The sequence below is a fragment of the Apteryx mantelli genome, chromosome 25 (genome assembly GCF_036417845.1).
Source record: "Apteryx mantelli isolate bAptMan1 chromosome 25, bAptMan1.hap1, whole genome shotgun sequence".
Taxonomy (NCBI): Eukaryota; Metazoa; Chordata; class Aves; order Apterygiformes; family Apterygidae; genus Apteryx; species Apteryx mantelli.
The window spans coordinates 4,564,888-4,777,275 of NC_090002.1; the positions used below are offsets into that span (position 1 = coordinate 4,564,888).

The window sequence follows — 212,388 nt, forward strand, 5'->3', positions numbered from 1 at the left end:
TCAGGAACAGCCAGCCCGAAGACAGTGGCGTAGGACAGCGGGTATTTACAGTAAACGGTCAGGAAAAAGCAGCAGTCGGGACTCTTCTGGGATCTATTTCACCCCTTGAAGAACCAGCGGACACAATCAACAGACCCATTTCAATCTTTCCAACAGGGAAAACACAGGGCCAGCGGCAGCAAGTCCCAACAGCTGCACAAACCCACAATGCTTCCAGCGGGCTCAGCGAAGAACAAGCCCGACACAGGCACTTGGGCCCCGGGAGCTCGTCTCCAGCCAACCGTTCTCAGCAACCACCCTGCTGCCTGCAAGCACCTGCACAGCATTTCCCAGCCTCTTCAGGGTCAGGCTGCGCTCTGGCTCCTTCCTCTCCCAGAAAACACTTTGCTCCAAATTTCGGCACCCTCTTTCCCCGTCTCTGAGGCAGCTGCCTCCGCACCAAGCATCTAGCTGAACTGCCATGCGCTGCAGGGAAGAGCTTGGCCCAGGCCCCCAGAAACGCCGATGCAACGGGGGCGAAAGGCCCGCAGCAGCTTTGCAGGGCCACAGTTTCCTGTCGCCCAGCGCCAGCCGAGCCCCACTCTCCCCGGTCACAGCAACAGCAGCGAAGCGCCCCCGGCTGCCGTGCGCAGGCAGCTGACCCCCCCGCCGCCGGGCCCAGCTGGCAGGCAAACAAACAGGGTTTTGCTGCCACCTGCTCAACGCCAGCTTACGCAGCAGCCTGATTTCACACAGGAACGGCCGCCCGAGCACTGCCGGCGCCTTCAGCCGGCGCTGCCCTGCCCCGCTCCGCACAGAGCCGCCAGCCGCCCCGGCCCGCCGCCGGCAGAACCGCCCCCTCCCGGCCCCGGCCCCGCCCGCCCGCAGCGCCGCGCATGCGCACGGCGCTGCCGGACAGCACCCCCCCCCCCACGCACCCCGCCCCGCCTCCTCGGGCGGTGGCGGCGAGTGCGCCTGCGCGGCCATGGCGGCGGCCTGCGCGGAGATGGAGCCGGCTGCGGCGCCTCCTTCTCCTTCTCCCGCTCCCGCCGCCGCGCCGGGTTCGGGCGAGCTGGTGTGCGCGCAGGGCCGGAACCTGAAGGCGGTGCTGTGCCAGCGCTGCGGCTCCCGCGTGCTGCTGCCCGGCGCCGCCACCTTCGCCCGCCGTGAGGTACCGGGGGGGGGGAGGGGAGAGAGCGGAGGGCGGTGGCCGTTGGGGGGGGCGGGGCTGAGGGGGCGGGCGGGTGTAGTGTCCCCTGGGGGTGGGCGGGGCGTGGGCGGCCCTGGGGGCGGGGCCGGCGGGGTGTAGCGCCCCCTGCAGGGCAGAGTGGGCGGGGTGTAGCGCCCCCACCCGGGGCCGGGGCGGGCAGGGTGTAGCACCCCTGCAGGGTGGAGTGGTCAGGGTGTAGTTCCCCTGGGGCTGGGGTGTAGCACCCCCCCTCCCGGGGCCGGGGCAGGCAGGGAGTAGCACCCCTGCAGGGCGGAGTGGATGGGGTGTAGCGCCCCGGGGCAGGGCGTGATGTGCGTGTTGCCCCAGCTCCTCCTGCCCGCCATGCGGAAGAAGGCGGCAGCAGCAGCAGGTGGTGGCGGTGGCAGCGGCGGGGACGTGGTGCGGGAGCACTGGCTGGTGCGCGACATGTTCTCCTTCGAGAACGTGGGCTTCACCCGCGACGTGGGCAATGTCAAGTTCCTGGTGTGTGCCGACTGCGAGGCGGGGCCCATCGGCTGGCACTGCCTCGACGACAAGGAGAGCTTCTACGTGGCACTGGAGCGTGTGGCCCACGAGTGATGCCGATGTTGCGGCGGGCAGGCTGGAGATGAGGACGATGGGACTGTGGCCCTGGCACCTGCTCAGGGTGCAGGGCTGGGCCACCGGGAATCCTGCCTGACAGCCTGAAGGAGGCCCAGCCACCCCGCGGCCTGGCCGCTCTACCGCCTGACAGACTGAATGAGGCCCAACTGACTGATCCACGTCTGCCTGCTCCGCGTCCTAGCTGACTGACCACAGCCTGGCTGCCCCACAGCCTGACAGACTGATCCGAGGCTCTGCTGAAGGACCATGGCTTGGCCAACTCACAGCATTTCTGGCTGACTGCCCACGGCCTGGCTACCCCGCATCTGACTGACTTGAACTGCGGCCTGGCTGACTGACCACAGCCTGGCTAACCCATGGCCTGACTGACCCACAGCCCAACTGGCTGCTCCACAGCCCAGCTCACCGATCCACAGACTTGACAGACCAGCACCAAGAAATGCAGCATTGGCACTACTGGCTCCCTTGCTCGAGCCCACATGGGGAGGACATCCCTGGTGGGAGAGTTGCCTGTGACCTGCAGTGCCAGCAGGGATTGCTCACCATGAGAATTTTGCCAAATAGCTTATTCTGACACTTGCTAGAAGTGGCCGCAAGCCACCCTGGCTGCTCTCTGTGACCCCTTCCTTGTGCACCATGGGCATTTGCGTGGCTTCCAGATGAGCAGGGTGGTAAAAGCCACTTTTGTTTTTCAGGTGTGCTAGGATATCTTTCAGGCTGATCAGTTTGTGACACAGCTATGCAAATGTGGATGGTGGCACAAGGACAAGAGGACTAAGAGGACAGGACTGTTTTGAATTGTAGTGGCAGCTTAAATTGTCTGAACTACAGCCAAAGCAGTTAGGGGTTTAAGGTTGTATCTTCTGTTGATTTTCAAAAGAGATGTTCCCTGCCCATAATCCTAACCATTAGGTTCTGTAAAACCTTGTCCTAGTTCACAACTGTAACCTATAAAAAATATATGGCACCTAAAGCGTGTGTAAGGCATTTTAACTGACATCATATGCAGTTTTATTAACAAAGGATTTGGAAATAAATTAAGGTACAGCAAGAGCTTGCAGACAGCATAGGCTGATGGAATGGCAAATAAAGATTGATGTTGTATAAAGCAATCCTACAGCTTTTCAGAGAAATTGTAGCCACGTGCAAGATCATAGTATGTCCAGGAACCACGAATGAGGAGATTCCATCCTGAAAAAGATTTGAATCATTGGACAAGCAACTGAATGAGTGCTCAGTACTGAAAAATGTCAAAAAAGTTGTGTGTGTATTAAACAGAGAATTCAGGAGGCAATTTATTTTCTGTGAACGTTGCTTGTAAAAGCAATGTTGGGATATTGCATCCAGTTCTGGCCTCCACCTTTTAAAAGATGGGCACCGAACTGACAGAAAGTTGAAAGAAAGCTGCAGCAGCCATGGTTCTCAAAGTCTTTATCTTTTGGCATTTGCAGCCCAGTTTCCATTCTCAGTTTGCAACCCCTTGAATACAGCTGTTTTATAGTGATAGTCTTGGGTCACATCTACAGAGGGCATGCCTTACTGCAGTGGGTGTATCAGTACAATGTGCTAATAAAACATTTTTGGTATGAATGCAGCTATCAGGCACAACTGTCATTGGACTGGGATCATTTAGTTGTATTTGTGCACCACCAAAATTAAGATCTGTTAAGAAGCAACACTGTTAAACTTTATTAATGCTTGCAGGAGAGACTTCTGCCTCACTCCTCTTTACTAAAACAGCATTGCTGGCAGGGCAGGAGTCTGTAAGGTGGGCACAGGCTCAGGCAGATGATCCAGAATGGCATCCTGGTCTGAGCTGAAGACAGGAGATGAGGGAGAAATGAGTCCTTCCTTTTTTTGGTGCTTGAGCACCTGCACTTTTAAGATTCGGAGACTCTGCCTTAATATGAAAGCATAAAGGTTTTAGATGTAAAGCTGTGCATTGAGTGCCTGAACAACCAAAATGTAGGCTGTTCTTGGGCTGCTCTCTTACAAACCTGTCCTGTGAGCCGTCAAGATTTATTGATGGGAGCCAGTGAGAACATAACCTTGTAATCTGTTGATTAAGGCTCTTGCTTGGTTGGGGGGATGAGTTTTGTCCTATGTCCTTGCCTGATGCGTGCATTTGACATGAAAACTCTGCTTGTTTCCTCCTGTCCTCATGATTTAGCCCTAAGCCTGCTAACTGAACAAGTTCATCAAGTCTACCTGGAAGAGCAAGGAGAGGTTTGTCTGGGTTCTGCACAGGCACAAAGAAATAGCGGGATCGTGTCACTTTAATTTCACAGTTCCGCTTAGACTGCTTGTCTGACAGGGACATTTGTTTTGACCTGTGATACCTACTTTATAATCCATGTTATTAATCCATAAAAAGTACGGCACAATAGCTGCTCTTTGAATACAGTATTGTGCAGAACAGGCTTGTGGAGATCAGCTTGATTAATGCTGAGTAAATGGCACATCTCAAAGAACTGTACATGTGGAATCCTGATATTGGGGAATCATCTGTGGGTGACGCTGGGATGAGTCTGAGGTGCTGGTGGTGTGGTAGCTTCGCCACCACCTGGAAGGAAAACAAAAAACAGATAATATGACAGCTATAAAGAGGAAGCAATAAATAACGAAGAGGGTGCCTCCATCTTGCGAGACAGTCCAAACTCTTTGGTGAGTTTTGTTTATTTGAACAGCATGGGTTTGGGGTGTTTTTTGTTTTTTTTTATAATGTAACCAATGTAACCAAAAGCAAGATCTTTGGAAGCAAAGGGGATTTATTTCACTACTGGGATTTAGGGCTCTGACAGACTTGCACAGACAGATTAAATTTGCAAAGCTGAAGTGCTTATCACCATTAAATATTTGCCCTGTCCCCACGGAGGTCACCTCTGCTTCTGAGATGAAGTGTCTGCTGCTCTCATGAATTGGTCTGAGCTGCTGTGGTTCCAGGGATGTTTCACAAGTGGGTTTGGGCTTCCCTTCCATGAGGAGTGGCAGAGGTAGTGTTTTCTGTGGCCTGGTTTTAATTGCTCAGTGTTGTAATAACTCAGCACTGTAACACTTAACTTAGAGCCATCTTTCCGCCTTCCTGACTTAACACACTCCCAAGTGAAATCTCAGGTTCTCTGTACAGTGCATGAACAATGTGAGCAATGAAAAATGGGGTCTGGAAAGCTGCCATGCTGAGTGAGAAACAGCCAGAGACAGATGCTAGAAATATCAAAGAGGGGAGCATAGCTTAGAGCTCAACCTACAAGGAGACATAAGCCTGACTTCCACTTTTGAAACCTTAGTTCCAAAATTCAGATCCTCTAATCCTCCTTCTTCTTCCCGACTGCCCCAGCTGCTTCCTATCCCTGTGAATACCTGAAGTCCCTAATGTCTAGGACTTTGCTAGTAAAGTTTCTACAGCCATCCAAATCTTGAATGTGTCAAGCAGCCAAGTACTTAGCTTGGACTAGAAGAGTCAGAACAGTGCCTTCACCCCCAGAGCTTGAGATGAATATGCTTCTTGGCCTGGGCCCAGGCAAGGTACAGCTGGCAGGGAGGTTTGGACCCTCTCTGTCAACTATAACACAGCAAGAGGGCACTTGTATGAGATGCGTGGCCATTAGTTTCAAAGCCCCACTCTGAAGACCTTAACGTGTTTTCTGTGTTCCCTGATGAGTTCCTTAACCAAGAGGCTGTTGCGAGTTTCTCAACCTCTGATATTGTTCCCCATTTAGAGACAGAAAAGAGTCATTGCATGTGAGAAGCCATAACCAGTTCATGTGATGCTTCTCAGGAGGGTGAGAGAGGTTGCTTCAGGTCTCATAAGGCAGATTTGATGCTGGTCTGCAGCAGACATGAGTGTTTTAGACCTGTCATGTGAAAGGAGTGTTGAAGTGACACCATGAGCATATTGGGTGAGCAAGGTCATGGCTGTGAATCCCATGTGGAAGGAGTCCTGAGCCCCATGAGAAGGGCAGTGTTTAGGTCTCTCATCAGTCTTTCCTGCAGGTTCCCAGGGAAGGTGCCTTGTTCTGGCTTTTAAGGCTCTTATTTCTAGTGTTTTATTCTCCCATGGCAGTGTGCGTGTGTGTCTAAGGTTCCTCAGTGCTGTAAGCCCTCTTCCTGAAGTCAGGGACTTCAGGCAGTCACAGCAGTGTCTTTTCACCCAGTAATCTAGAAATTAGAGTGCCCTGCTGAGGTGAAATTTTTATTACTGTAAGGTTCTGGACTGAATTCTTTGAAAAACCTCTATCAAATAGACCTGCTTTGCTCAGAGGCTGTTATTTATGAGAGGGAGATTGCCCTCACAGCCCAGTTGGCTGGATCATACATCTAGATGGAGAGGGAGACTCTGTTCCAGGGCAGTTTAACTATATTTGCAAGGTGCAGCAGCATCCCCAGGAGAGAATAAATATGTGGCTCTAAGTTGCACCTACTGTGGTGTTATTCCAGACTGCTCCTGAAAGAGGCAGTTGTGTTTCAGCCCAGTCAAGTATTCCCTCTCTTACCTCCACAATGAGATCTAGTGCTTATGTGACCCCAAAGTGACCTGGGTCCAAAAGAGAACTTTATTCTTTGATGAGTTCATTTGCTGTCAGATCAGCCAGTTGATCCAACTCACTCTGTGTGTCCTACTGCTGTTGGATCTGATGGAAGAGAAATGATGGGAGCATGTGGTGAAGAGAGGGGAACAGGACTTTACTTTTGCAGGAGTCCACTCTTGCACCAAGTTAAGCAGCATGAAACTATCTCAAGAGTGACAGCAAGCACAAAACAGCTTTTCCCAGTCTTCAAAACACTTCTTGGAGAGTTGGGAGACCTCAGATCAAAACCCTTCTCCAAATCGGCAGACTAGCAATTTGAATCCACTTCAGTGGGGCAGTGCTCAGAGGTGGTGAGGAACAGAAATTCCTCCTGCCTGTCTAGTGTGAGAGGTGGGATAAGCTAAATGACAGCATCCTCCAGGGGACCCAGGTTTGTGGTTCCTGCTGACTCTTACATATGAAGTAGGATCACATATGAAGATTTTTGGAGATTGTGGAAATGCCAGAAAGAAAGGCTTGTTGGGAATTCACCGGTGGAAACCTTTGTACCGTGAGATCTTGGGATTGTTCAACCTCAGGTAGGATACTGGCTTCCTGCAGCATGAAGAGGCTCTGAAATAATCCTTGAAGTCCAAGTAGCAAAGACAGGGACGTGGTGCCAGTGAAGACACAGCCATTCAGTAGAGCTTTGCAGTTTGACTGCTGATGTTCAGGAGCCCATCACCTGGGCTCACTCTGGGGTGACAGTGTATCCTGAGAGCTTAAGTGAGAATGAAGGGTAGAAGCAAAAGTACTGAGGAAGAGGAGAAAAGTTGTATCACTTTGTGGAATTCAAGCCTAGGCAGTTCCATGTGATGTTAACCAAGCTTTAGAGGAAGAATGTCTACAGTTAGCAAGCTTCACCTTAGAGGGGACGAAAGCAGAAGCTCTGCTGCGTTTATGCAACAGACAGTAATGCTGAGGTTCGGGAGTTAGTTTATCCAAAGAGTTAAACAGCTTTTGTGTTAATAAGAACAAAGAAAAAATTTGCATAGTCCCACAAAAAACAATCTTTTCACTGCTTTGTATCTTCCATGTTTCAAAACTTTTCCAGTTGCCTGCAGGAGCTTCTAAGGAAAAAAGGGTAGACAGCCAAACTCCAGATATGGGAAGCACATACACAAGACCTGTCAACGCTCATCTTGTAGCCCATCTTTCCTTATTATCAACAACAAGAACAGGCAGAAACCCTTATCTCTCCCTGCAGGTTGCTTTTGAAATAGTTTGAAAATAGATTCTGTTCTTTGAATACAACTTGACTTGTAAGACCCACCCTGTGCTAAGCTGTCCCATTGCTGAGAGGCAGAACCCTGACTAATAAAACCACTCCCCTTGGCCCAGCTGATCCCACCAGCGAGGTGGGCGAGGACCAGGCAGAGCAGCATGTGAGATCCTTGGCACTTAAGGCCTTTCTTCAGTGCTGCTTTTGAGCGGGGTCAATAATAAAAATTCTGTCTGATGGCTTCCCAAGCTGGGTTTATGGCATGACTGTTTGCCTCCGTCAGATGTTTATCTATCATAAATCTAAGTGTATTTAGAACAGTGAAAAACAAGTCCTGTTCCACTCTGACACTTGGGCATCAAGACTGGTTCACAGCCCCAAAACCTTTCCTTCCTTAAGGTACTGTGAGAAGTGCATTTCACTGAAGTAGGTAGGTGGTGCTTGGGTCAGAGACTGGAATTCAAGACTCCCTCTTCCCACAGCTCTGCAAGTCAGCAAAAAGGTCTTGGTTTCTGGGCCTGACTGCTCCCAAAGCTGTCTCCGTGATTGTTCATCTCTTAATGGATGTCATCTTCAGCAGAGCTGGTAAGACAACATGGACATTGAAGTAATAACTGGCTTAAAATCATGCACGAGGGTAAGAAGAGAGCAGAAAGTAGAGGAGAGGCCAGGAGATGAAGCCAGGGCAGCAGAGTCAAGTAGATGAGGAGCTAAACAAGTTGTAACGAGATCAGTCTTCGGAACTACATAAAAGATTGATGAGAACTACATACTGGAAAGAGAAGGCTGAGCACACAAATTAACATCTGGAAAGCTCTCCAAAGTGGGCATGCAGGTCCTTGATTGCAGGGTCATACAGTAAGGATACCTTTTGTTTGCAGTTCTTGTGGCCCTGTGAGTAGTGTTCTTGGCTGTAGTCTCCCAGCTACAATGGAAGAAAAGGAGAGTGTCTCCTGACTGCAAATTAATTGAAAGCATTGCTGTGGGATTCAGCTAGAGTAAAGACTCTCTTCAGCCCTGTGCCCAGTAGCAGCCATAGTTCAAGTGTCCTAATAACACTGTAATATTTTTATAGTTACCAGGTGTCCAGTCCCTTTCATTCTTCATGGAGCTGAACAGACAAGCCATGTCTTCTTTTCAGGAGGTAATCCCTTCTTGTGCATTCATTTCACAGTAGCTTTGAAGAGGACTTTGCTGTCAGCCTCCCCACTGTATTTTGTATCTCTGCCATTCGGCTAGTCATCACGTAGGCAGAGAGGAGGGCTTAAGGTCAGACTTTTGTTATATCTGCAGCTCAGTGCATCTGTGGAACCTGCTGCCACCACGTATCAAAGTGAGGAGCTCGGCAGAGTTCAGCGGAGGACTATGGCTTGATTAAGCAAGGCCAATTTTGCTAGGAGAGGTAGCTTTGGCATCACCTCTCTCCTACACATCTCGCCTTGCTTATATCTTTAGACCACCAGAGCTACAAGAGCAAAACTATTAAGCTGTGTGAATAGATACTGTCGTACCAGCACAAAGACAGTAATGTATGGATGTCTGGGATGAAGGAGGATGTCTGTAATGTATTATGGATATTCTCTATATGTCATTTCATGTGCCTGACATTATACTCCCTGGCAGAAACAAGAAAAGTATGAGGAAATGAAACAGTAAGAGAGAGGAAATAGCTTCAGGGTCTTTAAATGAATAGTGCAAGAAAATGATTCTCTGCCTCCCACAAAGCCAGGTTAATAAAGGCCAAAGCCTAGAATCAAAGGAACACTAAACCACCAAGTATTTTGCCTAAAACCACGAAGTACTTTACAGCTGTTGGGGGACACGGAAAGAAACCACGGCAGATGAGCGTAACTTGCCATAAAAGCGCAGAGGAATAGAAAAGGGTTTTGATAAAAGCCAGATTTACACCCTTTTTCTGTTTGTTATGCATCTCAGCATAAATAACAATTTTGTGTTGAGCTGCTCGTGAGCCAGGGTCTTGGAGAGCAGCTTTCTTACAAGTGCAGATGGGCATTGGTGTCACTGAGACCGGAGACGAGCAAGATGGTAGCCTAGCAATCCAGACTGAGAGGGGCTGCACCCTGCAGATAAGCCAAGGCTGTCTTCTCGGAGGTGGGCTTCAGAGGAAGCGCGTTGGGGTCTGAAAAGACATCTTGCTCTAAGTCCATGCCACAGATCAAGTCCATGCCAAAAATCAAGTGCTCTGCTCCCCAAATGCAATCTTGAGGAAGAGAGAACAGGCTCCTGGATCACTGAGATAACCCTTCTGTCTCCTGACAGGGGGAAGCAGGAAGCCCTTTGGGAAAATTGTCTCTTGCATGTTTTCTGACAGTCCATCCAGAATGGCATCGAACAACCTAGAGGTTGCTGCAACTCACCTTTTCACTTCTGAATCTCACGGAGATCTGCACAGATGGTAACAGCTCATGGCAAGGGAAATATCCCTTGATCATCACATGGTATCTTCCTGGGGGCAACGGTTAAAATACGAACTGTTCAGATATGACTTTGCATGGAGAAATACACAGTTATCCATCCCTTCCTGGCATGCTTATATCAGACATGTAGGTAGAGGGATGGAGGGAGACACATCTGAAGGCAGGCTGTAATCTCATAAATATAGTCGGGCCTGAAACTGGGGCACGTTCTGACCAATGCAGCTGCAGTTCAGCCGCCAGAGGAGGCCAAAGCAATAAGAGCAGGAGCTGTGTTTTTTCCAGCAGCCTGCTTTCCTGGTGGGTATTAGTCTGGAAAGACAGGTCAGAACTGCAGGCAAAGTCTGTCCTTGGAAAGGCTTTCAGGCCAATTTGTGGAGTCAATAGGGCTCACATGTCCCTAGGGCGGGAAGCTGTGCTAGGAGAGTTCCTTGCCCATCTGCATTTATTCACGCTTCTACTCACTGGGGAAGCAGCAGGGAGTGTGCATATATTCAGCTGTGTTTCTGCTCCCCCTTTCATGTTCCTTATCCTCCTGGAGCCTTTGAATTCCCCTGGAGAAAGGCAGACAGTTGCTAGCCTTAATCACTGTGCGTGCAGAGACAAAATGCTCTTGTCTGAATGCTGCCAAGAGTCACCCGCTGCACTTGTTCAAACCCAGCTGGAAGAAATGCCCTTTGAGCAAGCGAAAAGAAGCAAAGCCATGTCAGCACAGGTATCCTTCTCCTTCTAGAGCAGCTGGCACTGCACACTGCCTGGAACATTATTAACTGCATGCTTTCTCTGTGGCAAACATCCAGGCCACAGCTCACTGCAGAATCTCAGGTTAATTTGGGATCTCTGGCAATGGTGCATGAGCACATGGATCCAAGAACTTTGTGCCTCGTGCTTTCCTGGGAAGGGAGCAGTTTGAGACTCCTGTTCTTTAATAGAGGCAGAAGGACTCAGTTCTGTCCGTCAAACTGCAGCAGGCCCAAGAAAAGATGCTTGGAGAAAGGAGCAGCTTCAGACTCTGCTGGGAAGAACTTCCCTTGATAAGGAATAACCAGGAATGAGAGCTGTAGCTGGATGCACCAGAAGCAGGGAAAGACAAGGAATGAAAGACAAGATTATCAAGAAAGCAGTGTAAAGGCTGAATCTCACATGGAGCAAATTTAAAGCAGCACAAAGCACAGCTTCTCTCTCCAGACACCCTCTCTTCCTACTTGGCATCCCACTTCCCCTGCCTTTCAGGCCAGATTTATGATGCTGCTGCTGCAGCTAAACTGATTTATAGTTGGCATTGACACAGCCGTCAGCGAAGAGAGGTTGTTGCCAAGCGCAGCTGCACCACGAGGCCAGTGCAGTGCTGACCTCAGTGCACTGGCTGCAGTGCAGGCCCTGCTGTGCACCTGCAAAGCAGGTCTGCCTTGCATAAACACCCTGCAGCTGGTTGTTGTACCACCCGGAGTTCTTTGGCCAAGTCACTATGTACAATGCATTTAGCTCTTTAAGGCTAATGGAGAAGTTAATGCTCATCTCTGTTCTGATGCTCCTCTGCAATTTGTGGGTGTCACCATGAGTTCACTGGGGATCTCAGACCTGAGACACAGTCCACAAACTTTGTCTTCCTACCAGCAATACCGGTCAGGATGCCAGTGGATTCTCTTTAAAACTACCCTGTAAGAGGGCAGAAGACTACTCAGATCTGTGGCACTTCAGCCTATCCCTGCTCCCTGACTAAGCCCTGCCAGTAAAGTCTCTGGACTATGATGTGAACTGTTTGCCAGGCTGGCTAACTGTAGCATCATCTGACTAGTTTCTTGGTCAAAAGGGCCATGTAGCAGAGAATCAGTACAGATAGAAACATCCAAACACCAGAAATACAAATAAGTTAGTAGACAATACTACTGCTTGACCGAGAAAAAAACGTTAACTTCACAGTGAGAGAGATCAGGCCTAATGGGTGATTTCAGCTACCTGCATACAGCAGAACAGGACAAGGTATATTTTCAGTATCTTAACCAAAAGTTAGTGGTGGGGAACAAACCAAAAATAGAGAGGATAGAGTCAGTTTATTCCCAGTAAAAAATAGGAGTTGGGCCAAGACGCTTAACCAAGACAAGCAATACAGTTACCAAGGTCTGATATAATTTGAGATGGAGGGGTACCAAAACCAAGTACAGCAACACCCAATATAGGGATGGTACTGTGATTAGATGACTGCTTCAGAAGGCCTTCCTACTGTAAAACCAAAGAAAAAATAACTGGACTTGGCAGAGAAGCTGTTTCAACTTCTGTACATGTCTGCTGGAGGTTTGCAACCACAGATCAACAGGAAAGCAGGCAGGCAAGGACTAGTCTGTGAAAGTCAGGGCTGAAGTAGCATTTAAAACAAGCAGGGAACAGCAACAGATGGGATGCAGACTTGCAGAGAGGAACAGAAAGTAGGACAGGTAGTAAAGTCCATGCTTGCAGGAGCAGGATTAAAATACTGAGAAGAGCAAGTAACATAAGGTTTAAAAATAGGGAATTCCCTTGTGCTCCCTTGTTCATTAAAAACAGGAACTTATTTAAGGACTACCTGCAAGAAGTCACATTAATAGCACATTAAGGTTACAAAGTCAAATGACGAAGATAGAGAATGTTGGTATTAAACTTGCCCATGAAATGTTTATCTCCTGTGTACATACCTTCTGCTACAGTTCTGCTGACTATCGCATAGGAAATCTCACAAAACAAAAGGAGAGCCCAGCCCTTTGGGTTCCAATCCGGCAACCCAAGCACATCCTTCCACTTGTTTTTGACACACCCTGCAGGAGGCAGGACCGGGTATAAACAGTGTAGAATCATATAATTAAAGATATACCTATTGCACATGTTCAACGTTCAGGAGAGGAATGATTCTTTCCCTCGCACAAACTATTCTAGCTGTATGTTCTGCACTTATCATTTTTATATTTAAGGATCTCCAGCCCATCTGGAAGGGGGAATGCGTAAGTCAGAAACAAATTCAGCCCTGTCTAGTTGGAGTTTGCAGCTCTAAATGAAAGATATTTCTTGGCCTCCAGCAGACATTGGACAAACTCTCCTGGAGAATCCATGTCCACCCACAAAGGTTTGGCGTGAGATCACTGGAATATGCATTTCCATCTGTAGTGCCTTCTCCCCAGACTGTTCCTCCATTTGCTGCATGCAGGACTTGAGATAAAATGTACAGGTGTGTGTTGTGGGATAAACATCTCGCACTGCAATCAAAGCCCTGTGATACGAACTGGTTCATTACAAGATTTGGAGCATCCCAGGTAACTGGTGCACCTACCCTTGCACAACCAGTTCTTTTGCAGGGCCCTACCCCCACCACAGTGATGGCAGTGCAATGTTTGCCTTCCCTTGCAGGCAGGAGTTGTTGATATTAAATTTGCCCAGGAAAAGGTAATCTCCTGTGCACAAACATTCTGCTATAGTTTGACACTTGTTTACCATGGACATGGGGGCAGGGACAGATCTACAGACAGAGGTGCAACCATTTCTGGTTTTAAACTGCTTTAGTGAAACAGAGCTTCCCATGCTGGTTGTTTTCTATCGATCTGCATGATTCATTCCGTTCATATCAATACATTCAGGCAAAAAAGTCCACAGGGCTGTCTGCTGATGCAGCTTTGGACTAGTGACATCGCAGTTCATAAGCAACATCTGGGCCTGAAAGGCCAGATGAGTTAGTCTAGGCAGTACTCGACTGCAGCCAGTGCTGAAGCAGCTAAGACCTCACCACGCAACATGGAAAAGTACTGTCTTTCCTCATTCTTGCTAGTATGGGAGAGTTTACACAGCAGTTTTCCTTACCTGACATTCCCCTCCCAGTCCAAAGGGCTCCACATCTCCAAAGGGCTAACGAAGGTGCTGCTTTACTTGACGTCAGGAACCTTGTCCCCGTCTGGCATCTGCAGAGCTGAGAGGTATTTTGTAGCAGCCAAAGGTCGGGCCTGTGCAATAGGAGGGCCCATAAAACTCCATAGCAAACTGCCCCTGGCAGGGTGTCAGGCCCTTTTCCTAGAGGAGTATGATTAGACAGAGATTCCCAGATTAGATGATCCCAAGAAGTGGACTGCACCCAGTGCTGCAAAGGAAGATTAAAATGAAATCAAAACACATTAAGGTCCCTGTTGGTATGATTTGGGAAGGAATTCCTTGCCAATCCTAATAATATCTGATCCTGTAACAGCACAAGCACCTTGACATCCAAGAAAATTCTCTGTATTACCTTCATGGATGTAGGCACAGGCATTCTGCTATTTGTGGAGAAAGGGGCAGGAAAAACAAGCAAGCAAAAACACCTTAGCCAAATGACACTTCGGGAGGAGAAGACACAGTCTACTGGTTCAGGAATTCTCTGAGCCACAGATCTCTGAAGGCTGGGAGGGCATTCTGGGGTAGGACACTGCACACTCGCCCTCTTTTATAATCTTCCCAAGGCATTTGTTATGGGCCACCATAGGAGACATAACACTGGGCTAGACAGGCCTACATCAGATCCAGTATGACTCTTCTTATATTTATGTTGTTATCATAAAGATTATTAGATTGACCTTAGCTGGTTTAGCTCACAGTAAAAGGCAAGTTTCTCATGCATCTTTAGTTACTCCAGGGTTAAAAATGACGCATCTGTGAGGAAAAAAAACAACCTCTTGCTCTCTGCTAGACCAGCAAAACAGCCAAGAGGCATCAACAATGCGAAGAGGAGTCCTCTGCCAGGACAACGGCACAAACATGCAGCCTAGCGCTAACTGCTCCTGCGTCACCCTGACAGACACAGCCAGGATCAGCGCAGACGTGGGCCGTTGCTCACCACAACCCCCTTGTTGTGCACGTGTAGAGGCAATCAATCTGCTTTCCAGGGTAACACGCCATCCGCTCTCAGCAGAGAGCCCTGCCAGCCTGCTAACAAATCAATAACCTCCCAGCTGGCTCTCTGCCCAGAAGGGAAGGGGCCACATTTATCAATGATTAACTATGTTACATCTTCTCTGCTGTGAGGTTCAGTCCTGTTCCCTACCCCAAGCACGTTTTTCCCTTGTGCTGTTTAATCTCACCTGACCAAGCGAAAATCTGGGGGCTCATTTTGGGAAAAGTGATGAAGAAAGAATGAAAGCCAAGAATGAGGTTTTTCAAGGTAAGACTAGTGTCTGGGAGCTGAGAAAGAGAGAAGAGTTCAGGCAGCAAACAACACAGGGAGCCATGGGCAGGTGGCCGTAGAGGCTGCAGTCAGCCACAACCATGCCCTGCTGCAATGAGGGAAAGGTGACAGGAGTGACCGGATCCATCGCCTCTAGCCTGGGTTATGCAATTTGCTGTATCTGAAGGTAAAGAACTGGCTGCTGGACCATGCTACCACCTGCTTCTAAGCTGCTGTGAGCACACCATGTCCCTGAGCAGGCTCCCAGTCAACATCCAAGGTCAGCTCCAAATCTCAGATCTAGAATTTAAAGTTATTAATGAAATCAATTGTATTAGAGACTGTAAGAGCCATTCCAAGGCACAGACCAAAAACCATCAGTGAGGAGCAAGGCCCTCAAACTGATTCGGTCCCCTCCCAATCCTGGCCTACCATACGGCTGAAATGTCTCACAGTGTAACCCAGGTGGCCATGGGTACAACTGAAACCAGAATCGGAAAATCTGTGCTGCTCAGGAACATGCAGAGTTGTCATCTAGTCCCACCCTGTGTCTGTCCTGTTGCTATGTAAAAATTTTATCTGTATTTGGCTTCTGGGCTTCATAAAGGAGCCATGGGGGGGGGGGGGAGAGAGAGAGAGAGAGAACACAAGATTTAGGATGGATTATCTGAAACTGAATGGATCTCCTGTGGGGTAGGAGGAGATGAATCTGATTAGTGAAGAGATGAAGCCTTGGTAAAGCATTTTCCCCACAGCAATGAGATCTGAACATTTTATGCTAGCTACACCCATGCACTCATCAATCCTCACACCAAGTTTCTGCGAACTGGGAACGAGGAGGAGCCTAAACCTCATAGAAATATATGTGGCACCTCGTTGTCATCAATCTGAGTGCTAGAAAACGGTGCACAGAAACCCTAGGTCATCTCAAACCCAGCACTGACAGGTAGCAGACAGATAAGGCTACCAGCTAAGGCTATCATGTATTCATAAAGGATTACACTGACAGAAATGAATGTGCACGCATTATTTGTCCAATGCTTCCAAGAAAGAACAGAAAGAGCTGCATAATTTTGCATTCAAGGTGGGTTCATCCAAAACCCTCAAGAAGCCCCAGACCCACTGTGCAGCTACGGAGGCTATCATAAATGCACAGCAAGTCCAGTGTTTTCTGAAAGTATCATATTTACTGAACACATGGTACGCAGACGAAGTCACGCACTCTGTGGGCCTTGATAGCATTATTAGACAGTGAAAAATCCTGGACAAATGTAAAAAAAAAATCTCATACTGCATGCAGAAACAATCTCCAACAGGAAAAGAGAACATGTTCAAGAAATCCTGGATATTTGGTGGCCTCTTGGACTTTAGGCTAATGTTTAGCCAGTCTAAATCAAATACATTTCAGTCCACAAGAAATGTTTTTCCAGGTATCCAGCAACACCGGATTGGGCTCTTTCTAGTCAGTGCATCAACGATGGGAAAGGTACGCCTGAAGGGACAACTGTGTGGCCCTGTTGTCTTCATGCCTCCTTAATGCCATGGGAGAAGCCCAGTGAGGCCCAGCGACTGAAGCTTTATTGCAGGTGGTACAGTACAACCAGATTTCTGCTACCCAAGTGGTTGTATGCAATTTGTCAAAATAGCACCAAAACTTGATTTTCTCACTAAAGTCTGACAAATATGCCATGCAGCTGGAGCAGTCCTGGTAAATCCAGATTAGCAGGGATAACACCACTTTTCAGAGCTGAGCTACATATCAAAAATCCACTTCTCCGTAGCTGTTACAATAAATCCCACCAGGTAGTTAGTATAGTAGTAGTATGTGAAACCTTCAGTTTAAGCTGGACCAGGGCATACTATAAATAACCTAGCCAGGCCTGATTCTCCAATTTTACTTGTTAACAACTAAGCTGAGGACAGTACTCACTGCACCCGCAAAAATGATACAATCTCCATAGTCTGCTTTTGCAAGGCATCTAAACCTTTCAGTCTTATGGCCCTCTAACATTCTTAAAGGAGTGTGCAATACTACAGTGTGATTCTGTACCAGTGACAGTTCAGGATCCGACCCACCACTGAACTGCATTGGCTGAGAGTGAAAAGGACAGTTACAGTATTGAGAGTGTTATTTCAGGTCAGAGTATTTTAAAAGCATGAATCAAGTCTCTCAAACTCCTAAGACCTGCTTAAAAATCATGCGATTAAAAAAAACATTATGGGCACTTATTTTCCATGTGTTTTTTGAGCTTAGGCCAAACTTTGCTGATAGGTTGAAGATTTTCTTTGTAATTTGGAAGGCCAGAACCAAATACATTTTTTGAATGAAAGCAAGAAATTCTCACAGATTCACCTGATGCCTGGAATGCGAGGCTGGGGGGGGGGGAGACAACACTGAAATGTTTGCAGTACGATTACGATATGTGGCAGTAATGAAATCCAGTTTGACCTATTTGTTTTACCCTGCAGGATGATGATCCCCAAAGCTGGATTTGCAAAGATGTGACTGGTCAAGTGGTGCTGACATTTTTGTTTCTGACAGAATAAAGCACAACAGATGGTAGGAGGAGAAAAAACGGAGAACATTTGACTGCTTTTTTTCAAAATGGACAAAAGAAATTAGAATACCATAGCTATTTCATGTATCGATATATATATATATATTTATATATATTTATATATATATATATATATAGCTTTTCTATATAGAGATATATAGATATATTTAGCAATTGCTATAACTGCTCATGGGATGCTATGAAGGCATTGAGAGGAAGGGCAGTATCAAAAAGATGTCCTTTCACTTCAGGTGTTGTGAGCCCTCCTATTAAGAGTCTGAACACCAGACTGCAGATTTTGGGTTTGCATGTCTCAAATAGCTAGAACTGTTTTGTTCCTCCTTACCAAACAGCTTTACTAAGGATGACTGTCTGAGCTAAATGCACTTTCCAGGCAAGATCACATCTCAATGAAGTTAAGCTAAGCAAATAGTTTAAAACAAAACAAAACAAAGAAAGTAAAATCAGAAAGATAAGTCCTTCCAGGCCTCAGAGTTGACTGAAGCATAATACAAAAGATCAGCTGGAACAGAGGCTTATTAGAAGTTTGACATTGATTGGATTCTTCAAATACACACGCACTTTATTACACTAAACAAATAGTTTGTGCTTGTTGAGGATTAGGTTACATAAAAGTGGAGACTACTTGTTTTAAAAATTATTAATTGCAAAGCTATATGTATTACCCTGATGTCAGCTGGCCTAGCCACCCACCTACTGGTTCAAAAAAGATTTTTGTTTCATAGTCATAGTATGCTTATTGAACTAGCGGCAGGAGGAACTGGAGCCTGCTGAAGCAACATGCATGTGCTCCATGTGTTATCATTCCCAACCAGCCCTCAAGCCCGAGTCAAACTCACTCTGTGGAGACAGCCAAATTCTCTATTTAACTCTCCTGCAGAGTCTGTTTGACTCTTACAGCTCATTTTTCACTCACTCATTACATCAAGCATCATTACCAAATATATCTATACCATGTATCATATGGTATATATAGATATACATACCAAATATATAATTTCTGGCTTTTTCCCTTCCCTCTATCTCTCCGTCCTCTGATCCTTGCTTTCTGGAGGTGTTTTGCCTTTCCTTCCTTTCAGTAATTCTGAGTTTGCACCCACGCAGGTTTCATTTCCACACCCTGTGTTGAAACGATCACAATGACATCAGAAATGGCAATAGTAGCACCCTTATTAGGCTTTAGTTATCATGCCCTTGAGATTAGTAGGAGTGAGGGGGTTCATCACTTCCCATTGCTTGTTCCAGCTGTCTATAGACCCAGGCTGACATAAAGGCATCACACTCCCTTCAAATTTTACACATCCATTGTATTGCTTTTGTTCAGACTGCTCACAGGAATAGTGACCTGCACAGGAAGAGGAAAACACAAAGCACTGTTTTGTTATTATTTAAAAAATCTTTTCAAATCTGTATCCTGCCCTCAACAGCTTAGCTCAGCAGGGGGAGAAGCAATTTCCTGAAAGGGCTGCCTGTGCTTCCCCTGAAAGGATGGTGCACCAGTCACCAGGCTTAACATATAGATAGTACAGCAACCACTTTTCACACAAGAAGTTTGGCAATGTCATTGGTTTTTGTTTAATATAAACATTAAGACACATCACAGGCTTTTTACTCTTCCTGTCTAAATACCCAGATTAAATTGGGGCATTTAAACACCAAATGTACTGATTTCAGTAGGATCTACATGACTTTGCAGAGCTGGTCGTTTGGATTTAAGTCTTCTTCATTGTGTGACGACTGCTTCTTGTTGGTTCAGGCACCGCTTTACCTGGTGACTGAGCTGCCTTATCTCTTCTCGGGGGTGGATATAAAGATTTGCCCAGCTTCAGAGATGAGCACTACCAGAGGGTGTGCCTGCAGGGATAGGGGCTTTCGGGTGTCCACGCTGCGAGCCAAGCGCGAACCCCTTTGCCTCACCCCGGCTTGGCCTCTTCGCTGGCCGCTTTCACGGGGCTCCTATTTACACAGCTGGGCGGAGGACGGTCTCGCTAACGCCCGGGAACCCCTCAACGAAGGCGGAGGAGCCTCGCGGCACGGCCGCGCTCCCCGAGGCTCCGTCCCAGGGCAGCTGCTCCACACCCGGGACTCCGCTTAGCCGGGTTTCAACTGCCCGAGCGGCCCCGCCTGGGCAAAGCCGCTTTCCCGGCTCCTCCGCTCCCCCTGTCCGCCGGGGAGAGCGAGGCCCCGGGCCCGCGCGACGAGCGACCCCACAACAAGCCCTGACAAGCGCCTGAAGAGAGAAAATGGGCGCTGACCTCCGTTGGCGGGAAGGCTAAGCCCCACCCCTGACCCGCCCCTTGGTTACGAATAAGCCAATAGGCAGCGCACGAGGTTGAAATTCATATCGGCGGCCCAATGGCGCGCGGCCGGGAGCATTCCACGCGGCCGCCGCCGGCGCCGATTGGGAGAGCGGGAGGCCTCCGCGCGCAGATACCCAATGGCGCCGTGAGGGGGTGTCGCCGCCTGGCAAGGCGCAGCCAATGAGCAAGGCGCGGGGAGCGAGCCGCCCCGGGTCCTCCCTATATAAGGTGGGCCCGGGAAGGGCGGCCGCTTTCGCGGTGCTGCCCAGACTCGTTGCGCGTCTGCTGCTGCCAGAGTTCCCGCCCGCCGGCCCGAGCCATGGTGAGCGGGGCTGCCGGCGCGAGACGGGGGTGTGTGGGGGGGAAGGGTCGTCACCGGGCGCTGCTCCGCGCACTGAGGCGGCGCGAGGGGGGAGAGGCGGGGCGGCCCCGCCCGCGCGCGGCGGAGACGCGGGCCCGCCCCGGCCCGTTGTGCCCGCCGGAGGGAGGCAGCCGGCGGGTCCTGGGGCCGGGCCCCGGGGCGGCGGGGCCGAGCCGCCCTGCGCGAAGCCGCTGCGCGGCCTCGTCCCAAAATGGTGGCGGGCGCCTCCGAGAACATGGCGGCCCGCGGCGGGCCGGCTCTTTCCGCCCGTGGGGCGCTGCCGGTCTGGCGCTGCCGCCGCCGCCGAGCGCGGTGGTGCTGCAGGTCCGCAGCCTGGGGGGCGGCCCCGCTCCTCTGCGGCCCTGGCCCGGCCCCGCTGGGCTGGGGGACGCCCCGGGAGCGGAACGTGTCCCGGCCCAGCCTGGCCGGGAGCCCGGCGCCCCTTCCTGCCCTGGGAGGGGATCAGCTCCTGGGGCCGTTAAAGAGGAAAACGGGGGCGGCGCCTCCTGGGCGCTTCAGCAGCGTGAGCGCCGCGTGGAAAACGCGGGTGGCAGAGGACACTCGCGCTGAGTTTTTTCTGGAGCCGTGTGAGTTACTTTTTTTTCCATGGTGGTAGCCCCAGTGGTGCAGTCAGGTGATGGTGTTGGTATGAAGTGGTTTAGGGCAGCCAGGAAATGGGCTGACTGTGGAGATTTCCTGAAGGACTATGTTAGACTGAGAAGGTAATAAAGCTGCAGGAGTGGAATGACCTTGTAAGTTAGGACATTGAAGGGATAACTGAAAGGGCTGCAACATCATAAATGAGATGCAGAGATCAACAGTTCAGTCCTCCAGAACAAAAAATGTGGGAGCGTCAAGTGAAGCCTTTAAAGATGACTTCAGAATGTGCACAAGGTGCTGTGGTGGGTGTTTGCTCTTGTAGACCTCTGTCAGAAGAGGTTCTGTCTGTCAGAAGCTTCCATAGAATTAAAATGTGGCATGCTGTTTCTGTGGGATTACTGAATTCATAGAAAACACTTGTCTGTGCTGAAAACAGGTTATGAGGATATTGGAGGGAAATACTAATGTGCCTGCCTTGTTCTTACTCTTCAGTGGGGAGCTGTTTATGGTCACATTTTTAAATTAAGCCAGGTCAAAGCATGGATGCAGTCCCCCAGCTACCGCATATGATGCTGTTTCCCACATCATTGGTGAGCTTACCAATGGCAAGGGATGAGTGTCATCCCCGGAAAACCACATTCCTGTTTATTGTGTGGTGTTCAACTTCCTGGAACTTAGTCTAAGCCACTACAATCATTCTTGTGAAAGTAAAGAGCTTGGCTTTCCCTTACATAAACTGATTCTGTGCTTCAAAATATTGTAAGTTGGGGGGGGGGGGGGGGAGACATTTAGTATTTTGATTACTTTAGGATTCCTTTGGTCCTGACTTGCAGTTTGAGTACACCACTTAGCAGTACTGGGTGTAATGTATGTTTGAACCTTCTCTACTAGGAAACCCCCACTTGGAAATATTTAAGGGCCCAGAGCTCTGAGTGGGACAGTTGTTTGTTGCCTGGCCCTAGGACTTTGAGATTATAATTTGAAGGCTCAGATCTTGTTTTGTTCTTCAGTATTCCAGGTACTTTGCCAAGCTTAACTTGCAGCGAAGAGGTTTACAGTGCAAAATAGAGCCTATTAGATATTAGAATGTCTAATTCATCTTTCTCTAAAGAGTTACATGCTACTTAAAAGTACTTTGTAGAATTGCAGGAAAGCAGTTGGAAGAGACCTCTGAAAGCAGGGCTACAGCTAGCACTAGGTCAGGTTGCCTGTGGCTTTGTCTAGCCAAGTCTTGGAAAACCTCCAAAGATGGAGATCTCTTTCCACCTCTCTGGTGACCTGTTCCAGGGCTGCCCCACCATGCTGGGGAAGTTCTTCCTAATGTCCACCCTGAACCTCCCAAGCCTCTTTGTGGTTGTCTCCCTCTGTTATCTGATCTGCTTCAGCTGAGAAGTGTTTGGCTCTGCCTTTTGCAACTGCCCTTTTAGTGGCTGTAGAGTACTGTTAGACAGCCCCTTACCTACTCTTTGCCAGCCTAGGTAAGCCTAGCCTCCCTCCAATTTGTCCTTGTGGGTCATGCTCTAGGTCCCTTAAACTCTCCAGGCATCCTGCTTCAGGCACAGCTCTGTCTGTGCAGCGCAGAGGGTAAATTCCCTTTATGCTGGCCATTTGTTTCCTCATGTAGCCCAGTAGATTGTTTGCCTTATTCACAATGAGAATGCACTGTTGGTTCATTCAAGCTGGCTTCTGTTGTAACCCCCATTTTTTTTCAGTGGAGCTGCTTCACTGTAAATGGCTTTTTAGTTTGTACTGATGCATGGAGTGATTTTTGTCCCAATGTGGGACTTTGCATGTTGTCATACTAAATATGTACGTTTTTAACATGGCATCTGTAGGACCTGGGCTCTGCTGTCTTTCACCTGCTGTGTTGAGCAAATTGTATTTTCCAAGCCTTAAGTTTTTCTTTGGAACATGAATGATTGCCATTATTTTGGGTAGCTTCTTGAAGAGGCATTAGCCTTTTTGATGCTGGAAAGTTGCATGTATTCTGACAAATTCCATGCTTCTACCTTGTTTGGGAATGTTAGTCCCCACATACTTCCTTCTAGTGGTCTTCCTCTGCTGCTGAGGAGCTTCACAAATGAAGCTCATCTTGCTTCGGTGCAGACTCCAGATTGAAGTGGTGAGGTTAATATCTGTACCTATTTTCTCTTCACTGGAGAAAGAAGAGTTACAGGCTGTCCCTCTGCTCTCCTGAAAATGATTGTGGCCTGGTTCATTGCCATGGCCTAGCTTCTCTGGAGCAGTACGGCCTTATTGGGCTGTATACTGAAGCTTTTCCTGTTGCTCTTTCTACAGTGTCTAGGTTGGCTGTTCAGTACCACTCCAGTACCCTGCCAAGCCCAGTCCTTTGGGTCTGGAGTGGGAAGAAGTAATGGCCTTGGAGAGGAGTAGGGTGGCAGCAGCTTTGAGGGAGGGAAGACAGTGGTAAAGCTGGTTGCAGAGAGGATATGGATTGCTGTTCTGGAAACCCTTGATATTTGAAAACATTGCTAAGATGGATGGGGAGCTGAGAAACAACTGGTCTCAGCTATACAGTACTGTGGTTGAGAACAGGCAGTGTTTTTTAGCAAATGTTGATTTGAATTTCTTGAAGTTCCCAAAGAAATAGGAAGAATTATGTGCTCCTGCTCCCCTGCATTGACTATTGATGTGGACTAGGCTGTTTCAGACTCCCCTTAATCTGGAATTCTAGAGGGGCAAATTAATTGTACTACCCAAATGTTAGGGTCTGAACATAGTTAAATTCATGACTATTATTCAAAACCATTATATACTTGCTCTTCTAGAGTGTTCAACTCTGTCACTCAAAATGAGAAACAAATTAAATATAAAATTCTGCAGATAGACCTAAAGTTTGGAGATGGTTAGTAGAGCTGTGGTTTGGCTTCTTATATTCAAAACCCTATGTTGAAATATTAAGGAAGCTAGGGTTGTGCTCCAGACATCAAAGGAGACTCAGGGATCCATAAATTGGTATGAATTGATTCTTCTGCTGACATGAACTATTTTTTGTGCAGCTTAGTTGGCTGTTTAGTGAGGTAGTTTTGTTCGGTGTTAAGGCATTTAGTATTTGGCATACAACAATGCATTTGTTCCATATTTGTGAAGTGCTACTGAGGGTTTGGTTAGGCAAAGACTCATGGAGAATGCCCAAGTTCCCTAAAATGATCAGAAAAGCTGTTTTTTCTGGCTTTACATATATTAAAAACAGCCCTGGTGTTGCAAAAGGTTTTGCTCCCTCTAGTGGCTCCTGGAATTGGAATGTTAGGGGTGTCTTCTGGCCACCTAGGCCAGTGACAGGTGCAGTCATCACTTTTACTCAGTGTTTGTGAAGAGAGAAGCCTACTGAAGGGTTTGGGAGGGCTGATCAAACTCTTGCTGTCTGGAAGATGTGAACAACAAGGAGAAATGAGCTTGTAAGAATGACAGTGTCCAAAAAGGTCTTTCTAGGTGGAGGTAGATGATGGCTGAAAGAAGCATTTGTGTTCTGTCAGATTTCGTGCCAAATGCTAAGACAGCGAAGCCAATGTTTTAATAGCTTGGCAGTATGGGAGTTCAAGAGTTGTGTGCTGAATGTCTTCTAAACAAGGAAACTGCTGTTTCTGCTGACTGATCCAATTTTTTTCCCTCTGCACAGCGTGAGTGCATCTCAGTCCATGTTGGTCAAGCTGGTGTGCAGATTGGCAATGCCTGCTGGGAGCTCTACTGCCTGGAGCATGGCATCCAGCCCAATGGTACCATGCCAAGTGATAAAACCATCGGTGGTGGTGATGACTCCTTTAACACCTTCTTCAGTGAGACCGGCGCAGGAAAACATGTCCCTCGTGCTGTGTTTGTGGACCTTGAACCAGCAGTAATAGGTAAATATGATCCCCATGAGGGACTGTAGAACATACTATAAGATTTGATTTAACTTGGGTGTCTTCCTAGTGACACAGCAAATACTTCACTTTACATTCATTGAGATTTTGGCAAATAGTGTGTGCTCTAGAGCTGGAAAGAACTTAAACATTGCCTTCTGCCAACCTATAGTATTAAATGCATCTTCTGAATATGCCAGTATTTGCTATTCAAGGAACTAATTTTAAACTTTTGAAACAATATGATGGCATAAAATGTGCAGCAGTCAATAGGAACCCTTTTAAAAGAAGAAATATGTATCATTAAGTAGATTTCTCTTTGTACATAGGAATGATTCCTCTGCCTTCCCAAAACTGTCTTCTACTTTATCTCTGTAGCTTGAATGGCACTTGCGGAAATGAATCTTCAGTTGCTATCCTAAATTCAGGGACCTCCAAACCTTTACAGACTTGGGGCCTGATTTAAATTATGACTACCTTTTTTCCCTAGTATAATACCCATGTTTTGAACAGTACGAATTCTTGCATTTCAACTTCCTATTGCCTGATCTCTGAAAAACAATCCACTCTTATCCCAGCTCTGGCAATGCTGGCTTTTATAGTGTTCAGCCCACGTCTGCCACTGGCTAATTCATGGCATCAGGTATGTGCCCAGCCTGATGCGAGCCCCCCATTTCACAAGGCCCTTTTTCCATTTGTCATCAGTCTTGTCTTTGCTCTCACCATTCTGTGTGCCTGTAGAGTCATTCTGTTGGAGCCAGTTTTGTGGCTTTCTTGTCTGAAGTAGTGATTCTGGGCTCTCAGAAGTTCTGCATTGCCTGTTCTGGTGCAGTTGCTGTGTTTCTTTCTGTAATGCATAAAAAGAGTTGTGAAGGGGAGATCAGTGACTAGGCTTAGGCTATTTCTGTATACCCAAACTGGGTCTCTTGACACTTCTTTTCATTTTAATGCTCCAAAATACTTTGTGTGCCTACTATAGTAGGAAACTTCTGCAGGAGGGAAGGCTGTTGGGTGGGTAAAGGGTGGGAGTGTCAGACTGATAACTTTGAAATGGCCAAAGCACCTCCTGGCCCTGCTCTTTATCGCTTCCAGTAGCTGCTGTGGGCCAGGCACTCTCCAGTTTTCCTGAGCCCCATGGCTGTTGCTTCTGCTGCTGCTGGCCAGGTGGTGGCTCTAAGCAACCAGAAAAGGCTGAGAAATGAGGCAAGGGAGAGAGCAGGTGGCAAAACTCTCACCCTGCCTCTGGGGTAATAGCTGATGAGTCTTGAGACAAATGGTAAAAGGTAGTGTTCCAGCATTTGCTAATGAGGGAAGCAGAGTGTGGGAGACAAAAGACCTGTCTTATGAAATGCTTGGTAATACTATGAAAGATGGGCTTTCTGTTACAACAGTTACATTATGTGCCTGTCTGAGGACTTGCCTTCTTTCTTTACTCCTTCCCTGCTTATTTGAAAATTATTGGTTTTGCTTCTTTCTGGGCTACCATGATTCTTCCCATATGCATGCAGCATGGCTAGCACTGTGTTTATGAAAAGCCTATTGTGCATACTTAAGGGATTTTTGAAACTTCTGGATAGGTGCTACCCTTAGTGAAAGCAGCAGGTCTGTTCTACATGTGCACTAGTCCTATGTAGGATGTGTAAAATACCATCAGACTTCTCACCAGGAGATAGGACAGTTGCATGTCTGAGAATTCACCATGTCTTTAAATCTACTCCAATTAGACTTAACATGAAAGGGTGGCATATCCAGAGAAACAGGTTCAATTGTAGATTATATTAGCTTTTTCCAGTGTACTTTCATAGTGCAAGACTTAGAGGATAAGTCTGAAAGTTTAGTTCCTCAGAACCATTTTGACTCATGTTGCCCCCTCCTGCTGCTGTAGTTGCATGATTTTTTTCCTTTTACCCATAGATCTCCTTTATATCTTAGAGTTGTAATGCAAAGCATCTAAGAAACATTTGTGTTTTCAATTATGCTGACTTCTCCAAATTGTGTTCTGGTGCAGTCTTGGAAATATTTCAGAGTATTGGATTACAGACTGCAGTGGTAGCTGGTCAGCCCAAATTGGTTCAAATAGTAACTGTATTTTTAAATCTCTTACTCTGCTTATCTTTAAGTCTTGCTGACTCACTTTCAGATTAAAAACAGAATATATACAGAGAGGCGACTTCATCTGTAGTTAATAAAGCTGTCTTTGCTTTCCACCTGACTTCAATTAAAATATGTAGTGCTACATTACCATACAGCTCAAGAATGGCTTGAGCTAAACCAGAGACCATGCTGAGTTGTCTTTGTCCCTTTGATAGGACAGAAATTTAGATGTAAATATGTATTTCTGATAGCTAGGGGCGATCATGACTCTAAGGTTTCTCCAGATCTGTAGCTGAGGAGACTAGGGGCATGTTCTGTGTGTTCACATGGCTTTATTGTACAGCCCTCTCTAAAGGAGTATCTCCCATTCCTCCTGAACATTCTTTTCTACTCGTGGCAGAAATTGAGAAGTAGAGAAAGGGAGTGATTAAGTGATATAGGCAATGACTGCCCACTGCTGCAGAAGCAACAGGCAACAGCCTGGAGGGCTTGGAAAATATAGTGGAAGAGCAATATTTCAGATGCTGCTGATCTGCAGAATTGGCCTTAAGTGAAGATCTATAAACTATGGAAAAGGGATTCTGCTGGTACACTTGCTTTTAAATTGCTCTGACAGGACAAAAATAAAATAAGTTAAACTAACATGCATAGGCTAGGACATAGTTCTTAAGCAGTAATTTAATTTTCTCAGGCATTCAGCATTTAGCTGTAGTGGGTATTATATATCACTGATAGGTAGAAATCAAGCTACTTTTTATTTCCAGATATGGTTTTGGATACCTTATTCTAGACATCCTCAGAAGTTTGAAAAACATGGTCTATGTAGAAAGTAACTTACTATAAAAGGAATGTTTGTCTTGTCTCCCCAGATGAAGTTAGGAATGGGACATACAAGCAACTCTTTCATCCTGAACAACTGATATCTGGTAAAGAAGATGCTGCAAATAACTATGCTCGAGGTCATTACACAGTTGGAAAAGAAATAATTGATTTGGTCCTAGAGCGTATCAGGAAACTGGTAAGACTTTTCTGCACTGAAGGCTGTCAAACAACTATAGCCTGTTTTACAGGATTTGGAAGTTAGTTTCTCAAATACAGGCGTGTAAATTGAGCTCTATTTGTTCCATGCTAGGAGAAGCTGTGGGCTTATTCTGCATCAGTTTTTACTCTTAGCCAGCTGAGGGTGGTTGGATTACTCCTGTCAGATATGGTTTTCAAATGGCCTAAAATGCTGATGAATCGAGCAAAATTTTTTAGCTTCATGTTCAACTTAGTAAAGGCAGGACTGAGTCTGTGTACATAATTATTCTGATTTGCATAGTTCCTGCTGGAAAAGGATTAATCTCTGGCTGGGGCTCTTGAAAGGAAGTTTAAATAGGAGTGTTTGCTTTTGCGGCTTAGACTTTTATGTTTGCATTTCCTTTTATTATAATCTTAGATTCTATTTTATGGTAACAATGGTAAAAAAGGGGAATAAATCTCAGTAAGTTGATGTTTCAGGCTCCACAGTCCTTTGAACAGCTGGCAAATTTATGAAGGTCTAACTTAGGTTAGAGTTCCTTTTTAGGGCGGCTGTCCTGTACTGAGTACTTTTTCTGCAATGTGTTCTCATTGCAGAAAAGGGATCCAGGGCTTACCTCTGGTGCTTTAATATGGAATACTAAATGAGTCATTGAAAAATATACCTTTTGCAAGTGAAAACTTGTTTTTATACTCAACATCTAGCTTTAATTAGAGACACAGTGCCTTAGCAAAGTGCCTTACAGATAAGTCTGTATTCTGAACTGGGAAATGCTGTCCCGGTTTCCTTTTGCAAGCTAGCTGTTGTACTGCCTGTCTGTCCTGGGAATCAAGCTGAGCATCATGTGGCACTCCTTTCTGGGGAGAATGCAGTCTAGTTTCCTCAGCTGAGAAGAACCAGAGTGGCAGCATAATTCTCACAGCTCATTTCCCTGAACTCAGTAATGTGCTTGCAACTTTTATAGGACTACAGCAACAGTTCTTGGACAGTATAATGTTACAGGGATCTGCTACCTTTAGGGCTGGTAGAGAATGTTGCATTATAAGGGACAGATTTTTTCTACAGTACTTTGAAAATTATTGCTTTGCTGGGTCAATGTTACATGGTCTTGTCTTGAGAACAGAGGCTAGATCAACTCTAAGGTAGTATTTAAAGTGGAAAGGTCCCTTTCCAAGAAGGGGAGAACTTAAAATACCCAAGAATACACATTTGGATTGTTTTTTATGGGACACTTCCTTGATTAACAATAGATGAAACAAATTCAATGTTATACCAACTGTCCAAGCTTCAGGAAAATGTCAATTTAGACTTGGTTCCTTCATGAGTTTGAGATGGGCTTGTTCTGGGATTCTGAATGTCTAGGTGCAATTGCTGTAATAAATGTATTTCTGTTTTTTTTCAGTCTGATCAATGCACTGGCTTGCAGGGTTTCCTGATTTTCCACAGTTTTGGGGGAGGCACTGGCTCAGGTTTTACTTCTCTGCTGATGGAGCGCCTGTCAGTTGACTATGGAAAAAAATCAAAATTGGAATTTGCCATCTACCCTGCACCACAGGTCTCGACAGCTGTTGTTGAGCCATACAACTCCATCCTGACTACCCACACCACTCTGGAGCATTCTGACTGCGCCTTTATGGTTGACAATGAGGCCATCTATGACATTTGCCGTAGGAATCTGGACATTGAACGCCCTACCTACACCAATCTCAATCGTCTCATTGGTCAAATAGTCTCATCCATTACTGCTTCCCTCAGATTTGATGGTGCCTTAAATGTGGATCTTACTGAATTTCAAACTAACTTGGTGCCTTACCCTCGTATCCACTTCCCGTTGGTAACATACTCCCCAATTATTTCAGCAGAGAAAGCCTATCATGAGCAACTCTCTGTGTCTGAGATAACCAATGCTTGCTTTGAGCCATCCAATCAGATGGTGAAGTGTGACCCTCGCCATGGCAAGTACATGGCCTGTTGTATGCTATATCGTGGAGATGTTGTCCCCAAGGATGTCAACGCTGCTATTGCTGCTATCAAAACCAAGCGCACAATCCAGTTTGTGGACTGGTGCCCTACTGGTTTTAAGGCAAGTCTCAGTTGCATCATAGTGAATCTTGTATACAGACTGTTCATTGTCTTTATGGACTTATCAAGTATATTTTCTCATTAAGATATTCTGTAGGTACCTAATCTGTATTTTGAGAGATGGAGGCTTATGTTCCTGTACAGAACTTTTTTCTCAGAAGTGAAACGTTCTGTTCAGCTACTGTCATCTGAATTTTTTTGATTAGTTGTTGTGAAATGCTACAAAAACTCATCGTCTTTTCTGCTTTTCATGTAGGTTGGCATCAATTACCAGCCACCGACAGTGGTTCCTGGTGGTGACCTAGCCAAAGTCCAGCGTGCAGTGTGCATGCTGAGCAACACTACAGCCATTGCTGAGGCATGGGCTCGTCTGGACCACAAGTTTGACCTGATGTATGCCAAACGTGCCTTTGTTCACTGGTATGTTGGTGAAGGGATGGAGGAGGGAGAATTCTCGGAGGCTCGGGAAGACTTGGCTGCACTTGAGAAGGATTATGAAGAAGTGGGCACAGACTCAATGGATGGAGAAGATGAAGGTGAAGAATATTAAATACAAAAGTGAATTGCAGGTCTTTGCAGTTTTATTGCCTTTTCAGCAACAGTGTAAATCATGTCAAAAGATTGGAATAAATTTCTTTAATCAAGACTATTGCTAGTGTCCAAACACTGTATGTACATTCTTTAACTATCTACAAGTAGTCAAGTCTGGCATAATGATGGAATTTGCTTCTGAGAGACTGCTAAAGAGAATCATGCTATCATTGGACCAGTTCTTGTCTTAAGACATTGCTGCTCTTAGGAGCAAATAGTATGCACTTGACCCCAGAATCCTTGATTAAAATAGCTGTGGTAAAGCTTTTGTTGAAAGATTAGAAGTTGTAGCTTAATGCAACACTGCTCTAATAGCAATTTTTTTCAGAGTTCTAAACAGTCTCACCAAGAGGCAACAGGAACTGACCTTGTGTTACCTTCGAGGAAAGATGAAACATCTCTAAAGCCAAAGGCTACTTAAGTTAGTCTTCTATACTTAGGCTTAGCATGGGCTAGTAATTTAGGAATGCAGTAAGCTAAAAGGGGAAAGATGCCCAGAAAGGGTGTGCCATAGCATAAGGAGCCTGACACTGGTGCCCTGGCCATGCCTTGTCCTCCCACAAAATGAATGTAGCCTCTGTCTGCCAGCTTTCTGTGGAACCAGCCTTTGTCCTGAAGCTCATTCTGGAGCAAAATCTTTGGGTTAGCTGGCAGGGTTAAACATGAGCCTTCCCTGAAACTAATTCTTGTGCAGCAGGATCCATTGTCCATTGGTTCAAAGGTGCAAGTTGACATCCTCCTCCTTCTCTTCCCACCTTACATGTAAGCTGACTTAACAGAAGTTTGGGCTAATCAGGAGGCTATCTTCAGGTGTGGACAGCCTCTGTCTCAAACCTTGTTCAGCAATGGTCTGAGTGGGGCTTGGGGACACAGGGCTCACTGATTTACAAACCAAAAAACATTATTTCTAATTTACTGTCTTTTGAGATAGGTGATTCTGAGGAAACTCCCACAGGTCCAGCAGAGGTAGAATGTCCAAAGGTGTTGAGACAATGCTTGAATACTTTGTGACTATATGATACCAAAGTCTGATTACAAGAGACTAGATTTTGAGCTGGAGAATTTCTTCCAGTCCTATTTCAACCTTATTTATATTCTTTCTGATGTAATAGTTGAGTGTTTCAGGCCAAACTTTGAAGCTTGTTAGTTGATTAAGATGAGCATACCTGCTTAGCAGGAGTTTATGAAAAATGCCTCAACTTCCTTCTGTATGGGGAAATGTACAGTAATCAGATAATGCTGCAGTATTTGACTTCAGTTAATAAAATGGGATTCTTTAACCTCAGTTCTGGGTGTACATGTTCTACTAGATGGGGGTATCATTATTAATTGAGACTAACAGGCCAGTTCTGTTGTCTGAAGTTCTAACAGAATAGCCTGATTTGCTAGAACCAGCCATGAAAAGCTGAAAAGCTCTTGTGTTCAGTTAGCATGTTGCTTGTGTTCATGCAGTCCTGGGGTCAATTCACTTAATCAGATTTGAAATTTATCTGACCGGTTTAATATAGATATAGGGAACAATCCTCAGGCTTTATAACCTAGATCAGCTGCTCACAAACTGTCTTGTCAGCTGTGGTGTTGTGCAGAAAATACAGATGTTGCATAGAAACAAAAGCAATTAATATCTATTGACAGCCTGGCCAGAACAGTCTAAGATGTAAAGGCTAGGCTCAACTGTGATGGTGTTGCATTCTCTAAGGTAAATCCTTTATTATCAGCATGTTGCATCTCATGCCTCCTGCTGTTCAGCTTAGCTGAGCACATTGGAAGCAAATGAGAATCTTACTGAAACTTCAGCTTGTTTGTTTTCCAGAGTCAATATTGCCCAAGTATAAAGTGTTTTGAGTCATGTTGAATAACTTATTTTCCTGTTTACTGGATGCTTAAGCAAACGTGCTAGACAAACCAAGAGACGGTTGCATTCATTGCAAGTCAGATCAACTTCATTTCTGCGCATGGATTCAGATTGCTGAGTGATGGCCTATTTGAGGAATATGCAAAGGACTGTTTCATGCCTTGCAGGTATCTAGGGCTTCAGTGTGAAATCTCATATTTCAAGTACATCATGAAGAATGCCATATGGTTGCTGGTGCCAGCACCATAACTGCATTTAAAACTTGTGTATCAGGGTGTTGTGTAAGAGAGGACTTCTGAATTGGCCTTCAGTGTATAGTCTTTTAGTGATGACTTGGCTCTTGTGCCTGGACCTTGCTTCATGCTTTGAGGCCTGTGTACTGTTTCCTGCTGATACTGTCTGTATTCTGTTGTACATGTGGATTACCCTTATTTAGGACACTGCTGCTTATGTGATGGGAATTAGCTTGTAATGTGTCAAAATGTTTTGTGTGGGCATGAACAATGATCAGTTTGTGCAGGAAATGGCACTTTGGCATTTTGTTAAAAGGATTGTGCGTATTGAATGCTGAGATCTTTGAAAAACCTGGACTGACTAGGGGAGGAAGTGTCATTCAAAGCAGGCATTAGAATGTATCTTGATGCATTATGCTTTTAATTTTTAAAGGTAACATGGAATGCTACTTTAAGAAGATGGTAAACTGAAACACAAGCCTCTGCTGGTAGGGAAAGTAAAAGGCTTGACAAGATGCTGTTATTTGTTAGCACTGGACTAATACTGAAAGTAAACTGCATTCAGTCTGCATAAAACTCAAATTTTCTTCATATTAGTATTAAGAAACACTTCATTGAATTAGCTAGTGAGCAGTTAACTCTCAGTGTAGGCATACACTTAGTGAGCTAATGTAAGACTGTTTTTCTCAGCCATGAAGCAAAGATAATTACAGCAGGAAAATCCTGCTAAAATTGATCTTGCTTCAACTAGCTGCTGAAATCCTTAAACATATTACAGTTACTGGCTGTATGAATTAACCAGGATGAACCACCCATTTGTTTCCTGAAGTGTAGAGGGGATTCTATGCTGAATTAAATTCTGAGCATAAACTAAGTACCTGAAACTTGTGGAAGCTGAGATTACCTGTCACTTTTAAAAGAAAATAGTTCCTTTGCACTGTGTAGCAAAGACCTTTTTTAATTCTAAACTTTAATCATGCTTTAATTAGTAAGAAAAATCTGCATGCTTTTGCTTTGAAAATGGTCATGTGCCTATTTGCAGTGGCACCAGTTCAGGCATTATCTAGTGGTAACTAAATATATCTTTACCTGTGTAGTGACACAGCTTTCTTTCAGAAGTGAAATTGGCCATTGATAGCTATCACCTGATACAAAATAACTGCTATGATTCATTATGTGGAGGTGGAGGAAGTGAGCTGGAACTGGTGGTGTGTTGCTGTGAACTTTGCTGTGAATTGCTGGTCTTATCTGTAAAGATCTGTTCTAGGATCCTTCTGGTGCCCTTCCAGGGGAATGCTGTGCAACAGAGCCTGCTGATTTCCACCCACTCTGCTCTCTGAATAAGCAATATGAATATCCTCTAATGTGTCTAATTACTATGGTAAGCATGCCACAGTAATTGGTATGACAATCTCTTGTGGAGGTCCATTTTAGCTTTATGAACAGTACAGGTAACATAATAAGCATACAGCGCACAGGCTGTCGCCATCTTCCTACAGAGCAAATCTTTCTCAAATCAAGTTCAGAAGGTGCTTTTGTGCCTCAGATACTCTCAATCCTGTAAGATAATATCCATCCTAGCAAGCTGCTGCTGGGAAGCTTCAACTTTTTTAGGAGAGCATAGCTCTTCAGAGTAACAATTGGTAAGTGAGGTTTTAAGTAAATGTGGATATGTAAAGAAACAGGACAACTCTATTATTTTGGTGAAAAAGTAGAGGTAAGATAGCAAATCATATAGTGCTTTTGGCAGTGTTGTAAGAAAATATAAAGCATTACCTGAAATGATAATATGACTTCATATTAAAAACTGGCTTTGCCCTCAGCCCTTCTCCACAATGTAATAGTGGAGAGTGACAGTCGGAGAATGGTGTCAATTCATTATTTTGCTAATATGCTGCTATAAACCTTCATATGTATTTTTTATCCCATTACCCCAAGCCTTCAGCCTTCAGTTTTGTTAGGCCTTCTGTCAGCATGTTTTGTTTCCACTTTGGCAAATTCTCTAAGAAAAGCAAGGAAGAAGGCATTCTGGAATGCTTGACTGTTGCAGCTAAATCTGTAGAGGCCTTGATGTCTGCAATACAATATAGCTAATGTGTTGCCTCATGTCATTCTCTTCAAGTGTTTTTAAATACCTATACTTCTGGCAAATCAAACTTAGTTTGCCTTTGTGCAAGGTCATATTTTCCTTTATATAGGAGATGCTTCACAAGCAAAACTTCAGTTGTCTCTTTGTAATGCACAACTATTTTAATGTCATGGGACAACTTTTTCACTTGTTGAAATTTTATAGCAATCTATAACGCAAATTATTTTGAAACCTTTTCAGTCAATGCCTTTGTCTTTGAATTCATATTTCTTTTGCAAGTCTTAAATTTGATGGAGAACAAAATCAGCCAGGGTGCTAAACATAAGATGCCATGTCTTGTATAGGATCTGCAGGTTGCTGGAGACTGCAAAAGTACAGAAGTGTGACTGGGGCCCCTGCTGGGAATAAGATACTGGATTTGGTGACTTCTGATCTCATCAATCCTTGCATCATGTTTATAAGGAGTTGCCTTTAAAAAAGGGGGGCTTTTCATATTTGAGTTCAGAAAACACGGACTGGGCTTATAAAAGAATCTTGTGTTAAGCAGCTCAAGAACTATTTCCCCTCATATGGCAGAACTTCACCAGAAGTGCCATAGGGATTTTCTGTGTATTGGCAAGGCGATAATGATTAATCCCTTCCCTGTATCTCAACCTGAACTACAGGAAGAGCTAACAATGTAACTCCTGGACTGTACAGAGACTTTGATCTATAGATTTATTGTTGGGCAAGGTGATTAAAGGTTTGTAGTCACATCTGGCTATTAAAAAAAAGAAGGAATGAGAGCATGAAGTGAAAGAAATTAGTGCTCTGAAGGTATTGTAGGTGCTGACTGACAAGAGGCCAAGAAACACCAGGAAACTAAACAGCAGAAAAGGGCAAAAGTCAGGAGTGGAGTTTTGTAGTAAATTGAGTTAAAACAATCTTTCTAAAGCTATGTGCCTATCCATTGACTTTCTGAAGACCCTACTTTACCCAGCCAGCTCTCCCTAACATAACTCATGTGACTTCTTTCATAAAGACATTCTTAGTTCTTGTGATATTGTTTTTTCTTCAATACAGATTTGCAAAATTTGCAGTCATTTTTCAGGAGTATAAAATAGTATTTGTTTTGAGCTCTTTGTCTAATCTGCCTGTCTGGATAGACTCTTCAGTGCTGAGTGTTCGATTTGTATTTTATTTAAGCAGCCACAGTACCTCCATAGTCTCTCTGAAGCATTATTTTGGTTTCCCTGGTCTGTGGCAAGAGCTTGGAGTGCTTGGGCTAAAAAGGCTGAGTTCCTCTCCAAATGCTTGCTAGAAAACATCATCTGTAAATACTAAAGGTGTGAGGGATCTAGAGAACATTGCAGAAATATTTGGGAAAAACTTTGAGATTTAACATAGATGATTAGAAATGTGAATGGAAACTTTAAAGTCTTAAGTACATTTTTCTTTTCAGAAAGAGAGGAAATACATCTCAGTTTCTTTAAGAAGTATTGAAGTAATCTAACCCTACTAAGCGAGCTCAGTTCTATTTTAAGGTCTACCACAGGCTTCCTATGTGATACTGGTAAGTGTTCGTGCTAGCATTCTCTCTTAATTTTGTCCCAATATGTGCAACAGTTCCAGTTGCACATGGTGTTATGTTGGCAGTATAACTAAGCTTGTTTTATAGAGAAGTAGATCTCTGCGTGGGTGAATGAGCACTAAAGTGGGTGGAAAGGAGCAGCTTTTGGGGCTGAGTGAAGAAGTAAGGGTTTAAGGTTTTCTTTGTGGGTTTCAAACAGTGGAAAGGGAGTCTTGATCCATAGGCAGCAATACTTGAATACTCACTTTGCAGGAGCAGGGCTGGAGATTGGGTGGTCATGGAAGAGCAGAATACTTTTTTTTTCAGCATAACTTTAGATTTGAGTTTCTGTCCATATGGATACAATCAGCCCAGGAAGGCTGTCTGAATGTGTTGCATTAGTACTGGTTAGGCGTTTTTCCCACTTCAGCTTTGTTACCTTTTGGAGGTGACAGATGATGTTTAACTGTTCTTAGTGTTCATTGTTGTTTACAACTCTTCCTAAAGAGTTGTAGTTCCTTTATCCCAATATTTAGAATGGGGCTTCCTAGATACTACTAGTCTATGCAAATTGCTGTTTGGACATCCATCAGCTTTGCTACTCAGGCAGTTCATTGAACAGATCCGTGGAGGAGATGCTTGGGCAGTTTACAGCTCTCCCAGACTGTGCTTTATGTTTATAAAGAAGATGGATAGGTTTCATCTTCATCAGAGCAAGATATCTGTAGCCTGAGCTAGGTGCGCTAGATTTCTTTTACAATATTGGCGTTGGGTGTAGAGAAGGTAACAGGAATGTTCAGAGGAGTTCTTGTCTCTTCTAGATGTTAATATTAGTTAAGTGAATTGTCCTCAGTGAGCGCTTGTTGAAGGCCTAAGTTGTCAAGTCCAGAAATAAGTATTTAACTTTTAGAAACCTGAGTTGGGACAAATGAATCCTTGTGTGTCCAAAATGACTCAAATTTTCTGTGTGTTTTTACAGTGCCGTTTTAATCAGTTATTTCTGTGAATTTCTTTAAGTCACTGTCTCTACGAGGTTACTGGCTGTCAATCTGCTTGTTGAAATACCTTTTTCAGAGACTGCTGTGCGAGTAGCTTATTGTAATGCTTCACATCGGGAACGAATTCCAAGCAATGTTCTCCAGAAAGGCTGCCAAGACCTTAAATGTGTCCATGTTACTTTTTCTTTTGTTAGAACTCTATAGCTAAAGCTGTCAAATGCATTTCATAGTCTTACATCATTACCAGTTGCAAAAGCCACTTTTCAGTCAGTTATACTGAGACTAGTCCTTTGTGGCTTTTCAGTTATTTCAAAATCCAGTTTGTCAAACCTGCCTTGGGTGAACGCTGCTGGTCTGCATTGTTTCAGAGATGCTAATGTACCATTTTTAGCCTGCTATTTTTTCCAGCAGTTTTGGCGTTGATCTTGTACAGTTCTGCATGCAGCATAGCTTTGACAACTAGCGCAGAACTGCTTTCAGTTTTGATGCTTGAATGTCCATAGTGGCTGTTGTGAGATGGTCTAAACCACTCTTAACTGCTGGCTATCACTGTCCCATCTTCCCCACCTGTGCAATCCTGTGTCCTCTCTTGCACTGTCTCTGGCACTGAATTTTCTGCTTAATCGGTAAGAAAAACCCCTTCCTCTCGTGGTAGGGAGAAAGGCAGTTTTTTCTGTCCGCTTCAGGAACTAAGATGGTTTGGGATCAGCTGAGTGTCAGAGCTAGGACAAGGGAAGCAGAGCACTGTGCTTCCTGCAGACAGGTCAGCTTTGGCTGCTGTTGAACCACAGGCTCAGCTGCCTTCTCTGCTGACTTGACCAAAACGGTTTCTGCCTTTGTTCTTCAACTTATGTGGTGTTTGTGGAAGGCAGAAGCGTGTGCAGTTGTCTGTGGAAGTGTCCCAGTCACGTCTCAGGGTGTATCATAGAAGAGGTCCTGCCATTGTCCACAAATGGTTTTGAAAATGGTGTTAATGTCTTGCAGGAAGCACATATGGCAACCAGAAATGGAGGGTTTCCTTTTCCAAGACTTCTCTTGTATTTCAGGCAATAGCTACTGGCACTTCTACACAAAATACTCTGCTGTTTCTTGTTTTATTTTTTTTTGCTGTGTGTTTAGTGTTTATTTTCCTCTTCCTCTGATGTTTTCAAATTCTGTCTGCTTTACTTGTTCACTGCTGTTGCAGATATCAACAGCATGTTTAGGTTCCAGCTTTGTCTGCTGCAGCATATGTGCACTGGCTTCATCATCTCCAGTGCCTACAAGTATTTAATGTCTAGTAAATGTATCTGCATGTAGTTAGATTTGCTTGAGGTTGAGTGGGCAGCTTGACTGCATATCGGTTTAGACTTTCCTTACTTTTGATCAGATATATTAAATACTTTCATATGTGGTTATAACAGAACACTTTTATAAGGCATCTAAGATTTGATACAACCCATTTTTTGCTAATTGTAGGTGCTGGCTGATCAGGAACAATCCTTACTGTTGTACTTGTCACTTGAACAGCTTATTTTCTTGTTTGGTCTTGCATTTCCTTGCAAAAGATGCTCTAAATTCCGCTGGAGATTTTAAAATTCTTACCTGACTTTAAAAAAACAATGTATGTGAGGTTCCAGAGATGAACACAATGCCTGGTTTTCCAGGGAACTCCAGTGGCAGAAGCCACTTGAAAATTCCTCAGAACACTGATTTCTGTTTGCTTTAGGAGTTTATTGACTCTAAAACTCCATAAATTCCTTCCATTGCCAGGTTATTTAATCATATCCTTTTCCTTCTGAGTGAGTTTTGGCTCCCCAGCAGGTTTTAAACCTATGTACCATCCACCATATTCTTTACCAGTATTTCTTGTTGAGATTCATGTGATTTTCTACCACCTTTGCTTTGCCAGCAGTGTCATCTGTGTTCAGTTTGAAATATTTTCTTTTCTGCCTTAATTCATGTAGTTCTTGCATGTTCTCCAATGTACCTGAGCAATCAGCATTTCCATGTTTAAATCCCCTCTATAATTGGTTTTCCCTGTGCTCTTCAGAGTGCATGATACTGGTTTAAAACTCAACCATTTTCTTTTACTCATGTTCTGACTTCTTGTCTGTCCAGCCTTGGACTGTAATTTTTTTAGGTGTCGCACAAGGGCTTAGATGATTTTTGTCCATACCTGCTGTTTGAAACCCAGATCGTGGCTTATTGGGGTTTTTGAGGATTTGGGCAGTAACTACATATTTGAACTAGGCCTGTCGATAAAACCGGAATGCAGTTGTAGGTTAACCAGGCACATGGTAGCTAAATCCTCAGCTGTTGCACAAGTCTCCTTATTGCCTCTTTAATATGATCTTTGATGTGTGGCTAAAAGCAAGTGAATCCTGGAGCATATCTTTGCCTCATTTGGGAGGGGGGGGTGGAATTTCAGCTATAGCAGAGGAAGGAAGCTCAACTAGGAAAAAGTGTTAATTAAACATTTCCTGCAAGATCAGCTTTGCCCCTTGCCTGGGCCTGTGTAGTGTCACTGAATCGTGGTGAGGAGGGCAGTGGTTTATCTGTGGCTGTGCAATGTGTCTGCCCTTTCATAGCAGGCTCTGCGAGACTGGCAGAATGTGTGGTCTCCAAGTGCCTGTTAACACTGCTTCCACTCACCCTGTGCAGAAACTGCATGTGTTTGAGGTCAGGTACTTTGGAGATAACAGCTGTCATGGTACTTTCCATGTCAGTGCGGCAAAGGGATTAGGGATGGGGAAGCTGCATCTTAATTTCTAAAATATTTTTCTTAGGGGGGGGGGAAGAAAGAAAAGGCTTTACAGTTTTATTCCTTACAGGCTACATTCCCCAGACTTGAGCTGCCCCATTAGGTGTTAGCAGGGATTCATAGGTGGGGTTTATTTCCCTAAGCACAGATGTCTAGAGTTGAATTAGTCACCAAGGCTCCCTTTACAGTCAATGCAGAGAAATAAAGGGGTTTTAGAGTGGAAATAACTCTGACCTATTTTTAGATGCTTGCTTTAAGATTGAATTGGGCCTGAGCCTTACTGACTACTGTAATCAGAAAAGTCCCACCCTCTGTGTATGTCCTGCCTGGAAGCAGAACGTGTCCCATGCTGCCATTTGCTATTAGCACACTCAAGAGCAAGGAGGTGCAACCCAAACTCGTTGAGCGTGAGTCAGCAGCTCTCTGGGAGAAGTGATGTGTGTGAAACAGCACCTCAGCTCTGCCTTCCCAGTGCTTCCAAAGGTTGTGGTTTGTGTATCCTTGTTCCTATGATAGTCTGGTCCAGGATTTGGGGCAAGACTTTGCGCAGCCTTTAATAGTAGCTAATGATAGGATAGGGGCCTTTAGTTTATTAATAAAAACAAATGCTAAAGGCAGTTGCACAACTGCAGAGCACTTTCCATATTTGAACAGAGGCATTCTAGTTTTCCCACATGCTTACCAGCTGTTTTTACCTGTCTATTGACATAGTCCCCACTAGGAGCTGTGTGCAGCTGTGGGACTTCCGTCCTTGGTCAGCTGGCTCAGTTCTAGCCCACAAAAAAGGCTCAGATTTCCTGCCTACCCCTTCAGCGTGGCCCCTCTACATGGTTTCCTGTAGCTGACACGTTCAGCCTGCAGTCTGAAGAGTTAAGAGCTGGCAGTGGTTGTTAGGCTCCCCCAGAACACGGAAGGCATCATACAGATGTGAAGGAGGAATGGTGTGAGCCAGCCCAGAGCAGGGCATGGAGCTCAGCTTTTGGAAGGAATATGAGAAGTAGCAGGACATCTATTTACTGAAACTCATGCTTCTCTTGTGGCAAAAGGTGCTGGCAAAGGGCTGTACCTAATTCTCCATCTAAGAATGCTTCTGTTGAGACTTACTCTGAATTGGCCAAGATGTGATGTCCCTCAACAATGTCTACAAGATGGAAGCTGTGCTTACAAAATTTCCATAACTTGGTGTATCCAGAAGCTCCCCATATTTCTAACCAGTATCCCCAGAGAGTAGTAGCTAGACACTAACAGCCCTTTCTCTCAGCAAGGACTGACATGCATCAGCATCTCTGGGTGCAGCAGGCTCTTTCTGGAAAGTTAAACCCTTTTCTAGTCTTGATGATGAAATTCAAATGGCTTTGCAGGTTCTTACAGGCTGCTAGTTTGTTTGCCCAGGGAAACTGGTTTGGTTTGATCTGTCATAGATTCTGCTTACTAAATCTGTTCCCAGGAACCTATTTTCTTAAAGAGCTGAGAGGCTCAGCATATTTCCCTCCCTGCCCTGTATTGTGTTCTTCTAAACACATAGTACTTTAAGTAGGCCAAACTCTGATGAAATAAGTGCTCTGGCTCCAATGTAGTTTCACTTATGACACAAATCTGACTATAGACTCAATAAGACAGAGTTTTATATGGACATTTTGGTCTAAAATTGTGTGCTAGACTCCCATGGGCAGGATCTACTCCAGCTTGCTTCTAGGTGATTCTGGAGTGAAGCTTGATGTAATGTTAGCATTTCTCCTGAGACTGGCTAATCACTGAGCCTCTGGGAGCTGTTTGTTTTGCTTTTTCAGTGTCCAAAGTGCAGACATCTCTTTGCTTGGAGGCCCAGGGTATGGGCTTTCCTAAAGCTCATCTAAGTTTCCAGTGCTCTTTGTCCCTGGCCAGCACAATCAGAGCTCAGTGGATGCAAGAAGATCTGGTTGCAATTGGAGCCTTTGAGTTGCACAAACCAAACAGGGATTTCCAGCTGCTGGGATCCTCCTGATTGAGGCCCAGGGGCTTGCCAGCTGCTCCCTTTCAAGACTGCCTGTTCTTAGCCCTGGAGTTAACATTTCTGTAGTGTATGCCTAGAAACAGATAGGACCAGACCCAGAATTAGCAGACACCAATCTGAATTAACTGACTTAACTGATTTTGGGCTGATATAGGACTTCCTACAAAGAAATGGTATATGAAGCTGTACTGAGGCAGAATGGGAAGGGAGATTCAGCATTAGAAAAATGTGAAGAATAGTTTTGGATGGATCCTCAATACAGAGCTCAGGCAACTAGGCACAGAAGGACCCCTGGGTGGGATGGGGAGTGAGGATGGAGGAGTTATGTCAGGAAGCCCCTGTCCTGGTGAAAGGAGTACTTAGTAGCTTTCCATCAGTTAAGAGCCTTGATGCTCCTCACCTTGGGCCAACTTGATCCCTTACTTGATATCGCCTCTAAGTCTTTGCCAAGACACCAGCTGCCAGCTCTCTCGGGTGTAAGTCTAACTGCAGCAAATGAGAATTTCTGCTCACTGGGAACATATATAACAGGCTCAAAGAAAACCCATTTTAATTAATAGTCCACTGAACCATAAAGGAGGTATGTCTGCATTCTCATTCTAATTGAGTAAAATTTGCTTTTCTTCAATTTGTGCTTCTGCAGTTCTTGGGAAATTCAGCACAGAATCCAGAGCCATTGGTTTCCAAGCCAAAAAAAGCCACATTAATCCCCAGAATACAACTAATGCTAAGCAGATGTTGTCACAGCAGAAGTAGGATACAAGAGAAGCATGTAAAAGTGAATGCTTGGCTTGATGAAGCACTTGCATTAGCAGGTAGCAAGGTGGAAAGTCAAGCAAGATGCCTGAAGGGGGTATACAGATCCTCCAGGGCTTACTGTTTACCTTCAGAAATCTCCATTGTGCCATCCAGACCTGAATCACCTCACCCTCCCTTCAAGGAGCTTGCTTTTTATCCTGGAATCATCTCTTGATAATTCATCTCCCACCTCTGCTCATCTTAAGATCTTCATAGCAAGTGCTTTTTCTCTTCCATCATAACTTCCAGTGTAAGGCACCTGTGTTGCCTTAGTATTTTTCCATTGGAGTCCCTCAGGAGGCCTTTGTACCTGACTGTCAGCAGAAATGATCCTGCTAAACGTGGTCCTTCCAGCTCTGACTGAACAAGTCCTAAGGGAGTCATTACTGAAAAGACTTTCTTCACTGTACATCAGAAGCCACTGATGTTTAAGCATCCTTGAAACTCCTGGGGAATTTTCAGACCCAAAGTCACAGAATTAACCATTGCTCAAAACATTCTCCTGTCTGTGCCAGAGATGCTTGAGTTCTGGATGTGATGCAGAGCATCTGTTTGAAGAGGATTGAAGAGCTTAGTTTTCTTTCTAGATTGTATTAGGTGATTTATACTGGAGGTTCCCTAGGTATAAAGTGCAGGTATAAAAAGGGTATGGTATATATTAAACATTATATAATTTGAGATTTCTGGTTCTCTAAACTTGCTATTGCTTTGTCCAAGGAAGCAGGTTTGATTTCTGCATGATTTCATGCCTATTCATAGATAAATTTCAGCAAAGGAGATGTTAGGAACCTCTTCTCCAAGCTGATGAAAGTCTAAGATGTTTCAAATGACAAAGATCTCTCAAGGGCTCTGACAACCTAAGCTTGGCTGTCTCCCTAAATTCAGGTGAGGGTGGGACTCTTGGGATGAGAGTGTCCATGCAGGGTCAGACTTTCCAAGAAAAGCTCAGCTCTTAATGCTGACATCAAGTGCTGCACCTTCTTGAGATGCTTGCTGATCCAGTATGCTAGTCAAACCTAACAGCTTGGCCAGACAACAGCTTCTCAGCCCTTGACATCTCAGACAGGGTGCTGTGCTGCATAGGCTTAACGCAGGTTATGCATTTGCCAATGCCTTCTGCAGCCCTTTCTCTGAGAGATATGACCGTATCTGTACAGGAACCACAGAGCTGGAAGGTATCTAATAGTCCTTTATGTTTCAGTTTTGTTAAACTCTGCATCACCAACTAGATTTCAGCCAGGAAGATGCCGGTGAATTGATAGGCTTGGAAGTTCAGGCTGTATTTGTAAACACCACTAGCTTTCCATCAATTGAAAGGACTCATGCTCCTAAACCATCTAGCTGCTTACCTGTTCAGAAGCCCCCTATCTCATGCATACTTGACTTTTTCGACCAGTACATTAAGAAAAGTAGTGAACACTTTATAAGTGATGAAAACCTATTTGGATTTTCAGTAATACTGAACAAATTTTATTTGGAGGAGCAAAATTTTATATCAGTAATTGAAGCTGTATTAAACTGCAGGCATTGTGTGCATGTTTTTTAAAAGCGGGGGGGGGGGTTTAATCATGAGTTGCAATAGCACAGAGCTTTAATTTGATCTGAACAATTATTAGAAATAGCACAATGCTGCTTTATGCATTAAGCTACTTAAGTGTCCTTAATTTAAATCACTCCATCCCCTGAAATATGTTGACAGGAGCCAGCTGGAGGCAGGGAAAGCTGTTGCATTTTGGTGGTGGATGGGACCATTCTCCAGACAAGGTGCCTCCAGAAGATGCATGACTTGAGCTTCAGTGGAGAAGCAGCTGTAGCGAAAGGGGTGTCTGTGTAGCACAAGCAGGGGCAGAGTCTGCAGGGACAAACTGTCACTGGGATTCCTGGGTTTAGGTAAAAACACAAGGAAATGCAAATTCTCCCTAAAGACCAGAAATGCAGTATAATTGCCATTACTGAACCCAAAAGGATGACTTAGTTGCGTGTGTGAAAGGCCCTACTTGTCCTCAAAGAAAGAGTATGTTAGCTGTGGTGGGAGACAGATTGTCACCGGATTTTGGAAATAACAGCGAAGGCCCTGCAGTAAGGGCTAATTTGGCTGCACAGGATATTAGATGCATATGGTCGGTTGCGCCAGCTAACAAACCCGAGCAGGCGATAGGGGCGAGGGGCTGGCGGAGACCACGGTCAACAGTGCAGAGTTAATCTTTAACCACCCACCTCTCATCTGCGGCAAGGAAAAACTGCCTTGCTAGTGGGAGCGTGCAGCAGGCGAGGGTGTGCCAAAGGTTGATTAGGTGCGTTAGCATTAAAACTCTGCTCTGCAGTTTCAGGCTGTATGCTCTCAATAAGTGAATTATGACCCAAATTATTGGGAGATGTCGAACAGCCGGCAGTAGGGGTGCGGGTGGAAGGGTGCTCGTGGCAGCCTGGTGCTGTTCTAGTGGTTCTTCAGTGATCCAGAAGTAAGTATGAAATAAATAGTAATTAGCTCATGGCACGGCTCGCTAAATAAGCGGCAGAACAAAGCACGCCGAGGAAGCGATCTGAATTATTTGGTGAAACTAGGCTTATTCGAAGGGGATATGTCTCAGGACGGGCAATTGCAGAATTATGCCGTGCGGCGGCCGGGCTCTGCCGGCAGCGGGGCCGAGGCCCAGGCCGGCAGGGCCCCGGCGCCCCCGCAGCGCTGCTCGCGGCCGGGGCGAGGCGGCGGGGAGGGAGGGGCGGGGCGCAGCGCGGGGCCGCCCCGGCCCGCACGTGCGCTACGTGCGGCGCCTGCCGAGCTGCGGGGGGGGGGGGGGGCGCCGCCTCCGCCCCCCGCACCGAGCCCCTGCGGGCGGGGGAGGGGCGCCTCGCCGTGCCCCCTCAGGGCGTGGGGGAGGGGCGGCCCGGTCACCGCCGTTAAGGGGGGGAGGGGCGCCTCACCGTGCCCCCTCAGGGCGGGGGGGGCCGGCCCGACCACAATGGGGCAGAGGCGGGGAACAAAAGGGGGGACGGGACGGGCCGCGGGCACCGGCCCCGGGCTCCGCCTGGGGAGCGTGTGGGAGCTCCGCGCCGCTCGGGGGCGCGGGCCGGGACCGGGACGGTCGCAGGCCGGCGGCGGCCGCCCCGGGCCGGGTCGGGCCGAGACAATGCGTCCGCGCGGCGCGGCGCCGCCCCGCCCCACCGGTGACGTGGAGGCGGCGCAGCCAATCGCCGGGAGCGAAAAGGCTCTTTAAAAAAAGAAGCGCCGGCTGGAGGTGGCTGTCAGCTGTGGCGGATCCCTCCGCGCATGTAAACAGAGCTCCCGGAGGGGGACGGTGTTGGAGGCCCATGTGCGGCTCGCCGACGCATGAGCGGCTTAAGGGCCCCGGCGCTCCCGGGGCGGGCGCCCCCCGTCCCCAGCCCCGCTCCCGCCGGCACACAAAGCGCAGCCCCTGCGGAGGCACCGGGGGAGGGGGCGGCCCCGGTGGGGAGCAGGGCCTTGGGGGGGGGGGTTGGCCGGCCGGCCTGCCTGCCTGCCTGCCTGCCCTGAGGCGGCCGGGGCGGCGGGGGGGAGCGGGGATGGCGGGGCCGCCGTGCGGGGTCGGGGTGGTGCCCGCGTTCGCCGTCCCGACGGGCTCGGCCGTTGCGAGGCAGCGGGAAGCGGCGCGGGCCTGGGGAGAAGGGGCAGTGCAACAAAGGCGCCCTTGTGTTTTGCAGGGCCGGGCGCGGGCGGGCAGGACGCCGGGCCCGACGCGGACATCTTGTGCGCTGCGTGGGGAGCGGGGGCTGGAGCCTCGCCAGGCTTTGACCCCGCTTCGCTGCGGTGCGGGGGGCAGTTCGGCTTTGTTGGGTGCGATTCCAGCGGCGAGGTCGTTAGGGGGAGGGAGGGAGAGAGGACACGTTTCTGTGGCTTGTACGGGCGATGCTCCATAAAGAATATTTCCAAACAACGGGTTTTGAAGTCTCGATCCATCTAAAACACCGAATGCAGGGTGCGCGTTACGGGAGACGCAGCGACAACTTCCTAAAAACGGGGCAGGGTCCGAAAGAAATGGTTTGGGCGCCTTCGTTACGAAGCGGTGCAAGGGGAAGGCAAGCAGCTGAGGAAGGAGGGGGATGGCTGAGCAGTTTGTCTCTCCAGGCCGCTCTTCCCACGCTGAATTCGAGCAGGAGGGCAGAGGAGGGCACCTTCTCACCCGTAATGCTCTGACACGCAAAGGAGCGGTAACGAGCGGGTTTTAGGGGGCACCACGGAGAAAGAGAATTGCCAATAACGTGCGGCCTCGTGTCCCTCTGCCAAAGGCCACGGTGTCTCCAGCGTGGTGGTTTCCTCTCTCACAAAACCACCCGGGCTCCACCGTCGTGCCCGAGGCCGGCCTGCACGGCAACGCTTGGTCTCATCTCGCCATGGCTGACCGGGGGGGTGGGGGGCTCCCTGTGCGGGCAGTGCCGCTGCGGGGGACCCCCCGGGGGGAGCGGGCCTGCCGCCGGCCCTGCCTCGGTGCGCGGCCCCGCACGGCCCTGGGGAAGGGGGGGGGGCGGCCCCGGCGCCCCCCGCACAAAGACACGCGCGGGGCGGGCGGCGCGTGACGGCGGGGGCGGGGGGAGGGGTGGCAGCCAGCCCCCGCCCAGGCCGGGGCGGACTCTTTTTCTCTGCCTCGCTCTCCCTCCCGCCCCCCCCCCCTCCCCGGCGGAAGCGCACGTCCCGTTCGAACGGCGCTCGGCGGCCCCAGCGTCTGTTGGAGGATTGTTTGGAGCGGCGGTTGGCGGCGCAGCGGCTGCCGGCGCCCCCGCGGCCCGGGCCATGGCCGAGTTCCTGCCCCCGCCCGAGTGCCCCGTGTTCGAGCCCAGCTGGGAGGAGTTCGCCGACCCTTTCGCCTTCATCCACAAGATCCGGCCCATCGCCGAGCAGACGGGCATCTGCAAGGTGCGGCCGCCGCCGGTGAGTGCCCGCATGGCGCCGCCGGGGAAAACGGCCTTTGTGTGGCGGCCCGGCCCGGCCGGCACCGTCGGCCGCCCCGGCCCCCTCCCCTGCCGGCGGCGGCGGCCCCTCCGCGCAGGTGACCCCGGGGCAGGTGGGGCGGCGCGCACGGCGGCCCGGGGGTGGGGGGCAGCAGGCCGCCCCCCTCCTCCTCCTCCTCCATCCGTGTAAAGTTTAAACGGCCCCGGGCCGGGGGCGCGGGGCTGGAAGCGACCCGCACGCCCCCTCTGTCACCGGCCTCCTCCCGCAAAGTCGCTCCCAAGTGTTGGAGTTGGCCGCCAGGAAAGTCGCTGGAGCGGCTGCCGGGGGGAAGAGGCTGAGCCGGCCGCACCGCGCTCCCCGCCTCGTCGGGGAGGCCGAGCTGCGCCTTCCTCGCTGCCCCCGCTGCCCGGCCCCCAAAAAGTTGCAACTTGGCCGGACCCCTGCTCTCGGAGCCGCTGCTGGGGCGAGCGGTCCCCGTGCAGAGCCCTGGAGGAGGCAGCTGCTTGGGTGTTGCCCTCCATGTTGGCATTGTGGTGTTGTGGAGTCCTCTCCTCGCCTGCGCTTGGCTCCACAGTGGCCTTCCCCTGGCTACACCTGAGGTCTGGCGTAGTTTTTATGCAGGTAACTATTCCCCCAAGTTGAACAACATCTAACTCTGCAGCTGTGAGTTTGACTGGTATCTTTGCGAGGTGAATCCTAGACAGACATGGCCACCATTTTAGAATGCAATACACAGTGGGAAGAGTAATAAGCCTTCATCTACATCGTCATCATCTAGACTGATGGTGTAATATGTTCAAAATTGTGAGGTGAATTCTGATTTCCTTTTGTTAGTTGACTCTGTTCGCTGAGAATTACTTAAGATCTTAGAAGCATAGTTTGTGTGGTCATAATTCTTAGTTCTTTTAAAGGGGTAAACAACTGCTCTGGTGAGGAGAGGGGCTTCTTAAAGTAAAGATCTAATTAACAAATGCATGTGAATCATCTTTATTTTGAGGGTAGTGCTGTTTCTCTAAGTAGAGGGTGGTGCAAGTCTGGGGTGGTGCAGCTGCCTTGAGGTAGTTAACATGACGGCAACAACTAGAATGCTAAACGGCTATTGAAAGCCTTAAATCTGGTCCAGTAAGAGGTGAAGCTGACAAAACATTTACGTAGACTTAAGTTTTGCAAGTGATACACTGAGTTCAAAGAAATAATGTTAGGAATCACATGCTCCTCAGTTTCATGTTTTGATCATTGTTGGGACTCTTGTTGGTAACCATCTCTTTCCTACTGAATTAAAATAAAGTGAAGCAACTCGTCGTGTTTTACTGTCTGAGATGATAGAAATATGTTTGTAACAGATTGAATAATGTGGATCTCATCAGAGAGGAAGAGGTTTCAGTTTTCTAGAAGAAGAGTTGCAATTTGCAATTGTATGAACATGCACAAGAACACTCCTGAATTTATATATAGGTAGAATATACTGATACCCCTTTTCATGTGGTTGAGCCAAATACTGACTCACAGTTAAGGGGGTAAGGTTTTCATTATACAGTCAGCATTGAACTTATGTAATCTTTTTGAGTAGAATAGTCTTTTTGGATTGTATAGTCTCAACAGTATTTCAGCAGCTGTGAGCAGAACAGAATTTTTATGAAGGTTTTTTCTTTTGTGATTTAGTTTAAAAACCTCATCTGTGTTATTTGGCTGCATGTATTAAAAAAACCCGTGATAAATGCTTTTTGTGAGCTATACTATCTATTAGAGAGTCATAAATGAATAGCTCCCCTAAAGAATAAAGTACCTATTATAACTGCATTCTCAGCGTACTCTCATCACTGTTTACTAAAACGCTAATATCTGTTTGTATTTATGATCATATGTTTCACTGAACATATTTAGAGCTGGAATGAAAATAGTTGAAACTGCTAAGGGCTGAACGCCTAATAGTTATACAGGGCATGTTTTTTTATGAGAGCTTAGCTACCACAGTTCTTATCTACCCTAGATAATTGCTTGGATGACTTGTGCAATTGTTCATTCACTGGCCTAGCACATAGAGGGAGCCCTCGCAAATCTACCATAAAAAGTCTGGAAGTTGCTGTTGTTTCTGGCCTTCCTCCTGAAAACCGGAAACACAGTGATTATTCGGTTGTTGTTCTTTCCCATACAATCAAAGGGTTTGTAGCACTGTAAGCTACAAATTATACTGATCTTTTCACAAAATTATATATGCTCCACCTGAATGCATTGTTCAGCAACAGCTGATGTTTGGAAATCTTCGTATGTCCAGCTGAAGCTTCTGCCTGCATTCTTGGATTACCTGCTGGGCTTGCTCTACAGCAAGCAGGCACCATGGACTGTCAGGATCCACGATGAACAAGAAATTCATAACTTGACTGCTGGCTTTGCGTCATTTTGGCTTAAACTCTGTTGCCTTAAACTTCTTCAGCTGATGAAATTATGCTTCTGTGTGTGAATTGCCACCATGGATTCATGGAAGATAGTTATATACGAGACCAGTGATGCCCAACTGTGACTTTATAATTTTATCGTGAAGAAGTCTTTATTCCTAGTAAGCCAGCCCTGATGTTTCAGCACCAGGCCCCAGTAAGGAGAGTTCCCTGTTCTTTGAAAGGGAGGGGTCATTTTTTTCGCTGGTACCTTTTCTACTAGCATTAGCCGGGCACCAGATAAGCTTGGAAAAAAACATCTATGGTGGCTTGTCTTGTGATGAAGGTTTGGAGGATTGTGAACTGTTTGTGAGGAGGATATCATCAAGGCATCTGACATACTGTAGATGTCTGGATGGAAGAGCTAGTGGCTTCTAGATGCTAGTTTCATGCTTGCAGGATGAAAGAATATCCAGGAATATAACAGGAGGTATAATTTCTGCATAGTGGTGCTAGAATTTCACAAAATTTTCACCTGAATGCCCAAAAGCTTTCTTACTCTTCATTCCAGTTCCATTCATTCCAGTCATCACTGATGACTTAGTTTTGCTCTTATTTTGATGGTTCTGTAATCTCCATGTTAACTGTTGTTGACTATCTTTTGAAGGACGCAACAATAACCATATTCACTGACTCTGTTTTATATGACATGGAAAAGCAAAGCGAAGACTTTTTGTCAATAGTCTTGAGCATAGACAGTCCCAATGGCAGCAAGACGTTCAGGCCAGAAGAGAAGCTTTACCAGTGGTGGTCGCTGCTCGAAGTTAATGTGCTACATAAACTAGAAATGCTTTGACTATGTGCTGCTGAACCAAAGGTGGAAAATTGATGTAGAAAAATGGATGGCATGCAACTTGTTTGTAATACATTACATGCCATGTTGCAGGTAGATTTTTCTTTTATGAATTGAAAACATCATTTATTATGATCTCCTTATTTAAATGGTAAGCTGGAACAGTGGGTTATTGCAAAATTTGGCATGTCAAGTGCTGACCTTACATTCTGGAAGGTTTTATGATAGCTCTGCAAATTATTGGTTAGGGGCACTTAGAGGAATGAAATGAAGTATTGTTTGAGAGCAGTATCATCGTTATTTGAAGTAGGTACATTAATTAACGAAAGCAAATGTCCTAACAAATTTGCGGTGTAGCTTCAATAGTAAAAGGTAAAATGTAGAGCATGTTATACCGTCCCTGCTACAATTTTTATTTGGAAATGGAATCTTCCTTTCTACTTAGAGTTGCTTCGTTGCAAGTGAAGAAATGATTAATAACAATTACTTAAGCCTTACTTACCATATTCATCAGTTTCAAAATCCAGTTTACCCTGGAAGCAACTTGCTACTTGGACTAGAAAATACAGGGATCATATATTTAAAATGTTGTAATTTTGCTGTAGCCAAGCATTAAACTTGAGGAAATTCAGACTAAATGTCATTGCTTTGAAGAATGTGGATATGGAGAAACGCAGTTAAGGCCTCCAAATAACCTTAAGTCTGCTCTGATACGACTAAGCATTTTAAAATTGGAAGGTCTTTATTAGTACAGCTGAAATCTTGACAGAATTGACACGGAAGATCTCTAAATTACTGACTCAATTTTTCAGTAATCCTGGAATACTGTGAAACTTTCAGAGGACCAGAGGAAAACGAATGGGTCCCCATTGAAATTCTTTATAGGTACAAGAGTTGTTAACTAGTTCTCACTCCAGGGTAGATGAGGAGCTGGTATAGTACTGAATAGGAACTCAAAAGGTGATTGTATGAAATATGATTATATGAAAACTGGTGTTGTCAAACCAATTTTATTGTTTTCTGTGAGACTACATATTTGGTTAAGTTAGTTGGGTTGTCTTGATGTGATATTTATAAATGAATTGACAATATTCTAATTACAATAATTAGTATTGTGCAAACTTGATACAACGCTGAAGGAATCACAAATTATTTCAGCCATTAATGAGGCATTGTAATGAAGGATATGTTTCTAATGGTCTTTCAGAATCTCAAGCCAACAATATCTAATTTTCATTAAAGGCCTAGAAGAACAAAAGAAATTATTTCCTATAGATTGCAGGTTTATGGCGGGTAGTTCACTGTTACCGAGTGAGCCTGATTGCCTAATAAGCTGCATTTTATGAAACAATAAGCACTAAAGTAGGACTCGGTATGAGGTCATACATTTCGGAACAAAGGCGCATAGGTCAGTCTTAGAGGAGGGGGGATTGTAGAAAAATAACTGCAGAGCCTAGTGGAAACCAGCGTAATGTTAGACTAGCTGCTTTGGCTAATGCGCTGTTGAATTTCTTAGTAAAGAATGGGAAGATGATTTTACCTCTCTAGTAGCATGGTGGTGAGCATGGTACATTCATTTGAGATTTTCGTGCTTTGAAAAGAAGGCTGGACCTGGAGAGGGTACAGAAAAGTGTCAAAATTTCTGCACGTAAAAAATAAATTTTGAAAAACTTATCCTTGCCATAGTTTGAGGGGTAAAATCTTAAGATGGAGGATTTTTAAGAACCGAAGCAGTTCTGGGACATATTTTCAGGAACAAGGTTGATTTAAGCAGTGTCTGTTCCTGGCTGCTCATTCAACTGCTTGGTTGCCTGCATTGCTGGCCTGATGAGGGAACAGATCCAGATTGAAAACCCCTTCTGCTTCCCGCCTTCCTCTTTTATGTATTTATGTATTTATTTATTTATTTTTATGGAGAAAAATCTCCATTAAACAATGGACTAAAAGCAATTAACTGTTGGAGCAGTTTTATTGAGGGTTCTGGGGCTGGCCCAATGCTGAAATTGAAAATATACTATGGTTAAAAGAGGAATTAATGTAAAGAAATCTTATAATGTCTCCTAAACGGGAAATTGATCTTCATCATGATGGTCCCTTCTGATTTGATAGTCTACAGAGGTTCAGTCTGTTTATTTTATCAAAAAGAAAACAGAGAGATAACTTGATTCCAACATGTAAGTAAGCTTCACAGGGAGAAAATAACGGGTACTACGTCGTTCATCAGTCTTGCAGAGGAAGGCTTGCAGCCACTGGTTCTTGTTATGCATAAGCCAGGCTCACTTGAATTAGATATAGGACATGCATTTTTAACAGTGAAGATGATCAGCTGTTAGGAAAAAACTAAGGGAGGTGGTGAATATGCTGCTTTCTGACACTTTCAGATCAAGAATGTGTTTTTTGGGAAGAGATGTTTTAGTGCTGAAGTTCCAAAATGTTGTCAGTTTACATGCTGGCAAATTGTTGTGAAGAAAAATAGATCATTTAGACTCACTAGGAAACCTTTACTTTATGTTCAAGCCAGGGATCATACTTGCAGTTAGGTAAGTTCAGAGTAGTTTATTTACCTGTCTCCCCAGATGTTTAATTATCAGGGAAATACAAAGAAGGAACATTATATTACTATTGGTAACTTAACCATTGTGTGCGGCATGGTGCACCACCGGTGGTTTATTCCCTGCGCTTCAGAAATGCTGAAAAATCGGAGTGCGCTTGAAGAATCATGAGAATATCCTGTCCTTGAATCAGCCCTTTCCAGTAAGGGATTTTAAACAGTCACTTGATTTAGCTCATGGAAAATTTAAAATCAAACAGTTTAATCTGGAACTATTTATGTGGGGCGATAGTGGTGGAAGGTTTGGACTTCTGCAGGTTTGTTTGTTTGTTGAACTTGACATAAACAGTATCAGCTAGAAGCTGAAATTAGAGTTTCAGGCTAAAGACACCCCCCTTTCCCAGCAACAAAACTAAAGCTAACAGTGAATGAAGTTAGTTCATGCCCGCATACCCATTAGGATAGGCTCTCTTTCAAACCCAAGTTACCTGGGAATTGCTGGGTAGAATTCTGTGCTTGTGTTAGGCAGGAGATCAGGTTAAGTGATTCCAAAAGCCAGAGAGAACTTTAAGGATCATATAACTTGCCACCCTTATATATGCCTAGGTAGGCGCTTTTCATTGAAAGTAGATGCTTTTCAAGTGAAAATGAATCTAAGCAGAGAACTTGAATTGAGAGTTCTGTAAATACTTCAGGTAGCAGCCTTGTGCTGTTACAGAGATGGGAATTTGTAGAGAAATCCCCCAGCCAGAGATAAAATAGTAGTCAGCTGAGATTCCAGGTTGTCTTTTGATTTATTAGCTGCTTGATGAAATCACTAGCATCATCTAATAGCTTGTCTCTGTGTACAGTTATTCTGGGATGGCTATTGTACTTTAAAATCACATCCTTCCTTAATCTAAATTAAACTGGATTAAAATCCAAGTTTGAAAGCTGCCAGTTATGGCTCCAGAGAGACTGTTTCTAGAACTCTCTGATCAAAGCCCTTTGGAGACTGTCATCTGCGCTGTCAGTGTGGCTCCCCAGTCGGGCACATCTGAGAATGGACATACGGGATCAGACCAGGTCCATCTACCAAGTATTCTGTCTTTGCTGAAGATCGCTGTAATTCTCAGGGCCAGATGCCCTTCAGCACTGAAAGCTAAGTCTGGCCCCAGTATTGGCAGATGCTCTGCCTGGAGGTCTAGGTCAGGGCCGCAGCAGTGACCTCTGAAGTGAATCAGGGACCTTGAATTTGGTCCCAGTGCATTGATTCTAATGCCCCGTGAATCTCCAGCTCTTCATGCCAGTGCTGCTTTCCATATATTTGCAAAAATGCGCTTTGCCGGTATGTTGCCGTTTCTTGCCTGTGCTGCCAGAACCTACCTATCTGGTTTTTGTGTCCAGTGACCTCCACAGTGAGAAGACTGACATCTCCTGTATGCAAACCCTGGTACCTATTCTGTTGTGATGCCTGAACCCTACATACAGTCTCATCTTCTGTCTTTACAGGGCCACCTTTGGATCCCAAGGGGCAGCCTGCTCTGACGCTCGAGAGTCTTTCACTTAACCTCAGCTTTCATTCCTCACTGCGTCTGGAGTTGGGACATAAACACTTGGGGCTAGAGAGGTGATCCCCGTTGCAAGCTTAGCTTTTTGGCTGTGGTTCTCAAATGGGAGGGATTTGTGCTTTTGTTTGTTTTCCTTTGCTAATCTGCAGTACATGGTCTGCAAAACACAGCATAGTTTTTATCTCAAATGAGAGATATTCCACCAAGCCCATCTTACTGGAGAGTTCTGCCTGTGAGATGTGTTGCTGCACCCAAGGCCCTTTCTTCGCAAGTAGAAGTTGAATGTTTTTGTTAGAAAATCACCTACGCTCAAAATTACACGTCACCACAAACTGGGTTAGCTGATGACTGGAGTTATCAGCTAATGTTAGCCTTTCAACAGGGTCAAAGAGGAATTAGTTCCCCTTCAAAAAGGAAGAGTTAGGGATGACACACTGACGCCATTGGAATGATAAGTGACAGTGCCAGATCAGTTCTGTGTCATTTTGCATAGGTTCTGTGATGATCTGAGTTTCTTTTGAATGTATTTTTAATAAAGCCATAAAAACAAGACTAAAAGGGACCTCCTGAGCCACCGAGTCTGTTCCCTTCCTCTCAGAGGCAAGAACCACCTAACACCTTTGCAAAGGCAAGATCATAGATCTCAGAACAAAGAATGTAGGTCGTCCTTACAGGGTGGGCATCCTGGGAAGCAATGAATTGGTGTAGTTAACTGAATGAATGCATGTTTCTATGGCAAGAATTGCTAAGATATTCTTTTGGATCTTACTACGAGACATTGTCTAGCAAAAGAATGGAAGTGACATGTCTTTTTTTTTTTTTTTTTTTGTGCAACATTGGAAACATGGCAGCTAAAAGTCTACTTGCAGTTTTAAAGGAATGTTGTAAAATATAGGAGAGGCTTCAGAAAAAAAGCCAGAAGAAAAATATTATCTGGGGAGCTAGAAAACTTGTCCTATAAAGAGAAGCAAAAGGATTATGATTTGTTTATTGAAAATGTCTTGAACGTAGCTTACAGGAAGCAATCAAGAATAGCTTCTTGGACAGTAAGCAAATGAGATTTTTGGTTTAAAAAAAAAAAAAAAGGTGTGGACTGGGAATGATGAAAAGTTGAAGCTAACTTGTAGAACAGCTTACCAGTGACGGTGGTAGGTTCTTGTTCACTTGAATCCAGGCGGAGGAGGAAGAAGGTGGTGAAGGAGACTGTCTGTCTGTCCTTAAGTTTTAATTAAACAGTGAGTTTGGATGAGATGCAAGATTTATCAGCTGAAATTATATGAAGTCTGTTATCCCCTTAACAATACATCTGAAAGGAAGAGTGTAGAAATATTTCACCTGACCATTTGTAGTTTATATTACTACTTGGACTATTAATGTGAATGGGACTCTTACAGAATGCCCTCTACTCAGTTGGATTTGCTGACAGAGTTGATAGAAAAGTTGCAAAATCTGGTGTCAGTCACAGTTTTTGCATGTATTTGTATTCAGGTTTATTCTACTGGGACTGTAACATTTGCAAGGGGCCATATTTACAAAGGAAATGAAAATTTAACAAATGCGTGCTGACATAATCAAGTGATGATGTGTGTTTTTATTTGCAGGCTTCTAACAATCAATCATACTTGAACAGAAGAAAGCAACAAAGTAATTTCAGATAAAGGAGCTGTGCAGCTTAAAAAATCCTGCTTTTCTAGGATTTCAGTTCTTTCTGTTGCTCATATTCTTAAGCTTCATGCATTAACATGGTTATTAAAAAAAAAGATCAATTGCTCTTTTTAAACTTTTTGTTTTAAAAGGGGAAAATCCAGACCAGTTGCTTTTGAGGGCCTTGCAAGTAAGCACTGGATGGAAATGGCTAGTTTTATAGGCTTTCCAGCTACAAACTTAAGGGAAGTAGACTTGTAGAGTCGGTTTGCATGCAGCGTTGTCTTCAACAGCAAAGCTTGTAATGATAACCGGTTGCTTTGCAGAATTAGCCTTGCCACAGAACACAGCACCCTCTTGTGGTGCTGCTGTATTTCAAAAGTGCTTAAAGGCATTTCTTTCAAAACACATTTAATAATCCTTTTAATGAAGGTCTTGTTTATCTTAGCAGGTTCTGTTTCAGACTGCATGTAAGCTTTTTGGGGGGGAGGGGGTAAATAAGCTAAGTTCCTAAAGAAGGGCTGAAAACATCTGTGTTGTTTCGTTTAGGAACTGAGGCACTTACTATACCCTGGAATATAAGAAGCTAAATGTTATTCTCCTTGGATGTATCAGTCTTTAGTTTCAGATGCTCCAGTGTGAACTGTTTGTGTCTTCAGAATGAATCAGCGATAGGCAGGATTTTCTGTCTACTAGACCTACATTAATTCCTCCACACTGTGGCAGAGTGGCTGTATATCCATAACTTTGACTAATGTAATTTGGAGCAGTTTCTGGGATAAATGGGGTGTACAGTCCTGCATTTTTAAAGTCAGAAGAGGCCTCTTATAATAATCGAGTATGAATTACTGCATAATATATAGCATGCATTTCCCTCAGCTCTGCATCCTTAAAAAAGTCAAAAGTTTTTCAATGAGCTAGACTAAATCCAGTGTTACCTCTTACTAAGCTGGTGTGTACCATGTCTTTACAAAAATTGTTGCAATGACTTTCTACTTGCTAGAAGTTGCACTCTTTTTAGGCTGTTAAATATTTGTTTCTAATAGATGGACTGTCTGCTTGCTGGACTAAGAAACTTTCTCTTAACAGACCAGAAGTCCTGTATTGAATAGCTCAGGTTTCTAAAGTTTCTCTTGGTAAAACAGCTGATGTGTTCAGGTGCGTGTACTGTTAAGTTCAGTATCATTAAACCTAAAGAACAGTCCTTTATCTGCAAGCAATAGCTCTGCAGTACAGTCTCAGGCAAGAGGAACAGTATCATCAGCAGTGTCGTTGCCCTACGTGATCTTCTAAATTCCTGCTCCTCCTCTTTTTATTCTTGTTTCTTGCTCTTTATCCCCTGCGGATCCTTGGTACAAGATCCATTTTCTGGGTTATGGTTGACCCACGTAGAGCATTTGCTTGTTATTTAGCTAAGCAGTCAGCACGTTTCCTTGTTTTCCTTTGCTCTCCCAACCTAAGCAAAGCACTCAGGAGTTGTATGTTTAACAGCTGTCTTAGTTTAATTTCACTCCCCAGAATGCCCCATGGGTGTTGTGGGTGTCATAACCTCTGTTTGTCCTCTCCTGGTCTTTTTGCCTGTTTTCTGTCACTCTGTCTTCATGCACGCTGCAAATTCCAGCATTTTGCCTAATGATCCAACCAATCAGTTCAACTTGAAAATCAGATTCATCTTGTTGAAGTACAGTACGGGTCTTGCCTTAAAAGTTTCCTGGTCAATGTTTCTCGTCCTATGGTTTAGGGACTACAGATGATTCATCAGATATCAGAACATTGCAAAAGAGCGCCAAACTTTTTTTAAGAGGGGGGCAGGCTTTGAATTTCATTGCATTCGGTGTTCTGGCAAGCAAAATAGTCAATAAAAGTAGGGTTAACTTTTAGTTGTAAATGAAAGCATCAGGACATTGCACCCTGTTTTTAGTCTTGTTTAAAAAAATGATTGAGAAGCGCGTCCCATTGCTTGAGAATTGCCCGTTCGCTTGATAATTTGTCATCTTGACTCCTGTTGTCATCTTACTTCCATTTTGAATTTTAATTTTAACCTGACCTTGCCAAGTCTTGATGTGCTGAAAATGCCTGGTAGGATCAGAAGTCTCTCTTGTAACTAATTTAGAGATCTGGATTAGTCACCATATCTTGGATAAAAAGCATATATCATTGTTCCTCTTTGCTCTTCAGGGTTTCCACACTCTCCATGATTCTTGCATCTCTTCTCTCTAGTTTTGAAAATTCCTGGTTCTGCCACAGGCTTTGTTTCCTGTGACAGGGCAGGATTCTGTCACAATACAGAATTGAGCCTGGATGTTTGCACATAAATTGCCTTGCACGTCTGTTATGGTTGTTTTTGATAATAACCAGTTTTCATGGTAAGTATTTCTGCTAAAATAACAAATATTCTGCTTGTGATGCTGATTTTATTTCAGTTGGTTTAGTCCACAGTCATTGAGGAAAGGTTGTTTTCCTGCCACGTAGGAAGCTCTCCTGTCTTACTCTGCTGTCAATAGCTCTCATGCATATTATTTTCATTCGGTAATTAGTGATAAAAAGATAGCTTTATATGAAATAAATTGCTGTCGAGCGTAAATCAAACTAATTTGTTTTAGTGAAGCACTGTATTGCCAAACCAACTGCATGTGATAGGTGTCAGAGATCTGAAAGATAAAATTGCTTTGTAGCCTTATTTATAAAAATAACACTACCGGTTGGAGGTATTTTGTCAAAGTAATAATAATCTTTTTTTTCATTGGTCATGTTGCAGCTATTCCTGAATGTTTGCAGACAAGGAATTAGGAAAATAAACTTTTTTATTGTTTTTAGTGTAGCTGCGGGTTTCTGAGCCCATCAGTTATGAGAATTAACTGCTGCATTTGTGTCCTTCATGAGCGTTTAAAGTCTCTGATACCAGATGATTGTCTTCCCACTCAAAGCAGGCATTACAGTTTGGATCACAGTTTATGAAATTTCACTTTTTTTCCATGTTTCACATGGTAAGAATATTGAATTTGTTAAATAAGTGGCACATTGCAGTTAATTGTGACCTTTGCAGTTAATTGTCTTTGTAGGGCTGGGGCAAATAGCATGTGCCTTGCTTTTTGCTACTGAGTATGTGTAGGAGGAAGATGGACTGACTTGATGTTTAATTGAAGGCTTATCTCTGAGGTCAGTTCTTCAGTTCCAAAATGTTACTCATTTCATTATTTCAGTATCTGTCTTTTAAAGACACGGTGGAAATATTTAAGAGGTGGACAATGACATTTCAGGAGCTAATGCCAAGATACTTTGTTTTTTCTACTTTATAGGATTTTTCAAGATCAAGTAATTTGGAAACAAAAATAGACTTCACCAAAGTTGGAAGCAGGGAGGGAGATTGGTGGCAGGATCAGATGCAGCCCTCACCTAAGGGGAGGAGCTGTGCAGCCATATAGCTGTGATCGTTATCCCATCGTAAGGGACCATGTGCCGTACGTTTTGGTGCTAAGGAAGATTTGCAAGCCACAAAGACCACTTCCATGCTCTTCTCGTAACCCGCTGCCTGTTTTGGATTAGCCTTACTCCAATTTCAGGCTTATCTAGCTTTTGAATGGAACATAGAGAAGTTGTATCTCTTTTCCTGGTCTTTTGATGGGAGCTCTTCTATCTTTCCAGGACTGGCAGCCTCCATTTGCATGTGATGTTGATAAGCTTCACTTTACTCCACGGATCCAGAGACTCAATGAACTGGAGGTAAACTGTAAAGCTAAACATTTCTTAAGAGTTTTTTAAAAGATGAGTGATTTTTATTTTTTTTTTCAGTCCATTGACCATGAGCTCCTGCTGACTTCAGTTGACAGCACTCTGTACCTCTGAAAATCAGGCTTAAATTAGGACACAGAAATTAGCTCTTTCAGAATTTATTACAAAAAATAACAAGCATAAAAACTAAAGTTAATGCTCATTAAAGGAATAAAACTCAGGCCATTTCCACACTGAGGTGCTTGCAAGTTATTACATTCAAACTCTCAAGTGCCATCATTTGTGTCTGCATTTTGCCTATCTACAGCATCTTTTAAAAGTAGAAGAGATTAAGCATTTACAAAGTGCTTTAAAGATAAGAAGCAATTTGGAAAGAACAGCTACAGAATCTGGATTCAGCGGGTCTGAAATCTGCTGTTAGCAAGCACTTTCATTCACTGCTTTCATGAATCCAGTCTAGAAGGAGAAGGGAGTAGCGAGGAGTCCTGTTTAGCTCATTGCAGATAAGAACTGAAATGACAGGAACTCTTTGCCTGCCTGATTTTTCACATGAGGAGAGGATACCGGCTTTTTAAAATCCTCATATGACTATGTGAGGTGCCAGGGTAAGAACTCAAACACTGGATTCAGATGTTAAGAAAGTGAGAGATTTGTGTGGGCACAAGCTGGCTTAGAGCTCTTTCTGGAGTTCAAGAACAAGCTAGCCTGTTGATTAGGCATAGCCTTTGTTTATCTTAAGAATAGAAAAATGTGATGACATTGAAATGTGATAAGGTTAAATCTAAACTACTACTCTTTAGCACACCAACAGTCCAATTAGAACCTAATCTTACTGTGTGAAGTACTGTACAAACATACCATGGTTGTCTTTTCCTGCCCTGACCAGTTTATATCCACAAAAATAAAAGAAATATGGTTAAGAGTGGAAAGGGATAACAAAAATACTTTGTCATAAACTAGCTGAGTTACTGGTGTTTAGGTAGTTTTTCACAGTAATAACTGGTTGCAAACCTATTCTCAGATAGTACTTTTATAAATGCAGTACAGAAAGTTAACAGTAAGTGACTTAAGGAAAAACAGATGGTATCTGTATGGATTTTTTTTTTTTCCTGCATGTGGGTTGACATGAGGAAAAAAATGCAAAGCTATACTTGCAGAGGGGAAAAGCCAGGCAGGCAACTGAGGCTGTAACATTATAAACACTGGGAAACAGGAGCTTAATCTGCATTCAGTATGCAGTTCACTCTTCTTTTTCCAGGCTCAGACCCGTGTAAAGCTGAATTTCCTGGACCAGATTGCAAAGTTTTGGGAACTTCAAGGATGCACGCTGAAAATTCCACACGTGGAGAGGAAGATCTTGGATTTATTTCAGCTTAATAGGGTAAGACTGTCGTTACGAGGGAAAAACTCTTCTTAAAAAAGATGTTATCTCTGTTTCTGGGATTGTATCACAATTGTTTAAGTGAGGTTTTGAGGTATATCTAAGCTAGAGAAAAAGTTATTTTGTTTGACCTAACATAGCTAATGCAGCACAAAATAGTAGGAAATGTAATATAGCGTGGGTTTTCATGTGAGCTAAGAGATCAAGTTACATTTCCAACTCCTTTTTAAAGTTGAACTTGGATACAAACTGGTTGAGAAAAAGCTTAGGCTGAATTAGAGGAAGCTTCTGAACGATGAGGGCAGGGAAGAATCGCTTTTCTGGTTGGGGGAGCAAAAAAACCAAATTACTTTTTGAATGAAGCTTAAGTTTCTGGATGAGATTATGTAATCTGAAAGCAAAGTATGGGATTCACTGACCCCAAGGATATGTTCTCTCTCTTCTTTTATGTTTAGGGTAGATTTTATTTGATGGATTTTGAGCCTATTTCATAGTAAATGTCCCGGTGAGAGGAACCAGTTATACTGTGCAGAAAAGTAGTTGCTGGGAAACACATTAGAGGAGTGACAAATTGCAACCTCAAATTCTCAGAAGTAGGATGAATTACTGTTTGGTCATCTAATACTGATGCTGACTTGTTTGTAAAGTAATTCAAAGAACTTTATGCTTTCTGAATAGGTTGTATATTCAGGTTATAGATTTTGAACAACTTTCACATTTTTTTAAAAAACCTATACTGTGCTGGTGACGTTGTCTTCATTTTCTTTTAAGGTAGCAATTCTGTTCTTAAACATTGGTCATTTTAGTATTAAATATACAACCCTTATGTTTTCTCTTTTTAGCTAGTTGCAGAAGAAGGAGGATTTGATGTAGTTTGCAAAGAGAGAAAATGGACCAAGATAGCCACCAGAATGGGATTTGCTCCTGGCAAAGCAGTGGGTTCACACATCCGTGCCCATTACGAACGTATCCTCTATCCTTACAACTTATTCCAGTCTGGAGCTAGCCTATTGGTAAGTCTTGTAGCTAACTATACGCCAACTAATTTAGCAGCCAGTGTGTTTTTTCTTTTATTGGTGGAACATTTCCAAAGACTATGTTTTATGTTTTATGGCATGCAGGTGACAGATGGTGATAATATAAGCATTTTACATATCCATAGGTAAACTCATATTAAACATAAAGTTTTTAGAACTTCCTTACTCTCGACTCTTGAGGGTAACCCCTTACTGACTGTTTTGAATGCTACCTATTTGTATTTTCTCCTGCAGCATACAGAAGCCTCATGATGACAGATATTCAGACTTCTGATTTCTTCAATGCTCTTTTATGTAACACAGAATATTACTATGTTCACAAACCATTGTCCATCCATCTTCCTGATAGAATAAGTCTGCTATGGATCTTTATCACTTGTACACAGAGTGACTGATGAACTATATCAAACCTTGGTAATTTTGTAGCGATTAGTCATCTCGCTTTCACTAAGGGCATTCATGCTTGAGAATACTTCATGGATGTTGTAATGTAGTTAATGGTATGGCTTCTGAGTTCTCCAAAGCTTAAATCTTCATCCTTTCTGCTTAACATTTGGCCATTCAAACAAAACTCATGGTTGAATGAGGGTGGAAACAAAGTAATCTCTAATCAAGAATAGGATTGTTCGTTTAGAGCATCAGTCGTTTATTTGGAAAACTAAGATGGGTTGCACTTGCCAACATCCATTTTTATGTATTTGAAACACTTCTACCATGATGTTCTTTTAAAAAGAGGAGTGTTGACCTTTTTTAAGCAAAAAAACGTTAATCCTGTTAAAAGCATGTTTTCATCTACAGAAAACAGCACTAGCCTTTTACATAAAACGGCAAAAATGAGGGGGAATTTGACATAAGTCAAGAAAGGTTGGAAATGAAGGCTTTTTACTTAGCTATTAATGATCACTTTCCAGTGAAGAGCAGCTGTATTCAGCAAACCCTTAAAAATACGTAATATGTATTCTGCAAACCCTTAAAAATACGTAATATGTATTCTGCAAACCCTTAAAAATAAGCAATATGTGTAGCTTTAGATGTTTTACAAATGAAGAATAAGAACAAAATGTATTTGAACATAAGTCTTCATACTTACCAAGAATATTTTGCCTTGCCTCAAGCATATTCAGGTTAAACAGTGGAAAGCAATACCGTTTTATGAAGGCATTTCAAGGCATTTCATTGAAAAGTTCACATTTTTATTAGTTCTGAAAACTCTGGATTCTTTTTTTGTTTTTGAAGGTGGTGTGTGACATCTAGCTTTGCTCCTCTATTTTTAAAAAGATCTAATTAAAAGTTTCTAAAACATTTAACTGGTATCACAGACTCTCTTGAAAAGGTAGGTCCACCATGCAAGTCTCTTTCATGCAGTTGATGTGTACATTCGTAGTTTGCTCAGTAAAGGATGCTTTCAGAAGGGAAAAGCATTCTTGAACGGCTGCTTGTGATCTCGTTTGGTGAGGTCACACTGCTTTTTAAATGCGACTTTCCAAGCTCCGTCTTGCAGTAGGCACCTGACATTTGTTCCAAACTGATGTGTTTAGTGGATCATGCAGTTCTGAAAAAGGTATGTTTAAGTACATTTTTTAACCCCCTCCCCCCAAAGCTGTTAGAATATTCCCCTCCCATACGTGGTATTCATGTATCTTTTCAATGAACTGAGAGAATCCACAGAAATATGTTGCGTTTAGAACATTTTTCACACTGAGGTTTGACTTCTTTTATTTTTTTCCTTCTTGCCAATGTTGTCTTCCAACTGAGTTTGTTTTGCAATACATTTTTGAGGAAGAAACTCATCTGAGATTATCTTCTTGGCTTTCTTCCATGTGTTCTCAATAAGTGGTGCTTTCCCAGATGCTTCTTGTGCAGGTGTCCATTTTATTGTACGTCTGTTCAATGCTTTACTGGGAATCTGAGCATCTGTGATTTTTGTTTTTGGAGAAGATACAGCTATTGGATTTGACAGCTGTCAGTTTCAGATGTGTGTTTCCATCTTTTGATTTTTTTCAACAAGCCTTTTGAGAGAATTTCTTCATGCAGCCAGGATCATCATCCATAAAAGATTAGTGCTTGCACTCACCAAATTTTTTTAATTGGTAGTACTTGCAATATCCATTGACTTCTTTTCTGCAAAAGTATGGAATGATGTAGTTTCCACTGATGACTATGCTGTAGCTTAAATCTTGTTCAGATCTGTGTAGAGCATTAATTGGTTATGCATGGCTTAAATATATGTTAAAATAGCTTCAGGAATAATTTTGGCAAATATCCCATATGGAGATATTTCTATGTGCATACTAAAATAGCGAAACTCTCTGGAGCTGTTTGGAGATGAACAGGCAGTATGTTTTGATTAAAGCTCTTGTATCAGTACTTCAGTCAAACAGCAAAACTGATGCAAGTCAGCCAGTTTCTAATACTCGGAGAAGCTCTCTGCAGATATAAAGTTATTTTATTCTTATCTTAAAACACTGGACTAAGATAGATCTTGGGTGCGTTGCTCTCGGGTAGTTGCAGTAGACCAGTTGGTATACTGGTCTTACTTTCTGTGCTTTGCTTATATTCTTAACCATTTGTAATCCTCAGTATGAGCACTACAGAATCAGTGTGTATGCAGAGAGGGATAAATGTTACCCTACGTGTAGTTGATGGCATGTGCCATGTCTGCTTGGGATAGCTTAAATGGTAATGTTGGAAAGAAATATGCTGAAGTTGGGCAGTGGTGCTTGAACTGAGGTGCCCGGAATCTTGTGTCAAAACTGCGATGCGTTGCCCGGATGTTTGCATCATTCCAAATGCGTTGCAATTTGGGGGGCTAGGGTTTGTCTTGTGGTGGTCTGCTTTTCAGTGAATATAAACAGTTTGGTAGTTGTCCATCTGATCTCTTTGGTGTGGGTTATATATGAAACTTTCCAAACTAAGGCTTTAAGGTCCTGAGTGGGATTCACATGTCCAAATATATATGTGTGTATCTTTAAGAGATGTCCTGTGTGAGCTTGTTCTCTCGGATGATTTATTGCCAGTGGAGAGGAATAAGCACTTCTATCGTGTGATGCTTCTTATCCTAAAGTGAAATGTAACGGGGGTAAATTAGTTGTCCTCTGCAAGTTTCTGTTTTTCTCTGAATATACGGGGAGCCTGGATGATTAGCTTGTGTGTAAATAACTACCTTGTAAGCATGTAAAGCTGTAGGAGGTGAATTGTATCCTTACAGAAGATTGCTGTATGTTCTCCATCCTTTGGCATCTTGGAGGCCTTGTGAATATTGCAGCTGTTTCCTTTCACTGCCTGGTGAAGGAGCTGTTCTTGGTGGTTTCAGCTGAAGGATTTTAACCATCTCGGTGCCACCATTTGGAGATCAAGGATTGTATTTCCAGCCATCTGCATGGAAGATAATGAGATCATGATCACAAGCTAGATCACAGTCTAGAATATCAGCTTATGGTAGAGTAACTGCTGATTGACGTTTTGCCTTTCCAAAAAGGTTTTGCTGGTTGGGAGAAGAAAACACTGAAGAAATAGCAGTCAGTATCGTCCTTAGTTAAAGATGCATGCTTACAACTGATCAGGTCAGTCTAGGAGTGGCATAGATTCAGAAGAATTTTCATCCTTAAGACAGGATCTAAATTTCTAGTTCTTGTACGTACCCTTGAAAATGTTAAATAAAAACCACTTCATGGTACTGCTTTGCCTTTGGGTTACTGAGGCGCTGGGGAACGTGCCTGCCTAAGTAGCTGTTGAAGCCTCGATATTTAGAGAATGTCTTCTGGGTCTCGATATTTAGAGAATGTCTTCTTTTTTCTTCAGTGAATAGTGCTCTTTTTTGCTTGGGCACTTAGCTGAAATGAAACAAATTATTGTTGTTTTTCTTTCTAGGTTTCATTATTCTTTTGTTTAGGAAAAGCTCTATTTGCCTTTTACATACTTGCTTTCAAGAATCTCTGTTACTGGGAGGAACAGAAACTTTTTAGTGAAAGGTTCAGATTTCACATGAGGACGCGATTCAAGGAACCAGAATTTACATAAACATTAAATACGCTGAGATTTGGCAGCGTTCTGTGTGGCATTAGTCTGCTTTCCTTTTCTGTTCTCTCATTTTCATATTTCTCCTACTCGGTTGCCTTTTTTGCTTGTCTGTTTTCTGTCCTGAGAAATTCTTATTAGTGACTTCATCTCACTGAGGTTGATAAGAAATAATTCAAATCATCGTCTTTCACTGTGAGCTTGAAGGGAGCCGGCTCTTCTAAGGAACTAGAACTTGAGCATCAGCCACAAGGACTTACTGGTCCTGTGCAATAAGCTACAAAGTTAAGTCGTCTTGTGTGTGTGTGTTTAATGTTGAAATTAAATCAGAAGTTTGCTTGAAAATAAAAATAAATCTACAGAGTCCAGATCAAAAGCAGTCCTAAATAATATAGAAATTCTGGAGGTTTCTCTGAGCAGTGCTGTGGGCTTCCTGTGGGTGACAGTTAATGAGATTCTGCTACCGCTGCCTGGGATTTTTCTTTTGTTAAATATATGTTTCCTTCAGCATGGACTTGTCTTCTTCAGTACCGCTTTTTCCTCCTCTTCCCCCGCTCGTTCTGTCTATCATTTGTTTCTGAAAGTCTGATTTTCATGTTGTCTACAGAACATCCATCCTTATGCCACTGTAATGGTAATCTGGCAATTCCTGTCCTGTTCCTCTGTTCCTGGGGAAAACCTTTTAATGGAAACAGCTTAATAGAACTGAGGAAATGTGGATCTAGCAATGCATGTGGAATACTTTATGACAACCTAAGACTTCATATTTCTTTAGGATTCTTTGCTCGCTCATTAAAAATTATTATATTTTAATCTGTTGTTACTGTATGTTGTGAGGTCTGACAAACTTAAAATTGTCACTAATCACGATATTTATTGCCAAATGCATGCACAGTTTTCAGCAATTAATAGAAATGTGCTTATTCAGTGACTTGAAAGAACTAAAGCTGTTCTTGCATCCTTCTTGCACCCTTCTGCCCTCAATTTCATACAGCAGCAGTATTGTCCTCTCTAAAATATACAAAGACCTTAACTTCTGAAATATTCTTCAGACAAAATTGTATTTCAGTTAAGGCAGAGATTTCTGATAGGTTGTAATTCACTCTTATATTGCTTTGTATGTTAGCGTTACAGTAATGCAACCTGAGGACATTGCGACAGTTTCCAGTATGCTGTTGATATATTCTCCAAAAGGATCAGCTACTAGAAGAACTGGAGCTAATAAAATACTATAGCTGCTCAGGGGAGTTGCACATTGTATGGGCTGCTGAAGAACTATATAGGTGGAACTGAGAGGAAACCAGAAAGACTTGTGATGAAAGATTGTCTGCTTTTTATACTGTTTTGCCGCAACTTTTATTTTGATGAATAGTGTTCTGGAACAGAAATGTTTGTTGTTAATAAAGTTCAAAGGCTGATTTCAGCTTTATTTAAGACCCTTTATTATGGCTACTGCATTCAGGAAAATGGCAGAAAATACTGATTTTGTGACTTGCATGTTCAAACAGGTAATGTTACGACTGTCATTAATATTAACTGTTTCTGTTAACTCAGTGCAGTAAACATTAAAGCCCTCTCTGCCTTCTTTCATATTAGCCGGGAAATTGCTCTACACAAAGCTTGTATCAAAAGTGGATACAGGAATCAAGTAATTGAATTTTGTCTCTTCAGTGTTTGCAGAAGCCAGAGCTCACCAGTGACACAAAGGACAAGGAATATAAGCCCCATGATATTCCGCAGAGACAGTCTGTTCAGCCATCTGAAACTTGTCCACCTGCTCGTCGAGCAAAACGCCTGAGAGCAGAGGTGAGATAATTTGTCTTTATTTGGGTCAGATCACTAAATGTATATGTAGAGTAACTACCAATTTAACTTCTTCTTTGTCACTGTTAAGCATACCTAAATATTTATATGAGTATGGCAAGATATGTCTGATAGTTTCAAAAAGTGTATTATTGAGGTGGGGAGTTCTGAGAGGCTCTTCTACTGAAGCTGTTCCACTTAGACATTAGGTATGAGTGCGTATGCTATAATAATGTTTTTAGCATAATTATAAATAACATAGGGCTAATAACATAGATTAAAATACAAGTGAGAAATTCTAGAAATGAAGCTTATCTTGTAGAGCTTTGATCTTTGTCATTTCCTCAGGTGACAGGAGTCATTTTTTAAATGTGTTGGAAGGGTTCTGTAAACCTTTCATGAATTGAAGACAGACTTTAGAGAAGGTTTTTGGTATAACTTTAGCATTGTTTTATTTCATTTTTGACCCTCTCTGAGTTCCATCAGTTTGAGTTACTTTCACTGTGCCATATGAGAAAAATTGTGTAACGTTAAGTCAGTACAGTTTTGTACAGTCTAACAAGATTAATCTTACATGTGCTTAAGAAATAATATTTATTTGGCTTAGCGTAAAACTTATAGACTATATCTTCATACAGTTCTCCTGTGAAGACATATTTTAGAAGATTGTGTGTGTCCTCTCTTTGTTGCTGGATCACTGTTCTACTGTGATTTCAGTCATTCCAAACTGAACGACTTGCTTTCATAGAGTTTAGTTTTTCTTTTATTTGAAAAGATGAAGAGTAGAGGAGACTTATTCCCAAGCCATAGTCTTACTAGGGGTGACATCATGACTTAGGAAGGTTATGATTGACCCTCTTCGTGTTTGTAATCCAGTTTTGTATTTAAAATCATTTCAGGATTTCAATTAAACTCCCATTGTTCTAATCGTGGTCTTTCTTACTACAGAGTAGTACAGCTTAGTTGTTGCAAATGCTGCGTATAACTATTTTTAGTTATAATTAAGGTTTTCTAAAGCTTTTCCACTAGAAGACCCTGTTAAAAGTATGTTTGTAATTCTGAGAAAACCTCAGTGGTTTGAGCTGAAATTTTCCATTTGAAGTATCTGTTTGTGGTTGAAAGACATGAATTCTCAAGTTTCCTTTAAAAGACATGGGAAACGTTTACTAACACTGTAGCTGTTTCACTGATGATGGTGGTGTTGGATGCTGCTAGCTAACAAAAGACACACATTTTGTCGTTTACATGAAAACTACCTGCTCGTATTTAGCGAGAATGTAGGGCTATGTAAGGCGCTCTGTTCTTTCCCTCAGCGCTACTGCTGTCATGCACTTAAAGTGATTTTGTGGAAAGAAAATACTTAATTAAAAATAGAATTGAACCATGCAGACCTGAGGCTGAGTTAAGGGGCATGGACTAACTTACTTTGGAAGGAGCTGTAGTATTTAAGGCAGTAACTTTCAAAAGTTAAGATTTGTTAATAGGTTACGTGAGTGCTTCTATTCCGTTTCAGTGCAAAGTCAGCTAAGTTGATTAAATCCCTTTTGTTCTTCATGTAAGCTAAACCCAGCTGATTTTTGCACTGGCTTGGTTGTAGAGTCGTCATGTGTTTGGTTAATGTATCTCAGCTTTTTGCTCCAACTAAATACGTGAGGATTTGTCAGTGTCTTAAGCTGTAAAGTCTAAGTTCATTCTGTTTACAAATTTTAGATTGCCTGCTTTTCGAAGACTAACCATCTATTACGAGCCTTTAAAATGAGTGAACTGTAGGAAAGCCCAGGAAATTATTCCTATCAGCAAAAATACAGGCTGTGATATACGTTTTTTTTTTTCCAATTGTAAAATACATACAATTTTACCTTGTCCTTTGCTGCGCATTGAGTAAACAGCTGAAAGACAATGTTCATAATTAAAAAGGAAAAGGGCAATGCCAGTGATAAGCTGGTTTTGAAATGCAAAGAATTTAGATGCTTGGTGTAGGAAAGATCAGCGTAAAAGACCGCAACAATGGGAGGGAAGTAAAAGCGAGATGAATGGATAGGATGAAATCAGCTGACAGACACAAGAGAAATACTGGAGGAAAAACTGCCCAGGAGATTCCCTAGGGAAAGAGATTTTTTTGTTGTTTTCCGGTTATTATAGTGCATTATGTGTAAGGTAGGTTACCTGGAGGGTTTGCCTTACCCTACAAAGGCTCAGGGAGGGAGGCTGAAAAAAGAAAAACTATTTTGAAGCTAAATACAGGCTTAAACATAAAATACAGGATATAAATCTTGGACATTAAAAATGTAAAAGATTAGGCATTTTTTACTGCATTTGATGAGGATCAGTGCAAACTTGTGTATTACTAAATATTTTGACCAGCATTTTTTGGCATATCTTAAGCAATGGGGCTTCTACCCCTTCTCTTGAAGATAGTAATTTGGACAAAGAAAACAAAAAAGGTGGAGGGGAAATGATATGAAAGCCATCTCTGGAGGGAGAAGAAAAAAAGAGAAAGCTTGAGATAAAGAACTACAAAATAGAATAAATCCCTGGTAACGCGTTCAGGCTGGAAAGCACTCTTTTAAAGCTGGGCCGACAAGTCCACATATTACCTTGGGGCGAGGGAGGGGGACTGACTTGCATGAGCAGCAAGGGGGTGGTTGCACGACCTCATTTCCTTAGGAAATTAGGTTTAAAAGGTACGGTGTTGAAGAGACCATCTTTACTCTGAGGGATTTGAGAATTGTTGTCCCACAGTCTCAAAACTTCAGCAAAGAAATACTAGAATTAAATGGAAACATGATTCCGTGCTGAAAGCCCCACAAATATCAACTTTCTGAGTTCCCCTCTTAGACAACTGGAGTATATACTGCTTCTGAAGAGTAAAATAAAACGTTTCGGAAGCCCCAAGATCCTTTGCTGCTTGTCAAGTTCCAGTGAGATCATCTTTCCTTAAATTAAAAACATTATTGTGTCATTATTGGCACAGGATTTTTGTAGGCTTTCCTTTCAGACCTCTCCAGATTGTTGCCTGTGTCATTCTTCTCTGAAGTCTGATTTTCTATTTATTTATTTATTTATAATTTAAATACAAGTATCACTGAAATTCAGGGTGCCTTTTTAGATTCATCAATTTGTATTTATCAAATGGTTCTTTAAGCAAGTATAAGCAAAGTCCTCAAAAATTTTCCTCTGACTTACAAATCTGCCTGGCTTTTCCATAGAACAAATCAGGTTACGAGTTTGGAGACCACCATTGTACCTTAATGAAATGAAGTGTTTGAGCGCGTCTCACATCTGCTTGTTTTGTGAACCTGATGCACCTGTCCTCTCTTGGCATTTGTCAGGGTGGATTAAGATTTGTATCCAGAAATATATACTGAAATTGAAAGTCAGAATTGCCTTTTTTTCATTTTGTTCATCTCTCAGTTCTTGAAAGTATTGAGAAGTGCATTTCAAAGCCTTGAAGGGTCTGCCACCAAATTTACTTGTCAGTAAAGACTTGCAGAGTCATATTCCGATCTTAAAACTCTCTTGCTATGGCTTTGAGTGTTGGATGTAGCCAGCTTTTTCCCTTCTTCAGAGCCAAAGCAGCTCAGAAGAGTGGAAGGAGAGTTGAGTGCAGGTTGGATCTGCACTGGAGCATTGCATGTAATTGCCAGCTTTCTGGAAGTTTTTGGTGTTTTGAGTAGGTTGGTAAGTCCCAAAAGCATAGGTCTATAGCTGGGTAAGCTGCCCTGAGTTTAAATGGCAGTTAAGTTCCCAGATACAAGTATAAAACTGAAGTGTTCCATTTAAGTACATTACTGATTTTTATTTATTTATTTATTTTTTTAAGGCCACCAATATTAAAACTGAATCAGAAGCTCCAGAAGTCAGAACTCATAATCTAAGACGTAGAATGGGATGTGCACCTCCAAAGTGTGAAAATGGTGAGTGGCAAGTAAGAAGTGAAACATAATGTGAATGAGATTTCTGTTACTTTTTGCAAACCCATTTTAACACCAGAAATACATTTAACAGTTGGAACAATTCAAAGTATCTTAAGAAATGCTTTTGTTTAATTTCATTTTCAAAAAATGAATTTATTGTGAAAGCATTTTATGGCTTTGAAATTTTTTTTTGGTTTTGTGAGTGGTTATTTTTTGGAAAAGATGATACTTTCAGTTAAAGAAAATTTTACTTGGCTTAAACTTCACTGTCTTTTATGGAGTGGGCAGAAATGATATTTGAGCCGTATTTGTTTTGTGTCTTTAAAAAGCTAACATCAATCCATTAGCTTTAAATAGAGGTAACTTTTTAGAAGGTGTCAGATTTCAAAAACTTTTCTTAAGAAAAGAGTTTTAATTCAAAATTGAGAAAGCAAACTCAGGAAGACAGAAGATACTATGTTGTGAATTTACTATTAAATTCCCATATTACTTCTGATTTTTAAATTGCGTCTATTAATAATCCCACGTCTGTTATTATCTGTCTTTTTTAAGAACAAATAATTTCAAGCTGAGAAGAACTGTTTAATGCCATCAAATCGAAGAATAAAATTGTTGATAATCAATTTGGCAAAGTAAATACGAGAACTATTTGCAGTTACGCTAATTATTAACATTGTCTGAGCAGTTTGTCTGTCTTCTGTTTCATTCAAACTCTTTGTTTACAAGAATTTACCTATAGATTGTGAACTTTTTGTTTGATAATTTTTTTTGTTAAAAAAAGCTCCTCCAGGAGCTACTTTTTTTGTCCTGAAAAGTAGAAGGGAAATGATTTGGACAGTCTTTAATGGTTAAATTTCTGATAGATGTATATATTCTTTTTCATAACATCTTCGTTAGCTTCTTGGACTTCAAGAAGTGCTTTAGATTGTTTCGTGTCCAAACATAGAAGTCTTTAGCTTGCTGGTAGCTTGAGGATCCTTGTTTCTTGAACACCAAAGTCCTGGGATTCTCTGCACTCTGCTGCATGGGGAATGGGGTGGGGTGGTAATTCAGGAATGAAGACTTTGGGAGCAACATGCCCTAATTAAGCAGCCTTCATATGAAGGTCAGTTCCAGAAATCAAATGTATATGAACAAGCTATCTATTTACTGTCCAATAAGAGCCAATAGCTGTCAAGGCTCTTTTTTAATTGCCACCTTCTTGATAGACACAATGTTGATTTATAGAGCTTCAGGTAGTTGCTGGCAACAATTTGGGTACCAAACTGTTGCTCACACTAGAAAATTGCTTGCTACATGAATGGACTTGAGTCACGAGAAGCTGCGTGTTTGAGCATTCAGCCAGTGTCTAAAAACCACTTGCTTCTCTATTTATCTTGATACATCATTAGTTGTATGTTTGTTTCCGTAAGACAACTTAATAGAAGAGACCAGATGCTGTCACACAGACTTCATCTGTGATAGCATGCCTTAGTTTTGAAATATTAAATATCATAGTACTTTATTTTTTAGTAAATATTGCTAGACTGCATGGGGGACAGTGTTACTATATTTGGAGGAACATGTCATTTTGATTCCTAAGAGGCAGTGGGGAAGGAGGGTAGGATTGTAAGAAAGTAGTGGAACTGATTCCTTTCTCAGGGTGACTTCTGCTGCATGCTTATCTTCAATGAAACCTTTTCGTGAAAGTTACCACTGCAAGAAATTGGTGTGTAAAGATCATCACAGGAAGCTGCAGTGTTGTTTCATGTCTCCACATCGTATGCTGCAGTACAACTGTAGGAGTAGTTCAACCACATTTGTTAACACCGTATATGAACAAATTTTAGGTTATGAAGATGAATAGTCTTTCAAAGTACTTAAAATAGCCATTCCAAAAAATGTGGGCTGTGGCAATTATTTTTAAATTATAAATACAAAAATTAAAAAATACCCACTGCCAACATGATAGCATGCTTGGTTGGTCTGCTAATACTGGCTTATTGCAGGTGTTCAAATTTTGCCTTAAGTTAACTGAAACAATTGGTGTTAACATTGCATTACCATCATGAAATTAGGCATCTTTGGCCATCTCTGTGCATATCTAATAAATTTTGAGAGGTCAAAGCGGTTTATGAGCTTGCCTCCCCTGTTGGTGTTCTTAGTTCAACCTTTAGCTGTGAAAAATCCCCTTTCGAAGAAAGATGTTCCCAGTGTGTTTGGGATGACAAGTAATTCAAAAGGTAACAACAAGTAATGCAATGCAGCAAGTTATACAAATAAAGCAAATAATAATAAGTAATGCTGAGCAGTAAGACATTTTCTAATAGCTTTTTGTTGTTGTTTTCTGTTTTACCAGAAAAGGAAATGCATAGCACAGTGAAACTTCCTGAGAAGAGAGAACACACTGGGGAGCCAGAGAAAGACAAATCCAAAGTCCGGTCTAAAAAACCCACTAACGCTGTGAGTATGCCCTGCATTCTTCATGCTTAGTATGGATTGCAGGGTTTTCTGCGTTTCTCTTGGGTATGTAGGGAAACTTAGTGTAATTTATGTCACATTAAGGACTCTCTTGTATTTTTCATGTAATCCTGTGGTTGAGACAAGACAGTATCTGTGCCTGCTGGAATATAGATACCCCTAAAGCTTCATGCTGTTACAAAGCTGAAAATAACAGAATAGTTAAGTTTCATTTTTCTAAAGTAACTTGTCTCCTGTCCCCAAATACAGTCGCAAAATAGGCATTTTGAAAGAACAATCCAAACAGAAGTGATTCTTCTGTGATCTGATGTCTTTCCCCATTGCTTTGTAATCTCAAAGGGAGTTCTAATACAAACTTTGGCACCCAGCTGTCCAGCAGACTTGGCTCTTATTCCACAATTTCACCACTAACTTAGAAGCTTTGTTGTTCAATTGCTTCTTCTTAACACCTCTCCCTGTCCCCCCAAACAGACAGACAAACAAACCCAAAGTGATGTTGGTTTGTCTGCCTATGGAAAATATGACACAGAGATTCTTCCTGTCCGCACTACCACCTGGGTCCTTCTTAAAATTAAAAATGTTCTTTTTTAATCCACACCTATCACTAGAGTTTTAAGAATGAAATGTACAAATACTAGAAACTCGACCAGAAAAAAGCATCCTCCATTTCCTTTTTTTTTTTTTATTGTTATTTTTTTAACAACGTAAGACAAGTAGGTCTACTTGTCCTCACTAGTTCTATTTTGTATTTGAGAAGAGCCATCCATTCTGTCACTAATGAAGCTGTAGTGTCTGATTGGCAACAGACAGTTCTTCCCCCATGTGTTTGGGGGCCTGCACCTTTTCCTTGGAGCTCTGTAACTGCTGTGTGAAACTTTCATCATACTTCTTTAACAGCTTCCCTCTGTCCAAAAGCGTGTGATTTTGCTGGGAAGCTGGTACCTTTCCAAAGAAAAATGCAGGTCTTGGCCAATATCTCTTAGGAAAAAGAGGAACATTCCCATCAAGAGGAACCCCTCTATCTCTCCTGAGGCTCCAAACTGTTGGCCTCAGAGGAGACTGAAACATCTGTGCGCACCTGATTATTTAAGAGCAAAGAACCCAACAAGAAAAGGATATGTGAGCCACTGACAGGTGTTACAGTGTAGTTCCAGAATCCACGGTACTGCTGATTAAAACTGTCTCGAGTATATTAAATCAAGTCTTTTGTCATTTAGAAAAAACTGCATGTAAGGGTTTGTAACTCTTATGGTCCTTCATTAAATTTCAAAGGAGGGCTATTTAAACTTTTACAAAGATGTAAAAAAAAATTGTGTTTGCGTATCTCATTTCCCTTTCAATGATTAAAATAAAAATAAGGTTTGGCAAGTGCCATAGATGACTTAGTTACCAAAATGCTCTTTCACCATGAGTTACCTTAAGTGCTCAAATTCTCACTCTAGCTATTTTTTATTGCAGGTGGATTTGTATGTATGTCTCTTATGTGGCAGTGGTAATGATGAGGACCGTCTCCTGTTGTGCGATGGCTGTGATGACAGTTACCATACTTTTTGTTTAATTCCACCCCTTCATGATGTTCCCAAAGGAGACTGGAGGTGTCCCCAGTGTCTGGCTCAGGTAATTTGAGAAAACATAAAAGTTAGGCTGGAGGTTGTTTCTCTTCTTTTCTTGATCTTAGCAATTGGAAATATAATTTGTTATTACTTAAAGTTGTGCAGACAAGGTGATTGAGGGTGAAACTAAAATGAAGACTGGGTGTGTTTCAAATTGCGAAGGTATCGCTGAATATTCTGGAACCAAAAGTTGATCTGCCTTAGTATAGCTGCAATTTCAAAGAATGCTTTGGAATTTAATTGCCATCTTCCCTCTCTGTTTAAAAGTACAGTCTCGTGGTGTGTTTCCGTTTGGAGGTTTACACATTGCTGTTTTGTTTTGCTGTATTAGGGGAAGGAGAAATTATGACATAGGTCTATTAAACCAGTAGTGCTTATGCAGATTTACTAATAAATAAATATTGTGGTTTGGTGAATTAAACACAGAACACAGTCAGGGCTCTCTGATTGCACTTCCTGACTCTTCCTCTGACTCTGTGTGCAGCTCGGGGCAGTCATTTCATTTTGGTCAGGGGCCCTGCTTTCCTCCTCCTGTCAAATGGGGTGATGCTAACCCCTCTGTGTAACATATGAGTGCAGATCATCTTGTTAACCCAGTGTAGAAATAATTATGTTATTAATTGCAGGAGTGTAATAAACCTCAAGAAGCATTTGGTTTTGAACAAGCAGCAAGAGACTATACGCTTCGCACATTCGGAGAAATGGCAGATGCATTCAAGTCGGACTATTTTAACATGCCAGTACATGTATGTTCATGTATTTATCCCGATGCCATCATATAGATTTCTTTTTCTGTGCTTAGTCAAATTTATAACTTGAGGAGGGGAGGGAAATTCTAGTTTTAAGTGGGAACAGATCCAAAACGGGATGTTCTGATTCGTGTCAGTAATTTGAAGGGTTTTGTTCTTGTTGGTGTTTTGGTTTCTGGCTCCACTAGCTTCTTGTTTTTCACTTCTGAAAAAACGTCTTTAAGGAAGAGAATATTCTCCAACTATTACCCTTAGCTGAGAGCCCAGAGAGAATGCATGTCCTAGGTAGAACCAGGTTTCTGCTGCACTACTTTTTCTTGCTGAAGTGATTTTGAAATGGGGAAATGCTTTAAGCTAATGGCAGCTTCTCCCTGAGCTAGCTTTTAGGCATGTGCCTTTCACATGCTGATTCCTGAGCGTATACTCCTTGTATGTTTATATCTTTCTTCTTCTCGTACCTAGATGGTCCCCACAGAGCTGGTTGAAAAAGAATTTTGGCGACTCGTTAGTACCATTGAAGAGGATGTCACAGTGGAATATGGAGCTGATATTGCTTCAAAGGAGTTTGGCAGTGGCTTTCCAGTTAGAGATGGGAAATTTAAAGTTAGACCAGAAGAAGAGGTAGGTCTTGATTAGTTCACTCCGTGTTTGTATTTTAGCTCTTCATAAAATAAGGCTCTTCAGTTCAAAGCAAAATAATGGAACTGAATTGCAGAGTGTTTCTCTTGTATGAATATTTGGCATAGTGTTTGAAGAAGAGAAGGATGTCAGCATTTTGGAGAAATAAAATTTGCTGCGATCAGACGTTAAAGGTCACAGATTTATCTGTTAATAAGCAACTACCAGATTAAAAAAAAAAATCTCATTTTAACAAAGCAGGTCAGAGAAGATTTTTGAAAAGAGCAAATGCAGTGGACGTTTTGGGTTTTTTGTTCATTGGCCTGTTTCTTATGTTTTTCAGTTGGGAAAAATACTTTTCTTCTATTGCTTTTTTTGCTTTCAGTTTTGCCTTCTTGTTTTTGTTTGGTTTTTTTTTTTCACTTCATGTTGTGTAAACTTGTGGCTGTTTTTTTCAATTTTCAGGAGTACCTGGATAGTGGCTGGAATTTGAACAACATGCCTGTAATGGAGCAGTCTGTTCTTGCTCACATCACTGCAGACATATGTGGGATGAAATTACCCTGGCTATATGTAGGAATGTGCTTTTCTTCATTTTGTTGGCATATTGAAGACCACTGGAGCTATTCAATAAACTACCTGCATTGGTGAGTTTAAGGGATAAACTCAGCCTGCGAAGCAACCCCTCTTTTCTTTCCCCTTCTTCTTTTTAATTAATGGACTAAAACCAGATTGACAGAGCTCAGACCAGAATAACCCTTATAGTCCTGTAGCAGCAGGATTAAATTTGACACAGTGATTCCTGCATTGATTTTATTCTTGGACAAGAGGTCATATATTGGAAAGAGACATCCATTCCCAGTTTTAAAAAATTCATTAGAGATGCAGTAGATATTCCATCAGATGTTTTATTATGCTCAGTATAAAACTAAAAATCATGTAAACTTTAAAAATCATCTAGCTTGAACTAACAGCCTTAGGATCTTGCATACCTTTTGTCTGTTAGATAGATCATCCTATCATAAATCCTCTCATTATGTGAACACTTGTCAACTGCAATCAGGGCAGATCTTTGCCATCTCTTTGATATTCTAAATAGTTTGAACTCTTTAAACTTCTCTCCTTCCGACAGCTTTTCTAGAGTTTGAATTAATCTTGTCGCTCTTGCTGAAACCTGTCAAGCTCTTTTCCTTTCCTTTTAATGTATGTATTCCAGAAGAACTGTAAAATCACATCCCAGCTACTATTCAGTGTTTCTTCTTTTTATTCAGTTATTCAATTGCCACTTCTTGGAAGAGTTGCTGCTGGAAGACACTCTAAGTAGTTAGTTACTTATATTGTTTGTTTTCTTAGTATTTGACAGTATTAAAACAAATGTTTGAATGAAGCTAAGTAAATGAATGATCCAGATCTCACTGTAAAAATGACCTTCTTTGTTATGTATTGCTTTTTTTTTTTTGTCTGAATCTTCAATCAGGCTGAGAACCGTGTGAAGGAGAGGAGCGTTTTTGAATGAAGTAATTTAATTCCTTCTAGGTGGGCTTCCCCCACTGTTGTTGGAATGGTATCACCTTCTGCATCATTTGTCTCAAATTACATTAGTTGCTATCAAAGCCAGATATATGTATACATGCGTACATATTTATGTACACATATGCATACACTTGCAAACAAAGGTAAAAGTAGCCCTATCTGTGTCATTTATTTCTCCTCCAGCATGAATGTCTTAGAAACCTTTCTCCTTTGCAGACACTCTTCTGTATTTCCCTTCTACTTACAGGTCTGTGTCTGTTTTTTTAATCCTATTTGAGAACAATGTGTAGCTGGGGTTAATGTTGTTCTGTTGTTCTGAGCAAGAGGAATAAATCTTAATGACCTGCCTCTGAAGAGACAAATGTCAGACTCCAGACTCTGAAAAGGCATCAGAAGGCAGGACTCATTCTTGCGAAGCACTAAGGATGTCCATCTTCAGTATTCCCACATGCCTTGAAGGATCCTATGCCAGGAAACAATCTTTGAGCAGATACTCCCAAGGGAAGCAGGCCACAACTGGGCACATTTCAGTCAGTTGAAGGCAATAGTTTTTCTGCAAGATGCCAAGTGCTGTGTTACTCCTTGAAATGGCAAAAGGAAAAAAGGCCAAAAAAAAGATGTCAGCCCTCATCAGAGGAAGAACTACCAACATTGATGCCTGTGTTCTCTATTTTTAAAGGCAGGAATGAGGAGCTGTCTGGTAGCAGTGCAGAAGAAACATCCGTTCTTCAGCTTGCTGCATTCGTAAGGCTGACATCTTCTGCATCCTTTAGAATTTTTTCTCCACTATCTATTCTCTTTAAGTGCAGGGATCCCTGGTACCAATATCCTGGTCCAAGTTTAGCATAGTTCATAACTGCTATCGTCCATTCCTTGTCACTGACACGTCTTTATGACAAGGAGCAGAATTCTTGACTAACCCAGTATTGGGTTAGGACACAGGATGCTTTTCAGTTGCATTTGTAACTACTCTTCATGAACTCGTATAACTGTTCCGAGATGATGACCAGATCCGAGGCTGCCATAGTCATTTAACACTCTAAAGTGACAACTCCAGTTGTGCTAGTCCTTGTGATACCAACAGAACAGTCCTTCCACAGTCCTTCAAACTGGCTATCCTTTACCCCTGACAAAGGTGCTGAATACAGGAATAAATTCCAAGGTTTGAAGCATGTGCCTTTTGAGTTATATCTCATTTTGTTTTTCTGGAATTCTCCCCATCACTTCTTGATTTATCAAAACAAAAACAAAACAAAACACAGTGGTGCATCAGCTTTCTTCTGCCAGCTCTTTAGGACTCTCAGGTGGAAGTGATCGATTGATCTCCTTTTCTAAATAGCTTTTCTAACTTCCTTCTTTATTAGGGATCAGAAGCATTTTCATCTTCATATGCTGCAACGAGCCAGCTTCATTGTGAACACAAAACAACGTATATTGGAACACATCTGCGTAACCTTGATTTTATCAGCTGTCTTGCATTGGGTTAAACTGTTGCTAAAAGTTCTTTGTTCCTACTCTGGATATGGATTTTTTTTTTCCTGATGTCTCTTGCTTCTCTTACAGATGCATAAAATGGAAATTTAATTTCTACTTACTATATGTTACTTTTATGGCAGTTATGCTCGAGACAGAAAGAACTGGCTTTGGTTGTTAGATCCCACAGGAAGATGGTATTAGTAGTTAGAGAAAAGACAAACTGAGCTTAGATTTTGAAGTTGTGCTGGAATCAGCAGAACTTCACCAAGGACTTTTTCAGTCTTTTTTTTTTTTTTTTCCCCCCCGGAATATTTTAAGTATGTGCTCAGAAATCTGGGCAGTTAAAAGCTTAGGCCTGGAGGAGGGACCTGCGTTAAATGTGAAGATTCAAGAAGGTACATAATCTTTGCGTTCCTTCCTGGCGATATACCCTTCTTTTGACATGGTGTATTTTAAAGCAGAAGACTGAAAATGTAACTTACAAGATTGCTCATATTTAACTGTTTTTAATAATCTTGCAGGGGGGAGCCTAAAACGTGGTATGGAGCCCCAGGGTATGCAGCTGAACAGCTGGAGGATGTAATGAAGAAGCTTGCTCCAGAGCTATTTGAATCTCAGCCAGATCTCTTGCACCAACTTGTCACCATAATGAACCCGAATACTTTGATGGCCCACGGAGTACCTGTATGTTGTTGGACTCCTGTGCTACTCCCCCAAACCCAACCCTCTTTCATTTGCACTGAATTCTACTTCAGATTTGATAATTGCAACCACTTTTATTACAGAGATGTTGTGGTAGTTTCCGTGTGTGTTGTATCTTTCTGGTCTAGTATTATGTGCCAGTTTGAACAGATGGGCAGTGGAATCATTGCTTTTGGAATTACTTGGAAAACTCTTCTCTGGAGACCCACCTTAGTGTATTTCTATTTCTGTATCTCGGATAAAAAGTTTAGTCACGAACTTTGAAACAATGGCAGGAGCTCTTCACGTGTCTGTTTAATCAGACACGATTTTTTTTGCATAGAGTTTCTGGCAAGAGACCAAAACCCATTCTTCCTTTATATGTCATCCACATCCTCTTATTTTTCCTCTGACCTGGATAAGTTCTTAGCTATTTAAAAACATTTTTCATCAGTTTCCATCATATTCCATATTAAACTTTTCATGGGAATTATGTCCCTTTACAACTTAATTAGCTTTTGATTAACTGACCTTGGGACTTAAAGGAAAATCTGGAGAAAGTGGCACGATTTATGGTGCCTGCTGTGCTTTGAGAGACTCCAAAATTTAAAGGTGCAGGAAGACCTGCCTGCTCTCATGCTGGTTGTCTAGTACCAAAAGTATTTGATTTCCAGCAGTAAGAACTTTTGAGTAGATTCCAAAATTCTCTCCCCCTTCAGCTACATGTGGAAGTGAGTCTTGCCTGTGCTTTACCTGTGTAACTGTCAACAGAGCTAGCAAAGTGCAAAAGGCATAGACAGCTGACTTGCAGCCTCTTAGAGTGTAGGAATGGCTGAATGAAATCCCTTTGCTTTCTAGGATTTTATGTGATAAAGTACTGAATGCCAATTGTAATTCTTGGGCTTATGTTTTAAAGCTATCCAGAGTTACCATGGAAGTTACTGGGATTTGGAAATCTATATTCTCTTCACAGCTTTGAAGATTTCAGCCTTCAGTTTTGTTTGGATTTGACCTAATGCCTGCCGTCTTTTTTCTCTTAGGTTTATCGAACCAATCAGTGTGCTGGAGAATTTGTCATCACTTTTCCAAGAGCTTATCACAGTGGCTTCAATCAGGGTTTCAATTTTGCTGAAGCTGTGAACTTCTGCACAGTTGACTGGGTATGTTCTGAGAACATTTTTTCATAATGCATAATGTATGCAGTTTCAAAATTGTTCCTGGCTGATGTACAACTCCAGTGTTTTACTGCCGATGCACAAGTGTAGTGCACAGATCAGAGGGAGCCTGGTATTAGCATAGTGTCTTGCTGAAGATATTTCTCTAATGCACTGAACTGTGGGCTTTCTCTGGTTGCTAAGGTTCAGTTTGAAAAGCAAATTATAAGTTAAGGTTGATGTAAATTTTACAGCAGGAGGTAGGCAAGATTTTGGGCATGCCTGGAATGTGAGGAGCACCAACACTGCTTGAAACTGCTCTTCTTGTATCCCCAAATTTCATTCTTATCCTAAGATCTTTGTAAGCTGGAATGAAGTTTGCCTACTGATTACACTGGGAATTCTCTAATGGATGCTTTCTACAGCTGAAAAGCAAAGCCAACCTTGGACTCCTTTCCAGATTCTTCTATTTTAGCTTCTTTGATTGGATGACAATCTAAATTGGATAACAGCATACCTTAAGAACAGTTAAAGGCTTTGATGATCCTCTTGAAAGATAAGTAGAAAAATCACCTCTGACTGTGAATATGTCCTCTTGGATAGGAGAGGTACTGTATATTTTTAGAGAAGAATAACTCTGTGAGAAGGGAATGGAAAGTTTTAGTATTCAAAGGCAAGGTTTGTGTGTCAGCACTTTATTCCTAGCAAGTTTCCCTCAACTCACTGAAACAGCAGATAAAGGCACACATTACAATATTAGGCAATAGTAATTTATTAACTTTTTTGTCTGTTTTTTTTTTTGATTAAAATACAAGGGGAATAGTTCCTCCAAGAACTTAAAAGTAATCATTTCTCCTTCCCAGCAGATTTCTCAGACACACAGTGTTGCCTGATCTCCTAACGATCCTTTGAAGTTGCTGATATTTCAGATGACTCCTCTTCCATTTTTTCCCAGAATGGACTTAGCTATTTGTAAATGTAGCTTATCTAAAAACACTGCTAGATTTTAAATAAACATCACTTGGAAGTAAGAGATGACCAAAACTGGAAGAAAGCTTTCTGCATTGTGACAGTATTAGCACATCAATTAATCTGGGGGTTTGGTTTGGTTTGATTTTTCCTCTTGTACTTCTGTGAGTTTTATACAGGACCATAACATGTAACTTCATTGTTAGCACAGCAACAATGTCCTCTTGGGTCAGCAGACAGCTTTGAAATAAAGTTGTGAGCACCCTGCCCAGCTCTTCTCCTTAACTCAAGGACTGCCTGGGGTTAGTTGGAGACTTGAATTGTTCGTGGACTCGGCAATTTCCCATGCTGCAGCACAGTTCATGTCCTACCTAAAAAGAAAGTCATATGGTTTGAGACTAGAGGTCCAGCTTGCCCAGCATCCTCTCTTTGACAGGGTATTTCGAGAGTGGTAAGAATAGGACAAGTGTATATACTCTCCCCATTGATGCTGCCTCAGCCTCTGCCTATTTTCAGCTTGGGTCTTTCTGAGTCTACTGTGGCTTATCATTTAGTTACCCCTAAGGACTGTATCTTCCAGATACTTGCGCATTTTCCCCTTGAGTCTACCTAAACTTTTTGCATCCATAATGCCTGTTGTGAAGGAGTTATGAGTAGTCCAGGCTTAAAAGAAATCAGTGAGGGTCTTGATTTTTCTTTAGTTTTGTATTCTGAATTATGAATGTTGTTCTTAGAAGGATTTATCTTGGCTTTCATTTAGATTCATTTAGATTTCATTTTTTGGTTAACAGTGTAACAAGTCAGTATGTTAACATAATTTTCGTACTGAAGTCAAATTTTCTTGTGGTTTTCAATGCAGTTACCTTTGGGTCGCCAATGTGTGGAACATTATCGTCTGCTAAACCGTTACTGTGTGTTTTCTCACGATGAGATGATATGTAAAATGGCTTCCAAAGCAGATGTTCTTGATGTTGTGGTAGCATCTACTGTTCAGAAAGACATGGCGATTATGATCGAAGATGAGAAGATGTTGCGTGAGAGGGTTCATAAACTGGTGAGTTCTAGGAAATAAAATTATAATGAATGAAGGAACATTGAAGCAATGATATGAAATACACTCTAGGACTTGTACTGTGTTGTCAACGGTTTAGAGCTACGTAGTACCTTCCTGAGTTGTGTTGTTGGATTTCAAAAGCCTGCTGGGTAAAGAATCATTCATCATGACTCTTGTTTTAGCATCTGTCTTTAATATTGTTAAAATGTCTCTTTTAAAGTAGTATGTTCTATGTTGTTTCGGTAGTTTGATTCAGAATAACTGATTTTTCATTATCCAGGGTTTCTGTCTACAGGTTTTAGTATCGTATTTCTAAACTGTATTATTCCTTTGATAAATTTAGCCTCTGATGTTTTACCTTGGACAAATCACCTGTTTGTTAGACTTTGGAGTGATGTAGCATTCTCTTTTGCAGGGAGTGACTGACTCAGAGCGAGTGGCTTTTGAGTTGTTTCCTGATGATGAGCGACAATGTTTAAAGTGTAAAACCACTTGTTTCATGTCTGCTGTTTATTGTTCATGTAAACCTGGGTTACTTGTATGCCTGTATCATGTAGAAGATCTCTGTTCCTGTCCCACCTACAAATATAAGTTGGGGTAAGTTTCAGATAGCAAATAATACTACGTTCTGGAGATATTTGATCTATATGTAGCTATTGTGGTTGGATAATCTAGTGACGTAGGCTGTTTTGCCAGTGATGCTAGTCTCAGTATTCTGTTTCTCCACAGTCTTCTGCAAATGCAGTGCCCCCAAGACAAAGTGCATTTTCTGTGCTCATATACAAAGACCCTTTCTTTTCAGCATTCAGCTCTTCTTGGTGGTATAATGGTAAAAGTTACTATATAAATTAGTTTGCTTTATTTATAGCAATAAAGTCATCTTCCCCTACATTACTCTTGCTTTGCTGAATAATTTTTTTTTGCTTTTATTAGCTTTCCTTCCTGCTGTCATATTTCTTTCCCCATGGTTTGTTACATGTTTATCCTATATTAATGTACCTTGTGTGCTTTTTGAAGCAATGGTAACTTTGAAATTGTCTTGGGAATTGTCCTAATTAACATGAACCAAGTGAATAGTACATCATTTCTGTATTATATGGACCAGTATATCTTGACACCTGCCCTTTCACCCTGAAGGTTGAATTCTATGCTACTTCTAGGTACCGATATACTCTGGAGGAACTCTATCCAATGATGAATGCACTGAAGTTGCGTGCAGAATCATACAATGAATGGGCTTCCAATGTTAATGAAGCTTTGGAGGCAAAAATTAACAATAAAAGAAGTAAGTATCTTACACTTTGTCTACAATATGCGATTTAAAGTGGCTAATTTTTCAGCTTGCAATTTTTGAACCATACCAATTTTTGTCTCACACACTTATGTGACAGTCAAAAGAAATTACATATAATTTCCTGTTTTAAGGTAAATGTTTTAGTTGTAATAGTTTTCAAAATTCTGATAAGCTGTCTGTGTGAGAAGATTGTAATTCACTTTTCTTCAAAACAAAATATAACTGACATTGAAATAGAAACACAATTAACGTGTATTATTCTGCCTTTTTACTTAAAATCCATCACAAAGGGGGACATCTGTTAACATAGTATCTTTCCCAAAAGGTCTCATCAGTTTTAAGGCTTTGATAGAAGAATCAGAAATGAAAAAGTTTCCAGACAATGATCTACTGCGACATCTCAGACTAGTTACACAGGATGCAGACAAATGTGCTTCAGTTGCACAGCAGCTTCTTAATGGCAAAAGACAAACCAGGTAAATGTTACTGTACGGGTTTGCAACAATTTTGAATCACCAAAGGGTAAATGCCAGTGTTCTGTAGGACTTAAAAATGAAGGCAATCTTTTTGTCTTCTCATGAGAGCCACCTTTTATGGGGAGATTCACCTTTCTTCCATGTAATAAGTCAAAATGTCCTTACTTTTCATTCACCTCTTTCTTTTTGTTTGACAGCTGGGCAGTAAATTTGTTCTAACATTCCCTGAAAGGAAAAATCAGTGTGGTATTTCCAGACAAAGCAACTGCCAACAAGACAGAGTCCCCTTGTCTCTGTGCCATGGTGCCAAAAATCTGCCAGTGATCCATGTGTCATCATATTCATTACAGCCTGTGCCTTGTGGAAAAACAATACAGTATATGTCAGTGTGGTTGCCGTTTGCCCTGGTATAACGGCACACGTACAGTTTCTGCGTGTTGCCCGCCTCAACAAGTATATTGTAGCCTGGCACTCTCTGTGTTCTTCCAGTTGTTTAAAGGCTGACTTTGAAGGACTTTGGCAGCAAAATTTCAACTGCTACTTGGACTTCCTTCTTGTAGCTACACCTTTCCTTTTAGCTAATTATCTTTGGATCAGTCTTCGCAGCAAAGGCTTGATACTTGCTAAACATTCATCCTCACCCTCTTGCAAGCACAAGAGGATAAAGCCCCTGTCACATAAATGGTAAAATATCTTAACAAGAAATGAAAAATTCAGCGTTTCAACAGACATGATTTTTGCCAGATAGATAATTCCTAACCCTGAGGTTCATGGCTTTGTTATCAAAGTACTTGTCTACTCCTAATCTCTTCCTTCATTCAGCCTTGAGCCAGTTCTCATTCTGGCATTCCTAGTCAGTGTGTTCTCCCAACCAGATCTTGGTATTTGCTCAGTCCTCCTGATGATGGACTTCGAGCCCCAGCCAGGCCCTTTGCAGCTGCTCTACTCCGTAAGAGCTGTTTCAAGGGTTTTCTCTGCTCTTAAGATCTATCTGAGTTTGCTTGGCCTGGAAAGAGAGGCAGTGATTTTATCTTCATCTCCTTGACCAGGTCTGTTTTTTTTTGTCACTGCGATACTATACCAGCCTTTCTCATAGGTATATTGATCAGCTCCTTCAACATTGCAGACTGTGATGAATAATCCTCCCAGTGTGATGCTACACAGAATCAAGACAGTGCTTGGATTACATTTCTGATTTGCTCTAAAAGTGTTTCATCATAGCCAGTCCATTTTTCCCTTGATCTTTTTGTGCCCTATTCCTGGGACAAGTCCAGCTGCATGTCTTCGAAGTTGCAAGTTTTAAAATCCAATGTTGTTTGATGGATTTTTTTTTTTCTAAAAGATTGGGGAAGGTGGTGTTGGTAGCCTATGTGGGAAGATACAAAAGAGAGACTAATTTGCTTAAAATCTAAACAGATGTAATATCAAATACAGTTTCATATGCATGAAGTCACATATCTGCAGGACTTTAGGCAGCCTCCATCACACTGTTGTGTATTGATTATGGAGGATTGTTGATCCTACCAAAAGTTTGGTTCGTATTTTTGACATTCTTTTGTATGGACTGAGTGTACTCTTCTGGTCCTTGGTTTGGGAGAATCATATAGTAAACTTAACTGGAAATCTTATCCCTATTAATCATGTAGCCAATGCTTTTCAGGGATCTCCTATATAGTAATCATAACAGTTCTTGGAGAGAGACAGACCATGATATGACAAATATTCTCTGAGAGCAAATCCTATGACTCTTGCTCACCTTCTTCTTTATCTGAAATACCTGAAGAAATGCAGATGGGCTTTACTTCCCTATTTGCTTTAATTCTTACGATGATGGGTGATTAAGCAGTAGATACTGTTTTGAAGATTGTTCTGTGAACGGTCCTCTGAATTGGGCCAAGGGGACAGCATCGCCCTCCTTCCTGTCTGAGGTTAGCACATAGTTGATATTGGGAGGGGAAAGTATGACAGTGGGAGCAAGTAAAAAGTGATGCTCTCACTATCCCTCTCTCGCCTCCTCCAGGCCACACAGTACCTTTGCTGCTTCTTAGTCTCAAGAGTTTAGAGAGCTAGTACATCTTTGTGCTTAATAACCTGGATAGACTTGGGCTCTCCTTGAGTGCCTTTTTAAAATCATATATTCTCTTGTTATCAAAAACATCCTGTGACAGTCAGCTTTGCAGTTTAGTTTTGTGTTTTATTTATATTTATACATATATTTACACACATGCATGTATAAATTTTTTATAAGCTTTTGTTGTTTTGTGGAAGCTACTGCAGAACTTCCACAAATAGTAGTAGAATGCTTAGACCTTAAAACAGCCTATATTGTATCTGGGACTTTGAATTCATTTTAATGCCTGTTATTCAGCTTACTATGTATTTTGAAACTCCCAATGTGATTTTTATATGCATGTCCCTTAAATATACCTATTTTTAACACAGAATGATAAAATTAATACTTGCTTCATAGTGTTTGCATTCCAGTCATGCTGGCATATCCTGCTGGGATGTTGTTTTCCTCTTTTATTTAAATGACATGTTGTGGATTAAATTGAAGCCAGCATTGTAAGAGGTTTCTTTCCTTTTCTGTTCAGGGTACTCAGACCAGTTAATATTGGCTTGAGTTTAGAGAGGTTTTTAGTAGTAGCCAGTTTGGTAACACTTATAAGCCACTCGTTTTATATGAAGCTTTTAGATAAAAATGAAAATGATGATTGCAGCATAGGGAGGATTTTTCAGAAGTGCCTACATGACCTGTGAGTATAAATCCCATTCAAAATTGGGATTTGTTCTCTTTTGGTATGGGCATGGGGAGAGACTGACTACAATAGCTATTGCAACATAACTGAATAATTTGTCTACAGTTGCTTTGTGTTCTGGGAAAAAAAAAGCCTGATTTTATTCCGTAATAACTAGTGTGCTTCCAAAGCTGAGTAGTTGCAAGAGTATTATTTAATATGAAAGAGTTTTTTCAACAATAATTTATTCTGCTATAGCTAACTCAGTTTTGCTGTCTGTGTAAGCCCTAGGCTGCTTGGATACTTTCAAATATTGTATTATCTCTGAGTAAAATTTGAGTTACAAGAAATCATAAGCAGATTTTTGAGAAGTTTAGATTTTGTTTTAGTGACACCCAGCGAAGCTGAATTGTGTGTAATTGCAGGTACCGCTCTGGAGGAGGAAAATCTCAAAATCAGCTGACTGTGAATGAGCTGCGGTTGTTTGTAAGACAGCTGTATGCTCTACCCTGTGTCCTCAGTCAGACACCATTACTGAAGGTAACTGGGAAAATTCTAGGGGAACAAATTTGAGCATGTGTCATAGTGATGTATTTAGACTTCATTAATCTGCTATCATACTATTTGCTCCAAGAATAAATACTTTTAAATTAACAGGCCTGGGTAACTTGTACTCATGAGTTACTAAAGAACTGAGATCTCTGACCCACTGGTGTTTGTTGTCAGTAGATTTTGCACTACATGGGGGAGTTAAAATGTTAGGATTGTACAAAGTAATGCAAAAGAAATAGCAGAATGACCTGGGTAACTATAGATCAAAAGTTTGGGGTTAGTTAACTAGTCTCCTCTTAAGAGCGAAGTCAGTTCTGTCTGAGACTATTTGAAATTCAATAATGCTCTGAGTGACAGTTCTGTCATTCATATCACTTTCCTTCTTTGTTGATTTAATCTGTTGTCAGCTTTCTCATAGTCTTTTAAGTAGATTTACTCCTTGTGGTATCAACCCACAGTCCAGGAAACAATACAGGGAACCCTTGCCAAAGCTACTAACCCAAGCGACTTAAACGCCTGTTCTAGCAGTGCATCTGCTGCTGAAGTTGTGCAAGCTCACTGGAGATGTCTTCCCATGACCATCAACTAGTGATGTTTATTCACCATCTGCTCTCCAGTTGGATCAATTCTCAAACAAGTTGAAAGTATTTCAGGATTTGATTTCAGAGCTTGCCAAAGTGTTGTATATCCCACTGAGGGATATTTGAAGAAGAGGAACATAACTTCTGGGTAGCTGCAACTCCTGTCTTAAAGAAGGATGTCTTTACGTATTTGAGACTCTTAAAACCCAAGAAGTGCAGTGGCACGCTCCTGCAACCATCTCCTCAGTGTCCATAGACACAAAGCTGAGGGACCAGACGGTATCATGTAGATACTAGTTTGAATAGTAATAAAAGTCTGGAGAACCAGTTCACCCCAGCTTTATGGTTCTTGAAGCTCTAGCAAGTTTAGAACACATGATTCAGATTCTCTGTAATGCTATTTACAATTATTTGTTTATAGCATTGTAAGTCTGTGAAGTTATCTAACTGTTTAAAAGATGGAAGTTCAGAAATGCCAGACAGGCAAACAGTTCTTCTTATCTATCTGGCATTCTTGAACAGGGAAATATCAAAGACATATGGTCAGGCTATTCTTTTATATCATTCTCAACAATCCTAAATTATACATAGTCGTATAAATTAAGCTGCTAACATAAATGACCAACAGTTACTGGAGATTGGTTCACGATTTAATATCTCTCTAAAAAGGCTTTATTTCCATTATGGGTGAGATTGCCTACCAGCAAACACCCTCACTGGCAAAATACCAAGAGCTGTGAAAGAAGAGCTTGCTGTTAAAGCGGCATTTTGGGCGGTACAAGAAGCATTGGGCATGAGAGCTAGATTAATAATAATTCCAACCTTGCCAGTGAGATTACTCAGGCTAATTGTCCACCATCCTTGGTGAAGTGCAAACAGCCACAGATTTACCTTTTGGGAGTAATTAGCTGTTGAACATATGGAGAGAGATAAGGTGTTGCACTGTCTGAAAGAGTAAAACTTGGTCCTTGGCTTACTGGAACTGTGTGTTCCAGCTCAAAAACCTCAACAATGCAGCAGTCCCTCTTCAGAAATGAGCCACAGCAGCTTCAGGCCCTTCCCAGCATTCTTCAGTGTCATTTTTTCAGTGATCTTGTTCAGCTTTCTCCCTTAACCATTTCAAAATAAGGCCAGAAAACAATACTGATGGAACATTTAATTTTCCTGTAGATCTTTTTTTAATTCTTCTGAGTTTGACATCTCTCTTTGGTTTCAAAGGAGTTTTGAGTGGGGTTATCTTGTACTGTGGATTCTCGAGCCAGTGGATGACATTATGTATGAGGAGATGCTGAGGAAGCTGGGTTTTTTCAGCATGGAGAGGAGAGAGAGGGCTGAGGGCATGAGGGTGATTCTGTTTGCTGATTTCACCCACCGAAAGGGATGTTTTAAGAAAGGTGGAGTTAGACTCCTCCTGGAGGTGCACTATGAAAGAACAAGAGGCAGTGATCGAAGTTGTAGTGAGGGAAATTCCAGCTGGATATAAAAAAAAAAAATTATTTGCAACATGGATGTTCAAACACTGAAGCAGAGACCCAGAGAGGCTGAGGAATCGCTATCCTTGGAGGTTTTCCAGACTCAATGAACTGAGTCCTGAGGAACCTGATACAAGTCTGAAATTGGCCCTGCTCTTAGCTCATCCACATGATTCTTCCAACCAGAATTATTCTGTAATTTCACGTATTCTTCACTACCATTCAGTGTATTGAGTTTAGTGAATTTGAATGCCTCACCCTAGCAGGGTGTCCTTTTTTGTCTGTTCTCTACCCCTGTGGGAGAGTCAAGTGAGAGCATGGGATACTACAGGAAAATAGTAGTGTTTCTGGCATCCTGCAGTGCTGCAACAGGTTGGACTTGAGAAGCCAGGCAGACAAGGGGGTTGAGAAAATGTTTGAGCTAAGGGGGAGAACTGGGGGGAAAGTTGAATGGCTGGGAGCCAGACAAGTGATCTAATTATCTTTTCATCTCAACTTGTACAGAGTAAACTAAAAACCATTACAGCAGCATTTTTTTCTTACACTGACTAGAACTGAACTTCTCTGAATTCTTGTTTGAATATTTGCTTTATGTTGACGATACACTATTTAGATGTTTTAAATTTCATAATAATTTGACTTTCACATTGTATGCATTGCAACATGGTGTTTGCCAGGAAGCTTACTAGTAGTGTTTAGAAGTTTAAGAGATTTGGCAGTTGGTTTTCTTCTTCTGTTTTATTGTTGCATTTGTTTATTTCAGGATCTTCTTGATCGTGTGGAAGCTTTCCAACAACATAGCCAAAAACTCCTCTCTGAAGAAATGCCTAGCGCTGCAGAACTTCAGGAGCTGTTAGATGTCAGCTTCGACTTTGATGTTGATCTTCCCCAACTTGCTGAACTGCGGATACGTCTGGAACAGGCACGCTGGCTAGAGGATGTGCAGCTGGCTTCTTCAGACCAAAACTCCCTTACTCTAGATGATATGAGACGCCTTATAGATTCAGGTGTTGGATTGGCTCCCTACCCAGCAGTTGAGAAAGCAATGGCAAAGCTACAAGAACTCCTTACTGTATCTGAACACTGGGATGACAAAGCCAGAAATCTGATAAAGGCCAGGTAAAAGCTAAATCTTAGTGCTACATCTTACATTTGGCAACCTAAAACAAGTCACTGATACATTATATTCACCTGTGACCTCCTACTTTTTCTTCATTTGGTGGTTTATGGTACACAAAATATCACTGATCCAATTACAGGTAGTATTGCATGAAAATTCTTAGTGTTAGACGACCATGCTGTTTGTATTTTGTTCAAGAGGGGTGAAAAAGGAAGAGAGGGAGAGGTTAAAAAATAATAAAAGTAATTCTTTTTTAATAATAGGTTAAAAAAAAAAAAGATAAAAGCAGCAAATGATGTATATAGTCCCAGTATGTCAAACGATGCTTAAGAGTGTAAGAAAGCTGAGATATCAGTTTAAACTATTTGATATCAATAACATTCCCCCAGGAACATGCCCTTTCACAGTAGTTCCCTGAGCTGTTTTAAGATGGAAATACTGCTGAAGGGGTTCCCTTTTGTTGATCCAGTCCACCATGTGAAGGCAAATACTTGTGCCATCTTGAAGGGAGCGGGATGGTTGGGGAATGAGAGACTGAGGGAAAGCAAGACTGCTTCTTTAAACATCAGTGTTGGCTTGCAGTGCTTGTGGTGCTCCAGTATCATTGTGCAAGTCCTCCTTTTGCTACAAGGGAAAGATACCTCTTCCTTCCTTTCCACCTTCTTCATTCCCCCAGTGTCAGACAGTGGTATGCATGTCCAGGTGGAGGCCACACAGCTATATACCATTATTTTATGGACTATTTCTAACATTGAGGAGATTTGTCCAGGTCAGTTTGTGCAGGGAGGAAGGAAACAAGCCAAATACATCCTTACTCAGAAAAAGTTGGTTGGTTTGACCTTCTGATTTAAAAACTAAGAAAGGGAGGGAACACAGTCTACTTAAAATTTAGAAAGGTGGCGCAAACTTGTATATGAAGTGTCTTCCCTCAATCTTCCTAACTTTTTTTTCAGCCTCGTAATTATGAAGGCATTTGAGCATTTCTTACCCATTAATAACAGCCATGCTATTTTAAAATAATAACTTCATAAAGCATAAAACTGAAATAAGCTTGGGTTTACCCTCCCACTCCAAAATACAGATGCGGTTGACTTTGTATCTTTTTAAAACATCAGAATGAAATTGTAAAATGCAGAAGAGCCACCTCCTCCTTTTTAACTTTCTAGTGTAGAGTCTCTTAGCTGATACCATTTTGGGGTTCAGTGTGCTTTTGAGAATTCAAGGGACTATCAGAGAACTCCATTCAGAAGTTAGTGAATGTTAAATCTCCCTTAAGCCCAAATTTGTAAATATTTAGAAATAATACATCCCGCCAGGCCATGTTTAGTCTCGCTCATTCTGTTGAATTTGCATTTTATTTTATCAAAAACAAAGAAAAAAGTGTTGTGTAGAAAAGTATAACAGTTTTCTTAATGTTTTTAGCATTTTTATTAAGAGTCTTTGCAAGCAAATACACATTTCTAAAAACCATAGCTGCATTACTCAATGCAGTAGTTCTACGGTAAGCATCTCTAGTACTGGATAGAACATCTGCATTTGGTGTTGCCTTTTGATTTTAAGAAGCCAAATTAGTGAAAGAACTCCCAAGTGGATAGCAGCGTTTTACATTCTGAAATGTTTTATTTACATAGACCACGGCAGTCGCTGAGCAGTCTCGTGGCAGCAGTGAGAGAGATAGAGGAGATTCCAGCCTATCTCCCAAATGGTGTTGCACTGAAAGACGCGGTACAGAAGGCCAAAGATTGGTTGCAAGAAGTAGAAGCATTGCAGGTAGGTAAAATACACTGCTTAGTTTTCAGTGAGTGATACTAACTACTGTCAAATTAACACTTTGTCGTGTTGCACTTAGTGCTTCAGTATCCTACTGAATTGAGGATGCTTAATCTGTAACAACTGTTGCCTTAGGCATGGGGCAGTTACACTCCGAAGAATGCTATTATTTTTACTTCTGTTTCTGGGCCTGATTTATATTGCTTCACCTCTGCAGTTAAGTGATTGCAACAAATCTATAAAGGAGCTATTAACAAATCTTAAGTTTAAAACATACAATATTACAGAACTTTACCTTAAGGTAAGTTTTGCAGAGTCACTAGTAACAATGATCATATTACTTGTTGATCATACTTTTATGTAAAAAAAAGTACTATCTTTGTAGAATTCTTCTAAAGATCAATTTCTTGTTAAATAAGGTTAAATGTTTTTCATGCTGGTAAAAGTCATTTTGTTAAGACTATTCAACAACTGTCCTAACTTAAAGGAATGTTTCTTATTTTCAGACAGTGGTTTTTTTTAATGATATTAGCAAGCTAAAGAACAACTATATTGTAAAAGATGATCATCATCTTACTGCACTCCTATTACATACAGCATAGAGCAGGTGACACAATCAAAAGTTCTCCTTGTTGACTCAGGAATAAACAAATCCCCTAAGGTATTTAAAAATCACAGACAGTATCTTCTCTCAGTCAGCATTTGCTTGGCTAAACAAACTGTTTTCTTCCAGGATCTTCTCAAAAAATAGACCTTCTTTTTCCTGAGCAGACAAGTGCAGTGTCCTTGCATTTTCTCCAGTTTTGAATGCACCTTTCTGGAGCCTGGCCAAAGCCATGCTCTGCTGTACTGCAAGTGAGGTCTTACCACGACCTGACATAAACATAGTTAAAACACCTCTTCTGAGGTGCCTTAGAATTGATTTGCTGTTTCCACAGCTGCATCATAGTGATATTTCAGATATCCTGTTTTTAAGAGGCTGTGTTTCATTTGTCCCCTTCCCCCCATCTCCCACCTCCCTCCCCCTCTTTTTTTTAATTTTTTTATTTTTGAGTTCCTGATTTATAGAGAAAATACTGTTTCTGTTGCTCCAGTCCTAATGGATTTGGTTGTTCTTGTATAATACCCGATTGTCCTCTGTATTAACAGCATCTGCCAAGTTTGTTTCATTGCTGTACTACATTAGAATCAGTTCTTTTTTCTTTATTGCCAAGATCACTAATGAAATATTAAGGATGATCACTATCAAGGCTGTCCCTTGTTCTCTTGCTGTATGGTTGGCCTTTGATTTGATAGATTAAAATACTTGCTGCAAAATCTGTAATTTTGTAGTAGTTAGGTCAGAAATGTGAGGTGGAAATTACTTGCATTCCTCCTCTTCTTCCCTCCTCTCCTTCCCTTCCATTTTTTGAGGTTTCTTCCAATCTTATATGATTTCCATGTTTGCATTCTGAAATATGTCTTCAAACGAGCTGAACGCTGATGGCAGAGAGAGAACACAACTTTTAAACAGCTTTGTTTTTTTTAAAAAGATTCTTTTCACCTTGGCTTCTGGCAATTTTCCCTTTTTTCTGGAGAGTTTTCTTTGTGAATCCAATTTCCTTTCTTGCATTTTTAGGTTCTTTGCTTATTCTGCAGCTCAGGGGTAGCTTAACTCTCCTCTCTTCTTGCTGCCTATTTCCTCTGATATGTTAGCAGTACTGTCCATGCGGTCAGACACCATGCTAGGTCCAGTCCAAGTGAGTAATTGTAGGCTAGATAGCCTCTTTGAAGTGCTTCACTGCTCAGGCTCGCAAGAACTGGTGCAAGGGACCAGTGGGACTGCACAAATCAGGAAAGGGTGGGACTGTGACGGCCCTGCCTGAAAATTCTGGCGTAAGTTGACTATTATTTTCATATTAGTTGTTCTCATATTTTCTCCATAAAGTCAACTCTGACCTGATTTACTGACATTTTCAGGTCAATCTGACCTCTCCTGGGGTTCTTGCATTGGGCTTTTACTAAAAAAAAAAAAAAACAAAAAAAAAAAAACAAAAAAAAAACTTTTAAATGCAAACTTCTTGACTGAAAGAAATTTTAGATGTCCTAGCTTTTAAAATTTTGAAGGAACAAAATCCATGTAATACTAACTTTTGTTTGAGGGTTTTCTTGAGAGGGCTTAAGTGAATTGTTCTTGGCCTTCACTGATTCCTTATTTTGGTTTCTGATGTCCTGCCTACTGAATACGGAAAAATGTGTCTGTATGTACCAAGTATCTTTGCTTCAGTTCTGTGAAGATTTTAGTAAATGCCTGAAGTCATCGTGACTTCTTGGAGGTTCTTAGTATGTGTGCTTTTGAGTTTTGCTGCTAGTGACTTTGAGGTTGTTCTGGATGAATAATTCTTAACTTCAGTCCCAAATCACTACCTATTTTAGAAATTACCTCTCAGTCCTACATTACTGCTGGACTTCTCATAACCATGTCATTTTAAATGAACAGAGGTTCCTTCTAAGGGGCACTTTGGATACTTTTCACTCTTGGTTTGCCAGGGACTGGGTTAGCTTTGCCTTCTGCGTGTATTTCAAAATTAATTTGGTTTTGCACTGTGCATGGCAATTGTTAGATTTGGATTTGGTATATTGTTGGCAATTTTTTTTTTTTAACTGTCATTTGGTAAGTGTTTTCTTTTTAATTCTTTTATTAGTTTTGTCTGTGTACTTAATGATTGGAGCATGAAAAGCTCGAGTGTCGAAAGAATGGGTATCAAAGTGACTGAAGTGTTCAAGTAAACTTCATTTTTACAAGCTCTACCTTCTGTTAATTTAAATGAGTTAATGTGATTCACAGAGATAGTGTGTCTTGTATACATGAAGCATCTCTTAATTTGTAATCTGGCAGGTTGGAGGACGTGTACCTGTACTAGACACGCTAGTGGAACTTGTCACAAGAGGCCGATCTATTCCAGTGCATCTGGACTACTTACCAAGGCTTGAGTCCTTGGTGTCGGAAGTTAAAGCGTGGAAGGAATGTGCAGCTAATACGTTTCTGTATGAGAACTCCCCTTACTCTCTTCTGGAGGTAAGAGATCTTGGCTCTGTAGATCACCTTTCATATCATGGCAAAAACACATCAGAGCTGTGGGTATTAACACATGAAAGAGCTGTAATTTGACATAAAATATTAAATATATTTGCAAAATATTTTATGATCATATTACTTGTCTTAAAGTAATTTCATTTTTATTAGATTGATCTATGCTTTTAATGTTTATTTTGAACTTTTTAAATGGTTAAGATTTAACTACACTTTCTATTTTTTCCATAATCACTGGCTAATAAGAGAGAATTGTGTGCCACAGTCTGACATTTTCGATATGAACGCAGGAATATTGACATGTTTGTGTCACTGAATTTACTGTAGTGCATCGGGCTTTAGACTGCAGCAGCTCAAGTGTGGGTTCGTATCCGATTCATCCACATCAGCTGTGGTGACAGCAAGGTCTTATGGCTGGGCTGTGATAAGGGTGAGACTGTAGCTGCTGTAGCTGGCCCTCTAAATCTGTTGCTGCATGTATGTCAACACCTGCAGTTTTTCAGCAATTGACGCTTTCTAGCCTGTGCTGAACTTTTTTTCCCTTTTTTTTTTTTTTTCCTCCCCTCCCCTCAAGCCTAGTTTTCTCCCTCAGGAGAGACTGGGGAATGTAATGCAGCCTGTGGAATCCTATACTGTTTCCCAAGGCTTGCAGCTTAAATAGAGTGGAGGCTATTCAATGCATCAGCAGTCTCTGTATATACCAGCAGTCTACACGAAACGTGCAGGTGGTTGCAGCCTTTTCCACTTCGTGAAGTTGGATTTTTGATCTTCCAGCTCTCCTTCTTTTCCAGATAACCTCCTCCACCCACCCCACCCCCAAAATCTTTGATGGGAAAAACTGCAGGAATCCCTGTTCTAAACAGTCATGTGTGGCTGCGTTAGGGCAGGATGAATGCAATTAAAAATGTTGCAGACAGTACTGCTTTTTCTGTCCGTTAGGTGTTGTGTCCCCGGTGTGATATTGGCATGTTGAATCTTAAAAGAAAGCAGAAGAAGTTAAAGGAGCCAGTGCCAAGTGGAAAGAAGAAAAGCACTAAGCTAGAGAGTCTGAGTGACTTGGAAAGAGCTCTTTCTGAGAGCAAAGATACTGCATCAGCGGTATGTGATTTAAGTTTGTTTGTTTTTTGAACTGGAGTTTCTTTTAAGTTGTTCTCCTTTCAGATCATTGGTTGTGTTTGCCTCTCTTGTGTGGGAGTGTTACCTTCTGCTCTTCTTGCTCTGCTTTTCTTCAGAAGGACTTCTACAGCTGTGCTTTTCTGTCCTTTTTTATGACTTCTCCAAACTGCACTTAGTGGAAAAATTCTGCGTTGTCTTTGTGCATACAGTAGCCTTACAGTTTGCAAGGCCATACCCATAACCTAACAAAGCACAGGAAAGTCAAAAATTGAGAGACAGTATTTTCCCTCTCCATGCTAAAACCTTAGTAAAGACAGCATTTTCCCAAGTCTGATCCTTTCACAGAGCATGATAACCCAGTGCCATTTGTAATTAAAACAAACACCATAAATAAGAAAATCTCATACATTATGAAGTCAGCAAAACACTAGTTCTGCATGGAGCTAACTTGGTCACTGTTTGATAGTAATGTGCTTCAGCCCAAAAGACTGAGTTCACAGCTTCCACCATGGTCAGATTAAACAATGTCCCATGAGAAGGTCTGTGGGACAGCAGTAGAGCAGCTTTGTAGGGTTTGAGTATAATTATTCATTTATATGTGGGACATTTCAATTCTGACTTAGGGCAGCTACTTGAAACCCATATGTTAAGTTCTTAATTTTTGGCCTCTTTTCTTTGTAAATCCAGATTAATAGACAGAGAACCTAGGAAAGCTAGAAGAGGAGAATGGGTCCTTGGAATCATACACCCTCCTTCACTTTGACTAGATAAACTCTTATTGATAGTTGGGGTGTTGAAAGAGAAAAATATTCATGTGGACTTCAACCAGGAAAATATATTTTACTGTGTCAGATTTTGCTTCTGACATGAGGGAGACAAGAATCTTATTTATAGTGGAGTTTTTCTGGATGGTTTGTATACTTTTTACAACCAAACATAGCGGCAATGCTTAATAGCCTTGCTCATAAAATATTCTAGTATGCTGTGTACAAGTCCCGTATCTGCCCACACCGAATGCATTTGTCTAATCTTTGCATAGCATAGTTTTCTCTAGTCATTGCATTTCAAAGCCATGATGTGCGATGTAAACATTTTGTGTATATTTATATGGCTGTTGCCCTGCATACTCTCCTGTATACTTTTGTTTTTATATATAAAATAAAACCATGGAGAATTTAATAGTTGCAGCTGCAGTTAATAGCCTTTATTAAAAACTGAGGTATATTGCTATCTTTAATAGTGGACAGTACTAAAGATTCCTGAAAAACAAACATGAGTAGATGTAAAAAGGGGAAACCACACATTCAGGAGCGCACCTAAATTTTACTCAGTGCTTACAGACCCCAGAGTAAATACATAGGTCAGTGTATGACCATGTGCATTGGACTCTGTATGTAATACAGGTATGAGAGATGCATTTGTATTCCTGAAAACGGCCAAGATATGTTTTAAGATTAAAAAGAATCACACTAGATATTTGAGAGGCTTGTTCATGGAGAAGTATCTGTAAGCCATATCTGCTCTCAATTCAGAAATTTGGTGTTTTAATGAAGGTAATATTTTTGTAGTACAAAATGAGAAGGATGTGGAGCAAAGAGGAAGGGAGTTAGGAGGTTATTTTTGCAAGGGAGTCTCTGGGCCTGATGAGACAATGGAAGGAAATCGTGAAGTCAGATCACTGTACATCCTCATAACTGCTTCACTCCAAGCATTCAAAGCTTTGAAGGGAGGCATGCAAAGGTGATGAACTTTTTAACATCTGCAATACTTGCTAGCACATCTTAAGAGTGTGATTGTGTGGAGGTCACTCTGTTTCTAATGAGTAATGTTACTTTAGAAATAATCATCCAGAAATTACATCCCTTTCTTTGAACTCCCTTGTAGATGGCTACGCTTGGGGAAGCCCGATTAAAGGAGATGGAAGCGTTGCGTTCTCTTCGAGCAGCAAACGAAGTAAAGGTGCTGTCTAATGAAGAGGACGCAGAAATGAAAGTCTGTCTATGCCAGAAAGAGCCAGCTGCTCCAATGATACAGTGTGAACTCTGCAGAGGGTTCTTTCATACCAGCTGTGTTTCAGTGCCCAGCACTTTGCAGGGACCTCGTGTGTGGCTCTGTCCGCACTGTCATCGATCAGAAAAGCCACCTTTAGAAAAAATCCTACCGTTGCTGGCCTCCTTGCAGCGTATTCGTGTAAGGCTTCCTGAGGGGGATGCTTTACGGTATATGATAGAGAGAACTGTGAACTGGCAGCACAGAGCACAACAAATGTTATATTCAGGGAATCTAAAACTCATACAAGACAAAGTTGGCTCAGGATTATTGTACAACAGATGGCAAGCCACAGCAGGCCAATTGCCAGAGACAAATAAGGTAAGATTGGGCTACTTCTGTGTCTCCTGGTTGTAGGTGGTATGTGGTCAGCAAGAACAGTCTGTAACACCTCTCTGGTTTTGGGGTCTTGGTTAGGCCAATTAATTATTCATACAGCATCTGCATACAAATACTGGCAAGGCAGATGATATCTGTAAAGCGATGCATAAACAAAGAATTAGGGTTCTGCCTTGTCAGTTAGCCAGGATGTGTGTGTCCTCCAACAATAACGTAGTGTTCTCTTTCTGCTGGAGTTCTGAGAACAATTACTCCTACAGGGCCTATTTTCCCTTCTTCTCTTCCCAGTTCCTATGTTCTAACATGACACTACTAATGACAGAGTGGCTGAAGCTATTGTTTCTAAGAGCACTCAATATTTGGTTAGTCTTTATATTCTTTACTTACAAGTATTTCAGTGTAATCTTAAATGTTGAGAACTAGTAACAGAGAAAAAAATTTTCATGCGTTACAAGCGTAGCTCACAGGTAAGATTGTTTTTAGCAGGGTGCCTTCATCCGTTACTGCTCCTTCTCCTCCTTCTCACTTATAGTAAAAATCTCAAGCTGAATCTTGTGCTAATACTACTCTGAATTAAGCTACAGGAGGGGTTCTAGGTGTGATCTTGAGGGAGTTTCAAACTTCTTCAAGAAAAGAGATCTTTCAGCAAAAATGGAAGAGGAGTTGGGAAATGGGTTACATATTTCCTGAGATAATAAATGGAGGAGAAATATGAAATAGAAGGTCTGTGCAGCATAAGGAATATAAAATACCCCAAAATGAAATGCTCTCCCTGGCTTTCACTTTTTGACTGAAACATCTAACTTCTGCTAGTCCAACCTTGTTAAATATAGTCTGTGTGTTTCTGTTTTCACGCTCAGTTATGTTAAAACAAAAAATGTGCCATGGATGCTTGAAAAGGTGTTGTAGCTGTTTGGTACTCAGATAACTTGGCTATACAAAGCTGCTTGTGTAGGCCAAATTTTTCAAATAGGCAAGCCTAATTTTATAAATTCAAGACTATATTTAGGCACCTAAGAGAATGTCTCAGATAATTTAAGTTTGAAAGTATCTTTTACTAGACCAGCTAGTGTAGTTGGAAAAAAAAAAATGGGTAAGATTTTACACATATAAGCTGATGTTTGGGTCAAAAATAGAAATGATAAGCTTCAAAGCTAAATAGAGTATAGATAACTTACAACAGAGAACTGACTGCTTAACTGGGCAGCTTATTCGCTTTGCCAATTAACTGTGCTGTTCATCTAGAGACAAAAAAACCTTACTTTATGCAGGGATAGCACAGTTTTACTAGCTCAGCATGGTACCACACAAATGCAACTATACCTCCTGAGAGCTAAAAGCTGTATAACCATTTTGTGTGGTCTGGAGCTCAAATTAGTAAAACCTGCTAAATCAAGGTAACTGTAGCAGAGCTAGTTCAAGTATCCTTGTGACCACATTTCCCAGTTGAGAAGTTCTTGGGAAGCTCAGTGATGACCACATGAGTCAGCCTGGGTCCTTTACTGAGCCTGAATTTAATAAGCCTTCCTGGAGCCAATAATACCGAGGGCAGTTCAGAGATACCCTGCTGGAGCCAGCTCAATAAAGGCTCTGAGCCAAAACTTAAGTCTGGGTGGACTCGGGTTCTTTTTTGTCCTGTCAATCGGGTGTCTCAGCACCGCTCTCCTGTCCTGTAGCAGTCATGTTTTTCCTGTTATCCAGGGTAATCCAATACTCTCGTTCCCCCAGAGAAACTTGTAACAGTAACCGCTGGAGTTGGGCTTCTTTGGCACTAGGCAAAGTGAAGACGTGGAGCATTTAGCTGAGTTTGAAAAAATCAGTTGAAAAACAGCTGTGAGCAATTGATGAGAGACAGATCTTGAAAGGGGCCCAGACTCTGCAGTATTGAGATAAACAATATTTTGAAAGGCATCCAGTGAGATTTTTACAAGTAGTTCAGCAAGTTAAGGACCAGCTGCCATTGACCATCCTTAGAACAGGCACCTACTGTATCTAAGCTTATTTAGATTGAGCTCTTCTCAGTACAGCAGATTGGGGTTAAACAGTTACCTGCTGTGCAGTCTACCTCCAGTTACTCATTCCCTCCCTTCTAAGGGAAATTATCACCATCTCAGCTCTGCTGATTTAGAGACTAACCTGATGAAGAGATTAGCTGAACCACTTGACAGAAGTGGATTGGAATGAAGGTGCTGATAATTTCTAGCAGGGGGGAAGAAGGTAAGGATAGCATGTGGAAACAAGTAGCTGATGACAGTCATTATTCAGATATGCTGCAGCTGGAGTAATTCATCTGACTGTCTTATGTTTCAAAAATGCCTTTCTGATATTTTTTGAGTCCAAAACTGGCATTTGCTATCTTGCACTAGTAGCCTTTGCACAAGTGAATGCACGTTTCGCCATTGGCATGTCTTCTGTGCATGCTGATCTAACAGAAATGTGCTTCAAAACAGTTTGGTGTCTCATCAGATCAAGACAGATCATTTGGTGTGAGAAATCACTTCTTCATTGTACAGAACAAAAGAAGGAAACTGTAGAATCTACGTTGGGTCAGTTCCAGAGCTGAAGATCTTCCACAAATCAATAACTTATCCCTTAAGTGACTGTGTGTTGTCTCTAGTCTACTCTGCAAGGTGGTTCTTCTTTGGTAGAAAATGCTGCTGCATGCACAAGGGCTAGTTTGTGATGTCTGTGGAAACCACAATTCACAGTTAAGAATTTTGGCCATAAAGTTCCTTTTGCTTATTTCCAGGTTTAGGATGAAGGATTTATGTGAATTAGATTGAATGTATTACAGGAATAAAAGTTTAAGCAGTTCTATGATAAACAAGTTCTGATTCTTTTGCAATCTTTTGATGTTTTAAAATGAAATATGGAGTAAAAAAAACGCATTTTTTTTTCTAGGTTTCTCAGACAATTGGAGCTATGTCGTTCTCCATGCCTCGTGACTGGGATAACAGAACCATATATTTACATTCTTCTTTTTCTACAGGACAACACTGCATCCCCCTTCATGGTTTGTAATCTTCCACTTCATTTTTCTGTCTTTGATATGGGGGGTTGTCCTGGTTAGCAGGAGATGCTGACGTGTCCTCCAATCTCAGCTGGGTCTGCTAAGGAAAGGAGATGTGTGACTGTGCAGTGGGTCCGACTGCTTCTCCACCCCCTCAGCAGCTTTGGAACTTAATGTCCAGTTTTGACAGAGGGGGTAAATTTCTCAAAGTTCCTACATCTGTAATGAAAAGATGTGGCAAGGTAGGATAAGAGATACCAAAGCAGTGCTACAACTGAGAGAAAAACAGTAATTATTCAGCACTTATTCATTCCAAGATAGAGCAATTGGCTGGCCCCTTTCCACGTGCGCAGCACACCCTGGACCGTGGTGAGCCAAACAGGAGATATGGGAAAGGAAAATGGATGGGAGAGGGGAGGGAGAAAATATTGAATTTGTAGGAGCTGGAGAAGAATAACACAGGGAAGTAGTGTTGGAGACAACAGGATACTAACCCACCGGACACCAGTCCACATAAGTTTTGCTTACGGAACAACTGTCTGGGTCACAGAGACTTGAGTGTTTTCTTAGCTGCTGTGGCTGCTGGCGGAGTCCAGATTACTCAGCAGCAGGTTTTCCATGCTTCCTAGCTCAGAATTTGTGTATGTCAAACTAATAGAGACATGCTACAAATGGTATCATGTTAGGACTGTAAGAACCTATTTATCATTTCTTTCCTCTCGATACAGACTGCTGCTGCCCAAAGGACCTAGGTCTAGTCTTACCGTCCTGTTTTTTGAGTCAGGACTGCTTAGTCCATATCAATATTACACAAGTCATTTACTTCAGTTTAAAGTCGTGATTTAAACAAGGCAGTGCTTTCTCGTACCAAATTTAGCTTACAGGCCATGTTTGAGTTGTACTGAATACTATGTTAAAAAGCTGTGATTTACACAATGATTTTGACCTAGTGTAGCTGTGACTGTCTGTTTCAAAATCCTATTGCAAAAGCTTTGTTAGCTTGATATTAGTAGTGGGTGGTGACTGTACAGCAGAAATCAGTTTTAACACTCATCCTCTCAGCTCTCCTTCTTCTGTTCTCATTTCTTGGCTTCACTTACAGATTCCACACAGCGTGTTCACTCATCCATTTGTTAGTAGTGAGGGGGTCATCACTTTTCTTTGCTGTTTACCTGCTTCTGTGCAAGCCTTTATCTTTCCTTTTAACCTTGCTGTTAAAAATGAGCGGTGAAGAGTGAACAGACGAGTTAATTTGTACACTTGCAGATCAAACAAAGTCTTTCACAGCTTTTTCTTACGTGCTACCACAGGAGAATTTTCATTATCTGTGCAGTTCTCATCAATGCTGACATTGAAGAATTCCTTTTCCTCTCTCTCCCTCTTTCTCATGATAGTCATTAGCACAGAGCTGGATGAGCTGATGATGGAAGCCCAGCTGCTACAGGTTTCTCTGCCTGAAATACAGGAGCTGTACCAGATCCTATTCACAAAGCAAAGCCCTGCTCCACAAAAAGAGGAGAGGTCATCAGCTGGCCCAGCAAATGAAAAGGCAAGTGTCTGGCAATGGCGATGAGATTGAGGTCACTTTGGGGTAGATGCTCTGCCTGAACTCATAAGCTTTACAATAGGCTTGTGCATGTGTTTGTACTTCCTTGAAAATCAATTTTCCTTGTTCAAAAGAGGTTAAGAAGTTGATAATTTAAAGAATTTGTTACAAAACTAGTGAGTATCTTTTTTTTTTTTATCTGATACGTTTCTGCAACTTGAATCTGCTTTTTGTCATCATCCTCTGTATTTAAATACATCCATTCCTATTTGAATGATGAAGCATGTCCTATGAATAAGAGGCTTTCCTAGAAAGCTGCCTCAGACGCAGCAGACTTAGAGACAGGAAATGAGAATCTTTATTCTATAAATTTCTGTCATTTGAGTGTGACCCTACGCTTGGCTTTTAGAGTTAGGTATTAGTGCAAAATATTTGACAGAGGATGCTGCTGCCTTTTCATTGTGAGTGAGATGTGGAAGGGGAAGGCAAGCCAAAGAATAACAGAATATAATGAGTGTTACTTGTGTACTTACAGTTTTGTACTTATAATTACGATTTTGCCATAATGTCTTTCCAATAGAACGAGTGCTGCCGAGGGAAAAAGGATGGAATTAGTTATATGGAGAGAAAATTAAAAAGGCGTTTTGAAAGAGAGAGCTTCTGTGATGAGAAGAGAGCAAGGGTAAAACAAATGAGAACACCAAAAAAGAAGAAACTGAAACTGAATCACTCAAAGGATCTCTGCAATAACAGACTGGAGAGAGAGCGGGAGCGTCTTTCTGAGATGCAGCGTTCCAGTGAAAGCCACTTGTTTCCCTCAGATATGTCATTCTCTGAGCAGGAGGACTCTGAGGATGAAGATGCCATCTGCCCTGCTGTGAACTGTCTCCAGCCTGAGGGAGATGAGGTTAGTAGAGGCAAAGCCACTGTGGTGTACTGAATGCTGGGATCTAGGACGCTCAACTGCACCAAAATTGTTTCACTATATAAGTACTGTTTACAAAGAGAGCACGAGGCACTTCAGAAATCCAAGGTGGTCGTGCAGCAAAATGACCTGCCTCAGCCCCCTCTGGCAGGCACAGAGACAGCGTCTGCCACTGTTAGCCCACGTTTAGGAACTAACCTTCCCACCTTCTCCCAGAGCAGCTGTTCAGCGGGGAATGGGGAAGGCAGGTGGACATCAAAACATCTGCATGGAATTGGAGGAGGTGGGGGTGAGCAGACAGCATATTCATCTGTGCTCTTGAAACATGGGTGTAGTTAGACTTTATGGATCCTAACCTTTGTATGGACAGGCACAGTATCTTGGAGCTTTGCACAGGTCCTTCCGTACTGAACAATGAAAAAGAAGGACATCCCCAGACAACTGGGATGATCATAGAGAAGTTGCCATCCATAGCCTTGCTATAGGTGGGGAAGCAACAGGAGGAATGAGGGAAGTGTGCCCTCCTCTCAACTTTAGAGGAGCTGGGTAGCAGGAGTCCAGAGGATGGTGAGCATAAGGTGAATATCCAGCATTAGTCAGTTGTAGAATGGGACGTGACTTACTCATTTAAATAGATTAAAAGCCCCAAAATAACTAATAAAAGCTGCATTTATTTGTTTGGCCCCTCTCTGAACACCAGTGTGTCTGTTCTTAATTAGGTGGATTGGGTCCAGTGTGATGGCAGCTGCAACCAGTGGTTCCATCAGGTGTGTGTGGGCATCTCTCCGGAAATGGCGGAGAAGGAAGACTACATCTGCATCAGCTGCACTGGGAAGGACTCTCAATATCGGAAATAAAACTCCCCGTAAAACGTTCAGGACTTGAGTAAAGAAGGTTATCAGTTTCTCCGCAAAACCACAGGGGCTGGTTTAAGAGCCAGACTGCAAATGGTGCTACTTCTATCCTCATGGGATCGTTTTCCAGAACTCAAAATAATTTTTGACACTTTTGTATTTTCCCTTGATCTGTTTGTGGTTGTTGAGGTTTGAAATGCTGACTGTTTAGCAGGGGTTTCCACCAATTTGGAAGGCATTTGAAACATGCACCTTTTATTGTACAGCATTAAATTACCTCTCTGGGATTTACCGGCATATTTAATTCAGCTTGGTTTAGGTGCAAAAAAACCTGCACCATGAATTTTCCAATAAATCCTCTTTTGAGGAAATCCCTGTTTACTCTGTTAACTCTTTGGAGACTTTAGTTTTTTTCCACTTTGTTTTTTCGTAGACTAGATTTATTTATCTGAGCAATAACTTCTATGTCTGGTTTCAGTGACTGGAATGACAATTCTGAACAGCGTGTTGCTTTTAGCATTGGTTGATGTACAGAAAGCAAATGTTAGATCCTAGTGTCACTGATGGCCCGGTGATGTAGAAGACAGAAAAAGCTCTGTAAAGTAATTGCCACAGCTGTATTTTGGCTTTCTCCTTTTTTGGGTAGCTTGTATCAAATGTTGCAGTTTATATTGTGGAATAAACCCCTGGTTATGTTATAAAATTAAATGTTGGTGTTTTTAGAGAGCTTGAAATGCAGTTTCATTTCCCTCTTGATTGATCTTAATACCATTGATGGATTCTCTTACTCAAGAGAAATCCCTCTTTAAAAAAAAAAAAAAATCCCTAAATTCCAAAGCCATGATATTTTCTTACCTTACTCATAAATTCAGATTTGGGAGGAGAAAGCCGAGCAAAATCTTACTCACACCAAAAGTACTTTTTAAAGTCTTTTTCAAAGCTTTTCCAAAATTGAAATTATTTACAGGTTGGGTGAATAACGGGTCAAAACTAAGATCTGTGATTTGGAGAATTCACCTAGGAAGGAGAAAGTGTGGGGCAGCTTCTTTTGCCAGCCTTGTCCAGCTGACTTCTAAAGGAAGGACTTTCCCTCCAGCGCACATTGCCAGCTTGTTCAGCAGATCACTTGCTGGAGGTCCGTGGAGCACTGCCTGGCCACATGCAGCTTCCTTCCAGCTGCTTTTGCTTGCGTTCAGCTAAGAGCCTGAGGAATGAGGAAACCTCTAGACAGGTTGTGAGTCTATCAAAGACTGCGTTTAGGGACCATAACCAAGGGGGGAAGAAGGGGAGGTGCAGCTGATGGCAGTAAGGTGAGAATGCCCTGAGGGGAAGGGAATAAAATACCCAAGTGGTCCATGTCCAGATGCCCAGAGGAGGAGAACAGGCATAAGAAATGGACAAATGCAGCGTGTCAGCAGGGGAGTCGGGAGCATAGGAAATGAGCAGCAGCGGTCCTTTGTCAGAGAGGGACTAGACCTTTGAGGAGGAGAGGTTATTTCTTTCTTTCAACATGGGCTACGCCGTAAATACATGGAATATAATCACTTCTTTGAAAGTGGACTGGTGCCGGTGATGTGGCTTCCATTGTCTGCCAAAGACACAATGTCTAAAGCCCTAGAAGATGGGAGATCTTTGTAACTGAGAGGGCTTTCTCTTTATGATATCCTGTCATCACCAGAAATGTGGCAGTACTGGTGTTGCCTCAGCTCCTGATCAAGAGAAAGTTGCTAGTAAATTTTTTCTCTGCCAGTTCTGGATCTTTTCCATGGGCCAGAAGCATGCAGATCAATTGACTTTCTGGGCATACTGCAAAGCCTTCATACAATATATGGCTGATAGTGACAAGTGGTGGAACTCCGTGTGGAATAAGAACTGTCTAAGAATTAGATTTTACAGGGTTTTTGAGCACTTAATAGGCTTTTTAGTCTCTTGTTGATTATTAACTAACCATAGAGAGCATCTTCAGCCTAGCATAGATGATTTGTCTACAATGGATGGTGGTGGGGAAAGGCAACACGACCACAGTTACAGCATTAAATTACTTAAATGTGCATATGCTTTCATAATATGACTTTTCTGTATTATTTACTGTGATTACCAAAAGGATGCTATGTGATCTTGGTTGGATGAAGTCTTTGTGCAGCAGTAAGGTAACAGTCCAAGACATGGAAAAGAATCGGTAATATCTTCTTTTCAGAGGGGGCAAATGAGCAAACTTGAAAAAGAGCTTGCATGGTGTTCTGATGTAGCTGAAGATTTAAAGTGTTCTCTCACAGTATTCCTTTTATTTTTATTTCCATTGAAGAAATGGCTGTTTACCAAAAAGTGCTAGAGCAAATACAATGCAATTAATTTTAGGATTATGATTCGCCACAGGACCAAGTGAAAGTTGTGAGTTTCTTGGGCTTTTGAGGCAGAGGAAACCTTTGTGATCCCGATTCCATAATTCTTCATCAAGATTAATAAGTGTGGTAGAATTGCAATGTAACATTTTTAAAGTTACTACATCTTTTCTTTAAAATTTTCAGGAAATGGAAGACTTAGTCCCTGGGTAACCTGTGCCAATATATAGGATATATTCTTAAAGATTGGCATCTTATTTCCTGTTAGAATTCAGACTTTAAGACCTGGTGGCTGGAAGTTCCTGTGGAAGTAGTAGCACTCCTGTGCCACAGGGCCACTTTCCCGCGTGGATACTTAGCACTTGATTAAGTCAATTTATGACTCTGAACTAAATGAGCAAGAGATTTGTTATTTGCTTCAAGGTGGGCTGCTCTTTTGAGTGTCCTTTGCACATCCCTCATCAGGGGAGATGCCAGTCAGGGCAGAGCGCTCGCAGCAGCAGGGCCTGTCCCTGTCACCCCTCTTCTTGCCTGTTCTAAAATTCCTGCGGATAAACCAAAAAAAAAAAAAAAGGAGGGGGGAAAAAAAGGATGTCCTCCCCACGCTGCTCTACTTCGAATCTCCTTGGCTCCCTCAGGTCCTAATACTTTAATAAGAATAGTGGTTCACCATAGCCTAAGTTATGGCTTGTAGAGTAGTTTAATCATAAAACAGATGGGACAAAAATCCAATCAGCTGACCTGTTTGTGACTCTGAGGCAGAAAAATCTGATTTTATTTAAAGGCCTCCTGTTCTATTCTTCAGAAGGTGGGGTCGTATCTGTCGTGCCATCTTTAATCTGCTCCATGTGCCTTTTTTCATGCCACAGGAAGAGCACCAGAACAGACTAACACATGCCCTGTCGTACCACACAGTTTTGGTCACAAGGCCTTTCAAATATAACACCAGTAAGATACTCGATCTCAAGGAGAGGCGAGCATCTGGCTCCACGCGTTTAAAATGAAAGCCGTAGCGCTGAAGGCATCGGTGCCCAGTTCCAGGACCTGGTTGCAAGGTTCCTAAATTGTTTGAATTGGACTTTCTAGCACTGACTCCCCTGTCAGCCTCTTGAGAGAAGAACCATCTGTGGGGCAAATCTTTGGCCCTAGCGCTCTATTTCTGAAGCAAATATGGAATTAAAAGGCTTCATGACTACAACACACTTCAGAGAGGCCTTGAATTCACAGTAACTAACAGCTATGAAACCAAAGGCTAAAGTATTAGAGCTGGCTTTGCTATCTTCAGAAGACAGATGGTTTTGAAGGAAGCTTGGAATCAATGGTAACCAAACTGGTCACTGCATACTCAGATTCATGGCGGTGGCTGGGTATACGCATGGATCTGCAGAATGCTGCTTCTGAAGGTGACAAAAGAGATTTTAGGGCAGCTCTCGTATGTCAGTGCTTCCTAAATGAAGGTGTCAGAAGTAGTGCTGGTTTCCTTCAAACCCTTCCCTCTACCATCTAATGCACCATCTGGTTTCTCCACGCAGATAATGCGTACACATTATTTATCTTCCACGGGCAGAAATTGTTGCTGGAATTTAGCTACTGGTGTGATCGGTGGTTAGCCCTATCGGTCACCAGCAAAGATGAAAATCTGTGCAACAAAGCATGTTGGGGAAAAAAAGCATGCCAAGGATTTGGTGTAAATTCCTTGGTGTAAAATCCTGTCTTAAAAATAAACAACAAAATAATCCAGTCCTTCCCTTTCCCAGCATCTCCTGGGTGATAGTCTATGCTGCAACTGCTTCTTTGAGGTGGGGAAGACAGGAAAGGTACAAATATTTAGCGGTTAAAATGAGTTCCAGATGCAGAAAAGGACATATTTTCTTATAAACAATACATTAGTCCCCAATATTTCATATTCCAGTTGAAATTAGGGGATAGGAATGGAATTGTTTCAGGGAGGGGAATGTTCCCTTTACAGCTGTGGAGTCATGGGTTTGCATATGAAACGTCACTAAGGAAAAATACTTTCTTTGTGCATCGTGGGATTTCAGCAGTGATTTGTAACTCCATCCCAAGGACGGGGATGAGCAGGTCTAATACTGACTAGATGCATATATGTTCGTATTAACAATGGAATAAATGCAGTTAATTTTACAGAATAGCACAAAAGCTGTGTTGTATTACAGCTGACTGCATGATGCGTGGAGCATTGTTTAACTATTAGCGTACTTCGGGGAAAAGGGACTTACAGTGAGGGACTTCAGCTGTAGGCCAGTTTCCTGGCAAGGCAGAGAAAAGATCAGCGAAGAACAAGAGCAATAACAAATGTTGCAGTTGCTGTTTCTGCCGGCAGGAGAGGTGCGTATGTAGGACACGAACACACTTGTCACACGTTTCAGGTAGGGAACGTCTCCAGAATACACAGGGAGGCAGCAGCTACCTGGAAGCAAAATGAAGAAGCTCGAGATGTCTCTTCATTCCTATGATCTAGAAATAAATACCATTTTCCAACAGAAGGGTTGAGGTACAGCCCTGAAAAATAGCTTTATCCTATGTTCAGGAGAAGTGAAAAAGCCAGGTTTAGAGAGTTCTCCTCTAGGATGTAAATATGTCAGTCTTTGGAGGCGACAGTCCCACAATAAGAGAATTAAAAAAGAAAAAGTAGATGTGGAACAGGAGATAAAGCAGTCACACTAGGTTAATAATACCTGAGTTCAACATAGAGCTTCTATGTGAGACAGACAAAAATTGAACATGGCATCAGTGGGTTCCAGTAAAAAGAACTTGGGTAGAACAAGCAGATGTTTTATGAAGAAAACAAAGGAATATGAGATAGGCTGCTGGTTCCAAAATTCAGAGTGGGGCGAGGAATGTTTGCTTAAATATAGTTGGAAAGAAACATTGACATACCCTAAATAACAAAAAAACAAAAGTGCAGCTTCATCTGCTTATGAAAGTACCTGATGTACCTCAAATTTTCCAAGTTCTGAAATGTTTGTCAAACCTCCTACTTGCAGTAATGTTTTTAAAGGTACCTGAGCTTTGAATTGCAATACGAGGCCAGATTTTTAAAAGTGTGTGGGCTCAGCTCCTGAAATCTGTGAGAACGGGACATCTAAGAACTTCCGAATATCTATTTTATAAACCGTAGTAAAAATGGTAGCTCCCTGTCTACAGAATATGCACTTAGCTTGATGAGATCTCCATCACACAGGGTTTCTAAAGGATAAACCAGCATCAGAGAATATTTGTAGCACGTTTGGGCTGCTTCAGTATCTGCTGGGCACTTGGGGTTTCATGTTCTTGCTGCTGCTTGAAGCACTGGGGACTGGCCAAGCATATATTTCCTTGGCGTCCTGGAGAGGCTGGAGCACCCTCTCCTGTCCTCCTCATGCAGGCTAATATATTCCTGTCCCTTGTGTTGGCCCTTATTTCTTTTAGAGGATTTTTTTGCTTGTTACACCAGTCCCATATCAGCTGTGCATCTTTCCATAGGGGTCTTCTTTAGTGCAGGTCCACAGGGGAGCTCAGAGGCTTGCCCTGTGCTAACCACGGGCTGAAACACAGGGAGAGACAAGGAGTTCATTGTAAAATATCTTTTCAACGCTAAGACCGTAATTTTTTGCAGAGAATGAAGTTAACTTCCCTAAAGCATGTCTAAAGAAAAGTGTAAGAACACTTTCGGCTTTGCAGCAAAATTTATGGCACTTAAAATGCAAGCTCTAAATTTGCTAGCTTTGGAGGAAAGTGTCTGTGCAGATAGTGTGTGTGAAGAGACCATGCAACGTACAAAACAGGCGGGAATTCAAACCTGAAAAAGCCTGGAAGATTCAAACAAATGTAATTTGTACAAACGGAAGGACAAGTTGGAGCATTCAGAGCAGTTGTACAGTGCCTTGGACAAAAAGAAGGATCACAGGCTAGATAAACTCTGCTCTGGGGATACCCCTCCTATCCCTAAACTGCATCCTCACTTTCTGCAAAATCATAGAAATATAGAGGAAACACAGTTCTGATGGGTAAAAAGGGACAAAAATGATCACAGATACTTTATAGAGACACATGGATGGTTACTTGTTACGGTGTTAGCCAGCAAGCACAAGGGTACCAGAGGAAAAGTCTGATCAAATAGTCCTAGAACTGTATCACTGATTTTGGTGCAGTAGGAATTTACTTACGGATTCCACCAAACCAAAATATTAGGACGGGGCCAAGATGACTACATTACCCTGGGCTTGTGAAAATTACACCCTGCATAAAAATATATTTGGTCCTCCAGTAGAAGCACGAGAAAGAAAAGTAATCCCTCGCCTCCTTGCAGATAACTTTCTCTCTAGCCCTAGCAAGGAACTGGGACGATCAGGGAAGCAATGGGTATACAGGTACACCATGGCAATGCCTATAATTAAAAAGAGATGGGGCCTCTTCTCTGCTCACGAATGCATTTGTTCGAAAGATGGGGTCTGTCAGCCCAGCTTTCCTAACTCTTTTAGAGAGTAAAAGCTAATTTCATGGCGCTGGGACATTTTTCACTGGGGCATCGTGGATTCATTTTACCTCACTGCAGCTGTCTGGAAAGTGTCTAGTCTAAGCAGAGAGGAGCTTCTGGAGAGCGATTCAAGCGATCTCCACTGAGTGCCTGTTTCGGATGTGAAGAGTCACCTTCTGGAAGAGCTACTGCACTCCACTGCCTGGAAAGGGAGACTGAGCGACTACCTGGGACCGACACGGTTGCAGTTAAAGTCCCAGCCAGTGTAAGCAAGAGCAGGTCCCAACCACCACTGCTCGCACACAGGGACAGGACACCCAGGCTCGTGTTTCTCTAGTATTTTTAGCTGTTGTTTCTACTTGTAGAGAACAACTTCTTCTAGAAGTCCAGAATTTATATGCATGATTTACATCAGCATTTGCTTGCAGCTTTCTTGACAAGAACGTTTCAAAACGTATTGCTGGGAAAGAATTTGACTGGACACATCATCCCAGAGGAATGGACTTCAGAAGAGGCTGGCAAAGCTGACTTGGAATATAACAAAATACACAAAAAGAGTGACAGGTGGATGGCAAAAGTATGTCTCTAGGGGAGCAAGGACTTGGGCACAAATGGCAAGGCATGCTTATTTATTAAATAGCACCAGGAAAAGACTAATAACCAAATACTCTTAATGGTTGCACATTTATTACCAGGTGACCATTCGATAACCCTCATGTAGCTTTACAGCAGAAAGCGTCACAGGCCAAGAAAACCCTCACGGAGTGACCAGAATAAGATTTTCTCTCAAAAGAGAAATTCCCTCATGCTGGAGGGAGTCTAAGTCATGAGACCTATGGGGAAGGAGTTACAAGTGCATGTTACAGCCAGACCAAATGCAGGGTTAGCATGACTCTGTAGCACTTACTGGACTCACCCAGGGTATTGGGCTATTTTTATATATGGATCACTGTCACAGTCTCACCGTGGTTTTTCGGAAGAGGAAGAAAAACCAAATAGTCATTCAGTTTAGAAAAATCCCCGCTGCCAGCCGGGCGCTCTGGCAGCGCTGGCGGCGCCTTCGCGAAAGCGGCTGCGAGCGTGAATTTTACAGCGTTTAAAAGGCAAATTAGAGTCACGGCCCGGTAGCGGATGGCCCCGGCTTCTCGTCGCAAACTTTCCCCTCGTTGCGCTTGAGCTAAACCACCTCTCAGGGCCCTCGTTCGGCCCAGCGCCGGCGAGGCCTGCGGGCCGCGCGCCGGGCAGGCGGCATCGCGCGGGGACGAGCGGCCTCTCCGTGGCTCCGTCACCAGCCACCGCGGGAGCTTCGGCCGCGACTCCGACGCGGGACTTTTTGGCCCCGTTTCTCCCGCCCAGCTCCAGAGGCCCCAACTGGGCCAGCGGCCGCCGCGGAGCCGACGAGAAACGGCGCTGCCGGCGGCCGGGCGGGGCGGGGCGGGGCCGCCGCCATTTGGGCGCCGCGCGGCCGCCGCAGTTCCCCGCCGGGCGGGCGGCGGCGCTGCGAGCTGCGGGGGCGCCTCTCCCGCCGCCCTCCCGCGCGGCCCTCTCGGGGGCGGGGCGTGCGTGCGTGCGTGCGTGCGTGCGTTTGGCGCGCGCGGCGGCCCGTAGCCCGCGCGCGGCCGGTGGCGGCGGGGGGCGGGGGCGCCATGGCGGGCGCGGCGGCGGCGGGCGGCGCGGGCGGCGGCGGGCCGGGGCCGGTGGCGCAGGGCCTGAAGGAGGCGCTGGTGGAGACGCTCACCGGGATCCTGTGCCCGGTGCAGGCGGTGCGCGCCGCCGCCGAGGAGCAGGTGAAGGTGCTGGAGGTGACGGAGGGTGAGTGCGGGCCGGGCCGGGCCGGGCCGGGCGCGGGCGGGCGGGCGGGCGGGCGGGCGGCGGCGCCTCCTCAGGGCCCGCGGCGGGCGGCAGCGCGGGGCTCGGCCCGGCGCCCCGGGGCAGGGGCCGCCTGGCCGTCGCCTCCCCGCAGCGGCGCCGCCGTCCCCTCCCCTCCCCGCCGCGGCCGAGCGCCCCGGGCGTCGCTTCGCTGGAGCCGGGCGCCGCGGTGCCGAGCGGGCGCCTGCGCCGCGCTCAAAACTTCCAGCGTCAACTTTCGTGCCGGCGGGGAAAGCAGAAACGCCCCGCGAGCTGTTTCCGTACGGATTCTGCATTTTGCGCCCGGTTTCCTTTAAACAAGTTATGCATCAGCTCCAAAATTCACCTGCAGCTTAGCGTGTGTGTAATTTTTTGCCTACGGGCTTCATCCTGATGGGGCAACTGCTGGGCGCAGCATAGAGAAACGCAGCCCAGTTCCTCCAGGGTGTTTAGGTACCGCTCTAGTTCGGTTTGGAGACAGCATTTGGGTGATGTGTTGCTTACAAGCTGGGTGGGAAGGGAGGTGAGCAAGCAAGGAGCAGTCTAAAGTCGCTATTACTAGGGGGAGATTGGATGGTGATGCAGCAGACCTGTTGCGTTGGGCACCTCTTTCCACCTGAGCCAAAATCTCCAGGGCTGTTCGCACAGCAGTCATGGAAAGTCTTCCCACCGCATCTTTTGTCTAGCAGCTCTGTCCCGCTCTCGCAGCGATCCTCTCTGCTTCTAGAAGTTTGTGTGCCCACGTGCGTGGCCGCATCCTGCAGGTCTTCACCTGTAAGTGGCTTGTTTTAGGTTGGGTATGGTCAGATTTAGCCATTCCCTTGTCTTATCTGAAGCTCCTACGTCAGAGCTTCTGGGTGTTTTTTAATTGTGGAGCGGTAAGGACATAGGTGACACTGGAACTGGATGGCGACTGGCTTGTGGCTTTCAAAAGCCAGTGCTTAACAGAGCAAGTGCCTCCGGTTCAAAGAGTGTCTTTAATTTTTCCCATGCTCATTTGACATTTTAATGGTTGCGCTAAGCTAGTGCATGCACTAACTATTTCTCTTGGGGGAACCTACACTTAAAATGTTATTGATGGCTACATTTTATTTCAGATAGGCTCCAATTTTAGGACCCATCCCAGAAGAGTGGAATTTGTAGAAGCCACTGGGAAATTTGCAGGTAGCCTTTGGTTACAGGAACTAGGCACTGGAGAGTGAGACGTCACAGCCCCTGGTCCTGAGTTGTGTGTTGATGTCTCCTCTCTGTGTGGGCCCTTCTGGAAATTTTGCCTGAAAGTAGGAAAAGTGTTTTATGAAGTATTTTCAAGTTCTTCTGCTCCACAGCTTTAGTTCAGAAATGCTATCAAAGGGAATTTACGGTAGAGAGAAAGGAAGATGTTAGGGTGCAAATAGGTCAAGAGTAGTGCCATGATCACGTTACCCTGAGAATGAAACTGGGGGTGATGACAGGATGGTGAACTGGTCAAATGTTTCCTGTTATGCAAACCCTTAACATATTATGTCCGTAACTCTCTCAGATTAAGCCTTCTGTGTAGCATGACTAGGAAATCTGTGTGTTGCCGTCGTAGCTACTGGAGGTTTTAATCGGTGATTAGATGGCATTGCAATACTGTGAGTCTGGAAGTGCTGTGAGGTTCATTGCCCCACAGGGCTCTTGCCTTGCATAGCTACTGCATGCTCTTCAGTGGCAACTTTTTTTTTAAATAGTCTGAATATTAGCACAAGAAATCAACCCCAGTTTCTCTAATGTTTTGAATAGCAGTTGAACTTCTAGAAGAGAATATGTTTTTGCAGTCTCTCGATGATAGATGTTGCTAAGGTCCCTTTGAGAGCCTAGAAATGCAACAAAATTACAGTTTGTGGATAACATTTGATACGTCCTTCTTTGATGAAATATTCAGGGGAAGAGGAATGGAGTTATCTGTGCCTTCTCTTTTACAAATATCCTAAAATTACACAACAGTTCTCTGCAGTCATAATCCTGGTACCACAGGGGTCTCTCCTGGGACCTGTCCTGTTAATGTCTTTACCAGTGACTTGGAGAAGGCAATGAAATACACTCTCCTGAAGTTTGCAGATGACACCAAATTGGGAAGGGACCAGTTGATGTGCTTAAGGGCAGGACTGCCATCCAGAGGGTCCTAGAAAGGCTGGAGGAATGGACTGACAGGAACCTCATGAAATTCGGCAAGGACAAATGCAAAGTCCTGCACCCGGGAAGGGCAAACCCATTGCAAGGATGCAGGCTGGGGACTGACTGGCTGGGGAGCAGCTCTGCAGAAAAGGCCCTGGGGACTCTAGTGATCAGCTGAACGTTAGCCAGCAAAGAAGGCCACCTGCATCCTGGTCTGTGAATGGGATCAAAAGTAGTGATTAGCCCTCCCTATCAGCACTCGTTAACCACATCTGAAATACTGCGTCCAGCTTTGCACCCCCCTTTACAAGAAAGACATCCATAAAGTGGACTGAGTTCAGCGAAGGGCCACCAAGATGATCAGATAGAGAAGAGAAAGCTTTGGGGCAGGAGGGGACCTGACAGTAACTCCTAAAAACTATGAGGAGGTTGTCAGGACATCAAGGGCAGGGAGGAAGGATGAGGTAAAATGGGCACAAATCGAAACAAGAGGGATTCAGACTGGATAGAAGGAGCAATTTTTTGCACTGTGAGGACGGTCATGCTTTGGAGCAGATTGTCCAGAGTTCTGCAGTTTCCATCCTTGGAGATATTCAAGTCCTGACTGGAAAAAGCTCTGAGCAACTTGGTCTGATCCTTCTGACCCTGCTTTGAGGAGGAGGTTGGACAAGAGATCTCCTAAGGTCCCTTCCAACCTGAGTTATTCTGTGCTTCTGTTATTCCTTCTCCCTTGCCTTAGTCAAGGAGCATGGAAAGAATATGCTATATTCTCCTTTCTGTAGTTAGATATGGAGAAAGTTGCCAAAAAGGAAGCTTAGAAGCTAAGGAATAAAATGTTTGACAACACCTTACTATTGGGGTGAAGAAATGTAGATTGCATCTGTCAAAAATACTTTAGAGAAGCCAAAAATCTAATATGATTAAATAGAAAGAAGCTGTTGAAGGTAAACACGAGGGCCATAGAGCATAAGTATTGGCACTTTTGATGAAAAATAAATGAAGGTAGGCCAAAAAAATTGAGGAAAGACTTGTTAAAGGCATAAAACCTGACAATGCTTTCAAATATAGCAGAAGCAGGAAGTATTTTGGAGACTTTACATAGCCACTAGGTGTTTGAAGTGTAAAAGGTATGTTCAAGGACCACAGAAAAGCTAAATTCCTGGTGTTGCTATTTACTTAGGTTACCATGTTGGAAGACCTCTTTAAAGGAGACGCATCAGAGAATCCGTATCAAGTTGAAGCATCGGTAGAAGAGGTTTCACTTGGTCAGATTCTTACTCTGAACAGCAAGCACCACATGATGCATCCCCAAGAGTTTTAAAGGGACTCAAATATTAAATTACTGTGCTATGAATTGTGCTATAAAACTTGCCACTAATGTGATTTAGGCACCAGATAAATGTGTGTGGGTAAATGTGAGGTCAGCTCTGAAGGCTCTGAAGTAAGGAATAGAGGGATGGATGTTGGGGTTGTCATAGGTCAGTGGGTATGGCTTTTGCACTGCTGGCAATGCTTAAAACTATGCCAAGAAATGGAGTGAGTAGACCTGGATACGTGTGATTATTGTGGCAGAGTCAATGTATGTTTGATAGAAGAGCTGTTTGAAGGAGTACTGGGATTGTCAGAAGGCTTTTAGAAAATTCCCTTTGCAAAACTTTTGGAAGAAACTAAGCAGCTGTGGACAGGTCTTGAATTAATAACCAATTAAAAGCTTGCATACAAGACTTTGCAAAAGTGACTGGTGATATTCACACTGGAGGGAGATAGTTAAGGTCCCACATGAAGCTGTACTAGGGCCTGTGCTGTTCCACACGTCCATCAGCGATGTGGAAAAGAGTGAATAGTAGTGTGACAGAGTTGCTGATGGTACTTTGCTGTTCAGTGTGGTGGAAGTGAAAACTGGTGGCAAAGAACTGCAGATTGATTTCGCGGGAGTGAGCGATGGCGCATGCAAATGGTAAATGCAAGTCAATGTCGATAAATGCAAATTAATGCTTGGGGAGGAGGAGAAGACAGCCCAAATGATACCTGAAAAGTAATGGGCTACAATATCTATTACCACTTGGAGAAGAGATGGCATAGTTAGTGTGGGGAATTTCCTGAAAATGTCCATTTGCTGCTCTGCAAAGCAAATGGACTGGTAAGAAGGGAACAGAGAACAAAGCACAACATAAATTCCTCGTGCTTCTGTGGTCTGAGCGCAGCATGCATTACTGCCTTGCTGCTTTCAGAAGGGATAAAGCAGAGTAGTAAAAATGCAGCACAGAGATGTGCGGAAGGGTGGAACAGCTGCTGTGCCAAGATGGACCAAATAAATTCACTTTGCGGCCTGGGAAAGAGCTAGCAGAGATGGAGTCTCTCAAATCGTGACATAGAGAAGGTGAGTGAGGAGCAGTTATTTGTGACTTCTCATAAAGCAAGAGCTAAGGCAGCATCAGATAAAAATGAATGTAAAACAAGTAAAAGGAAGCACTTTTTTAACTGTACAAACTGTGGAACTCATTGGATGCTTTGAACATTAGAGGTAGAAATGGTTTAAACGTAGTTTGACGTTCTTGGAGGAAAAAGTCATCAAGAACCATTAAACATACTGGTATGGATACAGCATTTGTTTCGGGAGGTTCCTAATTCGAAGATTGCTAGGGGAATGTATTGGGGGGAATATTGTTCTGCCCTAGCCTCTTTTCTTAAGCTACCTGCGAGTTCGGTTGTGTGATACAGTTAAGCCAATATAGCAATTGGCTCTCATGCAGAGGGGGAATCTTCCTATGGATTGCACGCACCGGGTGTCCCCTGATGCAGGGTTTAACTTGGTCAGGACTACTCAGTTTTTTTGTAGGGATAAAATCCAGGTCTCTGAAGCAGCTTGCTACATGGTCTGACAAGTGCCGGTGCTTGTACAAGGAGGTGAGTAGAAAGGCACAGGCAGGCGTGAGCCTCTGAAGAAGGATGAACTGTCCTGGAGGAGTCTTTTATCTGATTCAGTACAGCTGTTTTTGAGGAAGGAAGGAAGGACACTAAGTCAGAAGTAGGACGTGGTGGCAATTTCTTCCTGATACGTCACTCTTTAGCTCCTTCAAAACATGTCTCCAGTGACTGAATCTCTTCATTCCTTCTGCGTCTTGCATCTGCTGAGCCTTGATACAAGCCGTAAGTTAGAAAGTAGGGGAAGAAGCCCTACCTGACAAAACCAGCTTGGGGGTAGAAGACAAGTTAATGCTGGTCCCTGGAAAGATTAAAGTTCAGCTGATGCCCTTTGGAGGATGAATAAAAGCAACATCTCAGCTTATTCAGGGTGAAGGCAGGGGAAATGACAGCTCCAGGTTTTTGAATGGTACAACTGTATGTGCCTCTAATTGGCTTGACTTGGCTTCCTACTGGTTAAGTGGGGACAGTGTTTCCATTCCCTCTTTATCCGTTTTGTCCGTTTAACTTAAGCTCTTCATGCACCACCTCTTATGGCATACGTGTATATACAACGGCTGACGTAATGGGACTTGAAGACAATTCTGTAACATCTGAAAATAAAGGTCTCTTCCTCCAACTCTTACTATATCGGAGATGGTTTTGTCTCTAAGCGTTCTTCATGTGTAGTGTCCACTCTGCTAAACTGTGCGTGTCCAAAAGGAGGGATCGTACTTTTAACCTGTTAAGAGGAACAGTGTCTATAACACGCTCCTCTGAACTATGCCGATATGGAATTTTAATGTCAACTTCTTATACATTTGAAAAATACTTGCAGATGAGGCTGATGTTATAGCACTATAATTGGGAAGGGCATGCTGTTTTTTTTCTTTTTACGTAACAAATTTGAGTTTTACAGTGACAGTATTGAGTCTCTGAGCTGTTGGCTCTTGTGCTGGGAAAGTGTGCTGGTGATATGCGAATGGCTGCAGACTGGATACTTGCCTTTCTTTTGCCTGCCTGGGTTATGTATTTCTGTTTCCCCTTTTTGAAGGCAGAAAATGTATTTATATGGCTATCTTCAGCTTGGCTGTGTTTGATATAACCTAGTATTGTGTAGAAGCAGGAATTCCGGACAACTTACAAATGTGCCCATGCTATGTAGTCTTATGGATGGTCTCTTGGTTGTAACTTGAATTACAGTGGAGTGGATGATGGGCAGAGGTGGATGGAAATCCTGTGAATGGATAACTTCAGCTGAACTTTTAACCAGGAGTCCTAGTGGGAAATCAGAACAAGAAACGCTCTCCTTGGGACACATGGTGCGTGATTTTTCAGAAAGACTGGTTATTCACAGCAGCAAATGTCATTGCTTTTCCTGTGAAATGCTATAACCATGTTGAGCATCGTGGAAAAGTTGTGATGTGTTTTCAAGTGAGATACCTAAAACCAGCACAGGTGTTTGAAAAGCTTGACCTTAACCTTTCCGTCTTCCCTGAGAAACAAGGAAGATGTAGCTGTAGTTTTCAAAGGTGTTCTGAAAATAAGTGAATGCTTTTGGAGCAGTCCAGGGTCATGCTGGATGCTAATGGAGTTCTTCAAAGAAACTGTTAAGGTTGAATTCATGTAGCGAGTAAAAATTATGGCTAAACATTAGGTACTTACTCAATATTTCTTCCTTATAACTCCAAACTGTTTTCCTTTCCTGTCTGCAAATGCCCTCCGTCATCTGCCTTGCTCTGACCTGGTAGCTGACCCTGCTTCGAGCAGGAGATTGGACAAGATGGCCTCCTTTCAACCTGAATTACCCTGCGATGATGCCAATAAACCATGGTCCTGCAGAAAATACCATATGTGACTGTGTTATTAAAGACTGTGAGGCGCAAGGGATGGGCAGACATTGGGTAAAGGGAGCCTAATTTCTGACGCTTCCAAAGTTCTCGAATCTGGTCTCGGCAAACTTAACGTTGTTTTAATTTGGAGCGCTGGCCGTCATGCAGCGGTGGATTGACCTGGGTTGGCTGTGACAACTACCATGGCCTGTTTTTCAGCCAGTGCTTATCCTTGCCCCCAGTTGAGACAACTGAGAGGAACCTGGAGCAACCTGGAGCTGCTCCTGAACCGTTCGTGTATGGTCATATTAAGCTGAACTTAATTGGTGGTGGCTGACTTTAGCAAGCCAGGCTGTGAAGATCACTGATTACACTAGAAAGTCCTGCTCATTTATTCCTCCTGGCTTATTTAATAATATTTTTTTTGGTCTGGTCTGCCTTCATTTCTCAGAAGAGTTGCGGGTGGAGAGCTAGTAGGTTATGTCTTCTGGTTATGTGGTAGATGAAGCTCGGTTGTGAAGGAAGAGCGTTTGGGAGCAGAATTTCACTAATGTCTTGTTAATGGAGAGGAGAAGCGGAGCAAGGATGAAATATATTTGCTCAATGACCCATGTATCAGGCCCTTCATTCAACATTGCTGATCTTTTGTTTTTACAAACTTTATTTTGGGAGGAAGGCTTGATGTTTCTGATGTATCGGCTACAAAAAATGTAGGCGAAAGAAGCGCTTTTGAAGAGACGCATTTGAATTGCATTTATCCACAATACAGATAGAAAGCTCTGAGCCAACAAAAAGAAGAAAAACAATAAAAAAACTAATAACTTGAAAAAAAGAGGAGAAGAGGAGCCAGCAAATCATATGCTGGTCAGTCTAACTTCAATCCCTAGAAGGATTCTTGGATCATTAAACAGTTTGCCAGCGTCTAAAACATAGTAGGATGCTAAAGAGCTAATAGGGTTTGATATGATCTGTTCTGGATAGATCCATCTAATTTTGTTTGACAGGAGAGGTGGCCTGTTGCTTAACGAAATAAGCACTGGGTAGGGTATGATTTCAGCAGGATTTTTTTTTTATATGAATTCCCCCCAATGTTCTCTTCTGTCAGCCGAGAATAGACAGTTTTGTAAGACGCACAGCTGGCTGAAAACCTGCGCTCAGAGCTGTTATCAGTAGCTTGCTGTCAAACCTGAAGGGCTTTTAAAGGCAGAGCTTTTGGTCAGTGGTAGTGAGGACACTTGTAGGTTACCGGTGATGGCAGCGGGGAGGCACTGCAGTCTGTCTGGAGAGCAGAATTGAAAATGAAGAAGATCTCGGAAAACCGGAGAGATGGCCTAAAATCGGTAAAACAGAGTTCTGTGATTCAGGTACAGAGTGCTGCACAAGAAGGAAAAAAAATGCATGCATGCAGACTTGAAAACCACGGATTTAAAGATTGCAAAAAAGAGTTGGAGTCGTCGTGAAGTGCAACAATGTGCAGCTGTTGCATTTCTTTGGGCTCCGTGGTTCATTTATACCTTTTAAAAATGCAGCTAAAATTCAGTGCGGCATTCAAGCCCGGAAACTTGCAGACACCTAGAAGAAGAACTGTTGCTACAGATAAGAGGAGTATTGTGTTAAGCACATCTTGGAATGAGGCTTGCTGTTTTTGCAGCTTGGATAAAAGTTGTGTTTTTGTTTTTTGTTTTTCTTTTAAAGCCTGATTCTATGAAGAAAGGTTGAAGGAACTGGGTTTGTTCAGTGTAAACATGGGAAAGTAAGAGGCAATTGTCTCCCACCCCAGAGAAGTCTATTACAAATGAGGTTGTACTTTATTATATTTCTTGTCTACTGGGACAGGAAAAGGAAAAAAAAAAGTCAGCTTATTTTTTTCAGTAAAGCTTTTCTTTTTTTAAGGTGGACATTAGGAAAAACTTAGATAACCACATTTGCGAAACATTCAACTATGTTGCTAGGGAAAGTTTCAGAAACTCTTTTTGAGAACAGTTTTCAATGCATTTTTGCCAGGGATTGTTTAGGCGCGTTTAATCCTATCTCTGGGAGTGAGGTTGGGCTAGATGAATTTAGGGCATACCTTCTGCTCTGCAATCCTAGAATTAAAACCTCACAAATGCATTTCTTAAGTGGACTAGCCCGGTAAATGAAACGTTTAGGAAGGACATCAGCTACCCGGAACTTAATGTTGCAAGAGTAAGCAAATTTGTTGAGGCATATGGATTTACCATACCAGAACAGCTGCTCTTCTCATTGTTTTTTTTTATTTCCTGTGCTCAGCCATCAGAATTGGCAAGAGCGTTTTATTTTTACCTTTGCTACAGAACTTGCTCTGTAATTAAAAGGAGCTCATGCTTTTTCTGGATGAAATTTCTTATTGCAGAACTTCTCACACCCGTGAATCCTGGTGTCTGTGACCGGGCAGGCTGTTTCTGGTGCTGGCATGTTAGATGCTAGTGCAGTGTTTGCATGGGAGAGTCCTTGGTGTGTCCTGAGCTGTCTTTGGGTATGTTTTAGGACAGCTTAAGCGTTGGTACCAAATGACTCTCTGTGGGTGAATGGAGGTTGTCTGAGAAGAGACTGCTGTCTGAGAACCCACCCGATTACTCCATCCTGCATCTTTTCCATGGGTCCTTTGTGTAGGGACTTGACTAGTGATGGTAGGCTGTATATAAGTTTTTTTTTTATTACTGTTTTTAAATTATTTGCTTGTTATTAAAATGAGCTGCAAAACTTTTGCCACGAGAGAAAGAAATAGGGTGTTGAAAAAAAAAAAAAAATGGAGTTTGTGCAAAGAACCTGGGCGAGAATTAATGCTCATGATTCATTTGAGAAGCTCTGCTTTGGAATTGTCTTCTCCTTCCCACGTATGACTCATTCAGTTGGTATTACGTCTTTCTCCAAAATCTTGACTATCTTTGCTGCGTGGGAATAAGAGTTGTGATACCAGCATTTTTTCTTTTCTTTTTTTTTTCTTTGCAGAATTTGGTGTTCATTTAGCAGAACTGACTGTAGATCCCCAGGGAGCTCTGGCCATCCGTCAGGTGAGTTTTGCTGAAGCTGTAGAAAGAAGTTACTTGATAATTTCATTGGTTTGTACAATATTCTCTCATGCTTGCAGCTGAGATGTTGGAGGTTGTTTCCCGTTATTGCTTCTCCCTTTTCCTTTATTTTGCTCTGTGATTGGCACTTGGGACAGTGCCGTACTGGGAACGGACACATAGGAGCTTTATTAGATGGATGGTGGGCATCAGCAAGTGGAGATGTGGCTTGTCTTTGCAACAGCTTTTTTTCTGGAAGTCTTTTTCCTTTTGCAAAGGAAGATTTAAGCTCTATATTTCTTTAGTTACATGCAAATCGTGGCCTTTAGCATGTGCCCTTTTAGAGATTTAGGAGAATAAAGTTGCCTTTTTGTGTCAGTGCTGGGTGGGCCATCGTTGCTCAACAAATGGCTGTCAGTTCATCTTTCTCCTGCAGTAGCTTTTTGTCCATTTTGCAAAGACTTTTGCATTTTTGGCAAGCCCTGTCACCCCTCTAAATGCAGCATGACGGGGTAGGAGACCGAGCAAACAGGTCAGGGGTGACGCTTGCTGCGGTTGCAAGATTTGTTATTGATTCATGACCTCTCTTCCAATACAGCTAGCATCCGTCATTTTGAAACAATATGTGGAAACTCACTGGTGTTCTCAGTCGGAAAAGTTTAGACCTCCGGAGACCACAGAAAGGGTAAGACTTGGTTTCGTGTTGTTTTGTCCGCTTTGAGACATTTTATCCAAAGAATATTAATTTTGTGGTTGGTTTAAAAAGTGTCAGTATCTTCTTCATCAATAGCTCTCGTGTATTATGGGAGAGTAATAGCTTCAGTTAAGGTTTCTTGACGCTTTCCATTATAATAATCTGTTTTCAGTTGCTTAAAACAACACTAGACTTGAAGCTTGGGCTGATTTCTGTGAGAAGAGTTCAGCCATAATGTTTCTGCTGTTATGAGAACAAGGAAAGCTGCTTTGCAGGTTTTAAAAATACTAATTCTGGCAGTCCTTTTTGTTAAACCTTGTGTTTTTCAGCTTGGGACTTGAAGGCTATTTTGCCATGACAAATTTCAAGTTAAAGGTCTGTTGGGTTTCATTAAAAATAGCCACCAAAAATTTGATCTGTTCAATAGAAGTATTTCTTAACAGAAATAATGGCCAAAGATTCCAGCTCTACCGCTTTGACTGTTGACCAGACCATCTTTTAATTGCCTAAAATAGATCTTGCGAATTAAGCCCCAGAAGTGCTGAGGGTTTTTTTTCCTCTTATCTCTTCAGGGTTGGGTGACTAGTTCTTGTTTACTAAAATCTTCCAAAGTAAGCAAACGTAGCCCCTGACACTAGAATTGGGATTTATCTCAGCTAAGTCTGGATGTCTTCCATGTAGATATTTACATCCTATCTAATTGCAGCTGTGACCTTGAAGAGGCTATTTTACTCTATGCTTGGCTGAATGTTTTGTATGAAAAGAGTGATATGTTACAACAACCATGCAGTTTTCCGTAGTAAATTAAGGGGTGTTCAAATGTACAAGTTCTTGAGGTCTCGTGGATGTTCTTTTTGTAAAACTAATGTTGAATTCGTATCAGGATACAGTTGTATGTATAAAACCAATTCTTGATGGTAAATTCTCATGTCGTTGAGGATCTTTTTTGATAAATAATGTTATTCTCTACAGGCAAAAGTTGCCATTAGGGAGCTTCTACCCAATGGGCTGAGAGAATCCATTAGCAAAGTGCGCTCGAGCGTTGCCTACGCAGTTTCAGCAATAGCCCATTGGGACTGGCCTGAAGCCTGGCCTGAGCTTTTCAATCTCTTGATGGAGATGCTGGTTAGTGGGGATGTGAACGCAGTGCATGGAGCCATGCGAGTGCTTACAGGTATGTGTATGTGAGAGCTTTGGCAAGGCTGATGTAGGAAACCCTTTAGGTTTTTTGTTACTCTGGAGTTGTCATTTTTCACTGCAAAATGAAGAAATTGGGAGTCGCTTCTTCGGGTTGGGTTTCCTGCCTTTTGGTCGCTGCTAAATTCCATTGCTTGGTAGATGTCATGAAAGCTGAGGAAGAAGCGCTGATGTCAAGTTATATGCTATAGGTTATAGTTCAGAAGGAACTTCCATTGTAACATCTTATTTTCTGGCTAGTTGCAATTCTGCATATTTTTCTGCTGGCCTTCAAGGGTTGCCATGGGTAGGCCATACTGCAATGGTCTAGTCAAGTATGAAACAACATGTTTTCAGTGTGCTTAGGGTTATCAAAAGATCAGATTGATTGTGTTGCTATTACCCATGGATTTCTTTTCTTTTTAATAACTTCCCATATTTTCCCATTTTCTAGAGTTTACTCGGGAAGTGACAGACACACAGATGCCGCTTGTTGCTCCTGTTATTCTTCCTGAGATGTACAAAATTTTTACAATGGCAGAGGTATGGTCTTCATTATTAGGTTAGTACTAGATGGAATTAGGGAGAATCTTTCTTGGTGAGAGAAACACTGGGTTAAAGATTCAGCTGTACTGTAGTAAGAGTTAGACTCAAAGAATTTTTTTGATGATGTGATGATTGATGACAGCTAGTGATCCCACATAAATGTTAAAGCCAAAAAATAAAACAAAAGGGAATCAAAATAAAGTAAAAATAAATAGAAATAAAAGTATCTTGTGTTCCTGATGTATTTATAAACTTTTTTCTAGGTGTACGGTATACGCACAAGGTCGCGTGCAGTGGAGATATTTACCACCTGTGCCCATATGATCTGTAACATGGAAGAATTGGAAAAGGCAAGAGTTTAACTTACCCTACAACATGCATTGAATTCAAACTGAATGGAGTGCTATGAAAATGAAACATGTTGGAGAATTTTGTACTCCATAAACCATAACTCTCTGATAAATAGTATAATTAAATACATGTAAAAGGACTGACTTTACATGCATGTCTTGATCCTGTGACTTGGTCTCAACAACTGAGTTTAAACTGAAGACAAATCAACAGATGTTCTTGTAACATCTCAGATCAGGGGGTGTCAATGTGGGGAAGAGACAGTGTATCATCCCTTTGTTTGGGAATCCATGTCATACACTTCAGCTGGCAACCAGAAGCTATGTCCTAAATAGTTGCTAGACCTTGGCAGTCTGGGTTGTGATGGGCAGCTTTCTGGCCCTTGGACTGGGCATTGGTTACAACCTCCTGGTATTTAATCGATTGCTTTAGCACACATGTCAGCAATGTTGTTCTTGAACAGGCAATGGGAAAAAAATACAGAAGAACAGGCAATTAAGAAAAAACACTAAGCAATTAAGCAGCCTGAAATGCATATGGGTGTCCTGTCTAGCTCTGAAGAGGTCAAGGTTTTTTATATGGCCTCTGACAAGTAGATTTCTCAACACTCCCCAGACGCTGAATAATTCTTTTTAACTTTGGGGAGTGGGCGGTGGGAATGGACAGCTCTCTTAAGTCTGTGCTGAGTGGCTATATCTGCTGTTTTCTTCCCATTTGCACATTAATTCAGTGCAGTCTTTTAGGAAGTTCTGCTAGTTACATGGTATCTCTACTGCACTGACCAAGTCAGTCACGCAATAATATCATGAAAATCTTACCAGTTTCCAAAAGCTAGCATGTAGTAAGCTCCCTGCTGTCTTATTCTGGAGGCCAGATGGAAGTGTCTTTTATACTGTATACAAAACAGTTTCTGGCTTTTCCTAATTCAAATTTCAGTAAATAATCTTTGTATAAAGCATTAAGGTGATATTTCATAGGTGGATTAAGCATATAACTTAGCTGTCTTATGTATGGAGTTATGACGAATATTCTCAGTAAAGATATTTTTGTCCAATATTAATTGCTGTGTCCAGCACTGCTTATGAAGTGCTTTAACATCTGGAAAAATACTTAAATAAATAAATAAAAATTCTTAGGAAGAATCATCACAGTAATTCTCAGGCTGGCTGGTGATACTCAGCTCGCAAAGAGCTTGTTTGGTTTTGGGGAGGGTGGCTTAGAGGGAGGCGAATACCATCCTCAGAGTTCAGCTTTAACTGCTTGTTTGTCTGGTCAGCAGAGTGCTGGGCAAGAGTCATCTAACCAAATGGAAGTACCTTCTTTGGTTGGAAGTGAGTTACACCTGAGGCTCTCCTGACCAGATTGTCTGGATCTCTATGTAGGGTGATATCCAAAACTAGTATTTCGTGTGACATTGCAACATTCTGCAGTTCTCGTGTTTTGTTTTGTAGCAGAAAAGTGCAATTTCCTTTGCTTCTAGTGCTTTATTTGTCAGATGTGAGTTTGTCCGTTGCTGTAACTAGAATTCACCTGTGCTTGCATTGATTTTAACCAGGGTGCGGCCAAAGTCCTGATTTTTCCTGTGGTGCAGCAGTTCACAGAGGCCTTTGTTCAGGCCCTACAAATGCCTGACGGGCCTACATCAGACAGTGGGTTTAAGATGGAGGTCTTAAAGGTAAGTCAAGACTGTTTCAATAAAGAAATGATTAAATATCAATATGCTGTCAGTTGGAACAGCTGTGCTGGAAAACAGAGAAACCTGAGTGCATGTCACCTCTGCTGGTACTGGTTGTGTTGTGAGTTGCAAAGTTTGTTGGCTACCAGTGCCATACAGCATTGAGATAAATCATTCTGTACTGAAGATATCTATGGTGAGATCCATAGGGATGTCTTTGTCATTTGCTGATCTAAGGTATTTTAGATATAGCTTGTCTGAACTCAGTACTCAGTAGTTAAATATCTCTCTTTTTTAAAGATGATGCAGAATTCTGCTGCAGTGAAATTTTAAAAGCTTCTTTTGTCTAGGTGCTTTTCCAGAACTTGCTTGCTCGTTATTACTTAATTATCTCTGCAAATTAGAGATCAAAGGTCTTTGTGTTCTCCCACTTTCCTTACAAAGGAAAGAAGATTGGATTGCAGAGCGTTACTCCTGCATCAGTTCATGTAGCCAAATGACTGTGGCTGAGAGTGCCAGCGTAGGTAAGGTGCTCTCTTCAACAGCTGGGAAAATACTGGAATTCTGGTGTGGGTTGTCTGCAGCATAGGAAAGGAAATGAGTAGAGCTCAAAAACATGAGTTGCCAAATGAAATCCTTACCCCAGCACATGTGCAAGTAAATGAAAGATCTGTAAGATTTGAGTCGTAGTGTAGGGGTTTATGAAGATGGGCAGCTGAGGCCCATTCAGCCACGTTTGCTGAGGAGAACCATAACGAAGTATTATTGAAGACGAGCATCAGAAGCTTTTCACAGTGACTAGGAGGCATCACCATGCACATACATGCTGGGAGGTGCAGAAGGATGCTATCATGCTATATAAGCTGGCAGCTACTGTGTTGTGGAACTTGCCTCCGTAGCCCTGTTAGAGGACAGTACCCTCCTTACGGCATCCTATCGCTTCCCCTCCTATTGCCTTTTCTCAAGAGGGGATTGCAGGTGTCAGCCGGAAGCAGTAGGAGCATATTTCCCACTGCGTGGAGTGGAACGGAAGAGTTTGGGACAGGACCTTGGGAGGTTTTGTTGAGAGAGACTGCCTTGCAGTGTTTTCTCCGTGTTTCCCCTCTGCATGAGATGAACGGCACATTTTATGGTGTTGTCCTGTCTGCTGGCACTGGGGTACCTGGGACAGATAGTAGTAAACTGGAAAGCTAACATAAAGGGATTCGGGGATACTCTGCAGGGTAATCTCTATTTGAATAGGCTCCAGCTCAAGAATGACTGAATCTCTGGTTCAAGATAGCTGTGTTTGGGCACTTAGGAAGTAGAGAATTAATGTTCAGCCTAAAGTGAAAGCACTGGTTTCTCTCTAACTGTAGACCAGCTCTTCTGTAAATGTTACATCCACATGTTCTACAGCAAGCTGGAGCCTTTTCGTTATTTAGATAGCTCCAATTTCAATAAGGATAGTTATTTATGCTTTGGGTCTGCACAGATGTATAGCGATAGTCTTTCGAAAGATGTCAGAGGCTCGGGAAATATTTGAGGAACAGTCATCTTGTTCTTGCTCTATTCCTTAATTGTGGGCACCTGCTTTTGGCCACTGCTAAATAGAGGCACAATGCAAGAAAAGATGTTGGTCTGAATGCACTGTTTGTATGCTGTGTGATATTAAAAGCAACAGAAAATCAATACGGATTTAAAGAGTAAATTTAGGACACCTTCTGGTGACAAGTGGTTTGCAGCAGGCTTTTGGGGGGAGATGAGCATTCTGGCTGTTGGCTAGAGGCAAGTCATGATTTCATCGCTTAGAATTACTCAGCTAATGATATCAGTTTTCTAAAGAAAAAATAGATTCAGGTGAGAGACCTGTAAATTGCTTTCCCTTCCAGGAAGGTGTATTTCATAGTCATTGTAACAGAAGTGAGAGGCCTCGGGGGATTATTTAAGCCAGCTCCACAGCTGAGATCGTTGCAGGACCCCTTGCAATGCTGATGCAATGGGGGAGGGTGTCACTAAGATTTCTTTGATAGATTTGGGTTCACATCTGGTTGGAAATTTACTCTCTTTTTTTCTTAATGGAGTGCTGGGGGCAGCAAATGACAAGAAGCTTTTTTTTTTCTTTTTTCCCCTTCCCTTCTGTCTCTTCAGAGGATCGTCTTCCAAGGTAGATAGATTTCTCAGTGGAAATCAGAAGCAGCCCTGATCTAAAATCAGTTGTCTTACTTTCCGTGCAAGAATATTACACAGGACTGTGTTGAAAGCCTTACTGAGTAATACTGAAGCGTACGCATCTGCGTGATCCACTAGGACAGTTATCCTGTTGAAGAAAGTAGTTAGGTTGGATCATGTCATGGTGCACCACTGATTATCAGCTTATTCCAGAATCTTTCCAAGTGTAGTCGCAAGTCTAGAAAAAGTTATCACAAGCAAAGTCAGTGCCTTTAAACCTTGTAAGAGATGGGAGGCTTGGAGGGCTGATGGCCCCATGCGTTCCCAGAGGTCAGCCCACCTTGACTGATCTACAGTATCTGAGCCAACGTGAACATCTCCTGCGGTGGCTGGATGTATCATTACTGGGTCTCTGCTTTGGATGACACTAGCCATCAGATTAGTTTATGTATTACTTCTGACTCATACCGTAGTCACGGTGAGCTGGGACAGCAAAGATCTGACCTGGCTGGTTCTGCTCTTTAATGTGTTTCAAGCGTTCATAGGAGCAGCCCTTCTGGCACGCTTAAGGCAGTGATAACTCTTCCTTAAGCCTTCTCCTTAATACAGGTGCCCAAATACCATGTGTCTGGAGACTTAATCATGACTTCGCTGTTGTCCCCTGAAGAGGTTTCCCACACTTTGAAGCAAGGCCCTCAAGCCTTCATAACTTTTCGGCTCCTTTAAGATAATGTTGTCTCATCTGTTTCTGGTTCACATTAGACTTCTAGTATTTCAAAACTAATTCAGTCCTAGATGGAGATTATAGAAAATTTAAGGTAACTGTGACTTTTTAACAAGTCAATTCCTGATGCATTAGGTGTCATCCTTTTCTCTGTATATTAGTGTTTGGTATAGTATATATGTCAAATAAATTACAAATATTATATACGTGAAATCCATTACAGATCAGATTCTTGAATACTAACATAAAAATATATTGGACCGTGAAGGCTGGAAACAGAATACCACAAGTGTAATTCATTGTTTTGTTGTTTGGTAGTTTAACATGAATTGAATTGATCTCTCTGAGCCTGAATGAGTTGCAACTAAATTGATTCTTGAGTCATAATTCAAATTTTGTTGTTGTTAAACAAGCCACTACTGATTGCTTTGAGAGGAAATACTGTGATTAAACATGACAGCTAATAGAGTTAAGGTAGATTTCATGACATGGGAATACAGCCATGATATACTTAATATGCAGTAATTGCATCAAAAGTGGCAATTAACCAACAGTCTAAAGTATTTTAGAACCTTGCTGCTTTGCTTATGTATAAAATCTGCTCTTTTGGCACGTGCATGTGGGGTGGGTAGGACAAGTTATGCTTCTTCTGTTGGATAACTAGTTATAAAAAGCAATTAATCTTACCCTCGTGTTCTTGTATGGAAGGCTAGGTTGTAACCAGCGTCTTGAGGGTAAGTTTCTTAAGCTTATGAGCAAAGGACGTTACCTGCACCTGCTGCACTCTTACTCAATGTTTGGCTTGAGCGTGCTCTCCAGCCGCTCGCTAATGCCTATTTTAAGCCATTTATCCGCACATTTAGGGATTCCTTCTTTACAGCGTACTGGATGCTGTCTAAAGACCCAAGTAGAAAGTGGAGCAACAGAAGGCTTTAACGGAGAGCTGCAGAAGGGGGGGTTTCGAGAGGTGCTGAGCAATTAGTCCAGATGTAGTCAGATGTTGGCTTGCAAAATAGCTGGAGGGGGTTAAGAAGCTGCCTTACTGCTTCCCCAGTGGTGGTTTTTAGCGAGTCTGTACAGTGACTCAGGTTAGAAGTACGGATGCAGTCATTTACTGCTTAACTTGGCCATTAAACATCCTGCTTGGGAAGCAGCTTGACTTTGCCCTTGAGAAAGACGGATATGGATTTTGTGGAGTATTTAAGAGGTGGTGGAACGGTCTGTGTGGGTTGGCAGAGGAGGATATTTGTAAAGCAGTTCTTGTAGCTCAAACAAACACTGGGAATTGGCAGAATGAGAGGCCAGAGCTGAAATACGTTGGACAGGAGAGAGTACTTTTTTTAATGACTTGCGCTGCGGGAAAGGGCTGAACTTGCAAATGGAGTCTTCTCTTGCTCGAACTGCAGAGCTATTGAACTGTAAAGCTCTGTTACCACCCAACTATGCTTCCTCCTGGTTTGCAGGATTGGCTTGGTATACAGCTTAGGAATAACTTGCCTGGGGTTCATAAGTAGTGGCGTGTGAAACGAGCATCTTTCGATGCTCTTGTGGCCATGGTCAGCGGGTTGAATTTGCATCAGCCCTGCAGATCAGATTCGTATCCTCTGCCAGCACCTTTAGAAACTGAAGTTTTCCATTAATGTACCCAGCAGTGATATAAAGCAGCATTGCTGCTCAGTGACCAACCGTTGAATTTTTTCTTCTTTTATTAGTATGTAGAAGTAGTTTGTGGTGAGAGGTCTGTTTGTATGAGTTGGGGGGACAGGAATGAGAGGAGGAGGAGGAGACCTCTCCCTTTTTGGTAGCAGCAAGACATTGGAGTATCTCAACTGTTCATGAAACTGCAGCTTGTGACTAGAGCGTTTTGTGGTAGCATTCCCTGGTTTTGCTTCAGACTGATGCTGCTCTTTTTCTTTTTTTTCCCCCCTTTTTTTCCAGGCTGTGACAGCATTAGTGAAAAACTATCCGAAGCACATGGTTTCATCAATGCAGCAGATCCTGCCCATTGTTTGGAATACCCTTACAGAAAGCGCAGCCTTATATCCTTTGCAGTGAATGGTTTAAACTAGAACAGGAAGGCGCAAACTGTGCTGTTTCTCATACACAGTAAGGAACTGAACATGGTTAAAGAGCACTAGACACTGAGTAGTCCACTGTGACAGAATACAGGAATCTATTGTATGCATTTAATGGATATTTGTTACTTTTAAGCAAAAAGAAACATTACTGAACCTACTAAATTCAGCTATGATCAATAATGTGAGCGCCCATGTTATACTGGCTTTAGAATTGTGTCCGATCTCTGCATTATTTCTTGTAGTTTTTCAGTGAAAAATGTCCTCTTCAAAAAGATGTCTAGATATGATTTAAAGACTTCAGGTAAAGGAAAATCTACAGTATTGCTTGCTACAGCAGTACTAATGGCTGGCTACACTTGCTGCTGAGGTTGCATTTGATTTGCCTTTTGAATTTTGTAACTTATTACATTGCAACACAATGTGCTGTGTTAAAGAGATGCTCTGTTGGTAGTTTTCCCAGTACATGCAAACTGACAAGTCAAACCTTTACATGTATAATTAATTCAAAGGTCGCTTTTGTTAGCCTTTTACTGTGAGACAGTAATCTTAGAATACCAGGCTCTCCTGTAGCTTTTTCTGAATTTTTGGTATAAACACCAGAAATGGCCACTGTGTCGCAATAACAGCGTGAAGGTTGACTGAATTTTTCTGTATGATTTAATCAGAGTGGCTGTTTTCCTAGAGATCCTAGATCTAGCCCTTTACATACCAAAGTTGTCTGCACAGTCTTATGTTTCAGAATCGTGCTATATATTGGGTGGTATGCTCTTGAAGCTTAAAAATGGGTATGGAAACTATAAAAGTAGCATTAGTCACAGGTCAAGGATGGGAGGGGGGAGTGGGTCCTTACCCTTAGGCAGCAGCGAATTTTTGAATTGGCTCATTTTCTCATGGAAAGATTGAGTTTGAGTGGTTCCATTCTCACAAAATTTTAATACAGATGAAGCTTTGGGTTGCACTTCTTGAAGGGTTTGGTTTAAATGAATCATATGATCTCTAGAGGATATACTAAAGTATATTTGGAGGTGTTCTGTGAAGCTCAGTAATGGCCAGAATTAGAAACTTCTGTAGCATGTCTTCCATTTGAAACACCGTGACCGTGCTGTAAATTGAAAGCTTTCTTAAAGTTGCAGGAATTTGAAGAGTTGAACAGAGAAACTTCTAAATAGATGCAGCTCTAAAAATGCACATATTTACTTAACTCTGTCTACTTATGTGAGAACAGAAGTAAATTATACAGAAGAGGTGGAGGACCCTGTGGATTCTGACGGTAAGAACTTGTCAGACTGCACTTCTGACTTCTGTTGTAAAGAGGAATGGAAGCTTACCTAAATATTACTGTTATCAAAACTGTGACAGAAACACTTTAGGAATTCATTCTTAATGGTACGTTTATGGTGTTAGAACAGTATTCCTCACTTTTTTTTGCAAATTTCATGTGACTGTGATCAATGAAGCTGTGGAACTTCAGAGTTTCTAACAATTCAGGGAGTTCTGCAACAATCTTCAGGTGAGAGTAATGGGACGAAAGAAAGCTAAACAGGTTTAGGTTGGGCTTAAGTTTAAATGAGGGGTGTGTGATGATGTGGGAAGAAAATAGAAAGGGTTGAGGTCAGGCATCCTCCTGGAGCTGCTGCCCTGGTTAGTCCAGAAGTGGGGAAAAAATTATCCTGATGAACATGCTAACAGTTTGTAATTATATTTGACACCCATTTATTCCTTTCTGCATGCTGGCATATTCAGTCATGTTTTTTGTTTTCACTTACTTCTTCATTCAGGTGAAGTATTGGGCTTTGAAAATCTGGTGTTCAGCATATTTGAATTTGTTCACGCCCTGTTGGAAAACAACAAATTTAAGAGCACAGTGAAGAAAGCGTTGCCAGAGCTGATCTATTACATCCTTCTTTACATGCAGATCACAGAGGAACAGGTGAGCATGTTTGCCTTGTGTGGGAAGCAAATGAGATGAGAGATTTGAAACAGCTAATGTCGTAGGAAGTATTTCAGTGGATGGAAGCTGCTGTAATCTAATAGGCTGCTCTGTCACTCTGCTGTGCCCAGAATTAGGGCAATCGCATCAAAATGTTTCTCTATGGTAACGTGGATAGCAGATGAAGGAATATGCTGTGAAAACAGGGATTGTCATGCTGAAAGGGGTAACTGGGTTTGTTTGATAGTGAGGGGACTGTGCTAGCAGTGTGATACAACTCACTGAAATTCTGCACGCCTCCTGGGTGCCCAAACCTGACAGCCATCTTCAGTTTCTCTTCTTTAGGTAGGCATGCATGAAGAGAGGCACTCTGTTAAAGATTCATCTGCTTCTCCTATTCCTCATCTGTAATTAAAGTCCTCTGTGTAGCGAGGATTCCAGGTCAGTCATTAGTCCTGTCAAATTCTGATTTCAAATGAGGAAGCAGAAGAGCAAGATGAACTTAGAACAGAGAGGGCCTCTTCTTTTTCAAAGGTTTATCTGATTGCCTAAATACAAGATTGAGATTTATAGGAGGATAACTCATGTAGTCCCTGTTGGCTTCAGCTGGAATGTTTCCTTCTGATGTCTGAGCTTGATGTCAGTGTAAAGGGGAGGGAGCCCTCAGTCTAACTCTGTTCTTTCATTCCCATGAAGAGTGTGAGGGGAAAACACTATTCAGTCTGCATGCTCTGCTCAGTCTCTCTTTTCAGGTGCTTTATTTTGTAGAGTATGAACTAGAATATTAAAAAAAAAAAAAAAAATCAGTTGAAGAAGGCTTTGAGGACTTCTTATGGCAGAGAAAATTCTGAAAGCAGTGTTGCAACACTGAGATTACTATCCTTTTCTCTCTTTCTGTTTCAGATAAAAGTTTGGACTGCAAATCCACAACAGTTTGTGGAGGATGAAGATGATGATACTTTTTCCTATACAGTGAGGATTGCTGCACAGGATCTGTTGCTGGTATGAAAAGTGTTCCGCATTTATAAGCAACCAAAATAACAACAAGTAAGGACTTAATGCAAGTAAAAAAGAATAGTTGTGACCTGTACTCACAGTCTTTACATATTTAGCTTCAGGTGGGGCAGCTGGAGAAAAGCGCAGCTTTCAAAAGTCTTTACAAATAAGCGTTATTGCTTCCTTCCGCACAGGCTGTGGCTGCTGATTTCCAAAATGAGAGTGCAACTGCTTTGGCTGCAGCAGCTACAAGACACTTGCAAGAAGCTGAGCAGGCTAAAAACAGTGGTGCTGAGCACTGGTAAGGAGAAGGGGCAGCAGACAAGACACTGGTGTGAATGGCAGGTTCTTTTACGGCGTTGGATGTGGCACAAGTTATTTGCATTTTTTTCATGGTATAGTTGCTGATGGACAAGAATGAAATTTGAGAACTCTTGATCAGAAGAAGAAGAAGAAAGTGCAGCAGTTTTCAAGCCATATGCAGAAATCTTCGTGTGGAATGCTTTCAGCAACTCCTAACACAAACTAGCTGTCCCCAGGCTCCCTCCCTCCCTCCCTCCCTCCAGACCTCTGACAGTCCCTGAAAACATACCATTGAAAACTATAGTTAAAACCATATGTGACCTGAAGAGAAATTGACCTTCTGTTCAGTTACTTAAGCTCAATTTCAGGCATTTTTTTTTCCTACTTGATGTAAGGAAGAGATTTAGGTGCTGTATGCAGATGTGTGTGTTCAGTTTTAAAACTTCAGTTGCAATTTCTAATGTTACTTGAGGATAGAAGAGAATGCTCGATTTAAAGGACACCTAGTCTCTGTTCCATAACTATTCTCTCTGGCTTTCAGAATGAATTAGTTCAGTGTCCATGTTTATTTTGAATATCAGTGTCAGATTGGCTACTCTTTATATAGAGCAGTAACTGAAAGTCTGAGAAATCAGACCCTATGTGTGCTCCCCCTTTCCGCAAAAATGCACCGTTAAGTCCCTGTCTGCTTTGAATTTGGTAAATTTAAAGTAGATTCACTTTGAATCAAGAAAGGCTTCTGGTGGTCTTTTGCTTCACAAATAAAACCAAGGAGAATTGTTATTTGCCCCAAATGCTATTTCATCGTAATTATCAAAATGTAATGCAAAAATAGAAATTTTTAAATCATCAATGTACTTTCTCTCAGTGCTTCTGAGTATAGAATAATCAAGCAAGGCACAGCTGGAGACCTAAGCCTTCATACTAGATTCTCATGTTGTTTCATTTTGTTTTTATTATGAGAACAAAAAGCATTACAAGATGTAATGTTTACTGAACCGTTATTTTAGAAAGTGATGGAGAGTGCTGCCTATTCATGGCGAGTCTCCAAGTCCCCATCTTGGAGGTTTTTGAGTGTTCATTTCTTTCAAGGCCTGTTCAGATACTCTGGGGATCAAGAAGATAGTTGTGATAGCTTAGACCAGAAAATCTTAATTGTTTTACTTTATAGAGGTGATGGTGGGGAGAAAACTTAAAGGTTTCTGAATTCTTTTGCAGGTGGAAGATACATGAAGCTTGTATGCTGGCCCTGGGCTCTGTGAAATCTATTATTACAGACAGTGTGAAGAATGGTAGAATACATTTTGATATGCATGGCTTCCTGACAAATGTTGTTCTCGCCGACCTAAACCTTTCAGGTACTTTGGTCCTTACCGTTACTCGGAGTAACTGCTAAGCACCAGATTCTTGGAAATTTCTTACAAACGATAATGCCTGATGTATCAGGTCGTTGCAGGCGTACGACATTGTGAAATGCAATTGTGCACATTGTACATATGAAAAGGTATAAAACTTAAATTCTCAGTTCACACATGCTGTCGGGTCTAATATAAGTAGTTTCAAAGTGAGGTGCTGTGGTTTCAATTGATACTCACTGTTGTCTGGATGCTTGAGCCTGTAGGGCTTGAAGATGGAAGGGAGATTATGTGGGGAACCTGGTGGGAAACAACCACTCCATTGCCTTGTATCAGTTCCTGGGAAAGACGCCAACAGTATTTCAAGGGCTTCAGAATTCCTGCAATGCCATACCGCCTTGTTTTCTTTCACCTGAGGGCTGACCCTAGTTATAGCAGATGAACTCAAATAACTTTCCTAGCCGAGCAGGATCCTATTCTGAACTCGCCAGGGTCCTGCTTTCTATATTGTCGGACATCAGTGTGTAGGAAAGCCAAAGGAATTGTTGAAAATTGGGCTTTGAAAGCGCTTGCAAATTAAACTTTAGGAAGTTTGAACCTGTGTGAGCAGTATTGGTGATTCCACATTAAGTTGTGTCAGTGCAGAAAAGGCAAATTGCTGGATGTTTTCATCAAAGCAAGAATTTGTTTGGCTGATTACAAAGAAGGGTTTTTTTCCTTTTCCAGAGTTAATTTTGAATGAAGAAATAGTGTGCAAAGTGGAATACATGAGAAGAAACAACTTTAGCTGTTTTTGTATGTGATGTTGGGCTGTAAATGAGCTATTGTGCTTTAGAAAGAGGTCCTGGAGTCAGTATAGGTAGTTCTTAGGGAACATCTGTTCTGTGTTTACCAGTGGCAATCAAACAAATGAAATGTTTGCTCTTTTCAATACTTGTTTAGAAAACAAAACTTTTTATTGCTATGCATCTTGCATGCAATTTTTGATGTCTTCATCTTAACCCTGCAAATAGGCTTGTATCTGTTTTATAAATAATGGCAGTAAAAATGCTGAGAGATAGTAAGCATCCTCTATTTGAGGGTAGCCTAAATAGATAAGGACAGTTCAGCCTGAAAAGGCAGGAGGGTAGGTGTGATAAAATACCTCATATCATAATAAGTGTAGAACAGGTGAGTAGAGAATGAGTATTCACTCTTTCTCTAGTGCTGCTAAACATAATGTTAGGTAACTGTGAAGTGATGGCTGGAAGCTAGAAAAGTGCATTTGGGGAAAGTTCACTCTATTCCTGCTCTATTGCTCTTGTTCTTTTTCCTAAGCATTTGCTATTTGCCGCTGTTGGAGTGAACAAAATAAAATATTGAGCTAGATTAACGGGGATTACTGAAAAAAGCGTTCATTCTCTTCCTTTTACTTTTGTTCCAATGATCAGCAAAGCATATACTGCTGTACTGATTCAAGTGTAACTAGTTGAGGCATGAAGTTTTTTAAACAAATGAGAAATTATTCTTTGGAATAATTTATCTGGATTTTGCCTGTGAACAAAAGTACTTTGTATTCCCTCATACCAGTCTTCTGTTCTGTGTTGTAACTTATTTTCCTAATGGGAAGCAGCTAAGTCTCAAAATCATAAAACTTATTCTGAAACCACTGTTTTTTTTGTTTCAGTGTCCCCTTTTCTCCTGGGTCGTGCTCTTTGGGCTGCCAGTCGTTTTACCGTAGCTATGTCTCCAGAACTAATCCAGCAGTTCCTGCAAGCTACTGTCAGTGGTCTACACGAGACCCAGCCTCCTTCTGTCCGGATCTCTGCGGTCAGAGCTATCTGGGGGTAAGTAGACACTAGAATATCCCAAAGCCCCAAGGATAGGTAATATAAATGACACGCAAAGCTGCTATTTTAACAGCATTTCTGCCCCAAATCCACCTTGTCTTCTGTTTACATTGAAAGGATAATGAATAAATAAGGGCAGAAACTTAGATAATTCTGAAATGGTTTTGTCCTTCCTTATGTCTCCTGCAGAACCTGGTAATTGTAAGCTTGTGATTCTCTCACTTGGGTCACTTCTTTTTCCTCAAGGTTTTTCTAGTTTTCTCCGTTGGTGGTAGGTCTCGAGAGAGAATTTTTACTAAGATGGGGTGGAAGCTGGTAACATTTGATTCAGCTCTGCGTCTAAGAACCATCTAGGAATGGAATGAGGAGGAAGGATAGCTGAGCTGTTGAGAGATCAAGGAAGCAGTAGATTGAAGGGAGGAAAAAACCCTAAAACAGTGAATGTAGGAAAAAAATGGGTAGGGTTAAATAACGCTTTATATATCCTCTGGTGGTGAATGTATGAATCCCTTTAATATATACTGTATGCATTTTTGTATCATGAATTTCTTGTCTAGCTACTGTGACCAGTTGAAGATCTCTGAGAGCACCCATGTGTTGCAGCCTTTCCTTCCTAGCATTCTTGATGGGCTCATCCACTTGGCAACTCAGTTCAGTTCAGAGGTCCTAAACCTTGTGATGGAGACTCTCTGCATTGTCTGTACAGTAGACCCAGCGTTTACCGCAAGTGTGGAGAACAAAATCTGCCCCTTCACGATTGCAATCTTTCTGAAATACAGTAATGGTATGCATTCAAATTGCGTTTTCAAAGTACAGTTGTTTTTGCTAACGGATCCTGGTCAAGTTTATCATTGCATTTAAAAGTGTGCTGAAAGCTTAATAACCGAATGAATATTGATTCATATGGTAAAGCTAGAAGGGAAACTTGCTGCTTTGCCTATTTGAAATAGCGGTAGCAAAAGTTGAGATACGTTTGTTAGTATGTTTTAGTACATGGTGCTTTCTCTCTCCAGATCCAGTTGTTGCTTCTCTTGCCCAAGATATCTTTAAGGAGCTAGCTCAGATAGAAGCCTGCCAGGGTCCAATGCAGATGAGGCTAATACCAACTCTCGTCAGCATCATGCAGGCCCCTGCTGACAAGATTCCTGCAGGGCTTTGTGCAGTAAGTGCTCTAGCGGTACATGGTCTTAGCTGGAGATGATTCCCTGTCCTTTAACATATAGGATGGTTGGCACGCAAGGAATAGAAAGGTTGCTTTTAAACTGCTATGGAACAATGACCTCAGCGCTTGTGAGCGGTTTCTTTGTGGAGAGAAGGCAACCTGCAGGTGGGGGGAGATGCTCCCGAAAGGTAACTTTAAACTCTGTTCCTGTGGCCTCCTGCCAGTCTCTGCAGGGTTTCTGTAGTTATTTTGCTTTTGACGTAACCAGGTGTCACCAGTGACAATTTCTCCTTTTTGGTGTAATGTTCTCCAGCAGGGTACCTCACTTAGTTCCTTGCACTTTTTTTCTGAGACTTTAAAGCATCACATTTGCATAAATTACCACAGATAAATTATACAGGTTTATGCTTTCTATAAAAAGTCCATTTATAAAAGATTAAACCTTGACTGTGTAGAAAATGTGTATGGAATTTAAGGCATCTTTATCAGTGTACGTATAATCTGGCTATGACTGTAACAATCGCCTAGTAGGTAATTAAAATAAATCGATATAAACTAAACAGAACAGTTCAGCAACTGGCTGTACTGGCTAATCAGTTCTCTGGCTGTACTGATTAGCATTCATCTGGATGCTGTTCATCACTGTGAAAGTGTGTGCCATATTCAGGAGTTATACTTCTTTTAATATCCAAATGGCCTTGAAATTCTACAGTGCGCTGCATCGTGTGTCCGTGTCAAATATAGCGACTCTCTGGGTTCATGATTCCAAGGTCCTCTGCTAAAAATATTCTAGTACGTAAAATCAGGACGTGATCTCAGTACTGGGTCACATCCTTCCACCTTTGATGCTTGCACCAGTGGTGGGAAATGTTGACTTAGCCCGCTAAGGCTGCTGTTGTAACAGTGCTTTTGTTTGCTTTTTCCTTTCAGACTTCTATTGATATATTGACCACAGTTGTGAGGAATACAAAACCTCCTCTGTCCCAGCTCCTGATCTGCCAAGCGTTCCCTGCAGTAGCTCAGTGCAGCTTGAATACAGATGACAATGCTACTATGCAGGTAATATTGTCGGCAGCAGAGAGGATTGCAGGGCCGTTAGAGTCCAAGATAGGTGACCAAGTCGGACACTTGACATAGCTTTTAGGAGAGCCCAGGCTTTGCTTGCCAGCAGCTATGTTGGCAGCTCCTCAGGAGTCTCTACCACTTCTAGTTTATCATTAAAGCATTGCTGTTCCAGGGCTGCAATGACTTTACTGATCATTCCTTAATTTGGAGGATCAGAGTGGGTAGACCAGCAGCCTTGATCTTTATTTTAGGCTTCTGGATCACACTTCTCCCTTCATAATTAACTTTTTCATGACACCTGTTAATGGCAGAAGCTGAATGCAGAAGCATTCTCATGCATGGGCTGAGCAAAGGACCCTGTTCTGCATCTTGCTTCTAGCAGTTTTCTCTTACATTCATTCAGGTGGGAAAAGATGGGAAGGGGAGGAAAAGATATATAGAGATAGAGAGAGAGATAGAGAGAGAGATAGAGAGAGAGATAGAGAGAGAGATAGAGAGAGAGATAGAGAGAGAGATAGAGAGAGATAGATATATTTTTTTTTTCTGTTTTGACATCATGGCAAAGGGAAGGGGTTGTCTGGAAAAAAGCTGTCCTGATGGCTCAGCCAGAAGGGAGTGTTGAGTGCAGGTATCGGGCTCTTCGGTTTTGGTTCCCTCAGAATCAAGCTCCCTAGCCTGCTCTATGGGAGTTTAGCTGCTTCATTGCTTGCTCCATGACCAACTCCTTCCTGCCCATATTTTTCTCCTCTACTAAACTTCCTTTTGGCTCATTCGGATATGGGATGGGGAGGGAGCAAGGATACATTTCAAATAGTAGTAGTGCATATCTGAGCTTTAACTGTTGGTGGCCTCTCCTGTGACCTGGTGATGTCTTCGAGTATTTGGTGAGGAGGGAGAGGGGAGACCTTCTGAGGATAAAACATCAGGGTTGTTTTTCTTTCCAGCTACTAGCCATGTTATAAATAATAAAGTGAATTGATTTCCTTACCTAGAGAGTTTTATATTCCAGCTGCCCTTTGCCATGTGAATACAGGCAATAGAAATGGCTTTCCTTAAACAACATACCACTAAGAATAGGTTGAAGACCTGTAAGAATAAGTTGGAGACCAGCGTTGCTTTGTTGCTGTGCTTTATCTTTGTTTAAGAAGATAGAAAAATTGCAGCTTGGCTGCTGGGTTGTTTGGTTCATGCTGCACTTTGCTTTCTTTCTCTCTTATTTGTCAGAGTCTGTGGGAATTTGTCTGGATGAGAAGGACAGTACAAAAATGCAGCTATTCCAGGTGGTCTTTGTATTTACTAGATGATCCTGCTGAGAGTTGCCTGGGCAGTGGGGAGTGTCTGAATTCATACTGAACTGAAATCTTGTGAAAATATTTTTAGTTCAGGCAATCATTTTACTGCACATAGAGGACCTGGATTCTTTAGAGTGCCACTAGTTTGCCCATCGTTTTCATCTTGATTAAGGGTCTTTTGGGGGTGGTAGAAAGGGAAATTCTAATGCAATAATTTTCTCCTTTAGAATGGTGGCGAGTGTCTGCGTGCATACGTCTCGGTGGCGCTGGAGCAAATCGCACAATGGCATGATGAGCAAGGCCACAACGGGTTGTGGTATGTGATGCAGGTGGTGAGCCAGCTGTTAGATCCAAGGACCTCAGAATTCACTGCTGCCTTTGTGGGCAGGCTAGTCTCCACGTTAATTTCCAAAGCTGGAAGTGAGCTGGGAGAGAATCTGGACCAGATCCTGAGAGCTATCTTGAGCAAAATGCAACAAGCAGAGACGCTCAGCGTAATGCAGGTGAGAAGGCTGGGCAGCCAGGAGAACGGGTAGAAATGTCAGGGAAAAGAAATAGTCATAACATTTATTATTATTTTTACTGTGTGCCTGATTATCTGTGGTTAGTGTAATTAGATGTTCTACATACCCTCTTGAAGTAGCCAGAAAATTGCCTGCCCTGTATCCACAGTATCTGCTGGAGTGCTAGGCAGCTTCCTACAAAGTTGTCTGGATTACTGAGTAAGTCAGGTTCTGGTGGGTATGCTTTAATGCACCTTATGCAGCCCCTCATGACTTTGTGCCTGGAAGCAGTGACCCTTTGGAGGGGACATGAGCGCCCTAAGTAGGGATGTTGTGGCAAAGATAGCGTGCGTTCTTGAGTGTTTGACATACAACTGTGCCATAGGCAAAGGATAAATGCCTAGAAATTGAGAAAAGGTGAACTTTTGGCGGATGGGAGGTGGGTTTCGCCTGTATCAGGTCAGAGGCCAGACAAGAGCATCATGATCCCTTCCAGCCTTAAGCTACTTACATGGCATAATTTTATGGAATTATCTTATTTTATTCCAGTGGTCGTTATTCTTTACCTGTCTTTCTTGCCTGTACCCTTAATGTAAAACATCTAGTGATGCCTGCCCTAGAAGAAGTTTCTATGCCACAACTATGGGAAGGCAAGATCCCACTTCTGCTCTCTGTGAAGCACTTGGCTAAAGGTCTTTCTACTCCAGCCCGTTTATCTTGGGTATTTCTCTGATTTTTATACATGCACTTTTCAAGGCAGCACACTGTGAATCGAGAAGGCTGTTCAGATGTCAACACAGATTTCATCACAAAACCTTGATTTTTCCCTCAGAAACACTCTTCATTCATAACTGTTCAGAATGGCTCTCATTTTGCCTATTTTTGGATTTGAAAGATCTGGAAGGCTAAATCTGAACTATTCACCTGAAGCTCCCCTGCAGCCAAGGGAGGAGAAACAAGCCGCTCACAATGGTGAATCTCTTCTGTATTCCTAACGTGAGAGAGAGGCCCCTGGAAGTGGCAGCTTTTCCTTAAGGAGGCCTACAGTGATGAACTCAAACTTGGAGACCGACATTTAGACATATGCGGCCTATGAATTTTACCCTTGGTCTTTAGAAGATGACTCCTAAAATTGAATCTTGTAAATACCTTCCTAAAACTTTCATCTCTGTCCCTAAAATTTGTATTCGAAGTCTCTCTCAAGCACTGGAAAAATGCTGCTGAGCAATGTTCAGATGACATGGGAGAGAAAGGTGGCCTTGTGGTTAAGGTGATCTGATGGCCCTGGGAATGGAAGGGGAAGCAAATCTGGACAAATAACTTCTATGCCTTAGCTTGATGATGAGACATACATTTCTGCTATATAAGTGTAGATTTCAAGCTCTTTGCTTATAAGACTGTGTAAGCGTCTCGTCCCATGAGCAAACTTTAGCACTTGCAGCATCTGGATACTGCCATTGACATTTTTTGCTAATCAGTTCCGGTGCCACCTCTGATGTATATATATATTTTTAAATAGCTTTTTAATCCTTGTTTTAGAGGGGCTTGTTGGTTTGGGGCATGACGAGGGTAAACTTTATTCTTGCCATGCGTTTTTCTGGGGGTTAAATATTGCTGTTGACTGTAACAGTTTAACTTGCCTGTTTCTGTAGCACACTGGGTACTGGGCAGATGGTTATACTTTCTCTTCCTCTTGGGCTTTCTAGACGCATAGCTTCTAGCCCTAAATGGCACTCTTAGTTTCATATTTGAGAAAACATTCTCAGCTATTAAATTATATACAGCTAATGCGTCCTTTTCTTCTCTTGCAGTCCTTGATTATGGTGTTTGCTCACTTGGTTCACTCACAACTGGAACCGCTCTTAGAGTTTCTGTGTAGTCTCCCTGGACCAACCGGCAAGCCTGCCTTGGAGTTCGTAATGGCTGAATGGATGAGCCGGCAGCACTTGTTCTACGGGCAATATGAAGGCAAAGTCAGGTAGGATATCTTATAAGCAGAAACCGTGCATTAATGATTGCTGGCTGATCATCCCATTGCAGTTAGCACGCTGGGTGTGAGGGAAAGGGAAGCTGGTTCAGACTTGGATTAGTGTGTGCCAGCATTGGACAGAGTTGCACCCAAGTGCGAAGCTTGCAAGCACAAGAGCGCTTTTGAGATTGAAACTCTGAAGAGGATGAGAACAGCTTCTAAAAAGGAAGTTACCTTTATGGACTATTTGTAGAGGTTCAGAGCGTTGTGGAGGGCTTCCTAAAAGAGGTTGGTGATTCCTTGTTGATTTAATGAGCTCTTAAAAGTCAATAAAGAAATCGACGGAAACCTTGTTTTCTCTCCCTTTTGCTGTAGGAGCACATTTGTGTTTCGGGGAGGCTGACTGCTATATTCCAAAGCATGAAATGCTCTGTGTTAATTTAAAATTTGCAGTAGCTGATGTCTTTAGTTTTTATGGAAGTGTCAAGCCTAACAGACTCCTGCTAGGGGACTCACCAGCTGTTAACTCGCTTCTTAGTATGTGGTGCCGTATTATTGTTATGAGGCAGCCAAATAGCCTGTAAAACAAATAATAAGAAAAAGTGTGTTTAAAATAGAAGTTCAGGAATGATCATGCAGAATGATGCATGGTTTTATAGGAGATGGTTTTATATAGTGGATCAGGTATACCTCAGACTATTCTGCTATTGGGTTACTCTGCGTAAGGCAAGGTATCTCAGTTTTCTTTTCCGTATATCTGTTTTTCCTCACTCTTGGTCCGTTTTGTTCATTAAGGGCAGTGTTGTCTGAGAGCAGTGTTATCTGCAGGATCTCCTGATGCTGCTTACGGCTACAAGAAATAGCCAAAGATGAAGCTGGCAGGGAAAAAATTTCCTGTTGTACATTGCTTTCTCCGTATTATGTCCAAGATTAGAGCTGTGTATCTACACTGTATTAAGCACTCTATTTTGGGTTATTTGCAGTAATGATCATAGTGCATTATAAAATGCTAGGCATTTTCTAGATACTGAAGAAAAACAGTGCCTGCCCAGAGGATCCTCTTTAGAGACAGACAAGTAGAATTTAGTATAAGGAAAATAAAAATTGCTGACAATAGGTAAACCTTCTGTGCCCAGCAGTCACCATCCCTGGGAGTGGTGGGTTGAAGAAGTGGTTCTTTATCCTTGACTTACATAAGAAAAGGATGGGAAAATTTGGGGCAGCTCAAGAGTTGGCATGTGAAGATCTAGGTTCAGAACAGCTGTATGAGAACTGGAGGCTCAGAGTCACACTGCAGGAGAGAGAGGACGTGCAGTGAAAGCGTGAAAAGAGAGAGTTGCATATAGCTCAGAGGAACTTCAGTTTGGGACATGTGGAGCTGGGAGAGGTTTAAAGGGTGCCAAGCCTGAATTGGTAGCCTTAACCAAAGTCATCCTCCATGTGGCATGGAAACAGAGTGGAATTGGAGAAGGTTTGAGAGCTATAGGTGCAGACTAGACATCGAAGCAGTGGAGGTGGAATATGTGAAGATACTGAGGGAACAGAGCTAGAAGGTTTGAATGTAGCTGAGCTGTGAAGGACCAGAAATGAAAAGGAGCTTTGAGACTGGAGAAAGGTAAAAGAGATGTTCATGATTGCAGATCAACCAAATTATTCTGTTTCTGTCATTGCTTTCCTCTTAATTCCATCTTCACCTGCAGTGAATGCTTCAGGGATGTGCTTAACCTTGTGGCCTTCTGAACTGGAAAAAACTTGTCGATGCATGCACGCAGTGCTTGGCAGTGTTTTAATCCAAAGCTTTGGCCGAGTTTTTGGCCTGTTGTGCACTTCAGGAGAGGAGTCCAATTGGAGATACTCATGCAGGAGAAATGGGAAAACTCTGTAATGATTGTTCTTGGCAAAAGCATAGAAAAAGGGGCATCTGAATGTCTGCTCTGGAGGGACATGTCCCCTATTAAGTCTGCTGTGAAAGCCAGGCGGTGCAGAGAGGTTCTGATCTGTAATATTTTTATCCCCTGCTCTTTAGCTCTGTAGCACTGTGTAAGCTCCTTCAGTACGGCATCAACACAGAAGATAAACGACTTCAGGACATTAGGGTAAAGGGGGAAGAAATATTTAATATGGATGAGGGAATACGGACACGATCGAAATCGGCCAAAAGTAAGCAATCGTTTTGCTGGTTTTTTTTAACAAATATTTCCTGTTAGTTGATGCTGTGAAAAGCCTTAGAATAGATCTTCCAGATCTCCCACAGGTTTTAGGTATTCCCTACAGAAGTGCATGTTGTTTTTCTACAGCTGATGCATACATCATGTGGTTAACATACCTATTATTTGCCTTAATTTTGTCAAAGACTGATTTGGAAGACTTCTGAAATGTCTCTGACTTAAGTAGATGAGGTAATTATGGGATAGGGAGGTATTCGCTGCTCTTTCAAATCATTAGGTTCCATCTAATGAGATAGACTTGATACGGTCATGAGTCTGAGTAACTTTTCTGAGAGGAAAATGTGTTCAAGAGATGATGAACTGATATTTTCAGTGAGGTTGAAACTATCACATATCAGCAATGATTGCAACAGGTTAGAAATGAAACTTTTAAGGAAACCTTAGCCAGTCTCTTGCCTAAGACTTGCCTTACTATTTTAGTATTGTATCTCTCCTGAGCCTTAAATTCCCGTGACATTTTTAATTGGCTGAACCCAAAATCTTTGTTCGGAGGTTCCTGTGTAGAGATCCACATGTTAGACATGAGCGAGCACCTGGCATTTCTTCTGGGGAAGACGCTGGGGAGCTGCTCTCCTCGACAGCGGTCAGTTGAAACCTTGCTTCTGCACCTTGCTGTGCTGGTGCTCGCCCACAGCCAGTTGCGGGACAGGACATAGCGGCTGTACTGATACAGAACAGAGGCCCGTCTACGGGGTCGGTACTCTTCAAGCCTTCAGCTATTTTAAACTCAAGGGATTTGTGTTAGGGCTAAATTGACAACTAGGGAAATAAGTAGGGAAAACCCTAGGAGTGTAAGAGGTAAGCAGGGGGTCACAAAACACCTGCTACCTTGTTATTCCTTGCTTTAAAAAAAAATAAAAATCCCAACAAGGCGTTGTCTAGTCAGCCAGAAGAGTGGTAATTGCCAGCATCTGAGTACACAAAGAGTTAGAAACTAGTACTCCCAATTTCTTTATTTGATAAGGTCTTTACCTTGGCAATTAGGGACAAAAATACTGGTTAGCTATCCCTAATTAACCCTTGCAGGAACCCTGGTAAGGAAAATTCAGTTCTTGCAATGACTTGGAAAGGGTAAGCAAAAGAGCCGTGATTGGGAGAGCTGTGCCGCTTGTTTGCTTTAAAGCACTGCTAGGTATGTGACAATAATTTCAAAAAAGAACGCTTAATAAAATGAGGTCAGTAACTCTGATTTGACTGAGTAAGCTCACAAGTTCATTCAGTTGTGAAAGATTTTACCCCCATGTCTTCTCTTCATTCAGTATGCTAGTTTTGATATTGCAGTTATAACTGTGAGGGTATGCAAAATGAATTTGCGGTTTTTTTTGTCTGTCCTTTTTTCCTTCCAACCTGGAAGTTCTGCTGATCTGTGAGCATTGTAAGTGTATAGTGAGATTTAAAAACAAAAAACAACAACAACAAAAAACAGGAAAAAAAGGCTTGGCTTTAAGATTTTTATTAAAAGCCATGTGAATATATATATATTTATTTTCCCTCTCTCTTATAGATCCTGAACGCTGGACAAACATTCCTTTGTTAGTAAAAATCTTAAAATTAATAATAAATGAACTCTCTAATGCAATGGAAGCAAATGCATCTAGACAGACAACTGCAGACTGGAGTCAAGGTAAGGCACTAGGGCTGGTTTTACCTCTTTGCATGGCTTAAATCCACTTGCCCAGTTAGCAAAAATATTTAATCTCTGCAGTAGTCTTTAGAGCAGTAAAGAACTGACAATAGGAAATATCATACCTATAATTATAAAGATTTAAATGGTGATCCAAATGATAGGATCAGTCAGCGTTATCTATCCTTATAACTGAAAATTATTTTTGGCCAGTCTGTCTGGAAAATGGGATCTGGCCGTATGCCTCTAAAGGAAAATTATCCTTGCTCAGAGTATCTGGTTCCCCTTCCTTCCTTCCTTCCCCTCTGCTTTGGCCATACTTTCTTGCCGCTTCCTTTTGCCGGTTCCAGCTATTGTGCACCACTCATTCCGAAGGAATAATAAGGGTTGTGTGCATTTCCCTGGACCCACATAAACAAACAGGGATGTTTGCCTAAAAACTATACAGTCCCTTATGGGGTGATTTGGATTTTGTTTATCTTCTAGAAATTTTTGTTTTCTAAACAGATGATTCGAATGATATGTGGGAGGATCAGGAAGAGGATGAGGATGAAGATGAAAGCTTAGCAGGACAGTTCTTATCAGATATTCTTTCCACAAACAAGTATGGTAAGTTACAGCTTTAAAGTGCTACTCAAAAATAGAATAAAGTAGATGATGTTCTGCTCTGAAAATTTTCTTTCCTTGACAGCAGTTCAACAGAGACTGGGATTTTGAATAAGGGTCTCTTTCTGGAAAAGAGGGACATGTCCTTGAATTACACTTACAATGATTAAATAACTACTTTTTCCACATGCACATTCAAAAACTACATAGACCTCGTGTTTCTTTGAGGTTCATGCAGGTATCTCTTTTAAAGAGAAGATTCATGCTCAAAGATGTAGCTGTGACCTTGAAACGACAGCGTCAGAGCAGTGGATGAACTTGTTTGTGGAATGATCTTGAGAAATAATTTCTGTATAAAGAAGAAGGAGTGGGTATAATACCTCCCTCAGCTCTCCAGGTTGCATATAATCTTAGAGGAGAGAACCTCACAGGGTAATATAATAAAGGAGACTATTTACTTTAGCAGCAGCACAGAAATGCAAATGTGGCATAAGATTACAGGGTAAGATAATAGTGCACATAACTAAAAACAAACTGATCTGGTATCTCTTGTATGCTAAGTCTCACCTGTGCTTGAGACTCCCACTGTGACCCTTCTTGTTCTGGGTGGGGGGGAGTTTTTACTAATCATGTAAACATAAGGAAATATATGCTGGATACAGGACTTCTTACAGCAGTGCTGAAACCATTTATGGAGCCTTAGATCTTAGCAATAGTCTGATAGGATGCTCCCTGAAATATTTTGCTCTGTTCAGTGTTAAAACTTGCCAATTTATCTCTGACAGATGAGGATTACTATGAAGATGATGAAGAGGACGATCCAGATGCATTAAAGGACCCTCTTTACCAAATAGATCTCCAGGTGATGCTCTAGAATTTTTTTTTTTGAATCTGATTTCTATCATTTTCTTTAAACTTTATTTTTTATATTGTACTTGAACAAAACTTCAAAACGCCATTGATACCAGATAGCAATTGTTGTCCTGAATGTACTCAGTTCATTGAAATGGCTTTGGGAAGTGCTGAGTAGCCAAAGAACGCCTTGAGCCATTGTCTCTTATTGTAGCAATATCTATAATTTGGAAATGTGAATCAACAACGCTTTGTGAGCAGAGAGGTTGAGACTCTTCTACCCACGAGCTTCACAGCTCTTTGAGATCAGAAGTTGATGGAGACTGAACATTACAGAACTTAATATTCCACTTGGAGATGCTTCTATCCAGTCACAGTCCCTGGGCAATGTTTTGCTCCTGCTTTTTAACACCTGGAAGCTGTTTACCAGCCTTTCCCCTTTGCTGCCTCCCTTCCTTCTGCATCCCTTTTCCTTGTTCCCTGTCATCCCTTTGTTTTTATTTGGTGTATGTTAGTTTTATCTTTTGATGCATGAAAAGAACAGATTTTCCAAAGTGAAGTGATGCTAACTTGATCTTTTTGTCTTCCTTTTAGGCCTATCTCACTGACTTCCTGTGTCAGTTTGCACAGCAGCCGTGCTATGCAATGTTTTCAGACCATCTCAATGAGAATGAAAAGCGAGTGTTACAGGCCATTGGTATATAAACCCAATCAAGAGACCGTACTGATCATAACCGAACAATATTTTTCTGGCTTATTCCACGTTTTATGATTAAACATGAAACATTTTTCCAGTGTCCACCTGCTTGTTACAGGTGGATGATGGGCCTCATTGCGAAGTATTGAGCCTCATCTTGTCATGAATCTACTAAGGGAAGGAATGCTAAGAAAGCAGCAAAGATGGAAGTCTGTAGAGCTTTGCACATCGGTCTCACCATGGGAGCACTTTCATTTTCCACAGTAATGTTCCAGGAAGTTCTTAAAAAATGTGTCCTTAAATATTGTTAAGAGCAGACTGTCTCTGCCTGTGAAGAGGCACTTACCTGAGTTTCACACAGCACAGATGGACAGAGAAAGGAACTGGGTCACTTACAGATTGCTTGGATGTATCTTGAGAAATTGGAAGGTTGTTCCTCTTTGCGCTCGCATAACACATACAGGGTAAATATCTGGATCTTACAGTGTGACTTCTTTTTATAGAACTATAGACTCTTTTATCAGAGATGCCTGAATGATATGGAACCTGCTTACAGGAGTTTGGATGGGAAGCTGAGACAATAAAAATAAATGCGCATCTTCTTTCCTATTGTGGATGGAGCTTTGTTGCTCGCATCTACTCTCTAGTCCCATGGGAGCAGTTCTTTACTAATGCTTTTGTGTGCACATGCTAAAAGGAAGCTACCACTTAATTTCTGTTCCTGTGGCATGTGGCTACTAAAGACTTTGGTTTTATGGAACACAAGGAGCCACAATTTTTAGGGGGAAAAAACTGATTATATTTAATGTGTTTCCTCCATAACAGCCACTCTGATCTACTTTGCTTCCTTCACACTCCTGTGTGTATTTTTATAGAGTGGTAAAATAACATTTACAAATTGATTTACCCATAAGAACAGTGTGATGTATCTCACAACACCTCTCTGCCTTTGGTTCCCCCTTGGGGAAAATTAAAATAAAACTATTAAAATATACACTGGTATCCTTCTTATAAAACAGATTTAAAAGGAAATCACACTTGTTTCCCGAAATCACTTTTTAAGACATATTTCTCCCTAGGAAATTTCCTGTATGTGCCACCTCGGGGTTCTTAGGGTATTTCACAGGAGTCATCTGGACAGAAAGGGAGTCCTGTAATGGTTACATCATCTTCTGCTTCAAAGAAAAAGGGTGACCCATTATAGAGTTTCCTTTCTTAAGAAAGGTACTTGCTGTTCCTTTGTGGAATAAAATGCTTTGAAGTTGTGTCTAAAAGCTTCCAAAGAGCTGGAGTATTTATGCATCTTACCGGTCTTAAGTTCGTGTATGACTTTTCACTTTTTTCTACCAGCAGGGGGTGATAATTTTTTAACAAACAAAGATGGCACAATTTGTCTAGCATATGTGGGATAATGGTAAAATAATGCTAAATTCTAAAACTAACATTGCTTCCCCTCTCACACCTAAATCCCTTATGTTGTGCCTGAGAATAGGCAGAAATAGAGGGAATCACACACTTCTTGCTACATAACTATAGACTGATCTGTCCCATCCTTGATTTCTCAATAGTTTTCTATGAATAACTCCATGGAAAGTAGAATTTATGAAGCCTGATTTAATTTTTTTGTGGCTTTGTCCGGATTAGCCTGTGTCTAATAAGGTATGAGCGCTGATGGAAAGTTTCCATGCAGCTGAGTCTCAGTATCTTTCTTCCCTGTGGATTCTCTGGTGTATAAAACTATAATTAAATTTTGTGCCATGGCCTTCCCTTCACTGTGCGCTCTGCTGTGGCTCTGTCTTCTACCTAGTCTTTTTTTTTTTTTCTTCCAAGTCTTCTAGGAATTTTGTTCGAAATAAGCGTGTCTCAGAGCTTTCGTTGAAATGGGCCAACACGTTAAACTAAGCAGTGCAGTCTCATGAGGAACCTGAGAAATAGACAGCTGCAGTGCCTGATAGCTGTACAAAAGGATCAACTGAGTGTCCTCAGAGTGACCAGTCCTGGCCAAGGGAAGAGATGGGACCATTTTTGCTAGTTGACATTCCTCCCCTGAATGTCAGAATAGGCCCAGGCTGCATGAAAACAGTTTGTGAGTCGGTGGAAAAGAAGAGTGAAGACCAAATCTAAATTGTCATTGCAAGTTACAAAATTAAAAAGGGCTGTTAAATATTTTGCCCCATGAACTGACAGCAGGGCTTGAAAATAGTCATTCTTTGAGGTAAGTGAATACCAAACTCTTGAAAGCACCTGGATGCATTTTAGGCATCAGCAAGAAATGGACCACAAACTGGTCTGCTAGTCAGGGCTTTGTAGAGAGGGGCTGGTGGGGTTCATGTGCTTTCAGTTGGAAGTTGACTTGTGTGCCTTAATTGTGCTTGCTTTATTCATCCTTAAGGCACATCAAGTTGGATGACAAGTTTAAGCAAAAACATGAAAAATGGGTGCAACTTAGCACTACTGATACCGTACCTCATCCCGAGTTGTATCTAAGGATTTCTTTGGAATTGCAAGGTCCCATAAGTAAGCGATGAGCAGTTTCTTGTAGCGTTCCTCTCGAAGCTCCTCAGTGCATTGGTTAGAAGATGCTCTTCCATTTGTAGGTATCAAGGGCTTGCTCCTCCCAGGAGTGCAGCCAGTGAGAAGGACTGGGGGAGATGGTGGCTTTTTGGGAACTAGTGCTCCACGCTGTCCTTCCTATTGCATTGGTGTTCGTGTGCACCCACCAGGACCCCTCCCAGTAGAATGAGCTGACCAAGCACAGTGCTGCTATGTAAGAGTGCTGATAAAATCCAGTTTGGGAGGAGCCCTTGAGATGGTCCTGGGCCTATCTGCGTGTTGTGGGGCAAGGGGAACAGGAACAGCCTTGTTCTTCTGCAACGGGTGCTCTGCTGCAAGCAAACTCATGGCATGCGGGATGTTTTCAGGCAAGAAATGTACTGACTTGAGCTTCCCCTAGAAAAGAGGCTGAATAGAGTGTGAGAGCTGCAGTGAACAGCAGAGACGGTTTGAAAGACACCTAAGTGGCCCCACGGGTGCCTGTGCTGATATAACTCCTTTCTCTTCTGCTTTCCCTGTGTCCTCCCTCCTCCCTTTAAAAATTCTCGAAATGCAACGTTATATATCTGCAAACAAGTGATGGCTGGAGGGTTGTCAGCTTTGCTGAAATAAATCTGAGCCAGTAGCGCGAGGTAATTGCTCGGGATGAAACGCAGTGAAATCTGTCGAAGGTCTGGTTTTGAGGTGTGGAACGCCTGTTTTAGCTGTTGTCTACTGTTGAAAAGAAACTCGGCTAATCATCACTAAAGGTTACTAACTCCATGTTATGAAAAAAACAAGCTCCCTTTTATGCTTAAAATGAAGGCTGGGGTCGAGGCTACTACTGAGCATCTGTAAGCCTTTGCCACTTCCAAAATCGGTGCCTGGCACTTTTACATCCTCATCAAAGCTCCTCGTTGAGGAGACGCCGACCGTGTTTTTTGCACACTGGGTTTTATCTTGCTGGAATAGCATGAAGGTCTGATAGCCACAGAATATAATTTAAATAGTGACTAGATCAGCTATGACTCTGGAATGAGATTTTACACGTATTCATGAGTATTGTTCTTGGTATTTTTTTTTTGTATTAATAAAATCTTTTAATGTATAAATGCCTTGCCTCTGAGTCTTACAGAGATTGGTATCGGGGAAGGAGAACACCCTCGGCTATGCTGGGCTGGGCTGGGCTGCACCAGGGTGCTTCGAAGGGTGTTCTGCCTCTTTGGGGTTTGTCTCTTGTGGTGCACAGAGCTGGCTAAGGCGTTTCAGGCCCTTGTTCTCCAAAGCAGGGCCCGGAGCTGGGCGCTGTGACTGTGCTGCAGCCGCGTGTGGCCACCTCGCGCGAGTCCCCCCTGCTGCGTAGGGTCGCTATGGGGCCTGGCACCAGAGCAGGCCTGGGCGGCCTTTTGGCCCCTGCCTGGCGCTGGACTGAACGACGGGAATGGCTTTTGGGGCCCTTTGCGAAGCCAGCAAGGTGCGGTTGATTTCCCCACCGTGCCCGGGAGCAGGCTGGAGCGTCGCAGGTGCTAAAATGTCGTTTTTGCTGGGCCTGCCTGTGCTTGGGGTTGCGGACGTGGGGCTCGAACCCCTGAACTTTGGCGCCGCAGCGCCTCTACATGCTGCCTAGGCGCCCGCCCCCCCCGGAGCGGGGCACGCCGGGAGCTGTAGTCTCGTGGCAGGCCGCGGAGCCACGCCGAGAGCCGTAGTCGCGGGGCACGCCGGGAGCTGTAGTCCCGCGGCGGGCCGTGGAGCCACGCCGGGAGCCGTAGTCGCGGGGCACGCCGGGAGCTGTAGTCCCGCGGCGGGCGGGCCCGCCGGTTGGTGCGCGGCGGCGGGGCTGGCGCGGGCCATGGCGGCGGCTGGGGCGCCGTCGGGCGGCGCGGGGCGCTCCAAAGTGGCGCCGAGCGTGGACTTCGACCACAGCTGCTCGGACAGCGTCGAGTACCTCACCCTCAACTTCGGGCCCTTCGAGACGGTGCACCGGTGGCGCCGCCTCCCGCCCTGCGACGAGTTCGTGGGGGCCCGGTGAGCGGCGGGGCGGCGGCGGCGGGCGGGGAGGCGGCGGCGGCGGCGGCGGCGGGGGGGTCCCGGCGGCTCCTGACCGCTGCTCTCTGCCGCCCGCAGGCGCAGCAAGCACACCGTGGTGGCCTACCGCGACGCCATCTACGTCTTCGGCGGGGACAATGGGTAAGGCCGCGATGGGGCCGAGGGGAGCGGGGCTGCCGCCGCCCCGCCCGCCGCCCCCTCAGCCGCCTCTCCCCTTCCTCCCGCAGGAAGACGATGCTGAACGACCTGCTGCGCTTCGACGTGAAGGACTGCTCGTGGTGCAGGTGGGCCGCGCCGCGGGGCTGGGCGACGCCTCGCCCCTCCTCGGCACCTTTCTGCTCGGAGCAGAGGCCGGGGGGGCCCCCAGAGCCTCCCGCAGGAGCAGCCCCCCCTGTCCCCCCCCCCCCCAGCATGCAGCCTTTCCTTACACCACTTAGTCTATCATCAGGTCTTAGGTGATGCAGTCAAGAAACCAAAAATAGTGAAAACACTCCCTCACGATCAATAGATTAACTCTTAGCGGCCGTTTCCACGTCGAACCCGCGCAGCAGCTCTGAATGCCTGGAGCGTGACAGCGGTGTTTGATCGCTGCTGTTCTAACTGTCGCACAGGGCTTTTACCACGGGGACCCCGCCAGCGCCGCGGTACCACCATTCGGCAGTGGTCTACGGGAGCAGCATGTTTGTGTTTGGTAAGACAGCGGCAGGTTACGGCTGTGCCTGCTTGGAATGATCGATGTGTCTGTCCTTCCGTAAAACGGAGTAAGATGTTTTCTGTGAAGCATCAAAGGATCTTATTGAACTTATTCAGTTTTTCATGGTTGATTGTGATTTGGACTTTAGCGTTGAAAGACTTTTGCTCTTTTGTCTAAAGTAAAGAAGATTTGAAGCTCATTGCTCTAGTGTTTCTTTAGGGGTAGAAGTAAGGTTGGAGGACAAGCCTCCCATATTTGGCATTCCAGTAGTCAAATGGCTTTTGTTTGAATGATCTAAATTTAAATTTCTTCTAATATATTGACTACAAACGCTCTGTTGAAATAGTCTAATAAAATTGTTGTTGCCCAGGTGGTTATACTGGAGACATTTATTCCAATTCCAATTTGAAGAATAAGAACGATCTTTTTGAATATAAATTTGCAACTGGACAGTGGACAGAGTGGAAGACTGAAGGCAGGTAAGGAGCTGGCATCATTGCCCCGCTCTTCAAAGGGACTTGGATATTACCCAGCAAACACTTACAGTGGCACGTAGTTACAAATAGTTACAATGTCAGTATTAAAGCTCTAGGACTGTGCATACTACGCTTTCTTGATTAAAGCTTTCTGCAAATTTCATCTTCTGTTCTGAAGCGTTTTTTGCCAGGCCTCCATTCTGGAGCGTGTTATATTGGAAATCTGACCAAAATCTGTTCTTCGCATTTTGTTTCTGCGACAGAAGGGAGGGGAGCAAAGGAAATGATTTCTTTTAAATTGCTTCTTTTTCGAGGATAGCGGAAAAGTTGTTCATCCTTATAGTTTAGTTTTATCATAAAATGATTAAAAGCTTATTTGTATTTCAATCTGCAAATTCCTCTCTGATTAAAGTCTGACTTTTTTGGAGTGCTCTGAGAAGTGCACGTGCTTAGTTGAAGTGCCTTAAGGTGATGTGTGTTCACATGTATTCAGAGGCACGTGAATGAGTTAGTGATAAACATTTGGATCAGTTGAGTTCCTGATACACAGCCTTCCAAGGAAAAAGCAAAGACGTTAACGCAGTATTTCTTAACGCTGACTTTGTGCTCGTTTAAGGATGTTAATCATGACTGATTTTGATCCGGCTATTCAATATTTACCCCACAAGCATGTGGCACATTTTGTGCCTTTGAGGAAGCAATAGTGAAAACAGTGTTCAAAAAAAGTTGTACTGATAAATCTGTGTTTAAAGCTCAAAACCTCTAGTTTATGCCTTGTTTGTCCAGTCAGTAATTCTGTGATGTGCGTGGCTCCAGCAGATGAGCAACGGTCAGCAAAGCTGAGCCGTGTTTAGCAGCCTGTCAAGCCTTCGCTGTTGGCAAAAATGAGTAAAATGCTGGTGTGCTCTTACGGTCAGCATCTCTGGCAGGGAAGTTTTTCCTTCTGATGCTGCATGTATGATCTAAATGTAGGGTCAGCTTTTGAACACACTCTAGGTTTATCTGAAGCAAAACCAACATAGCAAATACTTGTTGTGAGGCTGTAGGGCGCTGCGAGGTGGACTAGACGGACTGGATAAAAGAAAGAAAGGAGTGGGAATGGAGAGGATCCCTGTCCACTGCCCTTCGTCTGATTGACTGAGTCTTGTCGTTTGGGGAATGATCCTCTTTGCCTGGTAGCACGAATATGGATCTGGCTGTGCTATTATTCTCTGGCACTGTCTCCCGGGAGCTGGCATTGGAAGACGCCTTCCTGGAGGGGAATCTCAGCCCACCTCCGAACTAACCGAATGAGAGCGGGGTAGGCTGGGTTAGGTTTGTGTTTGAGGATGCAGGTGCGCAGCCCGGTGCGTTAAGGGTAACTTGTATTTCTCTGATAAGCTGCCACTTGTGATGGGTGAATGCAGGAATAGGACTGCAAGGCAGAAAGCAGTTTATTACATATTTTAAGCCTCTGAAATGCTAGTTTTAGTGGGAAGAGGGAAGGGAACGTTTATTACTGAAATTTGTAGAAAGGGATGAAGAGAGAAGACACACTCCATTCTTGAGTTACTGTTGTTCACCACCAAATACATCTGTTGCGTTTTAGAACATAGATCATATCAGTAATTTGTTTTTCTGGTTCTTTTAGCAACTCAAGACATTTCCGAGAATAATCATTATTCATATTTTACTGATGGAAGTGTAAAGAATCAATAAGAGTGTTTAAGAATTCAAGGGGCCTTTGTCTTTCCCCCCAGCTGCGGGTCTGCGTACTGCAAAAATGACCACTGCCTTCTCAAACAAGCTAACATTATATCTCCTGGACTTGTGGCATGACAGTTTTGTACAGCACCTCTTGACTGATTTGGTAAAAACAACAAAAATTAGGGAGAAGAAATCGTAGGGCTGATCTTTTATTGTGGGCACCGTATCTCACGAATGACTTTTTAACACATGTAAATTGCCACTTAGCCATAATGAAAGTGCTATCGTCCTCTACTGTTTAGCCAGCTTCCATAAAATACTTGAGAATATTTGGAGATTGGCAAGGAATTCATTGGGTTTTCTTTTTTATTTTTTTCTGTATGTATTGAGATTTTTTTTTCTAATGAAGGAAACAGAGTGTAGAGTTCTACAGCCCTGGATAAGGGCTTCAGAAGCTCATTTTGTGTTTTGAGGGTGTATAACAGAAGCAAATTCCTAGCTTGAAGGCATTTCACGCAGGGGGCTTTTATTCTTGTGAAATGCGTATTTTGGCTATCATTCAGATCCTTCTTACAGCACCTTTGCAGGTCGGTTCAGATTTTTTTTGTTTTTAAACCTCCGCAATTGCAGGTTGCCAGTTGCGAGGTCAGCTCATGGCGCAACGGTGTATAGCGACAAGCTGTGGATCTTTGCGGGATACGATGGCAATGCACGGTAGGTAACGGCATCGATCTCTCCTTGCTCCTTTTTGTAACATCCCAGTCACTCACTTTTCATCTCTGTAGAATGTTTTCCTATGCCACGTGTTTTAAACACATAACTAGAGCTTTGTAAAGCCCAGCCTATTGATGAGCATTATAGACATTTGCAATTTGCCAGTTCATGTTCAAATAAGTATGCATTTAAAAAGTAAAAAGCTGTTGGCTCAGAATGTCTGTGGATGTATAAATTGATAACCTGCTTGGTTGCAAGGACGCTAAGTGATCTTTGGATGTGGCAAGTGAGCCTTTCTCAAAAGGCCACAGGCCTTCTGATGTTGCTGAAAACTTACAGGAAAAAAGCAGGGATTTTCTGTGAAGTCATATGATGGAACTGAAAACAATATGCCAGCTTTTCCTCTGAAAATATGTGGGATATTGTACTGAAGTGACAGGATTGTTTGCTTCTAAGGCAGATAAGATTTTGGATGAGAAAAGCCTGGAAATGAGTAGTGCTGAGTAGTTAGGAAGAGTTCTGGTGCTTGGTTTCAGATAGCAAGTTCTTCACATTCGCTGTCAGTCCCTTGGGGAAGAATCAGGTCTGAACACACATTTATTTATTTTTTTCCTGTCTTGGTGAAGATGAGAAGTTTCTTAAGGTCGTGCACAGTATTTTCATCATCACAGCATATAGAAATCAGCACGAACTAGGAGGTGTGTCAACTTACTGGGCTGCCTTTTCTTCTGATGGAAAAAAGATGCCAGCTCCTCACAGTCTCCAGGAGAGCCGCAGTTAACTGTGGAATTTTTTGTGGACATTTCCCTATGCATATGGAAAAAGCATAGGGGATCTTCTCTTTATTTCTAGAAGAGGAGTTTGAGAAAGATGCATGATTCTGTGGAGTTGCTTAGTTCCAGCTTAAGGAATTCCCCAAGGACCTTGGCTAGCTGCAAGGAGGGATTGGGTGAGAGGAGCTATCTATTTTACCATGATTGTGTTAAAAATATATTTTTGAGGAAGAGAAGCCTCCAGGCAAATTTCAACAAAAGAATTATTTGTAATTGTCTGCGAGTAACTTGTACTGGAAAGAGCATCGTCATATGTAGTAGTCAGTGAAGTGTTAGGTTACCCGTTTCATCCTTTTATGTATTTGAGGCAGGATTCTGCCACATAACTAATTACTGTGCTCAATATCAGGGCTTACCAGGAATGGGCAGAAGAAAGCAGGATAAAAAGGGGAATTTCTGTTAAATTCTCCAAGATTAAGTATCTCAAATCCTTAAGCTCCTGGCAGAGTTGCTGTGTGTAGTTGTTAACCATAGTACAAAACTAATGCAAAGGAAGGAGGTTTACAGGAGGTGATAGATGGTGGTATAAACTTTAGGTATAGGACAAAAATATTCCAGTAGGTTTCTCTGCTAGGAGAAATAGGAGATTCTTCTGGTGCAGGAGGAGGAATGCTGATGAAATACAAGTTCTGTCCTTTCAACTCCATAAGCTAAAAATAACCACCAATAAACAGTTTCAAATCAGGTATTTTTTGTTATAATTTAGGTTAAACGACATGTGGACAATTGGCCTACAGGACAGAGAGTTAACCTGTTGGGAAGAGGTAAGAAGCTTTAAGGTGAAGTAACACAGAATTTCCTCTTTTGGTTTTCATATACATTTATTTAAAATTTACTATGTTAAATCATATTTTTCTCTCTTCATTACATATGTCACACATGCGAAAAGAAACAGCGTTCAAATTTGATTTTTGTTTGTTTGGAAAATGAGGTGTGTATGAAAGTGTGATTTTTACTTCTGAATCTGTGAGCAGGACCCAGTCTGCCAGTAGTGGACTTTTTTTATGCCGCTTATAAAAAAGGACTGCATTTCCCACTTCAATCACTGCCGTAAACTGGAAGCTTTGCTCACCAGCTATCGAGATCAGAGTCCTGATCCTTACAGTGGCAGGGGTTTTAAAAGTATGGCCTTCTAACCTTTCTTTTCCCTTGGTAAAATTAGTTTGTGCAGATGCGTAGGCACAGCATTAGTTAATTGACTTTAGCCAGATTTATGGTGTCTTGGTTGTCTGGAAACATTGCTGCTATTGGTCTGTCTTTATCTGGTGATGTATTGCCTGGTCTACAGCATATTTCAACATGCATGGCTTTGCACTACGAAAATACTTTGTTCGTTTTGAACTTTATTATCTTTCAGATTGAGCAAAGTGGTGAGATCCCTCCTTCGTGCTGTAATTTTCCTGTGGCTGTTTGCAAAGACAAGATGTTTGTTTTCTCTGGCCAGAGCGGAGCAAAGATTACCAATAATCTCTTTCAGTTTGAGTTCAAGGAAAAAATGTAAGTGTAGACAATTAAGTCACACAATATCCACATAATCCTTGACTATTTGAGTTGAGAAATGCATGTACTTAAAAGTATTGAGGAAGAATACTGTATCTCACGAATAAGAAAGGTAGATTGTTTCCAGTTGAAATAAGGTAAAAGAACTATTTTAATGAGACTTTGTAGTTTGCCAGGTGTTTTCGCTGTTTTTTAACAGAAGTACAGAAAGTTCTGTAGATTCACTTTAAGTAATAATGATTGATCAGAACTGGATGCCAAATGTTATGTTACTGAAAGTCATTGTTTACATACTTGATTAAAAACAATTTTCGAGAGGTTCATATTGAAATCATTAGGAACTGTAGAATGCACAGTATCTTTTAAAATTATGTAAACTGGCTGATTTCAGATATAATTTTGAAGCATCCCACTTGGGGAAAGGGTACATTATCTATTCAGAAATCCTATTACATATCTGACATGCACAACTAATGCATTGCTATAGCTCATGATTTTCTCATTTAATTCCTGGTAGTGTCTTTAGTGGAACTGTTAGGTGCTTCATGCTGAATAGTTAAAAGGAGTAACTTGGTGATAGTACTACTTCTTGAGGACAAAACTACTCTATGGCCAATCCTGAATGGGTGGGTGGCTGATTCTGTGTCTTATGCATAAACTTTCAGATGAGAAATTCCAATATTTTATAGTAGGTTTTAATTTTTTAGCTCCTAGTCTTAAAAAAAAGAAGAAAAGAAAAATAGTTTGGTAGTGATGAAATATAATAGTAAAAATTTGGATGTGGTTGGATGAAAAGCGACTTTAAAATGCCGGAGTTGCAGAGATGAGATGATCATAAATTACATCCCAACTGAGGAATACCAAGCGGCAGTCCAGATTTTCAACACTGATTTGTGATCGTTTGATTTTCCTGCTTCATTCAGTTCAGATATTCAGTTCGAGACGCTTGGTGTAACTGTTGCTCAGGGTGGTAACTGTTGCTCTGAAAATGTGTACCTCTGGTAAGAGAAAGGCCCACTAGTGGGAATACAGATGCGCTAGTCTCTTCTGGAAACCTGGTTTCTCTGGTACCAGCCTCATGGTTGACCAGGCACAGTTTTGGTCATGGTTGAAGCTGAACCACAACTGAAACAAAAGCTAACTGCTGCAAACCCTTGGTTGAAATAGTGTAAGAGTCTTAATCTTAAACTACGTGATACCTTATCAAAATGTGAGACCTTATCAGACTGTTGCCATTTGATTAGAACGGTTAGCTGTTAAAATATATGGTGATATAACATAACTAGTTAGTGGAACCATGTTGCCTTTATAGCATTTTCAGTTAGAAGTTTGACAGCATGGAGTTGATGTAGGTCTCAGAAATTTGAAGGATTAGTGGTTGTCTGCAGTCATATAGACTCAATAACTACTGTAACAGGCTCCTCTTCCTTATAATCTGAGAGAGAGTTAGAAAATTCACTTTGCAGAACAGAATTGTAAAAGTTATACTCTGTTTCATGTCTTACGTCTCAGCTGGACACGAATTCCTACTGAGCACTTACTTCGCGGCTCCCCTCCTCCTCCACAGCGAAGATACGGCCACACGATGGTGGCATTTGATCGGCACCTCTACGTGTTTGGTGGCGCAGCAGATAACACGCTGCCTAATGAACTTCACTGCTATGATGTGGACTCGCAGACGTGGGAAGTTATCCAACCCAGTCCGGACAGTGAGGTAAAAAGTTCAGCATTTGTTTTTTTCCGTTTACACTCTCTCTTTTTTGATCCATCTCTTGTTGCCATACTATGGACATGTTATGGACAGAGACAGCGAATTTTATTTAAACAATAATAGCTTCTTCCCACTAATGGTTAAACAATTGAAATAGTGTGGGCAACATTCTTTAAAAGTTAGTCAGTGCTGACACATTAAAAACTTTCCTTAGTGCTGTTTAGAAGTCTCATAAAACACTTGTAATTCAAGTCTTGAGTCAACCATTATCTGCCAAAGATTAGGAATAAACTCACCGTGTGGACCAGCTGCTGTGTGGTTGTCTGTGTGATTCTCTTGAAGCAGAATTCCAGACTGGACAAGGTATTGGTTGTTCTCACTGCAATAATTCCTGTGTTCCTGTAAAATCTTCAATTCTGTAATTATGCAGAATAGCATTTCCCTTTTAGGTCAAGTGTAAAGTGTTCACGTATAAAGGTATGATTGTAAAATTGGGGATAATAGGGAAGCTCAGAAATGGCTTTTTTGGAAAGTATTTGAGTTAATAAAACATATAAAATAACAGTCAAAAACCTTATGCTTTTAACAGGAGCAGAAAAAGGTAGTAGGCTATTGATGACCAAGTAAACATCCAAAATGAGGAAATACAATAATTAAGAACTTGTTAATACGTCCCTTTTGGGCTGCTCATTGCAATGCAGCAATTATGTGGTAATGTGAATTTTTTTTGCCTAGCACACTGATAAATAAGCATCTCTGGGATAACCGGGCTTTGCAAAGTTGAAGTGCTAAGGGTTTGCATGGTATTTGTAGATGTGGTTTCCATGGCCTCCGATCATTTCATTTCATTCAGAACGCAAAAAAAAGAGTAGGTTTCTCAAAGCTTGTATTTAAATGTGTATTTCCTGAATTTAGAATGATTGCAGTGACTATATTTGTTCGTTTTAATAGGTTTTGCCTTAAGCCATGTTAAAATACTTCAATTGGTTTAATACTAGGTATAGAGAGTTTGCATTCGCTGATGTAAGGGGAAGAAATACTTGATATCGGTGTGCTGTACAGAGAACTGCAGAGCTTAAGGTTATACTTTAGAGATAGATATTACATGAATAAGGATGAAAATGCACACTTATTAATTTTACCAGAAGTTGCGTGACTGAGGTGTTCACGTCTTTGACTGTTGCACTGTATTTTAGTTCGTCCGCAAAGGTACATAATTCAGCATTTGATGAATAGGAAAGTACCATTACACACAGCTCTTACAATAACAATGCGTGTGGGCCAGGTTTTAGAAAATTATTTGACCAAAGTATTTCAAGGTAGCCTATTTTATATTTGACAAAGTTGATATATTTTCACGTGAAATTAATAAAACAACATTCCCCCCTTTTTAAAGGTACGGTCATCTTCAGGTGTATAAACCCAGTTCTGTGCCTACCAGTTTTACTGTTTGACATTTAAGGCTTCCTCAGATTTTTGTTCCTCATGATACAGTGCTCATCACTTCCAGGAGCAAAACTGTTGACAGTGTTGTAAAACAGCATTATCATCCATTTTAGCCCCTGCTAAAATGAATATGGCACTTCATATTTTCTTGAGCTGTCTGCAGTGCCAGGCAGGTATCTGGCTGTTAGTTGCATGTGTTATATATTGAAGTTTCTCCCACAGCTATGGCATCTAGAGACTTAATTTTGTAAAAAGGCAATGTGAGATTGAAGCACTGCTGAAACATGTGGTTGTAAATTTTCTTAAAAGACAGATTAACTGCAAGACCTGAGAGACTTTTGACATTCTGAAGAAGTTTTAATTCGGGAGTGATAAGTAGATCACATCTCAGAATTGTTTTCCTGAAGTTCCCGTGGGCTTTTGGTAAAGACTTTTAACAGTGGCAGTGAATCTCTAGTACCATATTATTCCCAGCACCCTCTTTGAACTCGCACAAATTTTCTTTCTTATCCATACTTATAAACAAAATGATTCCCGTTAAGAGGAGACAAAGTAGAACACCATGAGTGCAATGTTATCTCAACACTTGAAGTATTATGTTTATACTTGAAGTGATGGTGATCACTTTTAGTGTGCAGTAGGATGCTCTGTCTTGGATTTTGAGTTGATGATTTCTTCTAATGAATGGATTGTATGGCAGATGTTCTCCTTGGATTTTCCTGTTATATGTTCCTTGCTGCAGAAATGCTGTATTGCAACTTTGCTTGTCAGAGCGGCAGTTAGAACAAACACGTAAACAGGTTAACTTTTACAGAAAAAAGTGAATTTCACCTCTCCTGTATGTTCATGTGATGCGTTTCCTTAGTTCCAAGAAGGATGTTGAAGCAAGTCTTGACCAGGTGTAACCATGGGAGGATGGGCAGCAATCAAGCATCATTTGCTGCAGGTGTATTGAGACAGTGTTGTGTTATCTGCATTTTGGGTAAAGGAGTAGAGCAAAAACTGGAAACAAATATGGCAACGGACCTTTTCTATTTCCCTGTGCAGGTCTCTCAAAATTGTTGATAGTTCTTTGCTGTGGCGTAGAGGATTGGCTTAAAAATAGGAAGAGGAGGAACTAAAATGAAAACAGATCAGTACTGCAAAAATACGCCAGGAAGCCTTTCTTTATGCTTTTAGGATGTCTCCAAAGTGGCAAGACGTGCTTTCCTAACTGCACAGTTGCAATCCTTAGTTACCGATGCCTTTTTCTTGTTACTGTAGTGTATGTGCATAGGTATTGGACAGAGTGCCCAGACCTGTTCTCCATCCCTTCTGTGTTAGATGATCTCACAGCCGGAGTTTCTGCTTTTCTAAGGCACTTAGAGGCATATCAGGTCTGACTCCGTGTGTGTCCGTATAATGCTGCCAAGCGTCCTGAGGTGCCGGACTCCCTTTGTACAGCGTTATCAAAGGATTAAAAAAAAAAAAAAACATTTTCTTATTTCTTTATTGGCCTTGAGATTTCCTACTGAACTCAAAATACCCTGGGCTTTCTGAAGAGGGTTGGAAGAGCACAACACATCAGTAAGCAATAAGAGGCAAAATGCCCCATCTTGCACGATTGCCTCCCAGCAGACACAGATACGGCACTCGTGCTCCTCCCCTGTAAAAACAGGGTGGATACGGTGGTGGTAACCTTTTGGGGCTTACTTTGAAGCACAGTTCTAGGATTCCTCTTCAGATGGATTATAGTGACATGGTTTGAGGGCAGCTAAGAAGGATTAAAAGGATTTAGTCAACCTATTGTGGATGGGTCGGCTACAGTTTCCTTATGAAGAGATCAGTTACACCCGTTGAAGTATCTTCAGGCAAAAGAGTCATGGTATTATGTAAAAAAAAAACAAAACAAAACCAAAAACCTCAATTCCTGCAGTGAGGCCCCTGACAAGATCTCATTACCTTTGGATGCCACGAGTTTAATTCCCAGGGTATCATCTTCTGCTAGTAGAGATAAGATTTAGCATTTCACAGTCCAAAGAGAAAACTGTTTTTTTTTATATAATCAAAGAATATGTGGTATTCAGACTTGCAGCCTTTTCAGAAAGTAATTTTTATATATATATATATATATGTATATATATTTTGGATCTTTGCGTAGGTGACTTTTTCTAGTTCATGCTCGATAAATTGGAGACAGACATTTTGAAAAGGATAAGATTTATAAAAATCTGGTTAATCAGAGTAAATATAGTTAAGATCATCACACACCTTGACTTCTGTTTCTCAGCTCTTCCTCCGTATTCTTTCTGAATGATTTTCATTACATGCTTTTACAGAATTCTTGCAGAGAAAAGAAAAATCAAGGCTTACCTGGATGATAAGCGGAAGAAATATGTTTGGGTAGGGCATTTACCAATAAGAAGCTAGAACAGTATAGTATGAACATCAAGCAGATATAAACTTGGATAATTGAAAGAAATGAAATATGGTTTTGAGTGAGGAATAGTTAGTCAGCGTGCAATTCTGCTTAGGTCCTTCAGGGACCAGTTCTTATTGCTGCACTATTTAAAACTTCTGTCAATGACCTTGAAAGAAAACAGAAAATCACAGCTTTCCCCAAATATTCATTACTTGTCTGGCATTTGCCAATAATTTATTAAAAGAACAGACCACTAGGCGCAATCTGGATTTCTTATTAAGGTGGGCACAGACAAACAATACATATTTCAGTATATATGTAAAGTAATAAATCTAAGAACAGGAAATGTGGGCTATACTTAATAGTTTCCCTTACAGTATCTTTGGAAACGATGACTTATAAAAACTTTAGTCATTGTGGGTATTTGATGACAAGCTCCCTGGGATGTAAAATGACTGGAAGTGCTAATGATATTCTTGGCTCTACCAGTTGACGTAGCATAGTAGCGTTTAGTAACATAAATACATTATCCCTGTGCTCATAGCTAAATCTTCCAGTGTAATATCTTACCGTCTTGTGTCCACAAATCAAGGAGGTTACTCAGAGAAGAAATCTGAAGATGGTCAAAGACTGGAAAACATAGTGAAACAGTCGTAAAGCTCAGTCTCTTAAAGGAAGGTTTGGGAAATTAATTCTTCACTGTTTAGAAAAACCTACCTGGGGAGCAGAGGCTTTTTAATCAACTGGTAAAAGATAAGGCAAGATCTGGTGGCTGAAAGTTGAGCCTAGATATATTGAGACTAAAGTAAAAAAAGTATATAAAGGTCTACAGATATTAAAGAATGAGGGTAATGATGCATTGGAACATTTTATCAGAGTTTCTTGGTAGATTCTCCACTACTTCTAAAGCAGGATTTGATGTTTTCTAAGACAGAAAGTTTTCCTAAAAGAAAAGCTCCATGTCAGTACTAATTCAAAGAAGTCTTGAAGGTTGTTTTAGTCAGGAAGTCAGATTAAGATCCCAAAAATACTCTTATGGTAATTTAATCTTTGAATGCACATGACAGTGCTAAAAAGAAGCAAATAGTCATTCATTTGATTTTACAATCTGTTGTTAGACTGCAGTGTATGATCCTCTGAAATATGTTCAATGGATTTGAAAATACTTGTTCTTTAAACCGTACCTAATCCTCTCTGATGATTTATATGTTAATACTACTTTTAAATTTTGCAATGGTTATATTAAAATGATTTTAGAGGAAAAGAGTTTACTGCTATTATAGCAGTCTTTAAATAATTTAGTTTTTCTTGGATCCTGACCTTTGCAGTGATAACTCTCTGTTTCCATGCTGCATTCTCTAGTGAATGTCAAAAGGAAGAAAATATTCCACTTTACACTGAGGAAAAGATCAAGTCATGCCCCCTTCCCATCCCCTGTTACTTACCACAACCAGAACTGCAAAATCTCGTATTTATAACTTTGCTTTTGTATCTGGTGATTTATCCTGTGTTGTAGCTTTCTTCATCATGGTGTTGAACTTTTTATTTTCTGCCACAATCCATGAAAATAGCTTTTCTGTTAACGTCTTCGTATGAAATGAGATTTATTGAGAATGTCCTATGTTTTAAACTGTTTCGAAGTTCAGTGACGAATCCATGTTGGCAATGTCATTATGATGAGCTCAATAAATATGCTGCAGCCAAAATATTTCTGACTTTCTAACAATAGTGCAGTGTTGGAGGTTTCATGAGAAGTTTTGAGAAGTTTCTACCAGTGGAAGTGGTAGGAATGGAAATGACCTCTAATAAGGTACTCTCCAGGTATCTATGATAGATACCTGGATAGGTGATAGATTTTGTTAGTTCTGTTCTAAGACATTTTTCCTTTATATCTAGTTGGAATTTCCCAATGCCTTTCTTGTACTGGGGAGCCCAGCACAGGGCACAGTACTGCAGACATGGTGCCAAATTGAGGGGGGAAAATTACTTCTCTTGACCTGCTGGCTATGCTCGTGCTGATACAGGCCAGGATGCTGTTGGTCTTTGTTACTGCAGGAGAACACTGCTGATTTCTGTTCAGCTTGTTGTTCACTAGGACTGCCAGCTCTTCTGCAAAGCTGCTTTCTAGAAAGCTAGTCCCCTGCTTGTATCATTGCAAGGAGTTATTCTCTCCCATGGGCAAGACTTTGCATTTGCCTTGATTGAATTTCGTGAGGTGCCTGTCAGCCCATTTTTCCAGCCTATGTAGGTCCCTCTGAGTAGCAGCCTCCAGCATTTCAGCTGCTCCAAACAATTTGATATTGACCGCAAACTTGCTGAGAATGCAATGTTTTCCTCTATCCATGAAGCTGGTCATCATTTTGTAGAAGGCAATCAGGTTAGTCAGGAACAATTCAAATTCAACTGGCTGAATGGCAGAGCTCAGAGGGTTGTGATCAGCGGTGCAGAGTCTAGTTGGAGGCCAGTAGTTAGCAGTGTCCCCCAGGAGTCAGTACTGGATCCAATATTGTTCACTTGCTCATCAGTGACCTGGGTGAAGGGACAGAGTGCACCCTCAGCAAGTTTGCTGATGATACAAAACTGGGAGGAGTGGCCAATACACCAGAGGGCTGTGCTGCCATTCAGAGAGACCTGGACAGGCTGGTGAGTTGGGCGGAGAGGAACCTCATGAAGTTCAACAAAAGCAAGTGCAGGGTCCTGCACCTAGGGAGGAATAACCCCATGCACCAATACAGGCTGGGGGCTGACCTGCTTGAAAGCAGCTCTGCTGAGAAGGACCTGGGAGTGCTGGTGGACACCAAGTTATCTATGAGGCAGCAATGTGCCCTTGTGGCCAAGAAGGCCAGTGGTATCCTGGGGTGCATCAGGAAGAGTGTTGCCAGCAGGTCGAGGGAGGTGATCCTCCCCCTCTCCTCAGCCCTGGTGAGGCCACGTCTGGAGTAATGCGTCCAGTTCTGGGCTCCCCAGTACAAGAGGGATGTGGCACTACTAGAGCAAGTCCAGCGAAGGGCTACAAAGATGATGAGGGGACTGGAGCATCTCTCTTATGAGGAAAGACTGAGAGAGCTGGGCCTGTTTAGCCTAGAGAAGAGAAGGCTGAGAGGGGATCTTATTAACGTGTACAAGTATCTTAAGGGAGGGTGTCAAGAGGATGGAGCCAGTCTCTTTTCAGTGGTGCCCAGCGACAGGACGCGAGGCAATGGGCACAAACTGAAACACAGGCAGTTCCATCTGAACATGAGGAAAAACTTCTTCACTGTGAGGGTGACAGAGCACTGGAACAGGTTGCCCAGAGAGGTTGTGGAGTCTCCTTCTCTGGAGATATTTAAAACCTGCCTGGATGCAATCCTGTACAATGTGCTCTACGTGACCCTGCTTGAGCAGGGGGGTTGGACTAGATGATCTCCAAAGGTCCCTTCCAACCTCAACCATTCTGTGATTCTGTAATTTGTCCTGGTAAATCCATGGTGGCTATTCTCAATCACCTTCTCCTTCATGTGGTGAAAATAGCTTCCGGGAGGATTTACTCCATAACCTTTCAGGGACTGAGGTGAAGCTGACTGTCCTATAGTTTGCTGGATCCTCCTTCTTTAAAGGTGGAAGAAGCCTTCGCCCAAGTTGTGTTCATAGACTAACATCATGCCAGATTTTTAAAAATACTAGGTGCTTCCTGGATTATCAAGAGCACTTTGTTTGCTTCAGGTACTCAGATCCAGGAGTCATCATTATCTATGATAGATGAGTCCATTGCCTTATTCTGAAAAGAGTAATTATCTAAGGAAAGGCATAATCAAGGGCTTCAGGATTTGCACTGTGCTTCTTTTTAAATTTGCAGAACTCTAATATGTTGAAGGTCACTATAAAATGATTCTGTTCCATTTTTGTTTCTCAACCATGCAGATTTTTCTATACCCAGCATGTGAAAATATTTTTAATCCTTGAACTTAATGAATATCCCAAGCTCTGTCTGCCCATCTGTCTTAGAACGTTATGCTGTTGCCTGGTATGATAGTGTAGAAGTATCTCATGAGTAAAATCAGCTGCCAGTAGTGAAATCTCATTTGGACCTGTTGGAGCTTCTAGTTTTTTTCCAGTTTCAGAGGAAAATGGATTTTTTTTTTTAAATCATTTTAGTTTCTGTTTGTTCATCAGATTTGTTTGTTGATGGCCTTAGGCCTTTTTATTTCATGGTGGCTAGAGTCTTTAGCAATATTGGAGGATAGAGAGGCTCATCAGTGTTCCTAGACCATGGAAGAGATCTGGATGCATGCTTGCTGGCTTTGGAGTTTAGTGCAATGATCAGCTTCCTTAATTACATGCTCATTCATATGTGGGGGTGAGGGCAGTTAAAAACTACACAATAGTAATTTATTGTGTAAGAAGTCTTCTGAGAGCTGAGAGAAGGAGAAAGACAAACCCTGAAATACTTAGCTAGAGTGGATTTGATTTTAGCTGTCTCCTAATATTGCACGGTGTTGGAACTTCATCCTGAAAGAGACTGAAAGCATGTTAGAAATGCTTTGAAAAATGAACAGAGTTGCAAGAAAAACACTGGAAACAACACAAATAGCCACAGCCTGCACTAACAGTATAGCTAATAAAATCTTCACAGCCAAGAGAACAACTCTCCTTCCAAGAATGTTTAGAAGAGAAATGAAAAGAGAATCAGAGAGTTACGTTTTTGCCTCCTTGGACCAGATCTCCTGGCAGAAGTATGAAAGAGTTGTGTTTGGACCATTGGTAGTCCAAACCATGCTTTCAGCTGGCCCTCAGAATGGTCTCTGGAGGGGCAGCTAGCTGTGTTAGCTCGAGGCCAGTTGCCTCTCATCATGCAGTGGTGTAACGTGTAACCTGGGGCTGGTATTGTCCGTAGAAAACGGTTGCATTTGGCAGTCTTCCAGATGTGGTTGTCAGCTTTGACACAAGGTACAGGTTGTCTCTCCACAATGATTCATCTGCTCTGCTTTTGGATCAAGCCAAAACGGGAAATCTATCCCAAACCATGGGAATATTTGGTTGATATTGCCTCTTTGCTATCTTTGTTGATAATCTGAATTTTTCCTATTGCAATAAACAAAGCCCTCAGCTTGTCACGAAGAGCCATCGGAGGACGAGAACAGACAAAAAGGAATTAATGCTTAAAATTTTAATTGCTGTGTACATCTGCCATTGCAATAAGCAAAATAAAACTGCATGACTAATTTGTTAAATTGTTTAGTCACAGTGACAGGCTCTAAACAAGACTATGGTGCTTTCTCTGGACTGGTTCTGAATGTTTTGGGCATGACCTTTTGGAGCTTCAGCCATAGAGGGACTCCTGCTCAGTGTCCACTCTCTTGCATCCCACCTATACTTTTATACGTTATTGTTTTTAAATCTTGTAACCAGGTGTCCCATCCAGATGTGGCTGAGAGAGTATCTGCCCCAGAAGAAGCTCCTTCCTTGCCCTCAGAAGAACGTGGTTTAAAAAAATCTCGGGATGTATTTGGTTTAGATTTCGGCATAACAACAGTTAAACAACCACCCACAACAGACTCAGAGGTAAATAAAGTAACACACGGAAGTGAAAAAAACTTTAAAAATGCAAATTAAATTCTATTCCAGGAGGAGAAAGTAAATTCCAGTCTTGTACATACTTTCTCCTCTCCACTCCTTTCTTCTCTCCTTGAAATTTGTCTTGAGCCATTTTGCTTTAAACTGCAAGCTAAGAAGCATTTAAGCCTTGACTCTGCACGTATGAGTTCTAAATTGTTTATAGAAAATAGCGTAGACCCCTGGGTGGAAACTGTTCATTTGCTTTAATTCCAGTTTTACGATGATTCAACTTAATTTGTTAAGGACTTCATGTTAAGCTGAATTTATAGTTAGCCAGGTCAAAATTGCAATAAATGAGTTTATGTAGGGATTTGCACAATTATTTTAAAATGTGGGGAATTAGCCCCAGAGGTCATGCTCAGGGCTGTAATCTCAGCTACATGAGTGATTACTAGGCTCTCTAACACAGAGGGAAGCAAAACGCAGCTTTGTAAGTCAAATCAGAACCTGTATTAGCACCACAGGACAAACTCAATTTGTGCAGTCTAGAGAGTAAATGGAAAGAGTTTTAAGTGCAAGAAACACCAAAAAATGAGTGTGCTGCTTTCTGAAGTACTTGAATTTTGAAAATAATGATTGGGGTCATGCCAACAGTGTGGAGAGCGATTCTGAACGGGAAGCAAAGGTAACTGATGAGATCTGCTTTTGAAAGCAAAGGTTCCAGCTTGAAAGGAGCCTCCGATTGCAAATCTCATTAACCTTAAATAGACGAAACACTTCAACAGATGAAACGGGGTAGTATATCTCAGAGAGGGATGCCAACCGGGAACATGAAAGCTGTCAGGCTTGAATCTAAAATTTGTTTTGTCAGGCACTGCTAATAAAGTAAGGAGATTGTGTTGATTGAGAGAGATAAATACAGGGTCTGGAGCTGGCAAATGTATTCAAGTTGGCAATGCATCTTGGACAGCCTGTGATTTCTAGCAGTCTCATATGCACTCTGAATAAGAAGAAGGATGATAACCCTTCAGATTCACACATGACAGTCTGACTGATGGAGATGTGCCAGCGGAAACCCTTACTGAAATTACAGTTGTTGCAAATCAAAAGTAGAGTTTTGCACAGATTGCACAGATTTTGCACCTGTGGGACTAAAGTTATGTTTGGACAGTGCTGATTTTAGATAACTGTTGTGATCCCACCAGGTGGACTTTATCGGTGGATATACCAGTGTACCTTTATCAGTAAGCATACCTAACACAGGCCTATCTCTAAGGTGTTAGGCTTTTTGCAAGAATACAGTACTGAATGCAGTTCTTGCCCTATTATCTGGAAGGTTTACACTATGGTACATTGAGGGAAGGTTGTCAAAATCTGAAGAGAAGTGAAGGCATGGGGGACTGTGAAGAAGCATCTGGGGACAACACCATTGGAAAGGTTCTTGCGCTCTCCTCGTGCAAACAGCACAACTGGAAGCTCATCTCAGCTGCCTCTGCACAAACACGCGTGGCGTAGGAAACAGGGAATTAGATGCTTGTGCACAGTTGCAGAGCTGAGATCTCGCTGGGATTAGCAACATGATGAGATAGCTCGTGTGACCAGAAAGACGGGTAGGGAAGGTTAGGAGAAGGGGTTGAGCTCTGTGTGAAGGAGCAGCTGGAGAGCATGGAGCTTTGCCAGTGATGAGCTGGGAACTAATGGATAACGATCAGAGGACAGACCAGCGTGCGTGATATTGGAAAGATTTTAGCTTCAAGTAAAACAGTAAGCAGCAGAAAGAAGGTGGTGACTTTTAGCAGATTAGAACATGGCCAAGTCTGAATGAAGTTTCATGGAACTGCAAAGGGACACTGATCTTACTGTCAGCAGGACTTTGTGATTTAACATGGTAAAATACCTGGAGAAAAGAGGAAGAGAGGACATCAAAATAAAACTGTCCAAAAAATACCATGACAGATTCATAGCATAAAGTAATTAAAATATACATGGCAGCCCTTAAGCAGGAATCTGCACTTCTCCATATCAGGTTCACAGTTCTAGCAGCCGGATTTAGGGAAGCCAGAAAGCCCTGAAAGTATTAGAATAAGCTTAATAAACTTTGCCCAAAACAGGCAACTGAAAGATACCTTGGAGACTCCACATGTGTTCTCAGTCTACCATAGCCTTCCTTTATGACCTTAGCAAATTAATACAATTTTTTGAGCCTCTTTCCCAACTGTAAAATTAGGATAACCGACACATTCTTATGTCACAGGCAGATTGTGGAACAGTTGATTTGACTGTGTATATAAAAGAAGGAAACTAGGCTGACTGTGTTATATTGCAAGACGGAGGCTTAGTTTCTCATTTTCGCTAAACTGACTTTCTTCCTCTGAAAGCAGCACTTACTAACTGTAAACTTGGCTTACAGTGTTGTGAACAGGGCGACACCAACCATATATTTGAGTGACAGACTTGTTCTCTAAGGCAGTTCTAATAAATGGCAACTAGTAAAATCCTTTAGTTTGGCAGATGGATGGAATACCAATGTGTGGACCATCTGGAGAAGCCATAGGAAAGCAGAACGAACAATCAGCAAACGTGATCCCAATGAAAAGCTGAAAAAAATGGAGATCTCTTGGTCTAGTGAAGGGAAGACTAGAGGGGGAGCTCGGTAGACACAGTTACTGCAGAAAGGAGGAGAAGAATCTTTTTTCCATGTTTCTAGTGGATAGGACAAGAATTAATTTCACAAACTGAAACACAGACAATTCCATCTGAACATGAGGAAATACTTTTTCACTGTGAGGGTGACAGAGCACTAGAACAGGTTGCCCAGAGAGGTTATGGAGTCTCCTTCTCTGGAGATATTCAAAACCCGCCTGGATGCAGTCCTGTGCAATGTGCTCTAGGTGACCCTGCTTGAGCAGGGGGGTTGGACTAGATGATCTCCAAAGGTCCCTTCCAACTTCAGCGATTCTGTGATTCTGTAATGAGCTGAAATTGCGGCAAGGAAGATTCAGCCTGAGTATGAGAAATAGCTTTAACATTAGGGATTGTTAAGTGCTGGAAGAGTCTCTGGAAAATTTTTGTTGTCAGACGTGAACATGATTGATACGTCAAGTTTAGTGGTTCTGCCTTTGGGCCAGTGGATGGGCTTAGGTAACCCTTTCTTTTTTTTTTATTAATGAGTCTGCAAGTGTGACTTGTGTCCCAATATTCAGCAAAGATGTTTGCCACGGAAGCCAGTGGTAAACGGTAGCAAATACAGAGTTCTGCTCTTACGGAAGCAAGCAATGGGTTCAAGCCTTGCTGGTCTGATGTATGGAGTGGAGAGCAAGTGTCGCACCGCGCGACTGTGTCTCGTTGGCAAAGAAGTTTTTCAGAAAAGGCAGCTGGACTCTAGAAATGTTTGAAGAAGTGTACTGGCCATAGTAGACTTAATGGTGGAAAACAGAAAATCGTTACTTTCTCAGTTGTCGTTGCACGGGACCTTCCAAGACGGTCCGCACTTAACGGCTGTCAGCTCTTTCATACGTCGCGACTCCAGAGAAGCCAGCAGCCAAATTGCGTGGGTCACTAAAGGTGGGACTTCTTTGGTAGATTGTGCATTTCATAACCCAACCAGAAATACCGTTGGCTCACTCTAAGACCTGTTTTGCTGTTAACTGCCCCCAGCTGTAAAAGGTTGAGAAGTAAACTGCAGTTTGAGGAACCCAGGACACAAGTGTTATCCGTGGAGTTTGAACTCCCACCTTTGGTCCTGAGGCCAGACTGCATCATCTACTATGCTTGCAGCCTGGCAGTAAACTGGTTGCTAGGAAAAATCATGGTAGATCTTTCTCTGCCTACAAGGTTATTTGCAGTAGAGCGAGTGTGTGTCGAGATTAGGGGTTTCTGTTCTCTCTTTCAGGCCCTGAGGGGATTGTGGTCCAGGGGCTGCAACGCTGCAGCGTGCTGATGCTGATACTTTCTAAAAGCCTGAGACAGACTTGCTGTATTCGAGACCTTGCTGCTTTTCCCCACCTTTGAACAAACTGACATTCGTGGGCTTTTTATCATATCAGATTTGACTGTATGGGCCAGCACAGGGATGAGATTTGTTTTCAGTAGTCAGGAAAACACCAATAGTAAACGTACCTGCGTAAAAGAAGCTGAGAATCAGTTCGTTTGGTAGGTTTGAAGCAACCTGTATGAGAATCAGCCTCTCAGTCTTAGGCAGGGCAAACTGCATGATTTCACCAGCACGTATCTGAGAAACACTGGAGTCCTTGAACTGTGAGCAGAGCGATGGCTGTTGACCTCTGGTAATTAAAATAAGCCCACATAATTCCAGGATCCCAGAGTTGGACCGCTGAATTTGGCCTGTAAGTAGTAGTTTATGTGGTCCTGCTTCAGTTTTTTGTGAAGTCCCTTGTCTCCTCTTTTCCTCTGCAGCATCCCTTGCTAGGAGGATTTCTGGCCATCCAACTTTGTGCTGGCTCAAATTCTGCTAATCTGATTCAGCCAAATGAATATCCTGAAGCCCTCAGCTGCAGCGCGTTTTGATGAACTATATATGGCCTTCCTTCTTCTGGGTTATCCTTTAATACTTAAAATTTCTGTTACTACTTAGTTTAAAAATGGGATACGTACATTTGAGAGGTAGAGTTGTTGGGTTGCCTAAGTTATTAGTAAGTGGCAAGGCTTTGGTTACTTGGCCTCTCTGGTACCAACCATTGCAATTCAAGAAAACATTGTTATAATGTTCCTTATAGATCGTTTGAGTTAAATATGAAGTGACTAACAGGTAATGTCTTACCTGTTGAAATGTTCGGATGATTCGTGTTACTTTTCTGGCATCAATTATGAAAATGCTATAGGTTTTTTAATTGCAAAACATAAATGATTGTTAATTGTAATGGCTGCTTTTTAAAAGCAAATCCTTTACTATTAGAGAATTATTTCAATTAGAAGCAAAGCTGAAGTGCTATTTATAAAAAAAACAGGAGGGAGAATGACCCGAATAAATGCAAGTGGGATGGCCTGCATCTGATCTCAGATAGAAGAGTTTTTTTGTTTTTTTTTTGATTTGGGTATTGGTTGTAAGAAACATAATATAACTAATGTCAGCCCACATAGTTTTGCAGGACTAGGTCTTGGTAAGCAATCTTCATAATTTGGGATGAGATTAGAGCTCCAGTTGATCACTGGATCAATTGATGTATTTTTAAACTTATATGATATATTTGATTAATCAAATAAGGCACACTGACTGAAAAATGAGATTACTACAAAGACTTAATATAGCCCATATAAAATGGATTAAATTTGCCTATAGTATCATCCTCTTTTGGCGAGGTACCAACTGGGGGCCCAGCAGGAATTTACTGTTACATCAATATTGTTCAATAATCTCAGCAGAGTATTTACCAAAGAAAACTTAAACTTGCTGCTGATAAAGTATCCATTAAATATGCTAAAGAAAGAAGGTACCTTATTTATTTAATCTAGATTGCTTGTTAAAATGGCGCGAACATGCTTTTTAAGGTGACCAAATCTGTGGCTGTACATTTGAGAACAACAACAACAAAAAAATACAGGCATTAGTCACCGTAAAGGGGGCTGTATCCTTAAAAGCTGTAGGTTGATGGGGAAAAAAAGTCATAAAAATCTGGGTGAGTAACAAACTAAATGAGGCCGTTGTGGGATGCTGTGGTAACAGGGATAATTCTGTGGTAATGAAAAATGCCAGTCAGCGTGGTTTCATGGAAAATATGTCTCTCCGGATAAACATAATATTTTTTCAAGTCTGAGTTTGCTTGAGTAGAGTCTATAAATAAGTACAAGAAGAAAAGATTTCTTATACCAGAGGGCTTTTTATCTAATAGGCAAAGATTTAACAAGATTTGCTGCTTGGAAGATGAAACAAGCCTAATCAAAACTAGCAAAAAAAAAAAAAGTTACCACTATCGCTTGAAGATTTTGCTTTAGATATCTCAGTGAGATGTGCTCATTTGATCAGACAGCTTGTGTGAAACTCGGGAAAATAGGTGAAAATAATCTGGTCTGTCCTGTGCAAGAGGGTCGCTCTGCACCTTTGATTTGTGGTGATTCCTTCCCGCCTCAAAAATGCACAGATTGTAAAATACCAAGTTGAAGCCCGCGTTACATGAGCTTGTCCGATCCCTCAGTCCTATGAACAGCTGAGGCTTCATGTACCCTGGGGTGGCTTCATTTTCCATGGAAATGGTTAGCGGTGGCCTGGCGTTTTGGAGAAAGGAGACTTGACTCCACGGTGCTGGCTCTTCCACCGTCGAGCTCCTTTGCAGAATCTGGTGTCGCTGGATGAGTATGTTAACCGGGTGGCTCCGCTTCACCGAGCTATGGCAAAGATACGCCTTTAGAGGCCCAGAGCTCAATATCCTGCTGAGATAAATGGCAGTTTACATCTTTAGTTCCAGACCATATTCAGAGTAAGCTCTGAGTTTATATACTGCTCTCATTTGCAGAATGTCTGGAAGCTCTAGAAGGCTGTTTTATTTTTCTACATAAAACTTAGCTTTGACTCATAGTGCTTGGGAAATGGTATATTTGGTAAAGAGTCATTCATAGAGCTATGCATATGTACAATAAAAGATGCAATGGAAAGGTGATTTTAAATGTGCCTGGAAGGTATGTTCTGCATACAGTAGGAAACGATCCGAAAACATAATAAATGGCAGTCTTAGGATGCGAACGGTCGTGTCACTTCAGACTGCCTTGGCTTTCCCTTCTCACTGTTCCTCTGTTACAGGCCCTCCTTCCTGGGAGAAAAAAGAAGCTGTATTTATTCCCTCAGCTATTTTGTCCTTTTCTTTCCCTAGTTACCCAGTGGGAGACTCTTCCATGCTGCAGCCGTTATCTCAGACGCTATGTACATCTTCGGTGGGACCGTGGACAATAACATTAGAAGTGGAGAAATGTACAGGTTCCAGGTAATTTAGGATAAACAGACTCAAGCGTCTGCATTAATTCTGTGCGAGTCCTGCTGCTGCTGCCTGCTGACCTGTAAGAATTAAAAATGGTAAAATTGCGAGATCCTTGCGCCGGATCAAATCCTCCTCCCACACTCAAGTGTTTTTGTATTGTGTGGGACTCACAAACAGGTTCTGAGACCAGGTGAGACTCCTAGCCACCAAATCCTAACCTGTGTGATAAGACACATTTCTTGCTTGTTACCTTCCATTGTCTTTCATTACTCTCACCCCAGAGGAAATCTTTGCATGCTTGGTTTGTTACTATTTTCTATGGTTTACATACTACATTGAGGTCAAGTTAATGGGGAAATCCAGTGATAGTCTGCAACTACAGTGCTTTTGGAGGTAGCCCATTGAAATGAATAAAAATAAGTCTTGCGTTTGGTTTTTCTTTTAGTTTTCCTGTTACCCAAAGTGCACGCTACATGAGGATTATGGAAGGCTATGGGAAAACAGGCAGTTCAGTGACTTGGAATTTGTTTTGGGAGAGGTGAGTGTATTTTAGTTAAAAATGGTGTTGCAGTTTGACCAAATGAGTGTGTGACACAGGTGTGTGCATGCGTAGCGTGCTTGTTGAGAAAAAACAAGTTGTACTATGTTTGGGCCAGAAACCCTGGAATGAGGTTGAGAGAGGCACTGGTGAAAATGTTATCTTTCTGGTTTAGTAAATTACACTAATCCAGGTAAATTTATAAAACTGCAAAGGAGAAAAAAGCTTTGGAAACTTTTAAACAGAAAATCTGTGGGTCACTGAGACATAACTGGAATTTATCAGCGTACTTTATTTGTAATTGCAGTATGAAAATGAAACTAGGGACCTCTGTCCTCAGAGGTCCCAGCTGTCTCCTGGGAAGAGCAGGTCAGTGTTTTGCAGATCCATTTCAGGAGCCATTTTTAATTATTGAAATAAAATGGAATGAGATAAAGCAGTGCAGAGGAATGTTGTTCGTTCTCCAATAATGAAAACAATTATCAAATTTTAAAAAGAGCTTTTTCCTTAGAATAAACATGAAAAATTTGAGCTTAACTGCATTCCTTTTTACAAAAACATTGTAGTAGAAGACTTTGCAGAGATCAGATGATACCCCACAATAACAGATTAAATAGATTATAAAGAACAATAGCAAACAAGCATACTGTTGCTCTGAAAGAAGACAATTAAACTGTAAATCAGATGTAGGGCTAAGAAGCAAGATCTGAAGATCTGAACCTATGCAACAGCTTCTACTCAGGGAACATAACAAAGACTTTCCAAATAATTTTTGCCATTGCTAAACCTTTAGGGAAAATAGCTGTTGAATCTCATCTGGATGTGCAGAGCAGATGTAAGGTTGCCTTCGGTTCTAACTTAAAGTAAACGTATGGTAACCAAGAGTTCAGCCCAGGTTTCTACTGCTTCTGCCATCTTCCACCATCATGTGATTTGTAAATAAAAGTTTGTTATGTGCTCTTGCTTTGCCTTTGACAGAAGGAAGAACGAGTCCGAGGACATACTGCGATTGTTACGGCTCGCTGCAAGTGGCTGAAAAAGAAAATCATACAGGCAAGGGAGAGATTGAAACAGGCAAGTATTTCAGAGCAGTAGTCTTGCGGCAAGGTAATACTTATTCTGTCCAATTTTGGAAATAAAATTGTTAGGAAAAAAATAACGTTTGCTGAGACAGATGTAGGAGCAGATCAGCATCTGATGCTCAGGTGATGTTGGGCCAGTGCAATAGAGTGGATAGTTAGTATTAACACGGGATATTGCATGTGTGTGAGGCCAGGCGAGGAGCATAACGCGGAGGAACCAAAGTTAATCCGGTTATCCGGATTTGGCAGAACGGTTTGTGGGAGCTCTCTTAGCTGTCTGTTCTAATCTTGTAGCATACCCCTAGAGAGGTAGACTTACCCCGTACTCTGGGGAGGGCAAGGGCTGCATGCGGTTGGGGATGGCCTGCAAGATCAGACAGATTGGAGAGAAGGCAGAGTTAAGATTTTGAGACTGACTGTGTTCCTTGTACCTTAGTATTTCCTGGTTTTCCGAAGTTGAAGGTCTGGTTCACGTGGAGCATTGTCTGTTAACTTTAACTCCCTACAGCTTTTCAGCAGCAAACATTTAGTTGTTTTTGAGGAAGTGGTAGCAGCGAGAAGAACATGAAGAGAAGACACCTACAGCAGGACACACGGATGCTTCATTGCCCCTTTGCTAATTGCTTTGCTACCCCACAGCCCTCCATCTTCCCTGGAAAAGGCTGCAGGGAAAGGGCTGTCAAACTGAAACTTTGAAGTAACAGGCTTAAAATACTTTTGCACAGCACTTTGTGCTCTGCCTCTGCAAGGCAGGGCTCTGTGGAACTTGCTGCTACGTCTTTCTTCTCTCTTGGCTGTGAAGTGGAGCTGCTGATGCTGAGCTCTGTGCAGTTTATTCCTCCCTTTTTCTGCAGTCCTATTTTTGAGGTTTATCCAGGTGCTCTCATTTATTCTGATCTGGTTTTGCAACAGGACAGGGAACAGCAAGTCTGAGGTACGTGCGTTCCTTATTATATTTTGGAGCTTGAAGATTGTGCAGGAATAAGAAGGATCTTTCCTCTGGCTTGATGGTAGTGTGTATGGGCTGACACAACCTCATTGTCATGTTTAAGTGTTTTTTCTTGTCTCATTAGAAATCAAAGCAAGATATTGAAGATGAGGGAAATGCGGTGTGTCAGAAGGATGGGATTGGTGGAAATGTCAAGCTGTGCCGCCTGCAGCCTCTCCTGGAAGTGCCCATCCGAGAGGCAGAAGCCCAACCCTTCGAGGTGCTCATGCAATTTCTGTATACGGATAAAATAAAATACCCCCGCAAAGGTAGGACAGCAGGATGCAAACATAATACTAGCAACTTGGGAGCAGACATTTACTTTGGTATGGAGCAGGATTAAGCTCTTAGCACCTAATTACTTACCTGAGATTAAAAAAGTGTATTGCAAACTTCTGTCAAAGCATACTGTTCAGTGCTTCAGTGTTTCCTGATTCTTTTCAAATACCAAGGAAAAATAGGTTCTTCATCTTTCCAAAAAGATGTAAAAAAAAATCATGGTATTTTGAACCAGAGAAGTGGGGGGTAAATCTTAAACCGTGTAGGAGTGCAAGTTTTGCTTGGTAAATTTTGATACATTTCACAGTGGAAATTGCAGGAAAACTCATCTGCTCACAAGAAAATTATCCATTACATTAAACAGGCGCTGCATTACAGCAGCCTGCTTGGAAGAACTTATTTCCTTGGCCCCTTACAAACTGAGGCTGCTGCACAGAAAGGCAGAGCAAGCCAGTATTCATCCTCTCTTCAAAATGTCAGTCCAAAGGAACACCTCAAGAAAGAAAAATCCATTAGATGCATTCACTGAAGATGCCTGAGTTAAAAATAGTTGGTGGCTGAGAGGTAATAGCCGGAGACCACTCTGCTCTGACATAGCAAAACCAACTCATGGCTATGATTGAGCGATGAGCTCTGCTGGGCTGTGGGAGCGAGAATGGGATACGCTGGGGGAACTCTAGTTGGTGGGGACTGGGCAAGCTGCAGCCACCTGACACAGTCCTTTAAACTGAGGTATGTCTATCCTAACCCCGGAAGCTTTGCTTCAGTTTTAATCCAAGATCATTCCTTTCTTGAATAAGGTATTTCTCAGGAAAATATTAATTTGTATGCGGTTGTCCCTAGGAAGCTATCTACAGGCTTTCTCTGCATGGTGGCATGTCTCAGAGCAAGCCTAATTAATGGGGACAAGCAAATCTCACTGGTTTCTGCCAGCATTGCCACATCCCGCTCTTAGCCACTTGGTTAATTCTCAGCGCATCCATTGCGGGGCAGAATCAGACTAAAGAAGGGATTAGCACGTTGAACTTCTCCCTTTGTTACAGGCTTCCCAGGCAGCTTTCTCCCCAACCCCTCAAACGTTCTCCTTAGTGCTCACCTTTCTACAGTGCTATTAATCTGCTGCGATCCTCCAATGGCCCTGTTCGGACTATACGTATTCCTGGTTGCTCCTCTTAGTTCAGAGGGCAGCACCTCGGGGGATCCTTTCGGAGGATGCGCTAATAGAATTGAGCATGCCTATCAAATGAGATTTTCCTTATTAGACACAGGGAAGCCGCGTGACATGCAAGAAGGCTTTTCTCTATCAAAAAGTAGTTACGGCAGATGGGCAGAGATCCCCCATGAGAAAAGCAAAGGCTGCGGCTTCTTTCTTGTTTTAGTGTCCCAGTATCCCTGTTGCAGTAGTCAGCCTGGGTCCCCGCCGCCCCTCTCGGCCTTCAGCCCTCTCTTCTAGACCTGTGTTTACCTGCACAAGCCCAGCCTGTTTTCATAAGGGCCTGTCAAAATTGGGGAGCTGATTGCTAACACTGCATTAATACCGGGGACTTCAACAGAGCTGTTAGGAGTTTGGCACGTTGGAAAATCAGGCTGCTTGCGTGCCAGCTCGTTAGTGAGTTTAGGGACTTCGCTTTCTTCTGAGGGTTTTGTACAATTGGGTTCCAGATTGACACAAAACCTTAGTCTGAAAAGTGTTTTGGGGCAGCTGCTTTCATCCCTCGGTTTTGAAAGACCGCTCGCTCCTTTTTTTAGTACCAGTTCTTGATTTAGTCGAAGAAGCAATGGATTTTTTTGCTCCTAAAAATACTTCACTCATCTCTGCCCATTCAGGTTGATACTAAAAATTATTTTGAGAAAGGGTTTTTCTTTTCTCTTTGAACTCTCTAGAGATATGGAGAGGCATTGTTATCTCTTGTAATTGCAGGTCATGTGCAGGATGTGTTACTTATTATGGATGTATACAAACTAGCCTTAAACTTCAAGCTCTCTCGACTGGAACAGCTCTGCCTTCAATATATTGAAGCATCTGTAGATCTGCAGAATGTGCTCATTGTGTGTGAAAACGCTAACAAGCTTCAGCTGGATCAGCTAAAGGTGATCACGTTTTGCATACAAAGTAACTGATAAGAAATGAAAAAAAAAAATCTTGATGTAATTAATGTTTTATAAAGCTGTCAGCTTTTGCAAGTGCAATTCTTCCCTATAACTGTAGTTGCTGAAGTATATATTAGCGTGGATTGTGCTCCAGATGCTCGTATTACGTAGGTTTTCTTTAACAAGCGTTAGCTATGTTTGCTTATCTACCCTGTAGGATGTAAAGGGCAGAGTGACTTTGGTTCTTTATCAATTCCCTCTCATTGTAGCAAGATGGAACCAGTGCATTTTCTGGTCCCACTGTTTTTTGCAGAGACTGCAAACAGGTTCTTTCACCTGATCTGATGAAAAATGAAATTCTGTTTTCCTGCATTTAGTCTAAAAACAATCTACTGAAAAACAAAATGTGGTGGCGATTCTCCATCTCCATGTAGTGGGGCAAGGACTTGGAGACATTTGCTGACCCTCATGGCAGAGGCTTCAGACCGTGCTTGTGCTGTCATGGTCTGGTTCCTACTGAGGGCAGCCAGAGCCAATTCTCCTTAAAACTTCAGAGAAGAATGTCCTCCACCCAAGTCCAAGAGTCAATGCAAGATTCATGCAATGCCTGTTTGAGCAGCCTGTGCACGTGTCCACAGCCTGTGGAAATAAAGTTGACAGTTACAGCCGGAGTGGGGCTAGACAAATACACCCCAGCATTTCCTCAGGGACTCTATGCACTGGGTTTGGGCAAAGGAAATCCGGTAAGACAGCAGCAGAGCCAGCAGCAGTTAGGTAAATGCTGGCACAGCCTTTGGTGCATAGGACCATGGTGCCATCAGCTGCCCAGAAGCTCAGGAACTGAACATCTCAGCCCCCACGGATCTGCTGTCAATAATTTCAGATAAATCAGCTACCTCCACCTGCCTTAGCTACCAACAGGGTGTGAGGGGCTTTTCCGTGTCGCTCCAGTTGCTCAGGATCATTTTGAATTGGCATCCTGTCCTCTCAAGTGCTTGTTATTCCTCGTGGCTAGGTGTCATCTGCAGAAGGCTACTCTCTTTTCTAGCATCCTAATCATTATTTAAAACATTTTGTGGACAGGTCTGGACGGATCCGTGTGGATCCCAGCTGAAATAACTTGGCGGAAAACAGAAATCAGGAATTATTCTTCAAGTGAATTGCGTACTCACCCTACAATGAGCTGGCTGAGATTATATTTATTTGCTTATGAGGATGTCCTGTAGTTAGATAGATAGAAAGCCTCGGTTCACACTGGCAAAAGCAGTGCCTTTTTTTTTTATTTCTTTAACTGTTGAACATTAGGTCTGGTTCATTTGTCACCTTTCAGTCTCATTGATTTCTCTAGCAACTTTGTAATACAAGAACCTGCAAGAGTTCTTTCACACTGTTTGCAACCTTTCAAGAAAAGTTTAAGTCAAAATCTGGACAAGATCCTTTAGGAAATCCTGAAAACTATTTGTACCCTTAGTGGATACTATTAAGATCTCTTTCACCTTCTAATTAACTTTGGGTATCTAATCGTACAGATTATTATTATGAGAGAGCAACCAATCTTCGTTAGCTCTGTGAGCTTTTTGGCATCGCCTGTGAGTCCTATTTTTAGAAAACTTCAGAGTAGCTTGATGGAAGTCAATTAATCTTCTCCTCATTGTTATTTCTTAGTCGGGTTTTTCTAGACACTTAGAACTGTCCTGAATTTCCTGTTCAGGCAGGAGCCTAAATGATCTCCTGGTGAGGAAAGAATCAGTGTTTGACAGTTCCGGCTGTGGCATCCATGTGGATGGTCGCAAGAAAAGGGCAGCTCTTTACCTGTGTAACGCGGTTCTTCAGGACATGTCATCCTCTAGATGTCACGAGCTGTTGTCATTCTCCACTTCTGCACAGTGCTGCTCCTCTGGGATTTGGGGCTTCTAAAATGACTAAGGGACAATAGGGCCTGCTCTGCTCCTTATGCCTTTGGGTTGCAGCACGTAAGGCAAAGAGATGTATTCCTGATGGCTATGGCTGTCTGAGAAGAATCCATTTCCCTCATATGGGATATCTGAGAACTGAACAACTCATCCTTAAGAGAGACGGTTTCTACAACATAGGGGACAGCTGCAGCACTGCAAACAATACAATTATTGTATTATTTGATTGCAGTGGGTGATTATGAACAATTAATGAAGATCAAGCTGGCTGGTTATGCTGATAATTGATATTGCCACCAGAAAAAAATCGGTTAGATTTTGAAATGGGAGGTTTTTTTCCTAATTTATGTGATGCTGTAAGATTTCTTCATATGAGTAAACCGTGTTTTTTTTAATTATTCTTTAAGGAACATTGCCTGAACTTTGTGGTGAAAGAATCACATTTTAATCAGGTGATAATGATGAAGGAGTTTGAACATCTTTCCTCATCCCTCATAGTGGAGATTGTACGGAGAAAACAGCAACCTCCCGTTCGAACACATTCCGATCAGCCGCTTGATATTGGTAACTTTTATGTCCCATAAAAATACTAGTTGTGGTGTTTTTGAGCTGCTAGTGATGTGTTTAGTTTAAGCTGTGCTTATTCTGCTTCGCAGACCAAGAAAGAGCACTCCAGTTCTTTCTCCAGTGAACTTCAATCAGAACATTGTCCCCATCAAAATACCTGAAGGGTCATGTTGTATTTAGTCATGTTCTCCATGCGATATAAATTAAGAATATATAAGAATCGAGTATCCTGAATCTGTTCAGAGAGGCAGAAGGAATGGAAGGATTTAAAGAAGGATTCAACAAAAAGGCAGTAGGGATTCAGTTAAAGTGAACAAGAAGGTAACAAAGCTGAGGGGGGGAAGTTGGCCTGCTCATAAATTGTCACCAAAGAAGGAGCAGCAGTGAGGAAGAGGATCTTGGGAGTAAGCCAGTGCTGACAGGACAGACCTTATGAGAGAGAAAGGAAAAAAAGCATGGAAAAAATAACCCCCCCAAAAAAGTTAATGGAAGAAGAGAAGAGAAGGTAGGGAGGAGAAGACTGAGAGAAGATAAATAACTTGTACTAACAGTCATGCCTTTCATTTTTCATTCTGTGATTGTGCTGGAAGGAGAAGAATTGATTTACAATTCTGTTATAGAATTCATCGAGGACCGATTTGGGAATAGCCTTATTTAAGATTTTATCATCCTGAGGCCAAAAAAAGAAATGCAATAATGAAATTTGCTGAGGCCCCAGAGTTCAGAGGCATTGCCAGTATTGCTTTGGAATACTGCGCAAAAAGAATCGTGTCCTGGAGTAGTAGATGGGGGATGCTAGTCCTCCTGGAAGGTCAAGTGGAAAGCCTTTGGCTGACAGTTGTCCCAGGAAGAAGAGACATGCGCTGTCCTGGAAGATGGCATAGCCAGCCTCTATACCTAGAAACGAAAAGGTGCTAGAGATCCAAACACCAAAAAAATTGAAAGCTGAACTTTGAAATGAGGGATGTGTTTGGATCAGACTTGAATGATTGCTCTATTTTTCAATTATCATTATTTTCAAGGCTAACTAAAATGTTGGATAGAAGCAGCCTTTATTAAAGATTGAGGAAAACTTTTCCATTTAAGCAAAGAGACAAAATTTTATATTCCGGGTACTTGGAAATGAAGAGGTAGGGAAAAATCACCTTTCTTTATGTATAAAGGCTGGCTCACTGCCAGTGCTTGCTGTCAGCAGTTTGAAAACAGAGCTGCTGGGTATGCTTCTGGGATAGGCAGTAGGTAATGGACTGTGGTGGGGAAGGACGAAGCTCATTTCGGAGAAAGGGCCTGCCTGCCAGTCACCCCGCAGGTCCCAAAGGAAAGGGAGCCTGTAGCTATGATTTGGCCTTGTATTAGTTGGGTATCACCTGGCTACTTGGCACTATCGCATCTTTTTTTTTAACTATTTCACTGCGTTGGCTTTCAGGAACATCTTTAATTCAGGACATGAAGGCTTACCTAGAAGGAGCTGGGATTGAATTCTGCGATATCATCCTTCTCCTAGATGGCCACCCACGGCCAGCCCATAAAGCAATCCTAGCAGCCCGTTCCAGGTGAGAGCCTTTGCCCTACGAGTGAAACTGGAAATTCCTTTAAATGAGTCACTGTTCATTAGAACTGTAACAAATATTGTATGTGCAAAATTCAGCGCTGTGCAGTGTGTGGGTCAGCTTGCTTTTTATAGGAGGCAGGGAGGAAATTTGTATGTGCATAAGATGCAGCTTTGCTCGGTAAGTGCAATAAGCCTTTAAGCAACAATGATTAAATATTTTTCAATTCGATACCCAGCAGGGAAAGACAGGAGGAAATTAAAACTGTAGGGATGCTCCAGATGATGTTTAGGAAGCTACATTGCAAGACAAAGAATCAGTTAAATCACAAGGAGGGAAAGAGGGTGTAAAGTATAAGACTTTTTTAAGGAAGTGGAAAGCAACAGTGTCCACTGCGGTCAGAAAGAATCCTCTGATGGTGAACATCCATTTTAGGTTATGTGGAACCTATGTATCTCTTTCTCACTGGCTGAAGTTTAAGACCAGGTATGAGCAAGCATAGAAAAAAATGGTGTGTGACAGAGACTAGATTGTTCCCATACGTTGTCACGGGGGCAAGGAGTTCGCTCTGCTAATGATGCTTATTATTCTCCCTCCTCGGTACATGGATGAAGTGGGTTTGTCCCTCACTTGCACAGAGAATGTTGTATATATGCACGCATTTACATGCTGCAGGACATTAAGCATTCACATAAAATTTCCACTTCAAATAGCAACAGAAAATTTTCTCCCATCCCAGTAATAATATTCAGTATTAGTTACCTGAGCATTTTCCCAGAAGCGTCTCACAACTTTAAAACAAGCCTGCGTGACTGGCGGTCACAGCCTGTAGATACCAAGGAAACTCGCAGTGATTTAAGCTGTCTAGTAGGTCTTACGCAAATTAGACAAAAATCAGAGCACTGCGTGTCCTAATTTTCAAGAAACAGAGACAAATTCCAGGTAGTGTTGTTGGAAATGATGGGGATTATGTTTGGAGTTCTCTCACAGGCAGACCTATATGAAGCATAGCAATTTAGCAATATTTTACCCCAGGTTGTCAGCTGAAATTACTTATTTGGAAGCTGCAGTGCTTAGCAGCTGCCTTCGAACAATACTGGGTTAAACCATCTGTCTGCAGAATGTGATCCACAGAGCTTGTGTATTACATTAATTTTATTTCCTTTTCCAGTTACTTTGAAGCCATGTTCCGTTCCTTCATGCCGGAAGATGGGCAAGTAAATATTTCTATAGGCGAAATGGTTCCCAGCAAGCAAGCGTTTGAATCTATGCTTAGATATATCTATTATGGAGAAGTAAACATGCCTCCTGAGGATTCCCTGTATCCTTTAATCTAAAGTAATTGAAGAAGCTGTTTAAAGTGCATATACAGCACCTCAACTTCCATTTGCTCTAGATAGCCAGGCACAACCTGGGAGGATTATTTGTCAGTGTTGCATTAATATGCATTGCGTTTTTAACTTCTGCCATTGCATTGTATTTATGATCAGTTACTGTTACCTTTGCTTTGTGTTTTTTTCCTTAATGGGATTAACAGCTATCTCTTTGCTGCACCTTACTATTATGGTTTCTCCAACAACAGACTGCAAGCCTATTGTAAGCAGAATCTAGAAATGAATGTCACAGTGGAAAATGTACTCCAGGTAATTGTCCCCAAGTAGCTTTAATTAGTCACTTGTCTTAAATACCAGAAAGCCAGAGGGCCTAGTCAAATAAACCTAGAGTTTATTCTTTTTTGACACAAATTTTTGACTTAAAGCTGTAGAGTGTAAATGCGTGTACCTTTTAAGGTAAAGATAGTATGGGGTTTTTTTTTTAGGGAGGTCTTTGAATGTGTTGGAATTAGGGCCACGTTTGTACGGGAGAGCATGAAAAGTGTAATAATACTGGAATACATTATAAAACTATAAAGCCCCTCCTCTTCCTAAATTATGCCTGCCTGCTGCCTGTCCAGTTCTGCAGGTGCCTAGTGCGTAACCACGTTATCAAGACAGTGCTCTGGTATGGTCATCTGATGCAATAGGTCTTATGAGCTACTTTCTTGAATAAATCACTTTGCACTTCATCATATCCCTTGTTGTGGTACCCCCAGTGCCAGTTCACTGAATCGCTACCAAAGTGACATTCAGGGAGACTGCGCAAACCTTCCTAATGGTGGTGGCCCTGAATGGGTCACACATATGCAGGAACGCAGCCTTGAGCAGCCTTGTTTCCGTATCTTCTGTGGGGGTCGTTAGTGTACGGTGTACCGTTCGTCCGAGCAACGCAGAAGGCAAATCACATCTTGGTTTGCTTTTGCCGTAGATTTTAGAGGCAGCTGACAAGACCCAAGCCCTGGACATGAAGAGGCACTGCCTGCACATCATCGTTCACCAGTTCACCAAGGTTGGTTGCATCTTTTTTGGGGCTCTTGAGACCTGCTGTCCTCTGTCACTACGGTGGTTAAAGACACCTTAATGTGGGAATCCATTTCTTTTGCTCCTGTGAGACAGCTGAAGCTGCCTGGCTGTCACTGACACGCAGCGACAAATCTGCTGGGCATACTTTTTCCCACTAAAAAATAAATAAAAGAATAGAACAGCCTAGTTTGGAGATGTGAAGACCTTCCAAAACAGTTACCTAGAATTACCTCCATTTCCAGTTCTTTCTCAGCTCTTAATTTTGTGCCGTGCCATCGCGGGGATCTCATGTGTATGACGAGATCAGTTTGCCATGTATCCAATACACAAATCTCTCCCTTTCACTAGCAGTTACGAGTGCGCTGTTCACATTTCTGTTGAAGTGTTCTCCCTGTCATAGAGATTATATTGTCGTGTGCTCATAAAGCAGATTACCATGCTGGGCTTTCTGTGGTTTCCATGGTTGTGACACACAGGATGATGCATTAGTCATAGAAAGGGTCAAGAGCTGATACTCCTGTCCTCACTTGAGAGAATATGGTATTGTCATTTAGTTGTATCATACGAGATATGATCCCTCCGTGAGAGCTTCCCAGCGTGTCATCAGTTCATTGCAGAACTATTAGCATAGGGAAAACTGCTAGATAAATCACAGAGACTGGGAATTGGGACTTCTGGATGCTACACATTTATTGATAATAATTCCCTGCTTAGTATTTGAGTAGCTTGCCATCATCAATATATTTAATCTCCCAGTCCTCCCACTTCTGCCCATGGGGAAGGAAAACACCGTTAGGTCCAGTTTGTACCTAGAGATGAGATATTCAGTGGGAGGTATTCAGGCTCTTTATTAAATGCTAAAGTTGCCCAAGGGTAATGCATTTTACATTCAGAAATGACTAAAAGTGCAGAAAAAGCTTTGAGAGTGGAGCCAGTGTTCAGTAACCCCACACCCAGTGGAGGCTTCTCAGCACTAGCTTACAGCTCCCAGCTTCATCTTACTTGTTTTCTTCTGGCCTTGTGAATCTTGTGGAGTGGCCCAGCTTCAGCATAAGGCTGGAAAATGATCCCACTGCAAATTACAGAGTAGCCTGGTCACTGGGACATCTCCTGGAGTGTGAGATCAGTGCACTATAGTCCCCAAGAGCTGAAATGTCATGGTCTCAACTTCCCACTGGAGGCCTCAGGGTGACAAGCAGCTTCGAATAATTCTCACCAAAACGTGTGCGGGGGGGGGGGGAATGAACATTGCATCACTCCAGAAGAAAAAGATTTGAATGGAGAGTGTTACTCAGTTGCGCTCATTTTTACTAACCAGGCTATGTGGAAACTTTTTACATACGAAACCGTTGACTGTTAGAAAAGCTTTTGTCGAAATGCGGCTGGGAGGCTGTCAAGCAGATGTGCAAGACATCCTAATTGCGCAATGTTTGTGTTTGGTCTGAGAGGTTTTGGTGTGTGATTTTTGGCCTGGCGCCGCGTGACTGCATGTGCATCGCTGGGCAGGAATGCTTGCCGCTTCGCTCCCTTGCGTGCCGCAGACTCTGCAAGTTGGTGCGTTCTAGCTGTGCCAGTCCAGTGGGTCATCAAGGTTTAGGCAGGCCGGATTTATGACCATTGCGGTCTCATGTTTTTTCAACTTGATTAATGCTGTTCTCTGTTCAGAAAATTAAAATTGTCCCGCAGAAAGAACATCTAAAGAACTGTTCAAAGAGGTTCAGTAGTTTGGGCAACACTGTGTATTTGGGCTCTTGTGTGTTTGTGTTGTGCAAATGCCCTAATAAAACTGCTCTTCTTAAGCGTTTGCTTGTATTCTGACACCGGCCCCTGTCGTTGCATACGGTCCTGTTCTGTTCCTGCGTAGTGTGCGCCTCTGAGCGCAGATGCAGGATTCCCACCAGCGTTAAGGGGATCGCTTTCTCTCCCGGTCCTTGCGGCCCCTTATTTTGGGCATATTCAAGCGTAAATCCTGAGCTTTTTCTGAAAGCATCCTCAGCAATTTCCTTCCTGGGGTTCAAAAGATGCTCAGAATACCTTTATTCTTTATCACAGTCAAGCTTCTTTGAGTGAGGTGATATCTTTTTTTAGATCAGTTGATACAGGCTGGAAAAGTGGAGACGTTTTTAGGCAGAGTCCTCCTTCAAGCCTTCACATATATTTTAACCACAGATCATAACTCTAGAAAGAGGAAGAATGCTATTAATGGCTTGTTGCTATAAAGATGTGGAGAAGGAAGGAATGCACAGAGCACCTTCCCAAGTGACAGTTGACGCTGATCAAACTAAGAGCATAAATTTTATTGTAGATTCTTATATATCTGATCTGGCAAAAGTTTGTGTTGGCTAATGCTGCAGTGACCTGCATTGACTGTGGGAAGCGTACAGGCAAAGCCACCATGGACACGAAACCTGTTTAAGGTACCACATCTCCTTAGGAGCTCACAGGAGCAAAGAGATCAGGTCCTAAGTGTCCCGTTCAGATGATCTGAAGGTCAGTAGAAATCCACAGACTTGACAGTTCAGGGCTGTTCTGGTGCCAAACTTGTGCTTTTAGGACAGCCCTGAGTTTGCATCCATTAACAATAGAATTGTTGTTATAAATAGCAATTATTCCTTTCTTAGAGAGTCAGTGCTGGGATCAGCATTCCTCCTCTGTCTCCATTCCCATCCCACCTGTGCAGTGGTCGGAGATTGGAATATAAGCGCAGGAAATCACGACTCGACTGTGGTGAAGAACCCCTGTGGGCCATTCCCTGCAGCCCCGCACAGCACGCCCACGTCCTTTGACTTGACTGCGTCTCACGTGGGGTGGTAGGGTAAAACCGGTGATATGTAAACTCTGATTTGGGGAGGGTTTTAATTTCCTTGTGTTCTTCTGTTTTGTTTTTCTTTTCCTTGAAGGTCTCCAAGTTGCCAAATCTCCGCTCCCTAAGTCAGCCACTCCTCCTTGACATCATAGAGTCGTTAGCTAATCACATATCAGACAAGCAGTGTGCAGAGCTGGGCTCAGACATATGACGTGCTTTGGTAATCCAGATATTTCATTTGTTCCTCAAAAAAAGCTAGCACTTTACGGCTTTCTCTATTTTTACCATTGCGTGCCGAGCTGCTCAGAGCGCCGACACGGTATAACAGACGGCCAGGAAGAGCGTGGACAGCTGACTCTTATTCTCCTGTGGTTTTGCGTGGTTTGTACCTCTACAGAGCAGGGTTTGGTCTCTGTTACACAAATGTAAAATCGAAACCATTAAGGGAATGAATTTATTCCGCGTGGTTTTGGGGGTAACTAAGTCCAAAATCAAGCCCATAATTACTTCCATACTGTAAAATAAAACAGTCATAAATCAGAAAGTCATTAATGTTTTGAAACAATATTTAAATTATACTCTTTAAAGAACTTCAGCTGAAACAGCCGAGGGCTGTAAGTGGACATCAGGTACAACCAAACAGGATATAGAGGGCATGGTGTTAGCAGTGAGGCTGACTGACGGACCAGAATACAGCGGCTTGTCAGAGACTGACTCTCCATGGCGTGGATTAAAAGCTAAGCCCTTTTGCAGCTGCCTCGATTGCTGGGCTGCAGCAAGTCCAGACCTCTGCAGCAGGTCAAACTAGAAGACGACTGAGGTCCTTTCTGACCATAAAATCTATGAATCCTGTCTCATTAAGCCTTTCTTAATCAATGTATTAATAAACAGTTAACATCATCTCCTTGCATTACATGATTGACTTGACCTTGATTTTCGAGAAAATTGAGCAAAAAAGAACTCCTAGCTTGATGAAGGTCACTGTGTTAAAAATAAATTTCTGTGCCACATCTTGTTACTCATTTTGCCCTAAAGCGTCTCTGTTAGTTGTTGCAGGAAGGTTCCTATTGCAGCTCCTCAACCCCTTGTCGGACGCTTCCCGCACTGCAGAGGGGAGAGAGTAGCTTTAGTTTTTCCCTCGCCGCTCACTTTTGCAGCTTGGTGGGGGAGCGCAGGAGGTCAGCTGGTGTTGGTTAGACATGTGCCCAGCACAGAACTGCTCCCCAGCCCCGCTGAGAGCACCTAGGACAGCCCAGAAGTGGGAGGGAGCGACAGAGACGTTGAGAATCAAAATCTTGTCCTGCCTTAAGTCATGCCAGCTCGCAGTGGTCCTCAGACCATGTGAGGTGAACGTGTACCGCCCTGTCCTCATCCATCCAGCAGGACAGGGAGGAGGCAGTACAGCAGGTGAAATCTGGCCATATGCATTAGCAGTAGCTGGCATCCAGTGGTGCAGAGGAACGTCACCTGACAGGTTTTCTGTTCCCTTTCTTGGTGCCTGAGAAGTGCACGTGAAGGAGAAGGCAGCCCGGAGATTGTACTACCGTCTGCTTGGCTTCTTGAAATAACAGAGTTGGCCTGTGCCAGCACAGGTTGTTCCTGGTGCAGTACCAGATGTGTGCTCCTGTTCTGCAGCCTGTAGCATTACCACTGCACCTATGTGGTTGTGCTTGGCCAAGAGGGGCGTTACGGTGTCTCCGTACAATGGAGAACATCATTTTTGTTTAATCTGAGGGAGATACTTCGTGGACCACTCAATGTGACTCCCAGCTGATGGTTTGTGCAGGTGAGTCAGACCAGAGGTGGCAATTGCATCTCAGAGCCAAGGACTCACCTCAACCTGTGGGATTGGTCCCAAATGCCTCATAGGTAATGAAGTCTCTTGTCAGAGGTCGTATTAATTATACAGACAACATGTCTGTATAATTGTCTGATGTGGGTTTAGCCCTGCTGGTGCTGGGCTGCAGCCTGTGCCTGGGATTTGTGTCGCTTGGTCTGAGCAGACTGAAGTAGGGGAATTACCTGAGCCTGGTAGTGGGTTTGGTTCCAGGGAATGTGCTCTTGGTGATACATTTGATTGATAAGACATTCAGTTCTAGGAATGTGCTCTAGTTGTTATATTTTGATAAGGAATAAATAATAGCATAGCTGTCTAGTTTTTTCCATGTCCTGAACACGCCTAACTACAGTCTCCTCCATATGTAGGCCACATATTGACTCTTTAAAGCCCTCAAATCGTGTTTGGTGTATCTCATCAGCTGAACTCTGTGGGATTTAGCCCAGCAAAATGCAAAGAGATGGTCCTGGATAACAGTGTATGGTACCATATAAGTAGATATTATAATACTGTCTGTTTGGGTTGATGTCTCTTCTGGTTGTGTAGTTTGCTGTTTGAGCATGGCTGTGATTGCTCACTGGTGCACACAGTTATTTTCCTGGTTAACTACTTGTATCTATCCAAAAGCCCATTAGGCTGCGCTTAGAGAGATACCCCGCCACATACATTTCTCTGTTTATTTAGCCCGCTGTTATAGTCAGCCCTGTGCATTGGGTCCAGGCTTAAGAGCTGGTCTTAATCCGTAACTGTGCTGCTATCAGACACAGGTGGCCCCTTGGGCTGTGCTACGGTGAGCCTGGCTGTTAAATTACAGCCAGAGGCTGATGCTGGGTTCGGTTCAAATTCACACTGAAGGGCAGCTCAAAAATTAACCGGAGCAGCTGGGCAGGGGCCGTGCAACAGTGGGAAAGTGCCGGCAGCACGTGCTCCTAGTGCTGTGCCGTTGGGCAGTGCTGTAGAGCTGTGGCTGCAGGTTTGGGCCAAGAACAGGCATCAACCCCGTTCTGCTGCTGGTCCTTCCCCTTAGTGGGAAGGGGCAGGTGCTAACACCTCCCTGCGCTGCCCTGTACGAGTTTGGGACCAGCTGTGGTTTGGCAGGAGTCGGCCCAGGAGAACCTGCCTAATTCAGCTGCTCCAGGCCCAAAGCCACAGCAGGTGGGTGCAGGGGTAAAAGCTAATATCAAGCTGATGCCTCCAGTGTGCAAACACCAGGGAAAGGCTCCAGGAGTCAGTGTTTGCTGTGACCTTGGTCCCTGAGCACCCTCTGGGGCAGGGGGCTGGTTCCTCGCTGGGAGCAGCAGCCCTTCACCCCGAAGATGCACATGAGGCCCCAGGAATAGGAAAAGCACTAAGAGGAAGAATACAAATTACAAACTTTAATAAGGAAATTTGTGCAATGAGTGAGAGATTTCTGAGGTTCTGCCACAGGAGAGCTCCATAGCACAGCTCTGACAGGAAAGGCTCTGCAGAGGGAGAGTAGAGCCAAGGCTGCAGCAGTCTCTAATTCTCTGCCACCTCCAAGCCCAGGATCTTCTTGACGTAGTTCTGGACATTGACATGGAGCTGGGGAGCTGTAGCCGAGAAGGTCTCCATGGCCAGTGCCCGGGCTGACTCTGACCCACTCCACATGGCGCGGTAGATGGGCAGGGTGTACTTCTGCTTCCCCTGCGAGACACAGTGAGGATTAGGCCCGAATCTCCTCCCCGGGGTTCCAGCTGGGCGATGCCTCTGGGACCACAGCACTGCACCCCCCTGCCGGCCCCGGACAGCCCAGCTCCTGCTGGCCCTTCGCAGCTACCCCACTATGGCAGCTGGGCATGGGAGGCGAGCACCAGAGGCTGGTGTGGGGCAGGTGGGGTAGAGCTCGCTGTGGGACCCCACACTACCCTCCGGGGAACAACTCACTCCACCATCACCCTGCTCTCAGCCAGGCAAGAGCATAGGAACAGGCCAGTGCAAGCACACAGCCTGGGGCAGCCCCTCACGGTGGAGCACCTGGAGCAGGGAGAAGAGAGAGAGCAGACCCATTTCCTCCCAGCAGAGGCATCTTTGCCCACTGCTCATCTCCCCCAACCTGCTGTCACTGTGATCACCACTGCCAGGCACAGCCACCGCTGCCCCACGACCAACCTGGCTGTGGAGGAAGTCCTTGACCTTGCTGTACTCGGACTCATGGTTGTTCTTGAGGACAATCTGGCACCAGCGGAGACGCAGCTCAGCGTTCTGGGCCTTGGAGATCTTGGGGTACATCTCGCTCAGCCTCTCCACATTGCCTGTGAGAGGAATGGCATCAGTGCCAGTGAGCTCCGACGGGGCTCCGGTGCCAGCTCCCAGATCTCTGCTCAGAGAGATCCCAGCGCGCTCACCTCGGCTGTGACACAAACCCTCCCGGGACCTGTGGCCCCCAGCATCCAGCCAGCCCCAGGTTCTCCTGCACCTCCTGGCACCTCCAGTTCTGGAGCAGCACAGACACTCACCGGCTCTGGCTAACTTAGTGCCCCAGCCACCTGCAGTGAGGTCATGCTGGGCCTTCCACGCCCGGGCAGACCTGCAGCCTTGCAGAGCCACGTGCTGGGCTTGGGCTGCCATCACACAGGGCCAAGAAATCACTCAAAGGGTGCAGGGAGAGGTGAATGCAGCCTTTGGGAACACGGGAAGGTGACATTATGGCTGAGCCAGCCTGGGGACAGCGAGGCTCCTCCCTGCCCCTGCACACGTGTCCTGAGGCAGCCAGGGACATGCTTGCCCTTGCCCTTCGCTCCCTACCGCGCAGATTGAGACTTCCCAGACATGAAGTGACCTCACTGCTGGACTGCAGCAGGGACAGGCTGACTGATGAGCACCAAGGTGTCCCGATGATGTGCTCCTGTCCCCAGCCAACTGGTTGGACCAGGGAGCGTTATCCCATGACGCCACTGGGTGCTGGAGCCCCCAGGAGGTGACCTGGCCCTTACCTTCCGGCAGGGGGGATTTCTGCAGGATCTGATCCATGAAGTAGACCAGCTGGTACGTTTTCCAGGCAGAGATGTCCACTGCTTCGATCGCCTCCATGTTCAAGCTGTCGGCTGCCCAGAGCTCCGCCAGCTGGTCCGCCGGCTTCATCAGCTGCTCCCCCGGTGAGAGGTCAGGCAGGTAAGGGGGCCAGCCCGGCGTGTTCAGCCAGCGATCAAACTCAAAGCCTGCGGCGAGGAAGGCAGGAAGAGCTGGGTCAGGATTTCTGAATCCCACACCTGGAGCTACCACCCAGACAAACTGCAGCTTTCTCCAAGAGCCCCCTGCTGAACAACAAACCTGCTGAAGTTGGCAATGAACAGACAGACTAAGGGGGTCAGGCTCCACCTCTCCAGGATTCGGTGCTGTCTGCACTTGTGCAGTAACAGCCCACCCCACCACCTGTGAGATGAGCCAGGCTCCAGCCCGGAGAGCTTCTGCTGGGCCTGGATCTCAGTGACACCACACAGGGTAGAGCTGAGGATCATGCACCAGCTGAGCCCAACCCCAGCGCCACTCGACAGTGGCTTAGGTGACAACGCCTCACATCCTGGCACTAGAGAAACTTCAGGGACAACCGTAGGTGGGGAAACCCCAAGTGACAGCACCTGAGCATGGAGTACACACTGGATTCACATGCAAACATCAGACTGATCATATGAGTGACCGAGTCAGCGTACTGGATCCTGGGCAGGCCAGATCTGCTCTGCTTCCAGCAGAGCTGAGGCCTACAGTAGGCAGTAATATCTTAAATAAGACTCACAGAGCTGGACCCAGTGTACAAACTAAGCATGCACATGGTCTCCATCAAGGTCAGACCCAAAATTAAACTTAAAGAGAAGGAGAGAAGAGGTCAGGAAGAGGGAGGCAGACAGAGCAACACTGATCGAGTGGTAGCTCTTCAGTATCCCTGGAATTGGGCTCAGCAGAGTGAGTTCCTCACACTCGGCTGAGACATGAGAAAGCCCTGAGGCCCCCCAGATGCTGGTTTGCAATGAGGTGCCATGGGCCTGCTGGCCAGGAGGCCCCCAGCCACCCTGTGCTGACCTGGCAGGGAGTCCACGCCTTTCTTCTTCAGCTCCGGGAAGTACTCCAGGAAGAAATCAAGGGCATCATCTGCTGTGATGCTCTGGAACTTGAACTGGTTCACGTAGGCCTGCACGGAGAGCACAGGGAGTGACGCTGCACAAACTCACCACCTCACACCACCCCAGCCTGTGCTCAACAGCCCTCCTTCTGCTCCAGCTCACTCAGAGACCCCTGGGCTCAGGGGAAGCTTGGTGAAGCTACCTCATTTCCATGCCCAGCCCACACTGGTCTCCATTTCCCCCCAAGGAACTCCCCAGGTCCTGCATCATGCTGGGAAGTCTCCGAACTCCACCACCATCTGCTGCCAGCGCATGGCTGAGCTTACCCCTAATCTCATTCCTCAGCGAGCATCCCTGTTTCCCATCTTCTGTTCCTCTCCTCAGCCACCCTGTTCAGCCCTTTCTTCCCGAGGGTCCTGTTGCCTCCTTGTCCCTCTGCAGAGTTTTGCATTACTTGGCACCTCCACCAGCCCCGATTCACCGCCAGCACGCTGGCAGAAGCTTCTGTGCCAGGCACAGCAGACCTCCCTCAACGCACACTGCCCATGTACCTACCTGGAGGAAGGCATCGAACTTGCTCTGGTCCCCCACAAGATGTGCCAAGTAGCTCACAAAGCAGTACCCCTTCTCGTAGGGAGTTTCATTGTACGTGTCATCTGGGTTGACACCTAGCAGGCCAAAAAGACAGACACTTTGAGGAAAAAAAACCTGCCATTCCGCAAGACAAACAGCCCTCGCACCGAGACTTCCACTTTCTGTACGCCAGATGCAAGGACCCTCTGAGAGGGACCAAAGAAGCAGTGAAAGCTCTTCTGCAAGAGCGACCTGGCTGATTCCAACCCCATCAACCCCCCCTACGTACAGGTTGTGATATGAGCTGGGACTTGCCTTCCCCCACCCCACAGGCCTCCCCCAGAAGCACATTTAGGCACCTGTGGAGCACAGCCTTTCAGAGGCAGACAGCACTCCACAGCAGCCAGCAGCTCCCACGGGAGGGCGCTTAAGGAGACCAGGAAACTCATTTTGTTCTTTGGAGACATCCCAGCGTACAAGCTGGGCACTCGGGGTAAGAGAGGAATGTCTCCAGCCCTCTCCCACCAAATTCTGGGAAACAGGGAGCTGGGATGCCCCAGAGCAGCAAGATGATGGGAGGCTATCAGTGCGCAGAGCACAGCCCTGTCATCCCCCTCCCAGAGTTATCGCTGTGCTCAGGTCCCACAACCAGAGCCGGTTTCATTCCAAGACATTAGCTCTCTGAAACACACCAGCAGTAGGACCTTTCCCTCGTGTGCGTCACGACAGCCTGTCTGCCCCTACGCCCTCAGGTCAGGTGTCGGAGGACAGGGGCACCCCACAAACCTGGCTCGATTATCACCCGGAGCTTGTTTAGCGGATGGTCCTCTCCGGTATTGTCCATGTGCTGGCGCAGCAGGGCCCTTCCCGTTGCAGCCTCCAGGCAGGTGTACGCAGAACCTGAGCAGAGACAAGCAGGAGGCGCTTGGAGACCCCGACCAGACCAAGTGCACTTTATGTTCCCTTGGTGTCTGCCCTGGGCTCGGAAGAGAGTGGGACGGGTGCTGCTACGGGAGTGAAAAAGCACTAGCTTACTACTAGCTTGAAGAGCAGGAAGCAAACGAGCCCTTGGTTAGCAAGATTTTAGAGCCACCAGTTACCCTTTCAGGTGAATTCAGGTAGCACCAGGTAGCGTCTGAGCTTTCAGATGTGATCAATGTGTCCAGGGAGCTCTGGGCTCCCGGTACTGGCTCCCCCAGTGAGTTGGGAGAGCAAAAGAAAGATTGTAATACTGGGTAAAAATCACTGCTCCCCTGGCCAGCAGGGCTCCACCTCGCTGGTACAGGGATATTGGGGCTCCATCCGTTTCTCTGAGACAAGGTTGTTTTGTTGTTAACAACAAGAAACCCCCGGTGCATTGCAGACTGCTGCTCTCCACGTCTTTTAGGACATACGGCCCCACACGTAGCGCTAAGAAGGATGCGCTGAGCGGCAGAACACGGATCCCAAAACTGTGCCGTCCAGGGGGACAACAGGGCTCCGCCCGCAACAGCAAGGCTGTGCACGGGGACTCCGTGCTCTGCGTCAGGACAGAGGCCGGGCAAGGCCACGCACCGTAGACCTCGGTGGAAATCCGCCTCTGTGCATACATGGTGAAGCCCTCGTTCAGCCAGAACTCGCCCCACGTGGCATTAGTGACCAGGTTGCCAAACCAGCTGTGGGAGATCTCGTGGATGATGACATCCACCAGGGAACGGTCCCCGGCCAGCAGGCAGGGTGTCACAAAGGTGATGCAGGGGTTCTCCATCCCACCAAAGGGGAACGAGGGCGGCATGAACAGGATGTCGTACCTGGCAGGGAAGAGCAGACGGCTTGGTACAGACCCACTTCTTCCTGCAGATATGGCCCAGAGACTGAGGGACGCTCCCTCCCCAGCCCCAAAGGAACAAGACTTATCAAGAACAGGAGGCCATACCTGCCCCAAACATAGGGTCCAAAGAGCTTCTCTCCGACTGCCAGGAACTCCTCAATCACCCCGTCATATTCCTTCTTAGCAGCCTCGATCAGGCAAGGCTCAGCCCAGACACGGCTCCTGCGGAGACCAACAGAGCTCACATCTGGCAAGGGAAGGGAGTCCGCACAGACTCCACGGAGGAGTAGCAGCTTAGGGCAATGTTTGGCCCCATTGACCAACATCACTGTGGCAGGGAAACCTCTGGAGAGCAGAGCAGCGTGCATCTGCTCTCGGAAATGGTTCTCCCCGCCATGCCTGTATCAGCACATTGCAACTCCACCAGGAGAAGGCAGCTGGGAGCACTCTGCAGTCCCAGGGAACCCAGTCTGTCAAACATCACGCAGGGGAAGAGACCACAAGTCGGAGCCCGTCTGCAACTGATGTGTTTGGTCAAGTGTGAGAAGAGGAAGTTTTAATCATTAGTCGACTTTTACCCTCTTGCTTCATCAGACAATAACTGCATGTTTATTCCACTACAAAATAAAAGCCTGGTAATAAATGAATCTAATGAGACAGCACAACTGTTGTAATTTCTTTCCTTGTCTGAACGTCAAGGGTCTTTTACACAGTCACCAGAAGGTCCAGGAACCCTGAATAAACCAACTGACCTTGGGAAGAGATATTGGACCGTCCTTGAATGCTGCTTTCATTCATGTGCCCAGGAAAGAAATGAGCATTTCCAGGGACTCAATCAAGGGAGAGCAGAATTGAACACAAAGGTTTTCCCACAGCGCTGGTCTGAGACTCCTCCGCACTCTTCAGAGCCAGGAACACGCTCACCCGGGCAGAGCTCACGGTCTGATAACACGCTGCTCAGCACCACACACGCAGCAGGTGGGAAGACTGACTGGTTTACACTTACTGTCAGCATCGTGATAGGCCTGCCTATTCCATGAGAGCTCAGAAGCGCGGGGAGAGGCAGGCAGCGCACAGCTGCCACGGGACAGCCCAGAGCACAGGAGACCATGGAGAGTTTCTCCATCATTCACAAGGCAGCAGCTCCCACAGTCAGGACTCAACATTCGTCTCTTCTAGAGCTACTTACCTTGGGCCGACTTCAGCAGAAACAATGTCCCCGACAGCCAGAGCGATCAGGTAGGAGGGGATTGGCTGGGACATCTTAAAGATGAAGGTGTTATCCTTCTCCTGTTTCTCCCAGGTCGTGGCACTCATCACAGCTGTGAAACCCTCGGGGACCTAGAAATGTAGATAAGAGTCTCTACCAGGTCTGTAATGTGCAGCGAGATTTTCGCTAACCCAACTGGGGATGGTAGAGTGTGTGCTTCTGGAGGCAAGCTCAGGCCAGCCATGCTGCCTGCAAATGTCCCTTAAACACTGCAGTCTTTGGGATAAAACAAAAGTGGTCAGACTTCTCCCAGTGGCGGCACAGAGGCACAGGGTGTCCCCCTCCAGACTAACACCAAACATAGCCATGTCACAGCACAGCGAACTTGGCCAGGGCCTAACAAACCCATCTGCATGAGTTTTACTGTGCTCGGCCACCACCTGATGCCACAAACACTCAAAGCCTTCCATGTTACGGCCAGCCAGCCCTTCCCCATACGGTCAGCCCGCAGCTCTGACACTGATTTTAAGGGTCTAGGGCAGAGCAGTGAAGAACAGAGCACTGACTCTGGATTGCAGCTGTGTCCCCAACTCCCAAGACAGCCGCAGGGGTTGGGGGCACTCAGCACTTTGAAAGTCAGGCTCCAACATCTGCCTAGTAAAACACAGTGAGGATGTAACGCTCCAGAGTTGCTTGAGCAGTCTTGTAAGGTTGGCATCTGCCAGAGGACAAGCAAAGAGCTAGAGAAAGGCTGGAATTCAAGGCGTGCGATGCTGAAACAGCAAAGGATGCAAACTCCTCAGAAACTGGTTCTCCTGCCATTGCTTATGCAAGAACTTGCTCTCCCAGTTTGTCACTATCTAATCACAGGCATATCTACCCGCTGCTCAGCTACCTGCCTGCCCTCTGCCACCCCCCAGACTAGGAATTAGGCTTCCCGCAAGGGGCAGCTCTGCGGCAACATGAGGGACTCTCCAAGAAAGCAGGTGACCTGCCCTTATCTCATCACAACTCCTCCAGCATAGAGAAAACAGCCCAGCAGCCAGGCTGAGAGTAAACCCTGCACAGAACATACCAAGCTGCAAACAGCCAAGACTCAGCAGCTTCTTTCTGTTGTGATCAAAAGCCAGGAAGAATATTTTTGAGGTACTTTCCCCCCCCTCCAAAAAAGAGGGCAGGTTGTTCATTCTGGGAGATCCATAGCAACTCTGAATGAATGAAATTGCTACCCCTTGAGAGGCATTGCATGAAATCCCAGACCCACAATGGGAAGAGAAATCTGGATTCAAATTATTTAGCCCCGGTTTACGTTAAACAACACCTGAGCACCAATAACTGGTCCTCAGTTTCCACATCATCAGTCAGTGACCCCCAGGGGTCTGGAAGCCCAGCATCCCCCCTGCACAACCATCAGGACCTGGCCTCTCCCTGTGTCACCATCCTCAGCTACCAAAGCCGTACCCAAGCTTCACCTCAAAACCCAGCTCTTCCAAGTCCTCCTCAAGCTTCTCCACATGCCCAAAATAAAAAGCATCCTGCTGCCCTCTGACTTCTAGGAGGCAAAACCGGGTTTGCTGCGATAATTATTTAGAAGACACATGCATCAATACGAGGAGACCAGACAGAAGTTTAAACACCAACCAAGTTAATTCCAATTGCCAAGCGAGATTTTTGGTTTGAGTACCAAACATTTCAGCAACCTCCCGCTCCGAGGCAAAAAAACTTTCAATGCAACACCTTGCACGCCTTGCATGCGCGTCCTCTTTCAAGTGATTACACAAACCAGCATCCATCACACATAGCTGGGGAAGGATGGGGGAACTGGGAGAGAAGCTTTTGGTCCACTTATATTCATCTTTAAAAACAGAATCAAACCCAAATATTTTCCAGCGTCTTCTTCGCTTGGGGCCTTTAGTGAAGCATCATTTCAAGTATGCTGCCATAACTCTGTACAAAAACAAGGGTCTGGGCAGTGTCTTTAAAGCAACACCCAAACATTTCAGTGTGTACCGTGACAGAGCCGGCAGCTTCCTGCTGTCTCCCTTTGAGAGCTTATAAACCAGGACAAACTTGATGAGGTTTTTGTTCTTGATAAGCTGCATAGGGGTGGCTGAATTTGTACCTACATCTCTTTCTTGGGGTACTGCTTACCTTCACTGTGGCTGAATATGTACATTTAACTGCTGGAGTGTCAAAGCCAGGGAAAAAGGATCTATTCAGCACGGCCTGGCCTTGAGTGTACAAATAGGGCTTCTGCTTCCCTGCTGTCTGCTCGGGAGTGAGCCAACACACCTGACGAGAGACAAGAGACAGCTTTGTGTGAGGGTGGGAGACTTTACCTGAATCCTTGCAGAATAGGTGCTCTTTGTTGCTGGAGTGTGAAAGCCAGGGAAAAAGGACCTGTTGAGCACAGGAAAGCCAGAAGTATAAAGGAAAGGCTTCTCCTTCTGGGCAGTTTGGAAAGAGTCCAGCCAGGACATCTGCAGCACAGGCAGAATAAGAACAATCAATAAAGTTATATGAGACAGTGAGATTTAAGTCACAGTTACCAGAAGCACCTATGAAATTTGAAGGACAGTTCAATCCCCAAGCGGTTTCTCTCTGGAAAAGAAACACGAATCACCTGAACGAAATAGGGCGTACGGCCCTCCGACAGACAACCAGGCACAAAAGCACCTTTCTTGACACATCCCAGGTGGACTCTGCAGATGGGACAGTCCAGGTCCCAGACAGCAGAGTCACTGTTCTAGATGAAAAAATGCCCTCATGTCAGCAGAGCGTGCTGAACCCCAGAGTTATGCTGCTCTAGCTCTGCTGGCAAATTTCAGCCACAGCCTTCTGAAGGGTCTTATTCTTCCTGGAGAAGTTCACCTTGCTAACTTACAGGCAACTTTGGACGGATGAAGCCCGCCCTTTGGAGAACAGCCCACACCTAGACCTTATCTACAACAAAAGGATTGCTAGACTAGCAATATCCACATACAGGCCTTGGCTAAATGCAATTTATCGCTGCTCAATAAGATAGGTCAGCAAATATTTTTTTGCAGGTATAGCTGTATCAGTGCTGAGTCAGGGCCAGTGCTTGTACACCAGCAGAGATAAAGGAAGTCCACCCGGAGAATTAGCAAAACTCGAAACGTGAACGCAAACAGCCACGACTGGCAAGCCTTCACCACGACGTGCAAGTGGCTGCAGCGAATATTTGAAAACCAGAGTAAGCGCTAAGCCTGGAAAAAGAAGCTGTTTAGGGATCAACTCTTGAGGTCACCCGTCTTGGCATGAAGCTCAAATTGGGAGCAGGGTGGCAAAGATCAGCATCCGCCTCAAAGCAGCCTGCAATCTTTCAGCTCTCGTGATAAGTCACAGGCCCAAATGGAAGTGGTCAAAGCAGTCAGTGGCTTCTCTAAACTGCGGGTTTATTGGCCTGCCCTGGTTTTGGTCATGCTCCACTGGGCTCGCACTGCCTCAGGATTTTTACTTCCCATCAGAAAACATGGCAGGAGGAAAGACATGAGAAGCACAGAGTGTAGCAGTCCAGCGCCTCTCTCCCTGCAGCCAGAGAGCAGCTCCTAGCCAGCTCCCAAACACGGACAGATGATCCGTCCCTGCTCTCCCTCGAGGAAGCTGCGAGACCAAACTGCTGAAACGAGAGGGGAAGGACAAGGACAGAGCCCAGGCAGCTGCCGGGACGTGCTCCGACCTGGGCCGAACTCAAGCCTGGGGCTGCCACAGCCACGGGCACTGCAAGTCCCACAGCGGCGTGGCAGCGGGGTCAGAGATGGGGACCAGCTCCAGACCCCGACGGGCTACAGCTCTCCCCAGAGAGACGGGGATGACCTGGTGCCCCTCAGCCATCGCCCCCTCAGCTGTCGGCCCCCCTCAGCCGTTGCCCCGCCCCCTTCAGCCGTTGCCCCCTCAGCCGTTGCCCCCTCAGCTGTCGGCCCCCCTCAGCCGTTGCCCCGCCCCCCTCAGCCGTTGCCCCCTCAGTCCCGCCCCCCGGGCTCCCGCCGCTGCCGCCGCCGCCGCTCACCCCGGGCCCCTCGCCCGCCTCATAGTCGACCTCGACGACGAGGTGCTGCCCGCCGCGCAGCGGCTCGGGCAGGGCGATGTGCAGCGCGGAGCCGTAGCTGGCGAATGGGCGGCTCTCGAAGGGCAGCGGGCGCGGGTCGGCGCCGCCGGGCGGCAGCAGCGCCGCGCGCCGCACGGCCAGGCTGGGGTGCGCGTCCAGCACCAGCGCGGCGGCGCCGTCGCGCGCGCAGCGCAGCTCCAGCCGCGCCGTCCCGCGCAGCCGCCCCGCGCCCGCCGCCGCGAAGGCCACGCGCAGCGCCAGGTGCACGTGCCGCAGCTCCAAGGGGCCCGCGCTGCACGCCGAGGCCGCGTCCCGCGCCGCCGCCGCCGCCATGGCCGCCCGCGCCGCGCGCCCGCTCCGCCCGCAGGGGCGGGGCCGCGCGCGAGGGGCGGGGCGCCGCACGGAGCGGGGCGAGGGGCGGGGCCAGCGCGGGAGGGCGGGGCCAGCAGGGGCAGGGGGCGGGGCGGGGAGGCAGGGTGAGAGGGCGGCAGGCAGGGAGTGGGGCAGCGGGGCAAGGAGTGGGGCAGCGTGTGGGGCAGCGGGGCAGCAGGGGACGGACGGTGTGGGGTGGCACCTTGTCCTGGTGCAGCTCTCCAGCTCCCCGGGCAGCCCGGGCTGGGCCTGCCCCAGCCGCCCCGGGGGTCCCCGCGGGCCGGGCCCTGCCTGCCGTGGGGCCGTGGCTGTGCCCCACGTGGGCGCTGGGGTGGGCAGGGGTTCGGCACGCCGGTTCTCTTCCCTGAGGGCTGTCAGACACTGTGGAGCAGTTTATCCCCCTCTTCTTTCCGCGTTTGCCCCCCCAGGATGCCCCATGGCTGCGACTTCGGGTTGTTTTTCCGCTGGCGATGTCTTCGCTGCGCTGAAGGCCGCGGGCCCCATGGCCCTGGCACGGCCCCGGCACGGCCCTGGCAGCGCTGGACCTGACACCCTTCGTGTTGGCTCATTGCGGAGGCAGGATTAGCCGCAGGTCTCCACATGCAACGTCGAGTCGCCTGAAGGGTCCCGGCTGTGCCGGCGCCGGCAGCTGGGCACAAAAGGGCCCTGGTGCCTCCGGCAGGGATGGCGGGAGTCAGCGCCGGGGCCCCGCGTGGGTGCAGATAGCTGTCATCCCCACGGAGGCCCTTACGGCACGTTGGGCTTCTGCCTGCCGCAAACCGCTTCCCAGGCCAGGGGGACCCGCGGCCATTTCCCGCCAGGATGGAGATGTCATTGTCTCTTCCCGTGGGGCCCTGGATCCAGGCACTGGAGCAGCTCTCCTGGGACGCGTTTGGCCCAAATACCCTCCAGCGGCAACGTGCCGGAGGGCACGCGCGCATCCCGCTGAGCTGCCCTGATCCCTATGGAGGCGGCCGGATCTGCGTTTGCCTCCGGGGGAACCTGGCCTTTCCTGCGGGCGCAGAGAGCTGCTCCGCCAGCACTCCTGCACTTCCCGCCGCGTCGTGCCCCGAGTGCCGGGCCTCGCTGCTTGCCTGCCCTTCCTGGCGCCCAGCGGGAAAGCGGCAGAGGGAAAAGCGAGCCCGGAGGTTGCCGGATGCTCCGGCTCCAGCTCGGCCGCGGCGGCCGCGCACCCCGTTGCGAGACAATTGGCGGGGCCGGGGCCAGCCCGAGGAAGGCGGCAGCGGAGAGAGATTTCCTGCCGCTCCGGGCGGCTCCCGGGGCATCGGCAGCCGGGACGCCGGGGGGCTGGCAGGGTAGCGGGAGGGCTCCGCTGCGGAGCAGGGGGCGGATTGGCTCGGCGAGCGTGCCAACCGCCGGCGCGGGAGCCGGCCGGCAAGCCGCCCGGG

The 212,388-nt window shown here is 43.4% G+C and overlaps 6 protein-coding genes and 1 long non-coding RNA gene across 9 annotated transcripts; 6 read left to right on the forward strand and 1 right to left on the reverse strand.

Moving 5' to 3' along the window:
* The first annotated feature begins 947 nt into the window (after window positions 1–947).
* RABIF (RAB interacting factor) lies at window positions 948–4,455 on the forward strand. Its single transcript, XM_067310679.1, has 2 exons — window positions 948–1,150; window positions 1,517–4,455. Exons 1-2 carry the CDS (start codon window positions 965–967, stop codon window positions 1,766–1,768), a joined length of 438 nt encoding a protein of 145 aa, XP_067166780.1. The 5' UTR covers window positions 948–964; the 3' UTR covers window positions 1,769–4,455.
* Window positions 4,456–15,057: 10,602 nt separating this feature from the next.
* LOC106500246 (uncharacterized) lies at window positions 15,058–17,736 on the forward strand. Its single transcript, XR_001295360.2, has 3 exons — window positions 15,058–15,169; window positions 16,603–16,658; window positions 17,642–17,736. It is a non-coding gene; the product is annotated as an uncharacterized lncRNA (long non-coding RNA).
* Window positions 17,737–20,291: 2,555 nt separating this feature from the next.
* Window positions 20,292–30,721, forward strand: LOC106500247 (tubulin alpha-1C chain). Its single transcript, XM_067310521.1, has 5 exons — window positions 20,292–20,373; window positions 24,653–24,875; window positions 27,839–27,987; window positions 29,393–30,073; window positions 30,329–30,721. The coding sequence occupies exons 1-5, from the start codon at window positions 20,371–20,373 to the stop codon at window positions 30,620–30,622; spliced, it is 1,350 nt and encodes a 449-aa protein (XP_067166622.1). The 5' UTR covers window positions 20,292–20,370; the 3' UTR covers window positions 30,623–30,721.
* A 16,903-nt stretch (window positions 30,722–47,624) lies between these two features.
* Window positions 47,625–108,638, forward strand: KDM5B (lysine demethylase 5B). Its single transcript, XM_067310470.1, has 27 exons — window positions 47,625–47,827; window positions 60,467–60,544; window positions 61,812–61,934; window positions 62,777–62,947; window positions 68,660–68,794; window positions 72,615–72,708; window positions 75,047–75,150; window positions 76,627–76,785; window positions 77,408–77,527; window positions 77,993–78,151; window positions 78,614–78,795; window positions 81,679–81,841; window positions 82,879–82,998; window positions 84,821–85,015; window positions 85,431–85,612; window positions 86,176–86,300; window positions 86,635–86,785; window positions 89,949–90,063; window positions 92,892–93,247; window positions 94,880–95,018; window positions 97,897–98,076; window positions 99,031–99,189; window positions 101,092–101,577; window positions 104,497–104,608; window positions 106,000–106,154; window positions 106,732–107,058; window positions 107,796–108,638. The coding sequence occupies exons 1-27, from the start codon at window positions 47,690–47,692 to the stop codon at window positions 107,931–107,933; spliced, it is 4,566 nt and encodes a 1,521-aa protein (XP_067166571.1). The 5' UTR covers window positions 47,625–47,689; the 3' UTR covers window positions 107,934–108,638.
* Window positions 108,639–116,398: 7,760 nt separating this feature from the next.
* IPO9 (importin 9) lies at window positions 116,399–156,085 on the forward strand. Its single transcript, XM_067310463.1, has 24 exons — window positions 116,399–116,564; window positions 126,449–126,510; window positions 127,106–127,192; window positions 128,174–128,375; window positions 128,832–128,920; window positions 129,187–129,273; window positions 130,830–130,949; window positions 135,763–135,863; window positions 137,114–137,172; window positions 137,681–137,832; window positions 138,736–138,834; window positions 139,023–139,129; window positions 140,350–140,489; window positions 142,153–142,312; window positions 142,873–143,099; window positions 143,329–143,477; window positions 144,408–144,536; window positions 146,062–146,337; window positions 148,149–148,315; window positions 150,333–150,466; window positions 152,039–152,158; window positions 152,666–152,767; window positions 153,550–153,626; window positions 154,211–156,085. Exons 1-24 carry the CDS (start codon window positions 116,399–116,401, stop codon window positions 154,319–154,321), a joined length of 3,123 nt encoding a protein of 1,040 aa, XP_067166564.1. The 3' UTR covers window positions 154,322–156,085.
* Window positions 156,086–158,681: 2,596 nt separating this feature from the next.
* LZTR1 (leucine zipper like post translational regulator 1) lies at window positions 158,682–198,051 on the forward strand. 2 transcript variants are annotated; one of them, XM_067310417.1, is made up of 21 exons: window positions 158,682–158,870; window positions 158,970–159,032; window positions 159,119–159,175; window positions 159,503–159,582; window positions 159,956–160,064; window positions 162,378–162,461; window positions 164,001–164,058; window positions 164,652–164,791; window positions 166,307–166,508; window positions 175,741–175,893; window positions 182,712–182,822; window positions 183,262–183,354; window positions 184,333–184,428; window positions 185,510–185,693; window positions 187,625–187,794; window positions 190,115–190,271; window positions 191,701–191,827; window positions 192,996–193,145; window positions 193,362–193,467; window positions 194,129–194,209; window positions 197,124–198,051. In XM_067310417.1, exons 1-21 carry the CDS (start codon window positions 158,695–158,697, stop codon window positions 197,238–197,240), a joined length of 2,514 nt encoding a protein of 837 aa, XP_067166518.1. In that variant the 5' UTR covers window positions 158,682–158,694; the 3' UTR covers window positions 197,241–198,051. The 2 variants fall into 2 exon arrangements, with proteins under 2 accessions (XP_067166518.1, XP_067166519.1); XM_067310418.1 differs by lacking the exon at window positions 175,741–175,893.
* Window positions 198,052–200,227: 2,176 nt separating this feature from the next.
* On the reverse strand, window positions 200,228–210,590 carry RNPEP (arginyl aminopeptidase). Of its 2 annotated transcripts, XM_067310557.1 has the most exons (11): window positions 210,569–210,590; window positions 208,878–209,018; window positions 206,518–206,669; window positions 205,434–205,550; window positions 205,073–205,308; window positions 204,305–204,418; window positions 203,501–203,613; window positions 202,905–203,013; window positions 201,821–202,045; window positions 200,997–201,139; window positions 200,228–200,531 (listed from the first exon to the last, which is right to left on the reverse strand). In XM_067310557.1, the coding sequence occupies exons 2-11, from the start codon at window positions 209,016–209,018 to the stop codon at window positions 200,367–200,369; spliced, it is 1,515 nt and encodes a 504-aa protein (XP_067166658.1). In that variant the 5' UTR covers window positions 210,569–210,590; the 3' UTR covers window positions 200,228–200,366. The 2 variants fall into 2 exon arrangements, with proteins under 2 accessions (XP_067166658.1, XP_013817421.2); XM_013961967.2 differs by lacking the exons at window positions 208,878–209,018; window positions 210,569–210,590 and adding an exon at window positions 208,690–208,767.
* Between the last annotated feature and the right edge of the window lie 1,798 nt (window positions 210,591–212,388).

Excerpts from the sequence above, each read along its gene's own strand:
- RABIF (XM_067310679.1), top strand. The coding sequence starts at position 965 with ATGGCGGCGGCCTGCGCGGAGATGGAGCCGGCTGCGGCGCCTCCTTCT. Across the intron at positions 1,151-1,516 it reads CCACCTTCGCCCGCCGTGAG|CTCCTCCTGCCCGCCATGCG; the intron begins GTACCGGGGGGG and ends GTGTTGCCCCAG.
- LOC106500247 (XM_067310521.1), top strand. Across the intron at positions 24,876-27,838 it reads CCTTGAACCAGCAGTAATAG|ATGAAGTTAGGAATGGGACA; the intron begins GTAAATATGATC and ends TTGTCTCCCCAG. Across the intron at positions 30,074-30,328 it reads GGTGCCCTACTGGTTTTAAG|GTTGGCATCAATTACCAGCC; the intron begins GCAAGTCTCAGT and ends CTTTTCATGTAG.
- KDM5B (XM_067310470.1), top strand. The coding sequence starts at position 47,690 with ATGGCCGAGTTCCTGCCCCCGCCCGAGTGCCCCGTGTTCGAGCCCAGC. Across the intron at positions 86,786-89,948 it reads AATGGCAAAAGACAAACCAG|GTACCGCTCTGGAGGAGGAA; the intron begins GTAAATGTTACT and ends GTGTAATTGCAG. Across the intron at positions 99,190-101,091 it reads GCAAAGATACTGCATCAGCG|ATGGCTACGCTTGGGGAAGC; the intron begins GTATGTGATTTA and ends ACTCCCTTGTAG.
- IPO9 (XM_067310463.1), top strand. The coding sequence starts at position 116,399 with ATGGCGGGCGCGGCGGCGGCGGGCGGCGCGGGCGGCGGCGGGCCGGGG. Across the intron at positions 127,193-128,173 it reads CTCCGGAGACCACAGAAAGG|GCAAAAGTTGCCATTAGGGA; the intron begins GTAAGACTTGGT and ends TATTCTCTACAG. Across the intron at positions 129,274-130,829 it reads ACATGGAAGAATTGGAAAAG|GGTGCGGCCAAAGTCCTGAT; the intron begins GCAAGAGTTTAA and ends GATTTTAACCAG.
- LZTR1 (XM_067310417.1), top strand. The coding sequence starts at position 158,695 with ATGGCGGCGGCTGGGGCGCCGTCGGGCGGCGCGGGGCGCTCCAAAGTG. Across the intron at positions 183,355-184,332 it reads TGGAATTTGTTTTGGGAGAG|AAGGAAGAACGAGTCCGAGG; the intron begins GTGAGTGTATTT and ends TGCCTTTGACAG. Across the intron at positions 193,468-194,128 it reads CAGTGGAAAATGTACTCCAG|ATTTTAGAGGCAGCTGACAA; the intron begins GTAATTGTCCCC and ends CTTTTGCCGTAG.
- RNPEP (XM_067310557.1), bottom strand. The coding sequence starts at position 209,018 with ATGTCCTGGCTGGACTCTTTCCAAACTGCCCAGAAGGAGAAGCCTTTC. Across the intron at positions 205,551-206,517 it reads TCTGCTGAAGTCGGCCCAAG|GAGCCGTGTCTGGGCTGAGC; the intron begins GTAAGTAGCTCT and ends TGGTCTCCGCAG. Across the intron at positions 204,419-205,072 it reads GATTTCCACCGAGGTCTACG|GTTCTGCGTACACCTGCCTG; the intron begins GTGCGTGGCCTT and ends GTCTCTGCTCAG.